The 288358-nt window shown below is 43.5% G+C and overlaps 2 protein-coding genes and 2 long non-coding RNA genes across 8 annotated transcripts; all 4 read right to left on the bottom strand.

The window, feature by feature from the left end:
- Positions 1–7555: 7555 nt before the first annotated feature.
- Positions 7556–9403, bottom strand: LOC138796800 (uncharacterized). Its single transcript, XR_011363823.1, has 3 exons — positions 9296–9403; positions 9014–9185; positions 7556–7795 (listed from the first exon to the last, which is right to left on the bottom strand). It is a non-coding gene; the product is annotated as an uncharacterized lncRNA (long non-coding RNA).
- A 72784-nt stretch (positions 9404–82187) lies between these two features.
- On the bottom strand, positions 82188–90915 carry LOC138797408 (uncharacterized). The gene is made up of 3 exons (XR_011363931.1): positions 90615–90915; positions 87210–87321; positions 82188–82304 (listed from the first exon to the last, which is right to left on the bottom strand). It is a non-coding gene; the product is annotated as an uncharacterized lncRNA (long non-coding RNA).
- A 551-nt stretch (positions 90916–91466) lies between these two features.
- TBC1D1 (TBC1 domain family member 1) lies at positions 91467–226534 on the bottom strand. 5 transcript variants are annotated; one of them, XM_069977508.1, is made up of 22 exons: positions 226456–226534; positions 221087–221598; positions 175792–176301; positions 174155–174244; positions 173101–173205; positions 168369–168501; positions 167360–167451; positions 160877–160987; positions 160230–160355; positions 157791–157880; positions 153836–154110; positions 144782–144937; positions 141306–141425; positions 140956–141095; positions 118395–118580; positions 115152–115313; positions 113052–113210; positions 104837–105081; positions 103600–103759; positions 99655–99824; positions 97562–97735; positions 91467–96071 (listed from the first exon to the last, which is right to left on the bottom strand). In XM_069977508.1, the coding sequence occupies exons 2-22, from the start codon at positions 221498–221500 to the stop codon at positions 95883–95885; spliced, it is 3807 nt and encodes a 1268-aa protein (XP_069833609.1). In that variant the 5' UTR covers positions 221501–221598; positions 226456–226534; the 3' UTR covers positions 91467–95882. The 5 variants fall into 5 exon arrangements, 4 of the variants coding, with proteins under 4 accessions (XP_069833609.1, XP_069833605.1, XP_069833606.1 ...); XR_011363930.1 differs by lacking the exons at positions 141306–141425; positions 144782–144937 and having other exon boundaries at positions 91467–92745; positions 92848–96071; XM_069977504.1 differs by lacking the exons at positions 141306–141425; positions 144782–144937.
- Positions 226535–235119: 8585 nt separating this feature from the next.
- Positions 235120–259919, bottom strand: PGM2 (phosphoglucomutase 2). The gene is made up of 14 exons (XM_069977503.1): positions 259759–259919; positions 257143–257310; positions 254388–254494; positions 253899–253983; positions 252069–252152; positions 250987–251180; positions 249872–250061; positions 243782–243879; positions 240381–240561; positions 240184–240277; positions 239218–239347; positions 237770–237959; positions 236071–236204; positions 235120–235924 (listed from the first exon to the last, which is right to left on the bottom strand). The coding sequence occupies exons 1-14, from the start codon at positions 259834–259836 to the stop codon at positions 235822–235824; spliced, it is 1836 nt and encodes a 611-aa protein (XP_069833604.1). The 5' UTR covers positions 259837–259919; the 3' UTR covers positions 235120–235821.
- Between the last annotated feature and the right edge of the window lie 28439 nt (positions 259920–288358).

Here is a 288358-nt window from a genome sequence, read left to right as displayed (position 1 = left end):
CACCAAACCACCCTGATACGTAGCCCCTTAAGTCCCACTCTGTTGCGAGTATTGTCCCACTCATGTCGCAATACTCGCCACAGAGTTAAACTTTGACGTAAAAGGGGCCACCCTGGTATTTCCCTATTTATGTTCCAATACTCGCAACCAAGTGGGACTTAAGGGGCTATGTATAAGGGTGGTTTGGTGTACTCCCCACTGGGAGGCACCCCCTTGGCAATAGGCTTCCCTCCCCTTGAGGGATATCTGGCTATTTCCGTGTCTTGAGACTCATAACTGAGACTCCACGGACCCTTCTTTTGCATATTAAATTTTATAGGGGGCAATGTATCAGTGGAGGCTCTTCAGTGAGTACTCCAATTGATGATTTTTTTTATTGCTGGTCTCCCTGAGTTCAGCGATTGCTGTGTTTTGTTGGTCTATTTTTCATTGCCCCTGTTAGCCAGAATCCTACTTCACACTGATGAGGGGCAACTAACCCAAAATGATTGTCTGAGGATGGATGCCTGCCTTGGTTAACCCTTGTCATGTCGCAATACTTGCCACAGAGTTAGACTTTGACATAAAATGGGCCACCCTGGTAATTCCCTATTTATGTTCCAATAATCGCAACCGAGTGGGACTTAAGGGGCTACGTATCAGGGTGGTTTGGTGTACTCCAGACTGGGAGGCACTCCCTTGGCAATAGGCTTCCCTCCCCTGGAGTGATATCTGGCTATTCCCATGTTTTGAGACTTGTAACTGAAACTCCACGGACCCTTCTTTTGCATATTTCGATTTATAGGGGGCAATGCATCACTGGAGACTCTTCAGTGAGTACTCCAATTGATGATTTTTTTGTCGCTGGTCTCCCTGAGTTCAGCGATTGCTGTATTTTGTTGGTCTATTTTTCATTGCCCCTGTTAGCCAGAATCCTACTCCACACTGACAAGGGGCAACTACCCCAAAAAAATTGTCTGTGAATGGATGCCTGCCTTGGTAAACCCTTGTCACGTCGCAATACTCGCCACAGAGTTAGACTTTGACGTAAAAGGGGCCATCCTGGTATTTCCCTATTTATGTTCCAATACTCGCAACCGAGTGGGACTTAAGGGGCTACGTATCAGGGTGGTTTGGTGTACTCCCCACGGGGAGGCACCCCCTTGGCAATAGGCTTCCCTCCCCTGGAGGGATACCTGGCTATTCCCGTGTTTTGAGACTCGTAACTGAGACTCCATGGACCCTTCTTTTGCATATTTACATTTATAGGGGGCAATGCATCACTGGAGATTCTTCAGTGAGTACTCCCATTGATGATTTTTTTGTCGCTGGTCTCCCTGAGTTCAGCGATTGTTGTGTTTTGTTAGTCTATTTTTCATTGCCCCTGTTAGCCAGAATCCTACTCCACACTGACGAGGGGCAACTACCCCGAAACGATTGTCAGTGGATGGATGCCTGCCTTGGTAAACCCTTGTCATGTCGCAATACTCCCCATTTATAGGGGGCAATGCATCAGTGGAGACTCTTCAGTGAGTACTCCAGTTGATGATTTTTTTGTCGCTGGTCTCCCTGAGTTCAGCGATTGCTATGTTTTGTTGTTTTTTTTAAAGGCAGGGGCACAGGGGAAAGTAACAAAGAGTATTAAATCACCTGTTCCCATGCCTCTTCAGCCCTGGATCGCCACTCACGACCCCCATCGGGCATGTCACGACCCAGCTGATGGACTGGCCAATCGTTGCTCGCTTGCACTGCCTAAATCCCGCGCCCAGGCCTCACAAACAATGGCAGTATAGTTTATACTACCATTAACATTCATTGTTATTGGCTGCACATCCACTGTTTATAGACCAATAACTATAAATTTTATTGCCTGCACAAAGGTCCAATCAGCCAATGAGTGGGCATTTTTTTATTTGTCAGCTGATTGCTGTCACTTTTACACAATACGATTATCAGCCTAATTAGCATTTCTAGGAATGCTTTTTGACGACAGTCGACCCCTGAGTCTCCTGTTTGAATAGGGGGCAGTAACTGCACTGCTGCTTGGAATCTCTAGCATTCCTAAAGGCAATGAATGGAGAGGCAAAATTGTCACTTTACTCAAAAAACACAATTTTCTGGTGACTGGGTCCCAGCTGTGGATCCACAGTGACCTTGCATTTGTCCCATAATATGTGGATTAGTCCTATTCTGCATTCTGCCCATCCTTATGGTTCCTAGTCACAGCTGAACTGCTTTCACATTAATAAACAGGAGGTGCCTTCATAGCCAATTAACCCCTTAACGACATCGGGCATACGTATACGCCCCCGCAGGGTGGGCTTTAACGCAAACGAGCGTATACGTACGCCCGATGTTTCCCCGATCGCTGCGTGTTCGCACACAGCGATCGGGGAAGATGGCCTGCTATAAATCATAGCAGGCCATCTTAGCTTCACGGCACGGGGGGTGGTTAACACCCCCCCCGTGCTTACGATCGCCACTATAGGCTGATCAATTCAGATCAGCCAATAGCGGCGATCGGAACCTTTCCGGGTCATCGGTGACCCGATGACCTGGAAACAAATGGCGGTCGGTACCTGCCCTGGACCCCTCAGCTAGGTAGCCGAGGGGTCCAGAGCAGGTATTTGTACATTACTCACCTGTCCCGGGCTCCTGATCGGCGTCTTCCGGGTTCGCGGCATCCTCGTGTTCGTTCGGGTCTTCCTCCGTGACGTTACGTTCGACTTCTCTCGGCTATTTTCGGCTCCAGCGTCGGCTTTTTCCGTATTTTGTGCTCTGCTGCCCTCTAGCGGCTGATATGTGTAATACACTTATCAGCAGCTACAGGGATGTTCAGAATGTAGAAAAAGTTTTGTTTTTTTTTTTCAAAATTTTTTTTTCTATTTTCCGCACCCTATCGCCGCTGAGTGTTGATCAGCATCGCACGAAAGTGCGCTGCTAATCAGCAACTCCTCCTTTTTGGCGTAGGGTGTTTTTTTTTTAATATTCTACTGCCACGGTCTGCTTATAAGTGCCGCACATAAGTGCGGCATTTATCAGCAACGCCTTTGTTGGCGTAGGTTTTTTTTTATACTTACTGTAAAAAAACACGTAAAAAACACTACATTACACCACACTACATTGAATAAAGTTTGACACTACACCACTACATACCCCATATACCAATCCCCGTATAAAGATGGCCCCCAGGGTGTTTTCGGCGTCAGAGGGGTACGTTATTGCCTCCGACACCGAAACAGCCAGTGAGGATGAATGGGAGGGATCCTTCTTTCCTCCATTCATCCTCATCATCCTCATCATCCAGTGACGTGTCTGGGGGTAGCATAGCGTCCGCTGCCCCCCAGACACGTCTTTTCCGCCAGTACCGTCCCAATAAGAGATGACGGTATGGAGTGAAATTCTACAAACTCTGTGAGAGTACCTCAGGGTACACTTACAGATTTAGGGTACGTGCACACTGCGGAATGGCGAAGGATAACCCTTTGTGCATTCCGCAGCTGGCACCCACCGGCGGACTGATGCGGGCGTGCGTCTCCGCCCGTGTCATAGACTCCATGTTATGCATGGGCGGACTCCATCGTCCGTCCAAACAATGAACACATTGGACTGAGAGCGGAATCCGCCCGTGCATAGAATGGAGTCTATGACACGTGTGGAGACGTGCGCCTGCATCAGTCCGCCCGCGGGTGCCAACTGCGGAATGCACGAAGGGTTATCTGTCGCGATTCCGCAGTGTGCACGTACCCTTAGAGTGTATGAAGGAAGGGACACCCGAATCCAGCCCCAGATGCCCCCAGATGAACCCACTCCCCCCCTCCCGTCCTCAGAGTTAGTGGGAAGATCGTCCGGGAACTGATCTTCCCACTGCTGGATAAAGGTTACCACCTGTACGGGGATAACTTTTATACCAGCACCCCCTCTTCTGGTCCCTCGCTGCCTGAGCTACTGTAGCTTGCGGCACGATCCGAACATGTCAGAAGTAGTAATAGAGCCCTAATATTTAGCAGCCATGGAGCGGACCCAGCGCTTCTGGATATGAGGGACCCCGTATCGCACCAGGGAAACATTTTCCAGGTGACGTCCCCCACACTGGAAAACAGGAGACCCCAGAAGAAGTGCAGAGTGTAGCGTAACAGGGGGATCAGGAAGGACACCATTTACCAGTGTGCCACCTGTCCTGATCCCCCCCGGCCTCTGCATACTGGATCGCTCCAAGGCGTACCACACGTCACTGGGGTTCTACATTTTCTAAATTCTGTCCCTTATTCCTATTTCAGTGGTCACGTTGATCCCGGGATTATTCTGATCGCCATTATGGAGTCGGGAAGGAATTTTTCCCCTGTGATGAGGCTACTGTCGTCTGCCTCACGAGGGTTTTTTGCCTTCCTCTGGATCAACACAGGTTGAGTTTGATGGACACCTGTCATTTTCAACCTTATAAACTAATAATTGGCCTAATACCCCCAAATAAATTAGAATTGTCCCTTTTCCCCAGCTAAGTAGGTATGGCCACCATTCCCATTAGAGGATGCCATGATGCAATTACAAAGCCTCTGTGCGGCCAGGACAGTAGAAACCCCCCACAAGTGACCCCATTCTGGAAACTACACCCGATAAGGAATCTAACAAGGGGGGCAGCGGGGATATGGCCCCCTGGTGACGGCCACATTTGGGACGTGAAAATAAAAAAAAAATTATTTTTTATTTTCTCAGCACATGTTCTACGTAAGTGCCCGTCACCAGTGGGGTCCATATCCTCACCGCACCCCTTGTTAGATTCCTTATGGGGTGTAGTTTCCAGAATGGGGTCACTTGTCGGGGGTTTCTTTTGTCCTGGCAGCACATTAGCTTTGTAATTGCGACATGGCCTCCATCCTCCATTCCAGCCTCTAAATGGCGCTCTGTCCCTTTGGTGGCGTGCCCTGTGCCCATATGGCACATTATGCCCACATGTGGGGTATTTTTGTACTCAGGGGAAACTACCCTACACGTTTTGTGTTCATTTTCTTTTTTAACCCCTTGTGGAAATGGAAAAAAATCAAGGCTAGACCAACATTTAGTGTAATTTTTGTAAAATTTTTACTCTAAATCATTAATCTTGTCATGATTTTTTCATTTTCACAAGGGGTTAAAAGATAAAAAAAAAACATTTAATGTGTAGCGCAATTTCCCCTGAGTACAGAAATACCCCACATGTGTACATAAAGCGCCATTCGGGTGCAGGGTAAGCCTCCGAAGGGACGGAGCGCCATTTGGTTTTTGAAGGCTGAATTTGGATGGAATGGATTTCGAGGGGCCATGTTGCATTCAAAAGGCCCCTGTGTTGCCAAGACAGTTGAAACCCCCCAAAAGTGACCCCATTATGGAAACTGCACCCCTCAGGGAATGTAACAAGGGGTGTAGTGAGCATATGGACCCCACTGGTGACGGGCACAAATGTGGAACAATGTGGCGTGAAAATGAAATATTACATTTTTTACACTATAATGTTGGTTTAGCCTTGAATTTATCATTTTCACAAGGGGTTAAAAGAGGGGAAAAAAACTAAATGTGTAGAGCAATTTCCCCCCGAGCCCGTAAATAACCCACATGTGGACATAAAGCGCCATGTGGGCGCAGGGCAAGCCTCCCAAGGGAAGGAGCGCCATTTGGATTTTGGAGGTTGGATTTGGCTAAAATGGATGATGAACGCCATGTCGCATTTACAGAGCCCTCGTGCTGCCAAAACACTGGAAACCCCCCACAAGTGACCCCATTCTGGAAACTGCAGCCCTCAGGGAATCTAACAAGGCGTGCAGTGAGGATATGGACCCCTTGATGACGGGCACATTTGTGCCATGAAAGTGAAAAAATTTAATTTTTTACTTTTACGTCACATTGTTCCACATTTGTGCCCGTCACCAGTGGGGTCCATATGCTCACTGCCCCCCTTGTTAGATTCCTTGAGGGGTGTAGTTTCCAGAATGGGGTCCCTTGTGGGGGGTTTCCAGTGTTTTGGCAGCACGAGGGCTCTGTAGATGCAACATGGCCCTTGAAATCCTTTTCAGTAAAATTCAGCTTCCAAAAGCCAATTGGCGCTCCTTCCCTTTGGAGGCTCATCCTGCGCCCCCTTGGCACTTTATCGCCACATGTGGGGTATTTCCGTACTCGGGAGAAACTGCGCTACACATTTTGTGTCTTTTTTTGCCTCTTATGCCTTTAAGAAAATGAAAAATTGAAGGCTAGAACAACGTTTTAGTGTAAAAAATAAATTTTTCTTTTTTCACGCCATATTGTTCGGAAAATCTGTGAAGCACCTATGGGGTCCAGATGCTCACCGCACCCCTTGTTACATTCCTTGAGGGGTGTAGTTTTCTAAATGGTGTCCCTTTAGGGGTGTTTTTTAGGTTTTGGCACCCCAGAGCCTCTGCCAACCTGAAGTGGTACAGTCAAAAATGACCAAATATAACGGAGGCGTTGAAATTCACTAGGCGCTCCTTTATATCTGAGGCTTGTGGTTGCGTCAAATAGCGCAATAGGGTCACATATGGGGTATTTCTATAAACTGCAGAAACGGGACAATAATTATTGGGGTGCATTTCTCTGGTAATAGGTTTATAATTATGAAAAATATTGGATTACAATAAAATCTCTGCACAGAAAATTAAAATTTTCAAATTCCTTACACACTTAGCTTTTATTTCTGTGACTCCCTTAAAGGGTTAAAACACTTTCTGGATATGCTTTTGCAGAGTTTGGGGGGTGCAGTTTCTGAAATGGGGTGCTTTGTGGGGCTTTCTAACATACAGGCCCCTCAAATACACTTTAAACCTGAACAGGTCCCTAAAAATATCTGATTTTGAAATTTTACAGAAAATTTGGAAATTTGCTGCTAATGTTTTAAGCTTCCTATCGTCTAAAAAAAATGAAAGATAGTTTAATAAATGCCGCCAACATAAAGTAGACATGTTGCTAATGCTATTTAATATATAATTTATGTGGTATAACCACTTTCTGTATACGCAAAAAAGTTTCAAAGTTGGAAAAATGCATTTTTTCACATTTTTTCACATTATTTGGTTTTTTTTCATAAAGATTTGTTATGAATATCGACTCCAATTTACCAGAAATGTAAAGTACAGTATGTCACGAGAAAATAATCTCAGAATCAGCCGGATAGGTAAAAGCATCCCGAAGTTATTAATGAATAAAGTGACACTGGTCATATTCATAAAATTTGTCTCTGTCATTAAGGCCATTTCAGGCTCTGTCCTTAAGGGGTTAATGATGTTTATTTTGGTTTATTGTAAACAAATGCATATATTTATAGCTGCTGTCCCCAATAAGTTTTACAAAAGACAATCCTAGGAACCTTTGAAAACTGCCAGGTTATCACCATTGTGATTCTAGACAGGCTGTCTACATGACACTCTATGGCCCTGGTGACAACACCTAAAAGGGACCCACCCTGCCAGGTGCAGGAAGAGGTTAAATCCTTGGCCATTTTCTTCTATTATACAAGTACAGGTTGACTTTTGTGGAACAGCCTTGTCTAACTTGTTTACAATCTGTTTTTACAATCTGTTTTCCATTTTTGTCATGATGGTGGCTTGTTGCTGAGTGTCGAGATTTCTGGTAAGAACAATGAGATACTTAGACGCACCCATTTTCTTGCAAACATTCCACAATTCTGCATGCTCAACGCAGACTTTACTGTAGCCAAGGATGCAACTGTTACGTCCTATGTATGTGTACCTTAGCTCTTTCGGTTCATACATCAGCAATAGTTTTGTTCATCTGTGTTCCATCAGTTCTGTTTCTACATCTGTCAGCTCTACAAATATAAGCCAGTAATCTGTGTTTTATAATCTTTAGTATAATGTGATCAGTATCTGGCATAAAGAACATTATACTCTCATTTTCACATTTTCCTTTCTTTGATACCATTCAATCTGTTGGTATCTCATTTAGTTGTGTTTAACTGGGCCAGGCTGGTCTAAAAAAAAATGCTGTACTCACCTGCTCAATCCCCCATAGCTCACCAAATTACCTCCAATAAACACTTGGTGGTTCCATCTTGGCAGAAAGAAATGCTGATTATAATCATTGGCTAAGATGGGTTAGTGATTGGCTTTGTGTCAAGAAGAAACCAGAAGGTGGGAATCAGCAATGACTAGTTTAGCATCAGAACAACAGCCATGGGGTGTAGGAAAGGTGAGTACAGTATTATTACTTTTTAACTCAATATGGCCCATAAGCAGTGAAGAGCCTCAATCTTTTTTAAAGGCTGTGTCAGGAATTGCAGCTCATTTTCCTTTCTGTACATGCGATGTCAGCTACAATACCAGGCACAATTGCTTGACAAGTATAGGGACATTTCTTCAAAGCAAAACTAAAGATGTATTTTTTCTAACTATGAATAAGCCCTTTAAAGCGATACTCTCCCCCCCATACATACTCTATGCTCAGTTCTCCACACAATACACAAGGTTAGATGCTGCACATCCAATATATACTTGTATGAAAACTTGTCTGTGTCTTCTTTCTGCTCTAAAATTATTTATTTTATTGGTTGACAGTGTCACCTAGGTGGGGCTTCATGACAGTTGGGCCCCCTCTCCCCAGCAGGGAGATACGGCCCATTTGCCATGAAGCCCCACCTAGGTGACATGGTCCACCAATAAAATGAAGTGAGAATAGAGAGGGTGACAGTAGGTGAGGATGGGGTGGTGGTGAAGATTTCAGTATTTAAATAATCAGTTGATTCAGTTGACTTTCACTCAGCTTTATCAAACTGTGTAAAATAGAATGTGGTGTAAACTGCCCATATCAACCAATCACAGCTCAGCTTTAATTTTAGTTGAGCTGTGATTGGTTGCTATGGGCAGTTTAGACCAGTTTCTATTTTACTATTTTACTATTTCATACACATACATTTTATTTTGTCACCATTAAAGACCAAATCAAATAGTTTGTTTGGTGTACATTCTTGCCAAATGTAAAAATCCTGGGTGGGCAGTGGCTGGGGAGAACATAAAGAAGTAATACTTACTCATCCCCGTGCAACTGCAACACAGCGTCACTGCTGACATTAACCCACGACCTCCGGTTCAGCGATGTCATGTCCAGGTCAGAAATGTTCGCTCAGCCAGTCAGTGACTGGGGCAGGACACCGCTGCCAATACCAAATTCCACACAAGGCGCCATCTACCCTAGGGCCGTCCCTGCAAGTAAAATGGTTCTCTAACATTTATTATGAAAAAATATATATATATATATATATTCTTCAGCACATTGAAAGTTCATGTTTTATTCATTTTCTTTATTGTTCTACCCTAAACATCATGTCTAGATGCCAGAGTCCAGGAGAGTAGCTTCTCACAAGAGCCTTATTGTCCCATGTACATTGCAGGGATAGAGGCCATTGTTAGGCCCCTGCTGCCATGGCAACTCATCGGAAGGAACAGGATTAGAGAGGGAGACACTCTTTCTGTCTAACCAGCACTGGCAATGGGATGTAAGGGGTTAAATGACTGGGACTGGAAGTAACTGCAATTCCAGCCATTGCAATAAGGTCTTTGCTCCAAAAGGTGTAAGCACAGTTCCTGAGCCTACTCTATCTCTGTGCTGTAATAGTAGTGTAGGGGAACTACCTCCTCTGTTATAGTGTTCAAAATTGCTTTATTCTAGAATATAGATGGCTACTAAATTAAACTCTCTAAACATTCATTAAACATGACTTGGATCATACGCCAAAGCAGTTCTGTTCACACACCACCCATCAGTGTAAAGTAGGATTTTAGTCGGCCATTTTTGATGCCAGTATCCAATACATGGTAGACACCAATAGGTGGCACATCAGAGATTTTTTTTTCCCCCTTGTAGAGATGGTCTGTTTTGTAGAATCCCTATGAGCCAGATCTTTATAATGAAAATCTGTACCTTCCAAGAGAAGTATTGTGCATGGAGAACAGCATAGGAAGCCATTGTAAATCTTGAGAAGATGCACTGTATAACAGGTTGCTGCATGCTTATTAGCAATTGTAAACTGAGATACGATTTGAGATAGTTCCAGTAGATCTATCCTTTAAATTAATCTCGTTATCGGTCCTCACCAGAACATTGCTAGACTCGTACACGTGTAATATGCTCCCATTGTAGTTCATTGGCAAGCCACTAAACTAAAAGAAAGTCAGAGCAAGTCTACTGTAATTAAGTCAACAGTGACTACATTGTTGACTCGGGGGACAGTTCCAAGCCAAGCTGGGGATTTAAAGCCCACGGGCAAAAGGAAACAGGTCTTGATGGGAAAATTAGCCTTTCCATCTAATGTGTGGGTGCCAATAGGAGACCACACCTATTAAACTTTCCTGATGGTTTATAGACAAGGAAGAAATTCTCCACTGTAAAAAAAAAAAAAAAATCATTGCCTTAACTACCATCAGTCAACACTTATTATAAAATGCTTACAGCCTTCCTCACTTTCAAAGGAAAAATCTTAATAGCTGCGCTTTCCTGTGGGTGTTGTCTTTGCCCCAATTAAAATGTTATTTAAGGTACAATCCTATGATTCTGAAAAGCAAGTATCCACGAAGACGACTCAGCATAATGAGGTCTAATAAAGTACGCAAAATCTAATATTTCTGTTAAACTTGATTAAAGTATTTTTACTTGGTTGAAAACTATTGGGCGGGTATAAAGCTGGTCATGCATATTATACTGTTTTGTACCGATTTTGTTGGCAATGAGCTGACCATCTAATGTACTGTATATAGGGCCTTCCAACTTTCCCCAGTGGCAGATGTTAAGGTCCTTTTACAAGGCCATGCACATATGCAAACATGCAGCGATCAGTGAGATCAGCGTTCGCTTCCAGTGCCCTTACATGTCACAATCAATCAATTAGCCATTTACATTCATTGTCATCGGCCACAAATCTCCTGTTTACATAGAGACTTGTGTGGCCAATAATGATGAATTTTACTGCCTCACAATAGATCCAAACAGCCAACAAGACAGCGTTTTCCCACCCATCAGCTGATCGCTGGCAGCGATAATTGGCTAGTGTATAAGGTCCCTTAGAGGAGAGAAGAATAAGGAATTTAGATTTTAAGTATTGGTTCCTTTTGTTCTCATGGAGCAGTGGCTTACTTCTTTTGTCCATTCAGAACACATTCATGTGTTATGGTGCCCCTAAACCCCCTTCATGGTGCACAGCTAGTTCTTATTCTCTCTGATTCAGTGGGCAGGAGCAAAGATGGGTTTGCCAACAGAACTTACATAGATGCCTTACTTCTCTGGCGAAATTACTCTGCTATGCCATAACACAGTGCTAATACTAACATGCAGTAGTCTGTACAGACTGGCACTGGTCTGGGGGATGATATGGGGGGGGAGAATGGTTATTGATGCACCTGGTTTCCAAGATGTTATATAAGCATACAGAAAAGAAACAGCAGTAGCACAGCAAGGAGGAGTTACACTAAGCACTAAACTGCAGCTGACAATGATGACAAGGCTGCAGAATAAAGTGAGAGGAGAGGAGGAGGGGAGAATTACATTACATTTAGGAATCGGCACTTTGTACATACAGTATTGACCATTGTATTAGCCAGTATGCAGACTCTGGCTTCTGAAGTTACTTAGAGTAATGAGGCCTTTGTACAGTATGTACGGTAGATATTCCTTATATACCTTTGTTTTGTTTTCTCTCAGAACATCTAGACAACATCAAGAGTGCATTAATATTTATTCATAGTACAGTCCATGACCCATGGGACAGAGGCCATGTTACACAGCTGTAATACAGATGCATTTTATTATGTGGATTAGTGACAACACATGGACTCCCTCTATGGAAGTGAACCTTTTCACCGCATGACCCTATAGTCATCTAAGTTTGATTAAATAGAACACAGTTAATAAAATAAAAGCTAAAAATCATAATAAAGCTGTACTATTACATCCCATTATAAATAATGGGAAATACATGTATATATGTAATAACTTCACATATATACATATAAACTCACAGCTTTTGGCATTTGTAGTCTTTTATAACTTTTAGACTAGACGTCCAGGATGATCGTATCATAGAGTGTTTATAGAACTGGTAATAGCAATCCATGCATAGCAATAACCTGAAGCTCCATCTCAATCAGCAACTAAAACAAATGTATATAAATGAACATTGCAAGAAATGTAAATCTGTAATGAAATTCTGAAGGAAAATGTCTCCATGTCTGGAGTTGTTTTCATTAGCCTAGAAGCAGGGTTTTCTTCTGTTTGCAGACTCATTGGACTACAGAGTTTGTCCTTAATCCACCTTCATCAAGTCATAGTCAATAAGCAGAAGGATAGATCTGGGCTTGCCGCCTATTCAAAAGCTGTAAGCTACAAGACGTATGTGAAAAGAAGCTTTGTTACTTATTTATAATGAGAACACCTCTGGCTATATACAATTTAGTATCCCTAGCTATAAAATGTACAACATAATTTTACCTTGGAACATCCAGATATGATCTATGTAAAAAGTTGAGCAACTCTTATAGTCCAGAACAGAACTTTACATAATGCCTTTTGTATTAATCCTCAGTTTTCGAATGGACAAGCACCTTATCTACAACCTACAATACAATCCTGTGTACTGTGTTTCATTCTACAGCAATTATTACATTATATTATACAGTAACAGTAATAAAAAAACAACAGGGAATACTTTGTGCAGACAGTGAACCAGCAGGAGATGCTTGGGGGATGTGAAATTATATCAGGCAATCATCCAAACCACCCCACTACCCCAGCTTCAGCATAGAGACAGATTCTTAAGTATAGTGGCAGCAACCCAGAGGGGGTGCAGATGTTACTGGAGGTAGACGCTTGTGGAAAGCTGAAAGCTGTGGTTCCGAAACCGGTCATGGTTCTCTCACTAAGGCACAAGGGCATCCACAAGGTCATCCTGCAATCCATAGAAGTGAAGAAGGGCTGCAACACAAGTGTAGGTGTTAGTGATTTTCCCTCAGAACACACTCTGTTCAGTGCTTGCCTGATGGCATATGGGGTGCCCAGGTGCCCTTGATAGTGAGGTGCAAGTAGAAGACAGACAACAAAGAGTGCTATAATGATTACTTATATAACAACGCCTTCATACAATGGGGACACAGTTCTTAGCGCAGTGCTAAGTTCAGTGTGAGCAGAGGGGTTACCCATGTGGTAGGGGTGTTTGTATTGGGATATCTGTGGTTTTTAACTTCCTATTCCTCTCTGGTTTCTTCAATAAGTACAGTGTTAGCACTTCAGTAGCAAAAATCAGGATGAGTACAGAGGCAGGAGGGTCTATTATGTATGTCCTAGCAGCATCCATCTCTGTGGTTCTCCTGAGGGGCATGGACACTCGTTGCTTTACTCAATGGTTCCATAATTGCCTATCTGTAGGGTTCAAATCTGCAGTTTTCATGCTGTAAAATCCATGTTGCACTAGGCCAGGCATGGGGTCCTTAAAGGGAATCTGTCACTGGGTTTATGGTGCTTTAAATGAGGGCAGCATAAACTAGTAATATAAATGCTGAACAGATTGGTTTATTACCTACATCATTTGATTCAGCCGTTCTCCTAATATGCAGTAGAATAGCATTCTTGCCACCCCCCTCCACACACACACACACACACACCCTAAAGCTGCTGATTGACAGTTGACTACATATACACAGCATGGATAGATAACTGCCAATCAGCAGCTGGTGGGCGGAGTTTTCGGCTTCTCCTGAAAATCCAGGACTACTGGGCTCATGCACATAATGGAGAGGACTACTTTTTGTCTATGTTATTCAGGAGGATATCTCTGAATCAGCTGAACAGAACAATGTAAGTGACACATCATTCTGTTCAGCTTCTCTGTCACTACTTTATGCTACCCTTAGCTAGGGCAGCATAAACCTACTGTCAGATCCTAGTATACTGCTATGGGGCCTTTTTACATCTTCTCCTCTAAACTGGACTAGAGTAAGCACCAGTCCAGGACATTATTAGAGTGAGGTGTTTGAGAAAATGCATCCTCCTTAATTTTGATCCCAATATAAACTCAGCTTGTCAAAACAGTTATGTTCCGAATGATTTAGATTTGATATATTATAGCAATATAGTAATTACTTCTACATTAATTTCAGATTTGCTGCTCTATTGTAATGTAGGATTCTATTTATTGGGTTTCAATTATGTGTAATTGTTTTTAATTATTTACTTTTTCTTCTCTAAGGTGATCCTCATTATATTATTGATTTTCATTAATATTTTGGCCTTGGAATACTCTACAATTTATCAGGGTGTAGCTGCCTTCTGTATACAGGTCAGGTGTGTTAAATAATATGTTTACTCAATGATAGCGGAGAGCTGGAGAGAACATATAGTAATTTAGGATGGCATCGTTATGTAAGGGGATCTAATATATGCATTATCTTGTTCTTGTCCAAAGATCTATATTGTCCAGACAACCCAGGAAATGAAAACGCGGATCCAAAAACATATCTCGACAATATCGTTAGCGGAACGTCCCGTTGTATTTACCAACTAAATTCTAAGACTCCATGTGGCTTGAATGAGGAGCTTCTTTTTACGGGCTTTTATAAAAAATAAATATAAGTAACACATTTAGGTTGCAGGAGGAATTGGAGATTACTACTTTTTTTTTGGGGGGGGGGGGAGTGAGCGTTGGAGTTGGGAGGGAGGGAGGAAGTGGTTGGTGTTAGTTGGGTGACACAATTAAGGTAGGTATTCATCTTTCTATATATGTATACACTTAGTTTATATTCACTAATTGTATTTATAATTATTCAGTATATATTATATTAGTAGTAGTCGATTCCATAATTATAACACACAAGTTAATTTTGCTCTGTGTTCCTGTTCTTGTGCTTATGTCTATATGATTATCTTTAGATTGTTCACCACTGGCCATTTGGGGATCTGATGAGGATATAACAGTTTGGATGAAGTATTAAAAGCGGGATACTCCTCTGAGAGACATCTTTCTGGATTTTTGTGGAACTCTTGTGGAACAGTCAGTACCTCATGGGCTGATTAAGAATCATGAGAGCATTAATGGACTCTCGATGGACTAAGAATCATGTGCATATTAACTGACTCTGGATTGCCACTTATGTGGGACTTACCTTTCCAGAGGGTTTTGGAAAATATTTTAAAGTTGCTTTGTGGCGGCCTCACAAGTGGTTATCGCGCAGTTATTTCCCGGGTTTTATGTGAGATGGCCGACAGGAATATGGAATCGTTTTTGTATATAGAGAATTGTGAGTAGTGCATCCTTGTTTTGAACGCCACTTTTTCCTTGTTTTGAACCCCTGATAAAGTCCATGTCCCAAAACACATGGGGTTAATCTGCCTGGTCCAACCGTCAGATAGCAATTGTGATTTCTTTATTATTACTGCTTTATTTCTTTTTTTGCACTTACTTATTTTTATCTTATTTTTCTTATTTTTTTTTTAGGACATTGTTCTAATGTTTCATATTATAGGCACTTGTACTTTGTGGCACTTGCTGACAGGGTCAGATAGTTTACATACATTTTGCACTTCACACTATTTTTACATATCTTGATTTCTGCTATCTCCATATTATTATGTGGGTTGCACCAGTTTTTCACTGTGCCTCATTTCGTCCAGTGACAGGAACATTTGTGTTTTCACATGGTTTTTTAACTTTTTGTGTCTTTGATTTGATTAAAAAACCTTGTTTTTTTTCCAGACCATTTTCTTTGTTGTGTTACATGTAAAGCATTTTGTTTGTGTCAATGACATGTGGCTGCCCGCACAGCTCTGGGAGTCGGGTCGTGACATCACCATGTTATCCAGGAAGTGAAGCTTTGATGCAGTAGTAAGTGCAGGGAAAAATCACTTTATAAGCATTTCCCGTAAAAAGTGTATATTGGTGATTTGTATAACTTTTGGGGGGAAATACAATACTTTAATAAAAATTTTGCTGGACTTCTCCGATCACAGTGTAGACTATAATGTAATGTGTAGGTGTGGTTTCATTGACTGTCACTTTTTTTTAGAAACTTGATTATGTACTGAAAACCAAGACTAGTATACAATAACAGCAGGCTATGTACAGTTTTAGAATTGAAGCTACAAGGTCATAAGACAGAGACCCTCCCATTTAACATCTGTTTTATTTCCTGTACTTGTTCTTGATATTGAAAAAATGTTCTTGGAGGCTCAATGCAATTTTAATGATGATCCATCACATACTGAGAGGGTCCCACCCAAGTTCTTATTACATATTGCTATTCGTAATGGGGTCAAGGTTATCTTATAGGCCACACCTTGCCGTACAGTATATTGTTGGATTCATAAAGGGTTAAATAACATGACATATTTGTAACCTACACACGTCCTAATGCTTTGTAGGGCTTAGTAATATTTTATAAAGAAAATAGACAATAAGTTATTTCATAAGTAATATTTCCTGAAATTAGACAAAACTATAATTACAGAGCCCGAGGCAAAGTTTCTTACCACTAAGTGTCTCTAGGATGGAATTCTGCCAAATTTCACATGATGGAGGTGAAGAATGCTGGTGTTGCAAGCTTGATCTGACTCTTGATAATTTGGGAGGAGAATAAATACTGTGAGGTCTCAGGGTTGACTTTTATACATGCAAAGGATATGTTCAGGCCAGCATAGCAGGGATCAGTATCATGTGGGTCCTTCACTAGGACCAAACACAATATACCATGGCTACATATGGATCATGCAGGAAGTCATAATGGTGCATTGTATGACTTGGCTTAGCTGTGGTTCTTTAGATCGACAGTTTTGAAAACTATAAAATTAGAAGTAACAAATGTCTGATGTAATACATACAGCACATAAATCTCAGCTTGAAAAATCACTTCAAATACTTCTAAACTCTTGACAAGATGAGATTAGGATGAATTCTATTTTGCTTTTATAAGGCTAATACTAAAGCTTACCTGTGTTGTATTTACCTCACCAGGCTCCCGCGCTGTCGATCATGTCCGCCGCTCCTCGTTCCCTCCGGCATGTCAGTTTCGGCACTGCTGATTAACCAGAGTGTGGAGATACAAACACAATCAGAATACAATTCTCTAGCAGCCCAGTCCAGCCCAGTGGCAGATGCCTGTGATTGCTTATTCTGCTGACTTACATAAGTAAACTACACTGCAGTTGGCCAAATCTGTGGGGTCCTCTACCAGTACTACTATACAACAGTAGCGTAATTTAGGGGGGCAGAGGGGGCGGCCACTCCAGGGCCCACACAGGCAGGGCGCCCACTGAAGATTTTGCACACAGACTTAACAAATGTCTATTGGCTGTAGGAGGCCCCTGGCCAGCAACCAGTACTCCTGGGGGGTCCACACGGCTACTGAATGTTGTGTCCGAACAATTAGTTGTATGCGCTTGTATGCGAGGAGAACATACAGTTGAATGCAGCAGGGTGATTGACAAGGCGAGAGCATTGGCTCCCCACCCTGCCAATCACTATTGTGGCCACAAGAGGCCGTTCCCTCTCTTAGAGCTGTGGTACATGAGTGATGTCAGTTGTGCAGGGAGAGAGTTGACATGAGAAGTTTACAGTACTGCAACTACACAGCAGGTAAGTATGGCTTTTTTTCTCAGTTATAGAGGAGGAGACCTATGTGGGTGGGGCTAACTCCTGGGAAGGATGTTATCTATTATGGTTGGGGTATAGGATGTGCTGGCTAACTGAAAAGGGGGTACTTAATTTGGAGATACAGTCTACAGTGGTGGTGGGGTTGGTGGTGGGGTTGTCTAACCACCAGGATTACCAGGGATATTACTGCGGGGGGAGGGGGTGGCTGCATGGGGAATACTTACTAAATAATTACTATATTGGGGCACAGAAGGCCTAGCTGCCATATGGATGCACAGAGAAGCTGAATTTCAACATGAAGGTACAGAGGGGCCTGACTACTATATGGGGGTGCACAGGGAGGGTCTACCTTCTAAATACTACATAGAGGCATAATTTGTCTGTTTTCATATGCCCTGTACCCCATGATTATCGGGACTGTCTTCTCCTACATTTTCCATGTATTGTCATGTATTGTTTCTATGGATTAATAAAGTAATTATTCCATTTAGTTATGTTGCAGTAGTCTGGCTTTTTTGTATATAGATTATTTAGTATAGTTGCCTTAGACTGTATGGGACTATTTATTGTTATTACCCAGCATTTGTACTATACATTTACTCTATTTGTACTGCCGGTATAACTTTCGGATGTTGCTAATTTGGTCATTGACCATCAGCTATGGTGCAGATATTAGACAGATAGATATGAAATAAACAGATAGAAGGATGGATGGATGGAAGGATGGCTAATTAGAAAACAAACACTTCCTCTATGTTTTTTGTGGTATTACAACTTGCTTGCATTCTCTTTTAGTGGAACTGAGCTGCACTACCACATCCAAGCTTTGGAGGAGAGTGGCGCTGTTTCTGGAAAAAGGCAGCTATGTTTTTGTAATGCTGGATAACCCCTTTAATTTATACATGGTTATATCTGTGAAATGTAGAAAGTCTTTTCCACTGTTCTCAGTCCCTGCTCACTATGAATAATGTAGTGGGAAATACCCTTTATTATTCGGAAAGCATTGTCATCTACTGAGGTTCCCTATGGGTAACAATCGGTTGGGGGCCCACTGAGACTCACTCGCCCCCCCTAGACTGAACCCCTAGCTACGCCCCTGCTATATACCTCTATAAAATAGCCATACAGTTACAAAATACCTCTATACAATGACCAACTCTGTTATCTGTATTACCATCATACTGTTACTGAACAAATCCAGTATACCAAGAACAACATTATATGAAGGCCAAATAATACAGTCACACCATGACCACATATTACCAGAATATATTGACTAGTACAGATTACCACCATACATAAAACCCACATTATCAATATATCCCTTATACACTATTCACTATAAAACGGCTAAATAATTTGGCTATGCAATCACCACATATTACCATTACTTAATGAATGAATACCACCAAAACTGCATTAGTTCCCCTACACAGTAGTTAGTCCCCAGTAGTGCCCCACACAGTAGTTAACCTGCTCCAATATTGTACTCTCATTTTGGCACTTGTAGTTTGAGCCCATTAGGCCCCTCTCCACAAATTGGCTAATTTTCCTAATAGTGCTAGAGCTTCAGCCCCCACACAGTAATTAGTCCCCAAAAGTGGCTCTATACAGTAGTTTTCCCCATTAGTGGCCCCCTCACAGTATTAACCCATATTAATTACCCACACACACTAGTTACCCCTATTAATGCCCCCCACACAGTAGTAACCTGCCAATAGTGCCCCTTCACAGTAGTTGTCGCCTCAATTTTAACCCTTCATGGTAGGTAGTCCCCTAATCATGCTCAATACAAACCCATTCCATCCCCCCAAAGCCAAATAAAAGAACAAGGGGTTAAAAAAATTACCTTTCCTAACTCCTATGCTGCCCTGCGCTAGGTGCACTACTCTGCCTGCGCTAGGTGCACTACTCTGCCTGCGCTAGGTGCACTACTCTGCCTGCGCTAGGTGCAATGTCTTCAGCTGCAGTTTTCCCTGCAAGGTCACAAGCATAACACTGAAGGAGCATTACGCTGGTGCCTATTCACTGCTTTACCAGAAACCGGACCTTACACAGGAATACAGGGCAAATGGGCTGCCTGAACTGTCCCTATCAGAATCTGCCAAACATCCATTTAAAGTACCATACCTACTGTGCTGTCTGAAAAGTCATTGCCTGGATTTCTGCACAAAGACTTTAGATAAAGTTTACCCGTTTGCAAGTTAGATCTCGTCTAGACTGTTCAATCACAGGGACATCACCATATACCAGTGTACCCTGGGGTATACGACTCTAACCCAGGGCCGCTTTAACCAGGGGGCACGTGGTGCACGTGCACCGGGCCCCCTGGTTCAGATCACGTGACAGGGGCCCCCGCAGAGTGGCCACTAGTTTTTACCCCCAACCATCTAATAAGCCGCCTGCGGCCTCTAGCGATCTTGCTGGCATAGCGCGAGTGCACCACCGCCCCCCTGCAGCGCCAGGACGCCTTACTGGTTGTGACATCACCCTGCCCGGAACCTGATTGGATGCGCAGCGCGGGCATCACAAGGCCAGCCGCAGCGGCACCACCCTACATTCTCACCTCCCCTGACATTTGGTCTGCTCTGAGTGAGGAGGAGGGGGAGCTGATGGACTTTCTATACAGTGCGGCCATCCATCTAAGAATTGGTTGGTTTTGACAGCAGCAGGGGCCAGGCGGCAGCGGACATGTGATGAGGGACGGACGGAGACAGACTACGAGGAGCAGCAGAGAGAGAAGGACATGTGAGGTTTCTCCTCATGCAGCAGGGACAGAGTGGAGGAGGGGGGAGGGGCAGGGGACTCACCACACAGCAGAGGAGACCGCTGATCCCTGCTACAGCAGGAAATCTCTCCTCACTGTGCTGATAAACAGCATGAAGGACGCAGCACCTCCCCCAACCCGGCCTGCAGAGAGCTGTCACAGGAAATGAAGGACGCAGCACCTCCCCCGACCCGGCCTGCAGAGAGCTGTCACAGGAAATGAAGGACGCAGCACCTCCCCCGACCCGGCCTGCAGAGAGCTGTCACAGGAAATGAAGGACGCAGCACCTCCCCCAACCCGGCCTGCAGAGAGCTGTCACAGGAAATGAAGGACGCAGCACCTCCCCCGACCCGGCCTGCAGAGAGCTGTCACAGGAAATGAAGGACGCAGCACCTCCCCCGACCCGGCCTGCAGAGAGCTGTCATTGGTAATCTCTCTGCTCACAGGGGTCTCCAGTGTCTGCACTTTAGTTGTGGCCAGTACAGAGTCTGAGATGATTCCTTGATGAGTCTTCCCTGATATTCCCTTTCTCTTCCGTCCTTAGGTGCCACCGTCCTACTATACTGTGCAACCCTGCCCAAATGATCTATGCCACTGTCCCCCTAGTTATTTACCATCATGCCCAAATGATCTACGCCACTGTCCCCTCTAATGTACTGGGCTATTGTCTGCAAATCATTGTTTTCCAATCTCCCCACCAGCTGTTTCAAAAATTACAACTTAATGACAACTTCAGTCAGCACAACATGATGGGGGTTGTATTTCTGTCAGCTAAATAGCCTCCTGTTGCAAAACTACAACCCCCATCACAAACTGTCAGCATGGCATGATGGGGGCTGTAGTTCTGCAACCTAAAGAGCCACAAATCCCTCCCCCCCCCCCCCCCTTCAGTATACACAGTGTCCAATATATGCCAGCATCTGCAAAAAACAAGCCAGGGAGTTCAGAGCTGTGACACATGACGCCATGCAGGGAAACAGTTCAGGACAGGCATTCACCATCTAGGACATCTGTGATTCACGGAGTGAATATGGAATGTGTGAATGCAGCCTAAAAGAACTAGGCAGTGGTCACACATAGTATTTCCGTCAGTATTTTTTCAACCAAAACCAGGAGTTGTTTGAAAACACAGAAACTGGGCAGATTTTTCCATTATAATTTTGTCAGTTCCTTTCCTGGTTTTGGCTACAAATACTAATCAAAATACCATGTGTAAACATAGCCCTAGAGTGAGGCTTGGATCCACTTTATGGTTGTGTTCACAAAATGACTTTTCTTGGACGTATTTTGTCCACCGTTTTGGACAGCTGTCATTGTGAAGCAAAGAGAGTGAGTCAGTCCTCCTAGTGTGTAAGCTCTTGTGTCACCCATCAGTCCTGCTCCTACTTTGACACAAGAGCTTAAAGCGACTCTGTACCCACAATCTGACCCCCCCCCCCCCCCCCCCCCAAACCACTTGTACCTTCGGATAGCTGCTTTTACTCCAAGATCCGTCCTGGGGTCCGTTTGGCAGATGATGCAGTTATTGTCCTAAAAAACAATAGCAGCTCTGTGCCCAACGGCCGTAGCTTAGGGTCCATTTACACAGAAAGATTATCAGACAGATTATCTGCCAAAGATTTGAAGCCAAAGCCAGGAACAGACTATAAACAGAGAACAGGTCATAAAGGAAAGCCTGAGATTTCTCCTCTTTTCAAATCCATTCCTGGCTTTGGCTTCAAATCTTTGGCAGATAATCTGTGAGATAATCTTTCTGTGTAAATGGACCCTACGATTGCATATGCATTAGGCTGGCACAACCTCTCTGTCCCTCCCCCCACCCTCTTCATCATTAGGAATGCTCCAGGCAGATTCTTTCCTATTCATCACCTGTGTCAGCACGGCACATGGGCTGGATCGTTAAGGCACCTGTGCAATGTTCAGACAGGAGAAAATGTTCCAGTGGCATTCCTAATGATGAAGAGGGTGGGGAGGAGGGACGGAGGGGTGGTGCAAAGTTAGGGCACAGACACTCTAGGCCCGGCCATTTGGCACAGGGCTGCAAGTTTAAAAGTTGTTTTTTAGGACAATAGCTGCATCACCTGCCGAACGGACCCCAGGACAGATCTTGGATTAAAATCAGCTATCTGAAGGTACAAGTGGTTTGGGGGGGGGGGGGCAGATTGTGGGTACAGAGTCACTTTAAACACTAGGAGGACTGAGCGGTGACACTAGAGCTTACACAATAGGAGGACTGACTCAGTCCTCCTAGTCTAGAGGCACTTCAGCCTATATCTTGGAAATGTCAGTGAATGTCCATTATAGAACAAATTGCATATGTGTCGGGGCACTTTCAGGGCATTATACTGAGTGTGGAGCTTCGATTCTGATCTGATAAAGCGTGGGGTCGCCAAAAAGGGAAGGGGGGGCCCACTCTTGAGGCCTTTGCACCGGGCCCACCAGGGTATTAAAACGGCCCTGCTCTAACCCCATGCAGACCCCTATTGCAGCCTGCCCCAGTCACATAGGACAACCCTAATGGGCTTTGCTTGAAGGATTGCTACCCTCAGCTGCCCTGACTACTCTTCCTATCATCCCCTGGTTACCACAATAAGACAATGAGATGCATACATCCAAAATGAATTAAAAAGCTTTGTACACATTGACCTCATGCATGTTTTACTGGGTTTAGGCACATCTGCTACTGATATATTTATTTCCATAGAAACAGAAATAATTACAAGCAAGCACATCATCTTTGATGAACATTATTCTCCATAATTTGTTATTTCAGCTAAGGCTTGGTGTAAATCTGTCAGTGGGTGCGGCCTTTTCAATATGCGTCTCTATTTATTGAAAGATAAGTGCAGGAGACAGACTTTTGAACTCCCCTAAAGCCAAACTGGTAAATTACATTTTACATGGTCACCACCTCGAATTACCCAATATTTTCCATACAGCAATACAATTACTATGTAAATAAGTATATTAGGAACCAGTCAATTCAAGGTCAGCAGTATTGTGTGTATTCCCAATTCTGCGTGTTACCACTTGAATCAATCATCAGTTTGTCAGTAGACACATACACCTTACAGCTTAGGACATGTTCACATGATGTATATGCTCGCCATGGCACAGATACATCAGGAAATTATTAAAATAAAATGCCAATGTATCTCTGCACAGACAAGCATGGGTCCTACTGATTTCACTGGGCCATGCATAGTAACTTTGTTCTAGTCATTTTTTCCAAAGTTTAAGCATTTTACTCATATTTCAAGGGGTTGTCCAGTGAAAATCTTTTTCTTTCAAATCAACTGGTTTCAGAAAGTTATATTGATTTGTAATTTACTTTTATTTAAAAATCTCAAGTCTTTCCATACTTATCAGCTGCTGTATGCCCTGCAGGAAGTGGTATTTTCTTTCCAGTCTGACACAGTGCTCTCTGCTGACATCTCTGTCTGAGACATGAACTGTCCAGAGCAGTGGCAAATTCCCCTAGAAAACCTCTCCTGCTTTATAGTTCCTGTCTCATACATAGAGGGTAGCAGAGGACACTGTGTAGGACTCAAAAGAAAACATTGTCTGCAATACATACATTTCCTGCAGTACATACAGCGCTGATAAGTATGAGAAGATTTGAGATTTTTAAATAGAAGTAAATTACAAATCTATATAACTTTCTGAAACCATTTGATTTGAAAGAAAAAGATTTGCACTGGATAACCCCTTTAAAGTTACTCTGTACCCACAATCTGTCCCCCCCAAACCGCTTGTACCTTCAGATAGCTGCTTTTAATCCAAGATCTATCCTGGGGTCCGTTCGGCGGGTGATGCAGTTTTTGTCCTAAAAAAACCCCTAAACTTGCAGCCCTGTGCCAAACAGCCATGGCCTATAGTGTCTGTGCATTAGGCTGGCACAACCTCTCTGTCCCTCCTCTCCGCCCTCTTCATCATTAGGAATGCTCTAAGCAGATTGTCTCCTATTCATCACCTGTGTCAGCACGGCACATGGGCTGGATCGTTAAGGCACCTGTGCACCTGTGCAAAGTGAGGAATAGGAGAATACCTGGCTAGAGCATTCCTAATGATGAAGATGGCAGGGAGGAGGGACAGAGAGGTTGTGCCAGCCTAATGCACAGACACTCTAGGCCACGGCCGTTGGGCATGGGGCTGCTAGTTTAAAAGTTGTTTTTCAGGACAGTAATTGCATCACTTGCTGAACAGACCACAGGACAGATCATGGATTAAAACAGCTATCTAAAGGTACAAGCGGTTTGGGGTGGGCAGATTGTGGGTACAGAGTCGCCTTAATAGTGTTCAGAAAGTGACCCGAACCTGGTGAGTAGCTATGTTTGGTCCCTTGAAAATCATGGTATGTCTTTGCATGGATATGTTGGCATTCTACTTTGACATTTTGCAGAACTATGCGCACCATGTTTTTTTTTTTCCAGATAAAATAGAGGGGGAAAATTATAGAATGACCATTGAAAAAAATCCCATTTATTACTTTGTGCTTTCTGCTGCCACCTCTGTGCATGGCAGGAACTGTCCAGAGCAGGAGAGGTTTTCTATGGGGATTTGATACTGCTCTGGACAGTTCCTGTCTGGGACAGAAGTGGCACAGAGAGCACCATATCAGACTGAAAAAAAGACACCACTTTCTGCAGGACATACAGCAGCTGATGAGTATGCAGTGTCCCAGAACATGCAGACTACTTCTCCTATTATGCTCATTTCTATTGCTATGTCAATGCCTGTTCTGGTAAGTGTTTGCACTGCAACTGCTGCTAGTATTCCCCTGGTATTCTCTGGTTATGTGTATTCTCATGCATATTCTTATATATTCCTGTGTATTATTACATTGTACAGTGGTATGCAAGGCTGCTGATCACGTGACCGTGCCAGTGCCCTGTAACCATGGTTCCTCCAATGGCCGACTAGCTCTGGCCAGGGGCAACCATGTGACCTCCCACTTCCTGCTAACAAGTTAGTCTTCCCCCTGCTTCCAAGCAAGGAGGGTGTGTGTCATCTCTCTCCTACCTCAGAGGAGTTGGACATATCGCAGCTCCCACTTCACCACTAGAAGTGTGGATCAGGTGCTCTGCTGTATTCAAGTATTCGGCTGTATATGCCTGCTCAAGTGTCCGGAGTATTCTCTCTCATCTGGGTGTCATTCCGTTATCTCTCATCATCGCTGCAAGGATTCACAGCAAGTATTACTCTCAAGCTAATCCACCCAGCAACGCTACTTTCTCTCATACTCCCACTCCCATCATCGTATTCTCACGTATTCTCACAGCCTATGCAGCATCACTCCTGCCTTGTTTGTCAGAGCCTGCTATATACCCGGTTGCATCCGGACAGAACTGTTGTTACTAGTTACCTCATCTATAATAAAACCGCTGTTACTGAACCCCAGCATTGGTGTCCACTAACTGGTGCCCTGACAAGGTGCAGCGAAGAATCGCATGCCCATCATCACCCGCAGATTCCACAGACCGGCCCTACAGCTGTGCCCCCTCAGGCCTATACCGTGACAAGTATAACCCCTGCAGCTGCCCCGGTTATTGCCCGCTCATAACAACAGCACTGCGGAAGTGGCCCCCAGGGGCCAGGGCATCGCAAGTACTTAAAGGCTTAAGATTTTTTAATAGAACTTATTTAGTACAAGTAGTAATGGAAGTATGCCAGCAATAATATTAAGTAGTAGTAACAAAACATGATGAATAATTGCTCAGCACGAAACACGCCTTTTTCATGGGCACAGTCAATACTCAATGTTAGGGTACTTTCCTAACTATAAAGTGGTGATATCACTAAATTGTAATGTAACTCAGTCAGTACAGCAAGTGCAGGTTAATCAGTAGCTCAATTCTCTATTCAAGATAATGACCTTAATTGTTATTTTTCACTTGTTATACTGTACACATCACAAATCCTGTGCACTTAGCTCCCTTAACTATTACACTAGGTTGACAAACTATTTTGGAATATGACAGTGCGGTGTATTTGCTGCTAACTTTTGTTTTGTTTTTTACACTCTTAAGTTTTTCTTAAAGCGCCTTTTCTGTCAAAATCTATTCATAACCAACCGTCAGGATAGAAAGACAAATTTAGTCAGCTCTCCTAGAACACTATTCACACTAGGCTGCCTCTGCTTGGTTGTGCACTCCACCCATTCCAACTAGGTGTGTAATTACTTTTGCCAGTATAAGATGCAGGGCCGTTTATTGCACCGGGCGGGCCGGGAGACAGCACAGGGGCGTTGGTGGCACCCCCAGGACCTCACACAGCCTGGGTTGAATAGCTCACCACGCGCCCCCAGACCGTCACCTGGCCGCCAGCCCCCCCCATCTGCGCTCATCTGAGCGCATCCGCCCTGCCCACCACGACCGCGCTCATATGAGCGCCCAAGACTTGCCCCGGCCACCCCTCTGCCTGACCTACTGCCCGTCCAATCCAATCAGTGCTGAGCGGGAAAGTGTGGACACGTTGATTGGCTGCGTGCACCACGGCCGGCCACAGCGGCTCCACGTTCCCGCCCTGCGTTGATTCGATTGGAAGAACACGTTGAAATGTCAAGCGGGCAGTAGGTGAGGCTGCTGCTACTACCGCTGCAGCACTCATCTCACAGGTCGAGGTGAGAAGGCAGCCAGTGTACGATCAAGTGGGGAAGTGTGTATGTATGTGTGTGTGCGTTTGGGGGGGAGAGGTGGGGTAGTGTGTATTTGTGTGGAGGAGGGGGGGGTCAGGGGGGATAGTGTAAAGGGGGGGTCAGGGTGATAGTGTGTGTAGGGGGGGTCAGGGGGGATAGTATAAAGGGGGTCAGGGGGGATAGTGTGTGGAGGGGGGGTCGGGGGGATAGTGTAAAGGGGGGGTCAGAGGGGATAGTGTGTGGAGGGGGGGTCAGGGGGAATAATGTATGGAGGGGGCTTTAGGGGGGATAGTGTAAAGGGGGGTCAGAGGGGATAGTGTGTGGGGGGGTCAAGGGGATAGTGTGTGGGGGGGGATCAGGGGGGATAGTGTGGGGGGGGGTCAGGGGGGATAGTGTAAAGGGGGGGTCAGGGGGGATAGTGTGTGGAGAAGGGGTCAGGGGGATAGTGTAAAGGGGGGTTCAGGGGGGATAGTGTGAAGGGGGTCAGGGGGGATAGTGTGTGAAGGAGGGATAGTGTAAGGGGGGGTCAGGGGGGATAGTGTGTGGAGGGGGGTCAGGGGGATAGTGTAAAGGGGGGTCAGGGGGGATAGTGTGTGGAGGGGGGTCAGGGGGGATAGTGTGTGGAGGGGGAATAGTATAAAGGGGGGGCAGGGTGGAATAGTGTGTGGAGGGGGGTCAGGGGGGATAGTGTGTGGAGGGGGGGTCAGGGGGGATAGTGTGTGGAGGGGGTCAGGGGGAATAGTATGTGGTGGGGGGGTCAGTGGGGAAAGTATGTGGAGGGGGGTCAGGGGGAATAGTGTGTGGAGGGGGGATAGTGTAAAGGGGGGTCTGGGGGGGTAGTGTGTGGAGGGGGGATAGTATAAAGGGGGGTCAAAATTACCTAGAAACTGCCCTGATAAGATGCATCCTGCTTGCCCAAAGCATAAGCTTATTATGGAGAGGCTAGTGTAAGTCCTTCCCGGCATGAGGCCACCTTATCGTTGGTGGAATGGTTTACACTATTTTAAAATGGCAACCAAGAGCCTCATTATTTTTATTGAGACTTTTTTTTGCAGTTGGGGGGTCAGGGGGGATAGTGTGTGGAGGGAGGGGGGGGGGTCAGGGGGGATAGTGTGTGGAGGGGGGTTATGAGGAATAGTGTGTGGAGGGGGGGGTCAGGGGGGATAGTGTGTGGAGGGGGGTTATGAGGAATAGTGTGTGGAGGGGGGGTCAGGGGGATAGATAAATTATTATTATATATTTTTTTATTATTATTTTTATTCATTTATATCTGGCTAATCTTCTATGGTTCTAATATGTCAAAAAACTGCCATATGTACAAGGGTTATCTTTATGAAACAGCTGTAAACATATGGTTTTTGTTGTTGTTTTTTTAACAATTATCAATTCAATATTTTCAGGTCTGATTAAATAGTCACTGGCACTTTAAAAAACGACTGACAAGTTGTAGAGACATATAACAACAGAAGGTCCAACACCGTCCAGGATTGTTAAAATCTTCCAAATTAGATATACAAATACCTGTGTGCTATGTTTCAACCAAGCAGGCTTTTTGTCGACTATACCCAAACATTGCCAAAGACCCTGCAGGGTTGAAATGTAGCTTACATCCTGGATGCTGTTGGACCCATTTTCTTTATACAGTATCCCAAAAAAGCATGCATCCAATCACTCCATTACTACATAGACTCTATATTGGTGCTGTTGGTGTTATGTCGGAGAGATATGTCAAATCAGTCAGTTTCTGGGTGATCAGACTCTGATGAATCTCTGGAACAATCCTGGAGAAGCTCTGTGCCAAGTGACAAGACAGACTCCTAGTGTCTATGGGACTGTGTTGGTCACACTGACTAAGTCTTGTACTTGTCTTCCTGCTCATTGTAGCAAGTGTTCAGTCATTTAGGGTAAATTAATTGATCATCATTGAAAAGCTGATCGCTGCTGTTCATCACTTATATTTTAAACCTGACGTTTAATCAATAGTTTATTCTAACCCCTCCTCACACAAATATCATTGTTGGTTGGCCAGGCACCCTCTGCTTACATGGGGACAAGTGCTACTAACATAATTATAATAAATTTGGTGGAACTTTTGTTTTCCAGTTTATCATTGTTCCATGTGAAAAGGCCTTCCGATTTGCATTCTCGGCCACCCTCAATCATTATATATAGAGCTCTGTTTATATCCTGCTCATCATAATACTTGCAAGTGCGAGTCACTAGGGTCAAACACACCCATAAGTGCTCCGCAACAATAAACTGCATTTACTGTACATCTATTACTTGTTACTGCCACAATTACCTTCTAATGACAAGAAGTATTAAATTGTTTTTTAGAGCTTTTTAATTGTTCAGGTGATTAATTTAACTATGCAGTGACACTGCCGAGCATGACACTGCACTTTTATAGTACAGAACTTGTTGCTATGTGCTGAACAAATTGGTTTTAAGTTGACAAATAAAGTGCTGTAAAAAATGTCACCTCTTTCTGATATATTTCATTACTGTACTTTATCCAGGCTTAGAAAAACATGGCCACTTTCTTCCAGACACAGCAGGACTCTCATCTTCAGTTTGGGTGAAGTTTTGCATTTAAGCTTCGTTCACTTCAATGGAACTGAGTTGTTAAACTCTGCCTAAACTGAAGACAAGAGTGATACTGTTTCGGGAAGAAAGCAGCCATGTTTTACTTAGCTTAAATAATCCCTGTAAGATATCAGAATCAAATATGAGCAAATATTTGTGCCCAATTCAAATTCAAAATTCTACAACTTACCATTAGAAATTTGAGGGGTTGGTATCAACATAGTTTGTCTAGAGGAACAGAGTAGAGGCAAAGCAGTATACCCTACCAGACCATTACACAGTTAGGCTGGGTTCACATTGCTTTTTTTTCATGTTTTTTTTTTTTTTCTTTAAAAAGCGGATGCATTTGTGTGCATCCGTTTTGATCCATTGTTCCATTGACTTCCATTATTACAAAAAAAAAAAGAAAACGGATTTGTTGTTCTTAACGTACACAGAAATAAGGTCGACTACATTTTTGTGTACGTTGTAATGGAAGTCAATGGGAAAACAGATTAAAACGGATGCACACAAATGCATTCGCTTTTTGCAAAAAACGGACGAAAAAAGACGGAATGCAAAAAGGTAGTGTGAACCAAGCCTGAATCTAACTTTATTGGGTACTACAGCCCACTTTAATACTGCCCGTCTCCCTCCACTCAAACGTCAGTAGCTACACACATGGCCTCCCTCTGCCGTTTTATCACTTTGGTTGCCCACCCATTGGAAGGAGAAATAAAAATTTGCATCCTCCCGGTCATGTGAACACCCCACTGACTCCAGACAATCATAGGTTTTGCCAACAACTTAGGCTACGTTCACATCAGCATTTGACCACCCGTGCCATTCCGTCTACCTTTTCCGTTTTGGAGTAAGCAAAACTGAAACTGGCGGATCCGTTAAAATCCCCATAGATTCCCATGCTATTTTAGTGTGCTCCGTTTGTCCTAATTGTGCTCCGTTTGCATCCAAACTGTTCAAGATCCGTTTTTTTTAATGGAGAAAAAAATAGTGTTTGCAGTATTTTTCTTTCCGTTTAAAAAAAACGGATAACGAACGGAAAGTGCACTTACGTTTTTTTTTTTACATTGTAGTCAATGAGGACGGATCTAAACGGAAGGTATTTCCGTTCACATTTGTTTGTTTTCATCCGTTTTTGCACTGAGCATGCGCAGAAGCAGCAAGAAACCAAAGAAGAAAAATAAACTGATAGAAAAACGGATGCTGACTGATGCAAACTGATGTACAAAAGTCAGTTTTTTTAAGCCAAAATACAAACGGACCGTTAAAAAAGATGAACATTTTGCAATCAGTTTGCATCAGTCTGCTCATCAGTTTATGCTCATCCGTTAAATGAACATGGACGGATCCGTTAGAAAAAAATAAAAATGCTAGAGTGGCGGAGCCCTTACAAAACACAAAGAACAGTTTGGTATCAACCCCTTGGCATAACCAATAAATATGAGCACCCAGTATGCATACATATGTACAATGATAAAAGTCATAAAACATTTGGTTAGAAACCAATAAGAAAGTCCACTGCACACTCTCCAACCTGCAAATAGTTCAGAACCACATCGTAGTATATTATGGTGTGTTACTATTTCAAAGATCTTGTAGCTCCTTAAGATGAGGGAAATTTTGTATTTCCAGGTTTGTCTGAACACCCTCTGCACTTGAATTCTGATGGTTAAGGAAGTTGGATGCAGCTCTAGGCAGCCCTGGAAACATGGATACAGCCTATTTAAGGCTGCATCCAACTTCTTCAACCACTGGTAATCAACTGCCAAGAGTTTGGGTTCAGATGAACACTAACATACTCGAAGTTCGCTCATCTCTAGTCACTACATGAATTGCTCATCCCTACTGGTAAGGACATATCTGGTTCAGCATGTCATCTCTTTATAAGAACACCAATAGAATTGTAAATGCAACTGTGGACTATAATAAACCTTGTACACCTAGTTTTTTTTTATATTATTTTTATGTGTGAACGTATGATGGTGTTTAAAGCTAAACATACGCTTTAATCTTTCTAATATCTCATGTGTGCCAGGTCATCATTAGCATATTTCCTGTAATGATGTCATAATGAGTTTTTTCCCGAAATCCTCTGAATAGCACGTATCTTAGCATTTTTTTATTTTTTTTTTTACATATTTTGGATTTCCTTATTATTCCGGTAGGATTTTTGATGTCCTTAAATTATAATGATTAATTCGGTGATTGTTTCAGTACACTTGTTTTTTTTTTCATTCTACTATATTTGGAGTTGTTATATACTGTTCTCTTCCCACTATTTGGATATTAGTTAATCTGGGTTTTATCCATCCAAAGAATCTTGATTCAGAACTAGGGTTGCTGTACCAATAAATATAATATTCACTATATAGATAATAAAAAATGAAGCAAGTGAATGGCTAGTACTTACATTGCAAAGCACCACCTGGTGTTCAATGTGTATCACTGCACTTCCGCCTAATGAGCTGACTTCTGGTGGACACACATGCCCAGTCACTCTCCCACAGCCAGGTCTCTGCATTGCGATCCTATGTTCACTACCAAAACAAATAGCTTTCTTCTTCTCGGTTTGTCTGACATAGGCCAGGCTCTTTGCATTGGCATAGACATAAAACTAAAAAGACTTCTGCAGGGGAAGTAAGAACCAAAAAGGACACATAGAAGGAAAATATTATGCTAGAAACTATGCTGGTAATTGCTGTAAAAAGATATTAACAGCCTTGACAGGATACTGTCAAGTCTCTTCAGACCTACAGTATATCCCTCCCTTCCATTTTCCCCTGAATGAGACACAGAGACCATGAGACGAATTGATTGGCCAAATCAGCCAAACCTTTATTAACCAAAATAATATAACAATTATCCAAAATGTCTTAATGACACCCAACCTCCCACCATAAACTATGTATCAACAAAATCCATTAACAATTACATTCCTGAGCAATATTGTGGGGTTTGTCCGCAAAGCCACTAATACTGGTGGTTCACCAATTTAACACTAACATAGCCTGGTTTACCTTCAGCTTATATTGCTTAAGTCCATTGGCACCATCTTCCACCACCCGCATAACCCATTTATTATGTTGGGGCATACAACCCCCCTTTTCCACTGGACAGACATACCACACCAGTACAAATAAACCACCCGAAGGGGGTCCAGAACCCATTCTATTAGGTCCCCCCCTTCACCTACAACAGTAGTGCATTTTCCGTCCAACTTCAAGGACACCCCCACCGCCACCCAACTGCCATGACAAAAGAAGAAACTACTCATTGCCATTTGCTGTCCATACAGAATCACCCAATGGTGTGCCACATTATTTTTCTAGCCCTACATTGTCTAATGTTTTTTCCTGAAAAAACAGGAAAAGGCTATGTTCACACAAAGTCAAAAATAGAGGAAAGACATCCGATTTTGATGTTTAAAAAAACATCTGTTTTGCCGCGATTTAACTGACTGCAATGGCAATGCATTATAGTCAAAGGGAAGATCGACGTCCAATGCACACAATGCATTGAATAACGGACGTTGTTACCGCGGACGTCACAATAATGAACATGATCATTATTTTCGGACGTCTTTTACAAACAGCAGACTTTTTTTATTAGTTGTTCACACAAAGTTTTTCTTTTTCCACCGTTCTTTCTCCGTTTTTACTATTAAATTCAATGGACTTTTCAATTAAGCTGCATATAAAGTCTAATTGGTAACCCCAAACTAGAATAATGTACAAACACCAGTCAGTGCACTAAGGGAAGGCTAGACAGCTAAATTGCGTCCGTCTTTTTAGGCTTTAAACGGAGCTCAAAAGACGTTGTGTGAACATAGCCAATCCCTTTAAGAACATGTGTGTAAGACTGACATAGTCCCATTACCAAATCTTCCCTAATGTCTTGTAATAGCACACCACTTGCCAGAAGATGATACTTTTATTTTTATTTTGAAAAGCTTTAGATCTTTATATTAGAAAGTCAAATCAAACTTGCTTAGGGTTTTAGCACAAAGAATGCTATTACTTACAGAATAGGACTTTAACATTAAGTTAAAGAATTGGACAAAAAAGGTCTTAAAATGATTTTAGTAATAAAACAAGCCGTGATCCTCATATTCTTATTGTATCCAGTAGGACAATGTCACCGGTGATGGACACCTGCAGATCTGCGATTATTACAGTAGTGTTTGCTCTGCTCCCTGGCGTCCAAGATACACAAGACTGTGATAATGCAGTATAAGCAGTGTGTAAAATACTAGATAAGGAGCTTTCTGTTGTTTTTGTACATAATAATTTATATCAAACCAGGAAAGGACTCACCAAGTTAGCTTTTATAATGTGAACAGGTGTAAATATCTAGGAGATCATTCCTGGTTGGCATGAGCCCCTAGAAAACTAGAGCCAGTGCCAGGACCAAAAAGAAAGGTAGACAGAGGACCCCATATAATTTATTGTAAAAGGAAAATTATGTAGGAATAAGGGGGCACCTTTACTAATACTGTCTAATATTTAGACAGTCTAATGGCCCTGTTACCGACATGCTAAATAAGCAGCAATCTAGTAAATTAGCACTTATTTAGGAAGCTTATTATATGGCTTCATGTTCTGTCCTCGGGAATGCTTCTACCATTCAGAAGCAGCGCATCCCCTATTATATATGATGATTGCTGTATAATAAGGTACTGGATTTATCATAGTGGCTTGTACCATTGAATAAATTTGGCATAGCTTTACATTGTCCAGCCTAAAATTAGACCACCTATTCGTTACCTATATCTTTTGCCAAAATGTTGGTGTAATTATTTGTGCATGATGTTTTAACCAAACCATGATACCTTTTCTGCTAGACCAAGCCATACCCCACAAGGAGTGTTGTCTTTTGCAGCGAAATGCACCAGAAACAGGTGTATTTCAAAAGAAAATCTGCCCCAACGAGGCCTATTTACCATCAGATTGTACCATTTTTGTCCCCAAACATTAAAACACCCAAACCAACTGCAATATGCAAAATACAGGATAGCAAGAATAAACAAAATGCAACCCCACTCCCCACTGGGCAGGAAGCTCCAGGAGGAGTTCTGTTACATAATGGACACCAATAGATCTTATTACCTTTAATGAGGTCTGTTGGGTTTCCGTCTGGTGGCTGTTTATTTAGTATGCTTGCCGACTAATACAACTTATTCTTAGATATTGTATAAGAAACCAACAATATGGTGTTTCTAGGGCAGATGTGAACCCTGGACCCTAGTGGTGCAAGGCAAAAGCACTAACTCCGGAGCCACCATGATGTATCCAACACTTCCTTGAAGAATGGTAATATCAGCTTTTTAACACGCCTCTTCTGAATTCTCTTTTTGAGGGTCTATAAAACATAAAATGCTGTGATAGATATTAGATTTCATCAGATCCACCAACACTTTTCTATTAATGTCTATAGAGACTACTAGGCCCTAAGCCAAAGACAGCTGCTTAGGAGAAACCAGAATCAGACATGAAGGAGTTTTCTTGTCCGGTCCTTTAAACTCCTTTAATTCTCTTTAAGGCCGGTTATATGCAGCTGTTGGCTGAACTCAACATGAGAGATGCTGTACGATTGTGCTTTAACCTGACAGCTAAATCAGCTTCAGCCTTTTTTTTCTTCAGTATGTGGAGGGTTTGGACCAGACTGTCAGCCCTCCCTAAGTACACGATCTATCATTTTCATTGTGCTTAAAAAGTTTATGTCTTAGTTTATCAAGGTGACTCATCCTATGTGCACTGGAGCCATTCCGAATTCATTACGGATCAGAAATTGTTGTGTGGTGCATCATCCAGACCCGAGAGAACCACAGAAGCCACGGCAATTCATAAACCAATAATAACCTGCAACTATTGTTCTACTGATTTCTACAGTTACCGGAGGAACCTGTGGTGGACCTACAGCCAACAGGATTATTAAGACTGTACTATACAACTTTGTGTATTACAATTCAAGTCCTGCATGGTTAACTCCTTCCTATCATTTGACATACATTTTGGATGGGGAGAATAGATAGCTTGTTCCATACATGGTGGGTGTCAGGTATGCTATCCAGCCAACCCCAACCAGCAGTGGCCGGGATCAGAGATAACTGAGATTGCAAGTGATTAACCATTCAGTTGTTTTGCTCCATCAATCTAAAGGCCCGATTACACAGAACAGCTGATATTGGCCGTTACGGCTGATAATCATCCCATGTAATCGACGGCAACGATCAGCCGACATGAACGTTTTCGACTGATGGTTGCCTTCGTTTGTCTTTCAACATGTTGAAAAACAAACAACTGTCATAGCAGCGATCTGCTGGCGTCGCTCCGTGGAATGGGAGTGGCGGCAGCAGACCGCCGCTATCCTCCGTGGACTGCCCGGACGATCTAGCGAGCACCTTAGACTGCTACCATCTCTGCTTAGTACACCAGATACGTAGTACTTTTATATCAGTATAAGATATCTATTACATGTACGGGCTGAGCCTGACTGCAGTCTAAACCAGTCTGATTATTCCTCTGTGATCTTGAATGACTTCTTAGGTTGGCCAGATATACCAATGTAATATAACCGATACACCCAATAACAAGTGTACATAGAGATAGTACAGTGTATGAGTCAGTAGTAACAAAACATTGCTTCCAAAAGAAAGATACATAGTGTAACAAACAAAATGCCAGACCCCAAAATGGGTGTGGTAGTCTATATCATACAGGAAAAAAATATTTGCCCCACTTCTAGAGGCTGCCCTGGGTGTTTTCCTTTGTACAGAAGGTAATAAAAGCAGAAAGGGAATGGAACATACAGTATCTAATTATACATGAGCACATTATAATCACAGTCTGCCACAAGTCATTGACCTACATCATACTAAATAAAGAACTCTTCTTTTGTGTTACTTATGCAAAGTAGCTCGCCTCCCAGAGGAAGAGAGATTGCTCTCTGGCGCCACCTATCTGAGGTAGCATCCAAAAAGTGGCACTAGAGAGCACACCATCTTCTCAATGGAGCTATGCATGGCCCATGCATCATGCACCATGCACCATGACAGCAGGAATTAGCCAATAGAAGTCTATGGGATCTGTGTTTTTCAAATCTGTGACATTTGTGATAAACGCAGGTCATATCAAAGCAAACTAGTCAATTTTTTGCAGACTGGAAAAAACATTGAGGGGGAGATTTATGAAAGGGTGTAAATATACACCTGGTGTAAACTGCCAACAGCAACCAATCACAGCTCCTCTTATATTTTACTAGAGCTAAAAGCTGAGCTGTGATTGGTTACTGTGGGCAGTTTACACCTGGTGTATATTTACACCCTTTTATAAATCTCCCCCTTAATGTGTGAATAAGGCCTAAGAGTAGTTTCACACCTGTGTAGCAGATTCCACTGGAATAACTGGAAAAAAACATTGTCAAAGCTATCTTGTGTCTGGTTAAGTTTAAGTAAAATTATCACTGTCCAAAAACCTGATGGACCCCATTAAAGTCAATGGGATCCCTTAGTCTTCATTGGTGTCCCATCATGCAGTGGACTGAGGCAGATGTGAACCCAGCCTTAAAGCTGTATACTGCTTATTTTAAACTTTTAATGATTCACTGGCCACGGCGCTGTCCGGTCTTAGTCAGTGATTGGCTGAGCAGGCTGTCACTGCCGGGACGGGTCCATCTCTGAAGTGGAGGCAGTAACATATTAAAAAATTCAAATGAGCAGAATACCCCCTTAAAGAGGTTATTAACACCTTGATGGCTTAACCACACAGGATAGATCATTAATATTAGTTTAGTGGGGGTCCGATTCCTGGCATCTGTTTGAAGAGACTATGAAACACGTGTGAGAACTGCTTCTCCAGACTAAACTTGCAAATACCATACTATTTATAGCAATGATGCAAGGTACGGGAACATTGTCCCATTGAAGTGACTGGTCTAATGCAATACTAGCACCGCCACTGCTATTAGTATGGCATTTTTACTGGTGTAAACATTAAAGAGGCCGCATTGCTTAAATGAGCTTCACAGACTCTTCAAACAGATGCCGGGAGTTACATAGTTACATAGTTAATACGGTTGAAAAAAGACACATGTCCATCAAGTTCAACCAAGGAGGGGATGGATACAGGGAAGGGGGAGGGGTGATAGGTTCTATACATATGCATTTATATTATTTTGCTCTAAGAACTTGTCTAGGCTGGTTTTGAAGCCCTCTACTGTTTTTGCTGTGACCAGATCCTGTGGTAGACTGTTCCACAGATTCACAGTTCTCATGGTAAAGAAGGCTTGTCGCCTCCGGAGATTGAACCTTTTTTTCTCCAGGCGGAGGCAGTGCCCTCTTGTCCTTTGAGGGGGTTTTACCTGGAACATCTTTTCCCCATATCTCTTGTAGGGGCCATTTATATATTTAAATAAGTTAATCATATCTCCCCTTAAACGTCTCTTCTCCAGACTAAACAAATGTAATTCTTTTAATCTCTCCTCATAACTAAGATGCTCCATTCCCCTTATTAGTTTAGTTGCCCGTCTTTGTACCCTCTCCAGCTCTAGAACATCCTTTTTATGAATCGGGTTCCAAAACTGGACGGCATACTCCAGATGAGGCCGCACCAAAGCTTTATAAAGCGGTAATATTATATCCCTGTCCCGAGAGTCCATGCCTGTTTTAATGCATGACAATATCCTGCTGGCCTTAGAAGCAGCTGACTGACATTGTGTACTGTTCTGTAGTCTATTATCTACAAGTACACCCAGATCCTTCTCCATCAGCGACTCTCCCAGAGTAACTCCCCCCAGGACATATGATGCATGTGGGTTATTAGTACCCAGGTGCATAACTTTACATTTATCCACATTGAACCTCATTTGCCAAGTGGACGCCCAAACACTCAGTGTGTCTAAGTCATCCTGTAACATCTGCACATCCTCCATAGACTGTACTGTACTACAAAGCTTGGTGTCATCTGCAAAGATAGAAACATTGCTGTTAATTCCATTCTCAATATCATTAATAAACAAGTTAAACAGAAGAGGGCCCAGTACTGACCCTTGGGGTACACCACTTATTACCGGGGACCATTCGGAGTAGGAATCATTGACCACCACTCTCTGGGTACGATTATTAAGCCAGTTTTCAATCCAGTTACACATTAAATTTTCCAAACCAATAGACTTTAACTAACCCATCAGACGTCCATGAGGAACTGTGTCAAACGCTTTTGCAAAATCCAGGTACACGATATCCACAGCCGCGCCGCCATCCAGGCTTCTACTTACCTCTTCATAGAAACATATTAGGTTGGTTTGACAGCTTCTGTCCTTAGTAAAACCATGCTGGTTATCACTTATAATACTATTAGCCACTACATATTCCTGGATGTAGTCCCTTATAAGCCCCTCAAATAGTTTCCCCACAATGGACGTTAAGCTTACGGGTCTATAGTTACCTGGGGAAGTTCGAGAGCCCTTTTTGAAGATCGGCACTACATTTGCCTTACGCCAGTCCCTCGGCACAATACCAGTAAGCAAAGAATCACGGAATATTTCATACAAGGGTAGTGAAATTACAGAACTGAGTTCCCTAAGAACTCTGGGGTGCAATCCATCAGGCCCTGGAGCTTTGGTTACATTGAGTTTGTTTAATTTATCTTGGACCATATCTATAGTAAACCAGTTCAGTACATTACATGTGTTAGCAGCACTGGCCCCACCCACCTCAGTACTGGCCCCACCCACCACAGCTCCATCCTCTTTTGTATATACAGAACTGAAGAACCCATTAAGTAACTCAGCTTTCTCCTGATCCCCAGTTATTAATTCCCCGTCGCCATTATTTAGGGGTCCTACATGCTCTGACCTTGGTTTTTTTGCATTAATATATTTGAAGAATTTTTTGGGGTTTCTTTTGCTTTCTATAGCTACCTGTCTCTCATTGTGAATTTTTGCTGCTTTTATTACATTTTTACAGGTTTTGTTGACTTCTTTGTAATGTTTAAATGCTACAGCTGACCCCTCTGATTTATATTTTTTGAATGCCCCTTTTTTCTCATTTATAGCCCTTCTAACCTCGGTTGTAAGCCATGTGGGATTGGATTTTAACCGTTTATATTTGTTACCCATAGGAATATATTTGGCAGTACAGTTATTTAATGTGGATTTGAAGATTTCCCATTTATTAGCTGTATCCGTATGTGACAGCAGCCGCTCCCAGTCTATGCCCTGAAGTTCTGCCCTTAACCCAGGAAAATTGGCCCTTTTAAAATTAAGAGTTTTTGCCCTCCCAACATGCTTTTCTTTTCTACACTTTAAGCTAAAAGTCACTATATTGTGGTCACTATTACCCAGGTGTTCATGGACAGTGACATCCCCAACCAGCTCAGCGTTGTTAGAAATAACCAGATCCAACAAGGCATCACTTCTAGTTGGCTCCTCCACAAACTGGCCCAGAAAATTATCCTGCAGGAGGTTAAGAAATTCCCTCCCCTTTGTGGTTTTAGCTGAACCGTGACCCCAATCTATATCTGGGTAGTTGAGGTCCCCCATTACCACTACTGTCCCCTCCCGGGCAACCTGCTCTATTTGTCTATTCAACTGACCATCTATCCCCTCAGTAATGTTGGGGGGTCTATAGATTACACCAAGAATAATTTTTTCACTCTTTACCTCCTTCTGTAGTTCTACCCATAATGCTTCCACATCATCACAGTCATCTCCCACTATTGCATCTTTTACACTCACTTTAATATCATTTCTGACATACAGACATACTCCTCCTCCCCTTCTGCCCACCCGGTCCCTTCTGAACAACGTAAATCCCTGAATATTGACAGCCCAGTCATGTGAGGAGTCCAGCCATGTCTCAGTCACACCAACCACATCAATGGACTCCTCCAGAACCAAGGCCTACAGCTCCCCCATCTTGCTGGCTAGACTTCTGGCATTAGTAACCATACACTTTATATTACCATCGAGTTTAACCGCTTCATTATAAGAAATGGGATTTATTACAGTGCTGTGGCTACAATCATCCTCACTGTTCATCCGCAACATATGAATCTCCCTATCCACTGGTCTTATCCTCCCCCCACAGGACCCTTCTCCTCCCTCCTCATTGTTCTGTCCCCTCTCTAACCTATCTGCCACTACATTACATACTTCATTGTCCTCCCTCCACATCCCTAGTTTAAAAACCCCTCCACCCCTTCTAGGATTCTCTCCCCCAGCACAGCGGACCCCCTTCCATTAAGGTGCAAATTATCTGCGGAAAACAGATTGTACCCCAATGAAAAGTCAGCCCAGTGCTCTAAAAACCCAAACCCTTCTCCTCTACACCATGACTTGAGCCATGCATTTAACTCCCTAAGCTCCCGCTGTCTTTCCTGCGATGCGCATGGCACAGGCAGTATTCCAGAGAATACCACCTTGGAGGTCCTTCCCTTCAACTTAGCACCTAGTTCTCTAAAATTATTTTTAATAGACCTCCACCTACCTTGTATCCTGTCATTGGTTCCCACATGGACCACGACAGCTGGGTCATCCCCAGCCCCCCCAAGTAATTTATCCACCCTTTCCACCACATGCCGAACCCTGGCACCAGGGAGACAGCAAACCATTCGGTTGAGGCGGTCTTGGCGACAAATTATTCTATCCGTCTTCCTGATTATAGAATCCCCTACAACCACTAGCTGTCTAGGCCTACCTACAATACCATCCCGCCCACTACTAGTTGGACTGTTCCCCCGGCTGTTAGGGAGAACAGGTTCCACTAGAGCTGCCATTTCTGACACGGATGCCCTCGCATCATCACCTAACTTGGCGATTTTGCTTGGGCATATAGTAGGAGAAGTGGCCTTCCTTTTCTTGGATCCCTTACTGGTCCCTCTAACTACATTAACCCAGCTACTTACTTGGGCCTCCTGATCTATATCACCACCCTCCATCTCTAACCCACTAACTTCCTGCTCAGTGAGCCGAAGTTCCCTCTCAAGGTGGCCAAGTTCCCTCAGTGTTGCAATATGCTTCTCCAGATCTCTAACTCGAGCTTCTAGATGGGCAACATGCTCGCATCTGTCACAGTGGTACTCACCCTGGAACACCTGCTCCAGTTGTGCGTACATGCGGCAGACTGCACACTGAATGAATCCTTCCATCCTGCTAGCCATCATCCTCAGTGCAACAAAAACAGTGAAAAAGAAAGAGATCAGCACTTACCAGAACTTGTAACTCCTTCTTTCAACTCCTTTTTTTAAACTCCACTTATTTTCAACCACTTGTCAGCAAGCACAGTGAGCAAGCACACACAGTGAGTGCTGAGCCTTGATTTAAGCACCTGAGATCAATTAACCCCACCCCCAGGTGCAGAGCAGACCAGAGAAAAAAAAAACTGTTTGGACCTGTTTAACTAAGCAACTATGGCACTAGCTATCTATGCACTGCAGCAATGCACACCACACAATTGCACAAAAACAACAATATATCAGTCACTCCAAACCCACAGAATCACCAACAACTCCTTTTTTAAACTCCACTTATTTTCAACCACTTGTCAGCAAGCACAGTGAGCAAGCACTACTGTATTAATATCAGTTTTTACAGGCTGGATAACCCTTTCCTCACCCTGTAAGAAAGTATAGTGACTGACTATTCGCTTTCCTATAATTTACAGGAAACCGCCTCATAAAAGACTATAGTTTCCTCCTACTGTATCCAAAGGAAATGAACATTGACATTTTGGGCTCCTGATGAGTTTCCTCCATTCCTCCGATCCTTAACTTCTTTTCACACTCTCTAGATGGAAAGAGCGTGATATCTTTTCCTGCCGTGTTTTCCAGCCATTCATTGGAGGTACAGAAAGAAAATCACACAAAATGAAGTGGAGATATTTACACTGGCTGAAGGAAGAAATAATGTCTTTCCTATGCTTAGACTCATCTTTTTAATAGCTGGTATTGATCCTGGAGATTCATTGTCTTGGTTTCTTTCTAGCTCTGTATATTTTATGTATCTATCCAGGATATGAACCTAGCACCACCTAGTGCATTAAATAGGAGACAAGGAGAAGCAGGTACAGGGCATCTTTTGGGGTTTTACTTTTCTTGTTTTCTTCAGATGTCAGCTGAACACATTTTTAGCCAACAGCTATCGCTCCTGATTTCCACATATTATACACATGATTCTACATATGTTTTAAATAGGTAGAGGGTAATAGGCTAATGCCAGGCACCTCTAGGGGTGGCTTACCTCCCCACAAAATAAGCATCAGGTGTGATGAAATCAAACATAGACCAACATTTGTCTCCCAATCACCAGCTGTTGGGGGAGAGTTGGGGGTGGCATACACAAAAATAGTAGATTCGGCCGTCTTAAGTAGTTTGGGAAGGACAGACAATATTCTATTTAAAAATCTATTGCTAATAAAATATCCAAAATAATGAATTTACCCCAGTAGCTTGGGGTCACCCACTAATTGACCTCATGCTGTGACTAGATCATGACATTATCCTGCCAAAGAAACAGCCAGTTGCCCCTGTAAAACTATATACCGCATGCTGGGACAGGAGGTTAAAGGATGGGTAAAAGCTGGTCACATTAGATAAATTTACGTCAAACCCAACTATTTTTTAGTGGATTAGCCATACATTGAAGTATATTGGGGAGGCAAGACTATTCTGACATGTGGTGTGTGATGATGGAGGCCAGCGAGAGGGATAGAGGAATCAATGATAAGGGTAGCAATTCCTCTAGTAGTTCCTCAGTTATCAAAGTCTGGTCCCAGTAGGGCTCAGGGTGGTCACAATGATTTGGATCTCTCCAGCAGACCTCCCACACTCTTTCAGCTAGTACAGTGAATAGATGGTTGCACTTGTGCACCATGGTCTTAATAGAGCTCCGAAGCAATCTCTTTTGGGTGTTGTTTGGAGTGGCCTTAATGTGTCAATAAGTACGCAAAGAAAGGAAAATTAAAACTAGTAAGTTTCAGTCCTCTTTTTTGGGCAAACAGATGAACACTACAAGATGGATCCGCAGTCTATAACACAGTCAAAGGCAGTCTTGGCCGAGGTTGGAATAAGTTTCCTAATTAATCCAAACCTGTTTAGTTTCCAAGCGGTCTCTTTTCCTAGCCCTCTGTAGTCAGACATTCTCAGATGCGGGTAGACAATAGTTTGGCTAACAATTCCATTTCAGTCTTCAGCTGAGTGGTGCACAAACCTATGTACTGCAATTCCCATCTGCAGGGTGCAGGTCTACTGTACTGGATACAGAATGTGTGGGCCATGGGCGTGGGAGAGATATCTGTAAGTTGAACAATCGTTCTTTCAATTTCTTGTGTATATGCTATCAGGAGAAAATTGCCTTGATGGAATCTAAGTGGATATTTTTTAAGTATTACCACTTCAAAGCTAGAAGCTTAACAAATCAGTATAGAAAGAGACATCTTCAATGACACAGATGACTGAAATTGCTGACTCCACACCCAATGTCTATTTGTTTCATCACAGTGTGAACTCTTTTATTAATATGTCACTGAAGTATTGCCACATGACACATTACATGAGTGTTGGCAAGAACCTCCCCAACATGTTAACATATATACTTAAGTTACTTGGTAGTTAGAAAATAACTTATGTAACAAATTCCTGGGCACTAGAAGCAATGCTAAACATGGTCAAAAATCAAGAGTCAGATACCGTCATAGTAATGTGGAAATCAGTGAAGACTGGTCATGTGTTCATTCACTGACTACTGACCTCTAAAGCTTTAACATTTCAGTTTTTTCCCCCAATTAACAAAGAATCAGGAAAGACTGAACAACTTTCCATTCACTGTTACATTTATTTTGTAATGTGTCTAACCTAGAAGAACATCAAATGACCTGACAAAGGAACCTCACGATCACTGTCACCCGAATACTAGCATATTATACATGGAAACAAAGATAAATATAGAATAAGGGTATGTCTAGATGCGGCATCAAATCTGCAGATTTTCTATAGAGGAAAGTCCACCATCCAGGCCAGGATGCTGCTCAAGAGGACCAAACGCAGCAGTCTGTCCATAGTCATTTCTTACATGGAGATGATAATACTCATTACATTTACCCAATGCACAGTGAGTTGTGATGCATACAATACTGTTTGCATTGCCACTCAGTATTGTACGAAAGGCTGCTGTACGTACAGAAAAGTTGAAAAAGGAAAGTATTTCAAATCTGCAGTTGTGGGCCTTGAAAGGAGAGGAGCTGAGGGGAAATAGTGACATATTGAGACATACAAGTTTATGCTTTCTAATAAGTTTATTTGGGGGCACAGAAAGATCCACAAAAAAGATCCACAAAAAGGACACTATTTGAAGGCATAGCAGTGACTCAAAACAATATTGAGGCACAAAGAGGGGCCTAATACTATACGGGAGCAAGGGAGGGGGGCTAACTACTATATGTGGGCACTAACAGGGATTACTATATGGGCCTAATTTTGTGTGGGGTGATACAGATTGCGGGTTTGTATAGAGGTAAGCAGGGTGCTGGAACAAGGAGCCTAAAATGTGTCATGCCCCTTGGGAGTCACTGAATGTAATTGCACTGTAATCACTTTTTTTTAGGTGTGGGGCATTAATAGATTAAAAGGGTCCCAATCAAAGAGGGACTCTTTGCAGTCTGTGTCGGCTCTTGTCGCTACCCCTGGCAAAAGTGATTTCTTTATAGGAGTACTGGGAAAGGGATCCTGGGCAATACATTTTAAAAGGGTTTGTCTCAGATTTGTAATATTATGACAGAGCACCTATAAACCTGTCTCTATGCTCTGTTTGTTTATACAGATCGATCAAACATTATATTTACATTTAATGCATAAAATACCATTGAGATAATATGGTTACGTAATACAATAAATATCAGAGTATGCTATATATGTTCTTTAAAAAAATGACTGAATTATTGCTGATGCCTTTCTAACAATATCTACAGACTGTCAGATCTTTCCTTATAATTATATATAATAACAGATCAACATGAATTTGCTGTAACCCAGTCGTCATGCTCTTATGTTTGCTTTACCATCTTGATATTTGTAACATACAGCCAACTTCCCTTCCCATCGTTCACATCTCTGGCTCAGTGATATGTATACAAGATACAAAATCTGCTTAATCTTTTTAAAACATGTTTTCTTTGTCTTCCTGTCTGCTTGTTTCTTGTCCAGCGATTGCAGAGTTTGACATGAATAAAACCATATGCTATTTACATAGTGTTAAAATGCCTGAGTACATTGAAAAAGATACAAAACAACAAAGGGCAGGTTTTTGTATAACTTTTTTATGGCTCACAGTCAATTCTGATTGAAAATTTGCCATCGGATTAGTAGCACCACACTCACAATGTTTGCAAGTTGCATTATATAATTATTCAAAAAAAATTTTTTATATCCATCGAGTTTGTTGAGGGAATAGAAAAAGAGTAATCAATAACCCTAGTTCATCTATAGAAGACAGGAACTCCTAAAAGAACATGAGAATTTTCCCTAAAATGTGTAGTTGTGTTTTAAAAGTTTCAATGTCACTTAGAAAACTTTTGATATGTCTTAGAGACCTGTCGAACATTTTGAGAAGTCGGGCTCTTGGTGTTCTTTCCCTGCCTTGCTGCTAGTTGCGTAAGATGGGCTCCATATACTTTCTATACAGTCTGTATCCTTTAGTGATTAGTGAATCAGGAAGAGAAGCACTTAGCTGGGCACCTCTTCTTGCTTGTTCTAGCGACAGTGGGGGTCTGAACACCCAGTACCCCATTGATTAAAACTTATTAGATGTCAAAATGAACACATCTAAAATTCATTTTACTTCTTGGCTCCTTCTACAAAAAGTAAGTCTATAATATTAAAGGAGACGTCCAATGAAATAAAAAAGCAGAAAAGCAGGGGAGTGGGGGAACACAATAAAAAAAACATACTTACCTATTCTTGTGCCTCCATATCGCCACTCCGGGTCTAGCTGACAGCCCTCGGTTTTCTGCAGCTCTTCCAGCTGCAATAATTGCCCGCTCAGCCTATTAGTGACTGGGCTGTGACATTGCAGCTGAAAGTATGTTACGTACCCGGATTACAGCCAAAAAATGACAGCAAATGGCTTTCAGCGAGACCTGGGGGCGGCTATATGGAGTTACGAGTAGGAATGAGTGAACCGGCTGAGGACCGCCTGAAAACCTCAGCCGGTTCGCTCATCCCTAGTTACGAGGACTGGTAAGTATACTTTGTTTTTTAAGTTCCGGCACCTCCTGCCTGCCTTGCTTTTTTTACTTTCATAGGACTTCCTTTTTTTTTTAAAAAAAAAAGGTTATAATAGGAGACCTCAGTCATTCACTAGTCATTACACTAAGTTGAATTACTGATAGAGGAATGTGAAGAAAGTAGTTGACTCATAGAAGACATGGAAAAGACATGGACAAGTACATAGAAAAGCTAAAGAATGAGTGGTCTGGAGTGGGAGAATGTTTAGTCTATAGCAGAGTGACATAAGAGGGCTGGAAATGGAGTGGACTGGTGCTCACTGAATAGTAATCAGCGTTTTCCAGGAAGGATAATATCCATAAGGAAAGACTGGTTGATTTGCTGAATGAAGGTACTTCAGCAGGTGCTTTCATCAATTAATTTTTACCTGGATACTGCTCCACACTTATGGTTTTGGCTGTGCTTGGTATTGCAGCTCACTGATAGTTCTTCATTCAGCTAGCCTAAAAAGTGTTTAAAACTCATAATAAATATAGTCTATCTCATCTACAGTAAGTTGGCATTTGGTGCTAATTACACCAGAATTCTAGTGCTTAAGCAATTGCAAAGTCTGTCAAAATGTCTCCCTGCTGTAGCAACAAACTAGAGAATGAAAAAAAAGCAAAAAGGGGGGGGGGGGGGGGTGTTAGTCTTTCAAACTCAAGAGTCTATTATAAGATGTATGTACTATGCAGAATTAACAGGCCCTCAGAGAGGTGGTCCAGTCTTGGATGTTATCACTTCCTTTAAATTAGACTCACTAAAAATGAACAAGACTCCTCATTAGAGAAAGGGAGTTGTCACCATACAGTGGGCTAAGGAGTCAGGCCAAGTGTCAAAGGAAGGGTTTCGAGCGAAAAACAAACAATAGGTTCTGGAACCATAGCGGGAGGAGGCAAGTTGTCTTAAAGGGGTACTCCAGCGTGGGGGCACTTTTGCGCTGGGACCGGGGAGAGGTGGCCGAGGGAAAAGACGTCCACTCACCTCCCCGGTTCCAGCGGCGGGTCCCGCATCGCGGCACTCCGGTGCCTGGTTCCCGGACACCTCCAGGTGTCTGACGCGGGCCCGAGACGTGACGTCTCAGGTCCGCTCAGCCAGTCAGTGAAGAAGGCGGAGTCACTGAGTGGCTGAGCGGACCTGAGACATCACGTCTCAGGCCCGCGTCAGACACCCGGAAGTGGCCGGGAACCAGGCACCGGAGCGACGCGATGCGGGACCCGCCGCTGGGACCAGGGAGGTGAGTGGACGTCTTTTCCCTCGGCCACCTCGTCCCCAGTCCCAGCGCAAAAGTTCCCCCCTGGAGTACCCCTTTAAGAGTCCCTCCTCTTCTGTGTATAGCACCCACTATCTTGGTATTGGATGCAGAGAGCTACTTTATATGGGAATAAATAATAAAATGTTACTGGCTGGTTATGTCTTTTCTTCACATAAAAGAGACAGAGCCTTATTCTTTTTCTCAGTCATTCACTGAAAATAGTATTCCCTGTCTTGTTTGTTTCATTTCTGACCCAGCCCATTTTCCAGAAGCTAAGCATGAATGCACATAGAGAAAAAGAATCTCACATAAATAACAGTTAGACAGAAGATTGCTAAACCCCCAGGAGAGTATTTCTGTAAACATATCCTATTGCGGCTCCACCCTGCTCACCACCGCATCACAAACACAAGATTCACTATGTTCTTTACAGCCCGGACTTAGAAATGACTGTTATAGGTGTGCACAGATTCCTAGCTGAAAAGAAGTTTTTCATTCTAAAAATAACTCATGGCACTTGTCCCAGTTTTCATGACATCATTTTCTCGCCTTTACGAGACTCTTCATATCAATAAAATATAAAAAGTTACTTTGTGCTGACACCACATAAAATCTACTAATGTCTACAAATATACTGTATATATATATATATATATATATATATATATATATATATATATATATATATATATATATATATTGTAGACTAGACTAAGGGTCATATTACACCAACAGATTATCTGACAGATTTTTTTGAGCCAAAGCCAGAAATGGACTATAAACAGAAAACAGGTCATAAGGGAAAGACTGAGATTTCTCCTCTTTTCAAATCCATTCCTGATAATCTGTTGATGTAATAGGGCCCTTACCTGGATGTATAATATAAAGGACATGTTTAACTTCCTGGTTTTATTTAAATTGATTATTCCCCACCTGTTTCATTCTAGATGCCATGAAAAAACGTTTACTCCGATGGAGATGGCAGTGTGAAAAAAAAAAAACCTTGTGAGACATTAGTATGTCAGGGGTCAGTTTGGGGCAGTTGTTATGCCATTCCCTTACAGCTGTGTGGTTCATCTGATTTGTTGCTCAGCTCAGGCTAATTTGCAGTTTCTAGTTTGCTAGTCTCTCTTTAAATATCCCTGACTTTTGCTTTGTGGTGCGGATTACATATTCTTACCTTGTTTTGTTCCTTGGCCCAGTTAGTTCTTGGTTCCTTCTTGTGTAGTTTCTGTGTCTTGTAGTTTTTTAGTAGTTCGATAACTAGATAACCCCTTTAAGAACTATCTGCAGCATAAAAAAGAACAAGGAGTCCTGGAAGGGGTGATATGGCCTTCAAAAAGCCCTCAAAATCATCAAGTCTCTCTGGGATTACATAAGGAGACAGAAGGATCAGAGCAAATCTACATCCAATGATCTTCTGTTAGTTCTCCAAGATGTTTGGTACAACCTCCCTGCTGAGTTCCTTCAAAACTGAGTTATCAAGTTACCTTAAAGAATACTAGTACTTTGCAGTACTTTATGTCTGGTTTGGTAAAGGAAATTGTAGTGACATGTTAGAGAGAAAACCTGTTCATCAAACCTAACATGGCTACTTATGGTACATGTCTCCGCTTTTGACTCTTCACCCCAAGACCCCCCTCATTTTGTAAATAGGATAGTGCAAGTGAAGGTGGATTGTAGTGCTGGAGTGAAGGGGAGCCGTGATAACGGTAGACAGAGATAAGGGAGGAGATGTAGGAAGGTGAAGCATTGTGAAAAGCTTTGTGGGGAGCAAAGATAGTTTATATTGTATTCTTGGGAGCCAGTAACTCGCATGGGGGGGGAGGGGGGTCATTGGTGTAGTGGTTGGACAGGGAAATAAGCCTGAGTGCTGCATTAAAGAGGGACTAGAGAGTTTAGAGAAGGGAAGGCCGATTAGTAAAGAGTTACAGAAATGAATGAATAAATAAAAGCAAAAATAAGAGTTTTTGCTAATTCAACAATGAGGAAAAGACATTTTCGAGAATTTTTTTTTAAATGCAGGTGACAAGAGTGGAAAAGGGACAAAATATCGGGAGTGAAAGATAGATCAGAATCTACTTTAATCCTGAGACAGTGAGCTTGCTCCCTAGGGGTTATGGTTGCACCACAAACAGAGATAGAAATGTCAGGTTTAGGTCAGTTAGTAGAAGGAGGAAGTATAAGAAGTTCAGTTTTAGTAAAATGTAATTTTAGATATAGGGAGCACATGAGATCCCCCAAAATGCCTCCAAATCAGAGACAGACTATAACAAAAAATAAGTGACGTGTAAATAAAATAAAGCTGTATCCCATGGCTGCCCAGTGGCTGTTCTGATATGATTTAGAATCACCCGAGGAAAATATGTACACTCACAAATCACGACTTATAACTCTTCTCCATATGACAAGAGAAGACTATTGTCTACATTAACCTCTCACAGAGGTGACATGTCAATTTGCTAAAATGTGGAGTTTATGACAAGCTCATAATTATACCAAGCTGTATGAAGGATTCCAGAGTGTTCAGTATGTTACTATGAGAAAGCAAGACCTGTCGTTCAACAAGCCATTGGGGCCCCTCCTCATCGTGACCCAGCCTTGTATCAGTTGTTATAAGAACAATGCCCACGGCTACAGTTTCAGCACTGATCAAAGGTGTACTTCTTGGTCTGTGTTTCTCACTGTATTCTTAGAAGTTAGAAGAACTTTGTATTATGTCCTCTGCATTCTTCCAGGAAAAGTGTTCTCTAATGACCATTTAAGCTCATTTTAGGTGTAGTAAACGTGTGGTATTTTTCTTGTTCACAAACAAAATAGTTTCTAACACCACTTCATCACGTTGACTACAACATATGTACAAAATATTCTATGTATAACAATAGGTAGAACTGCAAAAATAAAACCCTCCATTAGCTATTTCTACTCGTAAATATTCTAAAAAATTTAACATATGTCCCAAAGAACAAAGGCATTACCCTAAATCTTTTAAGCCTCAATAAAAAAAAATGCTTTATATGGATGCTGAGTGCCAAGGGGACGTAACCAAGTCACCCTTACTTGGCAAGGAACACAAAGTATAACTCTTTTTCAATTGGAAAATTGAAAGTAAATGCCCCTGTGCCAACTAATCCCTTATATGTGCTCAATGAGGGGTGAGGAAAAAGGGGCTTCTAGTGTGCTGGTTCCTGTTAGCTGAGCTGTGCAGCAGGAATCACTCCAGTTTCCATGTACAACAGGATTTACAAAGTGGAACTCAGCTACTGAGCATGTGTGACCACCACCAATGCTCACATTATAAGGACATTCTGAAAGGGAACAATAATAACAGCAGCATTACTTAAAGGGGTTGTCTAGCATTGCATTGATTGCTGTATGTTCTATATACACTTTTATTTTTTATTTAGAGCACTTATTGTGTTCTCAGGCTCAGTCACATGACCACTCTGCCTGTTTTTTCTCTATTTCCTGTGATGTCATGCTCCCTGTCTGTTTCCTGTTACTTCCAGCGAATTATCGGGTAGGTGGGTGGGGTTATGCATCCACATTGATTTAGCCCCAACCCTGTACGAGGAGCCAACATCTGAGCCCAGTAGAAACTGAGGTTAGTCATGTTGTGGGGGGCACAGAGGTCAGCCATGTTGTGGGGGGAAAGATGTTAGCCATGTTGTGGGGGGCACAGAGGTTAGTCATGTTGTGGGGGGGCACAGAGGTTAGCCATGTTGGGGGGGCACAGAGGTTAGCCATGTTGGGGGCACAGAGGTTAGCCATGCTGTGGGGGGCACAGAGGTTAGCCATGTTGTGGGGGGCACAGAGGATAGCCATGTTGTGGGGGGGGCGGCACAGAGGTTAGCCATGTTGTGGGGGGCACAGGGGATAGCCATGCTGTGGGGGGCACAGAGGTTAGCCATGTTGTGGGGGGCACAGAGGATAGCCATGTTGTGGGGGGGCGGCACAGAGGTTAGCCATGTTGTGGGGGGCACAGGGGATAGCCATGTTGTGGGGGGCACAGAGGTTAGCCATGTGGGGGGGCACAGAGGTTAGCCATGTTGTGGGGGGCACAGAGGATAGCCATGTTGTGGGGGGCACAGAGGTTAGCCATGTTGTGGGGGGCACAGGGGATAGCCATGTTGTGGGGGGCACAGAGGTTAGCCATGTGGGGGGGCACAGGGGATAGCCATGTTGTGGGGGGCACAGAGGTTAGCCATGTGGGGGGGCACAGAGGTTAGCCATGTTGTGGGGGGCACAGAGGATAGTCATGTTGTGGGGGGCACAGAGGTTAGCCATGTTGTGGGGGGCACAGGGGATAGCCATGTTGTGGGGGGCACAGAGGTTAGCCATGTGGGGGGGCACAGAGGTTAGCCATGTTGTGGGGGGCACAGAGGATAGCCATGTTGTGGGGGGCACAGAGGTTAGCCATGTTGTGGGGGGCACTGAAGATAGCCATGTTGCTTTGTAGTGTTGGGGTCCTGGGATAACTGCTGCATGTCCCCAATGTCTGCATGGATTTTCTCACACACGCCAAAACCTTGTGAGCTCCATTGGGGACAGGGACCAAGTTGAGTGACTACAAAGTTGAAGCTATATAAATAAACCAACAATATGGTTATAATTGTATAGAATAGAATAGAGAGGCTTCTTCACCTCATGGCAGTCTCCATTCTATCTATTTATTGCTGAGGTAAACTTGCAACAGAATCCTAACTTACGTAAGCCCCGCCCACTGAATCCCCACCCACCAACCAGAATTGTAAAATGTAATTCTATGGGATTCTAAGGAAAGCAAGAGATGAATATGTCAAAGCTCCCTGTGTTTTAGAGTCTATCTGGACAAAATATTGGACCGATAACAAAATCATGTTCATAGCTGGAGCTGCACTTTAGATATCTATGTAAATGTCTGCTTTTTGCATGCAGTACTAATGAAAAACATGAGTGCCCCGTCGCCTGCTTGCTCCTATGCAATTGATACGTCTATCCTATATTCTTCCCCATACCACAGACAAACTTCTATGTATGTAGGTATTTGAGGAAAAAACTATGTACAGTTAGGGGTCTGATTTACAGCTATCCCCAGAGAGTGCATATTTCAACATCATACAGGTACTAAAGTTGACCTGTCATATTTAACTACAGGTAAAAAAAAAAAACATGTCCAAACATGTACTGAAAAAAGGGGCAGGTGTTTTCTCTGTCTTCTATGAAAATATGAGAGCATACACTAAACTAGATGTCTCCTGTAGCTGCATAACTGGAAGCTCAGGTGTGCAATTCAATATCTGCCATATTGTATGAAGTGTATAGAAAGTACACACCCATGTATAGTGAGTGTGAATATACAGTACATCTGACCATACTATATCAGAAAGAAAGCATTGGTTGGGACACTACCATAGTGACTCATGGCGATTTTGGTCAGATACTTCCAAACAAGACAGGAGGTCTGTAGGTTAAAAAAAAAAAAAAGAAGCGTCCATTGCTTGGTATTATGACAAAAGTGTCTGCGGTCCTTTTAGGCTCAGAAGCATGTGAATACTGTGGGTGATAGAAGCAAGCCTCCTGGGCAGCTTCATTCTCTTAAAAGTTTCTATTGGACAATCCCTTTAAGAGGCCCGATTTTGTTAACTTCTGTCAATACTTCAGTATGAAGGTGCCTAAAGCACTGAAAAATCCGAGTAAGCACATTTTAAAGGTTTTCTCTACTTTTTAAATATTGTTCTATAACAGCTAGAACTGACAGGAGATCCCTTTAGTAAGTTTGTGTGTAGGAAACCAACTAATGCCAAAGAGGGGCCAACACCCATTTAACAGACACCGCAGAGTTATTCCGATCAGGGCCAGCTATGAAATAATTATTTCAGTGACTTATTAGGACTTACAGGAATCCTCGCTCCCAGCAAAAGGGGGGAGCCCCTGGTTAAGAAATCCCAGAATGCCTTTTTGTGAACCGTGAAATTGTTTGCAATGTTCCAATTGCTGTAATCATGTTGTGATCAAGTCTTTAGGGGTGTACATTAATATATTGCATGCAGAATGGTGACAACCATCTTAGTGAGCAGTGTTTAAAGCCCCGGGTATTAAATAAACAGACAAGAACATGGGAAAATAAAATAGCAATATGAAAGGCACACATCAATATAGATAATGCTGCTTGCTTATGCAGAAGGAAATGAGTAACATAAATATCTTCTCTGTTTGCTCTGTATCTTAAGGCAAAGTGCATAATACAAACACAGCAAGGAAACGTCGCAGGCAATAGGGAATGCCATTACTGAGTTACAAGACTTACAATTTGAGTAAAAAGGATGTCTAAGGGCCCTATTCCACGGAACGATAGTCGTCAGAATTGGCCCAATTCGGCCCGAATATCGCTGAATATGATTGTGTCATCGGCTGAGTGTTCATTTAGGTTCAAACCTAAAATCATCCGGATTTGGAATAGCGGTGTGCAGTGGGTGACCGGCGATTTTATAAGCATCATACATTACCTAAACATGTTGCATGTCTTCTCCTGCGCTCCTTCTTCCACCCAGTCCCATGCGCAGGAGCAGCTTCAGTGCGGCCTGTTAGCTGACAGACCCAGTGGCTTAACTACCAGGGTCGCAGCGGTCGCCGCTGCGACCCAACCCGCCATGAGAGGGGGCCCGTGGGGCCCCGCGAGGCCCCCCCCATCAATCACTCTTGTGACCGCAAGCATTGTTTTGCCGTCCTATCCCGCGCGCGCGCATCAGAGAGCTCCCCCTGCGCCTGTGGGTGTGACTTCCGGCGCACGGGGAGCTCTGTGATGCGCGCGCTGCCGGGGATAGGACGTGACACCCCCGGCAGCCGCACATCAGCCGGAGGTTGCAGAAGGAGAGAGTCTCGATGGGGGAACGCGGGGTAGGTGAATTGTATGTTTGTTTTTTTTTTTTAAATCTGCCTGCACGAAGGGGAGAGGGGGGAGGCATCTATAGGGGAGGGGGGGCATCTATAAGAGAGGGCGGGCATCTATAAGGGAGGGGGGCCATCTATAAGCGAGGGAGGCCATCTATAAGAGAGGGGGCATCTATAAGGGAGAGGGGGGCCATCTATAGGGGAGGGGGAGGGGAGAGGCATCTATAAGTGAGGGGGGGCATCTATAAGAGAGGGGGCATCTATAAGAGAGTGGGGCCATCTATAAGAGAGGGGGAGCATCTATACGCGAGGGGGGCCATCTATAAGCGAGGGAGGCCATCTATAAGAGGGGGGGGCATCTATAAGGGAGAGGGAGGAGAGGCATCTGTAAGGGAGAGGGGGGCCATCTATAAGGGAGATGGGGGGCAATCTATAGGGGAGAGGGGGGGAGGCATCTATAAGGGAGAGGGGGGCATCTATAAGGGAGGGGGCCATCTATAAGGGGTGGTAATCCCCACCACCACCACCATCATTCTCCTCACCCTATCTATAAGGGGGGAGAGGGGGGCCATCTATAAGGGGTTGTGGTCATCTCCACCACCACCATCATCATCCTCCTCACCACCATCAGCCTCCTCACTACCACCACCACCACCACCATCCTCCTCCTCACCCTATCTATAAGGGAGGGAAAGGGGGCTATCTATAAGGGTGGGGGGCAACATAGGGGGAGAGGGGGCCATCTATAAGGGGACAACATAGGGGGAGAGGGGGCCATCTAAAAGGGGACAACATAGGGGGAGAGGGGGCCATCTATAATGGCGACAACATAGGGGGAGAGGGGGCCATCTATAAGGGCGACAACATAGGGGGAGAGGGGGCCATCTATAAGGGCGACAACATAGAGGGGGGCATATATTATTAGGAAGTCACAGAGATCAGCCTACCCACTAAATGAGGGTGTAAAGGGGCCAATACAGATGTGCAGTTTGTAGAGAGATGAAAATGGTGCCAGAGTGAGGAGCCTAATATGTTTGTCTGGCAGATTCTGTGGATTCGTGGCTCGGAGAAGTTGATGAAGATGAAAAGGGAAGAACTCCAATCAGAGAAGATGTCCCCTGTGAGTGACTGGATGAGGTGATAGTGATCTGTATACAGTGGATGTTATTCAGTAGCGGCGGTGGTGTTAGTCAGTATGTGGTGGTGTTAGTCAGTATGTGGTGATGTTAGTCAGTATGTGGTGGTGTTATACAGTAGCGGTGGTGGTGTTAGTATGTGGTGGTGTAAGTCAGTATGTGGTGGTATTAGCCAGTATGTGGTGGTGGTATTAGTTAGTATGTGGTGGTATTAGTCAGTATGTGGTGGTGTTAGTCAGTATGTGGTGGTGTTAGTCAGTATGTGGCGTTGTTAGTCAATATGTAGTGCTATTAGTCAGTATGTGGTGGTATTATTTCTTACTTGTTATCTGGCACTGTGTTTTATTGGTCTTCGTATACTCGATTTGGTCAGTAACAATATGGTGGTGATGGTTGTGGTGTGGCGGTAATATTTCCTTCCTATATACTGGTATTACAGGTAATATTGGTCTCACTATACTGGATTTGGTCAGTAACAGTATGGTGGTAATATTTATGGTGATAGTATTTTCTCCCTATATGCTGGTGTTATTGGTAATAAATGTCCTGGTGTGTGTATGTATATATATATATATATATATATATATAGATATAGATATAGATAGATAGATATAGATATAGATATAGATATTAGAGATGAGCGAACCTCGAGAATGCTTGAGTCCTTCCGAACCCGAACTTTCGGCATTTGATTAGCGGTGGCTGCTGAACTTGGATAAAGCCCTAAGGCTATGTGGAAAACATGGATATAGTCATTGGCTGTATCCATGTTTTCCAGACAAAGATTTGGGTTCGGATCGACTAGAACCCGAACCCGGTTCGCTCATCTCTAATAGATATAAATAAATATATATATATATACATACATACATACACCAATAGCATCACTTGGTCGTGAAAGGAGGGGGGGGGGGGGCCAAGTTGACCTCTTGCACCAGGGCCCAGGAACTACAAAACAAAAGGAGAGATCGAGGCGCTTTCTAGTGTAGTATCCAAGCACAGGTTAGTAGAGGCTACAAAAGGTGAACAGCAATATGCTCACCTGGGTGAGTTGTGCTAAGCATAAGCACAACTCTATTGTAGGCTTAGAGAAGCTCACCGCTGCCAGCTCTAGGTGTCTCGAGGTAAAACCAGGAGATGCAGGATAATGGAGAGGTTTCCCAGCAGTAGCCGTCTGGGACAGGAAGACCTTGGATGAGACTGGCGCAGGTGACATGCACAGTGGTAGCAAATGCTGCTTAGTATATAACCATAGGCGGTATATTACAGTGAAGATTTATTACAAGAAACATGATGACTGAGGAAGGCTCTGCCTTATTATAGAGCCGAAACGCGTTGCTTGTAATAAATCTTCACTGTAATATACCGCCTATGGTTATATACTAAGAGGCATTTGCTACCACTGTGCATGCCACCTGCGCCGGACTCATCCAAGGTCTTCCTGTCCCAGACGGCTACTGCTGGGAAACCTCTCCATTTACCAGGGCCCAGGAGTCATTAGCTACGCCCCTGGACAGACCGTTTAGCCAATCACTGGTCAGGATCGCCACGGCCAGTGATTGGCTGAGCAGTCTGTCAGCTCAGACAGACCGCTCTGAAACTGCTGCTGCGCGCGGAACCGGGAGGAAGAAGGAGCGCCGGAGAAGACCTGCAACATGTTTAGGTAATATATGGTGTGAGCAAGGGCTGCAAGGACATCAGTTACGATGTCCCTGCAGCCCTCGCTAAACAATTATCAGGCCGTGGAATAGGCCCAGTAAACGAGCGTCGATCTAGCAGATCGCGCTCATTTACATTATTGATCGGGCCCCAGTAGGTCCATGAAATAGGACCCTAAGAGTCAGAACTTTTCTTTGCAGCACAAATAGTGCCCCTTTTGTCTATAGGCTGTTGTTGGTTTTGCAGCTCCACCTCATATGAATATTCATAGGTAAGGGTGCAGTTATTTCTGGGGAAAAACAGGCTAAATTATTTTACTTCACCCAAATGACTGCTTTATCTTTGCCGTTGTCCAGTATTTATGGCCACATGGCTTTATTACAGATCTTTAGACTGTATCACCATGGCAATTTCATTAGCCATAGTGCTACATTCGCTCAAACATAACCTTTGCTATGTTGCTACCTATGGTGAGATTAACCACTCCTTCCATACTCTATTTAGTCTTCTTCCCCAAGTTCTGAGCTGCTGATTTCTGCTGAAGACACAAAAATTTGTTTGAGTTTTTCTCTCTGTCTCCCACTCCTCCCTCCTCTGATATAAAGTCCCTGGCAGGATTTATCTGCAACTTTGTAGCTTCCTTTTAATGCTGGGAGGAATAGTCACAGTGAGTTCATCAGCAACTTGACCTCAGAATGACTCTCCCAGCATTACAAAAAAGCTATACTGTTGGAGATACAGCCTGCCAGAGACTTGTTTACATCAGCCGTCTCAGAAGGGAGAGGAGAAGGGGGAGACAGAGAGAAAAGCTCATACACAGATTTGTGTGTCTTCATAACAAATATGGAATGAAATATTAGTCTCACCATGGGCAGCAACATATTAAAAGTTATGTTTAGTGGAATACCCCTTTAACTTTACAACTGTAATCCTTTATTTGGTAATTTTTATCCCCTTAAAATAGTTTTTTTGTCCATAATTTGGGTAAAAATGGGATGGGATAAAGGTATTTTTTAGGCTATAGCTTTTGCTTAGGCTGACTTCACATTGCCTCACAGTAAAAACACCAATAAAAATCATGGCGTGGCGTTTTTTTCTACCATAGACTTCAATAAAATTGTTCTGGTTGTCTCAAAAATGCCATTGCTGTGCATATGGCATTTTTTTTCTGGTGTTTTTGTCACTTTCTGTGGTCCAGCAACTAGGTCATGTGATGGCAGAGGGAAAAAAACGCAAGAAAAAATTACAGAAAAAAAAAACATATTGGCAGTTTTTCCTGGTGTTTATTTTCAGGGCCTGTAAAACAGCAGACAAAAAGTTTGTGTAAGGGCACAAGAAAACTGTATAACTACATGAGGCACTTTCGAGATTTCAAGATGTTAAGAAATCAACAGAGCTTGTGATCACAAGCAGTTTTGCAATATACTTTTCCATTTTTATATTTTCTATAGTTAAATCAATGTTAAAGACATGTCTACTAGGTGTCTCCTTTTACTACACATGTGTACAGCTGCTGCGTGTCCACATTCAGTAGCAGAGAATCCTGGGGCTGCTTGCATTGTATTGTCAGCTCTCCTGTGACACAGCACCAAAACCTCTGTAACATTATACTGACTGAATTGATGCATAAGAAAGAGCATTGTCTCCTGATGAGCTGCATAGTTCATATTATAATTAGCAATAGTTAATAATATAATTAGCCTTACTTAATTGCCCTTAATTGATATACTGGGACTTCCTTTGTATGGTCTCTTTTTGAACAGAGATAAGACCAAATATCAACATGAACCATAGTTTGGTTATATGTAAAACATTGACACAAGGGCTCTATGACACAGCCCATTTAGCAAGTCTATGACAAGGCTGAACTATCTTGCGAGCAAAGCTGAATGAGCTATCGCTCTTTGCTGCCATCATTTGTTAGCCACACATCCCCTATTACAAAGGGTGGCTGATGAAAGATTTATTAGTAGTAAGTAAGGTTTGTTAGTAAGTCAGAAGGAAGTGATCAGATGACATACAAGTTTTTTCACATTCATTCGATGTTCACTGGTTCTATTCAATAGGATATTGGCATATTCAGCTGATTATCATCGGGCCCATAGTATGGCAGATCATATAGTATATTCTTGGTTAACTTGTGATAATATGAAAGTGAAATGTTGTGCCTACCCCTACAAGTCACCTCTCCAACAAACCTAAACCAAAATCTCCAAGTGTAGACTACCCTGTTGGATCAATGCTGTGATGCCACATTTTGCCTCCATTATCTCAGTCTTACCATGTCAATACTGAGGCCTCTGAATTTTACATCCATTACTGTACGCTGTGGAGTTCATACACATTGAATATAGAAAACCTTATTTTCTTAAACCTTTTAACATCTGTGCTCCAGATTGAGGTAATGCTCTGCAGCCTATACTCTCAGAGGGACGTTTAATCATCTCTGCTCCGATGACTGTGCAATAAAGCCTGAAGCTCCATCCTTTGAGGCTTCTCAAAATATGTATCATATTTATAATTAGATAATCTCCATCATTTGAAACATTCTTGATACTTAAGATTATAATCATCTCTCTATTGTATCTATACATCTTGTGCATGGGCAATAAGAACAGACTAGACTTGCCTTACTAGGAATCAAGGGGGCCTAGCGGCTACCAACCCCAATAACTTGGTTAATGCCAAAGTCCTCCTTGGAAGCCATTTCCCCATTCATAAAGAAAACTAGAGCATGTCATCTTTCTACCCTGCCCTCTATGATGATGACGGCAGGAATAGGAAGTTGATAGCAATCAGCCCAATAGAGGCAGAACATATAAGTCCATGTGCCAGCAGGAAATGCTGAAACCTGGAGAAGTGATTAAACCAAGACATCAGATAGAAATGAATAGATCTGCATAGCAGCTGTAGATACAGACCACTACTTGGAACAATATATGGTTGTGGACATTGTGAAGATATTTAAAATGTTATGATCTACATGTCTATTGCAACTAGAATAATGGAGCTAGAGCTTAGATCTAAGGGCCCTATTACCCAGAGGGATTGTCGGACATACAGACCTACTGTGTAATAGGGCCAGCAATCAGCCCACCAGTGTCACTGAAATACCCAAGGGGGGGCCACTGATGATATGCTGTAGGCTAGCTGGGTGTTGTAGTTCCACTGTTAAGTCACTTGGCAGGGTGGTGTCAACCCAATGTCCAATGTCAGTGTAGTTGTCACAGTGGTGCAAGGCGTAGAATGGTGACCTCTGAACACTAGGATTCCTTGAACCAACTTTAACACTTTACTAGCAGTCTTTGCATAACAATTAAGGCAAAATCTGCTGAAATAACACAGGCTGTAAAGCAGTGTCGGACTGGGGTACCTTGGGCTCACCAGGGAATTTTATTCTAGGGGCCCACCCTCCAAATACCAGATATAACCAGCTTCAAACCTTTTACATTACTATAGTGACTTTGCAGAGAGCTGTGTATGTGACCAGCGATGCTGGCTCACTGCTTGTAACTCTTCAGTCACTCTATGCAAACAGCATAATGTGCCACCTAATATTCTTGAAAGTAGAAGTGTCATGAAACGAACAAATCTCAGGCAGGCAGGGGGGGTGCGGGAACATAATAATGAACGCATACTTACCTGTCCCCGTGCCCTCGTAGTGCTTCCTTATAGATATCTGACAGACGCCGACCTCCTGCAGTTCCTCTAGCTGCAATGTCACATACTCAGCTGTTGGATCACCCACTCAGCCAATCAGTGACTGGGATGGGCGAAAAGGACTTCTGGCGGCTGTGAGAGAGACCTGAGGGCTGCGCTATGGGGCACAGTGACTGGTAAGTATACTGTACTTTCTTTATTATCTTCACCTGCCTGTCATTTGTTAGTTTCACAAGACTTCTTCTTTAGAGAATCTGTCAGCTGTAATTCAGGTTTCAAACTGCTGACACTGTTAGATGCTGTTAGGTCAGGAAGACCTTTAATATGCATGTCTGTGCTTCCATAGCATAGAAAATGCTTTTATTCTCTTACTGATATGCATACATAGTACACACACATGCACAAAATATACATCAAATCCCTGAATTTATCATTTCCCTGCAACATATATATGATGTATATTTATAGTGGTGTCCATGTTGCTGTGATATGCTATGATGGGTGTGACCTTTTGACAGACCTTGCAGATGTAGGTATAAACTTTGCGATGCATGTTTTTTGTTCAAGACTGTCCCATTAATTCAGGGACATGCTCATACATGCAGGAGTTCTATTAGCCGCTACTACATCCTACTTGTGCTCATTGTGCAGGTGATGGATCTGTGTAGCAGGCAGATGTCCAGCTTTATGACTCTGCAATATGTAATAAACACCCAACTCCCAAGCATAATGTTACACCAAAGAACGCAAAATAAAGACACAACACATTGTAATCAGGTGTCACAAGGTGCCAATGTTATTTAAAATTACATGACACTGAAAATGGCCCCCCGACTCACGAAGAGTCACCCTCCAGCACTCAGGCAAGGAAAAACCCCCTGTGGGGGAAACCTCAAGGGAGCCATGGCTGGAGAGTTGCCCCTCCCCTGGGCTTAGAGGGTAATACCATACTATAAATATAATAACCTGGATGTGAGAGAGATCTGGCTGCAATATCTTTCACCTTATTGATGGCTAGGCGGATGTATCTCTTCTCTATAACAGATGAGGGTCCACTCCTCAAGAAGGTGGAGACTTGATGAAGGGGTAGTCTAAAGCAGACCACTCCTTCTTCCCTGCTAGAACCTCCAAATTACATCAAGGGTAGGGGGGCAGTACAGTAGTGAAGCTCAAGGTCCTCTGGCGCACCCAAGATGGCACTGATCAGGGTGCGGTGCATTGCTTTATGGAACCTCCTTTATGACATAAGCGCTTGTCATCACAGTGCACGGTTGCCATGGTTACTGCAGGTAAACACATCTGAAGCATTAACCCATTAATGACTGGCGATGCACTTTACTGCAGAGGTCACTAAACACACCTGTAACCAAGCAAACAGCTTATGGTTAGGCCACACTAAGAACACTAAATAATATGGTTTGATGTGGCCCATAGCAACCAATCACTGCTCAGCTTTTATTTCTCAAATTACTCTGGTAAAATAAAAGCTGAACTGTGATTGGTTGCCATGCACAACTCAGTCTAACGTGCCCATAGCAACCAATCAAAGCTCAGCTTTATAACAGCTTGTTAAGATATGAAAGGTGAGCTGTGATTGGTTGCTATGGGTGATTCAGACTGTGCTTGTCTCCGGCAGAATGATAAAGCTGCTCCATTGCTGTAAAGCTTATGGTGATGATGATGATGACTGAAAACACAAGACCTCAAGCTTCCCCATAATGCTTTGCAGTCAGCCCTTCCTCCATATTTCCCAACTTTTTGGGGGAAACACTTGTGGTTCACAGACATTTCTATACACTACAATTCCAAGCATTTCCGGTCACTCAGTTTAGAATCCACTGGTACATGGTTATATACAGCGGATTTAGGAGACTGCTGACAATCTGATTTAACTGTATGTTGAAAGGGCTGCCAAAGAGTATTATTAACCCCTAGACGACTAAGGACGCAGCGGTACACCTAAGGACTGAAGCGGCACCTCACCGTTATTGACAGGCTGCCGCGATCGCGCTGCAGCGTGTCATTAACTCCTTAAATGCCGCGGGTGAGGCCGCGGTGTTTAAGTGTAAGTGACAGGGGCAGTCCCCTGTCACTTACCGATTGGGACCCCCACAGTGGGACTATGGGGGTCCCGATCGTTTCAATGGACCGCCAGAGGTCTCTCACCTTTCTCCGTGCGGTCCGATTGGCACTCTGAGGATTAAGTCTGCCACAGGCAGGCTTAATCAGCAGAGCTCCTATCACACTAATCAATGCTATGGCTATGGCATAGCAATGATCAGTGTGAATAATCAAAGTAGCGTATGTATAAGTCCCCCAAGGGGGCTTAAAATGTGTAAAAAAAAATGTCTTTATAAATACCTCAAAGCCCCTCCCCCCAAAAAAGTTTAAATCACCCCCCTTTCCCATTATATAAATAAAACATATAAAAAGAAATAAATAAACATATATTACATAACGTAGCATGCGTAATTGTCCGATCTTTTAAAATATAAGCGTCATCACAAACGACGAATGGCGTAGACGAAAGAGGGAAAAAAGTGCCAGGATTACAGATTTGCGCGGTCCACTGGTTTATTTTGGGCTTGGTCCTCAAAGGGTTAATAAAGCTGTTGAATTGAATAGACAAGGAGGATGTCCCTACCTGGATATTTATGATGCCATTTGGTTAGTGAACTCCTAGGTCTCTCAATAATTTCACCATTCAAAATGCATGGTAAAAACACAACCGATATTCGCATTGTGTGAACACAGCCTTCTCCCAGAAAAAGCTCCACTCCTGTCTACAGGGTAGCTCTTCCTTAATGATATCCAATAGCTGCCGGTCTCTTGCAGCTCCTCCAGCTGCAATGTCACATACTCGGCTGATGGATGGCCTGTTCAGCCAATCACTGACTGGGGATGGACACCGCTGTAGTCATTAACTGGCTGAGCAGGCAATCCGTCAGATAAAGGAGCTGGGGCAGTGACATACACAGAGACCCGGTCGAAAATGACTAAAAATGACTTCCAGCGGCTATGGGAGAGAGAACGGCGCAGCGGCACGGAGACTGGTGAGTATAGTCTCTTTATTATTTTCCCGCATCCCTCTGCCTGCCCGTCATTTGTTAGTTTCACAAGACTTCTCCTTTAGGGAATCTGTCAGCTGTAATTTGTGTTCCCAACTGCTGACACTGTTAGATGCTGTTAGGTGAAGAAGACACATGGTACCTTTATATATATATATATATTTGTCTGTGCTCCCCACTGTCCTGACTGCCAGCAGCAGCACATAGAGCAGATGGAGGCAGCCTGAGAGGAGAAGGTGGCAGAGGGTCCCAGGGGAGAGGAGACGGGCTACGCTAAATCTGCACACTGCATGCTGCTGCTTGTCACCCCACTCCCTCCTCTATATAATATGATAAATCACCAGGTTACTAGATAAAAGCAGTAAGTGACCGGGTAAAAGGCATGTGCAGCAATGTTAGGGGATTAAATGTCATGCTGGAGCTGCTAGACAGGGAGGCTTACCTCCTGTTTAGGGGACCACCAAAGGGTAGGGCCCATCGTGGGATTACCCTGCTGTAGGTGGACAGTAAAGATATGGTAAATGTTTCTGCTAGCAATTGCTCTTTAATTAGTTTTACTGGAATACAGTCCGGGAATGCTTTGGAAAACTTAAAAGCGTACTGTACCTGTCATTAGAAAAAAACTTTTGACAAGTCACGGTGACATGTCAAAAGTTTTGATCAGCGGGGGTCTGAGTGTTCAGACCATGAGCAATCAGGAAAACGAACGGGGAGAAGTCTGTGCTGCTGTGTGTTCTTCTCCCCACTCTGTGTCTGTCTGATCTAAATAGACTTACATTATGTGGCCATCCAGGTCACATAGCACAGAGCCGAGAGTAAATGTGCTACACATGGACTATTCCTGGCTCATTATCCTGATCAGTTGCGGTCTGAACACTCAGACCACAATCGATCAAAACGTTAACATGTCTCTAAGTTTTTTCTTATTGCCATGGCCAGGGGCACTGGATACTGGTATTGTATCAGCCAGTGGGCTCTGGTGTTTTGGGATGACTTGTCACGGTGGCTCGGAGTGGTGATACCCACCCCCAGGCTCACGGACACGGGACCTTTGGTAGAACTGGTGTGAGGTGCAAGGTGCGGTGACACTTCAACAATGATTGAACTTTACTTGAATCAACTTCAGTGCAATACAAAAAATACATAAGATCAATACTGCTCACAAGTGCTAGTGCAATATATAACACAATACATCTTAGACAAACTTTAGTGGCAGGAGGTAGAAGAAGAAGAAAGTTGTTTGTCAGAGTAGTGTAGGGGCCGGATAGGAGCCCTTGCCTAATTAGTGCAGTACTCTGCCGGGATATGTGTAGAAAGTGTACTGTATGTTGAAGAAATCCTCGTACTCACATTTATATAAATCTGTGCTATCTGACCACCTTCTGTCTGCACAGTCTTGGTGACCGCCCTGTGAGGTAGTGCGAGTCTCAGGCCTCTGTCTCTGGGTGAAGCTAACCAGTGAAAGTTTTCCCACATAGTTGAGCATTGTCAGTAGAGAGCGGCTAACTGGCAATCTGTACTCTACTAGGGATCAGTCCCTCTGCCTAGGGGGTGACTGTCCTGAAGTTAGGATCCTTGGCGAAGGCAACGGTGTTTCCTATATCTCCGGTTACCCCTGGTGTAAGTCTATCAGTACATAACTGCTGTAGTGTCTCTCTCTGAAACTAGACTGAACTCAACTCCTGGCTGGACTGAACTAGAACTCCTCACACCCAACACTGAACTAACCAGGAAGTCCCTAACTTTTATAGGGCCGTGTGACAGGAAGTGTAGGTGAAAGAGTGTAGAAGTGTACAGAGTGTAGACACAGTTAAAGGGGTTATCCACCGCTACAAAAACATGGCCACTACTGTTGTCTCCAGTTCAGGAGTGGTCTGCAATTCAGCTCCATTTACTTCAATGGAACTGAGTTTTTAAACCCCACCCAATCTGGAGACAACAGTAGGGGGAAAGTGGACATGTTTTTGTAGCGCTGTATAACCCCTTTAAGCAAACAGAGAAAACTTAGCTAAACCTTTTACACATACACTGCAGCTGTGCACAGGGGGAGTGAGACACCTACAGGCTGGAATGGAAATCACAGCTTACAGTACTTGCTGTGACACATGAGAGAGTTCCTTTACCTGTGTGTAAAGGCAAGAAGAACTGCCCGTAGTGGGACACTACATAATGACAGGTACTCTTTCAGTGTTGCTGTTATAGTATGCAGAGTAGTGTTGTTATCAGTAATATTGCTTTGCAGACACAGTCCAGTTAGCTCAGACTCTGCAAGAGGATTCCCTTAGATTTGTCAAAACCTCCTTACTCCACATGATGATGTCATTACTGTGCATGCAGTCCTGATCTGTCCTTAGCTAAGGTAGAAACTGGAACAGAATATAAGATAACAGCAGATTCAAATGCGGAAGATCCGGCAAGGTCCGAGTTCGATAGAAGATTTTCCGCTGTTCGATCATCTCTAGTAATGATCGTTGGAAAGATTGTAACTAAGGACTATCGTTCTGAGTAATATGGTGGACAATTTCAAGTTAACGTTAATCTCGTTTGTGATCGTTTATCGCTAATCATTTAAAATAACTTCATCTAATAGGACCCTTAGGCGATTTTTATTGATTAACGATAAACAGTTGCAAATGAGATTGTGTAACCCTTAGAGGACCCGGCCAATTTCAATTTTTGCATTTTTGCGTCACTAATTGTACTTTGCAATGACCGGCTGAATTTTTGCATAAAGTACACTGCGAAACCAGAAAAAAATTCAAAGTGTGGTGAAATTGAAAAAAAAAAACGCATTTCTTTTATTTGGGGGGATTGTGTTTTTACGCCGTTCGCCCTGGGGTAAAACTGACTTGTTATGCATGTTCCTCAAGTCGTTACGATTAAAACGATATGTAACATGTATAACTTTTCTTTTATCAGATGGCCTATAAAAAGTTCAAACCATTGTTAACAAATATATGTCACTTAAAATCGCTCCATTCCCAGGCTTATAGTGCTTTTATCCTTTGGTCTATGGGGCTGTTTCAGGTGTCATTTTTTGCGCAATGATGTTTACTTTCTATCGGTACCTTGATTGCGCATATACGACTTTTTGATCGCTTTTTATTACAATTTTTCTGGATTTGATAAGACCAAAAATGCGCAATTTTGCACTTTGGGATTTTCTTGCGCTTACGCCGTTTACCGTGCGAGATCAGGAATGTGATTAATTAATAGTTCGGGCGATTACGGATGCGGCGATAGCAAACATGTTTATTTTTTGTTTATTTTCATTTATAACATGGGAAAAGGGGGGTGATTCTGACTTTTATTAGGGGAGGGGGCTTTTTACTTATAACATCACTTTTATTTTTACTTTTACCCATATACTAGAAGCCCGACCTTTCTAGTATATGCACTCAGATCTCTCATTGAGATCTTTGCTGTATAGTTATAAAGCAAAGATCAATGAGATCGGCACTCGTTTGCTTTTGGCTGCTGCAGCCGAAAACAAGCGAGTGCCGAGCCGAGGACGGCGCCATCTTGGAGCGGTCCCCGGCCGGCAGCAGGTACAGAGATCTCCCCACTATACCACCACCGATCATCTGCAGCCGGTAATCGGAGGCAGCTGTCATCTTTGACAGCTGCCTCCGATTACCTGATTAGCGGGCACGGCGATCACACGGCTACATGCGGCACCCGGGATTGCAGCGGTTCAGAGCGCGGCCCCGCTCTGAACGCGGGGAGGCGGCCCTGGACATACGGGTATGTCCAGGGTCGCCTAAGGGTTAATTTTAGGGTCCATTTATACAGAAAGATTATCTGACAGATTATTTGCCAAAGATTTGAAGCCAAAGCCAGAAACAGACTATAAACAGAGATCAAGAGATTTCGCCTCTTTTCAGATCCATTCCTGGCTTTGGCTTCAAATCTTTGGCAGATAATCTGTCAGATAATCTTTCTGTGTAAATGGACTCAACCTGAATCATTCACCATATTACACAGAATTATAGATATAATGCTGCATTTACACGAAACGATAATTGGCCCGATCGCACGATTAACAATGTCAGAGTAACGATTTTTTTAACATATCGGTCAGCGTTTAGACGGTACGATATATCGTATGGAAATTGGTTTTGCGTTCGTTTTGCGATCGCTTAAGCCTATCTCCCACATTGGTTAAATCGGCGAACGACTGTTTATACTGAACAATTTCTCGTTCGTCGTTTGATCGTTCGCAGCGTTTACACGTACGATTATCGCTCGAATTCGATCGATATCGTGCGAATTTGCACGATAATCGTTCCGTGTAAACACAGCATTAGTTACGATCGTTTACTCACAACTGGGAGTGCTGCAGTTTGCATGGCAGCATGCATCTAACACTTGGCATTGTGCTTGTTGGTTCAAGACTTGCAAGCAGCTGCTTGGCCTTGGAATCCCATGCTATGAAGCTTTCGGCACCTAATTTTAATGCCAGTTGGTGTTTGGACACAGTCACTGCTTCAACAGTGTGTTGGCAACTTTTATGTGTTTTGCGTCTTACTACTCGGCATCACAGATTAGTGACTTTACCAGGTAACTACTTTATGGCTAAGATGCTGTGGTTCCTACTCAATAATGCAATCTAGGAAGGAAGAAATGACTTGTTGGGACAGTGGCATCCTCTTACAGTAAAATGCTGGAATCCAGTAAGATCAACAGTCTATTCTTTTTTTTTATCAAAGTAATTTTTATTAGGCTTTTTTTCATAAGAGAAAGAAAAGCTACGGGGATGGACAACACACAGGTCCAATCCTCGTGAACACAACAAAAAAGAACAGTAAACAGAACATAAACCATATTGGCAATATCCAGCTTGTTACGTAAAGAGTCCAGCAAATGGGGAGAGTATAATGCAATAAAAACCATTATTGGGAAAATAATCTCTGTGTCCTCTGTGGCGACCATAAATCCAGACACTTAACAAAAAAGTCAGTTAACCCCAGAGTCCACTACCCTAACATCCTGCGTATGTTTATGATTGGGCCACCTCGGAGGGAGCGGTCCTGCCCCTTGTAAGTGATGAAGGTGCCAGGTCTGGAGTATCCAGCCAGCGAGCCCATATCTTTTCAAATTTTTTCATTGCCTCCCGCTTCTCATAAGCGTATCTATCATTAGCTATGAGCCAATTAACTTTGGCTTTCAGGGCCGTAAGTGTCGGGGGTTCCTGGTCGAGCCAGGTCTGAGCTATCAATTTCCTTGCCATGAACAATAAATGGGCAACGGCAAGTTTTTCAGGGTTGGGCAGTTCTAGGTCCTCCACGTAACCCAGAATGCAAACTAGGGGAGATTGTTCCAACTGAATGGAGTAAACATTTTGAACAGTGGAGGCAACACTCTGCCAATATCTCGTCAATTTTGGGCAGCACCAGAACATGTGCAGGACCCCTCCCTCGTCTCTCTGGCATCTGGGAATCAACAGTCTATTCTTAGACAAATGTTTGTAAAGACCGACTGCATTTGTAGAAGCTGGATTTTATATACCTGTGGAAACACCTAATTCAACGATGAAGAGGTGTGTTCCAATACTTCTAGTATAGGTGAAAATGTAGCCACTGCAGGAGTAATATAATAATATAATTAATAAAGTACCAACCTAATATATGGAGGGTCCAGGGGTTCCTTTGCTGTAACTTCCATGGAATATATTGAAAGGAATTGTCATCATGACACAAACCCCTTTATTATATTCTTTTTATTACTTACAGTTAGTTCTAATAAGCCACATTCATACTGTATTCTGTAAAACATCAACAGATGGATAAAGAAGAAGCCGATTTCAACCGTGTCTAAACCCCACTTGAATTTACCATCTTTGGGGAAGGCAGTAATAGGTTAAAAGTCTATCATACCATTTGACATCCGCAGAAATGAAGAATCATTAATGGAAAAACAAACACAGCAATCCGCTTTAATTATTGAAGATCCCAAGTCATCCAGATGAGTTCTTCTATACAGTCATTGCGTAAATTGTTTAGCAAATTTATTGTCTTTGCCGTTATTGTCACGGCCGAGGCGGCGGTCTGTGTCCTGAGCCGCCGCCACTCTCCCCGCCGGCCCTGCCTGGCGGATGCTGGAGCCCACTTGCAGGGGCCCAGTGCCGCCATCTCTTTAGCCACTACAGGCACCTCACCTGCTCTATGCTCCCTCTCTCTCCTCCGCTTCCAACATGTGCGCCCCCGCCCCTGGGGTGCACGCGCACCAGTTTAGTTAAATTTAAAGGTGCAGTCCCTAATTGGTTAGTCACATCAATCACCTCCACTTTAAATTTTACACTTGTGCTGACATTTTCTGTTGGAGCTTCTGCATTCTTCCATTCCATTCCTGCCCGTGATTCCCACCCATGATTCCTGCCTGAGATTCCTCCCCTCTGTGGTTCCTGCCTGTGACTGCTATCCCAGTTCCAGCCATGAGCACTGCTGTGTTCCTGCCTACCTACCAAGTCTCCAGCTGCCCCTTGACCGCCGCCACTAACAAGCCAAGCCAGGGGTAGGGACCTGGGGTTTGCCTGCCGTAGCAAGTCCATCCCGCCTTGCGGTGGGCACTGGTTTAAGAACAGCGGACCCCTAGACTCCGCTCCCTGGTGCGGCTTATGCCAAAGCTAGCACCGGTACAGCTGTACAATTATGGTCCATTATCCTGGTGACATCCCTTCCCCAGCCACATCAATGATCCTTGGGCAACCATGATCCTATAGTCAGTTATCCACTTGCTCTTACTTGGACCACCATTGGTGGGACTAAGCACTACATACTGAGAATAACCCACAATATCTGACCAACTCTTCTAGCTACCACAATTTGGACTTTGTCAGAGTCACAAGGATACTTACACTTGCGCATTTTATCTCTTTCCAACTTCAAGAACTGTCTGTTTATTTGATATCTCATATACCTCCCTACATTTTTAATAGAAATAGTATATCCTATCATTATTACTAGAGATGAGCGAACCGGGTTCGGGTTTGAGTCGATCCAAACCCGAACGTTCGGTATTTGATTAGCTGGGGCTGCTGAACTTGGATAAAGCTCTAAGGTTGTCTGGAAAAGATGGATACAGCCAATGACTATATCCATGTTTTCCACATAGCCTTAGGGCTTTATCCAAGTTCAGCAGCCACCGCTAATCAATGCCGAAGGTTTGGGTCCGGATGGACTCGAGTATGCTCGAGGTTCGCTCATCTCTAATTATTACCTATCCACAGAATAAGCATACCTTCCAACCATCCCAGATCCAACTGGACAGCTGCCGTGTGCTGACAGGGGCCCTTTTAATGTGTGCACTCTTGATGAGCACTCACAGTGACACAGACAGGCCAGGTCTTTCTGCAGCCCCCCTGCCCTTGGACACTAAAGGGCCGCGGCCCCGGCATTACAAATGCAGAGGCTTCTGGGCCAGGCTTCCTGCATCGCAAGTTCACTGTTCCAGCCCTGCGGCGCCAGCACTCCTCCCATGTTTGGCCCAAATGTGATTTCATGTCCGGAGCCAAAAAGGAGAGAACAGTGCAGGCACTGCAGGGCTGGAACAGTGAACTTCTGATGCATGAAGCCTGCCCCAGAAGTCTCTGTACTTGGAAATAGCAGCTCCAGGAGAGACTGCTGGGGAGCAATGTGAGAGATGAGCATTCTTCTTTTTTTTTCTTTACATGGAAGCTACTACACAGTGGGCCTATACTATGTGGGGGCTACCTGGGGGGCCTTTACTATGTTGGAGCTACATGGGTGGCTAAACAAGAGGGCTATACTATGTGGGGGCTACATAGGGGAGGCTATATTATATGGGGGCTACACAGGAGAGGGTTATACTATGTGGAGGCTACAAGGGGGGCTATACTTTGTTGGGGCTGCTTCACAGAAGGGCCTGTACTATTTGGGGGCTCCGGTACAGGGTTGGGGCCTATACTATGTGGGAGCTTCTACATGGGGGGCTATATTATATTTGGAATGCTGCACAGGGGGACCTATGCTATATGGGGGCTGCCACATTGGACAGCCTATACAATATAGGGACATGTAAACAAATATGGCCTATACAATATAGGGACCGGTAAACAAATATGGCCTACACTCTATGGGGACTGCTAAACTATATGGAGGCATGGGTGGGGGCTACTACTATGTGGGGAGAGGGCGAGGAGGCCTGTGGTAGCACAAAGAAGGGCAAATGGGGACCAGATGATGCCAAACTACTATATAGGGCCCAAAGAGGCCTGATTACTATACTGCATAGAATAGTGGCCTAATATGATATGGGAACACAGCACATAGAGGGCCTAATACCATATGAGGGCACAAAGTGGCCTGACTACTACCACCGCTGTTAAGTGGCGCTACAAGCACCCAGTGGTGCTTGCTGTCCTTATGTTTACCTGGCCCGGTGCAGTTCCCCAGCTTTCATGCTCCCAGTTCTCTGGCGCATTAGTGACATCATGATCTGGGAGAATGAACGAAGAGGGTCTACGCCAGACAGGGTGAGGATGTGTGTGTTTGTGGGAAAGGGGGGGGGGGGGAAAGGGCAGGGGCTTATACACTGGTATACACTGTGTCAGCAGCACTCTGAACATTATGTTTTAGGGCCACATGAATCCTGTTAGGTATAAATGTAATGTCCAGAGTGCTGCTGACAATCTGAGCTTATAATTGTTTCAGCATCACAGACACTCTGACGTGGGCTGGTCAGCACCAGATGTGGGCTGCGGGTCGTACATTGCCCAGGTGTGGTCTAACCTTATGATCTTATATGGAAGTGTCCCTACTAATATATACTGTCCTCTCTATAAAGCTTCTGTCAGTATACTTCATGGTGGCTGTGCAGCTTTTAGCAGCCTAGAATGACCAGAGGCATTTTGGATTGAAGGACTCTTCGAAGAGCCTAACATTCAGCAAGATTGTCAGGGTGTGTACAGGAGTGGCTAGCGGAGTAGAAGCAAGCGACCCCAGGTGAGGAGCGACTGACAGATAAAGTGTATGACCTTGTGCATATACGTCACGGCCATGCACTAACCTGCTGGGCTCCACCCTGCTGAACGTGATCCAGCTGATCTGGTTCATCAGGCCAAAAAGAAGTTTTGTGTTAAGCCTCACCCCTGTGTCTCACCTGCTGTTCAGGCATGGAACATTCTTTACTATTGCCAGCACTGGAACACACCATGTACCTGTATAGAATATTATTCCACAGTAAATAAGAAATACGTCTTTGATGTTATTATGATGTTAACTATTGAACAATATATCGCATGTAGAGAATTGCTGACAGGGCAACTATGTGCTTGCAATAACATTTCTATTCTATTATATTATATAATCGTATCTATCTATATCTGTTTTAACACAATGGAGAATGCTATACATCACAGGGCATTATTAAAGGGAACCAGGGGCGTAACTAGAAATGGCTGGGCCCCATAGCAAACTTTTGATTGGGGCCCCCCTTCCCAAATCAACCGTCAAGTTTAGTCATAACTGCAAGGGCTTGTCAGTGGTGCTTGCAGTTAAAAGGGACACTTGCAGAACCTGGGAGGCCCACTTGGCCACCTGATGCTGAAAATGATGACAGCTCAGGGGGACCAGTGCATTGCAGGAATAGGAAACAGGGCCCCCTGATGCGGTGGGCCCCTTAGCAGCTGCTATGGCTGCTACAGTGGTAGTTATGTCCCTCAAGGGAACCTGACTCTGGGGACGTGGGCACAGAGCCCGCCCGACCCCCCGGTGCAGCCCCCGGATACTTACCCTCTCCGGCGAGTCCCGTTCCTGATATCTTCGTCCCAGGACTGGTTCCAGGAACGGGACTCGTCGGAAAGGGTAAGTATCCAGTGGCTGCACCGGGGGGTTGGGAGGGTTCTGTGCCCGAGTCCCCAGTGACAGGTTCCCTTTACAATAAGGCCTTAGGACCGGACTGAAAAGTGCAATTTTAAAATGTCCAGTAGAGAAGAAAATGGAAAATTAGAAAAATTCCTAAAGGGAATGTACCATCAGACCTGACCAGAAGCACTAGAGGCGGGCCGACCCACCCCCAGTGGGAGGAAACCCCCATCCCTCTATGATGCAGCTTCATTGATTCTAATGGAGCTGGGTCATAGAGCGGCGGGGGTTTCCACCCACTGGGAGTGGGTCAGCCCGATCCAGTGCTTTAGCCCAGGCTTGATGGTACATTCCCTTTAACAAATACACACATTTAAAGATGATGTACCACCAGGTACATCCTCTTTAACCTGAAGCCACAGATTGAACAGCGCCGTCACGGGGAAGCCGGTGCCGCGGTCCATTTTCCGGACCGAGGCCCGGTTCCCGTGCACGGCGTCGTTCTATGCACCAGAACCGGCCGGTGCTCAAGCACTGGAGGTATGCCGGCCCGCCTCCAGTGGGAGGGAATTCCCTTCCCTCTATGACGCGGCTCCATTCATTCTAAGGGGGCCGCGTCATTTGTTCAGAAATGGAGTTGTTTCTGATGTTTTTCTCTGACATGGATTTAAATAAAGAATAAAAAAAAAAAAAAAGAAACCAAATCCATATAAGAGAAAGACAGGGCACTACTAGAAACGGTATATCAAATTGGTAGTTTGGGGTGCTCAATCCAATATGACATAGAAAAACCTGAAACACTCCAAAAGAAAAAGGTATGTCATATACACATGGGTGGCACATCCAAGAATAAAAGACTATATCCTCACCAATGTATGCAATAAATCTTTATTCATGTAATAAAGTGCAAGACAAACATGTCAAAATCATAAAAAAAAAACACAAAGAAAACACTCACTGGCCCGTGTCTGATAACCACTGTACCAGTAACCCCCGACAGGTACCAATGTAACACCCCCTTCTATTGGCCCAAACAATGTATATCAATGAAATGCATATGAGTGAATGAGTATACAGATATATGCATGGACCTATACTCTGATGGACACACAACCAGAAGTGACTCAAGATAACTGAAAAATAAGAATCAAAACAAGAGGGAAGTAAGGAGAAATATCACCATAGCAGGGAGTCTATGTCAGGGTCCTAGAAACCCCACGCGTTGCGTCTCTGCCACAAGACTTTCTCAATTGTACTAGTATACTGAAGTACTGAACATACAGGGGCGCCGCAATGATGAGGCGACCTGAATCGTCTGCCTCAGGCGGCGCCACCAGCTATCTTCATGGGGGCGGCATTCAGTGGCAGATTATAATATGAGCGGTTCGGGCGGCCGCCCACATTATAATCCGCCACTGACTGTACCCAGGGCCGCTTTAACCAGAGGGCACATGGTGCACGTGCACCGGGCCCACTGGTTAAAGGGGCCCCCCCGAGCAGGCCGGCCGTTGCTATGTGCGACCAGTGCGGTCGCACAGGGCTCCGGCCACCAGCCTGTCAGGGGGGAGCGCCATGGATGGGTAATCTACTTACCCCTCCATGGCGCCCCCTGCAGGGCCCCCCCCGTCCGCCGCTGCCCCCGTCCGCTGCTGCTGCGGCGCTTCAGCGCTGCAGCAGCAGCGACACTGACAGAGAGAGAGCCATTGGCTCCCTCCCTGTCAGTCACTCTTGTGGCCGCACTTCCTGCAGTCACAAGAGGCCGCACTCTCCCTCTAGCGCCCGACGTCACTGGAGCGTCGGCGCGAGGGTAAGGGGAGTGCAGCCTCTTGTGACTGCAGGAAGTGCGGCCACAAGAGGGAAGAGAAGAGGAACGCGTGGACCCAGGTGAGTAACAGTGTTTGTTTTTTTCAATGTTATATGGGAGGGGGAGCTATATACTATTGGGGAGCACAGGGGGCTATATACTATGGGGGAGAACAGGGGGCTATATACTATGGGGGAGAACGGGGGCTATATACTATTGGGGAGCACAGGGGGGCTATATACTATGGGGGAGAACGGGGGCTATATACTATTGGGGAGCACAGGGGGGCTATATACTATGGGGGAGAACGGGGGCTATATACTATTGGGGAGCACAGGGGGCTATATACTATGGGGGAGAACGGGGGCTATATACTATTGGGGAGCACAGGGGGCTATATACTATGGGGGAGCACAGGGGGCTATATACTATGGGGGAGCACAGGTGGCTATATACTATGGGGGAGCACAGGGGGCTATATACTATGGGGGAGCACAGGGGGCTATATACTATGGGGGAGCACAGGGGGCTATATACTATTGGGGAGCACAGGGGGCTATATACTATGGGGGAGCACAGGGGGCTATATACTATGGGGGAGCACAGGTGGCTATATACTATGGGGGAGCACAGGGGGCTATATACTATTGGGGAGCACAGGGGAGCTATATACTATGGGGGAGCACAGGGGGCTATATACTATGGGGAAGAACGGGGGCTATATACTATTGGGGAGCATAGGGGGCTATATACTATGGGGGAGCACAGGGGGCTATATACTATGGGGGAGCACAGGGGAGCTATATACTATGGGGGAGCACAGGGGGCTATACACTATGGGGGAGCACAGGGGAGCTATATACTATTGGGGAGCACAGGGGGCTATATACTATGGGGGAGAACGGGGGCTATATACTATGGGGGAGCACAGGGGAGCTATATACTATGGGGGAGCACAGGGGAGCTATATACTATGGGGGAGCACAGGGGGCTATACACTATGGGGGAGCACAGGGGAGCTATATACTATTGGGGAGCACAGGGGAGCTATATACTATTGGGAAGCACAGGGGGCTATATACTATGGGGGAGCACAGGGGGCTATATACTATGGGGGAGCACAGGGGGCTATATACTATGGGGGAGCACAGGGGAGCTATATACTATGGGGGAGCACAGGGGGCTATACACTATGGGGGAGAACGGGGGCTATATACTATTGGGGAGCACAGGGGGCTATATACTATGGGGGAGCACAGGGGGCTATATACTATGGGGGAGCACAGGGGGCTATATACTATGGGGGAGCACAGGGGAGCTATATACTATGGGGGAGCACAGGGGGCTATACACTATGGGGGAGCACAGGGGAGCTATATACTATTGGGGAGCACAGGGGAGCTATATACTATTGGGAAGCACAGGGGGCTATATACTATTGGGGAGCACAGGGGAGCTATATACTATGGGGGAGCACAGGGGAGCTATATACTTTGGGGGAGCACAGGGGGCTATATACTATGGGGGAGCACAGGGGAGCTATATACTATGGGGGAGCACAGGGGAGCTATATACTATGGGGAGCACAGGGGGCTATATACTACTGGGGAGCACAGGGGGCTATATACTACTGGGGAGCACAGGGGGCTATATACTATGGGGGAGCACAGGGGGCTATATACTATGGGGGAGCACAGGGGGTTATATACTATTGGGAAGCACAGGTTAGCTATATACTATTGGGGAGCACAGGGGCTATATACTATTGGGGAGCACAGGGGAGCTATATACTATTGGGGAGCACAGGGGTCTATATACTATGGGGGAGAGCACAGGGGGCTATATATTATGGAGAGCACAGGGGGGCTATATACTATTGAGGGGGAGCACAGGGGGGCTATATACTATTGGGGGAGAGCACAGGGGGGCTATATACTATTGTGGGAGAGCACAGGGGGGCTATATACTATTGGGGGAGAGCACAGTGGGCTATATACTATTGTGGGAGTGCACAGGGGGGCTATATACTATTGTGGGAGAGCACAGGGGGGCTATATACTATTGTGGGAGAGCATAGGGGGGCTATATACTATTTGGGGAGAGCACAGGGGGGCTATATACTATTGTGGGTGAGCACAGGGGGCTATATACTACTGGGGAGAGTACAGGGGGGCTATATACTAATGGGGGAGCGCACAGGAGGGCTGTATATAACTGGAGGAGCACATGAGGGTCTATATACTACAGGGACACCTTAAAACTATAGAGGCACAGAGGGGTGTAACTATGTAGGAGTACAGAGGGGTGTAACTATGTAGGGGTACAGAGGGTGTAACTACTGTATAGGGGTACAAGGGACCTAACTACTGTATGTGTTGGAGCCTAAAATATTTGTCTGGCAGATTCTGGAGAGAAGATTCACAGCCAGGAGAAGACTTCAAGGTGGCCCACGCTGGATGGAGAGAAAAAGAAAAGGTGACAGACTCTGATCGGAGAAGACGCCCCCGGTGAGTCACTGGATGTAACTTCACTCTGTTATAGGCTTGTACTGATAGGGGTCATGGTGTGGCGGTATTATGTAATGGTATCAATGGTGATATCTTTCTGTTTTGTTTAGTGCAGTTTTTATGTAATATGTAATCACTGAATGGTGGAAATAGTGTTATAAGGTAACTACTGTATGTATTGGGGCTCTTGATACAGTGTGGGGGCAAATTCAGTACATTATACAATGTGCAGAAAGGTAAGGGGGGGGGCCCACTCTTGAGGGCTGTGCACTGGGCCCACCAATGTATTAAAACGGCCCTGACTGTACCATGTACTGGAGCCCCCCCGCCCCCGGGCAGTATCTGTAATGAGATGCTGTGAGCGGGGGAGACTGTATTCATAAGCGCCGCGCTGTACTAAATCAGCCGCGCGGTGCTGATACTACAGTGCGGCGCTTATGAATACAGTCTCCCCCGCTCACAGCATCTCATTACAGATACTTCCCGGGGGCGGGGGGGCTCCAGTACATGCATTCCACGTCCGTGATCCGTCAGGATCACGGAACGTGGGAATGCAGCCTTAGTCCCCCGGCTGATGTGCGGCTGCCCGGGGTGTCCCGTCCTGTCCCCGGCAGCGCGCGCATCAGAGAGCTCCCCGTGCGCCGGAAGTCACAGGCACAGGCGCACGGGGAGCTCTGTGATGCGCGCGCTGCCGGGGACAGGACGGGACACCCCGGGCAGCCGCACATCAGCCGGGACCAGACCAGAGAGGCTCGACGGGGGAACGGAGGGCAGGTGAGTTGTGTGCTGTTTTTTGTTTTTGTTTTATCTGCTGTGCAGGGGGGGGGGGGGGAGAGGGGGACCATCTATAAGGTAGGGGGGGGAAGGGGACCATCTATAAGGGAGGGGGGAAAGAGGGGGACGATCTATAAGGGAGGGGGGAAAGAGGGGGACGATCTATAAGGGGGGGGGACCATCTATAAGGGAGGGGGAGAGGGAAGAGGGGGACCATCTATAGGGGGGGGGCCATCTATAAGGGAGGGGGGAAAGAGGGGGACCATCTATAAGGGGGGGGGGCCATCTATAAGGGAGGGGGGAAAGAGGGGGACCATCTATAAGGGGGGGACCATCTATAAGGGAGGGGCGGGAGGGGGACCGTCTATAAGGGGGGGGAAGAGGGGGACCATGTATAAGGGGGAGAGGGGGACCATCTATAAGGGAGGGGGAAAGAGGGGGACCATCTATAAGGGAGGGGGGAGAGGGGGACCATGTATAAGGGGGGGAGGGGGACCATCTATAAGGGAGAGGGGACCATCTATAAGGGAGGGGGAGAGAGGGAAGAGGGGGACCATCTATAAGGGGGGGGGAAGAGGGGGACCATCTATAAGAGGGGGGAGAGGGGGACCATCTATAAGGGGGGGAGAGAGGGAAGAGGGGGACCAACTATAAGGGGGGGGGAAGAGGGGGACCATCTATAAGGAAGGAAGAGGGGGACCATCTATAAGGGAGGGGAAAGAGGGGGACCATCTATAAGGGAGGGGGGAGAGGGGGACCATCTATAAGGGAGGGGGGAGAGGGGGACCATCTATAAGGGGGGAGAGGGGGACCATCTATAAGGGAGAGGGGACCATCTATAAGGGGGGGAAGAGGGGGACCATCTATAAGGGGGGAAGAGGGGGACCATCTATAAGGGGGGAAGAGGGGGACCATCTCCTAAAAGATCAGCACCCTCCTCTCCTGACATCCTCTGTGCTGCTGGGACTTCTCCTATAGGATTAGCACCCTCCTCTCCTGACATCCTCTGTGCTGCTGGGACCTCTCCTATAGGATTAGCACCCTCATCTCCTGACATCCTCTGTGCTGCTGGGACCTCTCCTATAGGATTAGCCCCCTCCTCTCGTGACATCCTCTGTGCTGCTGGGACCTCTCCTATAAAGTCAGCCTCCTCCTCTCCTGACATCCTCTGTGCAGCAAGGGACCAAACATTATGTTTATTGGGGACAGCAGTGGGGGGGGGGGGGCAGTAGTGGATTATAATGTGGGCGGATTGACGGGGGGGGGGGGGCGTCATTCTATAGTTCGCCTCGGGCAGCAGAGAGGCTAGAATCACCCCTGTGAACATATATAATAAAAATACAGTGTTGCCCTGGATTACGAGCATAATGCGTTCCAGGATCATGCTTGTAATCCAAATCCACTCTTATACCAAAGCAAATTTTCCCATAAGAAATCACTGATATGTAGACAATTGGTTCCACACCCCAAAAATAATAATTTATTATTCTGAATAACATGTAAAAATAATAAAAAAAAATATTTAGAAACAGCAGAATCTGTGATATTATAAGTTACTGTACAGTAATGGAGAGGATGGGAAACACAAGGGCTGACAGAGACTGCAGGGAGCATGAAGGAATGAGCGGGGAATATGTGGGCACATACATGCAGCACTTTCTGTCCGGGGGGGGGGAGGGGTTACAGCTATGAAGAGATTACCCCCACAGTCCTGTCCCCTAATGTAAGCCCCAGCCTGAAGTGGATCTGCCATGATTTGGAAGGTGAGGGAGACTTCCTGGGCCAGAGTACAGTGGTGTAGACCCTGCTATGCAGACCATACCCCTCCCCCACTCGCGCTCCCACCCAGTACAGGGAGCTCTTAAACCAAAGCAATGCTCTTAAACCAAGTCACAATTTTGAAAAACTGTGAGCTCTTAAACCAAAACGCTCTTAAACCAAGTTACTCTTAAACCAAGGTACCACTGTATATGAAAATCCTAGGTTCGATCGAACTCAAACATTCCCGAACCTTCCGCAGTAGATTGCTGATGTCTTCACGGTCCGTGAGGAAGGAGAAGAGTGCTTGGGTACCGCCTGGAATTCCGGGATTCAGCCTATTATCTAGGCTGAATCCCAGAATTCCAGGCGGTACCCGGGCTGTCTCTGCCTTCCCCCACGGACCGGGAAGGCATTGGGAATCAAATGCTGCAGATTTGAGAACGTTCAAGTTCGATCAAACCTGCAAAATCCTGATGTTGGATCATCTCTACTCAGGACTGCTGCCTACAAGACATAAAGTAGGTTGCAGCAATTTCATTCTGCCTACCAGCACTATCCCGTTTATGGTGGAGACCATAGCCAAGATGACGCCTTCGACATGAACTGCTCTGCTCCTCATGGTGGTGGTTGCAATTTTTGTGGCAATGCCAGAAGTGGATCCAGTGGGAGGTATAATTTTATTTTTATTCACCCAGATCAATGAAGTAACTTTAGGCTGGATTCACACCAGCAGTTTTTATGCACGGTTTAGTTTCCTATGCAGTTGTTTGAGCCAGTGGGTCTGCTTGTTTGAGGTGTGGATCTGCTAAGAGGGAAACGTATAAAGCAGTGGAAGGAAATCTGCAGCACTCTGGCTATTATAAAACTACAATTCCCAGCATGATTGGACGGCCAAAGCTTGGCTTTGACTGTTCAGGCATGCTGGGAATTGTAGTTTTGCAACAGCTAGCAGTCTGCAGGTTCCCCACCACAGGTATAAAAGAAAGACTGATACTTGCCTTCTCCCCTGTATTTGCTCTGATGTCACCATAAAAGTTCCATGAGAGATTCAAGCCTAAAGTCAGCCTTCAGGAATTAGTCATATATACCCCCATGTATCATATGACACTTTCTAATAGCAAACATGCCTGTATGGAGAAGCATAGGAAATATGGGATGTTACATAACAGAATACAGAGTAAAACTGTTCACCAGAAACATTTTCCCTTTTTTGTGTGAAAGAAATGTCATTTCCACTTTGAGGCCATAAATAAAAAGTTCTTAACCTTTATTGCATATTACAGAATAGCTTGGCCTCCGTATCCCTTCTGCAGCATGGTGAATATACTGCCACTTATGACTTTTTCCAAGGGATTACTTACATAACTGCACTTGAAAGGATTTCATTTCCATGAGCTCATGTGTGATTTTTATTACCATAATATACAATATTAAAAAACTGCAGAATATCCTCAGATATAAAACAAACACATGACACTCACCGGGGGTTCGGCTACAGAGACCTCGGAGCTTACATTGTAAAATAGACCGGAGCAATCAAAATTTACCGTGTGGTAATTATATGGAATTACTGGTGTTTATGTCATACGAGTTACAAGACCTCAGGCTTGTAATTCTTATGTCAATATAATGGAATTTGTACAAAAATACAATACTCCACCTTGTATCGCAGAAACATTACAACGCTGCTGGGGATCAGAATTCAGCTGAATCATAGAAGAATATGAAATCTAAACACTGTTAATGTCAGGGCTACGTTATTGGCAGCCTTGCTCTTTGGAACCAAATGACAGGTATACAGTGTTCTTTCCGTTACATCAGCATGCACACACGTTCACGTACACATGTATGTAGCACTAACATATTCTGCAGCGATGTACAATACAGAGGGGACAGAGTCTAAGGGTATGTTCACACTATGAAATGAGCACGGAATTTCAAGTGGAATCCGCATTGCAGTTTAAGCTTGAAATTCTGCCTGTCCCATTGATTCAATGGGATTTCTCAAGCGCAATCCACCCGAAATTCCTTGCCTATTTCATAGCATGAACATACCCTAAGACCTTATCTTGTCCCCTATGTCAGGCTATACATTAGCATCCTGTCAAAAAGGGATGACAACATATAGGCGGACATGGTCATCTACACTTCTGAGTCTTAAGGCTGCCTGAAAAACATAGATACAACATAGGCCATGTTCACACAACGTATGGTTTGTATAAATCACAGCCACTGTTGCAAATTGCAACAACGGCCATGATTTATACAGACCATACATCGTCTGTGAATGAAAGGAGTCCCGGCCGGAGCTTATACACACAGTATACACTGCGGCCGGGATTCAATCCGGCCACAAGAAAAACTGACATGTCAGTTTTCTGCGGCTGCTATTCATTGAATAGCGGCCCCAGAGAGCCTGTCAGTTCACACAATGGAGCGTGCGGCTCTGGTCGCACGCTCCATTGTGTACAGGGGTCAATTTGAATGCGGGCACACACTGTTGCGCCCACATCCGAATTCATTTGAAGTAAAGATCATCTGGCTGGTGCTGCAGTACCGGCTGTTCTGTGACCCAGCCGGGTCACAGACGGATGGTGTTTTACACCATGTGAACATGGCCATAGGCTGTAACCATGTTTTCCAGGCAGCCTTATGGCTTTATGCAACTTCAGCAGCCACCGCTAATAAAATGCTGCACATTCGGGTTTGGATGAACTCAAGCATGCACAAAGTTTGCTCAACTCTATAGCCTACACATCTTCTGTTTACACAGGGTAGCTGACAGTGATGCCTTTATTGGGCTGCACAATAGAGCCAACTAGCCAATGAACAAGCATCACATGACTGGTCTTTTTAAACAGGCTGATTGTTGGCAATTATGCTACGTTTACACGGAACGATAATTCGCCCGATCATACGATTAACGATGTCGAAGTAACGATGTGTTTTTCATAACGATCAGCGTTTAGACGGTACGATATATCGTACGGAAAATTCGCTTTGCAATCGCTTAAGCCCATCTCACACATAGGGTAAATCAGTGAACGGCTGTTTACACGGAACGATCTGCAAATTTTTTGCGAAAGATCAACAACGATTTGAGAACTTGTTGAAAGATCAAAATGAAAGATTTATCGCTTGTCGCTTGATCGTTCGCAGCGTTTACACGAACAATTATCGTACAAATTCGATTGTTATGGTGCGAATTCGCACGATAATCGTTCCGTGTAAACGCAGCATAAGTGTCCCTGGGCATGCTCATTTGCTCGATGATCGGCCCATGTAAAAGGTATTTTCATACTTTTTTATACCATATATTTTCATATTTATACCATATATATTCATATTTTCATACCATATTGTACAAAAACTGGCCAACATAACAAAAATGATATGACATTTTAATCACCCACCAAATGAGGCGCCATACTCTTGTATTTAACTTTAGTGGAGATGTGGCAAGGTTGAAAATCCAGTACAGAAGCAGCAGTCAACAGTGTAGTCAAGTAATCCAAGTGTCAGTAACAGATCTGTGATTGCGGTATAGCGGGTTTGGGGTTCAGTGGATCTAACTGTATTCTTGATCTACTGATGGTAAAAGTGTTCCTTTAGGAACCCTAAGCACAAAATTTCAATGCCATGTTTTTGTTTGCATTCAGTGCCTATGGGGTAGTCTACTAGTAGTGCGTGCACAGTTGGGGTGGACATCCTCCCCTCCATTTAAAAGCCTTTGAAGCTGTGTGCCTGGTGATGTGTAGGCTCTAGGCATTTATAGAGGCCCAGAATTTGGCCCTATTGCACGGGGGGAGGGGTCAGCGGGGTAAGCGAACGCCGACCTGTTAGGTCAGCAGGGAGCTTGCTGCTGGCGCTATTACACGTGTGGTGACCTGTTAGGCATACATCTTCCACTGTGTCAGCTCTGCCGAAGGTGTTAGTGTCATGACCCCGGTGCTTGTCCAGCACACAGGTGTGATGTTGTTACCTGCTTGTTTGTGTGGCTGTCCGTGTTCCCCAAATGGTCAGTAACCTGCCGGGTTGTAGTGAGTCCCTTGGGCTCTTTTAACGGTAGTCCTAAGTGGCAACTGACCGACCTGGACTAGCAGTACTGCCACCCACAGAAAGTGGAAAAATAACCCAAGGTGTGCTGTTTGTGTGTATGGGTGCTGGTGCATATAGAATATGACTGTCACAGTAATGTAAAAATAGAACAGCTTTACGGTCAAGTTCTTCAACAATACAATACACTTCTGCAGAATAGATAAATATTTCACACAGACTTTTACTGCTTAAAATTGTTGTGCTTAACAAGTAGAATTGAAGAGAGGTAGTTGTAGCGGTACTTGTTGAGTGGAGGGTAGAGGGGAATTTGCCAGAGGAGCCCCAACCCAATGTAGCTGTGTACTCTGCCAGAACTTCTAGAAATACTTTATAGTGAGATGTTTTCTTGTAGTTGTGTTTAAACTTTGGTTTGACCACCTTCTGCCCTTCAGTGTTGAGCTACCCATCCTGTCAGGATACTACAATCCCCAGCCATGGATATCTGGGTGTAGCTGGGGGTCCCAGTTACCTGCACTGCGAGATAGGATATGCAGACCTTCTTTACCGTAACTTTGTCCTATCCAGTCTAGTTCCTCTTGTGCTCAGGACACTGCCCTGCTCTATGTAGATGTGTTCTCGGCGTGGGTGAGGGTGTTCCTTGAGGACCTCTCCCTTTTAAAGTGCTTAGTACTGCATAGTAGAAGTACTGAAAAACATGTTGAAAAACATTAAAAGACAATGATCAGCCGACATCTTGCATGTCAGCTGATCGTTGCCTCTTATTACACTAAGCAATTGTCGTCCGTATTGGCTGATAATCACTTCATGTAATATGGGCCTTAAGAAGGAATAGGACAAAAAAATGTTCCCATTCATTGTGGGCTAAGCAATTATTATAGTGAACATTTAGTTTGTGTCTTTGCTGTGAAGTGGGTCATTAATAAATCTTGTCAAGAGATGCATGAAGAAAAAAATTTATATATATTTTATTTCTTTAATATACCAATGACAATTTTAGCATATGCAAGATGAAACCTTTATAGAAATAGACTTGAGAAATATCATTGTTGCCGTTCACTTACACTATTGTGAACAGTACATCTCCTGTGTACATGGGAAAATGTGCTGCCAAGAATGATTTATGTAACTGCACAATCCCAGTGATCAGCTAACGAATAAGGCGATAACCAACCAGTGTTAAAGGGCCTTAGGGTGTGTTCACACGTCTGGGTTTTGAATTGCAATAATTGAAAACAAAGCATAAAATGAAGGACATGTATAATGGGAATACTGAAAGTCCTGGCCTTGTATTGAAGAATTGTAAAGAAAAACCTGAACATATGAACACACCCTTATGTTCTACATTAATCAACACCTAGATATCAAAGTAATCATTAAAGACGTTATCATGGATTACACACTGTAACCATGTCTGCTTTCTTCTAGAAACAGCACCACTCTTGTCAGGGCCGGACTGGGACTTAAAATCAGCCCTGGCACTCAAACCTCAGCAGCCCACATAATATATCCTCCCCAATATATGATAGATAGCAGTGTACATGCTGTAGCAAATTCTGCTCCTTACTCACTTACTTACTCACTACTTCATTAAATATATGAACCCTACCATCAACACATAAAAAACAACATAATCTGCTGTGGATTTGTTGTTGCATATTTATGTATTTCAGCTGCACCAAATCCACAATGTATCTGTGTGGTCCATACCAGGTACAAAGGTGTAGATCCCAGAATACAAATGCGGGGACAGGACCTTTAGTCTAGTATATACTTTTATAATCATCCTTTTCATTACCAGCTAAAGTGTCACAGAGGCGGAGACAAGCCACAGCTGTACCTCCCCCCGTGCCTTCCTGCTCTGACTGATTTACATACACGGCGATGCTGCGGATGTCGCTGTGACACTTGAGCTGGTAATAAAAAGGATGATTCTGAAAGGAGTGCTTATAGTGCAATTACGTCCAGTGACTTACAGGAGGCGTCTTCTCTGCATGAATTGCAAGTGACGTTTTTGCTGGATTTGTTCTCTTTTTCTTGCTCGGCTATCATGAAGACTTCTCCGGCCGTGACTCCCCTCTGTAGGATCTACCAGACAAACAATTTAAGATCCGTGCTCCAGCATCATCCCAAAGTGTATTGCTTCACACAGTAACCTTGCTCCCTTTTGACCCCCTTATAAGCAGTTAGGCCCAGTCTGTGTCTCTAAATAGTAGTCCCGCCCTTCTGCACCCCTATATAGTATTATAGTATTAGGTCCCCTCTGTACCCCATATAGTAATAGGAGTCTTCTGTGCTGTGTCTCCATATAGTAATAAAATATTTTCCCCTATAGTAGTAAGGCCCCTTCTGTGCCCCATATACCCTCTCTGTGCTCCAATAGATTACAGGCCTCCTCTCTATCCCCACATAGTATTGGACCACTCTCTGCATGAAGCATAGGCCCCACTGTATTGGACCTCTCTGGGCCTCCGTATAGTATAGCCAAGGCTTTTAATGATATATTAAAAGCTGCATAGCCCTTCAACTAATTTCATTTTGCAAAGAGCGTCATCAGGAAGAAGGCTTATTTCATTTGCTCCCCTGCTTCTGATGACACTTATTTCATTTGCTCCCCTGCTCCTGATGACACTTATTTCATTTGCTCCCCTGCTTCTGATGACACTTATTTCATTTGCTCCCCTGCTCCTGATGACACTTATTTCATTTGCTCCCCTGCTTCTGATGACACTTATTTCATTTGCTCCCCTGCTCCTGATGACACTTATTTCATTTGCTCCCCTGCTTCTGATGACGCTTATTTCATTTGCCCCCCTGCTCCTGATGACACTTATTTAATTTGCCCCCCTGCTCCTGATGACACTTATTTAATTTGCCCCCCTGCTCCTGATGACACTTATTTCATTTGCCCCCTGCTCCTGATTACACTTATTTCATTTGCCCCCCTTCCTCCTGATGACGCTTATCTCATTCGCCCCCCTTCCTCCTGATGACGCTTATGCCATTTGCCCCCCCTCCTCCCGATGACGCTTATGTAATTTGATGACGCTCCTTGAGGAGAGGTTATCCAGAATTAGATAAACATGTCCGCTTTCTCCCAAAAACAGCACCACATTGGTCCTCAGTTTGGGTGCGGTACTGCAGCTTAGATCCAGGGAAGTGAATGGAGCTGAATTGTAATACCACACACAACCTGAGGACAGGGGTGGTGATGTTTTTCTAATCCTGGATAATCCTTTTAATTTTACAGTAATGGTTATAATTAGAGATGAGTGAGCCTGGCCGAGGTTTGGCTTCATACAAACCTGAGCCATCGGCCTTTGAATTCCGCTGTCTTCTCGTTCCTTGCGGCAGGTGGAGATGGCACAAGTCCCGCCTGGAAAACAGAGATACAGACTATGATCTAGGCTGTATTCCTGCTTAAAAATGCAACTTGTGCTATCTCTATGGAGCGGGAAGACAGCGGGATTCAAGGGCCAATGGTTCAGGTTTGTATGAAGCCAAACCTCGGCCAGGCTCACTCATCTCTAATTATCACCTTAAAGTCACTACATGTCTGCATAGGCAGCCATTTTAATATCAAGTTTAATTGAATGCAATAAACTGTAAAGGACCATTTAGGACTTTTTGAGCAGCTACTGTATGGCTTAAAAAAGTGTGTGTGAACATAGCCTGACAAAAGTCCAACACCTCGTACTGGTCTATTATAATTCACAGCTTTACAAGAGATCCATAATGCAAGACACCATTGTTACCAACAAATGCAGTATGTGATGGTGATGGCGTCTTGTATCAGGGATTTACTATAAAGTTGTGAATATTAATTCACTGGAAGAAAGTGCTGGACTTTTGTCTATGGAATAATTTAGTCACATTTGAATACAGATTATTGCAGTGGTGTAAGTGCTGTAGGATGTGCTGGTCACCTGCATCCACACATCACGCATTCTATACATACATCATAAACACACAACACACACTGTGCATGCATACATATAAATATACACACACACACACACACTGTGCATACATACATAAATACATACATACAGACATGCACACACATTGTGCATACATACATATATCATATATACTCACACAAACACACTGTGCATACATACATACATACATACATGAACACACATTGTGCCTACATACATATATCATATATACACACACACACACACACACACACACACACACACACACACACACTAGAGATGCGCGGAGCGTCGGACTTTTGGTCTGACAGGATCTGCGCTCGATCGTGATGCCTGTGATCCCGGGTGCATAGTTGCGCTCCCTGGAATATGCGGCCAGGATATTCCAGGGAATTCCAGATCCATTTCCTGGAATATCCTGGCTGCATATTCCCAGGATCGCAACTATGCACCCGGGATCACAGGCATCACGATCGAGCGAACTGCTATTGGACCAAAAGTCCACACATCTCTAACACACACACTGTGCATACATGCATACATTTACACATACAGACAGACATACACACACCGTGCATATATATATATATATATATATATATATATATATATATATATATATATATATATATATATATATATATATATATATATATACATACAGACACACTGGGGGAGATTTATCAAACATGGTGTAAAGTGAAACTGTCTCAGTCGCCCCTAGCAACCAATCAGATTCCACCTTTCATTCCTCACAGACTCTTTGGAAAATGAAAGGTGGAATCTGATTGGTTGCCGGGGGAGACTGAGCCAGTGTCACTTTACACCATGTTTGATAAATCTCCCCCATTATGCATACATACATACATACATACACACACACTGTGCATACATACATACATATATACATACATACAGACACATTGTGCATGTATATGTGTATATATATATATATATATACACACACACACACACTCACTGTGCATACATATATACATACATACAGACAGACACATTGTGCATGTATATATATATATATATATATATATATATATACATATACACACACATACACACTGTGCATACATATATAAATACATACAGACACACACTGTGCATACATACATACATACATACATACATACAGACACATTGTGCATGTATATACATATATATATATATATATACACACACACACACACACTGTGCATACATATATACATACAGACACACACACACACTGTACATACATGAATCCTATATACACACATATATACTGTACATACATGTATCATATATACACACACACTATACATACATACAGAAATCCTTTCCTCACACAATACACATACAGGGCACATTACATACTAAGACACACTATCACTTTGGACACACACACACACACACACACACACCAAACAACAAGAAACAATCACTTACTGTCCATAAATCTGAGCTGCTGACAGGCCCTCTCTTCCTCACAGTCAGCATGGTGCTCCCCTGCCCCTCCGACTGCAGGAAGGAGATGATGACGTCACTGTGTGGGCTCAGGAGACTTGGTTGCCTGGTTACACAGCAGGGGGAGAGGGCAGGCTCCAGCTGTAGCTTGGTGGGAAGGACAGGTTTCTCCTCACCAAGCAGTGCTCTTTAATAGCAGCAAGGGCCCCCTCTGTGTCAGCAGCAGCCACTCTGTGCTGTAAGGGGCAGCAGCTGCTTCTCCTCTCTCCTCCAGGAAGCGGATCCTCTGCGGCAGGAAATGACGTCATCTGGCAGGTTGAAGAGTAGGTTGAAGCTGACGGTGCCTGTGCGGCACCTCCACTACACATGGGAGGGGGAGGGGGAGGGGGAATGTGCCGGCCCTGACCATTCCGGCAGAGGCTGAGGGAACAGCGCAGAGGCCAGCAGCGCTGCTCTCTCAGCCACTGCAGGGGCCGATGTAAGTGTGCAGGGGGACCAGCGGCCCCTCTGATTGGTAATCAGGCAGCCCAGCGGGCATTTGCCCGGCCTGCCAGATTACCAATCCGGGCCTGACTCTTGTCCTCTGTTTGGGTGTAGGTTTTCCAGCTCAGCTCCATTAAAGTAAATGGAGCAGAGTAGTAGTAGTAGTAATAATAATAATAATAATAATAATAATAATAATAAGTTTTTTTTTTGTTTGTTTTTTTTAAACAGCTGTTTTCTTTCTAATCCCAGATAACTCCAGTTAAGTTGTTTTCATTCTGTATTGTTAAAATGTGTAAAGTGAATGAAAAAGCACACAGTCATTAAATCAATTTGAGAAAAAGCAAGAACACAAGTGGTGGTAAATCTTTATATATACACGTGCTACTTTATACATGATATGCATTACACTAAGCAAAATAACACTGTACAAGAAAAAATGTATACCTGGAATTAGCCCAGCCCATAGAGATCTCATACATAACTTCAGGGGATTTTAGAATCAAAAATACACACATTTCCTGATACGTGATTTATTCTAGAATTCTTCCTTTAACTGCTCCACCAAAACATTTTTTAATACCTTTGGGACATTCTGTAATGCCTTGAATTTTTCACCACATATTTCAAGTTTAGGTTTTACATTCTTAGATCTTGTTGATAAGAAATTCTAAGTTTTTGCCCAGATAACCGCAGTTGCTAAAAAGTAACAATTACTCCAACACTGACGACAAAAAAAAAACACTTCAATGTTTCACCAGTACATATTTTTATATCACATCTCCAGCACTAAAATAGTGACTATACATCAATCCCCACTTTCGAAAGTAGCTTAAATGTGCAAAAATCTAATATTTCTTCAGCCCTCTGTGAATTATTAAAAACTAAGAAAAAAAATATACATATTTCAATAGAATAAAGATTAGGCTCGCTCTTCACAAAACAGGCGGTTGGGAGGAGGGTGTTAAAGGTAAGTGTTGGTGCAAGACGTGTGATAACTGGTGTCCTAACATTTTATTTTCCAATAGGACTACATGTGCTCCCATAAAAAAAACCTGTCCTATATAACAATCTGAATGGGTTGGGAAGTTTTTAAGGAATAAAAAACCAGCAGCAGATGATTGCCACTGACCCAATGACACCAGTAGACGAAGGCTAAAAGACACTAACCATTTGTTGATAACCATATTCTAGCGATACGTTGTTGGTGATTTATAAATATCTTATTGACTATAAAGAAATTGCTACGATCACAGTTAATATCACACTAGTCAATAAAACCCTCTAAGTATAGAAGCTGAGATGTTAAGGGAAACCTGTCATCAATTTCATGCTGCTAGAATAAGCCACTGGGGTGGTCCCCAGCCGCTTCCCCCCACCTTACCATCTTCGATTGATAGATCTCAAAATACAGTAGTATTGCGGGCAGGATGTGCCCATAATACTAAAGAATCTATATTTACCAGTCTCCGTGCCACCTCACTCTCACCCTCTGGGCTCCAGTTTCTCCCATGTTCCGGTGTTGTCACAACCCAGTGGGAAGTGCCCGCTCATTCCTGAGCCAGATCGCAAAAATGCAGGAGCGTGAGCTTCAGGAGGCTGGTGGGGGTCCATGAGCAGTGATGAAGAGCTGCGGGGACACAGGGATGGGTAAGTATAGATTCTCCCATCCCCTACCTGAATTGGATTTTTTTGTTTTCACCAGAGTTTTTCTTTAAGATGCATGGTTTACCTGTGATGACAGGTTCCTTTTAAGGCACTCTCCTAGAATCCTTGAGATGGGAAAGAAGACTTTCTACTTCAGTATCAGGGACGAAACACCGCTATTGACTTCCTGATTGAGAATAGCCACTTTGTTGGTAAATTGGGGCTATGAATCCATTTGTAGGATCCCATAGAGGGCACTGCAAATCTCAGCTTCATTACCAGGATGGAGGATGAATAAGTGAAATGCACACATGTTATTATTTCTGTAATGTATGAAATCTCTGGTGGTATTAGTTTTTAATTTTTGGACAAAAATATTATATATAATATCTCACACCTTTATATACTAATATACAATAACGTAACATTGCTTAACACTACATTTTAAAAGATTAACAATGACAGAGAGAAGTTCATATAAAATGTAGTCATTTAAATATATTTGTTTATTCCTGTTCCATGGATGACTCTCAAGCCTACAATCTTTAATGAAATCAAACAGTTCCTTTTTTTCTACAGCAAAATCTAGGCAAAGCTTTGTTGCTAAAGGTTTATTCAGATCTCACAAACATATATTTGCAGTGTGTATTCTGTCCCAAAAATTCTCAACAAAAAGTACATTTTGTGGATGGGGCCATTCCGCTCTGGACATACTGTTACGGGCATAATACACACTGATATGCAGGGCCTTATTGCATTATTTTGGCAAAAAAAAAAAACTAATAAAAGTCTGCAATTTTTTTGTGCATAAAAGTCGTGCATTTAAAATATGCAACAAAATTGTTAACACTAAAAAATTTTACAGGCTACTTAATCTGTTACCTAGAAAATAGGAAGCAGTTAGAAAACTGGTCACACAGTTTCATGGCAATCCCAGAGACTAATCATACCTGCATACGACTCCTCCTTGGCTTTAAAGGGGTTATTGAGGCCTAGAAAAACAGGTCAGCTTTCTTCCAGGAGCAGCGCCACTCCTGTCCTCAGTTTGGGTGGGGGTTTTGCAGCTCAGTTTCATTGAAGTGAATGTAGATGAATTGCAAAACCTCATACAACCTGGGGACAGGGGTGGCGCTGTTTTTGCAAGAAAGTAGCTGCAATAACCAATTAAATAGGTGAAGAGTTAGCTGCAACACCTATCACCACTGAAAATTTGTCCTCTCTATCAGTCATAGCTGGACGAGCAGGGAGGGCAGCAATTTTGTAGCAGTGAGCAGCGTTGCAACCAGGGGGCACTTCAATACCCTGATACACCGTTATTACTTCACATTTATTTAAGTCACAGAAGACCGGCATGCAGTTATTGTTAGTGATTTCTAGGAAGTCAGGTTTTCTAGGGGATTGCTCCTTTAAGTGCCCATTTGAAGGGAAATCATTCAGGTATAACAGTTATGCTTAGTGGGCATAGGATCAAATTATACTGAAAAGAATCTGTGCCATGCACCTCCTCCTCTGGTCCTGCAATAGATATAAAACAATTTATCAAGTTTACCTTAGCTTAGAGTTGCTTATTATACAGCAAAAATACATTGTATACATTCAGCAGCATTGTGGTATAGTTTGGGCTACAAACATTAAAAGGGTTAACCGGGCAGTAGCATTGCAGAGGCCATTGTACAATGACTTATGCCCCTTCAGCATAGGCTTTGAACACTGTCATCTGTGCCTCCCACCATCTCTATTCAATTTCTCCCGAAGACAAAAGCTCGGATGTACCCTTTAACAATGGGTTCCATTCAGTTAGTCAATCCTATGGGGTAATAGTTGTTTGCGTTAAGTAGTGTCCCAATAATAACTTATGTAGTTCAGTGTGGCTGAGGAAGTAATCCAAGATTATAATATTATATATATATTATATTATATATATATATATATATATATATATATATATATATATATATATATATATATACACACCAAAGGTTCTATGCAAGTCTGGGTTCTCATGTACTGTATGCTGATTTTGCACCCAAGAAATAATTCTGATCCAAAGCAAACATCTAATTGTATGGTTATGTAGGTTAAAAGCACAACACATATAAAGGCTCTTAAAAAAATGAGTTTAAGACAATAATATACAATTATAAATATTTTGGTTAATTAAAAAAAATATGATAAAATGTAAATTTTAGGACTCCAATGTAGCACTGCAAATGTTGCATATTCAACTGTAGAAAAAGTAGAACACATTAGGAAAGAGATCTTTGATTACAATGTAGTAATCTTACAGGAACTTGATGTGACTTATTCCTAGGCTTGACACTATCTAGTTCCTGTTCACGTTACTGGTGAAGTAGGTGGAGTAGTATGAAGAAACATCAGCTGTTCTGCTAACCAGCAGTATATTCAGCCACTGAAGATTCTTACATGGCATGGCTCTTCTATGATACCATATTAATATGGGTTGTTGGTGTCCAATTTTTGACTATACATCTGTTCTAAATCACTAGGGAATTACAATTTTGCAAACAGAGAGTCCCTAGATTTAGGGAATCTATGAATGTTAGATCATTGCTGCCATTATAGTTTATCAAACTGGAAAGTTGGAACAGATGGAAGAGCAGACTGATATTCTCACAATGAATGTTACGGAAAGATTAACTGAATAAAAAAAAATTAGTTTGTGGGAATATCCGATCCTTACGTAACAATAGCTATGTCAGGACTAAATGTTAGCTCAGCCCACAATATTGCTTCTTGACAGTGTTTTGGAGATCTAAAAACCTATGGGATCTTGTATTCTTTCGATTACAATAGCCTTTCGTTTTTTTTTTTTTACGCACTCCCTTTCTAAAACCATGATTTCCCTTGCTAGGCCAATATAAAAATAGTCTGGAATTTACCACGGAAAAGAAACCAGGAATGAGCAGGAAACGTCTACAAAAGATATGAAATACCACAATGAAACATTAAAAAAAATAATGTCAGAAGATTTCTTCCTGAGATCATGAGCCTTGAGATCCTCCTTGTCTAAAGATTGGAGGCATGTGCAATGGATAAGGAAGAACATGGCCAGGGCATCTCTGGTAAAAATCACAGTTCTGTGTGGTATTTGAAATGTTCTTAAGGATCATGGTCTGGCTGGAGAGGAATATCTTGAGACTTCTGAACCTGTTGTTTCAGTTCTTCAATGGTGTTTAGCAAGGCGGATCGCTCCAGCTCTAAGGTTTGGACAGACTGCTTTAATTTGACCTCATTGGCCTGTAAATTATCTATCGTTGATTCCAGAATTTGAATTCTGCCCTTAGATACCTAAACAGGGAAGAAAAATTAATACATGAATTTAAGAGGAACATTGCTTCACTTTGAAACAGAAAGCTAACTCATATAAAAATAAAGTTAGGTCAGTATAGACACAGCCTGGTCTCTCTCTTTCCACTTGAAGGTTGTGGTTTAAGGTGCCAGGCCATATGCCAAATTGCAACTGCTGTATATGAGCAAAACTATGCCCACATATGGTCACAATTTAGAATACGCCCTAATAACTCATCCTGTCCCCTTTAAGTGGGAAGCAAGTTATCAGACTGTGGACAAGAGGTGGACAACCCAGAATGGGGGCAAGAAATGACATTTTAGATCCTGGACTATGAAGACTCATACATTTAGGTATGCAGGATCTGACTAGGCAGGGTTTTGCAGTCTGTTACCATTGTAACTGTAGATACAAAAACTAAGAATATCAAGACTAGTTGATATTAGTACCTTATACCAATGTCAAACACCTCCTGACTTACTGACAGATCATGTTAGTAGGGAGACAGGTTGGGTGTGCTGTATTATTGCCACCAAACCCTTCTGTTCTCTGAGTGATAAGTCGGTGCCATGTCTATATGGAAAACAGGAGATAGAACTGGTGGTTTTATAAAGTGCACATCCAGCTTTAAAAGTTGGTATCAGGGAATAGGAAGGGATTTGCTCCCATACAAGTTAGGTCAAAAATTGGTCAGGGGGCAGGATACTGTTAAGAAATGGGAAGTCTTAAAGGTAAAATCCCTTATAGAGAACTATAGAGTTCTGGGCACTTCTGGATATCAGAAAACACAGATGGCAGAAGATGCCTGATCCAATGACAAACCCTGCCTTGTTTCTCAGACAAACGCTCAGCTGTCTCACCAATTTTTTTGGGTATTCCTAAAGTGTTTATTTTTTTTTATAATAAAACCACCCTTTAGGGTGCCTTTAAACATACTGTATCGCTGTGAGTTTCTCGCACATAAATCCACAGTGATACTGATTGCTATCAAGCCAATGTATGTGTATTCTCATTCTCATGCGATTTTTACATGCGAGTTTTGAATTTCATATGAGGAGAGTTCAACACCACAAAAAACGCAGCTACTTTCATGCGAGTTTCATGCGAGTTTTGTGCGAGAAATAAGCAGCGATACGGTACGTGTAAAGGCACCCTAAAACTGAAGTTTACACTTTTCACTTAAAGAGGGTTATCCAAGATCCAAGCGCAGCGCCACCCCTGTCTCTAGGTTGTGTGTGGTATAACAATTAAGCTCCCTTCACTGCAGCTGAGCTGCAAAACAACACCCAAACTGAGGACAGGAGAGAAGCAGATTCTGGAAGAAAGCAGCCATATTTTTGTAAGCCTGGATAACCCCTTGAAAAACAAATGCCATGGATCATTAAGACACATACAAGAGAGCAAAGAAAGAAAGCAAACACTGATTCAGCTGAAAAACCTGGAGAATTGTAACAAACTAGGTTGTTTGCATCTTCAGCTATGTACATACCTGCAACTCCTCCAACAGGTCAAAGTTTTGTTTGCGCAAGGTATTATTTGTCTTTTCTAACTTATTTATTCTCTGGTTGTCACTGAGAGGAGAGGAGTCGATCAGTTCATCCTGTAGTACATGATATTCTACCTCGTAATCCTGCAATTGCTTTGAAATGTCCATTTCAAAAACCTAGAAGGGAAAAGAAGGATACGTACTATTCTAGATCTCAGGAGATAACCAACAAAAAGTACAACGTTGTACACTACAGCCTAAAATGTATTCACTGGTAAAGGGCTCCTCAGGCAATCCAATGATACCAGTGAAAGCAGCCTCTCTATAGCAATGAATATGCAAAAGAAGAGCCCGTGGAGCAAAACACAGGACTAGCCAGACATCCCTCTGGGAAGGACCCAGCCAAGGAGCAGCTCCTGTTAGGAAACCACCAAAACCACCATATTAAGTGGCCTATAAGTCAATGTAATGACAAGGGATAAACCAAGGCTAGGTAACCATCCACATACAGCTGTTTCGGGGTGTTGCCCCTCATCAGTGTGGAGCAGGATTCTGGCTTGGTGAGAGCAATGCCTAGTAGAGCCGTAAGAGAAACAGATTGCTGAACTCAGGGAGACCAGCCAAACGACAACACTGCCGGCGAAAGCGCTCAATGCAGTGAAGTCCTAGGTGCATTGCCCCCTGGGAAACATGAATATGCAAAAGAGGAGCCCGTGGAGCCTCATTGAAGAGTCTCAAAACACAGGACTAGCCAGATATCCCTTCGGGAAGGACCCAGCCAAGGAGCAGCTCCTGTTAGGAAACCACCAAAACCACCATATTAAGTGGCCCTATAAGTCAATGTAATGACAAGGGATAAACCAAGGCTAGGTAACCATCCACATACAGCTGTTTCAGGGTGTTGCCCCTCATCAGTGTGGAGCAGGATTCTGGCTTGGTGGGAGCAATGCCTAGTTCAGCAATCTGTTTCTCTTATGTCTCTATAGCAATGGCTCACCTGTTGTCTTTGTGAATAAGCACAATCACATTTTCAGTGCCTTGTAATAGTCATGACACTTATATCATCATTTGCTTTATGAGATTTTGTTTTATTTGGTCTAGCGCCCCACCATAATACAGAGTTCAGTCTGAGAATTTTTTAACAGCCAACCTAAAAGGGAACCAATCAGCCCAATTGGGCTTGTATGGTTCCCTGGAGCGCTGTAAGCCCGCGAAACGTACCGGCGTATCGGTCGCGGCAGCTGCAAAGGCTTTGTACCAGAGAAAAAGAAGTTCTATTACCTGAGCATGGAGGGGATGATTGACAGGCAGAGAGGCTGGTGACTGGCCTCTCTGCCTGTCACTCATCCCCTCCGAGCACGCTGATAGGCTGAGAGCGTTGACTAGACATGGGCGGGGAACCGCACAGACGACTACCTCTCCGTCTCTACCTGCCGCGTTCTCAGGTAATAAAACTTGTCTTTCTCCAGTATAAAGCAGCCGCAGCCATGGCAGGTACGTGCCGCGGGCTGCTAAGGAGCTTTATACACTGCTCCAGGGAACCATATCAGCCCAATTGGGCTGATTAGTTCCCTTTAAAGAAGCACTCCCTATTTATTTGTTTTATGCCTATATAATGCACCATCAATATAACTAGCCGTGCAATGTAATTGGTTTCATCCCAGCTCTGCTGCATTGATAATTATAAAATCATTATAACTCTAATAGGAGTTTTTGCCCTCCCTCTGTAAAAAACTTGTGTTGAACAGTCAATGTAACCTCATCATACAGGAAGTTCTGCTGGCTGAGATGGTACACCCATTGAGAGCACAGAAACACATGTAACTTCCAGGAGGTCACCTTGAGATCACATGGCCTACCTGATGGAACATTTTAATGAAGGCATACAGATTGTAAATTCTAAATAAACCTAAGAGATGTAGTATTAGGCATTCTAATACTTTTCCTGCCTCCATACTTGAGTCCTGACATTTACCACTGGAGGTTTCTATGACTAACAAAATGGCCTTTTCTTTGTAAACAAAGAAAATACAGAGTCACCTCCATTGCTTCATTGTGAAGTTCCTTGTAGAAGAAAATAATGTCTCCTGTATTACCTGGTTTATAGTCTTCTCCATTTGCACCAAGCCCAGATTTGGCAGCGTATTCTTTATAAACTCCACAATAGACTCAAGATTTTCTTGTTGCAAAATTAAGGGCTTGTGACTGCCTAGCAAACTCAGAGCCACTTTAAAGATGACTTCCGATCCCTGAAGATAAAGCATATCTACAAAAAAAAAAAGTCAAAATATATAATCAGTTTTATGAGACTGAAACCTCAGGAGTCATAGCAGCCAAGACAAACATTGGACAAGTTTTTTTTATTATTCACAATTCTGTCTTGCCTTGTGGCAGAGTAACAATCACACTGAGCCTATTCATGTTAAAGCTTTACATATGTCCAACCACTGCCAGTTTAGCACGCGTCTGATCTTTTCTTTATGCTATAACAGCTTAAAGGAGTTGGCCTACTTACAGCATGTATTACCAACTTACAGCAGAGATATGTTTGGGATAACTGAGGGGGTCTCACCATTAGTAAGGGCCCTATTCCACCGGACGATTATCGTTCAGATTATCGTTAAATCGTTCAAATTTAAACGATAATCGTTCGGTTGAAATGCAGTTAACGATTAACGACCGAACGAGAAATCGTTGACCGCTTTATAAGACCTGGTCCTATTTTTATCCTTGCTCGTTCACTAAACGTTCGCAAATCATTCGCATTGAATAAGACATCGTTCGGTCGTTCGCAATAGATACGAAAGCAATAGCGAAGAAATAGCGAAGAAAAACGATCGCAATTATGATCATAAGTAACGATTATCGTTCCATGGAAATGAGTGAACGTTTTCAGGTCTTTCGCAATAGCGGTCGTTTGAGATCGTTAATCGTTAACGATTATGCGAACGATAATCGTCCGGTGGAATAGGGCCCTAACCTGATCAAAAGATCATAAGCGCCCCTTGTGCATGGGCTGGTAGCGCGCCTGCGAGCCCACCACTATATGTATTGTCTATAACACAGCGAGCAATGACTGAGCTCTGTCCCCAGTTATTCCAGTCAGTACAATTGATGGTGGAAGGAGTGATGATCAACCAGACACACTACTATCCCCTATTGTGTAGATAGTATGGTCAAGGTAAGGAGTAGAGTTTAGCATTTACAAACTTTAACAAGATTTATTTAAAATACTAAGAGGTCTGCCACTTATTCAGTGGATGGTACAACCTAGGGCAGGGTTGCCAATACAGGGGTCACCTGCTGCCCCTAGTGCAGTAACAATACTAAAACAAAATGCAAGTCAATAACTTAAACCGTATTCTTCTGGTTAGGAGATCATGTTGTGTAGGCAGAATGTTTACTCTTGACCTTGGTGGAGAGTTGGTGTAAGATCTGCGGACTGTTCTGCGCCATTTATCAGAGATACACACTTTTACAAATATAACATTGTTCACAACTGAGTTGTCCTTTCTTGCACTCTTCTCTGGAAAAGTTCTTAGGTGTAGCACTTCCGTTACCTGCAGTTTGACCCCTAGCAAGGGAGTGCCTTTGTGTAGGCCAAAAGAGCACATTTAACATACTTGTACCTTCACACAATACAAATGTATGACATACTTCAGTAGGAACACCAATATTGCACTCTAGAAAGTACATAATAATTATGCAAACAAAAATTCTACTGGTTGAACAACTTTTCAACCTTAATATCTCACTGCGGAATTGGCTCAGATTAAAAGTGCTCAGAAATTAAGCGTCTCACATTTAAGAGAAATGGAATATGAAAACTTGTATTATAATGTAATCGTCATGTAAAAGTATTAGGCCACGTGCACACAACTTAAATTTTTATTAAACAACAGCCGTTATTTAATGACAGCTGCCGATCACATTGAACGCTATGGAATCCCAGCTGGGGTGTATAAAGTGTGTATGCATTCCATGCGGCCACACTGAAAACTGACAAGTCATTTTTGTGCGGCCGCTAATTATTGAACAGCGGCTGCACAAAATTGATTGTGTTGACAATGTAAAGTGTGGCTCCGGACGTACTTTACATTGTCTCCTGTGGTTAATTAGAGTGCGGGCATACCTGAATGTGGCCGCATTCCAGTTCGAAAGAAGTGATGTTCATCCGGCCAATACTGCAGTACCGGCTAGGCTGAACTTCACAGATAACGGCCTTTCTGTGACACGCTTACAGCGTGTGAACTTAGCCTTGTAGTTTACAAAATAGATAATCCACTGACAGTCGTAATATCAACCAAGAAAATTTACTTTATGTGTAAACCCTTCCCAATGCCAAGGTATTTCCATCTCGCCCTAATATCTTAACGCAAACATACCATCAGGTGCATTTGCTTTAAGTGTTACACATGAAAGGAATGGTGTCGGTACGGGGATGCTGGTGCCATGGTCCTTTTTTTCAACTATGGCCCATTTCCCACGCACAGTGCCAGTCTGTTGTTGAGTATCAACCTGGGCTGAAGCACTGGAGGTTACCGAGCATCGACCCTGCCCCTCTATGATGCGGCTCCATTGATTCTAATGGAGCCGCATCACAGAGGGGAGAAGTAGTATGCACTACGACTGCAAGCCCTAGAACAGGGATGGGGAACCTTCGGTCCTCCAGCTGTTGCAAAACTACAATTACCATCACGCCTGAACAGCCAAAGCTAAAGCTTTGGCTGCCCGGGCATGATGGGAATTGTAGTTTTGCAACAGTTGGAGGGCCGAAAGTTCCCCATCCCTGCACTTGAGGAACACTTTGGACAACAAATGAGCCCTATTGATCATATTAGGGAAACAAACGTTAATACTTTAACAGCATCCACTGTACGGCCGCAATCTCAATAAGCAACAATGCATTGAACAGCGCTAAAGAAAAAACGATAAAGAAGAAGCGCTAAAGAAAACAGCGCTAAGAGCACATTGCATCTGTACTAAGTCCAACACAGTTCCTACTAATCCATTTCAGTCTTCTCCCTACCCCCCCCCCCCCCCCCAAAGGTAATCTACTCTGCTATTGTTAATCAAGCAATCCACACACATATCACTTAAAAGCCACATAACCATAAGTGTTTTATGAAAGAAACATTTGTTATTCTAGGACTAAAAGCGCATAGAAAGACAAACCTCTGTGGGTAAGGAGCATCACTTCTCACAGCTACAAATATTAACAAGCAAGGACCTGCTCACACCTGTCAGATTAGACATGGGTTTTGGTACAGATTTTATATCCACATGATATTTGGTTTTACTGCAACTGTTAACGATAGCGATGGTCTGTTGCCTGTTTCTCCATGGAGGAGATGGAACATTCATAGCTAAACAATTACTCCATATGTATTGATCAGGATAAGAAGTGGGAAGTGCACAGTGATGCTATATTGTTCTCTAGAACTCAGTCAAGCGTTACCATTTTATTCCTTGCAGACTGATAAATGCATTAAAGTCATAAAGACACACAAGACTACTAGATAGCTAGCGGATCTCACTATAAGAGCCAATGAATAGAGATGAGCGCAACTTGAGCATGCTTGAGTCCGATTGGCGGAAGTTGGATGAAGCGCTAGGCCATCTGAGAAAACATGGATACAGCCTATAGCTTATGTATTCATGTTTTCCCAGGCTGCATCCAACTTCTTTGCCCTTCGGTACTTAATTGCCAAACGATCCGATTTAAGCATGCTGGAGTTGCGCTCCTCTCTACTAATAAAGGTTTTTTTTTTTCACTTAGGCCACCCTTTTTGAGAGAGTGTGCAACAGTTTAAGTGGTGCAATAGTGTGTCAAAGTGTGCAAGAACTGCCAGTAATGTACGATAATCACAAATCTCCATCTAGTAACAGTACACAGGTCACAAACATATATACAAATCTAACAGTGCCCCAGATGCACCCATCAATGTGTTAAATTCCCATCCCAAATTCTGTCATCTCTTTCATCATCATGTCCGTGAAGAGTAATAAAACATACAAGCCATACTGCTTACACAACTTACCAAAGACTCTGGCCACAAAACCTAGAGGGAATTGAGATGCAAACATGGTAAGAAACCAAGGTGCAGCATACAGACTAGGCCCGATCTCATACTCTTCTAGGTGGTTGTACAAATCTCTGTGGTAATCGTGAAGCAACCGAGAAAGTTGGTACATCTGGATCTAAGAAAGAGACAAGAAGAGAGAGGTCACATTTCACCATACAAGAGGTTTTCTTAGGATGATACTGAATAGGTTACATTTGTATTCTCAGATGAATTACAATGGAAATTCTCTTTCTAACAATCTGTCATAATGCGTAGCAGTCAGTCATCACGTCTGCGTAACTCCAAAGAAGACATTCAGAAAATAAATAGAACCAAGCAAAATGACAATATACAACACATCTTAAAAAATCTTAGCTTTTTTACAAGTTGTTACATAAGCTTAAGTACAATACTCTGTATTTACAGCCAGACATATCTGGCAATTTGGAAAGAGGAAAAATTATTCCCATATAAAAGCTGAACATAAAACAATGGGATTTCCCATCTGATCATCAATTAGGGACCTTTTACACCGACCGAGAATTGGCAGAAATACATGCCCATAAATCGGTCCAGGTAAAAGGGCAAGCGGAAAATTGTGTGTTCATCTGCTGATTTTTGTCAGCATCTTTTGTGTGTTCGATGAACATGAACGATCCAGCTGCACCACTGAATGAATGACGATCATCTGACCTCTTGGATCTTTGCCCCGGTGATCTCCAGAATGAGGCTCCCAACTCTCCCCACTGTATGGGACCAGTGGGTCAGTACACACTCCCATGAATTGTCTATGGGAGCAACGGAGATACCCAACTCATGTACTCTGGTATCTTCAGCTTCCCATAGACAATGCAATGAGTGCATGCCACTCCACCATTTCATGCATCAGGAAGAGCCGGGGCTCTGCTCTGCAGATTGTGGGTGGGCTCAGAGCCTGGATCACCTGCGATAAGACACAAGGGGTAGGTTTTCAGGGCCGGACTACCCTTTTAACTAGGGGGTGCCAGCAAGCACTAAGCTCTCCGTAGCAGTTCCATAGACAATTAATGGAATGGTAGCACACAAGACCACTTCTGCAACTGAAAATTTGCTCCATACTTGCAATAAGGTCACATATGTTCAGTAATAATGCTTTACTATGAAGTGTCCCTTTAAACCAGGTCCGGTTGAAATTTTGCAAGTTAATGTGAATATTTCAGACTACTCTTGGTACCTGTAAGGTGACCATGTCAGGTCGGTACTGTTTCCTTAAGCCCATGTCATACATCAGAAACTTCAGCAATTTAAAGGCATCCTCTTCACTCATGTGTAGCAGCAGAACTCCAGCCACGAAGCTCAGACCTTGGCAGTAACCCACTTCAGGATCGAGCAAGGAATAGGCCTTTAGTATGTTGTAGAGTGACAGCTGTCCTGCTCCCAGCTGGGCCGAAAAGTATGGGTGTGTTGGGAAGGTACGTCCTATGAAAACAATAGAGGTAAGCAACTCACATAGATTTACTTGAACCTTCCTATTAGGGTAGGTCAAACAAAAATAACAATCTTTTAAAGCGGTTTTATCTTCTTAAGTAAACTTTCAACACCAGTTCCTAGGTAAATAGCATGAAATCAACCTATGAATTATGTAGTGAAGTGGTGAAAGAGCGACACTTCATAAGGTTCACTGCCGCACATCAGATAAAGGAATACTAAAATAGCCCCGCGCTATCTTTACACCCTGCCAAATCAGGTAATACACTGATCATTTACTATATGGTCTTGGTAAAGGGAAGAATGGATTTGCAAATACTTTAATATAAGATTCCACAGTGACACCCAATGGCGAGCAGAATGTTTACTTCTCACCCATTGATAAAATTGTACCTTTTACCCTTTAACCACATACACATGAGTATTTCAGTATCAGTATCCGCAGTAGTTAAGTGCTGCGGAATCTGTTGGCGCTATACAAATATTATTATTATTATGATCAGATCCATTTTATAAAACATGTATATGGTCTATTAATAGAAAAAAATCACATTGACCGAGCTTTGTCAGTCTGTTAGACATTATGTTACTGGAGGTTTTCTGCAACATGCTTATGACCAGGTGTATTCGTGACCATGTCCTATGTGATAACTCTCCGTATGTTGCCCTCCCCTCTTCCTTTCTGTATCCCCATTTAACCTTTCAATAAAATGGAATGGAAAAAAAAAATAAATAAAAAAAAAAAAAATCACATTATTCATAGAACATCAATAGCTTATAAATCTTCCTGGAAATGTACTTTCTATCGATTGAGCACAAATGTAGTGCACAAATACTGTCATCACTGCTAGTTTGTAGCAGCACAGATTACATATATATGACATCCTTATAATAAACCTTAGATGTCCTATGTCCTCATAATTCTTATGGCATGGTGCAGTTTGGACCCATGTTAAGAGGGTTCTCCACTTAGGAGATAAGAAAAACAAGGATGAGGGTAAGAATCCACATTTTCCCTGCGGGGACGATGAGCTGTAATCTGTAAGTAAGTGTTTAATTTCCCCGCAGTGACATCACATAGGAAATTAAAGTTGCCTTTAACAACCAATCTGATGACACTTTTCATACCTCAAAGATTCTTTGGAAAATGAAAGGTGGAATCTGATTGGTTGCTAGGGGCAACTGAGCCAGTTTCACTTTACACCATGTTTGATAAATTACCCCCATGTTTGTAAACACCTACTTTTGAACCAACTACTTTTTTGAAACAACTACTTTTGTGTGCATATATATATATATATATATATATATATATATATATATATATATATATATACACACATACACACACACACACACACACACACACATACATACACACACAGTATATATATATATATTACATTACACTTTACCATGTCTGATACTGATAATTCTCCCCCTTCATAACCCTATTACACATACTGTCCAGCTACTTTTGGACCACCCTGTATATATACTTTTTTTTTTTTACATTTTTATTCTGACTGCCAGCAGTAGGGGATGGTCCCTCTGCTGCCACCATTGGCTGTGTCAGGAACTGCTGAAGCCCTGGTATCTGCACAGTTCGGCCACAATTACATGTCGCGTAGATTAGATATGGTTGCATGCAGCCCTGAACTTCCCAGCACATCCATTGGTGTATTGTAAATGCAGAACACGAGATGCAACATTCTTCTAGAAAACAATATTCACAAGGATTTGCAAGAAATATTCCTCATGAAATCCAACAGGTTGTGATGCCCTGTGTTCTGATCCCTATAGCCAGGTTTAACTGTGTCAGCAATTAGATTCATGCTACATTAGTTCACTTGCATTAACACATGTGGGCACCCATGACCCTGTCACAGATTCAGTTTTTTCCTTGCTTACACCACATTTGGTGGCATAAATGGGAATCCTGCTTACAACTCATCTACTTCAAAAAACAGACTATTTTGGCTATGTCCCCACACAGTATTTTTGCTCAGTATTTTGAAACCAAAACCAGGAGTGGATTGAAAACACAGAAAGGCTATGTTCACACACTGTAGAAATTGAGTGGATGGCCGTCATTTAAGGGCAAATAACTGCTATTAATGTAAAACAACGGACATTGTTTTACAATAACAGCGGTTATTTGCCATTAAATGGCGACCATCCACGACCAAATACTGAGCAAAAATACTGTGTGGGAACAAAGCCTAAAGTGTATGAACCATCAGGTTCATCACTTTGTTTAGTTTTTTTACATGAATGGATCAGTGCCAGTCTATTCCTGTGCACCAGCCCAGCATGAAGGGAAAAATACAGGACATGTCTTAGTACGGGCGGTAATTGCATCACAGATTCACCCATAGAAGTCTATGGAAGCATCCATAATTTTTGCAGATGTGTAATTTCACTATCACCCTCCCATTTATTGCAGATCCACGAAAAAAAAACGAATTATGGATGCACTACAGAACACTTTATAAAACCAATAAAATAGAGCAATTTCTCAGCTCCAGATCTCAAATTCTCAAATAGCCCCAAAAGGTCATGATCTGAGGATATCCCTGTGGTGATACTGGAAACCCTTAAAACATTACCTGTTTGGGGGTCTTTATGACTAGAGTTAAGACATTAGAATAGAGGAATATGGGGGGGGGGGTGCAGCTGCAGTTTCTTACAGTTTTAGCACAAAAAGACAAGAACTGGTCAGCCCATACAACCCAGTCCTGACATCACACCGTTGATAAAGAAAGTCATGGAAACCAACATCGGGTGTCTAGGAGTTGTGCCACTACTTTTAGGAATGACCTGTATAATCAGCCAAGTTATATTTATCCAGGTTATCTTCTGGCCAGCTGTAGTTCTAGAGAACTGAACATTAGTTTTGCCTTAGACATTGTATACATAACAGATTCTAACTGATATCTCAGGGTTAAATGTCTTAAACACTATTGACATGTAAATTCTTGTTGGGTGCCACTTTAAAGACTTGATGGTGTAAGCGCACGATAGAAACGTGTAGCTACATTTTCTTTAAGGTGGTGGTAGGGGACAAAACAAACCGAGGGCTGGGCCCCCGGATCGATGCGTGAATGATTATCTGGTATTAAGCGTGCTGGGACTTGCTTCTGTAAGTGAAATCATTACTGTCCTGACACTTCCCAAGAACAAGGGGGCACTTGGATACCGGAATGGAGGGAAGGGGGCAGAAACGGTTATTGACAGGCAACATACCAGAGAGTATAGGACTGGAAGTATAAGCAAGCAGATTCTTGAATGCGTTCTCCCATTTATCTCAGCACAGACGTGAAGCACAGGACAGGGAAGGGTTCTTGTAAAGGTAAATGAAGCGTTGCTTACAGCAGCCCTTTTAGTAAACACTACCCCACCCTTGGGTCTCAGGAATGCTGCAACAGTAATGCCATTACAATCTAAGATTACAGTGCTTCTCACTCCAACAAAGCCTCAGATCAAAGCAGCGCAATGCAATGTAACACAGATCCATATGAAGCCCATCATATTCTATATGATAATATTTCATATCAGTGGGAATAGGAGGTCTATGGCGTGTGAAAGCAGCAGAAAAACACAAATCATTATCTCTTCTGGGTTGTGAAAATATTCTTGTGTTTTTGGTTTGCAGGGCCTGAAACCACAACCTACCACAAACTTCTAAGAGAGCTCTCCTAGTATAGATGGTTATCACGGAGAACCCGGGTCATCACATTACTACGTAAACAAATAAAAAAAGAAATAAATCATTTTACAATAATTAAAAGTTCTGGGCATATTTTCTATTCATTACTATTCTGTATGTGAAATCATCATGTATTGTCTGAAACCGCTTGTATGCAATCCAATGAATAAAGCAAAAGAAGAAGGAGAGTCAAGATGAACGATTATCAGCAATAAGGAATAAAGAGGAAAATCTATCAGTTATTTAAAGCCAGAGTCAACCAGAGTGTGAGCACAACAGCAGCATTTCAGGGACCTGCTATCCAAACCACAGGCATTTACAGAGGCATTTACAGGCACAGGTCAGAGCATGCACAACACAGTTATCACAGTGCTAAAGCTGCTAGACAGACATGCTGCAAACATACTAGACAGAAGGTTCTACATGCTGCAATGTTTGGAAATTAAAGTGACCCCTATGACCCTGGTGAGTACCACTCTCAGTCATCTAAAGACAGGGCACGGTCATAAAAAAATAATTAATTGAAATAATAAATAATTGAAACTGAACCAAACAAAACTGCCAATATGTCCTGCTAACACAAACTAGCCAAGAGAAGAGAGCACTTAGTGCATTCTCTCCCAGGTCTAAATCACATGACCAAGGCGAAATCACAATGAGGTTTATGAGGCCATCTCGCTCCTCTTCCCGCTCTTTCTGCGTCAGGGTCTGAACACTCAAACCACGACTAATAAAAACTTTTTGCCAGATATGCTCAAATTGATATCTTTTTTTAAAAATCCAAATTTTAAATACCACATTGTAAACTTCTCCTTCAGGGAAGTTTTATTGCCCCCTTATGAGTGCCTCTTTCTCTGGTGGATCCAACACATTTGTTTAGTCCAGTTTCTCTTTTAAAGGGGTATTTCGGAGAAAAAAAATATTCTGATCAACTGGTATCAGAAAGTTATACAGCACTGTAAATAACTTCCATTCAAAAATCTCAAGTCTACCAGTACTTATCAGCTGCTGTATGTCTTGCAGCAAGTGGTGTATTCTTTCCAGTCTGACACAGTGCTCTCTGCTGCCACCTATGTCCGTGACTGGCCAAAGCAAGCAGTAGCAAATCTCCATAGAGAACCTTTCCTGCTCTGTGTAATAAGGCCCATAGTGCGTAGAGCACAAGTGTCAAACTAGCTTTAGCTGTTCAGGCATAATGGGAATTGTACAGCAGCCTAAGGGCTTCAAGTCTGATACCACTGATCCAGAAGACTGAAGAAGACAAGAAGCTGTAATATGCCTTAACGTTACAATCAGAGGTAAGACAAAGGGCAGAAGCAGAACTTTCAGCTCCTGGACCCCAGGCCTATCATGTGTCATTTATAATACTAATGTCTGTATGTGGCAGAGGGGCCCGGGGCTGACTCAAGAAAAGACATTTATGGTGCGTCCACACCTACAGGATCTGCAGCTGATTTTCTGCAGCAGATTTCATTTAAATAACTGAACACAGCATCAAATCTGCTGTAGATCTGCTGCAGATCCTGTAGGTGTGAACGCACCCTTAGAGAGTATTTCATATGGTAGGATTTTTGACTAGAACTGACAGATGAATCATTGTAAGATTTCCAGAACTACTGAAAGATGCCTATTGTACAATATGCAGGATACAGAAGTATGGAATGACATGTATGCAAACAGAAGGAGTGACAAATGGGTCTAAATTTATATACTTTGGTAAATATCCAATTCACAGGTTCCTAAAATTGGTTATAGAGATGAGCGAGTAGTGATATATTCGAATTTTCAAATATCAAGTCGACTAGACCCTGATCCTCGACTATTCGATCGAATATCGAATTCCATTAAAGTGTATGGGAGAAAAATGCTTGACACTTGGAAATCAAAATTCAACCACTTGGAGGTCACCAAGACTACAATAACAAGTCAGGAAATTATGCCAACACGTCTGTAATGCAACTGGGACAGCAGGGGAAGCATGCCTGGGTGCATCTAACACATCAAAGTTACAGTATAACGCCACTATCATAGCCTATCAACTATACACTCCAAAAACACAATATAACCTCTATGTAAAGTGGAAAAAATACATGGAAACCTTCTTTCCTTTAAAGTAGTATGGACAGAAAGCCACATTTTAAAGTCAAAGAAACATTTTCATGCACCCCTTTAAATCACGTTGCCTATGACAACCAGATGGCATAGGCAAGGGGGAAATCACACAGCATCCACCCCTAACTGGCATTGTGTGTGATGCAGTCAGACATGTCCTCTTTAAAATTTCAAAGTCGTCTGCCACTTCCATATGCCCTTATTACACATAAGAAAGTGTCTCATGGCACACAAACAGTATACAGCCGTATACCCTCTCTATGACATATAGAATGCCCTACAGCAGGCAACAGGCGTTCGACTTTATTACGTGACGCACAGTATGCACAAGCGAATACCTGATTGTCTCTCTCTCTCTCCCTCTCTAGCTCCAAGTCTCATCTGAAAACTAATTTCAAATCCACTATCTGATTACTGTAAAGGTCACATGGTTTAGCAAGCCAATGAATGCAGATGCTTTTTTTTCACTGCCTGTGTGCTCCTAGTGCCTGTCCCTGTTGAGTATTTCAAATAGTGTACTATTCGAGTAGTACTCGCTCATCTCTAATTTGTTATAATCTGCATTATGCTGTTGTTGTTTTTTTTATGTCATTCTCCCATGCCATTTGTAGCTATTACATTTACAGACATCGAAAACTGCCCAATACAGCTTTGGATAGATTAGAGAGAGATCTAAATGGTCTAAAGATTGTATTTACCAAAATCATTACTACCGCTTGTTTATTCCTATACATTCTACCAATGCTATCTGCAGACAATGGTCACTTATATGCTGGAAAAGCAAATACCTGAACACTAGTGAAATATACAGTAAGGGTGCCTTTACATACAGTGGATTTCATGCTGCAAATTCGTAGCAAAATCCGCTGCGGATCAGTCCACTGCCCCGCCGCAGCCACTGATTGGCTGAGCGGGACGTCCAGCCGGAAACCCCAGAAGCAAGTCGGAGCAGGAAGGAGGAGATGTATGCTCCGGCCACTGGGGGGTTAACATACATACACGCAGCGGGATGTCAATCCGGCTGCGAGTACGTATTCTCATTGGGATGAACAGGCACTGGATCCACAGCTGATTTCCCAGCAAATTCGCAGCGTGAAATCTGCTGCGGATCCGATGCGTGTGAGGGCACCCTAAAGCAAAGCATAAAAACAAATCCATGTCCTTCTTTAATACTTTGCAAACAAACACCAAGAAAACTGCTTACCTGCTCAATCTTCCAGTATCCAGACACATAAACCGCCTAGTTCATGCTCCTGGATACAGGCAGATTGAGCAGGTAAGCAGTTTCCTTCGTTATTTTAAAGTATACGTTTGCTGAAACAGATCTCTGCTTTGAATGAGTTACCTATACCTGGTTAGTCCCTGGTTGTTGCCTGCACTTTACCTGACTGCTTGTATCGGATGGATATGTTGCATAATGATGCTACCATATAATTTATGGATAATTATTGTTGAACAGAGCCTTGGAACACTGCTCAGCTCACCAACTACATAGGCTTGTGGGATGGGCAATAACTGTTACCTTGGCCGTATTTCCTAATTTAGGCCATATTCACAAAGCTATGATACAGTGATGGATCTAAACTCTGATTGTCCATGTGAAAAGCCAAAGAGGTGTGGCTGTAATAATAAAGTGCCCCGGGCTGCTATCCACCCTCTCTGTACCTCCTTCTATGATTGACAGGCAGAGGTGCTGTGCATCTTTATTGAGATGCATGGACGGTGAGTCATTAAAGCCACCACTGGAGTCGATGTAGATGCACGGTACCTCTGTCCGTCAATCATAGATGGAGGGGCAGTGATTACGAGGGGAGAGAGGTGTTGTAGCTTTGGGCACTTCAGTGCCACAGCTACACCTCTTTGTCTCTTCACACAGACAAAAAAAGTTTGTTTTAGTGTACAAGTCAGGGAAGACCAATATGCAGGCCTCATTACTGACTTCTTTAGCAGATTCATAGTGATTTTCCTGCTGGCAGATTCCCTTTAAGTGGTGACTGATAGAAACACACTGACTGTCAAGCTTTCCAACCCAAATGGAAAAGGTGGGTTTAGATTTTATTTGTGAAAAGAACAAAACACACAAAAATGTTTTTTATCCTTAATAGAAATTTAAAAAAATAAAATGTTTTACAAAACTTACCCAGATCAATAAGTATGGCATGTTGTTGAGTGGTCAGCTGCTTAAGTAGCTCTTTATAGGGAACATCTTTTACTGGGCTTCTGCTCAGCATCTGATGTCTCAATTCATACTGTTCTGCTAAAAATTTCCAGATTTCTCCTCGATGATGGCGAGGGACACCTAATAATAAAGGATTTAGATTTAGTTAACCCTTTCTGTTCTTAAAGTGACTCTGTACCCACAATCTGACCCCCCCCCCCCCCAAACCACTTGTACCTTCAGATAGCTGCTTTTAATCCAAGATCTGTCCTAGGGTCCATTCGGCAGGTGATGCAGTAATTGTCCTAAAAAACAACTTTTAAACTTGCAGCCCGTGCCAAACGGGAGTATCTGTGCCCTAACTTTGCACCACCCCTCCGTCCCTCCACCCCACCCTCTTAATCTGCCTGGAGAATTCCTAATGATGGTCTCCTATTCGTCAGCTGTGTGAATACTGAACATGGGCTGGATCGTTAAGCACCTGCGCAATGTTCAGCATAGAAAAAATGTTCCAGTGGCTGTGGCATTCCTAATGATGAAGAGGGATAGGATGGTGCAAAGTTAGAGCACAGATACTCCCGTTTGGCACAGGCTGCAAGTTTAAAAGTAGGTTTTTTTAGGACAATAACTGCATCACCTGCCGAACGTACCCCAGGACAGATCTTGGATTAAAAGCAGCTATCCGAAGGTACAAGTGGTTTGGGGGGTCAGATTGTAAATACAGAGTCGCTTTAATTGTTTTAAAAGCTGTAGTAATGGTGACAAACTGGTTTTTTAGATTTAAAGTGACTCTGTACCCACAATCTGACCCCCCAAACCGCTTGTACAGTCCTATAGCTTCTATAAACTTTTAAACCTGCAGCCCTCAGTCAAATTGGCGTGGCGTAGAGTGTGTGCCCAAGCCTTGCACCACCCCTCCGTCCCTCCTCCCCGCTCTCGACATTATTAGGAATGCCCTGGGCAGGAGTTCTCCTATTCATCACCTGTGTGAACACTGCACAGGTGCTGGATCATTAACGATCTTAATGGTAGGGAGGGTGGGGAGGAGGGACGGAGAGGCGGTGCAAGGCTTGGGCACACATACTCTAGGCCACGCCAATTTGACACAGGGCTGCAAGTTTAAAAGTTATTTTTAGGGCAATAACTGCATCACCTGCCGAACGGACACCAGGACAGATCTTGGATTAAAAGCAGCTATCCGAAGGTACAAGTGGTTTGGGGGGGGGGGGGATTAGATTGTGGGTACAGAGTCACTTTAAGACTAATGGGTGCATACTATATATAAACCTCTGTCACAGAACATCTGCTGAATGTGCATGCAAAGTTTAATCCTTTTTTTTTTTTAAATGACTACAGCAATTCGCCAATGCTGGCTGCTAAAAAACATAAGCCAGATATTTCCTGGTAATCAGTAAAAGTGGCCATACACCTTATATAATATGATATATATCACATACATCCCAGCTGAACAATTATTTGATCATTAGTCAACTCCCCAGCCCTCCCCATATAAAGGAACATGTGACATGGCAGAGTGTTCCTGTATTCTCTATGGGGAGGGAAGGTTAAGCTGCAGCCACCACCATCTTTAAGTAGACAGTGGAGCCCCATACTTCAGCGGCAGGTACAGCCCACTACAGTATAAGGTGTATGGGGACCTTTAAAGAATTTCAAATTCTGTACACATAGGGTGAAATTTATCGAAGGATGGAAAAAAAAATATACACTGGTGTAAAGAGTGCACAGCAACCAATTACAGCTTCTCTCTCATTTTACCAGAGCTGAAAGCTGAGCTGTGATTGGTTGCTGTGGGCAGTTTACACCTGTGTATATTTTACACCCTTTGATGAATCTCCAAAATAGACTTTGTAGGATTTTTTTAGGCATTTCTGATAACCATGCATACACTGTTAATAAGGTCAAAATATTGTAAAACAACCAAGTTGAATGTCTAAAGCCGCATATTGATCACATTCTTACAATTTATGACATTTCTGGATAACATTTTTAGTTAATACTTATGTTTCTTTCTACAGTTGCAGCAATACACTTTACTGCCCAGCAGGCATGTCACATGATTACCTTGACCAACAGCAGCATGAATCTTTTCCATATCGGCCTTAATTTTTGCTCTTCCAGGGGTGTTCAGCATTTTTTCCCACACCAGTGTCACATCTTTGAGACATGGAGTGATTTCTTCATAGTCAAGCTTCAGGCGCTTATTTTGCAAGTCATTTTCTGATGCTTTGTCAATGCATGAAAGGGAAAAACAAACAAATCAGTGAAGTTAATGAATTTCAAAGTCAATCTACAGCTCTAACTTGACAAGAAAAAGTAAAGAAACAAAAAGTTAAAAAAATTTAAATAAACATGCAATTCAATTTTAATATAAATAAATCCTTTATGGTGAATTCTATTTTTTTTATCTTTGAATTCTAATATTTAAAAATGTGAACTCCCATATAGTTCACACAGCAATATTTGGAGATTCTGAAGTCATTATCCAGAGTTAGCACAGTTTTTTGTTTTTTTTTTGCAAAAAAAGTAACACACACAACACCACCACCCCTTACCCTTAGGTTGTGTGTTGGTGTTACAATTCAACGTTTACTTCAAATCATTCACAAAAGAGTGGTGCTGTCTCTGGGAGAAAGCAGTCATGTTTTTCTGGACAAGTCTGGACAACTCCTTTAAATTCACTTTAAGGCTATGTTCCCACACAGTATTTTTGCTTAGTATCTTGGTCAGTATTTTGCAACCAAAACCAGGAGTGGGCTGAAAACACAGAAAGGCTATGTTCACACACTGTTGAAATTGAGTAAATGGCCATCATTTAATGGAAAATAACGTCAGTTGTTTTAAAATAACAGTCATTATTTGCCATTAAATGACAGCCATCCACTTAATTTTAACAGTGCGTTAACTTAGCATGTGTTTTCAGTCCACTCCTGGTTTTGGTTGCAAAATACTGTAGGGAAACATAACCTAAAGAGGACATGCTAGCTCCTTTTTTAGACTAAAGTATATGCAGGGCGTCTTTTAATCCGTCCCTCCAGTGCGGAGATACAATTTTAATGCAAAGTAGGAAATGAAGCCAATGGGGGTGTTCCTCTGGGATGCAAAAGCCCAGCAATATGCACCAAGCAATATTCTCTCCTAACGTCTTTATGCACACAAGTAAATGCCCAATCTTAAGAGTAACAGGCTGAATATAACTAGGCTTCTACAGCCCAGAAGAACACCTTATAGGCTTTACCTCAAAATTTGCATAAAATTATAAAGCTTGTATCTCGGTACCTGCAGAAACAGATTTAAATAAAAATGATATCTCCTGATTCAAGGTAAGAAGTCCTACTATACACTGCCTCTACTTTAAAACCATTAAAAAGTCACTACCAGATATTATTATAATAATTATTATTATAATAATAAGTTAATGTGTATCTTTCTCTTGGTACCCCCACTAATAAGCTGTCTGAAGGGCTGTGGCACTTTTACCATATCTAGGAAAAAGTATTGGGAAATTAAGGGGCTGTACCAATCTAAGGTTACATTCAGGCACATGAATGAGAAGGGAAGTTAATAGCTCTATATAGTAACATGGTTATATCTTATACAGTAAAAGATAACTTGAATTTCTATACCCCTAAAATGCAATGGTTTAAAGCGACTCTGTACCCACCATCTGACCCCCCCCCCCCCCCCCCCAAACCACTTGTACCTTTGGATAGCTGCTTTTAATCCAAGATCTGTCCTGGGGTCAGTTTAGCAGGTGTTGTCCTAAAAAACAACTTTTAAACTTGCAGCCCCGTGCCCAAAGGGAGTATCTGTGCCCTAACTTTGCACCACCCCTCCGTCCCTCCTCCCCACCCTCTTCATCATTAGGAATGCCACTGAAACATTTTCTCTATGCTGAACATTGCACAGGTGATTCATGATCCAGCCTATGTGCCGGGCTGACACAGCTGATGAATAGGAGACAATCTGCTTGGAGCATTCCTAATGAGGAGGGTGGGGAGGAGGGACAGAGAGGTTGTGCCAGCCTAATGCACACACAATCTAGGCCACGCCCGTTGGGCACGGGGCTGCCAGTTTAAAAGTAGTTTTTTAGGACAATGGCTGCATCACCTGCCAAGCGGACCCCAGGACAGATCTTGGATTAAAGCAGCTTTCCGAAGATACAAGCAGTTTGGGGTGGGGTCAGATTGTGGGTACAGAGTTGCTATAAGCGGATTAATAAAAGAATGATATCTTACATAGGTTGTCTTTTGCAAAGATTGTATATTTTGTGAAAAGCCTAATATGATAAAAAAGGGGTCTATCAGTAGTTGCCCCTCCATTCCTATTCATTTGAGTTATCCTGACTCAACATGTAATTAGATGGGTGGTGGATGGGCAGATAGATGATTGCGCTAGCAGGTTTTTTTTTTTATTATTATTATTTTAAGTTACTGATGACTGTTTGCACATGACATGACACATCCACTGTGAATAAACTATGCCCCAAGCTAATGCACTACCAGGAATTGTTCACAGCCAACTATTGTATTGCTGTCGTTTTTACACCTCAAAGAGATTGGCAGCAAGCTCTGACAGAAGAGAAAGAGATTAACGGCTGAAGGAAGGGAACATTGGTGGCCTCTGTGTATATCTTCATGATAAGTCAAAGAGAATGAGAGTCATTGATATGTGGGTGGCATCTCACTGTTCTTGTTACAGGTGGGCTACAAAAAACTGAAAAGGAAAGTCTTGCCTGTAATGTTACAGGACATCAAAATATTCTGAAAATACAACAAATTACAACACTAAATTAAAAAAATATGCATAGTTGGACTTCAGTGCGTAAGGCAGTGATAAGGGACACTTGGAGAGTGAAACAATTTAAAGTTGTACTATCAGCAGGTTAGATGACCTGATAGCCCCCTATAACACTGGGGACGCTAAGGAGGAAGGTTATGTGTCTTACCTTACTCCTCGGCGCTGGTCTGCACTGTTAGTCGAGGCAAACTCCACTCAGTGCTCCTAAGGGTGCTCCGGAGTGCAAAGTTTACCCCAACTAACAGCGTGGGACTGGCGCTGAGGAGGAAGGTAAGACATATAGCGTCGCCGCCACTATAGGGGGCTATTAGCAGGTTAGATTTGTCTCACATTAGATAGGCTCACATTCCTGTAAGGACAAGATGTCAGGTGTATAACAGGAGTACCACTATTTATAACCAGTTTTTCCTTCCATCAACTTAATCTCTAATAGAAAATTAGGAACGTACATGATTCAACAGTAATGCCCCAGATAAATAACATGTTTACACCAATTTGCCTATTTACCTTGTAACTTTTGGTTTTCCTTTTCCATCCTGAGAAGTAGAATCTGCTGAATAATGGCTTTTTTCCAAAGCTCCCTCAGTTCTTCTGGGGTGCGGTGTCTTATTGCTGAAACAGTACCAAATGGACCATCTTCACGTACAGGCTGCAGTGGAGACCTTGGAGGGATATCACCCACTTCTGAACGTTCTAAGAAAACAAAATACAATGCATCTCATCTCGTCCTAAGATCCTAAATAGTTTTCTGTTGAAGAAAACAGTAAATTATATAAAGCTGCATCCAACCTGCCCTTAGTACATACTGGAGGCCTCGGCCCAAGATAGAGGAGCCTGCTCAGTGCAGGATTCCAACGAGAACACTTTATTGTAGTGGATGGATTCAATGCTTTTAAAAAGTTTTTTTTTGTGATAAAACTCACAAATTATGTGTTTTTTGAGAAAACACTGTAGGGATCATTCACTTTTATGGATTTATGCATATTACTTTTTCTTAGTACTACATCATACAAAACTTTCAAAATAGAAAAGTTGGATGAAAGCCACAAAGTTCAGGAGCTGATGTTTCTCCTTAAGGGTACAAACACACACACCGTATATGCAGCAGATACGCAGCAGATTTGATGCTGTGTTCAGTTATATAGATCTAATCTGCTGCGTATCGCAGCAGTAAATACGCAGCGTATACGGTGTGTGTGTTTGTACCCTTAGATGGTCATAAAGCTTCAATAGCTGTCAGGCAAACATTAATATAGCTGCCAGCTGTTGCTCCCGATCCCCCTATACACTTTAAATCTCAGCCAAGCGATCATGTGTTCTACATGGAGAAAGGGGGGGGGGGGGAGAGAGAGAGGTGAACAACCGCTGGGATCAGTTCCTTGAAAACACTTTAATAAGCCAACAAAAAGATAGGAAAATATGAAGCACACAGCATTTTTTGGTTTCTCTCTTTTATACCTTTGTGCAGCGGGTTCAGAGAAGGACGTTTTAATTGTATAATGGAACTTTGGCTAAAGTGGTAGAAATTTCGACTAAAATTATGTTTGGGTTATATCCATAACCAGTTTTTCTTATTTTTTAAATTGAACGGGGGGGGGGGGGGGGGGGGAGAGAGAAAGAGGGCCCAGCACTTTGTGTAAAACCCTAAAGGATAGGGATAATGAAAGGTGCAGTGGATCTGCTCACCCTAGTGCCCCTTGGGCTTTGTGCGTATCACGTGTGTGTGTGTATTATATATATATATACACACACATATATACATACACACTATATATATATATATATATATATATATATATATATATAATATATATGTGTGTGTGTGTGTGTATATATATATATACACACACACACACACATATATATATATGTGTGTGTATATGTGTGTGTGTGTATATATATATATATATATATACACACACATACACACACACACATATACACATATATACACACACGTGTGTGTATATATGTGTGTGTGTGTATGTGTATAATAATATAATATATATATATATATATATATATATATATATATATATATATATATATATATATATATACCCCCACATAATATATACATATATACATATACACACACACACACACACACACACACACACACGGGATACTCCCTTGAAGGAGCCCATACAAGACAAGAAAAAGAAAAAGATAAAAAGGCATATAGTAATCACCAGCGCTCTCCAGATGAATGCCCACCAAAGCCAAGTAGTAGTAGTAAAGCTGGATGTTTATTCATACATTGCCCTGGCGGCACTACATAACTATTTACTTCAATTTCTCAGGTTTCATCAAATGTATTAATTTGTACAGTTCTTAACCATGAATATATTTATTTATAATGCCATGTTTTACTATTTTATACTTTACTACTGTTTTTCTATTTTACTGAATGTATTTTTTTTTATTTTACAGCAATATGTATTCCCTCCCCCTTGGGGGAGGAGCTTATTTGTTGGCGCCCTTTTGCCCTTTATAAACCTGTACCTTACTCCTGTATGACATGCACTGTTATCTGATGAAGGGAGTATACCTCCTGAAACACGTAATATTTGTGCTTTACAATAAACATCGAGCTTTACTACTACTTGGCTTTGGTGGACATTCATCCGGACAGCGCTGGTGATTAGTATATGCCTTTTTTTCCTTTTTCTTTGAATATAGACACTGCATTACAATACTTTTTATGTTACTTTGCCTGCCGTTCAGACCAAAAACAAGACATGAGGAAATTTTAAATCCTGGTGACCTGGAGGAAAGGGTGGGAGGCTGAGCTATGTGGTTAACAAACAAACGATTACTCAATTTAAGGAACACAACACTTGTTAATATTTAACAATGGTGCTACCTGCAATAGACAAGAAAGAGGCATAGCTCACGGGTCAAACTACACAATAAACACCATCATAGCTGTCTGCCTGGAACTGAGGAAAGTGCACACAGTGCAAACATACAATGGGTGAGAACTATGAATATTATATAAACAGAGGCGCGGCCAGACTCCTTGTTGGTTTTATACGATCTGTTCACTTATCTTCACTAAAACACAGATTTTTCTTGAGCTGACACAGTGGTGTCCTTGTCTGTGAGAAGACTCCATTGGCTGTAGATTGTCATCAACATAAATGATATGATAAACCACCCCAAAACTGTATAAAGGAGTGTCCTTCCAGTTGTGTTTCCTCTCATTCCTTTAATAATGTTATACTGTGTATAAATGGCAGCAGAAAAAAGGCACTAGCTCCGGCAAGACTGAGGCTATAGCCTTTAGGGAGAAGAGAGCATATATCTCCTAGTATTTTCAGATACAAAGCGGTAGTCTCTAATTGCCACACATTTTGTGGGGAGTGGGAGAAGAATTTGCACTTCAACCCTCTAATGCCTACTTAGGGTATGTCCCTCTGGAGGGGCAGGGGGAATCTTTTTTTAATACATACAATAAGCATATTTTTATTTAAAGCTGGAAACCCCTTTTACACAAAGTAAATTATCTTTAATAACTGCATCTATAAGAAATCTGCAAACACATACTTCCTGGGCTGTTAACATACATCCTGGTTCAGGGATGTACAGAGAGATTGCTGATCACCAGGTTGCAGGTGTTCCAGAGTAATCACATATTATGCACTGTAGTTCCAGAGTAATCACATTATGCACTGTAGTTCCAGAGTAATCACATATTATGTACTGGAGAACAAGTGTTGTGTCCCACCACAGGTGTTCCTTGTCTTTACACCCCTCGCAAAAGCCTGCACTTCAAAAGTATTAGTGGCGGTGAAGTATTACTTACTGTATGCCTAAGTCTTGCACAGGTGTAGCAGTTAAAGGGTTATTGTCTCTGATCTGTGCACCTATGAGAAGTCTTTCTCTTCTCTACCTCTCTTTTTCTTGCACCCTCTTCTCACCCACTCACAGCACATGTTACATATGCTGTAGGAAGTTGTCACGTGGGGAGAGGAAGTGTAGCCACACCTTTGGGGAGTCTTGCTCTGGATTCTGTAAAGGAAGGATGCAAACAAGAACGCTCCCTACAGCGGTCAAGCTGGGCCCTGGCTTATGCCAGGTCCCGTTAGAGGACTCACAACTAGTCAGTGTCCGGTGTAGTCTGAGGTGTGATCGTGAACAGATGCACATGGGAAGCAAGAGCACTCTCTTGAAAGCAGCCCTTCTATACACTACGCAGTGTTGAACGCACACTTAAGGCCCTATTCCACAGAACGATTATCGTTCATAAACTTGCTCCAACGACCGCTCGTTAACAAAAATCGCTTTGTGGAAGAGGTGTAAACGAGCGAACGACAAAGGCGAAATCTTTATATTGTCGTTCAAAATTGTTTTTCAGCATGTCGAAAAAAAATAGTTGGTCTTTGAAAGATAATACGCTAATCGGTTCGTAAAATTAGAAATCTGTGTCGTTCGTAAAAAGGTTTAAAAATAAGTAGGTGTGTTGTATGGTCATGATCATCCCGGCGAACGTTTTAAACGACCATGTAACGACCGCAAAATAATCGTTACACTACATATATCATTCACGTTCCCACGTGTGTTATGTGTTATCGTTCACTAACCAAAATTGTTTAGTGATCGTTAACGAGCGGTCGTTGGAGCGAGTTTATGAACGATAATCGTTCCGTGGAATAGGGCCTTTAGAGAGGACAAGTCAGGGATAATGCCAGCCCACGCAGAGAACCAGTCTAAAACACCTGGCTGAGCTATTCCCCGACCAACCACTACTGCAGTGGAGTCACACTTCACCATCTGACAAGTGACCGGTCGTGCCTCCCAGCGGGGCATCACCACACAAGAGCGTTGGCAGATGTTCTTAAAGGGAAGATCAGCTGTCACCCTATCTACATTTTAACCAATAAAGCGACAGGTTTACCATCAGTTTTTTGAGAAAAGAATTAAAAAAAAAATGGCTGCACTTCTAGTTGTCCCTGGTACGGAAAATGGGCAAAATTCTCTGCAGGTATTTAAAAAAAAAAAAAAAAAAAAAAACACCTGCATACAGGTATAACTTCTAGTTTATTATCACTGGGGTCATTCATATATTTGGGGAAGGAACCCTCTTTTAAAGAAAACCATGCAACCACCATTGTGAAAATCTTCCCACTTCAAGCACAGGATTTTATTGCTTTCACCTATGGAAGGAACTCTGACAACTGCAACTCAGACCTTTGATACTAAAATGATGCATTTCTAGTTATTGCTGGATGTACTTCATATTAAGAAGGGCTTAAAATATAAAAAATTATGAGCCTCAATTCACAGCCGATATAAGACATACATGGAAACTCATACCCAGGTTTGTGGGGTATCAACACTACCTGGTTGAGGAGCGACTGACATGCTCCCACACTTTTTGATTTGGCCTAACAGGAATACAACAGACAGGACAGAGTAGGAGGAATCACAAACAGCCACCAAATGAACATGGGGCCAGGAAGTGTCATGGTTGATGGTGCACCCAGGTTTTCCTCTAGAAAAGTCTCAGGGAAACCAAGCACTTAATGATTTTTACTAAAGGAAGGGGATCCCTCTAAGCCCATAAGCAACCCAGTAAAATGAGAACATGGTGTGAGATCAGTGAGCAATAGCTATTGTTTATACCTCTGTTGTCTATATACTAGTGTCCCCTGTCACTGTACTCCTGTCTGTGTTATGATTGGGATTATTTTAGAATATAATATAGATAGTAAAATGGAAAACAAAAACCACCCCAAATTCTTAAAAATACATTTACCATAATACAATTGAAACGATAGTTCATTTTCTGGTTACACATTCCCTTGAAAGTAGATTTATCAGCTTTATATGCTGCCTGTATTCCTAGTAGCCTAATGGGCATATAAAACCTAAAAGGGGTGCACCAGCGAAAATCTTTTTTCTTTTCAAATCAGCTACTTTCAGAACGTTATATAGATTTGTAATTTACTTACAAATTTACTTAATTTATTTAAAAATCTCACGTCTTCCAGTACTTATCAGCTGCTGTATGTCCTGCAGGAAATTGTGTTTTCTTTTCAGTCTGACACAGTGCTGCAATCTCTGTCCGAGACAGGAACTGTCCAGAGCAGGAGAGGTTTTCTATAGGAATTTGCTTCTGCTCTGGACAGTTTCTGTCTCAGCCAGAGATGTCAGCAGAGAGCACTGTGTCAGACTGATAAGAAAATATTTCCTGCAGGACATACAACAGCTGATAAGTATGGGAAGACTTTAGATTTTTAAATAGAAGTAAATTACAAATCTATATAACTTTCTGAAACCAGTTGATTTGAAAGAAAACTATTTTCACTAGATAATCCTTTTATTAAAAAAAAGAAAAAAAAAGTTTAAGAAAGGAGCAACTGCAGATGAAGGGATCACCCAAAAAAGACCTGCAATTGCAGAGTGAGGTTTCCATTTATGTTTGTCTCAGTTATCTAAGAATCAGGACTATTCACCTTGATATGTTTAAACTAGCCCTCACCTATCTAGTGCGGTCAGCAGTTTTGAAGGGGAAAAAAGTGCTGACAGACTTCCTTTAATGTGCTGCTTAGATGTTTTTGGTTTACTTCCTGTTGCTCATGTTTTGCTCAGTCATTCTCTTCAATGTGGCTCACTATCTAATTTCCCTATCAGAAATGCACATAAACATTGAGTCCTATTACAAGGTATATGGTAACATTGTAAACTAAAAAAGGAGGTTAAGAAAATGGAAAAAGTAGCCTTTTCTTCTGTAGTAAAATAAAATGACAACCCATGATTAGCAAAACATGTCCACAAACAGCCCCATACCTATCCACTGGTTGGATGTGGTACTGCAGCCTAGTCACAATCACTTTAATTAAGCTAATCATCAATACTTCCCTACAATATTCTGACACTAGACAGGTGCCAGACTGGTGTGGTTCACCTCTTATCCAACTATTCTGATATTCAACTATTCAAGTGATGGTTCCAAGTGCAGCTTTTTTTGCTGTGTTGTGAAGATAAACCACTATTTACATACAAGAGCAACATGCTGAGCAGACGTCCAGGCTATTGTAAGATGGACACAAAAGGATTAGCTTTGACGCTGGAGAAAAAAAGCTATGATCAATATATCTGGTATGGAGACAAACAAAAGACAGCTGTCAATAGAACACTCATTCGGCCAGCAACTCTCTCTTCCACATGCACATATATATGGGGGAGATTTATCAAACATGGTGTCAAGTGAAACTGGCACAGTTGCCCCTAGCAACCAATCAGATTCCACCTTTCATTTCCCAAAGAGTCTGTGAGGAATGAAAGGTGGAATCTGATTGGTTGCTATGGGCAACTAAGACAGTTTCACTTTACACCATGTTTGATAAATCTCCCACAAGAAGCATACATGTTTTCGAAATACGGAAGGGGGGGGGGGGGGGTAAGCTGCTGCCAGCCTCCTCTGGCTGCTGCTTATCTCTTCACAGAATGATCAGGCAACTAAAATTCAACCAAACTGATCCCCATCTTGCTAGTCGGTGGGGAGAGTCAGGAGGCCCCCATACACATTATACAAACAGCCATTCCCGCCAAGGTTGTTGGTGCCTCTAAAGGTCCCCATACACCATACCTCCAAGTGCCAAAGAGGGACACTTGTGGTCCACTCTAGGAAAAGTGTACAGACATTTCTATACTTTTTAAAAAAGCACAGCTACTTTCTTGCAAAAACAGCACCATCTCTCGGCCCTCAGGTTCTGTGTAGTGTAATTCACTTCTATGGAACAAAGCTGCAAACCACAACCAAACTGGAGACAGGAGCTTTGCTGTTTCTAGAAGAAAGCAGCCATGTTTTTCTAACCCTTAAGAACCCCTTATAATACAGATTTTAAAAATATTTAAACATTTTGACTAAATAAAAATAGTCAAGCACAACAGATACACAAAACATAGTAAAATAAGGCTGTAAACGGCGGAAAAGTAGCTATGTACACAAAACTCTTCATGTCCTGTCTTGTAGTTCATGAAGAGAGAAATATTTGGAAGTCTGGGACTTCTTTAGAACACAAGCGTGTATTGATAGAGAAGGGATGTTAATTAAAGGATGTACATTTATTACAGCAGCTGCTCTCTGAAAGAAGAGTAAAACAAAGAGGCGTTCAGTGGGAGACGCTTCTGTGCCAGTGCAGGTGATTATGTCAGCCATTTTTAACCTGGGGCACTTTATACTTGCTTCAGTACCTCTTCATGGAAGCTGGAATGTGTGTGAAAGACAGGTCACGTACAGTTTTTATATGATGAGTGACATGATGCTTAGCCTCCACTCCGAGCCGTCAGTCAAGAGAAGGTAGAGGTGATAGTGGAGATAAGAATATCTTCAAGTAATCTTTAAAAGACCTACATTATTCATACAGAATACCAGTGCCCATATTGTTCACTACTGGTAGATGTGCCAACCCCCAACATCCTCATCTGGCCATGATTTTTCTATTGTTCCATGCATGGAAAATAAAAATAAAAATGTTAAAAATTAAATTTGGCAAGAACATTGTTGGCCTAATCTGTAGAGCGATACAGCTGCCATAAGTCCCAAAGGTTACTTGCGTGGACATGATTTGTGGTTGGGGTGGAGTAAACAGAATTTTTAGTTCCTGTTAAACTTTAATATAAAGACTGATTTCATGGACTCTACATGGTCCCTTTATACAAGAAATTACCTATGTTCCTTAGATTTTTTTTTTGTGCGCGAGATTAAAGGTCCCCATGGATCTTACACAGCGGCCAAACTAAAGGCCCTATTACACTAAAAAATTATCGTCCGTATTTGGCGGATATCGGCCGTTACGGCAGATAAATCGCCTGGTGTAGTAGCAGGCAACGATCATTCGATATGAACGATGTCGGCTGATCGTTGCTGTCGTTTGTCTTACAACATGTTGAAAGACAAACCACCAGGATATCAACGATCTGCTGCCGTTGCCCCATGGAATAGGAGCGGTGGCAGCAGACCGCCGCTATCCTCTATGGTCTGCCTGGATGATCTAGAAATCCCCCCTGTACTCACCCGCTTGCTGCAGACACGTGAAGTAGCTGCGGCCGCAAGTGGGGAACGAGGAGCAAACAAGCGCCGACAGTGCTCGTTTGCTTCTTAACATCGCCCCATGTAATAGGGGCTTAAGGTGTATGGGACTCTCCTAACCGTCCACAGATGATATCAACGGATGATGTCAATGTCATGATGGAAAATCGCTGCATTGACCCCCTTTGTTTCAGAAGAGATAAGCCACAGCAAGAGTGTTCATGCTGTGACTTACCCCTCCCCTCATCATAGACAACAAAAGACTGCTTGGCCCTGCCAAATGTTCCTGTGTATGGGGAGGATGGGGGCTGGTTGGGAGATCGGCTGTCAGGTATTGAAGGTGTATGGCCAGCTATACAGAATGGCGGAGAAGGCAATTGAAACAAGATTACGGAGCTAAACATGATAATGAGAGAAATAGCATTGTTTTGAAATGATGAGTACTTCTTATTTTAGCCTGTGGTAACAGTAGGGACGCTCCTACATGTGATGTAAAGGTAGGAGAAAGGAAATCTCCACGTACAGTACAACATGTAATTTTTAGTTCACCCATTCGCTTAAGTTTGTTTTCTGAATAATGGTCACATCCTCGTTTTACCGATAAAGAACTAGGAAACCCCTACACATATAGGTAGGTTTATAAGAAGAATGAAATTCTGGCTACCTTCAACGACTTAATTCCAGCAATTCAAGCAATACAAGGATTACCAATTATTAGTACAGTACTTTACAACACAGGGGTCCCAAAGAAACTTAAAAGGGAACCCATGACCATGAAAATGCTACCTAAGCTATTGGCATCATGTTAGAGAGGAGAAAAAGCTGAGCAGATTTATATACATGTATATCTTTGTGTGAAAAGATTCAGTATAACTTGTAATTTATTTATTAAAATCTCTGATGTTTCCATGCTGAAGAGTCCAGTCCACTGAGTGACACCGCCCACTGGACTTCTTATCACAGAATGAGCAGATATCCATCTATCTTAATCTGCTCAGTTCTTTCTGCCCTGTAACATTATGGTGATAGATTCGATAGCATTGTCTTGGTCACCGATTCCCTTTAACATAACTTTTTCTGATTCTTTTTTTAAAAGAATCAGATCACAACCAACAACCAGCCTATACATAAACTACAGATAAACAGCCAGAATCAAGGGGTAAAAACATTGACTGTCACCATCCTCCAACAGCAATTTTGTAGGCAATTCTTATAAATCACAATAAGCGTAAATAAATGGTAAAATCTTACCCCAACCAATGAAGTCATAAAGTGCCTTGTTTCTGGTGCTTAGGATAATTTGAACATAATCTTCCAGGCCATACATTGATCAGGACTCAATGTGACTATCCTTGTTAAACCCTCCAAGTGCTGACCCTCTTTGCTAATTTTTTCACAAGTCAATGGTGCTAAAAGGAACAACCCCTCCCCAAAAGTAGCCCTTAACAATGCCCTACCCGCCTCCAATGCCGATGTGTTTATCTACAATGATTGCATAGTTTATGTTGGCTCCAGCTGTTGATGGTTATCTTATTTTATTCTTTTTTTAAAATGAGCAAAGAATATTTATTCTACCAACATTACAGGAGGTTTATTGCATACTTATCTATTGTAAGGTTGAAGTAGGTAGGTAGTATAAAAGTATACAGTATAGCATCCTCTGTTGGTGGCTATAGGCAAACAGAGTTGTATCATTCAACTTTAAAGCTCACCATGTTCATTGGTAGAGATGATCGAACAGGGCTGATGTTCAGGTTTGCTCGAACTCAAACCATCAGCATTTGACCCCCGCTGCCTTCCCGTGCCGTGGAAAACAGGTATACAGCCTAGGTAATAGGCTGTATCCCTGTTTTCCAAGCAGTACTCGGGCTGTCTCCTCTTTTCCCACGGAACAGAAAGGCAGCAGGAGTCAAACACCGATGATTCGAGTTCGAACCTGAACATCAGCGTTGTTCGATCATCTCTACTCATTGGTAGTGTTGAATGGATTTGTCAAGTAACTGAAACCCACCATGGCTTATCAGTCTATTCCAACCATTATTTGTCAGGGAAGAGTCAGGAGACCTCAATACACATTGGTTGATAGGCTAGTCCAGCCAAAAATGACAGGCTCAGCTGACACAGTTGTAGTTTATGGCTGGATTTAGTCTATGCCAAGAATTTAGAGCTTTGTATCAACAAAAACCTGTTTCATCTGCTAGAAAAATACAAAAAAAATAAAAAATCAGCACGGAATTTTGAAACACATAAAATAGTAAAATATAAAAACAATGATAAAAATAGGTTTTACAAACTAGCGTGTATCACATTCCCACACATGTACGTTTGTATTGGCTTAGGATTCATTTTGATATTTATAAAGTATGAGGATAAGTGTCTGCCAGACACATTTGGCTTTGGTTCCCTCTATGGAAAGACAGGGACAGGGACTAACAGGGTCAGCTTTAGATTATTCTGCCCAATTCTACATGTCCGATGGAGGTTTCTGCCAAACTTAGAAGTTAAAGTGAACCAGTCGCTCAGATTTTCCAGGTGAGGCAACTAGCAGTGCCTGGAAGACATGCTATAATGCTGCCTTATCACATGTTTTGTAGAAACGTTAGCTTCTAAATTTATTATTCCGGTGTGTGCGAGACAGTAACTAGTAGAGATGAGCAAACCGGGTTCGGGTTAGAGTCCATCCAAACCCGAACGACCGGCATTTGATTAGCGGGGGCTGCTGAAGTTGGATAAAGCTCTAATGGCCCTATTCCACGGAACGATTATCGTTCGTTTTCGGACGATATCGACCGCTACGGACGATAATCGTTCCGTGGAATAGAGTGCAACGATCAGCCGACATCGTTCATGTCGGCTGATCGTTGCAGTCGCTTGTTTTTCAACATGTTGAAAAACAAGCGACTGATATAGCAGCGATCTGCTGCCGTCGCTCCGTTGAATAGGAGCATCGGCAGCAGACGCTGCTATATCCTATGGGCTGCCCGGACGATCAGCGATCCCCCGAGCAGCCCCCCCGCAGCTCCCCGCCGCCCCTCCCGCACTCACCCGCTCGCTGCAGCCGCGTCGAATAGCGGCGGCAGCGAGCGGGGAACGAGGAGCAAACGAGCGCTAATAGCGCTCGTTTGCTCCTCTAAAACGACCCGTGGAATAGGGCCATAAGGTTGTCTGGAAAACAAGGATACAGCCAATGACTATATCCATGTTTTCCACATAGCCTTAGGGCCCTATTCCACCGGACGATTATCGTTTGCATAATCGTTAACGATTAACGATCTCAAACGACCGCTATTGCGAAAGACCTGAAAACGTTCACTCATTTCCATGGAACGATAATCGTTACTTATGATCGTAATTGCGATCGTTTCTTCTTCGCTATTTATTCGCTAATGCGTTCGTATCTATTGCGAACGACCGAACGATGTCTTATTCAATGCGAACGATTTGCGAACGTTTTGCGAACGAGCAACGATAAAAATAGGTCCAGGTCTTATAAAGCGATCAACGATTTCTCGTTCGGTCGTTACTCGTTAACTGCATTTCAACCGAACGATTATCGTTTAGATTCGAACGATTTAACGATAATCTGAACGATAATCGTCCGGTGGAATAGGGCCCTTAGGGCTTTATCCAACTTCAGCAGCCACCGCTAATCAAATGCCGAAAGTTCGCGTTTGGATGGACTCGAGCATGCTAGAGGTTCACTCATCTCTAATAACTAGTCATCTGTGCTGTGACTAGTCACAGTTCTCTGCAGGGGTGATTGACAGGAAAAGAGGCCAGTTATAAGCACTGAGGGATTTCTCATTTGTCTTTTGATCATTGCCTTCATTCACACAAAAGGATTATGGTTTGAATGCGAACACCACAACGATAATTGCACAATAATAGTCTTGTGTAATAGGGCCCTTAGTTTCAGCAGCTAAAGTTTCTACAGAACACACAGTAAGGCAGCGTTTTACCACGTCTTCCAGGAGTTGCTAGTAGCATTACCCATAAAATCTTAGTGATTGGTTCGCTTTAAGGACCATAATGCAATCCCAATAGACATTAGCAAAGGGATCCACACTGCGTAGAGGAAAACTTACGGAATCATGTAAAACTTACAATAAAAGATCAACTTTGCAGAATGGGGCCTTATCATGGCCAAACTGTACATATCACCATAAGAAACTTTGTAATCTATCTTATCAGACAAAAATGTTTCCTCCTCCTGTTAACAAGCATCTTTCAGTTTCTGCCACTCCTTGCTAAATTGCCATGTTATCCACTTTTTTTCTACTTTTCTACTGGTTATGACTTGTAGGTAGGTCATATCTAGTAATCTCTTTTTTTAAAATCAGATAATTTTTTATTAACATGTTCATTGCAGTACAGTCACATAATCAATACATATCAGGTACACAATTTTGTACAGCATATCAGTTCAAAGACCGATGTGAAATATGTAACATATAGAATCTAGTGCGCTGTATGCATGGGACAAGCAACGAGCAACATCTGCAATGTAACCACCATTTTCTACATTTTCCTACTAATCAAACCAAACAAAATTTGAAACAAAGAAAACAAGTAACCCCCCCCCCCCATACACACACACACACGTATGTGAAGATATTCTCGGGTATATCATACCCTACAGATTGCTTGACACCCCGTGTCGGTATTGCGAACTGTCAGATATGGAAAGAACACATATAATAGAAGAACATACAGAGCAAATTTCCAAACATAAAACTTCTGTGATTCTCACTGTGTGTCATGTACATCTATCTTTTACTCCCTACAAGGGGATTTCATACCTCTTTGCATTTATATAAGAAGCCTCCTTATGCCCACCAGTGGCTACCCGGTTAGGGAGGGAACATACGGTACTACAGTCCTGCTCCACCATTAGTATATAATCTATCTGGCCATTGCGTTAAAAAACTGCTGAAGGGGATTTCTACAAGTTTGCAGTAGTATTTGGGTCGGCATGCCCGGTGTATCCAACCATCTCCCCCATATTTGCTCAAACCTGCGGAGACATTTCCGTTTAACATATAGACTTCTTTCCAGCCTAATAATATTGTTCATTCTGTTCAAGTCGTCAGGTATGGTCGGTGGCTCCCTATTGATCCATTTAGAAGCAATGCATTTGCGTGCCTGGTACAAGATCCTGTGCACCCCTAGTACCGTATAGTCATCTAGTTGTAGGGCACCAAGCAACCCTAAGATGTAATGTTGCGGTGATAATAGTATAGAGATACCAAAAACCTGCCTAACAATATCTCTCACCCCCTCCCAATAGGCAGTTAACTCCCGACAGTCCCAAAACATGTGAAGTATATGCGCATTCTCCTCATCACACCTTGGACAATATCTAGTAATCTCTAATAAAAGCCAACAAAACAGTAAAATGTACATCTATGACAAAAAAAAAATATTAAAGAGATTCTGCATTCTAAGCTTTAGAGCCACAAGCAGTGTTATACTGCCCCCTGCTGTCCTTACTGTAACAAGGCAGTGGGCATAAAGCTGTCGTTGCCAGTAATGATAATGAACAGTCAGTAAAGCTCACATTACATTCATAAAACAGAAATTTCAGTGGTGAATTAGTGTCCAGAACACTTTGTAGTGCACAGAATATTCCCTAGATCCACGAGACAAGGTGTACATCTTTCCATAAACTTACTGTCCAGGATTTGATTCCTATTTCAATCATGAGGAATTATTTGTAGGGGATATTCACAGTGAATTGCTATTTAACACTTCAACCAACACAAAAAGATAGAATTATCATTAGCGGACTAAGAATACCACATTTTTCTTGTTGACAAGTCAATGACCATCACTGGGTCTAGGTGACACAGATTACTCATAATCACAATGACATTTTATGATTCAGTTTCAGGATGGAGTGTGTGTGCATGGTCTTGGAATATCAAAACATATACGGTGAAGTTTCCTTCAACTACAGTAAGTTGTCTGCCTTGTAACCTCCTACCGTATACAGCATGATCAGGTACAAGCAGAGCAACCTTGCCTACATACATAGTAAAGAATAGATCATAAAGCTTATTACAGTACTGCAGCGCCACCATGTGGTTTCAAAGCATTACAGTGCCAGCATTTATTTTTTTTTAATCCAAATTATTTTTATTAAAAGATATGCATTTTATTATATTAACAAACAAAAACTCCCCAGAGGGCATACCCTCCGACCCCTACCCTCCCCCCACTCCCCAGTCCTGTCAGTTACAGTGCCAGCATTTTTAACACTGTATACAGCTATGTAGTCAGTTCATCATGACTGTGCCCTGCTAGAGCAAAGCCTGGTATAAATTGGTATAATACAGCTGGTGATTTCTATCTACACCAATAGTGCCAGAGCTGACATGTAGCATATTTATACATATGGCATCCTTATTTACAGTATTTGAATGGGTGCTGAAGAAATGTATGTGGCTGCTGCAGAAACCTCCCATCCGGATGAATAAAACCCATCTAAAAGGGAAGCTGTCTCAGTGAAAATGCTAAGTGATTGGCATCAGGTTATAGAGCTGGAAGAGCAGAGCGGATTCAGCATAACTTGTAATTTCTTGGACGGACATCTGATCTTTCCACATTAAGGAGGGCAGAAAGTGGTCCTATGATTCAGTGACACTGTCCACAATACTTCTTAGCCCAGATTTATCAATCTTTTTTAGAAAGCAACCAATCACAGGTCAGCTTTGGTTTCTTAAAATGAACTGTAATTGGTCACCCTCTGTCTCTGTAACTAGGATTGTGCCAGTGCTATAAACTATACTACACGACGGCCACCAAGAGAAGTTTAGAATCTTCTAAAATAATTATGGCTTCTCAATTTTTTTTTAAATTTTCCACAACACACCCCAGAACAGCATTTAAAAGGGGCAGTTCACACACAAATGTTTTCTTTCAAATCAACTGATGCCAGAAAGTGCCAGATATTTGTAATTTACTTCTATTAAAGATCTCCAGTCTTTCAGTACTTAATAGCTGCTGTATGTCCTGCAGGAAATTGTGTATTCTATTCAGTCTGACACCTCTGTCCGTGTTGTGTCAAGAATATACCACATCCTGCAGGACATACAGCAGCTGATAAGTACTAAAAGATTTTTTTAACAAAAGTATATTACAAGTCTCTGGCACCAGTTGATTTAAAAGAAAGAAAAATTTGGTAAGCAACCCTTTTAAAGAACTGAAGGCCTCTGTAGTCTTGGCTTTGTGATCATGGCATCAACACAAAAAGCTATGCAATCTACTCCTGCCACCAAAAACACATCAATCTTAACATTCGCAGAGGAAAGAAAACCACCTGAACACCTGCACAATCCTCAAGGAGTGTGGGATAATGGTTCATATACACAGAGTCAGAAGAGTAGGTCTGGACAACACAGGGCCCATTATTTCCTGAAAGAACAGCACTGGATGGTAACAACATGATACCGGCCCTCTGCCATGGTGGGAGCTGTGGGAAGCTGTGGGAAGCTGTGGAAGAATTCAGCAAAGTTCTTTACATGGAGACTATTCTACCTATTGTTCAGGTCATAGCACAAGGACTCCAGTGATGGAGAACAAATCTGACACATGAGATGTTCCTGTGACTACACGTCCATTTAACACAAGTGTGGGATGTATTAGGACTAGAAAGATCACAACTAACAGTTCATATTGGAGAGAAAGATAGATTAGATATTAGATAGATTAGATGATAGATAGATAGATAGATAGATAGATAGATAGATAGATAGATAGATAGATAGGGATGGTCCGAACCCGCCGAGGTTCGGGTTCGGCTGGACCCGGTCGTTTGGCATCGGATTACCGCTGTCTGCCCGCTCCGTGCAGCGGGCGGATACAGCGGGAGGACCGCCTGGCTGTATCCCAGTTTTCCAGCCGTTCCTCCTGCTGGATCCGCCCGCTGCACAGAGCGGGCAGACAGCGGTAATCATTGCGGATGGTTCGGATTCGTACGAACTTGGTTCGGACCATCCCTACTGCTGAGCTAACTAAGCGATTTGCTTCGTTTCTAATGTAAATTGACTCATCTCTAGTTCTGACCTAAAATCTTCGAGTAATAAAAATATGCAGCCGACGTCTGAAAAAAAATAAAAAATTATAATTATATATATTTATATATATATATATATATATATGTGTGTGTATGTTTCGGCCTGTTGCCTGCCATGTTCAGGTGATTGGCTGAGTGGCCTGTGACTTCAGACACTTAAGGGGGCGGGCCTAAGGTAGCAGAACATCAGCGAGCACAGAGAGGTAGGTTCAACTTCTTATTTTACACTTATTAGGGCCCTATTACACCAAACTATTATGGGCCTTGTGGTGCATTTACACAGGCAGATTTATCTGACAAATTTTGGAAGCCAAAACCAGGAATGGATTTGAAAAGGGGAGAAATCTTAGTCTTTCCTTTATGACCCGTTCCCTGTTTATGGTCTGTGCCTGGCTTTGGCTTCATAAATCTGCCTGTGTAAACGCACCATTAGGGTTCATTTACACAGAAAGATTATCTGACAGATTATCTGCCAAAGATTTGAAGCCAAAGCCAGGAACAGACTATAAAACAGAGATCAAATCATAAAGAAAAGCTTGAGATTTCTCCTCTTTTCAAATCCATTCCTGGCTTTGGCTTTAAATCTTTGGTAGATAATCTATCAGATAATCTTTCAGTGTAAATGGACCCTTATGCTAAGTTTACACAAGGCGATTATTGGCCCGATCGTTTTGCAATCGTTTTGCGATCGCCCGCCCGCAGCCCGCCCCCCCGCTCGCAGCCCGCCCCCCTGCTCATCCGCAGCCCGCCCCCACGGTCAACCGCAGCCCCCTGCGCCGCCCCGATCACCACTCCCCCGCCGCTGCCGCTCTGATCGCCATGCCGCCGCTCTGATCGCCATGCCGCCGCTCCGATCGCCCCCGCCGCGACCATACTTTACCTGCTCCGCGTAGCGGAAATTCCCGGCTCCCTTCTTCAGCCAATCAATGTAAGGCAGCACTGATTGGCTAAAGAGGGGAGTCGGGAATTTCAAACGGCTCCTCTTCAGCCAATCAGTGCTGAAGAGGACTGAAGAGGACGTGTAAATGCGGCGAACGATCGATAAATCGCTCATTTTGATCTTTTAACATGTTCATAAAACGTCGTTTGCAAAAAATTCGCCGATCGTTCCGTGTAAACAGTTGTCGCGCGATAGTCCAGCCGCCCCGCCTCTTCACGCCTCTTCAATCGTTCGCCGCATTTACACGTACGATTATCGTTCGAATTCGATCGTTATTGTGAACATTTGCCCGATAATCGTTCCGTGTAAACGTAGCATTACTTGGCCAAGTGCCAGCCAATAATTGTTTGGTGTAATAGCACTTTTTCTGGTGAATAGCACGATGTCTGGTGATCGTGGTCTTTCAAAAGCTTGAAAAATTACAATAAAAACAGAGACAGTCTGCTGCACATCTCTCTGTGTAATAGGAGCAGTGGCAGCAGACCCCCACTGACTTCAATGGGCCACCCTGGCAACCCCTCTCAAAGCTCTCCACGCCCCCTTCCTTTCCCAAGCTATCTTTGCATGTAATGGCACAGGCGGCGAGCAGAGAACGAGGAGGAAACGAGTGCTGACATAACAGGTTGACGCTTACTTCACCTTCCTAATCGTGCAATCTGGCCCTTAGGCAAGGGCTGCACAGACATCGCTAACTATGTCCATGCAGCCCTTGCCAATCTAGCAATACATCAAGTCATGGGGATGTGTACGGTCCTAAGTTTCTCTGCACAGTAAACATCTGGTTATGTAGTCCTCTGCACAGCTGTATAGGATAAACTAGGGCTGCAACACTATTTACTACCAAAGTATTTTCAAGAGACCGTACAGTAACGCTGTTATTTATTCTACTGGGATTCAGTATTCCTTACACTAGGACCTATACACATCTGCTACACACCTTGGGTCATTTTCCCCTTTCTGTGGGTGGCGATACTGATAGTCCAGGTGTGTCAATTTGCACTCAGGACTACAGTGACAGGAGCCCAATGGACCCATCACAGCCCGGCAGATCACCGACCATTGGGGAGCAGTACAGCCAGCCATAACATAAAAGCAGGTATACCACCAAACCTGTGTGCTGAAGCCACTGGCTGAGCAGTACATCTACACCGACCAACCAGCACAGAAGTGGAGTCACTAGCAACATCCCAGCAGAGTACCACATTTACATTCACATAAACTTAAAAGGTGTATTCTCAAGTCAACTTGACAAGCCCTACAAGTTTAGCGAATACATTCATTTAGCAAACTTGCCTCCTTCTCCTGCTCTCTCTCCCTCATATTTGATAGCTTGCTGTTTAGGTTACCGACCACCACTCTGGTCTAAAAACAGGCTAGTGTTTTTAACCTATAATGTAGATGTAAAGTGGGATAGTGTATATAATTAATAAATCTGTATTATATATATATATATATATACACATACATACACACACACACACACACACCACACCACTGCTTTTAGAGAAAAGTGGTGGTCTGAAACCTTGACAACGAACTGTCAAGAATCGGAGGGATAGAGCAGCATATGAGGAGAAGGAGGCACGTTTGCTTAATGAATGTATTTACTAAAATTTTTAAACTTGACAAGCACTACAAGTATACCTATGTTAGTTGAAATGGGAATAAGAAAACGGATACTGGTACAGCGCTTGGTTAAAGGGGTTGTCCAGCGAAAATCTTTTTCTTTCAAATCAACTGGTTTCAGAAAGTTATATAAATTTGTAATTTACTTCTATTTAAAAATGTCAAGTCTTCCCATACTTAGCTGCTGTATGTCCTGCAGGAAATGTTGTTTTCTTTTCAGTCTGACACAGTGCTCTCTGCTGACATCTCTAGCCGAGACAGGAACAGTCCAGAGCAGGAGAGGTTTTCTATTGGGATTTGCTGCTGCTCTGGGCAGTTCCTGTCTCGGACAGGGGTGGCAGCAGAGAACACTGTGTCAGACTGAAAACAAAACAACATTTCCTGCAGGACATACAGCAGCTAATAAGTATGGGAAGACTTAAAAATATTAAGTAGAAGTAAATCACAAATCTATAAAACTTTCTGAAACCAGATGACTTGAAAGAAAAAGATTTTCGCTGGATAACCTCTTTAATCACTGTTACTTCATGGTCCAGGATACTCTCAATATCCACATTTCCTGGCTCACAACATATAATGATACACAGTATCCAAGCTTTGATACTGTGAATCATTCTAAGTTGAAATGACAATACCTCTTTAAATGAGGTCCAAAAAGAGATCTAGGAAGCTGATAGCAAACAGCTCCTTGAATTTAAATATAGAAATTATTGAGAATCAGAACATTGCTTAATTCTCCTCTCACACAAAGCATTCACATCTTTTAAGTACAATTCAGCAAAATATCCTGCTTTTTCTTAGGGAAAAAAAAAAAAAGTGCCGACTTACCATAAACCCTCCACTAGAAGAATAAATCACATGACTGACACACATTATATACAGCAATGCGGATTCCATTATTGGGATCATAGTGCAATGGTAAGTCCCTGAACAGCTTACTTACACTTTATAAAGATGCTATATCACTAGTCAAACAGTACAGCTGGCATAAGATTTCCACAGTTCTGACCAATAAAGGTAAAATTTTACATTAAAAAGAATTCAAAATTCAATAAGATAGATAGATTAGGGGGGGGGGGCTGGGGGGGCAGTGGATCACTGAAAAACCGGCACAGTTGGAATCAGAGAGGGGCCAGCACAGTGAGCATACATTTATTACAGACTTCTGTTTTACTACTGAAAAACTTATTTTTTTTCTTAATCAGTTTCTATTTTCTGATTGTACATTTATTTTATTTTTAGTACACTATTGAGGCAGCCATATTGTCAGTGGTTTTAAACATCATTAAGAGATACACTTTACAGCAAGCTCCCTGAACATAGGTAACAATAGTCTGGAGCAGACCCTATCCACTTAAAGCCATACTGTATCCATTCTGGTACCATTCATTTGAGCAGAGTAAGCCCTTCCCAGACATGTCTTTTAAAATGTGCATGATGCCTTGGTTAGGGTAAAAAAAAAAAAAAAAAAACCTTTTAATCTGCAGCAGCCGAGTCAATGAAGAATGGCCTACAGCGGCCGTACCCTAGGCCTACAACGCCTCTCCTTTCTTCCTCCCCATTTTCCTTGTCATTAGCAACACCCAGGATTTCTCCTATTCATCGCTTGTCTAAACAGTGCCATGTCTTACTGACTTGGCTATTGCACATCAAAAGATTTTTTTACCCTACACACCTGGAACATTTCAAAAGACATGAACAGGAAGGACTTACTCTCATTAAATAGACAGTACAAATGGTTTGTGTGTGTGTGTGTGTGGGGGGGGGGGGGATAAGTTGGTGGATACAGTATTGCTTTAAAAGGGAGGGGTTTCTAGGCATGCTCTGTGACCTATGCAGAGGTCATTTCACATGGAGGCTGAACTCTGAGCTGCAGCTATGGTGTATAGTCTATATTCTGATATCACCTTTCACTATAAATCCTTTTGGTGATAAAGAGGACACTCTGCTATGTGATCTAGTCAGAGCAGAAAGTGTCAGCTATTACTAGGCTTAGTGGTCAGAAAGAAAGCTGCAAGAATCTTGCATATGATTTTAAACTATATATGAAAAAATTAAGAATTAGTAGAAAAAAAAACTCCTAAAATTATTAAAATTATGTTTGGCACAATAACTTGATTCAAACAATAGGCCATTTTCTGATGCTGCATTTCCTTTTAACAGATATGGTTTAGGACCATAGAAATCTCTGGAACCAATGACATACCTCAAAAGCGTCATATATACTAAAGATAGAGGACAACTCACTTACTTTCCACGTACAAGGACTAATGTTTGCATATCCAACAAACCAAAAGTAGAAATGGGCAAATGCAATGACAATGACTGCGAAGAGCAAGAACAACATAGCCTTTTATAAGCCATCAAAGCTAGATAGCAGGAAATGTACGGGCAGGTTGTATTACACGGCATGATATTCAAGATAAGAGAGCGCTGATCTGCTCCGTGCAGCCCTTGCTGCATATAGAAAATAACGTTCTTCACTCTTTGCGCTAACCGGTAACGTTCTAGCTTTTGCCTGCTGTCAGGAGCCGCCGTGAAAGCTCCTACACCCGTCTCTACGGTAACAGTCAGCTCCACCAATTATGGACAGAGAAGGGATGGCGCTGCGGCGTGTGATTGGCTTAGCAGCCTGTCACTTCAGAGACTGGTTCTGAAGTTCCAGCGGCGGCTGAGGGGAGCGGGCAAAAGCTAGAACATCTTTTTTTTCCTTTTTTTTATTTACAGTCATCAGCTGCATATTGCTATTACATGCAGTGATGCATAGTCTGTGGCCAATTTTTCAACATGTTGAAAGATAACTATCAGCCCATCAGATCATTTCTTCTTCTGATCGTTCTCTTTATTGCATGGAGCCATAATCTGCCAAATCGGCCTGATTGGGCAGATTATCGCTCCCTGTAATAAAGACTTATCTTCCCCAAGATAAAGTAAACAAACAGCAGCCAGCCGACACAGACAAAGTGCACATGAAGAAGCAAAATCTCATGTGAAACAGCTAGAATGTTGTTTGCTGAAATACTCTGTGGCAATCGGTGCACTTTCATGATCTAGTTGTATCCATATACAACAGGAAGCTCTGCTATGTTGTCACACATTTCCTTTAACAGATGGCAAAATAATTGCTTATAAAACGCGTCTACTGGTCAGATACTTTTGTGTTCAGCACTGGGGCATCCATCTTACCTTGCAAAAACAGTGAGCTAACAGTGCTTGTAGTGTCTCACCAATACAAGTCACCAGTACTTCAGTGGTATCATAGGTGGCCATGGTGAGAATTTAGGAACACTGAGTGGTCATATGTAGACTTTACTGACAAAGGGGAATAGGAAAAAACTGAAGCTCTCGGTTATATATACAACTCTTAAATTAACAGATTTTTTACCTTCATATCTGTTCGGGGAATCACATCCTTTTTGTGGAGTTGCCACACGCAGGAAAATCTGCTGTCTCCAAGAATGTCGCCGCGTCCTCACTGGACTGCTGCACGATGCTTCACTGTGGATGGACTTGCACTCAAAGTCACTGAAAGAGGCAAAAGTAATGTAAATACAACAACAACAAAAAATCTAATGTAAAAAATGCAAGCTAAATATGCATGCCAGGATATAATGGTGAAGGACAGTGAGAATAGGATTACAAATCGCAATAGGAATTGATATAGATGAATGGTCCCCGAGAAAAAGTAGCATTAGATACAATGGATCAGCAGATGCAATCACACAGATCACCTACCGTTTCTTGTTAAATTCAGCCGCACTATTTTCTGCTACAGGAGCAAGAAACTTTAGAAAGTTTGGCACAGAAGAGGAAGAGTGAAGTTTCTTCCGCAAAGAAGAAGAGCGGTAGAAGAGGCTGAGAGTACAGATCATAAAAGGAGGAAGTCAGAAAAAAAAATCAGAATAGAAAAAAATAAAATAAAATAAATAATAGTACAAAAAGACACAGCATACACCCGACAATCTACTGGCACATGAGATACAAGAGTCTGATTTTTCACAAAGTAAAAACTAAACACATATGTTACACAGAGGTCACATTGGCGTCATGGCTTCTGTTCATATCAAAGCTGTGACCAATCAATTGTCACAGACCTTTAAGGCCCTATTACACTGAGCAACAGTCAGCCGAACTGGTCCGATTCAGCAGATTATTGCTCCATGTAGTAAAGACAACAATCAGCCGATGAAATGATCAACGGCTGATCATTTCTTTAGGCCCAGACCTAAACTCATTGGCATCTCCACATGTAATAGCGATGCACGGCCGATGGCTGATGATTGCCCAAACAATTAATACTTTACCTGTCCACTCTCCCGGTCTCCTCCTGCCCTCTGCATGCGCCCTAGCACTTTGCAAAGCAGCTTCAGAGCGGCCTGTCTTAAGCCCATAGGCTGCTCAACTAGTCACGGGCCGGGACCACCGCGGCTCAGACAGACCGCTCTGAAGCTGCATCGCGTGGTGGCGGGACACATAAAGAATGCAAGCGAACACCAGGAACGGGGACAGGTAAAGTAGTGACTGTTTGGGCAAGGCTGCACAGACATCTCTAACTATGTCTGTGCAGTCCTTGCTAAAATGATTATCGAGCTGTGTAGTAGACCCAATAAACAAGCGCCCATCTAGCAGGTTGGTGCTAATTTACAGTATTGATTGGCCCGTCTAAAAGGACCCTTAGGCTGGTTTCACACATGGCAGTTTTTTTCGAAAACCGCTACCGCAGTTTTGAGCCAAAACCAGAAGTGGATCCAGCACGGAGTAGAAGTAGAAGTCCTTCCTTTATATTTGCCATTCCTTTTATTTCCACTCTTAGTTTGGGCTCAAGAACTACAGTGTCAGTTTTCCAATCAACTGCTGTGTGTGATAGCAGCCAAGGGCTTCTGGTGGGTCCATATAAACTATACTTTGCTCCATCAAGTTTGTTACTAGATTGCAATATATTTTACAGCAGTGCTGAAGATTTCTGGAACACCTACTGATCAGAAGGGGCCATGATTACACACCTTTTACAGTTTCTTGATATACCCTTCCATGCTTGAGATATGTAAGTGTATAATTTGTTGAGTTAAGAGTCAGATGGGTGTAAACTTAATTTTAATAAGATGAGTGAATATCAGATGATTACATAGTCTCACTGTAAAATGACACCTATCACCCCCTATTTTCTCATATTGTTAAAGTTAAGCTCACTCCCATCTGAGTATTTACTGAATTGTCACACAATTATAAATTCATTTCAGGAATGGAAGGGTATATCATGAAACTGAAAAATCTGTTTGTGTATACAGGACCTATGCAGATCAATGTTTCTCCATGGTAACTGCAGGATCAAACTGCACAGGGTTTGTTTGTAGTCCTCTCTTTTCTTCCATGTGTCCCTGACATCTTGGTAAAATTTGGTAGGTTAGTAAAGCGATAGATAGAAGGGAGTATGACAGCTGTACTAGACTACACAGGATTGTTTGCCTATGTCTTGAGTCAGGGGCGTAGGATTCATGGGGCCCCATAGCATAGCAAAAAAACCAAAAAACTGTACAGCGCCCCCCCCCCCCCCTGCCCAACAAAAAGCTCACTGGGTGTATATATACACTCTGTGATGTGGCCAAAGAATAAAGTCTCTTCAATGGCTGCCTGCTCTGTCAGTCCACTGCATTTAACTATAAGGGCCCATTAGGAGCCATTATGGTTAAATACATAGGTACATATGTACTAAAGTGTGTAAGTGACATAAACCTCACCTACATGCTGCAGCACAAAAAAGGGTTAAAAGCAGAAGAGAAGGAGATGGCTAGTGCACTGATAACCCCTGACCTCTGCAGGGCTCAGGAGAACAGAGGTCAGGGGTTATCAGACCAATAAAGCAGAGATCACCTTGTCTTCTGCTTATTAAACCATTTTTATGTTGCAGCATGTAAATGAACTTTGGGTCACTTACACACAGCAGTACATGAGGGGTTAAGCAGAAGGACACAGGTTGGCTCTTATCTTCCCTGTGCATCCCTGGGCCCCCCTCCTGCAGGGGCCCCATAGCAGCTGCCTACCCTGCCCCTATGGTAGCTACGCCTATGTCTTGAGTGTTTGTAGTAACATACATACATAAAAAGGATATTATTAATAATAATAATAATAATAATAATAGACTGAAAAGTTATTATTTTATCATAGATCTTTTCCAATACCCAAGCAGGGAGATATCTATTAAAGGTTGATGGGGAGGGGTAAGGCTTCCAGGGACCACCCAGTGAACTCAAGATTCAGGCAACATAAAAGGGATGGAAGGGGTATCCCCAACCCCATGACTAAGGGATCAAATGCAACTTTCAGCTCTCTTCGTCAGATCCGTAGAGAATAGGAGCTATTTTGCAGGTATTCTTGAGATTGTGGGGGGTCACAGCAGTCAGACTCCCTACAATCTCTTAAATATGCTCTATCCTGTGCATGCTAGGAATAGGAAATAACTACCCCAGATGGGAATACCCCTTTAAGTGACAATTACAACATTTAATACAGTTCCATATTTTAGTAACATTTTATAGGATAAAGCGTATTTATCAGTATGCATAAAAATATATATTTTTTTTACAAGTATCTGTGCATCATATATACACACACACACACACACACACACACACAGTAAATGTACAAGGTCACACAGCTCATGCAGCTTTCAACTGTACTATCATAAAGCATGCTAAACAGTTGTAAGAGTTCCAACAAAGCCCAAAGCAGTATCCACAGGTGTCAGGACACACTCAGGAGCACAGGCACTACTAGATAAAGGTCTAGATGCAAAGGTTACAATGTAAGAGTTGCAAGAACTTTATACTTTTAAGCACAGATTATATTAAGAAAAGCATGGTCATTAGTTACAGATTACAAGGATTATATACACCAAAGTAATTGCCCCCCTCCCTTTGACTTTGTTTCCTTGTATTTCACATAACTCCCTGATATCCTAACAGCAGTGATGATCCACCATGTACTAATCTACATTCATATTTACACGTTATTAATATTCCTTATGTTGATCAGCCTAGCACAGCAAACATGAAAGCATCTTGACATTTAAGCTTTTCTATTAGATATATGTAAATCTTAGAGATAAAATGACTGCACAGTCCTCTGAAGCTTTCTGAGCATGACACATGCAGATATGACCAAGCAAGAAACCGTGCAGGACAACGACCAAAAGGACGGGTTCCTCTGCTCACCTCCTCTGAGTGACCGGGCTACTAGGCTCCCCACCGGAGTTATTCCTTAGCTTTTTGAGGAATCTAGGAGAAGAGGCGGCACTGACAGGAGGAGATGGGGCAGCTTCGTCACATTGTGCAGAACTGCTCTCAGGCACACTTAAAGCTGTGCTGGAACTAGACACCAGCATTCCAGCCAGCAAGGGAGGGGAGTGGTGGAGAGATTTCAGGAGAGGTAGAGAGATTAAGAACAAGGTAGAAGATTATGACAAACCTATATCTATGTCCTAGTACATGTAAAGGAAATGGGGACAGAGCATAGATTGTGTCTATTGGCTTTAGTAGTCATATTTATGAAGAGAGTTCATAGCAGCCATCAGGCATCCCAACGGCTATATGTATCATTTGAGTCCTTAAAGCAAAATCAACATGAAGACCCCCATCTTTCCTTGCCATTGATGGTACTGGGAGGTGAGGCTGCTACCTCGACACCCCCTTTAGTCACAACCCACTCCTGAGGGTTGCATTAGCACCTGCAAAGTAATCACCCTGACACTATAATACTAATCCTTACCGTTTTGTGCCATGAAGATAGAGGTCACATGATGTAAAGTTTTTGTGTCTGTTTAATTTTTACTAAGAACACAATGGAAAAATAAATTTAAAAAAATTCACACACACACTAATAAAAAAATACCCTTTATCCTTGTTTATGGGTTATTTTATCTGCTTTTAAAAAGATACCAGCGCTGAAGCGAATATTACAGGTAAAAGCACAGCATTGGGGAACACACCAGATCTGTCGGGTTGGCTATCACTTAAAAAAGGACAACACATAGCTTATACAAAGAGAAATGAAAGTGACAGCGAGACAAAACTCCACGTGTTCAATGTACACAACTAGTGTCAATATTGGCCTATGGAATGTGTCAGCTGTGTAAAATACAGTCTATAAAAGTGCAAGCACATAGCCTTAAAGGTCCATGCATATCCTCCAGTACCGAAATGTGCTGTCAGCAATGGAAAAAAAAAAAAAACTGAAAAATTATCTTAGTGTTCTGCAAATAAAATAATGTAATCCTGTCTATAAACAGACGTCAATCCTGTATGGATACAGATATCCTGTACAAGAATAATTGTTTCATGCTTGCTTTTTTGTATTAGAACCCATACAGGTTCCAACTCAAGAAGTTTGGCGTATGTTTCTGAAGACACGTGTGTGACACTAGTTTGCGTGTATCATTGTGAGCGTGTCACTGTATAAAGGAATGTCTCTGGCTGGTTGCCGAATGTCATTTCTTGCTTCACATCTTGATGTTCCTCCTATCCTCTAAAAGGGCCAGTACAGCACATTACACGGGAGAGTCCTACATGACCAGGATGTGAGGCTTACAGGCTCACTCCCAAGCACATTGCTCCAAGATAAACAGAATATTCTGAAAGGTGTTTTCCTTATATCTTGTTCTTCTACATTATTAGAATTAACCTTCGGTTGGAAGGTTCCTAAGTAGGAAGTAGCATGGCACCCAAACACAAACCAATGTCTGTACTAGGCGAGTCCTGTTTCCTGAGTCCAGTTCTCCAATACAAGGTATTGTGTATCTTCAGAACACAGATAGACATTTAGCACTCAGTACATGCAAAGCCGACATATGGTCACAGAAAGGGGAAAAAAATCTGTACTGTAAACATGAGATGAATATTTACTTCTTGCAAGTATCAGGTTTAAACAAGCACCAGAAAATAAAAGAGCAAATGCCTCCTCTCCGGGTCTGGGGGGTGGGCAGTGACGTCACTGCAGTCCTGAGGACATGCTAAATACACTAGAACACAGGATAGAGCTACCCACTGTGTCTACAACCTGTATACAGTGGTACCTTGGTTTAAGAGTAACTTGGATTCCGAGCATTTTGCAAGAAGAGCTCACAATTTTTCAAAATTGTGACTTGGTTTAAGAGCATTGCTTTGGTTTAAGAGCTCCCTGTACTGGGTAGGAGGGTGAGTGGGGGAGGGACATGGTCTGCATAGGTGGTCTACAGTTCTGTACCCTGACCCAGGAAGTCTCTCTCAACCTGCAAATTATGGCAGATCCACTTCCTTCCTACTTCATGCTCCCTGCAGTCTGTCAGCCCTTGCGTTTCCCATCCTCTCTATTCCTGCTATAATGTGCCTGCACTTACACTCCGTTATACACACTGCTGCTATAATGCGCCAGCACTCACACTCAGCTATACACACTGTTGCTATAATCTGCCTGCACTTACACTCAGCCATTCACACTGCTATATAGAAAAGTTTCTGTCACTGTCCCCCGCACAGCTCTGTGATTCTCACTTCCTGATTGGTCCTTGCTGAACACACACACACACCCTTCCCCATCATGTGATCACACAGACCTCTGCCAGCAGCCCTGCTTCTCTTTACTAGCCCTTTGTACTACACTACTGTATTATGGGGATCTGCAGTTGCATCCTGTATCTACAAACTGCTGTGTATTTTCAGGTTTATGCAGTTACTATACATTATACTCTACATGCTGATGGCTATACTGTACAGGAAATTATAATATCACATATTCAGCTGTTTCTCATTATTTGTTTCATCTGTTCTACACGTTATTCAGAATATAACATCATTATTTTTGGGGTGTGGAACCAACTTTCTTCATATCAGTGATTTCTTATGGGAAAATTTGCTTTGGTTTAAGAGTGGATTTGGATTACAAGCGCCGTCCCAGAACGAATTATGCTCGGAATCCAAGGTAGCACTGTATAGTATTTCCGAAATGGATGGTGGTGAATGTTCAAAGTGCAACTGCTTTGCAGAAATAAATACAAGCAAATATAAAAAGGTATAAGGCTACGTTCACACAGAGCAAAAGGAGCGGATTACGCAAGGAAATATTTCCGCCTGAAATCAACTGACGCTGAATTCCGAGCAGAATATAAGCAGAATGTAAGCAGAATCCCTGCGTATTCTGCTAGGAAAGTGTTCAGCTCGTAATCAGCTCTTGACAAATTCAGCGCGGAATACTCGAGGAATCCGCGCTGAATCCGCATGCATTCAGCGCTGAAATTCAGCGAGTATTTGGCGAGTAAACTAGACTATACCAGAACATATACTAGAATCCTCCTCCCCCCCTTTTCCCCATTTCCGCGCTGATTCAGCGAGTAATTTCCGCTTGTATTACGCTTGTATTCCGCGCTGAATCCGCGCTGAATCCGCGCTGAAACAGAAAATCAGAGCCCCATTGATTTGTATAGGCTTCCGCTAGCGGAAGAATGAACATGTTCATTCTTCTGGCGGAAAGCGGATTAGTTCAGTGTGGAAATTCCACTGTGTGAACTGCAGAGCAGAATTTCCATTCAACACAATGGAAATTAGCTCTGCACCTATTTTAACGGCTGAAATTTCAGCGCTGATTCAGCGCAGAAATTCAGCTGCTTTTGCTCAGTGGGAACGAGCCCTAAGTGGTAGCAAGGGGACAATTACTATTCATAGTTTAGTGCAATTCTCTGGATTAGGCTGTTATGGGGACTTACGTGATCAAGAGCAAAAAAAAAAATAATTACTGTCTGGATGTCTCAGTTACTAAAATGACAACATTAATACTAATTGTAAGCATCAGGTCAAGTCAACACTTCTCACCTTACTAGAAAAATAATAAAATAGCAGGCAAACATTTATCAAGTATCCAGTATACAGTGTACTCTGAATGCCAATGGCCATGCAATAATATGACCACATTAAAATGGTATGCTCGACTCATTTTGCAAACTTACCTCCTTCTCCTGATATGCTGTTCTTTCCCTCTCATTGACCAGGCTGCCAACCAACTTTCTGCTCGAGAAGCAGTGGTCTGGTTGGTGTACATATAGCTATAGAATGCATTTATATTATATGTGTATATTATATGTGTATATATATATATATATATATATATATATATATATATATATATATATATATATATACATACATATACACACATACACATATATTATATATATATATATGCACACATACACACAAACACATTGGCTGCAGCGCATCACATGGCTTCCAGCTTACTCAGCCCTGAAAGGCTGAGCAAGCTGGAAGCCATGTGATGCGCTGCAGCCAATGAAAAGGCTGCCGGTGCGCAAGTGCACCAGCAGCCTTTTCCTCTCCAATTCACTGCTCCGCGACCTGGAAGTGAAGGAGATCCTAGGACAATGGATGAAGATGATGAGGACGTGGTTGGCGGGAGATTCAAATCGCGATCGTCACCGGAAGTATATATGCAGTGAGTGTCTGTTTTTTTTTTTTTTTGTTTTTTTTTGGGGGGGGGGGGGGGGGGGCTCCTTTAAACCCAACCAAAGGGTGATACTGCCATGTACAGAAGCCCCTCTCTCCCCACTGTTAAGGACAGAAGAGGCTGCGTGAGCAAACAAGTGTCCATATATACAGGAATATTTTGAAAAAAATTACAGGATTTCATGGTATGATCATTAATTGTTGCAAATAAACCACAGTAAGGCCATATTCACACGTCCCGCAATCACGGATCAACCTATTGCCCATTGCTTTTTATTGGGCTATTAACACAGTCTGTTCTATTGCGGTTTCGCAATTTTTACCACAAAAAGATAGGACATAGTGGTAGAGCTAGTGCAGATTGTGATTGCAGTACGTACGGATTACCAATAGAAGTCTCTGGGATCTGTGCTTTTTGCGGACATCACAGATGTTTCATCTAAGCAAACTAGATCATTTTATTTATTTTTTTTACCAGTGTCTCGAGAGCTGATCACTTTAATAAATACCAAATACCAGGACTGTATTAGTTAAACACTAAGGGCGACATGTATCATCCGGCGTACGGATGATTTTCGGCGGAAAGTGCCGATTTGCGTATTTTTTTTTATTCGCAAATAGCCAATTTGCAAATAAAATATTCGCATATCGGCACTTTTCGCCGAGTACGCCAGGGGGCGCGGACTCAGAGTCCGCACGATTTATCATTTTTTAAGCGCAAATATACGCCGACGCGCACAGGATTTATGTAGAGGCAGTCCGCCTCTACATAAATCTCCGTAGCGCGGGAGATGCGGGGACATTTATAAGTCCGGCGTAAAAAATGCCGGACTTAATAAATGACTAGGTTTAATTAGAAGGGTACTCTGGCAAGAAATTTTTCTCTTTCAAATCAACTGTTCTAGGAAATTTACAGATTTGTAATAAGAGAAGCAGCGTGATCATGTCCACTGTGTGGAACCAAAGCCGGTAATTTTAAAAGAGTACTCCGAAGAAAAGAAAAATGATTTCAGATCAACTGGTGTCAGAAAGTTATACAAATTTGTAAATTACTTATAAAAGATTATAATATATATATATATATATATATATATATATATATATATAATCTCAAGCCTTCCAGTACTTATCAGCTGATGTATGTCCTGCAGGAAGTGGTGCATTCTTTCCAGTCGGACACAGCGCTCTCTGCTGTCACCTCTGTCCACATCAGGAACTGTTCAGAACAGTACCAACACCCAGTAGAAAACCTCGCCTGCTCTAGAGACAGTTCCCCACATGGAGAGAGGTAGCAGCAGAGAGCACTGTGCCAGACTGGAAAGAATACACCACTTCCTCCAGGGCATACAGCAGCTGATAAGTTTTGCAAGACCTGAGATTTTTTTAATAGAAAGTTATACAGATCTGTATAACTTTCTGACACCAGTTGATTTTAGGGAAAAAAATTTCACCAGAGTACACCTTTAATTGTCCCAAAGAATACATACTAAGAGAATGGGTTAATAAAATCGAACACCCACTAATCCTTATGGCTGAACATAACATGACTAACCTAAGCAATTAGGAATACAGACAGCAATGTACCGTGCAGATTTCTTGCTTGAAAACAGATGAAGAATTTCATAAATTATATTCTTTCCAAGATGATGATTTAGTGTTCTAAATGTCATCTGGAGATGATGGAACTTGTATCTTGGTTTTCTTTGATATTAAGAAGAAAGAATGTTCTTTCTAAATCTGTCAAGTGTTATTTCCCCATCACTGAAGCATTACAGACCAAGCGTACCTCAAGTACAGAAGACTGCTGAAACCTGCCAACCACAGACGGACACAATTCATAATCCAACACATTTTCTGGTATTAAAAAACTTAAAGGGAATCGGTCATCAGTTTCATGCTGCCCAAACCATGAGCCGATGACCATTTTTCTTTAAAGGCCTTATTCCAGGGCCCAAGGCATGCTGTAAAGAAGTGCAGACCTCCTAGATCGGAACTCATTTACAGCAGGGCTGTGGAGTCAGTAACCACAGCTCCGACTCAGCAGCTTCTGTCTAATGTCCTACATGGTCCTGGGGCAACTTCTGAGTAAATAAGACAAAGATATAAAGCAGATTCTCCTGTGTGTGCAGTGGATGCAGCCAGTCTCCAACACCCATGTCCTGAACAACTCAGAACTAGACTAGATGGAGCAGGTGCTCTTTTCTAACCAATATTCACCATACACAAAGAAACACTGCTAACAATGCCAGATACCTGTGATATAGAGGGGTCACACAGTGATATATAGAGTCGTCAGCCATAGTGATATAGGGGGGGCAGACATAGGTCCAGATCCACATCAGTTCTCTATCTGCATCTGCACTCCTGAATCATTGCGCCCCACAGGAACTACCCCCTCAGCCGGTCAGTGACTGCAGTTGTGTCCTGCCTCACTCACTGATTGGCTGAGTGGGCAGTTCTGAGTGGGGCCATGGATCCTCACAGGATCGGGAGCCCGGTGGGAGAACCATGAGCCATTACGCTACACTGCGAGGGAACGACAACGGGTAAATAGGACTTCTTTATTATGATGCCACCGACCCCTGCCCCCCCTGGATTTTTCACTGTTGCCCAGAATACTCCTTTAATTTCTGTCTCTCTCTAAACACACACAGGCTGTTCCAGCCATAGCGCGCGCACACACACACACACCCTGCTGCAGCAGCAGCAATAGAACACGCGCAGCCTGCTGCAGCTTTAGCACGCTGAAGAAAAACTCTCAGCGAGAAAACACCATACTGAGGACAGAGGTTACTGCTACACTACTTATGGTTTCTCTTCCACCTCCTTCTTTATATTACACAGGATATCTTCACATTACACTGCTGCTCATATACAGGCACCCAGCATCCAGAAGGAGTACAGCATAGATCTTCCCCCACACAATGGACTCTTCCAGCTCAGAAAAAAAACCTGCCAAATAGAGACCTCTGTTGAACGGGGGGGGGGGGCTTTTATACCAGCCCAGGCACTATATTGTGTGCTTTTATCCAACAGAACATTAATCTATAGAAAAGTGTATCTGTTTATGGCGGGTAGCGGACCACAGTCTACAATATACTTTAGATTTTACTAAGATATTGCAGCCTTTGTTACAACTCATCAGTTTTATTGGTAATTTACATTGTTTAGTAATTTTTTTCCTCCCCATTTCTAAACTTTGAGATCTTGAGCAGTAGAGTTTTGTGAATTTATTTTCCATTATAATCACATGGGCCCAGATTTTACTAATCTGTCTCCAACAGAATTATGACTGAAAATTAATAATTGGTGTAAACTATGAGTAGAGATGAGCGAATCGGGTTCGGGTTCGAGTCCATCCAAACCCGAACGATCGGCATTTGATTAGTGGCGGCTGCTGAACTTGGATAAAGCTGTAAGGTTGTCTGGAAAACATGGATACAGCCAATGACTATATCCATGTTTTCCACATAGCCTTAGGGCTTTATCCAACTTCAGCAGCCACCGCTAATCAAATGCTGAAAGTTCGGGTTCGGATGGACTCGAGCATGCTTGAGGTTCGCTCGCTTATCTCTAACTATGAGTAGATGGTCTTTAAAGTGTAACTGTCATAATGGGTGCTTCAGGAATAGCGGGGAGGTCCTCTGCTCATCTGGAGGTTCAGGTCCCAATGGATATGGAGATCAAATGGGGGTCACGTGCATTATCAACTGATTGCTTCTCTGTATTTAAGGAGACCCGAACTTCCCAATTAGCAGAAGATCTTGCAACTAATCCGTAAATGCCCATTGTGACAGGTACACTTCGCTTTCACCAGCTAATACTTTGCTTGAAGTCTGCCAGAATTTTCAGCCAAGCATTCATGTGTTCTCTATGAGAAGGGGTAAGCTGCAGCCAGAGAATTCTCACTGACGCTTATCTTTCCTAAAACAAAAGGGGTCAGCCATGACTTTCCATCACACCCAGCCCCATCCCCTATATTGTCCAGGACAGCCCCATACACCTTAGATTGATGGCCAAATGTATTTTCTCTATCACCTCAGGGATCAATCGATTTCAGGAACTAACTCTTCAAAGCATTGACTCAGAATGGGTTAACTCCTTGCTACCAGCTACAATCTGACATTACACGTGCCACTTTTTGGAACAGTTTCAGCAGAGTGCCTCCATGCTGTGGATATCGTTATGTTTTAGCAACGTATACCATTATGAAACAACAACTCAAGTCCTGATTTATTGGTTTCCACCTGCACACATGCCACCAAGGGCACTCCAATGGCCACCAACCATGCCAATGTTTACCAGGCAGTGACCCAAGGGTCACTAAAGGCTAATAAGGCAGATATGATCATTGTAAACATAGTAAAACAACTTTGTGCCTTGTTTTCTCTTTTCTTCACGCTGTATACAGTAGTACATGCCTGAGCATGAGCAAGTAATGGATTATTTTGATTCCCCTTTTTAACCACCTAGTAATAACCCCAATATTTCTTAAACGTAATTTGCTTTTTAGAGCTACTTAAGAAAAATACCCAGAAACTGATTTTCCATTCAGTACTTAAAGTCTTGGCCATCTGTCTGGTTTCACCAGCTCAGCCTCTGAGGCTTTTAGGGACCAGATAAAGCAGGATTTTGCTATGCTGAAAGAAATTACATAGCACTAAATGGAAATAAACCACCACAGCATACATCTCAGCCTGGATTTCTTAAAAAGGTGTAGATCCTGATCTGAAGCAGAATGAAAGCATATGTAATACAACACAATTACACAGAACTCACTTTCGCTTGATCGGCGTCTCTGTGCTCACGGAGTGGTGTCGCATAAGCTTCCTCTGTGGAACAGATGGGGTTTTCTGCACAGGCTCTGGTAAATCCTGAGATGTGACAGGAAAATGACTCAAAGTGTTCGCTCGACGTCGGAATCCTTGATGAGATAATTCTCCAGGATACTCGGAGGGAGAGCCCTCTGTCACTGTCGGTAAGTCACCCATGGAGCCGTGTGTCTTCAGTGGCGTTTCCAGAGAAGCCGTTTCCACCTCACTTAAGGAAGGTTCCTAAATACACAATAGATATAAAAAAAAAAATGGTTTAGAAATATAAATGATCTAGGAGCAGTGGTCTCCAACCTGTGGCACTAAACCTTCTGAAAAAAAAACTACAACTCCCATTATACCTGACAACTAAATATATATATATGTAAAAACACCAACACAATCCTCCAATATGCCAACTCTAGGTAGGACCCAACCCAAAAAAATAATAAAAATGTACAATTATTTGCTATTCACAGTAATGACAATCTTTGATATGGCAAGGGAATCTACCACACCCCTAATGCACCATGGCTCAGGTGTGTGACACTGCTTTCACACTGGAATTTTAGAACTGCTCTATTAAAAAGAGGAGCCCAATCAATTTCCATGTGCATGGAACATTAGTAGGACACTATAGACTTGCAAAAATTCATGTAAAAAGCAGTAAAAAGTAACAAGTAATCATTATACTTGCACAACCTTAAAGGAAAAAACTATCAGCAGGTTTGTGCATGCAAACCTGCTGATAGTTCCCGGTGGCCGCTTACCTCCTCTTACTGGTGCCGGTTTTTTAAACCTTGTAAGTCTTGCCATTTTCACGATATTTAATCTTTTAAAATTATGCAAATTAATTTGTTAGCAGCACTGAGGGGGGCGTTCCACTGCACTGTTCGCCCCGCCCACTGGCTCAGATGCTCATGCCTACTGCTTATGCATATGCATAAGTAGGTGTGAGCATCTGGGCCATCAGCCGGACCCAACAGTGCAGAGGAACGCCCCCAGTGCTGCTAACAAATTATTTGCATAATTTTATCGGACTGAATTGTGGGAAAACTGGCCAAAGAGGAGGTAAGCAGCCACTGAGAACTATCAGCAGGTTCGTATGCACCTCAGCTATAAGCAGGTTTAAACTGTATGCACCTCAACATTTCTCTATAGAACAGATGTGGCAATCACCGACTTGATTCCTAAGGTGCACTATGCTATTGGCATAACATGCCATAAAAAGTGACAACTGTACAGGAGAGGAGACTTCAGTCAAAGGCCTGACTCCCTGCTGCTATACACTGAGTGGCTATGTATACTGCACTGTACACATTGCTACTCACAGAACATTTGCTGGGTCCAGTATATATGCATACAAGACTGTAGCCAGGGGCGTAGCTAAAGGCTGATGGGCCCTGGTGCAAAATTTTAGCTTGGGGCCCCCAGGCGCAGTCAAGGGAAAAAAACATTATATCCAATTACTCGGAGACGCCCCCTAATGTGCGACCGTGTCCTAATGAATTGTCCCTCTCATGTACCGTGCCACTGCCTTTACCTTTTGTATTGTGTCACTACCGCCAACATGAACTGCCAGCTGGACATGATGGTGCTATCGATCACTGTCATATATAGTACAATATCTATTCTTTATGGCATACTGTACTATAAGTGGCATGCTATATTACAGGCATGTCCAAACTTTTTTCGAAGAGTGCCAAATTTGATGAAGTGAACATGTGCGAGGGCCGACCATTTTACATGCTACATGCTATATGCTTTATAACACAGGCAGATAATAGCAAGCTGGATACCTGGGGGGCCGTAAACGTTCGGAACGCGGGCCGCAAATGGCCCTCCGGCCGGACTTTGGACATGCCTGCTATATTACAATGCTGTACTGTATGTACCATAGTATACTAATCAATATGTCACTTACTATACTTTATAACACTTTATAGACTCCACATAACATACGGTATACAGCATATACCAGGGATGGCAGGACCCAAGTCGCCGGAGCAGGGGGTGAGGGGTTTCCTATTGCATACCTAAGCAAATATACTGTTCAGGACTCTGGGAAAGCTGTATCCCACCTGTAATAATTCACAGTACAGCTCCAAACTTCTGAATGGTAGTTTATGACAACTGCATTGGAGTAAGGGGTTAACCACTGCATAACCATTCATAGTGTTCAGATGAGTCTTTGAAAGCTATGTGCCACCTTATATAATAACTTTTAGAACTAAATGTAGTGTACAACCTTTCACCCCAGAGTTGTGGTTAAACTACGATTCCCAGGATGCCCTGAAAGCTGCAGGAGTTGTAATTTCATGACAGCTGGGGAACAATAGTTTGCATATTGCATGCTGCCATACAGGATCCTGAGAAAGCTGGGTGACATTTCCAAAGTGCAGCACTCATCTGCAACTTTTCAGGCTCCTGAATGGTTCATGACAGCTAAGCTAAGCAGCAATGGTGCAGCAGTGAGAGGGTTAATTTGAATGAGAGGTTACATGAGCCGCTCATGTGCTTCTATCAGTAGCCTCAGCTCACAGTCTCCATGGGTATACACAGTGCAGGATCCACGCACCTACCCCCCCACCCTTTCATGTCTGTGCCTGGAGTGAAGGAGACTGGGACAAGGAGCGAGGAGGAGACCATCCCGGGACACTGGGGGGGGGGGGGGGGGACGTTCTGGAGCATTTGTGAGTGTATGGCTAGGACAGTGATGGCTAACCTTGACACTCCAGCTGTTGCAAAACTACAATTCCCATCATGCCTGAACAACCAAAGATATGTCTTTGGCTGCCCAAGCATGATGGGAGTTGAAGTTTTCCAACAGCTGGAGTGTCAAGGTTAGCCATCAGTGGGCTAGGAAGAGGCCTTCTTATCGTTATCACCACTGCCGGGGGAAATAATGTTAGTGGACCTACCAGGCTGAGCAGCCAGAGCACAAGTACTGGAGCTGCATTCACCACTCTGAGGATCCTCCGCTCAGCAGGCAGGGGGCGCAGAGAATAGAGCAGCCTACAGCTCTCCCAAACTAGCAGTCATGATGACAGCTGCTTTGGGAGAGTGAAAGAAAGTGGTGAAGGGGCCGCGGGCCCCCCCCCCAGTGTAGGGGCCCGGTCGCCATGGCGACCGTTGCCACCCCTATAGCTACGCCACTGACTGTAGCGAGTGGCAATGCACAGAGTGAATGGTGCGAGTGCAGTGTATGCAGTGAATGGTGCGAGTGCAGTGTATGCAGTGAATGGTGCGAGTGCAGTGTATGCAGTGAATGGTGCGAGTGCAGTGTATGCAGTGAATGGTGCGAGTGCAGTGTATGCAGTGAATGGTGCGAGTGCAATGTATGCAGTGAATGGTGCGAGTGCAGTGTATGCAGTGAATGGTGCGAGTGCAGTGTATGCAGTGAATGGTGCGAGTGCAGTGTATGCAGTGAATGGTGCGAGTGCAGTGTATGCAGTGAATGGTGCGAGTGCAGTGTATGCAGTGAATGGTGCGAGTGCAGTGTATGCAGTGAATGGTGCGAGTGCAGTGTATGCAGTGAATGGTGCGAGTGCAGTGTATGCAGTGAATGGTGCGAGTGCAGTGTATGCAGTGAATGGTGCGAGTGCAGTGTATGCAGTGAATGGTGCGAGTGCAGTGTATGCAGTGAATGGTGCGAGTGCAGTGTATGCAGTGAATGGTGCGAGTGCAGTGTATGCAGTGAATGGTGCGAGTGCAGTGTATGCAGTGAATGGTGCGAGTGCAGTGTATGCAGTGAATGGTGCGAAGTCCTGATAGGAGTAGTTGTTTCTGCAACAGCTGGGGAGACACAGGTTGGGGCGTACTATTTTACTGTAGAATGCCTAGACAAAAGATTTCTATACTATCCAAGTATTGTGTGCAATGAAGAGGAATTTAGTCTTTTAAAAGGAGTTTATAGAATTTACCTTACTACTACTACTTTCCAACAGAGTGCTCAATGAACTGTCATAGTCTATGCTCCCAGTGCTGTCCTGTTGAGAACGAATTTTAATACCCTGTAAAAAAAAAAAAAAAGAAGAAGTTAAATAGATTTCAAATGCCATACTTCACAATAAAAAAAAATATAATACTGGAAAAAACTAAACTAAACTCAAAAGAACATATAGTTGTTATAGTTACACAATTCTGTAGGTCTGAGGGGGTAATGTGCTTCCTGGGGGAGACCCCAAGCTAACACATGGAATCTTATAGCTCTATGCCAAAGAGAAAAAAAAGCTCTCTCTCTACCATGTATTCAAGGTAGAATTCATGGCAAGTCAATGCTTAACCCCTTCACTGGTCTCATTCATCATTTATTCATTCTCAACAGGGCTCATTCATATACAGCTGTTTGAGGGTTCTTGCCCTTCATCATAGATGGCACCAGGTTGCCAGATTTCTTGTTTGGGGAGGGGGGGGGGTACTTTACGCATTTCCTGTCCATTTGAAATGGGAAACGATAATATTCACAGCAAAAATAAAATCTTCAAAAGCCATAATTTTTTCCTTTTTGCTTTGTTAAATTGTGAAATATGTTCCCTATAAATCAATGTCCCTAGTTAGAACATAAGCTTTTCATTGTCAAACACCAGCTAAGAAGGCAATTACAAAATTAAAGCCATTGTGCTGACGGCATTAGGAGGCATTGAGTACTGGAAGAAATCAGATTTGATTCCCTGTTCAGTTTATTTTGGGTTTGGCATGCCCGTCCAGAACAGATGCCAGGATGCCACTTCGCCAAAATATTCTGCACCTCCCATTTTATACAACAGACTGGCAGAGAAATAAAACAGGACTGCAACAATTAGACTCCAATCTACGTAATCAGCCACTAATACACCAGAACAATAGAAATAAAACAATAGGATGTACAGGACTCTGGATTACACGTTCGTGAAAGATTATTTCATTAAGCAGCTACGTCAATGCAATTTATTAAGCTGTAGAACAAGGCAGGGCAGCACAAACCAAGGCCTGCTGCCAGCCCTTCATGCCAACCATATACATATTGAAGATTCAGTTTTCACTAAAGACCGAATTACACAGCACAAGACTAAGGGGAAAGTTAGCACTGACCTGTCAGCTTAGCGCTCGCTTCCCCTGTGCCTTGCTTGCTGCCTGTGCTATTACACACACACACAGACAGAAAGCAGGGAGCAGTGTGAGGGGCCACCTAAAGGATCCTTAGATCGTTTGGGCTGGCCACTGAAGTCAGTTGCAGTCTGCTGCCACAGCTTCTATTACATGGAGAAACATGCAGCAGACCGTCACTGCAAAAACTGGAATCTTTCGACATATTGAAAGATCACGAGTAGCCGCCATTGTGCTTGTAGGCTGATCGTGACGTTTCAACATGTCCTATTACACGAAACGATTATTGCCCTGAACACAGGTAATTGGCCAAGTAAGGAAGATTACCGTTTCGTGTAACAGGGCCTTAAGCCTAGTCTTCCTGTTCTGCCTGCGGAGATAAGGAGGGCACTCCTGAAAAGTGATCTGTACAGGAGTACATAGAAAGGCAACACCTGTATGTAAATAACAGAAGATTTACCACCATTCACAATAGCTGAGGAATGACGCTCCCAATTATGTGAATCGTGTCTGGGCCAATGTCCTTGGCGCTTGCCATAAAGCATCTAAGTGCTGTTAAAACAGCTCAGGCAAGATGGCTGCCTCCATAATAATGTACAAAAATATGAAGAAAAATTTATAATAATAATAACAATTATTATTATTATTTGGTGACAAAAAAGTCTATGCAACACATTCACTTGCAATGATATTTATTTTAGTTGTTACTTGGCTTTTCACCCAGTATGTGAAATCTACTGCGGATATTTCCAGGTGACATACTACAGTACACCAGGGTTGTGTTTTTGCTGGCTCCTAACTTTTCCAGGCCAGTGGCTTCCTTCCGTGCTCTCTTTGTAATTCCACTGTGGAAAAAGGTCACCTCTGTTTTCCTTATAAACCAATGTAGAAATCTCCTCCAAACATTGTGAAGTTCTATATAAACACTTATCACAGAAAAGGCAGCAGAAATAAACTAGACTACTTTCCCTGCGTAATGCTGACACATTTCTCCTCACCGTTTATTTCTCCTCAATGTTTCCAAGACACCCACAAAATCATAGTAACTTTACATGTGCATATTCACTGTATACTGTTTTAGTAGCAGTAATCAAGCGGCAGTAAGTCCCTCGTCATACAGTATTTATCTGCTCAGCTCCCTTTCTAAAGGGTATAAACCTTGAAGGCCCCTACCACTAAAAAAACTGACAAAACAGTGCCCCTTCATAAAAAAAGAGCACCAGAGACAGAGAGACAGAAAGAGAGATTTTGAATGTATGGAATAGAGTGCTTACCCTTGATAAAATACTTTCTAAGGATTCGGTTAAAGATCTCTTTGCTTTGCTTTTGAACAAGTCCAGTCTGAAGCGGTGAGCGCTGCTCTGCAGCTCATTCAGAGGGTTGCTGGAAAGTTGAGAGACCTGTAAACGGGAAATAAATGTAGTTTCTGATTCAGTACTTAAACATCCTTTAAAACAGATCAAAGGGTTACTCTGGAAACAAAATTGTTTAAATCAACTAGTGGTGTCAGAAAGTATACAGATTTGTAAATTATTTCTATTAAAAAATCTCAAGTCTTTTAGTATTTATCAGCTGCTGTATGTTCTACAGGAAGTGGTGTATTCTTCCCAGTCTGACACAGTGCTCTCTGCTGCCATCTCTGTCAGTGTCTGGAACTGTGCAGAGAAGTAGCAAATCCCACTGAAACCTCTTCTGCTCTGGACAGTTCCTGTCAGGGACAGAGGTGGCAGCAGAGAACACTGTTTTAGACTGAAAAGAATACACCACTTCCTGTAGGACATGCAGCAGCTAATAAGTATTGGAAGGTTTGAGTTTTTTTTATACAATTTTTATACAATTAATTTACAAATTTGTATAACTTTCTGACACCAGTTAATTTGAAAGCATTTTTATTTTCTTTGCAGTACCCTTTTAAGATTACCTGCTTTGGTTCCACACAGTGGACATGATCACGCTGTTTCTCTTCATAGAGACACCTCAGCTGGGAAATAATAAGTTCATTCTCTCTCTGTTCACTTCGAGGTCGGATTTTCTGAGACAAAAGAAAGAAAAGGCTACTCAAATTACAAGTATAGCAACAAGCTATTCACCATGTCATACTAGAGGACAAACGCCAATTGTAGTTATTTATTTTCACTTGCATCCTGAAGCTGCAGAAAATCCTCACTTCCTGGCCCACTATCATCACTCCTCTGTCCTCCCCCTCCCTTCTGAGACCAAAGTCACATGATCTGTCTCTTCTGTTGCCAGGCAAACTTTAACACCTAATCTGTAACCCTGCCCACGGCTGACACTACACTAATCAGTGAGCACCTGGCCAAGGGGTGGGGAAATAGAACAACAGCCTCCTGAGCAGTAGAGGGGAAAGGAAAAGCAGTTGTTTTAGCTCTCTTTCTAATCTATCTACGTGGATGAAATGATGGATGTATACATTTTGTTTACAGTGTAAAGCAGAAACAGATTGAGCAGATTGATGGGTAGATACTACAAGATGAGGTGGATACTTGGCAGTTGGCTCTGAGGTGCAATGCATGCTAGGAGATGTAGTTTCACCTAGGATATGAGTCCACCTTATCGTGGTGAGGCAGTTTACGCTGTTTGCAAATAGTAACCAAGAGACTAATTATTTTTGTGGCAGTTGGGGGGGCTGCTTTTAACTATTCTCATGTCTGTGGTGGGTCTGTATCTTGCTGTTGCGGTGAGCTGTTGCATTTTTCTGTGTTTTTGTGTGTTTCCCAGACAGCGCCATCTTGGTTATAGACCAACTTTTAGAAAACGTGTAACTCAAGAACGGCAGCAGCTAGAAAAACGGGAGATCAAAATACACAGGAGGACTTAGTGAGTAAGAAAAGCTAGGTTCGGAAGCATTTCATTTTTCAGCTCATGGATGGAATACTTCTTCAACGGGGTTATCCATGTTCCACAAACTATGATTTTCCAGAATCAGTGCTACACCTGTCCTTTGGTTGTGTGTGGTGTTACAACTTGGCACCACTGAAGGGAACAAAGTGAAGTTGTTATATCGCACAAAACCTAAGGACAGGTATGGTACTGTTCTTTGGAAGAAAACAGCCATATTTTCCAATTCTTAATAACCCTTTAAAAGAGCTATTTACATCTGGACACTCATGGCATACATCCAGAAGATTTTATACATGTCTTACAGAAGCTGGTCCCACCTCTGGGACACAGTAGTGTTGCTGAACTACAGCGATGGACTATTTCTGCTCCCCTGAGAAAGTCTGTGCATCACAATTCATTAAACATCTGGGTGTATCCAGCTACTGCTCCAGTTTGCAGTCACTCAAACAAGCAGGTGCAGAGGTGTCATCCTGTACTGTGAGGGATCCAGGATACATCGCTGTGCTTGAGAAAGACCATTTCCTGCAGCTTGCCGCCATTACAGAAATTGTGTATAAACGACTTTCCTACTCAGTGGCATACCTAAGAGACTGAGCTATAGTACACTGGCCTAACCATGAGACCAAGCTTTGGCTGCCTAGGCATAATGGGAATTGTAGTATTGCAACAGCTAGAGGGTTGGAAGTTCCCCATCTCTGGTTTACATGATGCAGATTTCCTTGTTTGAAATCCCCAGCATATACAATATCAGTAATATAAGTCACATACATAGGGGAAAGTATAGGTCATAAGAAGCTATGGAGAATCCAACATATCAGTCACGGGTCCTATGGCCACAAAAGCCACAATAGCAGTTTGTGAAATTAAAGGGGGTCAGCCAAAAAAAAAAAAAAAAAAAAAATTAATATTTTATTATTATTAATTATTATTTCAAATGAACTGGTGCCAGAAAGTGCCAGAATTTTGTAATTAACTTCTTTTACAAAATCGCAAATCTTCCAGTACTTATCAGCTACTGTATGTCCTGCAGGAAGTGGTATTCTTTCCAGTGTAGAGAGCAGAAGAGGTTTTCTATAGGGATTTATTACTGCTTTGGACAGTACCTGTCACAGACAAAGGTGGCAGCAGAGAGCACTGTGTCAGACTGGAAAGAATACACAATTTCCTACAGGACATACAGCAGCTGATAAGTACAGGATTTTTTTTTTTTTATAGAAGTCAGTCTCTGGCACCAGTTAATTTTTTTTTTTTTTTTTGCTGAAATACCTCTTTAGGGTGCGTTCACACCTACAGGATCTGCAGCAGATTTGATGCTGTGTTCAGTTATTTAAATGAAATCTGCTGCAGAAAATCAGCTGCAGATCCTGTAGGTGTGAACGCACCATTAACTTTAGTTTTCAGGAACAAGTTAGGCCACTCTAGTGATTTACATAGTAGCTGTACAAGAACTTCCTGAGTTTATGCTCATGAGTAATAGGGGATTGTGTCTCAGCATGTAACTTAACAGGAAGAATTACAGTTTGTAAGGGGAGAAAAGGAATCTTCAGATGATACCTAAAAATTACCAAGAAACAGCTACAGGATTAGTGCTCAAACTGAAACTGGGCAAAATAATTTTGATGCATTATTGGCCACACTGTCCACCAGATGGCACCACACTAGCAAACACCACAATAAGCCAACATCTCAGAGAGAAGTAGGATTCTAAGAAAGGAAGGATTTATAAAAAAAAAAAAAAAGGAATTTCCGCCTGTAAATCGCTATAATCTGCTATTACAGTTGCACCTACAGGGCCTAAATACTTATAATCATGCCATGGAAAGTGTTATTCACCAGGCATCTACTTTCTATCCTATAATTAAGCAACTGAACAACTGGTATGGATTTGGTGCTGTCCTGGTGAGCGTCGCATCGCTTTTCCGCTCCTTGAAGACTGGTGCTATTACTAAACAATACGTATTCACTTAGCTGCAGCTACTGCACAAACTCCTGAGAAGGCATGGCGGACAGGACACATGACAGTGACATCTCTCAGAGGCTTATCACATGTACCAGCAGTAGTTTTCACTGTTCACGGATTTTTCAGAACATTCTGATATGGTAATGATGTACTTCTAGTCTACACATGATGGCAGTGTGCTAACGCACAGTATTAAGTGGCCCATTAATACTAGATACAGGATTAAGGTGTCTTTAGCCGCCATCAGGAAGCATTTCCAGTATACTAAGCAAACATCAATGTAGATCCTACACATCCACAAGGTTAGAACCAGGGCAAGGACTTTCACAGAAATCATGTTCTCACCAAGGTTTGAGGTTAGTCTTTAGGGGTCAGTCATCTGCAAATCCCAAGGATCTCATATGAGAACAATTTAATAGCATTAGATCATGTGTACAAAGTCCATAGGTCCTTCAACATTACTGATAAGAGATGTAGAGCTTCCTGATCTCTAATGATGCAGAACAATCCCAGCAGGCATCATATTACAGACAGGAGGAATACGCTCCATGCTTTTCCCTTCAAGTGTTCAGACTATGACCTGATGCAAGTTCTTGAATAATATTTAGTGCAATAAGTGTCCATGAAAACTCGATGCTGCATGTAACATATTCCTGTGTGGCCTTTATTTTGGTGGGATTTCATACGTTTATAATATCATATAATATCATGATTAGTGATAAGCAACCGTGCCAAACTGTTTAGGTTCTCCAAACCCAAGCGTTCGGCATTTGACTCTCATCGTTTAAAGAAGTTGGATGCTGCCCTAGGGCTGCCAGGAAAACATGGATACAGCCTATACGGTATCCATGTTTGTCAAGACTCCCTAGGGCGGCATTCAACTTCTCCAGCCACTGGGGGTCAAATGTTGAGTGTTTGTGTATGAAGGACGTTGCTGAACCCAAACAGTTCATCATGTTCGTTCAATACTAATCATGATTAAAGGGGTTGTCCAGCGAAAATCTTTTTCTTTCAAATCAACTGATATCAGAAAGTTATATAGATTTGTAATTTGCTTCTATAAAAAAATCTTAAGTCTTCCCATACTTATTAGCTGCTGTATGTACGACAGGAAATGTTGTTTTATTTTCAGTCTGACATCTCTGGCCGAGACTGGAGTTCTGCCCGGTTATATATGAATCCCCATAGAAAACCTCTCCTGCTCTGGACAGTTCGTATCTCGGCCAGAGATGTCAGCAGAGAGCACTGTGTCAGACTGAAAATAAAACATTTCCTGCATGACATACAGCAGCTAATAAGTATGGGAAGACTTGAGATTTTTTAATAGAAGTAAATGACAAATGTATTTAACTTTCTGACACCAGTTGATTTGAAAGAAAAAGATTTTCACTGGACATCCCCTTAAAATTCATGAATTGCAAAAAGAAAAAAAAAAAAAAAAAAAAAACACGACCTACATACCCTCCACTTCTAACTATTATCAGGGTTTTTCCAGCAATTTCAAGTGATATGTCACTACAGACACTGGCCAATAGTTTGCAAAACAGAGACAGTAATGACAGTACAGACTATGCCTACATTGCATTCTTACTAAGATAGTAGCGTCCATAGCGAGAGTGAATAACCATTCACCCTGCAGCCGAGCAAAAGACTTTTGGCTTTATTACTCCACCAAAGCCAAAAGCCAAAAGTCTTTTGCGCAGCTGAAAGGAGAATAGTTATTCACTCTCACTATGGACGCTACTATCTTAGTTAGAATGCGATGTAGGTATAGTCTCCTTTAATGGTCCAACTATAGGTGCTGGCCACAATCACTGAGTGTGCAAGTCAACCGCAGGCTGGTACCACTGTGTGCAAGAGTCACCCTAAAATAGAGCTCGACATTTTCTGGGGGGGGGGGGTTAGGGTTGGGGAGGACCTACTAGAAGTAACATACCAAAAAGGGCACAAAGTACAGATTAAAGGGGTTATCCAGCGCTAAAAAAACATGGCCACTTTTGCACCACTCTTGTCTCCATTGACAGGTGTGGTTTGCAATTAGGCTCCATTTACTTCAATGGAACAGAGTTTCAAACCCCACCCAATCTGGAGACATAAGTGGTGCAAAAGTGGCCATGTTTTTGTAGCACTGCATAACCCCTTTAAAGCTTTGGCTGTCCAGGCATGATGGGAGTTGTAGTTTTTCAACAGCTGGAGGGCCAAGGTTCCCTACCCCTGTCCTAAACGCATTAATTTTTAAAGGGGTAGTGCGGCGCTAAGAAATTATTCACAAAATAACACACATTACAAAGTTATACAACTTTGTAATGTATGTTTTGTATGTGAATGGCCCCCTTCCAGTGTTCCCTGACTCCCACCCGTGTACCCGGAAGTGTAGTGCAGTATACATACCTGATCCGTGTTGACCGACACAGTCTGTAATCTTGTCAGAGATGTCATCTTCGGGAGGGCGGCCGGCCCCCCTCTGCCGCGTCATCAGCTGCTCAGCCGCGATTGGCTTAGCATAACTGTGCTCAGACAATCGCGGCTGAGCACAGTTATGACGCGGCAGAGGGGAGCCGGCATGAGGGAAGGCAGAAGCGGGTCAGCCGTCCTCCCAAAGATGACGTCTCTGACAAGATTACAGACGGGGTCGGTCGACACGGATCAGGTATGTATACTGCACTACATTTCTGGGTACACGCGTGGGGAACACGGGAAGGGGGCCATTCACAAAGTTGTATAACTTTGTAACGTGTGTTATTTTGTAAATTTCTTAGTGCCGTACTACCCCTTTAACTCTACAATGAAATATTTACTGATGACAGAAAACTACCATACGGTACCGCTACCGCCACCACCACCACACATTGATGTGGTATTTTATGTAAATTATAACTATAATTACCCAGCACGCTTACCAAACATCCCCCTGTACCCTCCTCTATTAGACCGTATTCTTACTTTTATGATGTCCCACGCTGTATGTAAATGCCGGGCAAGTAGTCACGGTGGGCGGTCCTGGGCGGATCTAGTCACGGTCCTGGGCTGTGGAATAGCTGTAATCACGCCCAGAGGGGCGTGATTGAAAGACCTGCGTTCTGCCGGCGTCACCGGGGGCCCTGCATTACACGTCGGGGGGCAGCGACGTCTTTAGCATGCCGCACATGCGCCGTACGGCAGGAGAAGATTCTGACGCATTGCGCATTCGCGGCATCCTGAAGAAATCGACATGCCACCGACGTGAAACGCAGGCCCAGGGTGACGTCGGCAGAACGCAGGTCTTTCAATCACGCCCCTCTGGGCGGGATTACAGCTATTCCACCGCCCAGGACCGTGACTAGATCCGCCTAGAACCGCCCACCGTGACTATTTGCCTGGCATTTACATACAGCGCGGGACATCATAAAAGTAAGAATATGATCTAATAGAGGGGGGCACGGAGGGTACAGGGGGATGTTTGGGAAGCGTGCTGGGTGATGTGCCAGCACGTTTCCTTATCATTAGGGTGATTTTCTGCGTGATTGGTTCCCTTTAACATGGAGAGAAGATAAAATACTCAGTACAAGAAGAAAGTTATATAGCAATGACTTACAGGCTTACCTGTACTTCCTCAAACACAGAGGCCTGCTCATCATTGTTTAATGTGGTGATGTGTTTTTGTAACTCAAGTTTGGTTTTTGATGGAGGAAGACCTGTGGAAGGAAATCAGGTTGTCATTAGAGATGCACAAACCTCAACACAAACTCTCGGCATTGGATTACTGGTGGCTGAAAAAGTTGGATGCGGCCAAAGGGACTCCTGGGAAGTAGAGGGTTGGGACGAACCTGAGCATGTTCTCTAGCAGTCATGTATACATGTGTTATATGTTGGCATTTAGGCGATTTGTCAGTACCAAGTTGAGCTACATTCCAGAAATACATACTGCAAGTGACAATATAGAATAGTATAAAGTATTTCATTTCAGGTATCGACACGTGCAAAATTACAAAACAAATCAAGTCTGAACAGATCTAGAACAGAGCTGATACATGTAAGAAAAAAAAAAAATAAACATCATATGATAGGACTATGGAAACATACTCAACATGCTTTACACAAAACTGACAGAATTCTGTTCTGGATTGGGAATGTATAAGGAACCATAATTAGCATGATTGTAAAAGGGGGCATAATTTCCTCTCTTATTGTTAGTAGGAAACACTTAGGGCCATTTTACACAGCCCAATCCGGATAAGCAATCGATGACCTACAGCGGCCCCTTGCTTATTTGTTTTGAATAGAGCCATGGGTCGGCACATGACCTGCGGTTTTATTCGTTCTCTATGGAGCCACTGGAAAAAGCAGAGTGCTGTACCCCTTTAATAAAAAATAGAAAAAAAATAGAAAGCCACAACAAAGAGGACAGAAAGGGTACTGGAATTGGAGGCTACCAAGATACCCAAGACCGAGCTAAAAGTGTTCAAAGCTGCTGTGACTGGGATGGAAGAGACTGTTACCCGACAAGTAACAGGTTTGCTGGTGGCAAAGAGAAACTGAAGCGATGTTATAAGCCAAACATCAATCACAGCCAGAAAAACTACTTTTCACTAATCCAAAACAACTACCTTACCTTCTATTTTCTCACAGAGTTTGTGCATGCATTGCATGGGGCATCCGTCACACAGAGGCATATGAGTCTTTGTATTCTGCTGCACAGCAGCTACACTAAAAGCCTGCCTCAGGGTCAACATGATCTCGTCCACCTGCAACAACACAATAGCTTACATCAAAAGGGACAAAAAGAAAATCCAAAAGAAACTGTATTGCACACTAACACTCTATGGCCGCAATGTGGGTGCATGGTCTTAAATGGACCAAGTTTTCTATTACTGATCAGATACAAAAAAAATTTCTTTTTATCTAATCTGTTTCTATTTTCTGATTGTAATTTTTTTTTTTTTATTTCATAATGTGTACATTGTAATGGGGGCTGCCATCTTGCCTGGGCTGTTTTAACAGCATTTAAGGCACTATTAAACAAAGCAACAGGTCGACGCTCGCTTGCTCTCCACATCGCCCCATGTAATAGGGGCTTTAGCGACATGCTTTACAGCAAGCCTCATGGGCATAGACGACAATAGACCGTCTGCCCCCATGAGACGAATGTAAAAAACATTACTTAGCATGCTCTGTGACCTTTGAAGAGGTAATTCCACAGGGAGCTGCTATTGTCTCCTCTATTTACTGGTGTCTCAAGTTGCTGCAATGCTGTAGAGATCGCTTTACGGCAGCCTCCTCATATAGCCAGACACAGAACAGGAAGGCTCAGCTTTATTTTAGCCCCAGTGGAGAGAATTAAAACTGCAAGATATCAGGATTATTTTATAATATAGATAGAAAAAACATTATGTTATTTTCTTATCTTTACACATACCCTTTAAAGCGACTCTGTACCCACAATCTGATCCCCCCCCCCTCCCCCCAAACCACTTGTACCTTCAGATAGCTGCTTTTAATCCAAGATCTGTCCTGGGGTCCGTTCGGCAGGTGATGCAGTTATTGTCCTAAAAAAAGAACTTTTAAACCTGTAGCCCTGAGCCAAACGTCCGTGACCTAGAGCAGTGATTTTCAACCTTTTTTGAGCCGCGGCACTTTTTATACTTAAAAAATCCCAGGGCACACCACCAACCAAAATGGCACAAAATGACACTAAAACAGTACATATTATACATATAGTTACTAATCTAGATTCTAAATGTATTTATACTCACTCAGTGTGAAACCTGGGCCTGTTTTCTTCTCCCCCCCCTGTGCTTCTCTCCTGTGCTTCTCTCCACCATACTTCTCCCCCCTGCTTCTCTCCACCATACTTCTCCCCCCTGCTTATCTCCACCATGCTTCTCTCCTGTGCTTCTCTCCAGCGTGCTTCTCTCATGTGCTTCTCTCATGTGCTTCTCTCCACCATACTTCTCTCCCCCCCTGCTTCTCTACACCAAACTTCTCTCCTCCCTGCTTCTCTCCACTGTTTCTCTCCCCCATCCCCATGTTTCTCTCCCCCCCTGCTTCTCTCCCCTGTTTCTCCCCCATCCCCAGGTTTCTCTCCCCCATTGTTTTCTCCTGTTTCACAGGGGCACCATAGTTTGGGGAACTTTCCCCACGGCACACCTGACCATGTGGCACGGCACACTAGTGTGCCACGGCACACTGGTTGAAAATCACTGACCTCGAGTATCTGTGCTCTAAATTTGCACCACCCCTCAATCCCTCCTCCCCACCCTCTTCATCATTAGGAATGTCACTGGCAGAATGTTTCCTATTCCTCTGCAGTGAAAACTGCACAGGTGCCTTAATGATCCAGCCCATGTGCCGTGCTGACACAGCTGATGAATAGGAGAAAATCTGCCTGGGGCATTCCTAATGATGAAGAGGACGGGGAGGAGGGACAGAGAAGGTGTGTCAGCCTAATGCATACACACTTTAGGCCACGCCAGTTTGGAACAGGGCTGCAAGTTGAAAAGTAGTTTTTTAGGATAATAACTGCATCACCTGCCAAACAGACCCCATGACAGATCTTGGATTAAAAGCAGCTATCTGAAGGTACAAGTCCAGCGAAAAATTTTATTAAAAGTATTGTATTGCCCCCCAAAAGTTATACAAATTACCAATATACACTTATTACGGGAAAAGCTTATAAAGTGCTTTTTTTCCCTGCACTTACTACTGCATCAAGGCTTCACTTCCTGGATGGTGACGTCATGTCCCAACTCCCAGAGCTGTGCAGGCTGTGGCTGCCGGAGAGGATGATGGCAGAGGGATGCTCATTGTCCCTCCAGTGCCCTGTGTCCCTCAGTGTCCCCCTGCCATCATCCTCTCCAGCAGCCACAGCCCGCACAACTCTGAGAGTCGGGTGGTGACATCACTATGTTATCCAGGAAGTGAAGCCTTGATGCAGTAGTAAGTGCAGGGAAAAAAAGCACTTTCTGGGTATATTCACACGAACGGGCTCGCAGCGAGATTCTCGCTGCGAGCCCGGCAGGTCCTGGCAGTTCCCATACACTACATACTTGCTGCGGTCTAAACCACCGCAGCGAGTATGTAATTCTGCCGCCCTTAACCCCTTCTGCTCCCGGCCGGCTCCCCCGCTGTAAGCATACTTTACCTGTCCTTGCTGCACGGGGTCCCGGCGTCCTGCTCTCTCGTCCGGCCAATTAGTGTGTTGCCCAGCCTCAGCCACTGTTTGGCCGGACGAGAGAGCAGGACGCCGGACCCGTGCAGCAAGGACAGGTAAAGTATGCTTACAGCGGGGGAGCCGGCCGGGAGCAGAAGGGGTTAAGGGCGGCAGAATTACATACTCGCTGCGGTCGTTTAGACCGCAGCAAGTATGTAGTGTATGGGAACTGCCAGGACCTGCCGGACTCGCAGCGAGAATCTCGCTGCGAGCCCGTTCGTGTGAATATACCCTATAAGCTTTTTCCCGTAATAAGTGTATATTGGTGATTTGTATAACTTTTGGGGGGCAATACAATACTTTAATAAAAATTGTCGTCAGACTTCTCCTTTAAGAATGGTAAATTATTGTAACATCAAATTGAGTATTTACTCTATAGAGAAAGGATAACAGAATTTAGGACCCTTGGTATGAGACTTAGAGAAGGTTGGGCAGGTGTTTATCTTTAACATCTTTTATATGAGCAGAATGTACCCTGAGAAGGACTAAACCTTGACTAAGGCCTTGGGTTATATCAGGAATGTGCATCTGACTATTAGGAAAAAAAATTTATTTGGACAACATAGTAAAGGCAAGTATGGTTATAAAAAAGTGGAATTAAATTTAGCTCGACTATATAGTGGAGAACCTACTGCAAACAGGTCATTCCAGGAGGAAGAGTTCCAACAATATGCATATTAGCTTTTCTCCAGAAAGAAGAGAGTTTGCATCACTGCAAGTCCATGCTTGACCCCTTTAAAAGGTTTCTTTTAATGCCATATAGAGATGCAGGTCACATCAGGGGACCGGGCTTGTACACATGGCAGCACATAGCGACAGACACCCTTTAAGAGTTTTAAAGCATGACTAGGGATTATTTACCAAGAGAAAAACCCCTACAAAAGAATGAGAATGTGTCCCAACCAAAGACAAACATTACCCTCTCTGTACTGGTAAAGGACAAGAACCTCTGGTCTGTAGCTGTATACAGATGGGTAACTCTTCCTTGTAGAGCAGATTCTGTCTTGGCTAATAATTCTCTGTCATGTTTTAAGACTCTGCAAATTCTTTACTTTTTTTTTATTTTATTTTTTAAGTAATGCTACCTCCACTTGGTGGCACTAAAGAGCAAGCCCACTTTCTTCTGGAGGACAGCTACTTTGCATATTATTTCCCAGTTCAGCACTACATAGTCTAAGGGCCCTATTACACGGGACGATTATCGTGTGAAAAATCGTTAAATCGTTCGAATTTAAACGATAATTGTTCTGTTTAATTGCAGGCAACGATCGAAAAATCGTTTATATGTTGTTGATCGTTGATTTAGATCTGAACCTAAAATTTTTGGTAATCATTCGCTGTACTTCCACATTCATTCGCTCAAGTTCCGCATTTTTTCACTAATCGTTCAGTGTAATTGCACATTGTTCATTGCTTTGCTGGGATCAGAAGGAGTAAATGATCTTAGTAACGATCCCAATAACGACCATAGTAACGATCGTAACTAACGGTTATCATTCTGTGTAATATGGGGAACAATTTCAGGTTAACTATAAACAATCTCGTTTGCGATTGTTTATCGTTAATAGTTAAAAATCGCTCAGTGTAATAGGACCCTGAGACTCTACACACCTGTTTGGCACTCCACAATGAGAAAGAAAGTTTGATGTCAGTGTAAAGCTTGTCTTTCCACATAATAGTCCTGATTTAAAAGTTTTCTTCAACCTTCACTTATAAAGAATCATGTGGACTTCATGTAACCTATTAGAAAGACAACTTAAAGTGTACCTATCATACATTAAACTTCTAATGTCTCATGGCCATATGTTATAAGAATTAGTCGGGGTCCAGGTGCTGAGCCTTCCATGAATTAGGAAGCTATATTGGGTCCGGTGTGCTGCCCCTTCATATTAGCAATCAGTAGTGATGTCAGCACCCAGACCCAATGTATATGTCTGACGTATGTTTACACAGAAAGCCTCTGTATTACAGGAGAATATGCTATTCAGTACAGTTAAAAAAATAAAAAGGGATTTTGATGCATACAAACTGAACATAGGTAAAAGGGGCACTGTTTTGCCTAGTTTACATGGTCTACGTTTAGAAAAACAAGGATTACTTAAAATTATAGGCGTAGAAAGAATGATGTACTTACCAGTGCTTCATTTGTACATCGAAAGACATAGCAGACGAAGTGGCAGCCTCCAGCGTGTAAAGGCTCCCTGCAGATGAAACCAAAGTGATCGACGTGCTGGATTCCCTAAAAACAAAAACAGTAATGTTCATTTTTGTGATGGAACATAAAAACAACTAGCCTAAAGTGAGACATCAAAACCCAAGGTTTACTAAAAGGGGTATCCTGGGGACTGAAGTTTTTTGTCTATCACTTAAAAAAACTTCTGAAATTTGCATCGGTTGGGGTCGGAGTAGTGAAACCCTCGCCAATCCCTAGAATGAAGGAGCAGACACGATCAGCAGCCCAGGCTCTGCCCCTTCTTCTCTGCTATAAACTTGTAATATGAGCATATTATCTGCGTTATAATGGGAGCCTATGGAACTTCTGGTAGACAGAATTGCCGGAAGTTTCATAGGCTCCCATTATAATGCAGATCGCTCGTATTACAAGTTGAGCAGAGAAGAAGGGGCAGAGTGTGCACTACTGAGCATGTTGGAGCAGCCGCACCTCTACCGATGCAAACTTCTGACATGTACACTTTAAGAAAGTTATATTACTTTGCAGTATAACTGTATTCAGAAAAATGGATTGCTTTTTATTTACATATATACTTCTGTTGACTGGCAGCAGTAAGGAGCTACGAGGACCCCCTGCTGCTACCAATGTTAGGCTCAGGAACTGCAGGCCTTAGAGCCCTGCAGTTCCTGATACACTGTTCAAGCACTGCCTAATGATGCCTCCCGCCCCCCGGTGTATTGTAAATTCTTACATAGAGTACAGGGGGGGGGGGGGGGTTAGGTTGCCCAATGTAGTCGGAGTCCGTCAGTCTCTGCACAGGGAGCAGTGAGATTAACCAATCACAGCTTGCTGAGCCAGACAGTGTAGGGGCACACCACTAACTGGTAACACCTATTTGACTACCTGGAATATTATATTCCTTTTAGAAATATGTGGCTAAAATTGTTATTTGTTGGGGAATGTGTAGTAAACCACTCAGGTCAGAAGAGGCAACAGGTACTCTTTAAAGACTAACCTGAGAACAAAAGGAGATTTCTTTAAAGCTCTTTTCTATAACAATTTTCTTTGTATCAGGGCTGATTAGGTAAACCTCCGACTGACCAATCTGCAAGAAACACAGTTAAAGCTTATGATAACATCATATCAGTCTAGAATCCATAAAACGATTATAAAAATCAGGTCAATGCAACCTAAAATTATTTTTTTTGTACTGGTAATGATGGCCTGTAGTCATTCTGTAGAGGACAACTGTCCGCCCTAGAGTCCAGTCCCAGGGTTAAGGCCCTATTCCACCAACAGATCTGACGACAGATTATCTGCCAAAGATTTGAAGCCAAACCCAGGAACAGACTATAGACAGAGAGGTCATAGAGAAAAGACTGGATTTCTCCTCTTTTCAAATCCATTCCTGGGTTTGGCTTCAAATCTTTGGCAGATAATCTGTCGTCAGATCTGTTGGTGGAATAGGGCCTTTAACCATCAGACAAAATAATAATAACATACTATTACTGCAACATTTGGCTGCATGGTCCCATGTAAACAAAGATGACATGTTGAGGGAGCCATAGTACTGGAATGGTGCTGAATTTGAAGGGTTACAATTAAAAAAAAAAATTACACAGAACTTGTCAGAAATTTTGATCAGTTGTTCAAACTTCCACCGATCATAAGAGAGAGCTGGAAGAAGCACATGGCTAAGCACTTCTCTCTCTGTCTAGCTAAATTTACTATAGAATCTGTCTACTGGAAGGAGGAGGGGAGAGAAGTTATCAAACGGGCACTTCTCATGGCTCGTTTAAAGATCGCTGGAGATTTAAACACTTGGACCAATCAAGTTTTTGAAATGTCTCTGTAACATCAAAACGTTCTAACTAGAGATGAGCAAACCTTGAGCATGCTCGAGTCCATCAGAACCCGAACTTTCGGCATTTGAATTAGCGGGGGCTGCAGAACTTGGATAAAGCCCTAAGGCTATGTGGAAAACATGGATATAGTCATTGGCTGTATCCATGTTTTCCAGACAACCTTAGAGCTTTATCCAAGTTCAGCAGCCACCGCTAATCAAATACCGAACGTTCGGGTTCGGATCGACTCGAACCCGGTTCGCTCACCTCTAGTTCTAACTTTCAAATTCTAAAATCAAAAGTAGATGTGATATAAAGCAAGTTTGCAATTTACATTTTTTTTAAGTTATCATAGAAAACACGGCACTTCCTCTTTTCTTACTGTTTCCCGTTTTGAGGGGAAAAAAAAAAAGGAGTCAGAAAACAGGAAGTCCTGTGTATCCCAGGCCATCTGAGCACTCACAGAGAGAAGGCAGTCATGTGACTGACAGACATATTGAGGCGTGACTCTGTACTGGACGGAATTCCTGTGTAATTTCTGGTAAGTTCAGCTTTGTTGATAACAAAAAAAAAATTGTAAGTTATAAACGACAGGTACACTGTAAGAGACAACGTTACAATGGGCATTAGACTTGGCGGTTAAACGCAAATATTAACCACTAAAAGGACAAACATAATTCCGTGAGAGACATAACTAGTCACTATCATGCTTTAAACATTTTCTTAATTGACTTTTTGGGTAAATCTTAATATGGAGCCATGTATGTAAGTCACACGTGAGACTTTCCTCCAGTAAAGCATTCCATACCGTGAACAGCATAGTCTGATTTTCAGCCATGTCAGTTGGCTGCACACAGTTCCGTACTTCACCAGAACTTAAGTCCAAAGAACAGACTTTTTCCTCAAAAGATCCAGGAAGGCTGTAGCGACCATCTTCCCATTCCCTCTTGAAGGAGTTAGTCCTTAGGCCAGGCTGAGAATAAGATTTACGCATAGGTTTATTTTTATCATCCTCATTAAAAGTAGTCTGGAAAACAGAACGTAGTTTATCTCCAAACGTGATTGCGGTGCTTGTGTCAGGCGGTGGAGGTGAATCTTCAAGATCCTTCTGTATGTTACAGCTGACATGGTTGAATTTGTCAATGCATTCGTCTATTAGGGCAGGTGGCGCCTTCTTGTGAGCTACAATAACTCGGCCACAGAACAAAACCTCAAACTTTTTTGAGAAAGCATCATCCCCATCCCATATGTGAGAATGGATTTCCTCTTGGCGTGCTAGCTTTCCTGCTTGTCTGATGGAGCTAATGATTTCAGGCACCTGCAATATGAAAAACAATGTTATGAAATTGTTTTATTTAAGAAAAATAATAATTAAATTACGTACTTTAAATTAATTTATACCAAACAACAAAACGAAAGCATTATTGTTGTTCAATGAAAGTGTAATTTTGTCAATAGCGCTCCAAATTTCTCACTACTTTTCTACATTTTGATGTTAGGTATCAACAAAACTTCAAGGAACCTACATTATTTGGAGGGGGGGGGGGGGGTACAAGTAATAGGTCAGCTGGGAAGGGTGGGATAATGGAAGAGTAAGGTCTCCAGAAGTAGAAACTAATAAAAGCTTAAAAGGGGTACTCCGGGCCCCGTCCGGCTAAGCGCTTATGAACCTCTTCCCAAGCAGCTGCACCTTCTCCCAAGCAGCTTGCTTCACGGTGCATGGAACCGGGTGGCCGGGTGAGCGCTGAGATGAAGCAATCTTAGCCAGTCTCAGCGCTCACCCGGCCACCCGATTCTGTGCAGCAAAGCTGCTTGGTAGAAGGTGCAGCTTCTTGGGAAGAGGTGCATAAGAGCTCAGCCCGCCGGGGCGACAGCGGGTGAGCGCTCTGCACAGGGGCCAGGCTGTGATGGAGGGGAGCAGACTTGGAGGAGGAGGTGCATGAGCGCTCACCCGCGGCAGGTGAGCACTCGTGCAAGGGACCAGGCACAGTGTTCAGATGAGGGTCGGCAAGTTGGGGGTAGTTGCAGGAGCTCTGACCCCGCCAGAACGGGGCGGCGGGTGAGTGCTCCTGCAGGGGACCAGCCAGGTGAGAGATGGGCTCAGAGGGGGCAGCTAGTTGGGGTGAGCCACTGCAGCAAGTATAATAGGACCAGGAAGGGGGGGGGGGGGGACATTACCAGCCCAGGGAGGGATGGAGAATAGACGTCTATTCCCTTTCTATACTTCTACATGCGCCCCCTGCTGCTGCATACATTCAAACCGTGACGTCACTTTTTTGAGGAAGTGAGCCTGCCTGACTTACTAAAGTGAGGGAAATAGCACTATATGTGCATTTCCCATAATTAGTGCATATAAAGGATTTGTATAACTATCTTGCCCGGAGTACCCCTTTAATATGGCACTGGAGAAAAAAAAACTAGAAGATTGACAAGGGTTAAAGCCTCAGTCAAACAAGAAATGGAATTGGTGAAAGACGGCAAACAAGTTTTGAGGGAATGGGGTCAAGACGCAATAGGCCAGAAGGATGAGAGATACTGGTATTTCACATACAGAGTGACTCACCACATAGTAGTCTGCTGGTTGTACAGAGTAATGAATGTAATCTTGCCTTCTTACTAACTAGAATATGCACTGCACAAGTCATTACATTTGCATTCAACCTCTAGTCATACTTACACCGCTAAAGTAGTCATCCCATCTAGACATCTGCACAGGGAACCACACAGAGATTGAGGCCCCCCGACGGCCTCCTCATGTTGGAAGCTAAAAACAGATGCGCAAGCCGTTTTACACAGTTTCTGTAACTTCCGATGACTCTATTGGGAGCTACGTACATGGAGAAGCCGAGAGAGCTAAGCCATTTACACATTAGATTTAAAGAGTTCAGCCATTTGTACAAACTTTTTGTAAGACTAATGTAAGTGATAAGGTTCTCACATAGAGTGCCTTCACTTTGTACCCTCTTCTTTATAACCATGTGACTCCACCACAACTGATCCCAGTTCTTGTGTGATGGAGGAAGGTTCTTCCATCGATACATAGAGTCTTGAAAAGGAGCATGTGACATACAAGTCACAGGCTTCTCCAAAGTACGGCATGCATAAACAGAGCAACCATCTGCCATGATGCAAGAACGGGGATCAGTGGTGGTGGAGCCATGTGGGGATCAGTGGTGGTGGAGCCACATGGTTATAAAGAACAGGAGTAAAGGCACTCTATGTGAGAGCCGTATCACATACATTAAGACCTTATTACATCATTGAGGCCGATAATCGCTTGGTGTAATAACTAGTGTTAAATGGCAGACGACATGCACGATGTCGGCTGATCGTTGTCTTTCAACGTGTTGAAAAAAACCCTACAACAATAGAGATGGTCTTCTGGCCTTCATTACGTGTAATAGGAACGGTGGCAGCAGACTGAGGCTCTCTTTTATGGACTACCTAGACAATCTAAAGATAGTCTTTGCAACTTCTCCTGCAGCTTCCCTGCTCTTACCTGCTCAGGGAACGAGAAGCAGGTTGGCGTTCACTTGCTCCTCCCGTGTAATAGGGCCTTTAATCTTTAAAAAAAAGTTGGACAACCCCTTAAAGTAAACAGTGTTTGCTAATGTCAATGGGAGTTACACAGTATTTGTACAACAGCTGACTCTCTTCAGCTTTCTAACCACCTCCAGAGGTCACAACCAGGCCAGAGTCCTTGATCTTGAGATCTGAATAGGCCATAAATGGTAATACCCCTTTAATATAACTGAACTTGCCTAATATGTCACGCACGATTTCATATTCAGTAGATTTCTAGATTACAACTTTCTGCAATGGAGAATCTGTACTAAAATAGCTAGAATAGCTTCTGCAGCCTTTCCCGTTCAGATATCGTTTTAATGGTAACAATAATACTATATGTTGCACTATTTTTCTAGTCACATCTGACAGAATTACTGACGGAGGGGCTAAAGCAAACCTCTGACAGCAGTGTGAACACAGCCTAAGCAACAAGACATAGTAAAACTCCTAAAAATATAGTACTGTTAGAAATGCATATACAGACATTAGACATACATATGGACAGAGTGAACTGGGTCAATAGTAAACCTCCAAAACTGGAATACTGTACTTTTTGGGGATGAGCAGCTCTCCCACCCTAACATGGGTCTATGGAGAATGTCTGCAATGTGCGATCATACACAGGTCAAGTGATAAAGCAGCTTTGAGCAGATGATTACAAATTCATGTAATGTTTCTTGACCCAGTTTCCCAGCCCAGAGCCGCGGTGCGTTGTTACGGTTTTAGTCGGAATGTTAAATTAGAGATTAAATGTGACCGGTTCCCGATTTTAATGTCTCAACAATGCAAAGCCCTCTTGGCACACCCTGGACCTGCTAACGTCGCCTTCTAAATCTGTGAAAGGCTTCTTTGAAAATGGAAAGAAAAAAAAAAAATCAATCAAAAAAATTTACAGGCAGTGTGTTCTAGGCCATTTACTTACATGGATTTCTTTATTATTATTATATTTGTTAATGACAGTAACACTTTAAGTAATGCAATGTATTTACAAAGGTACTCAATTTCAAAGTTAATCAACGTTAGTACGTAAAAAGTTGAGTAAATGTTTGAAATGGTGTCCCATAGGATTTTATACCGTTGTTATGGAGGTGTACAAGACCTAAAACAGAGAGAATGTGCCACAAATCCGCACAAGAATTAACCATATTTTCATGGGAGGTAATCATCAGATTTTCTTTGTGGATTTCCTTCCATGGCAAACAGTAAACAGTTGCAGAAACCCCCTTCACATGCATGGGATGCAGACATGAATTAGTAGTACTGATGCACAATGAGCAATGACGTTAGGAAAAAGCAAGAACCCCTATAATTCTGCCATGTCAGCTTGGGAGGCAGCTTCCCACAGTAAAGGCTGAACTTGGATGTAAGGTCAGTTAGGAAAAAGCAGAGTTAGTATTATAGCTTGTCTAAAAACAGTCAAGTGATGTAACATTGCGGACACACTGGTCTCAGTGCTCTTCATATTCTGTTTCAAAGAGGATTTTTTTCTCTCTCCACAGTGACCTGGACAATGGGCAACATTTGCCCACTTCTATTCACTGTGATATACAAGCCCTGGCATGTGCTTTCTCCTGTGCCAAGTGGCTCCACCTAGTGACTAATGATCAATGACCAAGATGCAGGGGGAAGAGAGGTGACAAATGTTCTGACCACACTTCTATTTAAAGAAGCATCACTTCCCCAGCTCAGTCATCTATTGTATAAAATGAAATACAATACACAAATATAAAATACTGTACAACACTGACAAGAATAGAAAGACTGATCAGCCTCAATGTTCAGGCCATAATATCTCAACTTCTCAATACAATAACTTAAGAGCAGTACCACATAAAAGGATGTATGATGACTCATGTAAGAGGAGATGGTGTACGTCACCGCAGCTGTGGAGAGCCACACCGAGGTCATCTGCATAGCAGGACAAGCTATTTTTCTTTAATTTTAGTCAAAAGGAATGACAAATATAATATAGTACTAAATGCACTGAAGCCTCCATTTGTGGATTGAGTTTATACAACTGTACTCCGCTCATTGGAATCAGAACATTTTTTAACCTCCATGATATAAAGTTGTTCACAGAAGCGTAGATGATGGCCGCAATAGAAAAGTTTATTGCAGAAGATTAAAATCCACAGCCAGCTCACACATGTCATCATATTCTGCACACTAAATAAAAAAACACTATGGGGTTCCCAAAAATCACATACTGGTAGCAGAGACAGAAGCACAGCAATCCATGACCAATCCAAAAAGAAATATCAATAAATTAAATTAAAGGAAAAGTCAGGCGAAAATTTTTATTAAAGTATTGTCCTTAAAAAGTTATACAAATCACCAATATACACTTATTACTGCTTTTTTCCCTGCACTTACTACTGCATCAAGGCTTGACTTCCTGGATAACATGGTGATGTCACTACCCGAATCCCAGAGCTGTGTGGGCTGTGGCTGCTGGAGAGGATGATGGCAGAGGGACACTGAGGGACACAGGGCACTGGAGGGAAATCCCCCTGGCATCCTCCTGCCATCATCCTCTCCAGCAGCCACACCACGCACTGCTCTGAGAGTCGGGTCGTGACATCACCAGGTTATCCAGGAAGTGAAGCTTTGATGCAGTAGTAAGTGCAGGGAAAAAAGCCCTTTATAAGCATTTCCCGTAATAAGTGTATATTGGCTATTTGTATAACTTTTGGGGGGGCAATACAATACTTCTTGGACTTCTGGACTTCTCCTTTAAGCATATAAAAGTAGAGCTGTAGTATAAAGCAATTATGTAAAAGAGTACAGATGTGTGTGGTTTTTTTTGTTTTGTTTTTTAGGAAAGTACTGCATCACTGCATTGTTTTTCATCCCCATGGATCTGAACACTTCCTGATTTCCTCTCTGAACTGTGACCCTGCCGTTGCTATGTGCCAGTGCACACACTATCCCACGTTCCCCTTGTTTGTAGGCTCAGTGGAGACCAGCTGCTAGTACTTATGATACCTGGTGGGACGCAACCGAGTGAAACAGGATATTCAAAAAATGCAGGCACATGGTGGATTAGTGAGTCTCTATCGCTTTAACACAACCTTTTTAGAAATAGGTTTATTTTCACATAATACATTAGTTAAAGGGCCTTTTACATGAGGTGATTATTGTGCAAGAGAACGTTACATTGATAAAATCTAAGCAATAAACGTGATCAAACTGGCGAATGAGAAGTCGTTCATTTTTTGTTGATAGTGTATCTTGTTCTGACATAAAAATTACTGTTAATCGTTCACAAATCTTTCAGTGTGAACAGACGTTGGACCAGTACTTTACTTTACTTTACAAAACTGAACTAGAGATGAGCGAACCTCAAGCATGCTCGAGTCTATCCGAACCAGATCATTCGGCATGGCGGGGGCTGCTGAACTTGGATGAAGCCCTAAGACTATGTGGAAAACATATCCATGTATTAATGTTTTCCAGACAGCTTAAGAGCTTTATCCAACTTCAGCAGCCCCCGCTATGCCAAATGCTCGGGTTCGCATAGACTCGAGCATGCTTGAGGTTTGCTCATCTCTAATTAGAACGTTTGAATTTATCTTTTCATATAAATGTCTATTATTTAAGACAACAAATAAGACACAAATTGTGTGACCGGGCCATACAAACGACAACTGTATCGTTTGTGCGGCCAATGACATGCATCATTATCGGTTAAACATGTCCTGTTTACACAGTGAGATGTGTGGCCGATAAAAATTATTTTTACAGCCGCACAAAGGATCAAATCAGCCAACAAGTGGGCACTTCAGCGTTCCTAGGAGCGTTAGCGATCGATAATTGGCCTCTTGTAAGAGGGCTTTTAGTCCTAGTTTTCTTAATGGGATTACTGCTTTAAATGTAAAAGTTTACTTTAAACGTCATACCCCTTTAAGCTTCTGATAAGACAGGAGGCAGATATCAGACTTGCAAATAATAATGCAGCCAAGTTTAATTCACTGACTCTAGCTGTGCCCTAAGGGAAGAGAGCTAAAAAGCAGCCAACATCAAGAGGGTTTTTTGAGGCTAAAACATTGATGGCATATTAGAGAAGCCAGCCTGAGGGGTTGTGCGACCTATGGGGGGGGGGGGGGTAATATTCTCCTTTAAAGGAACTGTATCATTTTGTAAATAGGTGCCTATCACTTTAACAAGGTCATCTCTTTCTTTTAAATCAACAGGTTTCAGAAAGACATATAGATTTTTAATTTACTTCTATTTAAAAATCTCAAGTCTTCCCATACTTATCAGCTGCTGTATGTCCAGCAGGAAATGTTATTTTCTTTTTAGTCTGACACAGTGCTCTCTGCTGAGATCTCTCTCCGAGATAGGAACTGTGCAGAGCAGCAGAAAATCCCTATAGAAAACCTCTCCTGCTCTGGACAGTTCCTGTCTCGGACAAAGATGTCAGAAGAGAGCACTGTGTCAAACTGAAATGAAAACAGGATTTCCTGTAGCACATACAGCAGCTGATAAGTATGGGAAGACTTGAGATTTTTAAATAGCAGTAAATTACAAATCTATATAACTTTCTAAAACCAGTTGATTTAAAAGAAAAAGATTTTCACTGAACAACCCCAAAGCACATGCATTAATATATTAAATACATAGCTTTGTGCTTAAGACCTACATACATGCAAAAAAAAAGTTCAATCTATACATCCATACCCTGTAGAAAACGTGCTGTTTCTCGCTTATTCCAGTGAAGGGAGGGCTGCTGTGGACAGAAGAGATAGGAATTGTAGCATGCAACCCGATAAGAGGTTATATGCTCAAGAGATAATGTGCACTGGGACAAAGAGGACCCTGGTTAGGAAGGGGATACCCACTGCACACAAATTACTCTATACTCCAGGCTCTCCTACAGTAATGTATGCTACAAATTATATGAATTTATGACTTTTATAGCTATTAAAAATTATTATGTTACTTATACGCCTATATCCTTGTAAAAACCAAAGCGCAAGTTTCATTTCCTAAACTATTCTCGAAAAATGAACAAAGCATTCTGATTGGTTGACGTGGGAGACAAGACTCAGAACAATATTTGTAACTCTGAACAATGGCTCTAAAGACAATGCAGGGGAAGCCGCACACATTCACTAAATATTTATCACCAGCCTCAATGTGCATTTCCCCAGGTGTCTTTGTAGAGAAGCGTATTCCTCCGGGATGAGTCACCCTGGAAACATGCGAGCCGTGATCCTGATGCAAGCTTCAGTATACATACAATAGATCGCTGTTTACTTAACCCAGCAGCCAGGAATCAAATAAAAGGATACACACAATGCTGCTCCATCTGACAACGTGCAAGTCGTTCCAAGTATCAGCCTTTCCACATGTAGTCTATTCACACTTCATAATTAAAAGCTAGCAATATACTATTGTCCAACCAAGGGTGCACACAAATAGGAGCTGCAATAAGGCCAAGGGATAGCTTAGATACGCCACATTTGCCAAGCGCGCCCTTTCCGCAGGCATTTCTGGCAAACAGGAGTTGGAGGTGAACAGCTCAAGGGTCATGTCGTCCTGAGTTTTGTACAAGACAAGCAGACAGTGTGTGCTAAGGAGAGCCAGGACCAGCCTTAGTGGTGCCATCTGTGCACAGGGCCCATAACCAGGCAGTTCTGGAGTGAGTGCCCTGGGCACCCTGGCCTCCCTGCCACCTTAAACCCACCTATAAAAAGAAAGCTGTAGGAGGACGTAGCTACAGTCTTTAGTTATTTGACTGAACAGCATTATTTGTTTGCCTTATGGCAATATTATATGGCAACTGTACAAAAGGATTAAAGGGGTTATTCAGAACAACAAAACACAGCTAATTTCTTGCAAAAACAGCACCACTCCTGTCCTCAGGTTGTGTGTGGTATTTCAATTCAGTTCCATTCACTTCAGTGGAACGGAGCTGCAAAACCCCATTCCACCTGAGGACAAGAGTGGTGCACTTTCTGTCTTAAAGCAGCCATGTTTTTCCAAGCCTGGACAACCCCTTTAAATAGGGCTTTATGGCATACACCATGAGGGGGGAGGGGCACCAATCTACCACCACACAATGCTCTGAGGCCTGTAGTTCAAGCATGAATGTACATACTAGAGATGTAGTTACTAAAACTACCATAAGGCCTATTGGTAATGGTGGGCCTGCACAGGTTGTCATGGTAACTCTTGGCCTATTCAACGACTCCACATAAGTTACACTGAACAGCTAAGCTGGCCATACATTTGCAATATACTTTTTAACAGTCACAATATTAATGAACAACATTAGGTCAGAAAATTTGCCAGTGTGGGGGGCATCCCAAAATAAATGTAATAACTAGCCAGTTATGGGTGTGATCGTGTGTACCCAGTATAAAAGGTAGTGACAGTGTGCACTCTCTACCACCGCTCTATTCACTGACAATAGCAGAGCTGAGGATTCATCAATGTTAAAAAGCTCTATACAGAATGGAGCTGTGGTCGTGCTGTTGATTTACTTGCTCAGGAGTCTATTGACCTCCATTCTCTTGGTCAGGTCTGACCCGCACTGCTAATCTCATGATAACCCCTTTAAGTGTTCCACCTCTGACAATCTATAGGATTTATGTACACATTAGAGCAAACAGTGTAAAAGCTGACAATTACAGTGGATCTCAGACAATGTGCATGTAAAAGCCTGACATTCCTTCTATGGCAGATGTGATGGGAAACAAGGCCTGGACATGTAGAAGTTTTACATACCTGACCCTTTATTCCCGCAAGAGATAAGCTGCTGCCAAAAGTAACTACCCACAGCATATTCTCTGTATGAAAATACACTCAAATACTCGGCCATTAGGCATCTAAGGTCAGTATGATCAGTCTACTCAGACTTTCTTTCCAATTTAAGTTTTAATAAAGAACATTTATGATATAAATAAGTGCTAAAAAAAAGTCAGCTCACAATGTCTACTTTTGACAATAGTTGTGATTTGTAACATCAATTATATGACTAATATTTGTACAATACACATTATCTGTCATCTTTAAGCCGAAATAAAGAAACTGTTTTTTTTTTGTTTTTTTTAAATTCCAATAAAAGAAATATGACAAACAAACAAGGAAAATAAAAAATAGGTGAAAGAAAAAGGAGGAAAGGAGAAAAAGGGGAAAGGGAAATCTACTCAGACTTTCTATAGCATATGAGATACAATGCCCATTGTATGTCTATAGGATAACACACAAAATCATAGTATATAGCGACACACAAGACAAGCACAATACTAATACATGCAACTTCTATAGAAGTAGTAACCAACTTCCTCAAAACACTGAATTCTTTAGAAAAGAAATATATATATATATATATATATATATATATATATATATATATATATATATATATATATATATATATATATACAAACGCAATACTTTCTAAGTCTCAGGAGTTCAGAGAATACAGGACAGCACTAGATACACAATGAAAGAAAAGTCAGCTCACCTTAGCCACCCAGCTAAATAAGGGGGACATGTCTCAGCTGGTAGCAGCTCTCCTCCACATGACACCAAGCAGAGAGATCATACTGGAGACAAAGGCTCACAGCTGAAGTGCTGGCACTAGGGAGCTTGCTCTCATAGCAGGGAGCCCCATTCTGCAGCTGACTGATCGCTTCCCACAGCCAGCATGATGTCATTGTGTCTAAGACATCCCAGTCTGAGAACTGGGAGGGGAAAGAGTTGACCCAGCAAGTTTTCACAACAGATCCCGCCTGTTCTATTGCAAAAAGTTGCAGAAGGTGAAAGTGTTTCTCATGACTCAGGAAACTGATAGATGGTGGCAGGTCTGCAGCAGCATGACACACAGCTATATCCAGGGATTGTTCATGTGGAGGGCACATCATTAACCCCTTAGTGACCAGCACATCTGTGTGTATTGCAAAAGGGGCAGAGAAGTGAGAGATGATGATAAATGAGCAGATTTGTATTTTTTCCATTGTCCTGGTTTTCTGCTGGTAGAGCTTATTCATGCTTCTATAGATCAGTTCCCTATTGTTTGTGTGTTTGTTTGTTTTTTAAATAAAAAAAAAAGTACATTTAAACACATTTACATTTCTGTATTTATGATTTTTATAACATACAGCATGAGTTAAAGTGTCACTGTCGTGAAATTTTTTTTTGCAGAAATCAATAGTCCAGGCGATTTTAAGAAACTTTGTAATTGGGTTTATTATCAGAAAAATGCATTTTTATCATGAAAAAGCTGTTTGAAGCTCTCCCCCCTGTCTTCATTGTTCTCCTATGGAGAGAGCTAAACAAAAGACCAAAACAGGACAACAAAGAGTTAATCTACAAATCCCTCACGGGATATCTCCTGTGACAGTCACCAGTGACCTGTCTGAGCTCAGATTACAGCTGTCACCCAGCTCTGTGCCTGTAATCCTCTGTTATCTGCTTTCTGCTGCCGGCTAACTCCCTCCTTCCTCCTCCCCCCTCCCCTCTCCCTAGAGCAGACAGGGGACGTCTCCTGCAACAAGTCACAATTTTCAGATTTTTCAGAGTGGATGAAAAAGAGGAAGGAGGGGGGGACCTGGGAAAAGGCTTTTTACATGCAGATAATGGCAGATTTGGCTAATAAACCCAATTACAAAGTTTCTTAAAATCGCCTGGACTATTGATTTCTGCAAAAAAAAAAAATACAACAGTGACTCTTTAACAGGTGTAGATAGATATTTCTTTTTTAAAGTGTATGTCCCATTTTGCATAGTTCACACATTTTTTTATTTCTTTAGTGAAAAGAAAAAAAAAACATGCAACAAGTTGTACAAATGAAAATTAAATTTTTGTTTTGTTTTTTGTTTACTCTCCATTGCAATTCGGACTCCTGGTTCCCGGTGGTCCTGGCTTCTTTCTGCTTCTGATGACATCCTGACCCTATCCCAATCCTGGTATCCACTTTGACCATTAATTGGCAGTTCTTGCACTAATAGAAACTCATAGGAAGCAGGAAGATGCCATGAGCACCAGGGACAAAGAGTTGTAAGAATGGCAGCAGAAGGGGATAAGTGAGTGGGTCCTTTTTTTTTTTTTTACAGTCATCCTTGGATAACCCCTTTAATGTCCCAGACTACCCATTCAACCAAGTCTGATATAATACCCTTAAATAAAGTCCAATTTTCAGATCTCTCCTTTGTTATTTTACTGCCATTAAAGGGTTACTATAAGCTTTAAATCCCCAAGCTACAGGGAAACAATTCTAACAACTGAGTCACCATGCTGGCTAGAAATACAATCTGCATGTATTTTGTTGTCCTTGAAAATCAAAAGAGCGAATAGGCCAATAGGTTACATTAGACACTGTTCACACATCAGATTTGACACAGATTTTCAGTGAAATCTATATCAAATCCAATGACAAGCTACATTTCATGAATGGTAATAAGGCTTCCACCACCCAGGTGAACTTACTGTGGCCTTCTCTAAACTTTTGAATGCACACGTCCAATTGTTCAACATTTCAGTACTTTATATACAACTTTGCTGTTCTCTAACAAGAGAGGTGGTGTTACATTATGGACAGGTGTGTGTAGTCCATACAGAACTGCTCTACACTTTGTGACAGGTACAGCTGTCATACTACTTGAATAACATCAGTAATCCTGTCATTGTGCCCCTGCATGAACAACACAGGCCTAATGTCATCTTCATGGATGACAATGCTTCAGCTCATCGAAGTGACATCATTAGGGAATGGCTGATAGAGACCGGGGGACCTCTAATGGAGTGGCCTGCACTTTCTCCAGACCTGAATCCTGTAGAAAACCTATGGGATTAGCTGAGTTGCTTTGTAAAGGCTCATAATTCTTTACCCAGAACCACAATGACTTGATCTCTCAGGCTGTTTGACTTGAACAGCATTAGACACCTTGCCAAGTTGTAGTTGATGCTCAGGGGCATATAACAAGTTACTGAGACATTGACATTTTTGTTGGGGTATACCCACCACTGGGGTTGGCTTTTGTTTTAATATTTTAAGATGAGGAAATCACCATTACACGCTTAAACGTAAATGCCCTACTTTCATGATATGTCACTGGAGCATGAACTTTACTTTTTCAAAACATTTCACCCACAAGCCAAATACCCGTAACTTTTTGTGAGTAGTGTACAGTATGTTGGATGGAAACTGGTTATTAACCTCAATGAATGACTGGCAAAATCTGTGGTTCTGCCACAAACCCCACAGTATATCCATAGCAGAAATTTGAATATCAGCTTTCAAGTGTGAAAAGAGCCTCAGGTCCATAATCCTGGCCAACTGTGGGGCTAATGATCAGAACTAACAGCATCATAGATCCCCCATCATGTCATTAGATCATTGGGTGGGCCAGGACATGCATATTTATTATTATTCTCTGAACATAGCCCTATGCTTTGAAATTTGATAACCAGTAGGAACTTACCTTGCCTTGGGACCCCCGCCAGAAGGCATTTTTCCCTGAGTTGTGATGAAGTCACGAATCAGGGTAAAAGGCCTGTCCTGGCCGCTCAACCAATCAGTGACTGGAGAGGCCAGTCCATTAGCCGAGCCGTGTCAGCACTGGAGAGCCCGAGGCCAGTCCCGCTGCTCATGGCGGGCACGGGGAGAGGTAAGTTCCTACTGGTTATCATATTCCCCCCTGCCCCTGCCTGCTGCCAAATTTAAAAAATGCCTGGACTTCTCCTTTAAAAACAGATGTTCTGCTGAGGGGTGTGCTGGGAGGAATCAAGGGGAGTTCTTGTCCATCATTATTAATAGACTGCTGCTTTAGAGGTCATGTAAATTAGCAGCTCGACCTGTAACTTGAGATCTGGAAAGGATCAGCTAATTTAGAGCCTTCTATACATATTGAAAGAGCCCATAGACATACGGTATATGACAGTCTGTATAGGTTAACATTATTAACTTGGTGCCTAATGTTCAGTACAACAGATTATACTAAAACCTTTATCCTGGTTACTATCTCTGTAACTCAGCAGCACAGCTGCAGCATGCACATATGGGAGAGGGGGAAAAAAAAAAAATTAAAGTGTCCCTGTCGTAATAATTTTCAAAATCTAAAAACAGGGTATATGAAATAAAGTAAGTTTGCAATTTACATTCATTATTTTTATTTATTTATTTAGTTATGCTTTATAACAAAGATATAGGACTTATATCCAGGTCCAGCCTTTAAGGCTGCATTCACATGTCTGCAATTTTGCAGACCTTATGGACGGGGAAAGCATGTAATGAATTGGTTACCCGCCCAACATGATGCATCAATATCATGCCGGCAGCAGGGAAACTTTTTGAATCTCTACGGCAGCGTAATGACAGAGCCCCGGAGATTCAAACAGACTAAAAAGCTGCCTTCAGAAGACTGGACCTGGGTACAAGTAAGTATAGCTTTGTTATAAAGCGTAATAATTAAAAAATAAAGTAAATTGCAAACTTGCTTTATATTACATCACCTGCTGATTTAGATTTTAAAAATTATAACGACAGGTACACTTTAAAAAGGTGTTTTCACTGTGTAGATGTGGGCAGCAAACAGTGACTAATGGGTTATTTTGTGTTTTGTTTTTTTTAACCAGAAAACCCCCTTTAGGCTATGTTCTCACAAAGTAATTTTGCAACCAAAACCAGGAGTGGATTGAAAACACAGAAAGGCTATGTTCACACGTTGAAATTTAGTGGATGGCCATCATTTAATGGCAAATTACCGTTATTTTAAAATAATGGTCCCTATTTGCCATTAAAGGGGTACTCTGGCGCAGATAAAAAAAACAATCCATCATAAACAGTTTTTAAACTTTCCTTCCCTCCTGAGTCTGTCTCAGTTTGAATTTCCCGCTCTTTGCAGGTCCCTAAAGCTCCAGTTGGTGTCTTCATTTTTTTCCTTTGTTTACTGGTTTGGGCTTTCCCATGATGCACTTTGTCTCCTGTGGTGTCTTTGTAAAACTGTTAGATGGCTTACAGCTTGCTCAGCCAATCAGGGAGGTTGGCTTAACAGGGCTTAGATGAGTTCATTGTCACAAAATGGCTGCCACAGAGCAGCCTGGGGTCAACAGTCATTAGTTAGGAATGAGTTTTCTTCACTTACTGGTGGGGGGTTGAGGGGGGAAAAGATAGGGAAGGGGGCAGATAGGTGATTGAAGCATATTACAAAGTTTTATAACGTGTTTCAATTACTGGGAAACTGACCAAAATACTGGGCAAAAATACTGTGTACATTCGCTTTAACATGACCCATGGATAGATCTGCACCGGTGCGGGGAAGCCGGTGCTGCGGTCCTTTTTTTGAACCGCGGCCCGGTTCTCTTGTACAGCAGTGTTCTATCCAAAGGTACCGGGCCATGGCTGAAGCACTGGAGGCGGGCCAGGCAGTGGGAGGAATCCCCCGGCACTCTATGATAGTACATTTGCTTTAAAGAGCACCAATCAGCCCAATTGGGCTGATATGGTTCCCTAGAGCAATGTATAAAGCTCCTGCAGCAGCCCACGGCACATACCGGCCGCGGCTGCAGCAGGAGCTTTATACCGGGGAAATATGACTTTTATTCCCCCGGTTCGGGACAGACACGGGCGTCTGGGCGGACGGTCATCTGGGCGGCTCCCTACCCGTGTCTAGTCACCGCGCTCTGTGACTGTAACTAGACACGGGCAGGGAGCCGCCCAGATGACTACTTCCCTGCCTGTGTCTGTCACAAACCGGGGGGAATAAAAGTCATTTTTCCCCCCGGTATAAAGCTCCTGCTGCAGCCGCGGCCGGTATGTGCCGTGGGCTGCTGCAGGAGCTTTGTACATTGCCTTTAAAGCGAATGTGTTATCATAGAGTGCCGGGGGATTCCTGCCACTGCCTGGCCCGCCTCCAGTGCTTCAGCCCTGGCCCAGTACCCGTGGATAGAACACAGCTGTACAAGGAAAACGGGCCGCGGTTCAAAAAAAAATGGACCGCGGCACCGGCTTCCCTGTGCCGGCTGCTGCAGGAGCTTTATACATTGGTTCCCTTTAAAGCAGGGGTGGGGAACCTCCGGCCCGCGGGCCGCATCCGGCCCCTGAGACCTCCCGATGCGGCCCGCGGCCCGCGGCTCCCCTGTGACACGCGCTGCTTTGGTGGAGGAAGGAGCCGGCGCACACAGCATCCTCTGTGACAGCTGCCGTGCTGTCTGTGTCGGCTCCTTCCTCCTCCAAAGCGGCGCGTGTCTTCAGTCTCCTGCGGGCGGCGCGCGATGACGTCATTTCATCGCGCGCCGCCTGCAGGAGAAGACCGGCACAGAGGACCTGGGAGAGAAGAGGACCTGGACAGCGTGGGAGCGGAGGAAAGGTGAGAGGGATGTTTATTTTTTTTTATTTGGGGGTTAAATAGGCTACCAGGGACATGACTGATGGGGGGGGGGGGGGGGATAACTAGGCTACCAGGGACATGACTGATGGGGGGGGGGGGATAACTAGGCTACCAGGGACAAGACTGTTGGGGGTTAACTGGTCCACCAGGGACATGACTGTTGGGGGTTAACTGGTCCACCAGGCATATGACTGTTGGGGGTTAACTGGTCCACCAGGGACATGACTGTTGGGGGTTAACTAGGCTACCAGGGACATGACTGTTGGGGGTTAACTAGGCTACCAGGGACATGACTGTTGGGGGTTAACTAGGCCACCAGGGACATGACTGTTGGGGGTTAACTAGGCCACCAGGGACATGACTAATGGGGGTTAACTAGGCCACCAGGGACAGGCCTGATGGGGGTTAACTAGGCTACCAGGGACATGCCTGATGGGGGGTTAACTAGGCTACCAGGGACATGACTGAGGGATTAACTAGGCTACCAGGGACATGACTGATGTGGGTTAACTAGGCTACCAGGGACATGCCTGATGGGGGTTAACTGGTCCACCAGGGACAGGCCTGATGGGGGTTAGCTAGGCCACCAGGGACATGACTGTTGGGGGTTAACTAGGCCACTAGGGACATGACTAATGGGGGTTAATTAGGCTACCAGGGACATGCCTGAAGGGGGTTAACTAGGCCACCAGGGACATGCCTGATGGGGTTTAACTAGGCTACCAGGGACATGACTGATGGGGGTTAACTAGTCCACCAGGGACAAGACTGATGCGGGTTAACTAGGCTACCAGGGACATGACTGATGGGGGTTAACTAGTCCACCAGGGACAAGACTGATGCGGGTTAACTAGGCTACCAGGGACATGACTGATGGGGGTTAACTAGGCTACCAGGGACATGCCTGATGGGGGTTAACTAGGCTACCAGGGACATGCCTGATGGGGGTTAACTAGGCTACCAGGGACATGGCTGGGGGGGTTAACTAGGCTACCAGGGACATGGCTGGGGGTTAACTACAATAGCAGGGGCACTAGGCGAACAATACTTTGCCTTGCCCTGGGTGCTGCAAACCCCCGCTACTAACTGCCGCGCACGGTATGCGGCCCTCGAATGATTTTATAAATGCCCGACCGGCCCTCGACATGGAAAAGGTTCCCCACCCCTGCTTTAAAGGCTTAGGCTTAGAAAAACATAGCTACTTTCTTCCAGAATAGCACCACTATTGTCCTCAGGTTGGATGCGGTTTTGCTGCTCAGTTCCATTTAAGTGAATGGAGCACAGTTGAAATACCACAAACACCCTGAGGACAGGGGTGGTGCAGAATTTGAAAGAAAGTAGCCATGCTTTTTCTAATCCTGGATAACCCCTCACCCATCTGCAGAACACTATGCTGATCTACTTTATACTTTAGCATTCCTACACTGAAAATATTGTTGAAAGAACAGAAGGTAGCTACGCTTTTGAGTCATACAAACAAAAACAAAAAAAATGTACACTCTTAGAAATTGACCAAACACTATTCGATTACATTTGGTGATTGAACGCAATGCATCTGGCATGGGTATGGGTATGCTGCAGTTTACATTGATCACAAAGTGTCAGTGTAGATGTGGACACAAAAAAAATAGCATAGGTTCTAACTTACAGTTACTCCCAACATTCAATAACACAATTTCTGTCTAAATTTTGGTAATTTAGTTAAAAATAAAAATTTGAGATCCAAAATATTGACCACATTTATCTATAGACTTGTTATTTACCAGCTGAGACACAAGGGGGAGCACAGCCCTGTACATTCTGTAGTGCCTGAGCCTGGTATAGCACTTCAGCCATATCCACGTGAATGAGACGGAGCTGCAGAACCAAGCACGGCCACAAGAGGATGTACATGGTTCTGCCCTGTCGACAATGAAGGGGACTCAGTCAGGCCAGGGCTACACTGTGACTTATTGTAGGGCTATAAATCCAACTATCAAGCCACAGCTGCAGTCCAAAGTGATACACTGAGTTATACACAATAGACTGCAGCAGTCACTCAACTTGCAGCAAAACAAAGTGTAGCCCTAACTTTAGCTGATCTGTCTGTTGCCTGTAGTTAGACCCATACCAATCTGATATTGAAGGGCTATCCTAAATCTGCCCATACATTCAGTATTTTTATCACAGCCAGAAGTGGGTCCGAAACACAGAAAAAGGCGAAATATTTATCTCTATATTTTATTATCGTTTTTCTCTGTTTAAAATTTTGGTCACAGGGAAGTTCCCTGATGAAGCAATCATAGCGAAACATACGTTGGGACGGACTCGTTTTTCATTGCATTTTATTATGTCTGTTGCTGAATTTTGTCAATAAATAGTATTTTTTAAGAAATTTCGTCCATAGGACTTTTTGTGTGTTCATATGTTGTAGTGTTTTCTTTTTTAATCATATGTAGTAGGTAAACTGTTAAAATTGTATGTACAGGGGTATTTGTATATCCTTGGCTTTATTATTATTGTTGGAGGGTTTACCGTAAACCTTTTTGTTTAATCTTTAAACGTGTAGACTAGCGGAGTGCCTGCTGATATCAGCTACAGATTTTAAAGGTTTTTTTTTCTCAGGATGATCACATCACATTGGATTCTCTCATCCTTGAATCAGCTGACGCTGCTATGTGTCAGAAGCACAACCGCTACTATTCTTTAATAATCATATTACCGTGTTAAATTTATTTTTGGCAGCACAAAGGTTTAATCACACTGCATGTCCCCCTGGCCAAACTTTCCCGTTACAGAAGCCTGCCACCTATTAGCATCTTGTGATCTCATAGCGCACATTCCTGATGCATTACAAATCTTACCAAAAATGGTTTAGCACAAAAAAAAAAAAAAAATTAAAAATCCATCCTGAAAATGTTTTTCAATCCTCTTTTGGCTACAAGAACAATATGCCAGGGAACACTGTTTAATTCTGTTTCTTTCCAATAAGCTTATGGGTTTTTATTTGTCCTTAGGCTGGGTCACACAGGGGGATTTTTCTGCTTTGAAATATTTAAACTACACATTTAGGTCCCTTGGGAAACCCACTGAATATAGTCACTAGGCACTATGCAGACGTCATCTATTATTTTGTTCCCAAGCTAGGTGAGTGAATGTAGCCCCTAAGATGTGTCCCATACATTGCAAAGAGCAACACAAAGCAGCAGCAGCATAGAGAACATTGTAGATCAGCACTGACCAATCTAAGAAAAAAATTAGGAGGCCTTTGGGCAAGACTCACAAGAAGCCACAAAAATCTCTTGTGTATTTCCCCTCTAGCTCTCACTACTCCCCCCCCCCCATACACACACACACACACAATCTCCATAGACTTGCATGGGCAGCATGTAACTGATCTATCCATGGGCTGTTATTTCATCTTAAAAATACAAGATGGAGACCAGCTGCTTTCTTAGGGTCCAATTACACAGAAAGATTATCTGCCAAAGATTTGAAGCCAAAGCCAGAAACAGACTATAAACTGAGATCAGGTCATAAAAAAGCAGATTTTTCCCCTTTTCAAATCCATTCCTGGCTTTGGCTTTAAATCTGGCAGATAATCTTTCTGTGTAAATTGACCCTTAGGCCCCGTTCATACTAAGCAAGAACGTCGGAAACCCGCCGTGCTCAGTGTCCCGCTGTCTTTGAATGAGAGGACGCGAGCTCCTCCGCAACCGCCGCTCTCCGCTCAAAGAACAGAATTCTGCCGTTCTTGCTCAGTGTGAACAGGGCCTTAGAGTGGAAAAGAGCCTGATTAGAAAGAAAAAAAAATGTAGTTATGCTTCTACAAAAAAAAAAAAAAAATAATATATATATATATATATATATATATATATATATATATATATATATATATATATATATATTTTCACTGATATCCAATGATTTCTTAAACATAATGACTCAAGGCAATCTTAATCCGTAAAAACAGCACTGACTATATAAAAAGTTATGAGTTGTGGCAAATATAGGTTTTAATTATGAAATTAAGTATTCCGCTATAACTAGACTGGGGCCACTGCCAAATCTGCTGTACAGCTATTGAAGGATACTCAGACAACTGAATAAAATAGGTCTACTAAGCTGCTGACATTTTTAACACACCCCCTAGATTTATGTACGTAACCCGCTTTTACCAACGTTGGCCTTTTCCCCCTCCCCCCCCCCCTAGTCTAATGCATTTGAACCAATTATATGGAATCATATTTTGGTGAATATACCGAATAGGAGGCAGAGGCATGATTTCCATCTCTTATGGCTCAATGTAAAGTTAGTAGCCCAAAAAGCTGAGCAAGATGATATTTGGGAACAGAGTGAGGATTGGTTTTAAAGGCTGGATATAATGTTGTATTCTATGTTCTTCTAGTCCCACATCTAAATAAGTTTGCACAGATCGAGCAATAGTGCAAAGTTTTTTTTATAAGAACTGTACAATATGATTACAACACACAGCAAGGAGAACTACTAAAACCAGCTGTGCTTTATCGTCCCACACCACAATAAGCAATGGACTTTCCCACCTATAAACAAGGAGCTGCTCATACAAGGCATTTGTTATCACAGCCAGCTTTGCAAGTCTTCACTTGTATACTCTGTGAATTTCAACCTGCTAAAAATACATGCACAAGATCTTGCACAACATAAACAGATCACATCTTCATTTCTAGCTTTTAACCCTTGGAGGATGCAATGATTTTTTTTCTCGTCTGGGCCTTGCTATACCTTTTATTTTTATTGTTTTCAACATAGCCATACTCTGTATATGGGCTTGTTTTTTGCAGGAAAAGGTATAACTTTTAATGCCACCATTTTGGGGTACAGTTATTGCAAGCCTTAGAAGTGGCATACAGCTGACCGACTCAGCTGTTCAGGGCAGGAAGGAGTTATCTGGTGAAAGAGAGTTTCTTTCAGATCAACTGGTTTCAGAAAGTTATATAGGATTTGTAAATTACTTCTATTTAAGAATCTAGTCTTCCCATACTTATTAGCTGCTGTATGTCCTGTAGGAAGTTGTATATTCTTTCCAGTCTGACAATGTGCTCTCTGCTGTCACCTCTGTTCATGTCAGGAACAGAAGTAGCAGCCAAAAGTATATACACAGGGACTTCCTTTGCCTTACTTATCTGGCCAATCCCTGCACAGCATATATGTCTCTCTGCTATGCCTAGATCCTGGTGAACGGGCATTAAACAGGCTGCACTGTGCTGACAGATGAGGTACAAATTAACGAAAATAAATTAAAGAAACAGAGGGAAGAGGGAAAGAAGAGAAGATTACACTGCTGCACTTTACATCAGCAGGTACAGTAGTATTTTTACAAGGGACCACTGCCCAGAGGTTTAAAGTGTCACTGTTGTTTAAATTATTTTTTGCAAAAATCAATAGTACAGGCGATTAAGAAACTTTGTTATTGGGTTTATTAGCCGAAAAATGCATTTTTTAGCATGAAAAAGCAGTTTAGAGCTCTCTATGGAGAGGGGAGGGTTGGAGGGAGATAAGGCACCAAAACAGGACAACAAAGTTAATTTACAACTACATCATCGGGCTCTCCTCTGAAGTCAGCACTGCCCTTTGAATACCGCTTTCATGCAGCTCCCGCTTTGTAATCCTTTGTAATCCCCTCTCCATAGAACAGACAGGGCCTGACTGTGTAAAAGAGTCTAGATTTCCTGATAATGAGCAGTGCATGAGAGGGAGGACGGAGGGAGGGGGAGGACCTGGGAAAAGTCTTTTTGAATGCGGATAATAGCATATTTGCCTAATAAACCCAAATAAAAAGTTTCTTAAAATCGCCTGGACTATTGATTTCTTAAAAAAAAAAAAAAAAACAACAACAGCGACACTAAGTGCGGTGACAGATGTAAGGGAAACCTTGACTAATTGCCCTATTGCAAGGGCCGATCTGAAGGAGCACGCAAGCTCCTCGTTCCCTGCTCACTGCCAATGCTATTATATGTGCCAACAGTGAGCAGCTAAGAACAAGGGGACCATGGAGAGCCCATAGGAGCCCAAAAACAGCTGCTTTTCCCCCCCAAAACAGCACCACACCTGTTTTCTTTACCATGGATAACACCTTTAGGGTGGGTTCACACGTATTTAGCAGCGAGATCCGCTACAAGTTAAGGTCCTGGCAGGCCCCTGGGACTACATAAATGTATGTAATGCAGCTGCCCTCTTAACCCCTTTGGCTCCCGTGCTGTCTATATGCGATGCCCAAGCCCCTAGGGGCCTCTCCGCTGATAGGTGTAGTTAGTTACTGGCAGGAGCCGGAGCAGCTGCTGAGCAGAGGATTGTCACGGTTTTGGCACAAGGGTAACACAGCTGAGAACCGGGCTCCTGACCATGCAGAGGCTGGGCATGCGATTCTTCGTTGTCCTTAGTCAGGGCACCTATTATCACACCAATGCCAAGGTTCAGAAACAACGGTAGTTGTATATTTATTGTAACGGTGGTAACTAGTAGCAACAGTCTCTCCGGATGCAACCGGGTATAAGGCAATCTTGAATAAAGCAGAGTAATGGGTGATGCTGCAATAGGCAATGAGAGTCGGTACGTGTGAACCCACCCTAAAGCTAATAACAGGCAGTGGACAGTAAATTACAGAAAAGACACACATAGTGGCATAGACTTTAGGACTTTTTTCCAGAGTAAGGAATCCTTTTTGGTAAATTATGCCATTTACAAATATGTTAGCAATCACATAGGCTATCACATGGAGGGAAGTCATTTGAAACAAGCTTTAAGCTTTAAGTTAAACTTGTTTGAGAATTGCTGATTTTTCTTTCCACTGTAGTAACTTCCTTAGGCCAGCAAGCCAAATAAAGTGACACTTCCTGTTTTGTGAATATCACTTTTCATCAGTCTCCTCCTTATTATCACAGACAAGAGAACAGTGAAAGGCAACACAAATATATAGTTTTAATAGGATGATGCCATTCACAATAGGTGATGCTCATAATTCACCCTCCACAATGACATCTCACTGGGTCACTAAGCATACCTAGAAAACTCTCCCATTCAAGCTAATGGGGTCATCTACAGTCTATTGCGCCATGTCCACGGGTCTGTAAATGCTGGCCACTTCCATAATAATGTACAAAATAAAATTACAATTAGAAACATTGTGTTCTATCCTCGTCCCTTCCCCTTTGTTTATGTTGTGGTGTCTGTGTGTGTCCTTTCTTCTCCGTCTGAGGTTTTGGTGGATAGCAATGGCTCTCCTGTCGCTGAAACTTGCATCGTTGAACGCCCGAGGGCTTAATGAACCATCAAAGCGATCTCATGTCACCTACTCCATGCATAGACAACGAGTGCATGTGTTGCTCCTCCAAGAGACGCATTTTCAAACTGATCATATTCCAACAATGCGCTTCTCTCACTATCCCTATTGGTTGCACAGTTCCTTTCCGGGCTCTAAGTCTAGAGGGGTCTCAATCGCCCTGCACAAATCCCTACAACATCAGGTTCTAGATACATTGGAGAGTCCAGAGGGTAGATTTGCGTTTTTGAAGGTTCTGATAGCCAATACTAAATATACTATAGGTAATGTTTATCTCCCCAATGCTAACTAGGGGTCTGTTCTACGGGATATCTTACTGGAGGTGGACCACTTTGTGGAGGGGGTATTCCTTCTGGGAGGAGATTTCAATATGGCTTTGGATCCCCCCTTGGATACATCTACGGGGAGATCAGTGGTGCCGCGCTCCTCTAGAACCCAGGCACTCAAGGCGCTCCACCTTCATCGCTTGGTCGATGTGTGGAGAATCCTCCACCCAAAGGACCAGGACTACACCTACTTCTCCCCTGCTCATAATACCCATAGTAGGCTAGATATGTTTTTTATCTCCCAACTAACTCTTCTTTCTCATCCTTCTGCCTCAATAGGGACTGCGGTGTGGTCGGATCATGCTCCTATCTATCTATCTGTTGCCATACCTGGTGGAGAGCCGCGCGAATGGACCTGGCATCTCAATGAGACTCTGTTGAAGGATGTGGTATGTAGAGCCGAGGTTGAGAGGACGTTAGCCACATTTGTAGCCACACATGAGTTGGACCAGACCCCTCCCCCCATACAATGGGAGGCCCTCAAATGTGTTCTCCGGGGCGTTTTTATTCAGCAGGGGGCACAGCTCAAGAGGGACAGAGGCGCTAAACTTAAATCCTTGTGCGAAGAATTGAACGCCGCGGTCAGGTCACATAAAGCATCTTCCACCCCCGATCTCTGGGCCCAGATTTCCTCCCTTAGGGAGCGGATTAAAGATTTAATCTCTCTGACTGCAAACCGGAGGGGGGAGAGGTTTCGCAGTTACTTGTATGAACAAAGGCCAACAAATGCGGTAGAGCTTTAGCCAGGTATCTCCATCCAAATTCTTCTTCCACGTATATCCCGTCTCTGGGCCTCCCGGGTGGGTGACTTGATTCACAATCCACGGGCCATTGCAAATGCTTTTGGGGCCTTCTACAAAGACCTCTACAACATACGGGGCGCTTACTCTGATATGCCAGGCCCCGCCCTGGAGGCCAGAGTTCAGGACTATGTACACGAGACGGCTCTGCCTACACTTGACTCTGAGGCCACAGAGCTGCTGAACTCTCCCTTCTCCGTTGCGGAAATTGAAGCGGCTATTTCCGCCCTTAAAAATGGCAAAAGTCCTGGACCAGACGGGTTCACTGCCCCATTTTTTAAGACCTTCAAATCCGTGCTGGCGCCTTTGATGCTCAAGGCCTTTAATAGTATATCGCCCTCATGTCCCTTCCCCCGTCAGTCCCTAGAGGCCCATGTGGTGGTTCTGCCAAAGCCGAATAAGGACCCTTTGGTGTGTGGCAGTTATCGCCCCATCTCGTTGCTCAATTGCGATATTAAGCTCTACTCTAAACTCTTGGCCAATCGCTTGGGGACGGTGATCCCTAATGTGATTCATCTAGATCAGGTGGGATTAGTCTCTGGCCGTGAAGCCCGAGACAATACCTTGCGTACAATCACTTTGATGGCTCACGCCCAGAGGGCGAAAACCCCTTTCTGTCTTCTCTCTGTCGATGCCGAGAAGGCCTTCGACAGGGTGCATTGGCGGTTCCTTTGTTCTTCCTTGGCTCAGATAGGTGCCGGCCAGTCTTTTATAGACCGGGTCATGGCCCTGTATGCGAACCCTAGTGCGAGAGTCCGCGCCAATGGCATCCTGTCGGAGGCTTTCTGCATTCGGAACGGCACGCGGCAGGGTTGCCCCCCGTCTCCCCTTCTATATGTTCTCACCATGGAACATCTTGCGATCGCATTAAGGCGTAACCCTAATGTAACTGGGCTGGTTGTTGGGCAGGACCACCACAAATTGGCCCTATATGCAGATGATTTGCTGCTTTATGTGACTTCACCACAGGTGTCCCTTCCTACCATTCTCTTTGAATTTGACCGGTTTGGTAGACTAAGTAACTTTCAGGCAAATCTCTCCAAGACTGAGGCGCTTAATGTGTCTCTCTCTTCCGGTACCCTGGAGGGCCTTCGCCATGGTTTTGCTTTCAAGTGGAGGGAGGAACACATTATGTACCTTGGTGTTAATATTCCCGCTCAGCTTCATCTACTTTTCCCTCTCAACTATGCTCCATTGCAGTCTAAAATACTGTCCCTCCTGTCAGCTTACCACACAAAATATTTGTCGTGGTTTGGCCGTATGGCTGTGATCAAAATGGACGTACTCCCGAGGTTCTTGTACCTCTTTCAGACTGTGCCAATTCATGTGTCCGCTTCCTTTTTTAAAGTGCTTCACCGTGCTTTTACACGCTTTGTGTGGTCGGCATCGCGTCCGAGACTAGGGCGCGACACATTATCTAAACCAAAACAATTGGGAGGCGCAGGTGTCCCGGACCTTCAGTTGTATCACGAGGCAGCTATTCTCACGCGTTTACTGGACTGGGTGCATGCTGACCAGACAAAGCTGTGGGTGTTATTGGAGAGGTCGCTTGCTCCTCTTAATGTTCTCATGGCTCCGTGGATTTCTCCCGGCGACAGGGGAGATCCGACATCCTGGCCATTCCTGGCCCCGCACGTTTTCTGCATTTGGGATAAGTGGGTGGTTAGGTATGGCATTTCCTCTCAACCTGGCTTGATGTCTCCTCTGTTTGGGAACCCTGGGTTCCAGCCTGGAATGTCGAGACGCACTTTTTTAGTGTGGGATAGCTCCATGGGAGTGCGTTTGGCTCAGGTGTTTCCTCAGGGGGCTTTGCCTACTGTGGAGTCGCTTAGATCCGCACATCCTGACGTGTTGCTTTCCTGGCTGGAATACAGTCAACTTCAATCCTTCTTTCAGGCTCTGGTGTCCGGAGCGGCTCTCTCCAGGTCTCTCACTGATTTTGATAATTGGTTTCTCTCTGTTGTGTCGGGGCCACGGACTTTATCCAGATTGTATCAGCTCCTCCTAACACTCAGTAACGTGGGACGGGCCCGTTTCTTTAATAAATGGGAATCTGACTGCTCTACGACCTTTTCTGAGGAACAGGTTCACAAGATCTGTACTCTTACTCACGGTCTCTCCATGGCCTCACACGCAAAGGAGAAGAACTATAAAATCCTGGCAAGGTGGTATAGGTGTCCTACTGATATCTAGCGTATGTACCCATCTGCTTCTGGCGCCTGTTGGAGGTGTGGGTCCCTGGATGGGGGAATTCTACATATATGGTGGGCATGTCCCGTGATCAGATCCTTTTGGGATAGAGTGTTCCAGGTGTATGAGGCTTATTCGGGGAAGCGTGTCGCTAATACGCCTCAGAGTGCCTTGTTGAGCCTCTTCCTGGGCTCAATCGCTTCTATTAAGAAGGGAGTTTTGAGGCACTTCTTGACGGCTGCACGCCTGGTCATTCCCAGGCACTGGAAAACCGCGGAGTGTCCCTCTATGACGGAGTGGCTGACGGAGCTTAACGCGATTTGTAGGTATGAAGAACTTATTGCGGAGGATCATGATCGAACCACAGCTTACTCTAAGGTGTGGCGGGCATGGATCTTGTTTAAAGATTCCCCCATTTTTCCACAACTGATTCGTTGAGCTCCCTGGGCCACTTTGCCGTTTGTGACGGGGCTCGGAGGCGGTCTCCGGTCTCCTGTGATCTATATCTCCTTGACCTCAGACGGAGAGGTACAGTAGATGTTTGTGCTCGTATTTGCTTTTTTGTCTTGTCTCTGTGGTGTCCTTTTCTTGTGTGCCCACACCTGTGGGCGTGTAATTGTTGTTTTTGAATCATTAGTGTCTCCCTTGTGTTTCTTCCCCCTATGTCTTCTTCTCTGTTCCCACATTCCAACTCAGGTGGTCGTTGTTCCTGATGTACGGCTAAATGTAGGTTGGTGCACATAGCCAGAAACCCAGAGATGTGGGGCTGGTTGTTTGTCTATGTTTCGATACATTATTGGATTGCAGATTATGCTTTCGCTTGTTATGATTGCACAGTACTCTGTACTTTTTTTTTTCTTTCTCTTTATTCTGTTTCTGCATAAAACTCAGATTCAACATAGAAATTAGAAACATCTAGAAAAATCTAATCCGATAAAAAAAAAAAAAAATTCTAAGTGACATTCACTTTAAAAAAAAAAAAAAAGGATTCAATCTGGAGTTATGTTTCCTTTATACATTTCCTACTCTGTGTGCTGAGAGCTGAGTAACCAATGGTCGGCATCCTCCACTTCTCTTCAGCAAAAGGAAGTGAGTCACCTACAGGAAGACCATAAAGTCTTGTGAACAAAGACGACTGACTGCAGGGATTGACAAGACAAGGAGAACTAGTGTACGGGGGGGGGGGGAGCCGCTATCACATTACAGCACAGATTTAGAATTTTCACGCACCTTGATCATAGGACAGTCACCTATAAACCACATACACATTTAGTTTGAGAGGATTGGAACAATTTTCCCTCTGAAAAGCCATCACTATGTAAATCAGGGGTGTCAAACTATTGTCAACGGGCCAAATCTCAGACAAGATTTCAAAGGTCTACTACAGCTGACCCCAGTAGACACCCCATGCGGTGCTAAAGGACCCCATACATTTATACTCGAGCTGAATGTGCCGCTGGTGGCATGTGTGGCCGTCAGTATGGGGTGTGATAAGGTGAATTATAACTTTCTTTATCCACCTTATTTCCAAGTGACTATCCCTGTCCATATTAATTCCCCTTATCAGGTGTATGGCCATCGTTAAACTACAAATCCCATAATGCTCTGCTGGAGTGTTTTTGAGACAAACAGAACAATTTCCATTGAGCTCTATGGGAGAGAAATGCCACAGTTTGGAGAAAAAGAAATGCCACACCCTCAGCATGCTGCGTTTTAGAAAAACTGCCTCAGAGGCAACAAACGTTTGTACAGTGTGTGAACATAGCCTAAGGCTGGTTTCACACTGGCTAAACTATTTGCAAAACGCCACTAAAAGAAGTCAAAGGCCAGAAAAAGAAAGAAAGTGCCATTCACACCTAGGGCCCGTTCACACTATGAAATCCACGCCGATTACCTCCAGTGGATTCCGTGCGCTCGCCCCCCACCTTGTGCTCCCACTGGAGGATCTGGCCGTCTCATAGGCTTCATTCTATGTTCAAGCAGATTCTGTCGTCTGCCCAAAGAATTGACATGTCTATTCTTTTTTGGGTGGACGGTGAAATCTGGCTGAAAAGAATGGAGCCTATGTGACAGCCAGATCTCCAAGGTAAAGCGCACGTGTGCCGGGGAGGGGAAGGAGTTTGGGGTAGCGCACGGAATCTGCGGTAATCGTAGTTTAAACGGGCTACTAAAATAAAAAATGCCAAGGGAAAAAAAAAATGTCCACACAATGTCTATTTTTGGCATATCTTGCCTATCTTTTTGACCCATATTTTTCAAAACACACACATTTTATACACACATATATATTTCTAATTCTTAGACAGTACAAACTGTTACAAAGTGGTAATATTTTAAAAACTTGTCTCACAGCGTAAACCACATCTCCACTGCAGCAGTTCACCATAATATTTTTTTTTTTATAATTTCCGTTTAAGTATTTCAGTAGGAAACACCTGTTCAGAGAAGGAGACCCAAGAGCCCCTCAGGAGTTAATAGTGTGAGAGAATGTTGCCAGGTTCTGGATTTGCACTCACAAACATCTCAAGTGTGCAGCCTGTAAGGAATGACATGATCTCCCACACAGTCCTAAACACGTACCAGCCAGTGATGGTAGAAGAAGCGACTCCCCCAGAGAGAGGGATACAAACCTGTGCAGTGTTTATATATAGGATATGCACATATACATCCTAAAACATTGCAAGTCCATTGGCATTACCAAATCTGGAAGCCCCCCTCCCCCAATATAGCACAAAAGCAACAATACACATGACTTTATGTGTGGAAGAGGGGTCTTATGTGGCACCATGTACTGCCAACTCTAGGGGGGGGGGGGGGGGGCCTTCACAGTCTGACACTTTTCCCCTATCCTGTTTGCAGGAATTGCTTTTACCCAGAATAGCCCTTTAAGAAGGGGGACTTCATAAAAGGTTCTACACAAGACACAAGCCAGACTAATCTCAACCCTGCATATACGTCAGGAGTAGAGATGAGCAAATTTACAGAATATAGTTAGGGTTTGTGCACACTACAGAATCCCGGTGGATCACCCGCCGTGGATTCCAGCTGCTCGCAACCACGCGCATCTCGGCTAGTCCCATAGGCTTCATTTTATGGTTTGCCAGATTCCGCCGTCCGCTTGAAGATGATCGGGTTCATTCTTCAGGCAGATGGCAGAATTTGGCAAACCATAGAATGAAGCCAATGGGACCAGCGGAGATGCACGGAGATGCAAGTGGGGACAACTGCGGAATACCTATAGGTCGCCCGTCTACCCCTTTGTTCTGGAATAGATAACCCTCTCCTCTCCATAGAGAACACAGGATTGCTCAGCTGCGCCAAATATTCCTGTATATGGGGAAAACAGGACAGATAACAGACGGCCAGACAATCGTTCGGCCATCAGTTATTAAAGGTGTATGCCCACCTTAGCTTCAACATTTTTAGACAATTAAGATGAAAATTATAAAGTACCGACACCATTTTATATGGATACCTTATGTGTTATTTCAGAAAGCTGTCATCATAGGGAAACATAGGTGGGTGCACCTATTTGTGTTTTCTTCAGTTTTTTTTGTTTATTATCATAGGGAAACAGTGCGGCACCAAAATACCTCCACCTAAACAGTGGGTGCTCTATGTAAGGCCCCACAAAACACCAACATGGAGCCTCTAAGGCTTTGTGCATAAGGTCTTGCAACTCTTTTCTGAAGATGTCTTCTTGCAGCACCTGAATGAACATGACAGATGTCATTGTATCTGATGGTTCACAGACAAACAGGAATGACAAGTCCAACAGAAAACAGGCGGCTAATATTTTTTGTGCACGGCCAACTCTAGGTGATCCCACTTTCACACAGCAGGTCTGGGGCAGGATTTTGTATCAGTATTTGGAAGCCAAAACCAGGGTTGGAAGATAACTAGAGAAGATTTAGGGCCCTATTCCACGGGACGATTATCGTTCAGATTATCGTTAAATCGTTCGAATCTAAACGATAATCGTTCGGTTGAAATGCAGTAACGATTAACGACCGAACGAGAAATCGTTGATCGCTTTATAAGACCTGGACCTATTTTTATCGTTGCTCGTTCGCAAAACGTTCGCAAATCGTTCGCATTGAATAAGACATCGTTCGGTCGTTCGCAATAGATACGAACGCAATAGCGAATAAATACGGAAGAAGAAACGATCGCAATTACGATCATAAGTAACGATTATCGTTCCATGGAAATGAGTGAACGTTTTCAGGTCTTTCGCAATAGCGGTCGTTTGAGATCGTTAATCGTTAACGATTATGCTAACGATAATCGTCCGGTGGAATAGGGCCCTTACTCTTCCTCCATTGCATTGACCTACTCCTGGCTTTGACTTACAAATACCAAAATATGCAAGTGTGAAAGTGGCCTGAGGCTTCAGACACCCATAATATGTCTCAACACCCAGGAACAATAAGGGTTCTATAGTGCTCGAAGTTCAGGTCACATGAACTGCTGGGGGTAGGGTCCAGGTATTTACTTACACTATATTTGTTTTTTTTTTTATACTTTTGCAATAATCACATAAAACAAATTATTGCTGATACCCTATCACATACCGGTTTACCCTGAGATCTCACATCACATGCAATAAGTTACCATGAACATCTAGCCTAAAGGATGAACAAAAAAAAAAAGTATCTTTTGTTATTGGAAACCAGGAATAAGGGAAACCATGGTGTTGTATGGGTGTAAACACAACTAAAAAAAACAAATTAAAAAAGATTATTCTATCAATATCACTCTATTCCAATGCCAGTCCCATTCACAACATCCTGATCCATGCTGTTATTAGAGCAGAGACCGGCAGCACTGGGGACAAGTCTTCACCACTTGTAAACAGACAAGACCAGTTGACATTAGAATGTTTTCTCATTCGTAAATCTCTAGGTCTATGGGTACATGGTCTATAAGTACATGGTGTTCACACTGCATTTTGCGTCTATGTTTAACGTACACATTGAAATGTAGCCAAATGGAAAAAATAATCAATCAGTCAACATTTATCCGGCTTCTGTTTTATCCTTTCAGTATCTGGTAAAAACAGATATGTTGCATTCTGATAGGTTTCACAATTCAGTGGAAACTCACTTCACTTTATGTATCTGTAAGAGTATAAAGATGTGTACGTTAAATGTAAACGCAGAACACAGTGTGAACCCAGCCTAACCCAAAAGCCTGTGACCTATAGATGCAACAAGTGTTTATTAGCTGTAAACACCACATGACGTATTCAGCTCTGCTACATCGGTTTTAACAATGTCACATACTACAGAATGTAAATAAGTAGTGTGTGAAGTTTAGTTAATGAAACAAAGTTAAAAAAAAACCAAAAAAACTCATATGACAACTTTACGGCAGTAGAACCACAAGTCTCAGAGCAGCTTATGGTAGAATTTATGATTATACGTGAAGTTTAGCAAATCAAACAAAGTTCAAAAGGAACTTCTATTGAAGTAGAACCAAAAGTCTCAGAAGTGCTAATAGTAGAGTGTGACAGTACACAGACCAGGTAGGATTTCCCATTGCAGGGTTCATCCAGAGCAATGCTTCATGGCTATAGATAGTAATGGCCGCCTACCTTATTCTCCTTCTCCAGCCCTGGGTCCAGGTGAATGGAGATCAGCTTCTGCAGCCTGGCCTTCATGTCTGGGGGTCTCTACTCCTAGCACAGAACTTCTCATGGATCTAACCGCCACTTCCTATACATGCTTATGAGACTGTTCAGCTCCTTAGGCTTTCAAGCTGCAACTGCTCCTCTCTGACCAATCATGCTGTGAGCTCCGAGAAGCTGAAACTCTTCATTGGATTAGGAAGTGCGGGCAGTTCCTCAAAGAATTCATTGTCCTCATCCTCCTGTAGCAGTGTGCTGTGCACTGCAATGTGATCACTGCTCCCTCATGTAGACAAGCTCAGGGCCACAGATCTCTTTCACCACAAGGTTTCACTGATCCATTGAATATTTTATGAGTTTCAGACACCTAACACTTAGGATAGGGGAGGCACACAAAGTTAAGAAAGTGTTTGCACATAACACCAGTGACCGTGAAACTGCAAGGGAACTACAAAAAGTCTTGGAATTTGCCCAAATTTACTTATGAGAGTAAAAGAGATCTGGCGGCCATAGAGAATTCATATTCCCGGGTACATTGCCTTTATGGAATCTTCCTGCTGATGGTCTAGTAGTGGAGTCGGGACCCTCTTTATCCAACACCAAGAAAGCAACCAGCGCAGAGAAAACTATAATGGAAACATTTGTACTATATGTGTTTTGGCTTCAAATACTGCCCAAATATTGTGGGGGGAAATATGTTCACACAAGGTAATAATAAGTGCACATATTGTCCGCTGTTGTAAAACAACCGTCGCCATCAATGAACTTGAACATTAATAACGGCCATCGTTTGGAACAATGGACCTTATTTGCACTTATTTTGGCACTGTGTGAACATAGCTGGTTTTGCAGCTCAGTTATAGCAACGTACATGGAGCTGAATTGAAATACCACATACGACCTGAGACAGGGGTGGTGCTGTGTTTTTTTTTCTAATCCTTGATAACCCCTTGATACTCCAGCGGGGGGGCATTTTTTTCCTGGGACCAGGGAGCAGGTGGCTGAGGGAAACGACGTCCACTCACCTCCCCGATTCCAGCGGCAGAGACCAGAGCGCCACAATGCGGGACCCGCCGCTGGAACCGGGAAGGTCGTCGTTTTCCTCAGCCACCTGCTCCCTGGTCCCAGGAAAAAAATGCCCCCCCCCCCCGCTGGAGTACCCCTTTAACCCATAGTATATCTAGCAAGCCGCCACAACCATGTCCATTTTTGAAATCTCCTACTTTTGTAAAAGCCAGAAACATGAGTTCTTCATAACTTCCCACTTATGTATGAATACGGCCTTAAATTCCTCACCTATTGGCTCCCATCTTATGGCAGACACCAAACAAAAGGCTGGTCGTTCTAAGAGTCCTATTAGACAAAGCGATTTTTTTTTTTTGCCGATTAACGATTGGAAACGAGCCCTTTTGGGAATGACCTGAAATCACTCACCATAATGGTGCGTTTACACAGGCAGATTTATCTGACAGATTCTGGAAGCCAAAGCCAGGAATGGATTTGAAAAAAGGAGAAATCTCAGTCTTTCCTTTTTGACCCGTTCCCTGTTTATAGTCTGTTCCTGGCTTTGGCTTCAAAAATCTGTCAGATAAATCTGTCTGTGTAAACGCACCATTAGGGTGGGTTCATACTGAGGAATTCTCGCAGATAATATCCGCGGAATTCCGTTGGCTGTCCGCGCGCACGGCCGCGCGCCTTTCCGCCGGCTCCATAGACACCATTCTATGGGCCGGCATATTCCGCTATCCGCCGAATGAAGTGACATGTCACTCCTTTTGGCGGATAGCGGAATATGCCGGCCCATAGAATGGTGTCTATGGAGCCAGCGGAAAGGCGCGCGGCCGTGCGCGCGGACAGCCAACGGAATTCCGCTGATATTATCCACGAGAATTCCTCAGTATGAACCCACCCTAACACAGAGAACCACAGTCGTTAGTTACAATTGTAATTATCATCATTACTACAATCGTTTACTCCTGATCCCAGCAAAAGAACAAACAATTAGCAAACGATTAACAGTGATTTTATGGTCAGCTTAAAAGATGCGATCAAGGACACAATGATTTTGATTGTTGCCTGCATACACATGGAACGATTATTATTTAAATTCTAATGATATAATGATTTTTTTGTGCGATAATCGTCCCGTGTAATAGGGTGCTTAGCTTAGGTGAGGGTTGCCCATTTGCCCTTTCTGGGTGATCCGGTTAGAAAATTGAGAATTAGAGTGTGTGTGCGTGTGTGTGTGCGTGCGTGCGTGCGTGTGTGTGTGTTGTGACCTCACACTTGCAAAACATTTATGTGTGTGAGAAAAAGTTGAAATCAAGTTATTGGCACCATGATGAAAAAAAAGCAAGCAGAGGTAACGAAATGGACAGCAAGCAGGAATAATTCAATTGACAGGAAGCAGAGATCAAGAAACTGACAGCAAGCAGAGATCTAAGATTGAGTGCATACAGACCCATGTATACAGTGTGACTGCAGCACTCACCAAAGTTCTTAAAGTCCCTGGGGTGCCAAGAGTGTGACCGACAAAAGTATAAGGTGTATGGAGATCTTAAGCCCCCACCATCTGCTATTGGCTATCCTGAGGGTATCCCATAGATGTAATAAATTGAGGGGCTCAGCTCAGGACCCCCTCCCCTCTGTGTGCTAGAGAACCACTCTGCAGGAAGGCCATTCATTCTAGCAGACTTCAGCAGTCCTTCTATTAAGTGGATACCCCATCATCTGATATAATAATACCACACATCCCTTGTAGTAAACATAGCATGACAAATATCTGCCCAAAGAGGAAGTGCCCTGGCAAAACCAGCTGCTTGCAAGTGGTGCCAACAGCAGGATCAGCTGCTCGCCATAGCAGATATCTCACGAGACAATCCCTCTAAATAGAAAGCCCCCAGCATTCCAGCTATCACAGCCGCTCACAGCTCAGGAGATATTCATCTAGAATGAAACACTTGATATGTACAGTAGGAATGTCTGAGGAGGATTCTGGGTAAATATAAATCTGCCCAGTTCTCTGTATTCACCTTACTGCAAATGTCTGAGTTATCTACAATTTCTTTATCTGCTTTAAATAACAGTCTGCAGTATATTTACATTCAGATAGTGGCGGCAAATATAACATCATAGAGCCATGGTGTACAGGCTGAATCACTTCCCTAGACCTCAAGCTGAGCCTGTATGGTGGGCAGAGTGCACTATGTACTATGGATCATGTCTGCAGAGAGAAGAACTGTAATATGCATAGCTATATAGAAAGTCATGTCCTGATGGTTCCTTCCTGGTGTGACTATAGGAAGGAAATAACAGCTAGTCACACAGCTACTTCCACCTCAGTATAGCATCTGCCCCATCCTAAAGCCTGGTTTACATAATGGATAAGTGTCAGCACTGGACCAGTCCATCTGATGTTATGGAGGCATGTGACTATCCCCAACAGAAGATGACAGGAAAAAGAAAGATTTCAACATGTCTGATCTTTTGTTCCCATTGGAAATAAGCCACTACTAGCAGCTTATCATTTTTCCCATTGAAATCAAAATGCACGCCCAGCTCAACAGAGGGGCATGTTCATGGGAGAGACTGGTGACTCTATTGTGTGTATATGGCCACCTTGAGATTAGTATCACGAGACAATGTGTTTGGATACCTTAGTGGACTGTCAATGCTGTGTGCTTTACTGTACCTGTACACAGTCTATATTGTTTCTTCTGGGAACTGAAGCATTGTTACCTGTTGTTGGTTGTGTAGTTTATGCTTTATAAAGGCCCCACAGCCAAATAGAGACAATATAGTGAAACAGATCTCAGCTTTTATCTTTCCAGTATAAATAAATGATAAATCTCCTTGACATAGATCGCCTACCGGGACTAATGGCTGTATTCAGGCTCAAGCACTTGTTTTGCCCAATTGTTGCAGGTATATGTCAGCATCAGCAACCTGTCTATCCATCAGGTCCAACTAGTGACTATATTCGGTTGATTTCTGGATATTTACAATGCGGAAGTGGTAGAGCCAAATTTAAAAGTGATAGATCTGCTTAAAATTAAATGTCCATTTCTTAACATCATGTTGTTTGTATGCCCAAAGAGCTGTTAAAAATATTAAAACTTAAAGAGGTATTCCACCCAAGAGCTAAGAAATGAAATGTTCCCAAACCTAGCAGGTCTAATTTACCAAGTCCCCGAGTATTCTGAGCCATCCCATTCCTGAGTCATCCAAGATGGCGCCAGCTAGGCCACTACATTTCCCAGCATGCATTACACCTCAAAGCCAACTGCCAAGTATCTGCCTCATCTTGTAGTATCTGCCCATCACTAGTTCAATCTGCTTCTGATTTACACTGTAATTAAAATATCTATCAATCTATCTATTCATCTACATAGATAGATTAGAAAGAGAAAGAGAGATGACACAACTGTGTCTCCTTTACCCTATACTACTCAGAAGGCTGTCACTGTTCTGTTATTTCCCCGCGCCTTGGCCAGGTGCTCACTGATTGGTGTGGTGTCAGTGGTGGGCGGGGTTACAGATGAGGCGTTACAGCTTGCCTGGCAAAAGAAGAGACAGAGATCACATGGCTTTGGTCTGAGAAGGGAGGGGGAGGATAGAGAAGTGGAGACAAAATGAACCAGGCAGTGAGGCTTTTCTGCTGCCCTGTATCCAAACTAGAGGGAGCTGAGATGTTCTTAATATAGTGGTTATATTAATGATTGGTTCTAGAATTACTAGTTTAACTTGAAATTATTGTAACATGAGTCTTTATCAATATGGAAAAACAGAGATATATTTCCCTATGCACACCCTCTTACCATTCCCTGCTTCGCTATTCATCCCCTGCAATGGCAGGAGGCTCACATATGGTGCACAACTCATACCATGTCACTAATACTTTTAGTGAAACAAAAATTCTTTTAAGGTTTTTTTTTTTTTTTTTTTTTAAAAACCAGAAAACCCCTTTAGGCTTTCCTCAAATACAACTTTTGCAAAGTGTTTTTTTGGGGGCTTATAGGGGTTATCCTGCAAAAATTGTTGTCTTACAAACCAACTGGTTTCAGAAAGTTATCCAGATTTTTAATTTACTTCTATTTAAAAAATCTCAAGTCTTCCCATACTTATCATCTGCAGTAAGTGGTGTATTCTTTCCAGTCTGACACAGTGCTCTCTGCTGCAATCTCTGTCCATGAAAGGAACTGTCCTGTGCAAAAAAAGTTTTTCTATGGGAATTTGTTGCTGCTCTGGACAATTCCTGTCTCGGACAGAGAGTCAGACCGTAAAGAAAACAACACTTCCTGCAGGACATACAGCAGCTGATAAGTATGGGAATACTTAAGATGTTTAAATAGAAGTACAATCTATATAACTTTCTGAAACCAGATGATTTGAAAGGAAAATATTTTGGCTGGATAACCCCTTTAAAAAATACTACGAAAAAGGTACTGTGTTTTTTAGCCTAAAAACTCTGTCTGCCAAGTTTGGCGTTTTTAGTGCTGGTTTTCCAGAAATAAAAAATCCAGCTTTAAGCTTTGTTCCCAAAAAATATTTTTTGGGTACTTTTTACAGCCCATAATACCAGGTGTGACCCCAGCCGTAAGCGTTCTATAACACTGAGATGGAGATAAGCAGGTTCTTATTATTAGCACTGCACAGTTTATCAGAATGATAGCCCTTCACTCGTCCATGGTTTCAGCTATGGAGCACAATGCATTAGTGTTCTCTACTTATCTGGACAATTATGTTTTCTGCACAAATTTTATAGCCTTATTTTCAGATTTCCGCCATTACACTATGTCTGTTGTGAGAGTAACAAATAGAGATTTAATCACATACAATAATATTTCGCTGTGCCCTGGTATATTGGTGCGGTGCCCGGGGTAGTGTGAGCTCAGTGCACCTCTGGTTTATAACAGCGGAGACCTCAGCACATTGTTACCATAGAAGGCTGAGCATTCCTGCTGTGCACACTGATAAAAGTCACCAGATAAAGCTCTTTCTGGTCACAGACTGTACTAAACAAGCAAGAAACCTGATGAAAGAAAGACTTCATCTAAGAAGTGAATATTCTATAAAGATATAGTAACGTCTGTGAAGACTCTGAGAGCTGGAGATGTGATATAAAGTGATCCCCATAGAGGCAGGGATGTTGGGTTTCTAAAATTCCTGTGACTAATCCATGAGCCATTAGTCAGCCTCTGACCGGCCACAATGGCCGCTTATTAGAACAATAGATTGCAGTGCAGCCAACATTTTGGACATCACAGCCGATTTAAAGGGGTCATTTTCTTTTGCTTTCCTGCACATTAGAAGGATACTATATATAAATCCCAAAGCATCCCTGTGTTAGGACTCCCAGTGATCAGCTTTATGCTGGAAGTAAGACATCTCCCTGCAGAGGAAAATAAAAAAGGTTGCTGTCATTTCAACTAGCTTCCCTCCAAGTGATAGCCGATGTGATTCCGTCCTAACATATTTATAGGTCACTTCATTGACAAAAAAAATGACTCCTTATCCCAGATAAGTTTCTCCCTTCTCTGTAACGTGCTCTCCACTGTTAGGGCAAATCCATCTCTAGTAATAGACTTAGCAAGACCAATTTCAGGATTGGAGGGCAGAGCATACCATGTGCTATGTGCAGAAAAGGGGGAGCTAGAGAGAGATAAAGCCTAAGCTTGCTTATTTTGCTCAAAAAGCACCTTGCAACCAGTGCATCAGTAATCCTTTCTCCCCTACGTACATCTGTAGTAGTGCACTGTGTAATTCTCCCCCACCACAGTGCAGCCTGTTCAGTGCTCAGGGTCCAGTGCTTTTTGTGAAATTGCTGCTGTTTATTTAAAGGAGAAATTTGGGCAATTTTAAAATCTTGCAGGGGCTGGGGGGAATTTGATCAGTAGTACGAACTTACCTCTCCCTGCTCCCTGCTGCAGGACCCCCGCCAGAAGTCCTTTTCCCCAAAGTTGTGATGACATCCTGACACCAGGAATATGCCTGTGTTGGCTGATGGACTGGCAGCTCAGCCAATCAGTGACTGGAGCAGCGCCCCCACCCCAGTCACTGACTGGCTGAGCAGCCAGACCATCAGCCAAGTTGTGACATGTCAGCTCTGGATATCCCGGAGCCTTGCGGGGGTCCTGAGGCCAAACCAATCGGTCATCGCAGGCACGGGGAGAGGTAAGTTTGTTTCCTTGATCAAATTCCCCCCCGCCCCTGCTTGCTGCCAGATTTTAAAATTGACCGGACCTCTCCTTTAATTTCTGCTGACACACCAGCTTGAAAAACCAGTGCATCAGTAACTTCTTCTCCCAGCGCACGCCATCTATAGTGGTGTACTGTATAAATAATGATAACGTGTTCTATGCACAGAAATACTCTTAGCCACCGGCTGCCTAGGGAAACACAGGATGGCATTGTTCAGTTTAAAAAGGCTGTCCTACAATTCCTTTAAATTACACCTCTCATTTTATAAAGTGATGTGATCTACTGGAGTCTGATCTCCGGGACCCTCAATGATCCTGGGAGTAAGGGGGGCCGCTCAAATGCTTCCCATTAAAGAGGTACTTCAGAGGGATAAAAAAGTTTTTTTTTTTTTAATTAAGTGGTGCTGTCTCTTATGTGTATGTAAATGCCAGTGGATACAGAGAGGGTCATTCCTGACCTTGTTTCCTAATGAGTAATCACTATAACTACTGTACAACGTAAACCGTGAACATAGATAATGATTTGTTAAAGGATTTCAAACATTAAAGGAAACTGAAATCTGACATTAGTGTGATATTAAACACTATTTACTAGAAAATCTGAATTCTCCACTGAACATTAACTATTTCCCATGAGCTTAGGTTAATCATTTCAGAGAAGGAGAACAGATCTGTAATAAAAAATGGAGTTGTGAAATATTAATAGTGTTTTCCAGCGTCACTAAAAATGCCCAGAGGCAGAGAATAGTAATATAATAACAGGTGGTCCAGTGCTACTGCCAGTCCTGAATGTCCCGGTGCCATCACCATAGACTGTGGGCACAGGACACTGCAGCCAATCACTGGCCTGAGTGGTCACATGAAAGAGTAAGTTTACAGTAGATGAATGCTAAAGCCTGTGATTGGCTGCAGCATCCCAAGCACAGTGAATGGTGATGTCACCAGGGACTCCAGAGAGGCAGCAGTGGGAGCATGCAGTGGGGTGAGTATAAGTATTCATTTTTTCTATTACCATCATAAAGATGAAAACCCCTTTAAAAACATGATGACCCATCATTTCATATACTATATATTGCCAGGGGTATACATAGGACTTTGTCAATCTGTCAAAGGGGATCTACCGCTATGGCTACGCATATGATAAGAATGCATTGTGAATACTGTTGCCATACAGTACACATAAATAGCCCTGCCATACTGTACAACTAAAAAATGCTACTATACATAAAAGTGTGAAAGGTTCATCTTCAAAAATGTGAGAAAAAGATTAACATATTATAAGTGGAATCTGTGATGCCTACTCTAGCCTCTAGCCAAAGGTGTCATGGTGGTCTTCTGAGTATCATGTCCCGGAGTCTTCTGACTTACAGATCTTTGTATCTCTGTTGTGAGAAATCTCCCATTACAAAGGGGGTATAATGCATATGGGCTTTACATGTAGGTTATACTACTAGAGGGGAATACCTCTGTAATACGGTGTGTATATAGGGATAACATGAAGTTACTGGACCCTGATGCAAAACACCTCCCCACCACCACAGACCTACAATAAGAATCCAGAGCCCGGGCACATCTGGGACATGACAGATTGTGCAAGAACAATTGTGCAAACCCTGATGACCCCTATACAACTGTGTGCAGGTCACTTCTCTATTCTTTCCATAAAGGACTCAGTCAGACATAACATGTAATGGATGAGTGACTAAAGTAAGATATTTCCCATTTGAGTGGTGATGGTGGCTCTGTCAGGGAGGGAAGGATCACCCTGGAGAGTGAATTGGCAGCTTGTAACCTGGTATCTGTTCTAACGTCACCTGTACAGTCCTGTCTGTTCATGTAATATAACATGGTATAATAACTGGAAAGACTGGTATAGCAGCGCATTACAAGATATGGAATATTAAGTTAGATTATTAAGTTAGAAATTATAGGGTTTTACAATTGTATAAAGTAATTAGATACCATTTACATATGCCATTACTGTGATGGTGAGGGTCTGATCCTGGGAGTGAATGGGTAGCCCACTTCTTTCCTGCTCCTGGCCACCTGCTGCGCTGAGAGTTATAGTGAATGATGCCATTTCCCTGGGCAGTCGGTAGTTAGTATCATTACTGTAAAGAGAACACTTGGTAAGCAGTTGTGCAGCCCCCTCATTCCCAGGATCATTAAGGGTCCCAGACATCAGATCACAACAGATCATATCACTTTATGAGAGGTACACATCACCAATGTGAAATCTATACCAGGACCCTCCATGTGTCCAAGGCATTCCCTATTTTGGGTGACTGGTGGCATACGTAGGCATAAATGGACCCTGAGCACCACAGTAGGAAGGGCGCGAGCCAACAATTTCTCTGACACAACCTGACATTGGTAGGACCTGTGATGTATATTGAGGTCTTCGGCCTTGGAAAAGTTATTTGTTAAAATAATAGATTTCAAGGGGCATCTGTCTTGTAAAGTAGTTAGTACTTATTACTTCCATGGTATGAACACTAGAGGGCGCTAGTTACTACTGCATTTCTTGCAAAGACGATGCAACGTCGGAAATTAACCAATTGTCTGGAGTAACTTTTCTTTTCTTTTGGCACTAAATACCTTCAAAAAAAAAATATGGTTGTTTTTTTTTTCTGTAACTATGTATGTTTAAAAAACCTCGGCAGCAGCCATCTTATTATTATCACAGATGGAATGAAGCTGGCCAAGAGCATTAGATGAATCTTAGCCAGTACTGCTGATTTCAGTGGGACCGACCAGTCATCTATGTATATGGGTGTCTTGATTCTCAGAAAGAAGATGTCAAAGAGAAAGAATTACCAGACATGTTCGATAGCAACATTACCGATCCTTCATTTCCAAGAGAGATAAGCTGCTGGACAATTATTCCCTTCTCTAAGTTGAGAACACACGCACATTCAACTGAGCTGGGCATGCACACATGTATAGGGGAGTTAGGAGAAATAGCTGTGAGCTAGATGAATCAAACTTGTTGATAGCTCCCTATTATGCATGGAGCGCTGAGGATGAAGGTATGTCTCTTACCTTCATCCTCAGTGCCGTTTCCATGAAGTATGTAGTGTAATCCTGCATCTAGTAAGGCAGTTTGGGGCACTGGGATCAGGGCTTTTGCCCCCAGAGCACCTGATCGGCTGACAGGCCCCTTCTAATCAGAAGAGTGGGCCAGGGCCGCGGATCAGTGGGGGTGGGCTGGATTGGTGATTTGGGGGCTGCAGCCATAGTCGTACATACTACATAAAAACAGCATCATGGATGAAGGTAAGATTTGTCTAACCTTCAGTCTTGCAATATTTTACAGCAAGACACATTTGAACTCCGGAGGTATGCCATCAATTGACAGCATACCATCGGAGTATACCATCGGAGTATACCATCGGTTCGGAATGTAATGACAAGGGAAAAACCAAGGCCAGGTATCCATCCACATACAGCTGTTTCAGGGTGTTGCCCTTCATCAGTGTGGAGCAGGACTCTGGCTAGGAAACAGCTGTCTGTGGATGGATACCTGGCCTTGGTTTTTCCCTTGTCATTACATTGACTTATAGGGCCACTTAATATGGTGGTTTTGGTGGTTTCCTTACAGGAGCCCCCCCCCTGGCTGGGTCCTTCCCGGAGGGATATCTGGCTAGTCCTGTGTTTCGAGACTCTTTGATGAGGCTCCACGGGCTCTTCTTTTGCATATTTGTTTCCCAGGGGGCAATGCACCTAGGACTTCACTGCATTGAGCACTTTCACTAGCAGCTAGCAGTGTTGTCGTTCGACTGGTCTCCCTGAGATCAGCGAGCTGTTTCTCTTATGGCTTTACTAAGCATTGCTCCCACCTAACCAGAGTCCTGCTTTACACTGATGAGAGGCAACACCCCAAAACAGCTGTATATGGATGGATATCTGGCCTTGCTTTTTCCCTTGTCATATTAACTTGTAGGGCCACTTAATATGATGGTTTTGGTGGTTTCCTTACAGGAGCCACCCCTTGGCTAGGTCCTTCCCGGAGGCAATTTATGTGACGTGACATCACCAACTTTACACAAACCTGAACACGCTGTGCTGTAGCAAGTGCAGAGAAAATGCACTAAAGGTGCATTTCCCATAATAAGTGTCTATTAGTAATTTTCATAACTTTTGTTCGGCAATAACATATCTTAAAATAATTTTTCCAGGACTTCCCCTTAAAAGGCTATGTTCACATGACTTTTTTTTCTGTACGTTTATTTGAGTACCAATTGACAGCAGTCTTTTCAAGTTTTTGGGCGCCGGTCACTACAATTAAGCATTAAGGGCCTATTACACGGGTTGTCAGAGGAGCAAACGAGCGCTCCCAGCGCTCGTTTTCTCCTCGTTCCCCGCTCGCTGCGGGGGGGCTGCTCGGAGGATCGCTGATCGTCCGGGCAGCCCATAGGATATAGCAGCGTCTGCTGCCGAGGCTCCTATTCAACGGAGCGACGGCAGAAGATCGCTGCTATATCAGTCGCTTGTTTTTCAACATGTTGAAAAACAAGCGACTGCAACGATCAGCCGACATGAACGATGTCGGCTGATCGTTGCACTCTATTCCACGGGACGATTATCGGCCGTAGCGGCCGATATCGGCCGAATACGGACGATAATCGTTCCGTGGAATAGGGCCTTTAGGTCCTTTTGGATGTGGTTCTTTTCTGAAGGTTTATTGAATGTAGTAGTTAACACAGTGAAAGGACAGTGGAAAAAAATGTGCGAGAACAACTAAAAATATCGTCCGTTGTTTACAAAAAAAGACTGCAAATAATTGTCATGAACATTTGACTTCCACGCAAACAACGGCCGTTATTTAATACACTGGGTGTATTGGGCAGCCGTCATTCCATTGAAATCAATTATAATTCTGACTTTTTTTCTTTTTTCATTTGTTAAAAGTGAACACTCTTTCTTTTCTTTTTTTTAACACAGTGTGAACATAGCCTAAGTAAATGATATTCCATGTAAGGCCCACCCCATTGTACACAGTACGTCTGATCAGTCTTTTTAGCTGAAAAAAAAGATGCCAACCCAGGCTATGATGTGACTTTATCTTTTCTCATCAAATCCATTACAATATAGATGTTGTCTGTCACGTGTGTTACTACAAATAATAGATAAGACGTACATGATGACTAATATCAATAACCCTCAGTAGTTTGGCTGCCATGGAAACTCTTCCTAGACCAGAACTCTCTCTGCGTCAAATCACTTGCACTTTTTATTACTAGACCAGTGTCTCTGTATACACAAATAAGACATTTTAAAGGGGGTATAATTTTTAAAAAAAGAGCAAGTAACAATCTGAGCCATTAATTGTCCATTACCCATTTCAAGGGGTTTTGATTGATAGCATCTCTCCCTATACTGAAACTGTAGGAAATCTTTCAATTAAAGTTGATGGGGTGGGGGAAGGGCTACCAGGGTCCATCTCAATGATTCATGGTTCAGGCAGCTGCTTATCAGCTGCTGTATGTCCTGCAGGAAGTGGTGTGTTCTCTCCAGTCTGACACAGTGCTCTCTGCTGCCACCTCTGTCCATGTAAGGAACTGTCCAGAGAAGTAAAAAAATCTCCAAAAAATCTTTCTGCAGGTCATACAGCAGCTGATAAGTACTGGAAAACTTAAGATTTTTTTAATAGAAGTAAATTACAAATCTCTGGCACTTTTTGGATCCAGTTGATTTGTGTTCCTTTAGTTATTAAGAAAAAACCACACCTCTCCAATGTAGAATAACTTACCATGGCGTGGTCAGTAGCTCGGAAGACGTAGCATGTGCTGTGATGATGTGGGACATCTTCCTTGAGTAAACAGGCAAAACAATTGGGATCCTGACTGTTATGTATCAGCTTCTTGACAAACTGCGGCTTGTGTTCAAAGATGCTGGAGCAGATCAGAGGATCCCACTGCTTGCGGTCACCAGGATCGGGTTCACAACAGATACTGCTGGAGGACACGTACAGCCGGACAGGACACACAGGTTGGGAATCCTTTGACCTCAGTAAACTCTTTCTCTTGATCTCCGCCACCACCCATGGTATCATGGGCATCGTAGTAAAAGCAGTCAGAGACAAGGAACCGATCAGCTGTAGTCTGTATTCTAGAACATCACATGATGCTGGGGTAGTAGGAGCAGAAAAGGATATAGGATCCATGGTAAGAAGCAAGCGATTGTCGTGTTTCCAATCCTTACACCTTGCAGATAGTTGGTTGGGTTTGGTGCGATTTTTGCATTTCAATTATAAGGTCATCTCTATGGGAGAAATACAGAACAGTGAAATGATGAGGATTTGGGGGTTCATAAGCATTCATTTAAGAATACTTTTATAGTTATGTGAAAATAAAAATATATCTAGATTATTTGATGTGATATCTATATAATAGGCGGGACCCATCAATAACACCTATCCCCTAACCACCCATCCCAGCTGCATCTGTCAGGTGCTGACTAGCACCCTTTCACTGTGAGCGCTCCTAATGAGCGCTCACAGTGACACCACAGCCTCGCAGCTCCTTCACCCCCCCCCCCAACCCCGGACACTAAAGGGCGCGGAGAAGATATACAGACATCTGGTGCAGGCTTCCAGTTCCAGCCCTGTGGCACCCGCACTCCTCTCCTGCTTGGCCCAGATGTGATGTCATGTCTGGAGCCAAGAAGGAGAGTGTGGGCGCCGCGAGGCTGGAACAGGAAGCCTGCACCAGACATCTGTACTTGGAAACAGCAGGAGGAAACTACGGGGGAGGTGAGAGGTGAGTATCCTTCTGGGTTTCTTATTTTACACATAAAAGGTACTATGGGGGGCGATGGGCTATACAATGTCGGGGCTACACAGGGGGGCAACAAAGAAGGGCTATACTATGTGGGGGATACAAAGGGGGCTATACTAAGGAGGGGCTACACAGGGGGGCTATAGTAAAGAGGGGCTACACGGGGGGGGCTATACTATGTGGGGGGCTACAAAGTGGGGATATACTATGTGGGGGCTACACAGGGTGGCTATACTAGGTGGGGGCTATACTTTGTTGGGGCTGCTGCACAGAGGGGCCTGTGCTTTTGTGGGGCTCCTTCAAAGGAATGGGTCCTATACCATATAGGGGCTGCTCCGGGGGGGTGGGGTGTGGTGAAGATCTGGTGATAATATTTGTTTCTTATGTAATGTTAATAGGTGATGCGGCTACAGGGGTGTGGCTATGGGAGCATGGCTATAGGGGCATGGCACAATGTCCCTCTTTCCTCCCAGCAAAAGTTGGGAGGTATGCTGAATACCATCATAGAGAGGTGCCAGTCACATCGTGCAATTATTGTCCATAGGACTGCAAAAGACAGCCATAGAGGAAATAGACGGCAGCCATAGAGGGAATGGGACGGCAGTGTCTATTCAATTCCAACAGGGTATTGGGGGATCCTAAGGGTCCCTGCAGTCAAACCGCCAGCAATCATATACTTATCCCTTATCCTGTGAATGGTTGCTGGGACAATTATTTAGGCAATGAATAGCATACCTTCCTGAGGACGTCACTGACAGTGACATAACATTTTGAAGTAGCTACATTTACTTTTTAAGGGTATGTGCATACTAAGGATTTTGTGCGGATAACGTACAGTGGATTATTGGAGCTAAATTGTAATACCCCACATAACCTGGGGACAGGGGTGGCGCTGTTTTTGCAGTAAAGTAGCTGTGTTTTCTCTATTCCTAGATAACCCCTTCAATTAAGGCTTTTGCCCTAAAAAACAGCTACATGGTTAGACAGCCGTACAATAACAGCTATGTGTGAATAAGCGCGGACTGAGAAATGGCTGAATAGAATAAAAGAGCCAAATAAGTTATTGTTATGTAGACAGAGCATGAAGTGTGAGGTGTGGAAGCTATATGGAACATGCCGGGCACCACATATATAAGGGACATTCGGATGTTATAATAAAGTTGATAATTCGGACCTTATTGTTAGGCACCACATATATAAGGGGCATTCAAATGTTATAATAAAGTTGATATTTCGGACCTTATTGTTAGGCACATTCCCGCACTGTGATCCCCTGATCTCATGTATAAACTGCTGTCAAGGTTATAATGTAGAAATAGTAGCCTGCCTCCCCGGCTCACACTGGATCACATTACATGAACTTTTCACAAACACCAGGCAGGCAGACATATTTAGAAGCTGACATTACTACCAAATAACTTCATATTGTGACAGGTTACATATAGGAAATAACCATTCTAATAAGATTTAAAGCAGACTTATTAAGTAACATAAAATGAGGAGGTAAAGTAAAATCCACCATCTTTGTTATATAGTGTCAGTGCTTCTTTTTTAGAAAATTGCCTCCTGTTACTACCAGGAAACCATCAGCAAGTTTGGTAATAAATAAGATAGTAGATCTAACAATGGGTAAAATGGGTGATAGGTCAAATATTCTGGATCCTATGCCTATGTTTATGTCGAGGTGTTTACTGTGTTAGGGTATGTTCACACTGAGGAATAGGCGAGGAATTTTAAGCCAAATTTGCGTTTAATTTTACACTTCAAATTCTGCCCGTAAAATATGTACAGAGCAATGTCCCATTGTGTTCAGAGGGATTTCCACATGGCGAAATTTACACAGGGAATGTCATTGACATGTCAATTCTTTGGGCGGATTCAGCTAGAGAAGTCCCATAGAAGTAATTGGGGCTTTGAATTTCTGCCTTCCGCTTGCATTTGGCGCAAATTCTGCTCGAAGTCCCCACCTACATACCTCCCAACTTTTGCAAAGAGCAAAGAGGGACATGTGCGCCGCGGTCCCAATAGCCACGCCCCCATAGCGACCCTCCATAGCCACGCCCCTATATCAACCCTCCATAGCCACTCCCCTACAGTCACCACATGCTGCTGACTGAATAGTGCCCTATACAGTATCCAATCCCGCCAAAAATTCCCTATATGGTATCCAATCCCCCATTATAGTGCCCCACATAGAATCCAATCCCCCACATAGTGCCCCACATAGTATCCAATCCCCCACATAGTGCCCCACATAGTATCCAATCCCCCATTATAGTGCCCCACATAGTATCCAATCCCCCACATAGTGCCCCACATAGAATCCAATCCCCTACATAGTGCCCCACATAGAATCCAATCCCCCACATAGTGCCCCACATAGTATCCAATGCACCCATATAGTGCCCCACATAGTAGCCAATGCCCCCATATAGTGCCCCACATAGTAGCCAATGCCCCCATATAGTGCCCCACATAGTATCCAATGCCCCCATATAGTGCCCCACATAGTATCCAATGCACCCATATAGTGCCCCACATAGTAGCCAATCCCCCCATATAGTGTCCCACATAGTAGCCAATCCCCCCATATAGTGCCCCACATAGTAGCCAATCCCCCCATATAGTGCCCCACATAGTAGCCAATCCCCATATAGTGTCCCACATAGTAGCCAATCCCCATATAGTGCCCCACATAATAGCCAAACCCCCAGAGTGCCCACATAGTAGCCAATGCCCCCATATATGCCCCACATAGTAGCCAATCCCCCATATATGCCCCATAGTAGCCAATGCCCCCAAATATGCCCCACATAGTAGCCAATGCCCCCCATATAGTGGCTAATGCCTCCATATAGTGCCCCACATATTATTCAATCCCCCCACATAGTAGCCAATACCCCATATAGCGCCCCACAGAGTAGCCAATCCCCCCATTAGTGTGGCCCCAGCGGCAAAAACAATAAACCAGTAACTCACCTGTCCTCCGGTCCCAGCAGCTCCTCTCCCGGCAGAGCGCGCACTCCCGTCATCCTCCGGGGCGGGCAGCGGGGTACAGAGTCACTGACTGTACCGGAAGTGATTCATGAGCAGGTCACTTCCGGCACACTCAGTGACTCTGTACCCCCGCTGCCCGCCCCGGAGGATGACGGGAGTGCGCGCTCTGCCGGGAGAGGAGCTGCTGGGACCGGAGGACAGGTGAGTAACTGATTTATTGTTTTTTTTCGCTGGGGCCACTTAAAATGCGGGACACGGGGGGCCGTTCCGGGACCGCGGGACAGAACCCCGAAAACGGGACTGTCCCGCGAAATCCGGGACGGTTGGGAGGTATGCACCTATTCTGACAGAACTGAAGAAGAGAAATATTCTTTCAAGTCTGGAGAGCAGGAGAGGTTTTCTATGGGCATTTGCTACTGCTTTGGACAGATCCTGACATGGACAGTGGTGGCAGCAGAGAGCACTGTGTCAGACTGGAGAAAATGAGAGAACTTGACAAAACTTGGCAGAAAGCTAAGATGGATACATCTATAACTGTTAGGTTTCCCTATAGATTAGCAGCAATGCAACGTTAATCTTTTTGATCCGCAAAATTTAAAGGGGTTGTCCAGGATTAGAAAATTGCTGCTTCTTCCAAATACAGCACCACACCTGTCCAAAGGCTTTGGGCAGTATTGCAGCCCAGCCCCATGCAGTCCCAGATACCACCCATAGATAGACATGGCACTGTATTGGAAAGAAAGCAGCCCCTTTAACAACCCTTTAAGATTGTCCAATGTCTGTTTCTTAACACAAAACCTATAGTAGATGACTCATTTATCCAAGGAAGTAACAGGTTCTCTTAAAGAATACTGAAAAACTGAAACCAGTGTTAACAATTCAATTATATTGAAAAGACAACTACCTGGATGTGGAAACATGATGCATTAAAGTAACAGTGTAAAAAGATGAAAGCACAGGGATAGTCACATAAAGGGAAGACTGGAGAAAAGATAAATCTTACCCGGTTTATTCTCCAATGTGGAATCTTCTAAAGTAAAAACGCACTGTCCAAAGGAAATGATGCATTTAATGTAATATTAATCAGACTGTCTGAGATGCCAGGACACTGGATCCCTCGGCATCTTCTTCTACATATACTCATATGTATACACATACTCATTCTATTATTATCAATCACTAACCTTTGCATGCTTGCTGTGCTGTCATGCACACAGGTAGCTGTAAATGAGTGCTTCCACTCTCTATGGGTGAATGTGTAAGGATTGCATTGCTGAGATACTACATAGACTGCATCAGATCTGCATGGACTGCAGATCTATAGTACAAATCTAGTGTCACCTACCTGACTGCAGAGTCTGGGGATGAATGAAGCATTGCAGGAGATGATCCTCAGGCCAGGACAGCAAATAGCAAGTCTGCCAATGACCCCAGAAGAAGCAGAGCCCTGTCCTCCCCCTCTACACTCTCAGCTACATTACACTGCAGAGCAACAAGCTCACAACAGCATGTTAGGGACAGGGATGGGGAGGGACAGAAAGAGGACATAAAAAGGATCAGTGCAGTGGGATTGGGTCATGTGGGGGGGGGAGAAGAGGCGAGAGTCTGTGCGTGATGTATAGGATGGTATATGTATAGCAGGAAGGATTAGAGGAGGCTGGTGAAATGTATGCCAATGTGTGAGGCAGGGTATATGGGTAGTAGGCTGGCAGAAATGTGTCATCTTATCATTACTTAGCTAGTTTTGCTTATGTACTTGTGGGTTATCTCGCCGCTCTGTGCTGTGGTTTACCGGGGCGTATTATATTAACAAATACAATAATGAAAGTTACTCATCAAATGTTCTGTCATAAAGCCAAAGGAGCATATAACAACACATCTAAGTATGTGAGAAGTAGAGAACAAAATGGTTTTAAGAAAACTCAAGAAAACAGTACCCCAAAAATGTAAGAAAACTAGGTAAGCAAGCGGGCACGTTAATAACGTAGCTATATTTTCAAATTTTCAAAACATCTATGTGCAGAGTAGTGCAGCAAGCAGAGACCCCAGTGTCTAGGTTTTTGGGTTTGCGTGACAGCTGTTTCACACGGAAACCGTGCATCATCGGACCTTGTGGAGGGTACTATATTGGAAAAACTATACGCCCAGTAAATAAAAGATTCAGCGAACACATCAGATCAATTAGAACTGAAAGAGGCGTACCCCACTCGATCCAACATGTAAAAGAAAAACATGATAAGGATACCATGGGTCTAAAGCGAATCTGACTATGCAGTGATAGAGATAACAACAAGACACTGTTGCAAGAAGAAGCAAAAATAATACTTGCTACGAATGCCAAAGGACTGCTTGAACTCAATGATCGGATAGAGTTAAAAATGTTTTGATAATTTATAAAATGTACTGTACTAATTCTTCTGCTAGGATTTCATTTTTATTACGGTTTAGCATTGGATAAGAGTTATTTAAAATGAAAAAACAAAAAAGGTCCGTAGCACCCCGTTTTCCGTGCGAAACAGCTGTCGCGCAAACACAGCTACAAAGTGGCATCCCTGCATGCTGCACTACTTTGCACGAATGTTTTAAAGATTTGAAAATAAAGCTACGTTTTTAACTGTGAGTGCCCACTTACCTATTTTTCTATAATTTTTTGGTTACTGTTGCTGCTATTACTGGATCTAAAAGAGTGAGCACCCCGTAGCATTTGCTCTTTAAGTCCTTGCCTGAATAAAAAAACACACCCAGCATAACAGTAGTGCCAATCGCCCTGTCTGAACTTTGTTCAGAAAAACAATTACATTCCTTATCTTATCTTTATATAAAAAAAATTCAGGATCTGGTTACTAAAGCCCTTATTACATGGGGCGACATAGAGGAGCAAACGCGTGCTGTCAGAGCTCGCTTGCTCCTTGTTACCAGCACGCTGCCGCCGCTACTACATGCGGCAGCAAGCGGGTAAATGCAGGGGAGGCCGCGGGGAGCCGTCCAGGTGATCGCTAGATGGATAGAGGATAGCAGCGGTCTGCTGCTGCCACTCCTATTCAACGGGGCGACGGCAGCAGATCGCTGCTATCACAGCTGTTTGTCTTTAAACATGTTGAAAGACAAACGACTGCAACAATCAGCCGGCATCGTTCATTTCGGCTTATCGTTGCCTTCTATTACACGTAACGGACGATATTGGCCAAATACGCCCGATAATCGTTCCATGTAATAGGACCTTAAGTGGTTAGAAGAAGGTAAAGTTGGCCATACACCTTCACTAACTAATGGCCGATGTTCTTTAGTCATCTCTCCTTCCTGCTCTTGGTCCTCCCCATAGACAGGAAAGACAGGGAGCCTATGGTACCTATGTTCCTGTGTCAAGTTTTTGATTTGCCCAACCTTACCTGAACATTGCTCAGCTCTCTTGCCATTCCACTGATGCTGATGGCTAACCTTCCAGAAATTTCTACCACCTGCACAAAAGATCATTGGAGCTCATCACCCCTCTTACCAAGGCCTTTTTCCGCTGACTACTTAGTTTAGTGGAGTTGCCAGCTCAAGGAAGAGTCCTTGTTGTTTCAATCTACTTCCATTTAAGAATTATGGAGATCACAATGTTCTTGGGGGCTTCCAGTGCAGTGGAAATGTTTTGGGACCTTCTTATGATCTCTACACAATCCTGTTTCTGAAGTCTACATCTGATATTCATTGTCAGCTGTGAGAGTTTATACAGACAAGGAACTGTCTTTCCAAATCCCATCCAATCAGCTGAATATACCAGAGGTGACTGCAACCAAGGTGTAGAAACATCTCAATGATGATTAAGAGAAATAGGAGACCCTAGATCTAAATTTCAAGTCTCATAGTAAAGGGTCTGAGTATTTATGTCCACGTGAAATTTTAGTTTTTCTGGGGAAAAACTACTTAACAAAATAAAATTATGAGATATTGAGGGCAGACTGACTTGAGTGTCCCACTACGTTGGTTTTCTTCTCTTTACACACCCAGGTAAAAGTAGTTTACTCAGGTGACACAGCTAGTATAGTTAGTTGCTGTGCTCTACTCCAGCCACTAGGTGTCTCACTCCCTCTGTGCACAGCTGCAATTAGGTAGGAAGGTTAGACTGTTTATACTCTCTCTCACACATAGTTTCTGTCACATGGCCCTATATAAGCTAGGGAGCTGGTTAGCTCAGTTAGAGTTTAGGGGGTCTTAGTTCTTAGACTGTTCTGATTCCTGACTGGAGCTAAGACTTTGAGAGTGAGAGACTACAGCAGTCATGCAATGCTAGACCTAATTGTGGGGTAACCGGAGTTACAGGAATAACCCTTGCCTACGCCATGGATCTTCACTTCAGGACAGTCACCCCCTAGAGAGAAAATGCAGTGGGATTGATCCGCAGTAGTGCACAGATGCAAGTTAGCCGCTCTCTACTGACTATGCTTGACTACGTGGGAAAACGTCTACTAGTTAGCTTTACCTAGAGACAGAGTCCTGGGACTCGTAATAACTTGCAGGGCAGTCACCAAGACTGAGAGGCCGAAGGCGGTCAAATAACACAGACTTATCTAAATGTCAGTACGAGGAGATTCTTCAAGATTCACTTCACACACATCCGGGCAGAGTACTGTACTAATTAGGTAAGGGCTCCTGTCTGGCCTCTATCTACTGCTACAGCCTTTTCTACTTTACCTTTACCTCAAGCTACTCTTTATTGCAGTACCAAAGCACTGTTACATTTTTGTATTGCACTAAAGATATAAGTCAAGTAAAGTTTACAGAAGTTGTTCAGGAAAAATTGACTTTTTCCCTATCGATGGCATAAGGGAAAAGTAGGAGGTGGCAGGGAGTCTGACCTCTGTACCCCCTTCCGATCTCCATATTGGGCCCAAGCGGCTCTGTTATGAATAGAGCCATGGGTCTGGCATGCAACCCACGGCTCTAATTATTCCTATGGAGCTGACAGAAACAGCCAGGTATGCGATTCTTCCAGCATACTAAGTTCTTTCCGTTGTTCCATAGGAATGAATACAGCCATACAGCGGATCGTTTGCTGGACCCACGGCTCTATTCATAACAGAGCCGGTGGGGTCCGATACAGACATCGGAAGAGGGTACAGAGGTCGGACCCCCTGCCACCTCTTACTTTTTCTCTATCCTGTGGATAGGGAAAAGTCAATTTTTCCTGGACAACCTCTTTAAGCATTGTTTAAGTGGGATTTCTGTTGCCGCACCCTGCACCTCACACTAGTCCTACCAAAGGTCCGGTGTCCGTGTGTCCGGGGGTGGTTATTACCACTCCTGGCCACCGCAACAAGTTGCCCCAAAACACCAGAACCCACTGGCTGGTTTAACACCAGTATCCAGTGCCTCGGGCCAAGACATGCCTAGCGAAAAGACTTAGTCTGAAGACTAAAAGTATCTGAATGCATTATACAGTACAGACCAAAAGTTTTGACACACCTTCTCATTCACAGAGTTTTCTATAGAATCACACTGAAGGCATCAAAACTATGAATTTACACATGTGGAATTATATAGCATAAAAAAGTGTGAAACAATATTCTAGGTTCTTAAAAGTTGCCACCTTTTGCTTTGATTCCTGCTTTGCACACTCTTGGCATTCTCTTGATGAGCTTCAGTCACCTGAAACGGTCTTCCAACAGTCTGGAAGGAGTTCCCAGAGATGCTTAGCACTTGTTGGCACTTTTGCCTTCACTCTGCGGTCCAGCTCACCCCAAACTATCTCGATTGAGTTCAGGTCTGGTGACTATGGAGCCCAGGTGATCTGGTGTAGCACCCCATCACTCTCCTTCTTGGTCAAATAGCCCTTACACAGCCTGGAGATGTGTTTGGGGTCATTGTCCTGTTAAAAAATAAATGATGGTCCAACTAAACGCAAACCAGATGGAATAGCATGCTACAATCTACAATTTTCATAGTCAAGAAAATATGGAAAACTCTTTGATTGAGAAGGTGTGTCCAAACTTTTGGTCTGTACTGTACACGTCACCATAAGTGTTGCCAGCTGCTTGCCTGCTTGTTAATCTGGACGTACATGGAGGAGTTGGACAGTTATCCCAAATACACGGTCATCCAGGGAAGCAGGTTGTGCAGAGATCTCTCAGTAATCACTAGACACTAGTTGGACTCAAATACTACTACAAAGCTTGTGTGTATAGTGATAGCCTCAAACTGATTTTAACCAGATTTACGTGGGTAATAACTACAATGGATTAGAGAAGCAGACGAGTGTTGAGATTTTACAAATCTTACCCACATTCTATAGACTGTTTCTGTGAATATGTCATGAATATTAACTGGTAAATTTGGCATAAGACCATATGTCTGCGTATGGTCTTACGTACAAGCTCTTGTATTAGTCATATCCGGGTGTTTCCGCAGTCATATTGATTCTTGGTAGTTGTAGACTGTGATATTTGGCATTAGCTGTGTAACCTGCTATGTAATGTCTTGTCACAGCCATAAAGCAGTGAAATGTCTATCGCTTGTCACATGTGCACAACAGCTGCCTCCCAGACCTGCCTTGCGCTTGGCCTTTTCTCCCAGACGCTGTGTGTGTCTTCTAAGGGAAGCCTGGTATAATTATAGAATGTAACTGGAAGTAGCCCTGTGTTCTGGACACATTGTAAGCTATGGCTCCAAAAATACATTACAGCAAAGCTCCATGCTAGAGCCAAACTGTGTAGATTTGGCAATGAATATGGCTGATTTTCAATTTTCCAACCACATGTGATGTCAACCAGCTATTTTTTAAATGTAAATAGGGCTAATCTTGTGTAAAAACTAAAAAAAGTTATACAGATTTGTAAATTATTTCTGTTTAAAAATCTCAAGTCTTCCAGTACTTATTTATGTCCTGCAGGAAGTGGTGTATTTTTTCCAGTCTAACACAGTGCTCTCTACTGCCACCTCTGTCCGTGACAGGAACTGTCCAGAGCAGGAGAGGTTTTCTATAGGTGTTTGCTGCTGTTCTGGACAGTTCCTGTCACGGACAGAGGTGGCAGTAGAGAGGACCCGTTAGACTGTAAGGGCGGGTTCACAATACAGAATTCTCGCGGACAATGTCCGCGGAATTCCGTTAGCTGTCCGCCGCACGGGCACGCACTTTTCCGACGACTACATAGACACCATTCTATGGGCCGGCGTATTCCGCGATCCGCTGAAAAAAGTGACATGACACTTCTTTCACCGTATAGCGAAATATACGCCGGCCCATAGAATGGTGTCTATGGGACCGGCGGAAAAGCGCCCAGATGTGCTGGAGGACAGCTGACGGAGTTCCGCGGACATTTTCCGCGAGAATTCCTCAGTCTGAACCCACCCTAAAGGATACACCACTTCCTGCAGAACATACAGCAACTAATAAATACTGGATTTTTAAATAGAAGTCATTTACAAATCTGTAGAACTTTCTGGCACCAGTTGATCTGAAAACATTTTTTTTTTGCCAGAAACCCCCTGTAAGAGTAATATAAGAACAATGATCACTGCATAACTAGGCAGATTACATTTTAAGACAGTATGGTGGTGGTACCTATATATTATTTGATACCCAACTTTCTAAAAAACACCATTTGACCAGTACATTTAGTAGCACAGCTTACTTAAGGGGTTACTTAAAAGAGGTTATCCAGCAAAAATATTTTTCTTTCAAATTAACTGATTTCAGAAAGTAATATAGATTTGTATACTTCCCATACTTATCAACTGCCGTATGTCCTACAGGAAGTGGTGTATTGTTTTCAGTCTGACACAGTGCTCTCTGCTGCCACCTCTGTCTGTGACAGGAACTGTCCAGAGCAGTAGAAGTTTTCTATGGGAATTTTGCTGCTGCTCTAGACAGTTCCTGTTTCAGCCAAAGATGTAGGCAGAGAGCCCTGTTAGAGTGAAAAGAAAACATTTCCTGCAGGACATTCAGCAGCTAATAAGTGCGGGAAGACCTGATAAGTAAAATACGAGTCTGTATAACTTTCTGAAACCAGTTGATTTAAAAGAAAAAGATCTCTCTGTGTAAACAAGTGATGTGTGGCTGATAGATATACGTATATCCGTGCTGTCAGTTTCCAGATCACAAAGCAGTGCATGTATACCTACTGTACCTAGTGCACTGCTTTGTGATACGGGCTCACACTCTCACAACACAAGCAACATCTTTAGGCCGCCACCAGCTCCTCCAGAATCATTGACAGCCGTAGGAGAAGGGCAGAGAGCAGGACAAGAAAGCCGGAGAGTAGGATGCCAGGTCACACATTAACGCACTAGGTATTTATGCACTGCATGTGTGATCTGGAAACTGACAACACGAATATATGCATATCCGTCACTTTCCATGGCCACACAAATGATACAAGGATTGATCGTGTGCCCCGGCTGCTCCATTATAAAGCTATTTAGAGGCACTGCAAACGAGCGCCAATCTCGCTGATCGGGGCTCGTTTGCATCCTTGCACAGACCCATGTCTGGCCAGCCGTCTGATCTTTTTTTACCCATTCTATGCCTTAAAGGGGTTTTCAACTTTTAACAATTGCTTGTTGTTATAATGGTTCACAAAGTATCCCCCTGCTGGGAACCCCAGCAATTAGCTTACATGTTTGAGGAAACTTTCATTTACCTTCTCAACATATATAGTTTGTAGAGGTAAACCCTACAGTGACCTTATGACTTTGCTGTTCTTTAGAAGTTTAATGGGAGTCCTTGGGAGTAAAAATAGATTGTTTGTACTGTGGGTTTCAGATATCGGATAGATGTACAGACTGAAGACTTGTCCCTCCATTGCTGAGAAGTCTTCTACATTTATGACATCACAGAAATATTCTTAGTGTTAAATGTATTATTAATTATTATTAGTGTAAATTGGCTTATCTCTAATTACTATGTATCCTATATTACTGCTAAAGTATCACTATATGGCAGGTAAGGATATGGTCAAGTAGGAGTATATGCAAGGGGAAGATTTATCAAACATGGTGTAAAGTGAAACTGGCTCAGTTGCCCCTAGCAACCAATCAGATTCCACCTTTCATTACTCACAGACTCTTTGGAAAATGAAAGGTGGAATCTGATTGGTTGCTAGGGGCAACTGAGCCAGTTTCACTTTACACCATGTTTGATAAATCTCCCCCTAAATGTTCTCAATATGAGTCATACCCTAAACATGCCCATATTTTGTCTGATTATAACAGCTTAAGATCGAGAACACAGAGCTCTGGATAAAGCTGAATCTGTTTACCCGTTCTGTGCCTTAAAGGGGTTTTCCACTTTTAACAATCAATAACTAGCTTTTAGAACAGTTCACAAAGTATTCTCCTGCTGGGAAACCCAGACGTCACTTTTCCATAAAATATCCAGCAAAACCGGGGAAAAAAAAGCAATCGTTTCATTTCAGAAAGGAGGGGGGTGGGGGGTTGGGTGCGCTGTTTACGCCGTTCTCCCTTGCATATCTCTGACATGTTATCTATGTTCAAGTCAGTACGATTATTACTACGATAAGCAACTTGTATAGCTTATTTTATTTGATAGCTTTTAAAAAATGTAAACCTTTATTTTTTGGTCTATGGGGCTGCATGAGGTTTCATGATCTGTACCTGTATCTGACATGACCCAAAAAAAAAAAAATCAGCAATTTTGCTCTGATTTGCGCTGAATCTATTAAGTCACCTCTGCCAACGTAAGTTTGGGTATCCATGAATACAACCACGCCAGGTTGGATCCATGCACAAGCCCTATTGGGTCAGAATGGGGCTTGTGCACAGAACCAACATGGTGTGGTTGTATTCATGGATGCCTGAACTTTTGGCAGCAGAAGCAACTGCATGCCTATCGGGTCAGCACACATAATGACAGGTACTCTTTAAAGCTGGACCAGCACTTTGCCGACTAACAAAAGGGGAAAGACATGTCAGAAAATAAAAGCTACATGATTAAATAAATTGTACTGTCACCACCACCAAGTGGTTATAGATTGTAACTGGTAACATACAAAGTAAGCCACAACAAGTGTACTGGGAACCGCAAAGTTTAATGTCTATTGAATTGTATGTATAAAATTAAATAGAATATTTTTGTCTACCAAAGAACATGCTAAAAGAACACACTATGGAATGGTGCAGAATAAAATAACAGACACTGTATAGCTGTAATAAAATAAGGCAACAATGTAATAATATAAACTTAAAGGGAACCAGTCACCTTCCTGAAGGAGTGTGACTTGGCCGCAGTACCTTACAGCTGTTAGGCACTGCTTTCTGATGCCGTACCTGGCAGTCTCTCACAGGGCAGCCAGTTTTAGAGAATCTTTTTTTAATGCTCGGTCCTCATGCACAGTAACTAGGTATGGAGGCGGAGCTTCAGCAGCACATAGTAACACTGTCTCCGCCCTCTTCCCAGCTTGATTAGCAGCCTGAGTGCTAGAGGCTAAGCTTTCAGCACGCAGGCTACCAATCACGTGTGAGAGGCTGTGAAGAGGGCGGAGGCAGCTTGACTACATACCACTGTGGCTCTGTCTGCCTTGTTGCCGGGCACTAAGACCCCCCCGGAGACTGCTGGGCACAGCATCAGAGGGCTGTGCCCGGTAACTATAAGGTACAAGGGCCAAATCACACCTTCAGGGAGGCGATTGGTTCCCTTTAAAATCTGATACACAGTTGTCCTCAAATCTGCCCGAACGGTCCTTATTGATACATGAAGCCCACAATTGTATCTTTAATCTGCTTTTCTTTGCAATTTATTTTTATCTGGTTGAAAGAAATGTTCTTCAATGGCGTTAGCCAGATCGTTCAGTTCCTTTTTCAGCTGATCGTAGTCACTGTAAACATAGAAACAATGCAGGTTTAAAGGGCAATCGCTGCAACAGAATATCTAAAAAGGTACAATAGAAGAAAATATATTTCTTCTCTCAAAATGGAAATCAGAAAAAAAAGCACAAGGAGACACCAGCAAAGCATGATATACCTGTTTCCAGGGGCAGCACAAAGCTCTGCATAGTATTTAATTTTTGGCTCAGTGCCGCTGGTCCTCATGGTTGCCACTCCACCATTGGCAAATGTGAAGGTGATCATCTGGCTGCTCTTACTGGTTGGGAGAATCTGCAGGGGAAAAAGAAAGAAAACGGAATTAAATGTAGTGAATTAGCAGAATGTTCAAAATGAGCAAGTGAACCTGTGCAACCTAAACTGGCTATATATCTTGGATGGCCATCATTCGTAGGATAGCCCCTAATTGTCCCTATGCTAAGGTGGGGCTTAGGAGCATTTGGGGGGGGGGGGGTCACCCTAAGCCCTGAGCACCAGCTTGGCCCGCCTCTCCCGTGCCACTCACTATGCATATATGAATATTCATAGTGGACAGCCTGGAACAACCCTTCAGGTATGACTGACAGGCAAAGGGGTGTCTATGTCTCATGCTGCTCGGAAGTTGAAGCCTCTTTGCCTCTCCAGATTATTAGCAAAGCACCATGACTGTCAGGGCACATGAATGAGTAACCGTATTAGCTCTTATTTTACAGTATTGGGGGAAGAAAGCTGAAGCAACAGTAGGTATGCTTGTTTTTTATTCCATAAAGCTTTCTGAGCAGTTTAATACACCTAATCAATGTCACATGGATATACATAATAAATATAAATCAACTGAACCCAGCAGGACCGGCTAACCATCTAATGTGTGTGAGGGTCTTCTGACACCAGATGTCGAGGGAAAGAAAGCAGTTTGATCTCAGCATCCCCCAATGCCTATAATGTGAAGGGAGATATATTGCTGTCAAAAGGAGTTTGGCAGCAGTGTATACCCCTTTTTATTGAGAATGCTTGGCAGAGCCAATTGTGCACGAGTATTGAGGAGGTCAGAAGGGATCCCTGTGGGCTGTACAAGCATATTTATATAGTGTGTGTGCTGGGCAGCCTAAGGCCTTAGGATGTATTCACAAGTTCCGTGAAGTTGCCCGTGATAATGGATCTGTGATCATGGACAATTTTATAGCCCACTGCTTTTTACTGGGCTATTCACACATTACGTTTTTTCTTCACAGATCCGCTCCATAAAAAACATAGGACAAGTCATAACTTGGACAAGATCATCCACAAATGAGTGAATAAGGCCTAAGGCATCATTAACACATTCAGTGATTTTTCTGGGCCGCAAAACCCCCCGCTATTTTTTTCTCCATGATATGTGGAAAATCAGCCGTATTTGCATCCATAATAGCATAGGTATCGGTAAAATGTAAACCGTACTAGATTGCTTTGAGATGATCTGTGTTTAATCACAGACGTCATGGATGTCACATCTGTGACGTCCGCAAAAAACACAGATCCCATAGACTTCTATTGGTAATCCAAACTGCAATCACAATCTGTATTAGGCCTGTCCTATTTTTTCACAGAACGGATTGTGGAACCGTGAAAAAGCGGAATGTGTGAATAGCACAGGCAACAAAAGACAGCATCTTAGGAACAAAGATACATGTGGGAAAACAGGATGAATCTTACTGGGCGAGTGTTTTTATATCACAAGGGAACTGAAGCTTCTTATATTCAAATGAATGTTTTCCTCAAAGTGCCCTTCAAATTCCAGATGTGAAAACATAACTGGATCAAGACGCTGTACGAGCGATGCTTGATCCAGAGAGAACAAAGAGTAACACAGAGGCACTCACAGCTTTGTTGTCAGGCTGGTTGTCATCAAATCCTGTGGTTAAGTCACGTACTCCAATAACTTCAAATTTACCACAATGTTTGGGATATTTGGAGTCTCCATCATAATTCCTTAGGTTATCAAACAAGTTTCTGATGGTAGTTTGGTCATAGCATAGGAAATAGGAATTCCTGCTTATGTGATAGCCGTACCTGTGAGAAAGCATAATACATAGTATAACAATACTGATAGAGGGTAGGAATAAAACACCTATTTTTCTTACTTACTCGTGATTAAATTAACAGGGTGTTACTAGAGATGAGCGAACCTCGAACATGCTCGAGTCCATCCGAACCAGAGCGTTCGGTATTTGATTAGCTGGGGCTGCTGAAGTTGGATAAAGCTCTAAGGTTGTCTGGAAAACATGGATACAGCCAATGACTATATCCATGTTTTCCACATAGCCTTTGGGCTTTTTCTAAGTTCAGCAGCCACCGCTAATCAAATGCCGAAAAATTGGCCTTCGGATGAACTCGAGCATGCTCCAGGTTCGCTCATCTCTAGGTGTTACCATTAGAGCCATGTATCTACACTCTCCAGAGCTGACAAAGGAATTGTATTGGCTAGTTGACACTTTATTGCTAAATTTCCTGGAGACATGGTACAAAGAAAAAGTTCTTAAAAAGGCATGATCCAGAATTATTATTATATAGGGAAACCTGGCATTCACTAAAACAGACAGCTCATGATTTGCCTACATTAGAACATTTCCTATACTACAGAAAGCCATGAATGCTGCCATTAGTAGTGTTCGATTTGGGCAGCAGGGTGGCTCAGTGGTGTTGTTATCATGCAGCATGGGACCCTATGGTTGAATATGACAGGACAACGTCTGCATGGAGTTTGTATCTTCTCTCCCCACATACTGTATGAGTTTCTTTCCAGACCTGATTTCAATAAATGTGTGCCGATGTGTGTGTGACTGGTGTTGGCGAGTTACATGCACCAGAAATAGTGTGTGTGTATATATTTTAAATTAATTTTATTTTTTTTAAAGGGGTAGCTCAAAAAAATGTTTTCCTTCAAATCAACTGGTTCCAAAAAGTGGCAAAGATTTGTCATTTACTTCTTTAAAAAAATTACAAATCTTCCAATACTTATACTGTAAGAAGTGATGTATTCTTTCCAGTCTAGAGAGCAGGTGAGGTATTCTATGGGGATTTGCTACTGCTCTGGACAGTTCCTGACATGAACAAAGATGTCAGCAGAGAGCACTGTGTCAGACTGGAAATAATACACCACTTCCTGCAGGACATACAGCTACTGATAAGTACTGGAAAACTGGAGATTTTTTTTAAAAATAAAAGTAAATTACAAATCTCTGGCAGTAGCTGATTTGAAATAATTTTTTGGGGGGTAAACTACCCCTTTAATAATAATAATATAAGTAATAGTCTATAGAAATCTTACTTGTTAAAGATGGCATCGAGCTGCTGAGACAGGGTGAGTTTTTTTGTTGCTAGGTAACTGGCCATTTCTGCAGCGATGACGGCGGCACTTACTCCATCCTTGTCCAAGACCAAAGGGCAGCACATGTATCCTGAACACAACACATTCATTGATTAATAGTCAGACATGGCTTTTTTATGATGGCCTGACACTCAATCACGCTACGACACACTCCTCCTCTAATGTACTAGGGATCTGAGGCCTGCAATTTCATTGGCAGCTCCCATTACCCATAGCCCTCTAGCTATTGCAAAACTAAAATTAGCCATTATACCTAGACAGCTAAAGTTCTGTCTGTCTGCGCATGGTGGGAGTTGTAGTTCTGCAGCAGCTGGAGAGCCGCAATATGACACCCCTGATCTATATGATACAAGTATCTGAAAGTCTTCTACATGGCACCACATGTGGGCAACGTCATTGTGACTATCCACATACAAACACATCGCTAATAGCAGAGGAGTCCCAGAGGGACTGGGGAAAAGAGTATATAGAATTTGACCATGATTGGTTGTATTTAAGCTACATTATCCAGTTCCAGTTTGTACATGAAAAACCATGTCTACTTAATAGAGATTACAGTGGAGTTCATTGTAGTCTTCTTAAATGTCTCCATAGCCCCCATTCACAAGATGGAGGCTAAAAGGGGTGATCTTGTGGCCTCCATCGGGCTGGTATAGCTCGGTATCCTGTATAGAATAGTGCAGCAGACTGTGCAGACCCATACAGAGGCATCCATCAGATTTGTTGCAGAAAGTTCTGGGACTGCAGATCAGTTTCATTCATCTGAAGAGGGTTATATTGGAGGCAAGCAGACATTTCTGCAACAAATCCACTGCATGTAAATTCACCCTACTAATATATCAGCTGTAAGCTCTATGCACATGTACTATATCACATGTAACACATGACCTGGCCTCAGTCTCTCACCTATTGCTTCCTCAAAGGCAAACAACACAGTTTTCCCCTGGTCGATGAGTTCTTTAGCTCTATTTCCCATCCACTTAAATCCAGTTAGTGTTTCCTGCAAAAAGAGATCAGGGGATCAGTATAACATGTAGTATACTAACAGCTGGGACAATAATACAGACCCAAGAAAGACAGACGTGTGCCCAGGGCTAGAGTACCTCAAAGTGAAAGCCTTCCTGCACAGCAATGGCTCGCAGTATCTTGGAGGAGACGGTGCTGGCCAGCATGTAGACGTTCTTTACTGCACTTGGCTCTGGGTTCTGCTCTTTCCAGCAAGTAAAGATCCACCAGCCTAGAAGTGCGCCGAGCTCATTGCCAGAGAAGACCTTCCACTCACCGCTGAAAGGCAATACACATTTCAGTCTCCGATCACAGGCAAATCCACATGATATGATCATTTAAACTTAGATTAAAAGACTGTCCACACCAAGAGTGCATTTTACATTAAATCTGTAATAAGCCAAATGTGTTCATGTCTTTTTTATTGTTAGAATAAGGGCCCTATTACACGGCCTCATATTATGGAGCGAGCGCCGCCCGCTCGCTGTCTGTGCACACACCAACATGGAGCAGAGAGCAGCGGGGGAGGACGTGGAAAGCTTCAGGAGGGGCTGCCTCGGTGGCCTATAGAAGATAGCGGCGGTCTGCTGCCTTTGCTCCTATCGCATGGAACGGTCAGCAGGCCGTCACTATCCTTATAGCTATGCTCAATGGCGACAGTGGTCCCAGCAGTCCAAGGTGATTTAAAAAGTAAATACTTTATTGCATATCAAAAAAGATAAAATCTGGGTCTATGGGGGAGATTTATGAAACAGGGAGTAAAGTGAAACTGGCTCAGTTGCCCCTAGCAACCAATCAGATTCCACCTTTCATTCCTCACAAATGAAAGGTGGAATCTGATTGGTTGCTAGGGGCAACTGAGCCAGTTTCACTTTACACCATGTTTCATAAATCTGCCCTTATGCGCGTTGTCACAATATCTTTTTGAAGTATTTTCGTGATGTAGCCTCAAAACACTGTGTGAATGGGGCCCAAGATAGAAGTAAAACCCCTCTAGTATTATCAGCATGATATTGATATTAGAAAGAGGTATTTGTACAATGGTATACAGGCCTCTCCTGAACTCTTTTAGTGATTTGTAGCCTGGGGATTACAGTCCCACAGCTGCTGGTTGCTTGGCCTCTATCACAGCGGCTCAACTGGTCACAGGTTGCTGGAACCACTGTTATGTGTGCTAGCAGCCAGGACTCCATTAATATGTGATGTATCCTTCTCCTCCAGTGACTGCATATAGCATCAAAGTCATTCATCCTCCTGAGTGGATGTGTGCGTCACTGCGGACCCTTCACACTGATTAATAAAACACGGAGCGCTGAAGATTTACGTCTCTGCAATGTGGCATCACCATAACAACTAGTGGGGGGGAATGGAGGCGCATAACTTACTAAAAACCCAGATTATACTATGGAAGGAAGGACAGCACTGGAAATGCACACAGATGACTGCTAAATAAATGTACAGTAACTGTCATGGGTAGCATTAGATTTACAGATCTCTATAGAAATACTATACATTATACTGAATTCTGAACACAAACTTCACTTTAATTTATAGCAAATGTTCTTTACCTTTGCTCCTATAGACTACAGTATCGGACAAGCACCAGATCGGGATTCACCCAGTTGGCCTCATGCCAATACTGCACAACAGGAATTAGAGCTGCCAAAAGTTAGAAATCCAGATGTAGGGGCCATAGAGCCAAATGTGTCCCCGGCTTGCCTCTTTTCTACTGGTGTAAGCCGGTGTAGTTTTCACACACTCCCCCACAGCTAAGGGCATGTTCATATGTACTCTTAAAAGGGGTGTTCCAAAAAAAAATAATTAAAAAAAATACATGTTTCATATACACAGAAAAGGGGAAAATGAGATTGTTGGGGGTCTGACCTCTGTAACGCCAGCGATCTTCGTATTGACCCGCGGCTACTTTGTTTTGAATAGAGCCGCGGTTATGGCACTTGATTCTATGGAACAAGTTATTTTTTTTTCTTGGAATACCCCTTTATTGTACTCCATGTATTTCCACTGAGAGGAAACCTTTCTGAAGATGTGCACTAGGAATTGTCACTGCTGATAATTTCATTGTCAGTCACTTTCTTCGCTATGTAACATGTTACTTATTTCTATGGCATCGGTAAAAGTCCATGTGAAAGTGTTCCTCTTCACGGCAGAAACTCCATTAACACACACATAGGATGAACAATCTGTGTTAACGTGTGAAAGAGGCCTAACAGAATGTCTAAGTAACTATCACTACTATGAGGCTACAGTGAAAAGGGACATGCATCAGGGCACTACCTGTCTATATCCCTGATCACAAGTCACAACAACCAAATGCAACACTAAAAAGCACAACCATAACATTACTTCAACTGAAGCACATAAAAACATTTTCTGTGTCCCAACACTCCCGAAACAAAGGGTCAGGTGGTGATTTTCCATTAAGCACCACCCTTAATACCACCGACACCATCTGTTGGTGGTTGTTCAGAAGAGCCCCCTACACCTCAGGGTGCGTTTACACAGAGATTTATTTGACAGATTTTTGAAGACAAAGACAGGAATGGATTTTAAAAGGATTGAAAAGGAGAAATCTCAGTCTTTACTTTATGTAGAAAAATTCTTTAGGCAGCACTTCTGTGTCTGTGGGTAGTGCACTTAGTAGGAAAAAATCCCAGCAATACTCTGAAGAGTCAATCTCGGCACTCACCATAAATGCTTCATAGTTTTATTGTAGAGAATACATATCCATCATAAATACAACAGGACGTTTCAGCTGAGAAAGGCTAACACTGAAACGTCCTGTTGTATTTATGATGGATATGTATTCTCTACAATAAAACTATGAAGCATTTTTGGTGAGTGCCGAGATTGACTCTTCACAGTCTTTCCTTTATGACTTGTACCCTGTTTATACTCTGTTCCTTGCTTTAGCTTAAAAAAATCTTTCAGATAAATCCCTGTGTGTAAAGGTACCCTTAGGCAGCTAAATGCCTACAGGTGAGCCAATACTCCAAGGGGTTGTGGTCTCCTCTAGATCCTACCTGGTCAGAATTACTACATCAGAGAGTCCAGTATTATCAAAATGATGGCTATAGCCCCTGGATACATCCATTGTGTATAGACAATTTTCTTCAACAACTGTAAAATATATTTACATGTATCCTTGTTTTACAGGACTCCCTAGGGCTGCAATCAACTTCTTCAGCCACCGGTAATCAAATGCAAAGCGCTTCGGTTCAGACAAAGCAGAGCGCGTTTGAGGTTCACTCATCTGTAACGCTTAACTGAAAGTGAAGTAAGCAGCTGCCAGACACCTCTGGCAGCAGCAGCTTATCTTCTCTCAGACATGTTGAAAACCAACTGCCCCTTCCTCTGCTAGAAGCCCCATATACATAATATGGCTGGCCTGTCCCATCGAAAACAGCAGGTACACATGTGCATGCCCAGCCTAAGGCTCTATACACTGCCAACTAACTGCAGCACTGCTGCATGGTCTCACCTTGCCTGCTTCTCAGCGACAGCCAGCCGGTCAGCATCGGGATCATTTGCCAGGATAATCCTGGCCCCTTCTTTATCAGCCAACTCAAAGGATAATTTCTGCAAAATACAGAATTGAACATGAGACAAGCAACAAGATACGTCTCACACAATACAGGACTTTGCAGCATAGATTATGCCAAAAACAGGATTCAGTCCCATAAAAAGAAAGCAAGGAAACATTTTTATCATAATAGTGTAAAGACTTATGCAACACTACACCAGAATTCCATTTTATCTTAACAAAATTAGAAAACTGGAGTAAGGCCACATTCACACATGTGTCTCTGCATCTGTCTGTAAAGCGTCCGTAGCTGCACTACTATTGTAAGTATGGAGGGTAACATTATATACTGCTCCTACTGCTGCCACCTGGAGGACAGATATGGTAGAAGTTCTGTCTACACTACAGGAATTGCTGTGTACAGACCATCCTCTACTGCCATGACTGCAATGAGCACATAATGAAACAATATCATGTCTCTTCATACCAAGCCTTGTACCTTGCCGACAGGCCACTGTTCCTACAAGTGTAATATGCCATTTACCCATCACCTATTAGGACACTGTTACAACAAACCCCTCAGATTGGCCTTGTGCAGAAGCCAATGAAAACTAATGGACTACCAAGCATATTTGGCTAGAAAGGTATTGCAGTATATTACAGAAGTAATCAAACAATTGATACATCTAAACACCATTCACCAATCCGTGGAATGGGGTCTAATATGTCTCATACACAAGAACTACTTGAGTTGAATTGTTAAGTGCTGTGGAATCTGTTGGCGGCGGACGCTGTATAAATAAAAAAAAATATTATTATTATGGCATCAGATTATATAGCCACGTATTGAAAAATCAGAATTCCAAACACCCCCAGGCCTATCTTTTCAACCAACTTTACTCACTAGATGAAGAAATTCAGAGGACAATATCAGAAATGGTTCACATTGTCTTACTTGTAACCCTAAGTTGTCTCGTCCCGACTAGCAAGTAACCAACATTCCTAGAAACCCCCTAGCAAACACAGGAAATCAATGATATAGTCCACCCATTTAAATGTACTGAGTGGTACTGTCAAAATGACCTTGCCAACCAAAAGTAATTGGGCGTCTCAATCCAGTTAACAGTAACAGAATTGGTCCCACTATGACAGATAATTGATTATTGGAAAGTGGTCTACAGTCTTATATTGCATACTTATTAAAATAGAAAACGAAAACATTGTATGACCGTTCTTGTGCAGAACAATTTATTGCATAAAGTGATGTGCTTGACAAATTATGTACAAAAACACACATATATATTTACAAATATACAACAGTCTAGATGAGAGCTGCGATGTCCCTGCCTACAATAAATAATAGGGCCCCCCTGATGTGGGCGTCCCCAAACTCCTGATGCAGGGGTACTGTCCCTGTGCTAAGGTATAATCACAATGTGTAAAGGATTATACACAGAAAAGGTACAAGTATATACAGCCACATAAATACACTGGACATATAGATAAGTGATGATCATCCAGTGGTCCGTGGTTAGCAGTATGCAAGGTAAGGCTATGTCACCAATATATTTTAGACTGGCGTACTCAACTAGTGTGGCAGGTAGGCAGTACTATGTACTGGATTCTGGTTGTGCACTGAAAGTACTAATAACGACACTGCAAAGGTCCGTCAGTGTCTTCATATAGATGTTGTGATGTTTTTATCATCAGACCCTGTTGTCACAGGTAGCACCAGTCAAGAAGACGTCACACTCGTTCAAGGTATATATGGTGGCTTTATGAGGTCCCCCGGGGTCCTAGTGTCAGGATTGGTCCAGTCTTACACTTAGGTTTGTTAAGACATTCAGATATTCAGATGTTGTCAGTCCCAAAAGGTGTTCAGGCTGTAAATGCCAACGTCCATGTAAAGGTCCGTGTCTCCATGACTGGACCAATCCTGACACTAGGACACCGGGGGACCTCATAAAGCCACCATATATACCTTGCATCTCTCAGACCATCAGCATTACCTATTGGTGGAATACTGCACTGCACCATTTGTAGCAGACAGTACTCACCTGGAGGAACATCACTCTCACCATAATTTGCAGCATCCATTAATACAATAAAGTTAAAGTATTCATCACTATACAAGACCCACACCCTATTTCCCTGATGAACCCACCTTACTGCTATTTATTGTAGGCAGGGACATCGCAGCTCTCATCTAGACTGTTGTTTATTTGTAAATATATATGTGTGTTTTTGTACATAATTTGTCAAGCACATCACTTTATGCAATAAATTGTTCTGCACACGAGGAACGGTCATACAATGTTTTTGTTTTCTATGTTAATAAGTCTCAATCCAGTTAGCCACATGGCATATATTTCATTAGGACGCCTGTCTGGGCATGTTAGTACGAGGAAAGACAATAATCATTCATCTGCCACTCCAAATAAGTTTAGTCAACATAGTGCTGGGAGGTATACAGTGGGGAATAAAGTATTTAGTCAGTCACCAATAGTGCAAATTCTCCCACTTAAAAAGATGAGAGGCGTCTGTAATTTACATCATAGGTAGACCTCAACTAAGAGACAAAATGAGAAAACAAATCCTGAAAATCACATTGTCTGATTTTGTAAGAATTTATTTGCAAATTATGGTGGAAAATAAGTATTTGGTCACCTACAAACAATCAAGATTTCTGGCTCTCACAGACCTTTAACTTCTTCTTTAAGGGCCCTTTTACACAGAAAGATTATCTGACAGATTATCAGCCAAAGATTTGAAGCCAAGGCCAGGACTGGATTTGAAAAGAGGAGAAATCTCAGGCTTTCTTGTATGACCTGATCTCTGTTTATAGTCTGTTCCTGGTTTTGGCTTCAAATCTTTGGCAGATAATCTGTCAGATAAGTCTTTCTGTGTAAAAGGGCCATAAGAGTCTCCTCTTTCCTCCACTCATTACCTGTAGTAATGGCACCTGTTTAAACTTGTTATCAGTATAAAAAGACACCTGTGCACACCCTCAAACAGTCAGACTCCAAACTCCACTATGGTGAAGACCAAAGAGCTGTCAAAGGACACCAGAAACAAAATTGTAGCCCTGCACCAGGCTGGGAAGACTGAATCTGCAATAGGCAACCAGCTTGGAGTGAAGAAATCAACTGTGGGAGCAATAATTAGAAAATGGAAGACATACAAGACCACTGATAATCTCCCTTGATCTGGGGCTCCACGCAAAATCTCACCCCGTGGGGTCAAAATGATCACAAGAACAGTGATCAAAAATCCCAGAGCCACGCGGAGGGACCTAGTGAATGAACTGCAGAGAGCTGGGACCAATGTAATAGACCTACCATCAGTAACACACTACGCCGCCAGGGACTCAGATCCTGCAGTGCCAGACGTGTCCCACTGCTTAAGCCAGTACATGTCCGGGCCCGTCTGAAGTTTGCTAGAGAGCATTTGGATGATCCAGAAGAGTATTGGGAGAATGTCCTATGTCCTATGGTCTGATGAAACCAAAGTGGAACTGTTTGGTAGAAACACAACTTTTCGTGTTTGCATCCATCAAACACCATACCTACTGTAAAGCATGGGGGTGGAAACATCATGCTTTTGGGGCTGTTTCTCTGCAAAGGGGCCAGGACGACTGATCCGGGTACATGAAAGAATGAATGGGGCCATGTATCGTGAAATTTTGAGTGCAAACCTCCTTCCATCAGCAAGGGCATTGAAGATGAAACGTGGCTGGGTCTTTCAACATGACAATGATCCAAAGCACACCGCCAGGGCAACGAAGGAGTGGCTTCGTAAGAAGCATTTCAAGGTCCTGGAGTGGCCTAGCCAGTCTCCAGATCTCAACCCTATAGAAAACCTTTGGAGGGAGTTGAAAGTCCATGTTGCCAAGCGACAGCCCCAAAACATCACTGCTCTAGAGGAGATCTGCATGGAGGAATGGGCCAACATACCAACAACAGTGTGTGCCAACCTTGTGAAAACTTACAGAAAACGTTTGACCTCTGTCATTGCCAACAAAGGATATATAACAAAGTATTGAGATGAAATTTTGTTACTGACCAAATACTTATTTTCCACCATAATTTGCAAATAAATTCTTACAAAATCAGACAACGTGATTTTCTGGATTTGTTTTCTCATTTTGTCTTTCATAGTTAAGGTCTACCAATGATGTAAATTACAGACTCCTCATCTTTTTAAGTGGTGGAACTTGCACTATTGGTGACTGACTAAATAATTTTTTTCCCCACTGTATGTCAGAATGTCCAGTATGTACCCTTGCCTAATCCCTATTATTGTATCTTTTTCAGTTATTCCTTTCTGCAATGTTTGTTATAATGAAAATTGTCAAAATCCTCAAAAAATATATATAAAAAAACCAATCAATTGTTAGGTCAACTTGGTCAATACCATACTAAAATCCCTAAGGGTGCCTTCACACAGGGCGACTCGCAGTGAGATTTCCACTGCGAGTTTAGGGATTTAGTTTTGCAGCGAGATCCGCCACAAGGTAAGGTCCTGGCAGGCCCCTGTGACTACATACTTGTAGCGGTCTGAAAGATAGCTGCAAGTATGTAATTCAGCCGCCTCATCAACCCCTTAATCGGCTCCTGCTGTCTGTATACATTACCTGTCTCCTTGCTTCACGGGGTCCCGGATTCCTGCTCTGCCGCCCAGTCAGTCAGTGTGTTGCCCAGCCACAGCCACTGATTAGCTGGGCGGGTGAGCAGGAAGACGGGACCCTATGCAGCAAAGAGACTGGTAATGTATAAACACAGCAGGAGTCGATTAAGGGGGCGGCTGAATTACATACTTATGTATACACAGGGACCTGCCAAGACCTTACCTCGTAGCGGATCTCGCTGAAAAAACTTGCAGCAAGATTTACGCTGCGAGTTGCCACGGGTGAAATAACTAATAAAATGGTATCAATGGTACTATTTATACCGATTTAAATAAAAAAATAATAAAAGCTTCAAAAAAGCTAAACAGAAAAAAATGTTATGGGTCATGGCGCGGCGGAAGTACGTTATCACATGCGTACGCATGCACGCGCTGACGCCACCCGGAAGTGCGACCAGACCTCCAGAGCCCGCCGGGTGCGCCAGCCGACCGTCCACCGCCCCAGCCTACAGGAGGTGACAACGGGGGAACTGACTAAGCGACCGGGGGAGCTGGGCCAGCAGTCTTACTCGGCGGCCTTCATATGAAGGTTTTATACCGACAGGAATCACCCGGGCACATGGTAAGAAGACCACTGGGAGACCCTCAGCTCTATATCTGAAAAACAATCCTGGTGTTCGTAGCGGTGCTCCTGCACCTCCACCTCCTGCTCGCCAGACAGGAAACTGAACTGGGGAGGATGGGAAGTCCGGCCTACTTATGGAAATTTCCTGGTGACTGTTTCCTGTCTGACGAGAAGGAGGTGGACGCTCTCCATGGGTGCTGTCCTAGGGCGAGAAGTGAAAAAATGTTATGGGTCTGTCTATATGGCAACATAAAAAGAAGTTTACAATTTTAATGCGTGTTCCCTGCAAAAACTGCCCCTTCAGCAAATAAAAGGCCGCAGCAATGTCCCGCCTCATTTTGTGACTGGCTGAGCAGACCTGCAGGGTCATTGCATCACAGACAGATCAGTTTGACCATCTGAACAGCAGCTGCAGGAGATTAGCGTAGGGTGAGTATTGTTGCTTTCTAATTTTTTTCAGGGGCTGGAATATCCTTTTCATAAAGCTGGAAGGTTTGTAAACCTATCAGAACTCACATACTTTCTGCTTAGCACTGACAACTAGATAAATCTCTTGGTGGTCTTCCATTGCACTGGTGGGACTTGAGTAAAGAGGCATGGCTTAGCTTGTCTGTTCTTCATTGCTGACAGCACAGCACATAAAGCATCCCCCTTGTCCTGCACTACCTCTATCTCACACATTAGCACTGGAGAGAAGGGACCGATACATAGGGACCAGTCTTATTTTTCATACTCTGGATTTTTAAATGAGACAGAATGGGTCATGGAAGACGAGAACATACAATACACACACATACCAGGACTCCTTTGCCCTCTTCGGGATTGGGGTATTTCACTGTAGGAAACTCTGGATCTGGATCTTTTTGTTCTGGGACAGCGAAAGGGGGGCTGAAGCTGAAAGCCTGGAACGCAGACTGCACAAACTCATGGCCCACGCCGTGTACGGATGTGTGCACAAACTTCAGCCTTGACTCCTTGTTTATGTCCCTGAAACAAAGAACAATTCACTATTTAGGCTATCCAAGAATAGAAAACAAGAGATAAAGCATAAACCAGCAGTAATAATATTATTACACACAAGCATTGCTGATAACATGTAATGGACAGAATAACCATGCTTTCCTTTCATTTTTCAGAGAACTTTTCTTGAGGTGTCACTATCGTTATAACTTTCAAAATCTAAATCAACAATAGATGCGATAAAAAGCAAGTTTGCAATTTAAATTCATTATTTTATTTTTTAGTTATCATGGAAAACACAGTTCTTGATGTTTTCTGACATCTTTTTTTCTCAAAAAAACAGGAAACTGTCAGAAAACAGGAAGTCCTGTGTATCCCAGGCCATCTGAGCGCTCACAGAGAGAAGGCAGTCATGTGATTGATGGACACATTGAGCCGTGACTCTCTGTACTGGCCGGAATTCCTGTGTTTAGTCTGTTTTTTCCAACCAACACAAGTCAGGAAATCTGCCTTCTGGAGACTGGACCTGGATTTCTGGTAAGTTCAACTTTGTTTTACAGCATGATAACAAAAAAAAATAAAAATAATGAATGTATATGGCAAACTTCCTTTATACCACATCTACTGTTAGATTTTGAAGTTATAACGACAGGGACACTTTAAACAACTATTCTAATCATCTGTGGGATCTAGGATGTCACGGTATATTAGTGATTAGGTGTGACCTGACGTTGATAAACATGTTTAGTGGGCTTGTTAGTATGCATCAGATAATGCCATTGGTAAAGTTCTTCATTAAGTTACAAAAAATGTGACGTGCGACAGCAAAACTAAACACAGATTTGGAATCAGAATGTTTAATTTAATAAGTAGAACCAAAAAGTTGCTGTTTTTTCCCAAAGTTAAAATTTGTTGTACAAAGTTATTAGAATGTAAAGCCACCCCCACTTACCTGTGGTAGCAAAGTGTCTGTATGTCTGCAAAGTAATCCTTGGTTATTGAGCTGTAAGGATCTTTCAGGAGGGGGCTGCTATCAATAAGAGAGTCATCCCAGGCTTGTGGCCATGGCTCCAGATTCTCCTCTATCGCCACAGCAATGCCCTTATCATGTGGAGGGATGATCTGAGCTCCATTCTCCCAATAAACCTACATGTGGGGAAAAAAACATGTTTGCAATTTACATTTTTTTTTAGTTATCATGCGAAACACTGGACTTCTGTGTTTAGTCTCTTAAAAAAAAAAAAAAAAAACACACAACACACACAGTAAATACAGCAAGTCCAGGCCATCTGAGCGCTCACAAAGAAGGCAGTCGTGTGACGGACACAGTGAGCTGTGACTCTCTGTACTGGCCAGAATTCCTGCATTTAGTCTAAATCAACATCTACTGTCGATTTAGATTTTGAAAGGTATAATGACAGTGACGCTTTAATGTCATGGGATGGTGGGGAAAAGAAACATATATGACAGCCTGGAATCCTCCTATAGCTTTCCCTATGAGAAGTCTCAGCTGATGATGAATGGTGTATACCCAACACCAGCTGTGCCAGGTGTGGTATAGACAGCATTCTTGGAGCTTAAAGGGGTTATCCAGCGCTTCAAAAACATGGCAACTTTTCCCCCTCTCGTCTCCAGTTCAGGTGTTTGCAATTAAGCTCCATTTACTTCAATGGAACAGAGTTTGAAAACCCACCAAATCTGGAGACAAGAGAGGGGGAAAAGTGGCCATGTTTTTGTAGCACTGGATAACCCCTTTAAGATCTCAGTTTTCAGCAATGGAAATAACTGAGTGAATATCTGTAGACTCCTCCAGTATTATTGGGACACCACAGAGAGCAGCGAACAGAGTCATGCTCACGGTCACTAGGTCCCAACCCTGGCTGCTCATTCATCTGCTGTACAGAGGGCCCATTCACTCTGCTCTTCTCTTCTCCTCCCAGTAGCACAGTGTGTAGATGCCCATCATCCAAATCAATATTCAGCCAGCGGCTTTTCCTCCCTTTCTCACCATACACATGCATGAACTGAACATACCTTGTATCCATTGTCTTGCTTTGGATTGTGGGAGGCAGTGACCATAATCCCTGCACACAGATTAAGGTGAATCACAGTATATGGCTAAAAAACAAAGAAAAATTCACCTGACTATAAATCAGACTCCTTTGATAAAGAGAAATATTATTACAGCATGGAATACAATAGATTCATGGATATACATAATGAAATCTGGTGGCACATACTCTGGAAGTCAGACTCTCTCTAACCATCTAAACTCTACACAGGAAAACGTACAACCTGCAATAACCCCGACCCCACTGGACAATGATATAAGCAGCGTCTACCCTGGCGTGCTGTCTGCCACACACACTGTTCATATGTATTGTACTAACTTGTTTTTCTGGACTACTCATTTTGTATGGGAGGATGCATAGGTTCATACATCATAGGGTGCTATAAAATAAATACTGTATTTCAGACTGTAGGACCATAATATGCACCAATAATCTATTGCTAAGATATCTTGGGAGAGAAGAGATTTAAAAAGGAGAAGTCCGGCGAAAATTTTTATTAAAGAATTGTATCCCTTCCCAGTATCCATCCCTTCCTTGTATACCCCCCTTCCCTGCATCCATCCCCTCCTTGGTTGAAGTTGATGGACATGCATCTTTCTTCATCCGTATTAATTATATAACTATGTAATGTATTGCCCCCCAAAAGTTTTACAAATTTCCAAAATACACTAAAAATTTTCGCTGGACTTCTCCTTTAAGGTTCTATTACTTTTAACAATTATCGGCCTTACTGTTCAGGCCGATAATCGTTTAGTGTACTAATGTATGTTGAAAGGCAAGGATCAGCAGACATCATGCATGCGTGGTCTTTCAACATGGTGAGAGATCTCAATTTTGTCAGGGACGGTCTGCTGCGCATCGCCTCATGTAATAGGAGCGATCTCCACTGACTTCAATGGGTCACCAGAACAATCTAAGGATTGTTCAGGCAGCCCCTCCCGCTGTAATGGTACAGGAACGAGCAGAGAACGAGGGGAAAGTGAGTGCTGAGCTGACAGGTCATCAGGCCATGTAATACAGCAATTAGCAATGAACTGTTTGAACATGTCTGTTATCTGCACATTGAGACATCAGATTTCCCAGAAGGCTGGATGCAGGACGGAACCAGCACAACAGACATCCTGTATTCACAAATGGCACATGGGCCCTATTACACAGGTAGCGTAGTGCACAAAGGATTAGCAATCGTTCATGCAGCCCTGTCCACCTAAGGGCCCTATTCCACCGGACGATTATCGTTCAGATTATCGTTAAATTGTTCGAATCTAAACGATAATCGTTCAGTTGAAATGCAGTTAACGATTAACGACCGAACGAGAAATCGTTGATCTCTTTATAAGACCTGGACCTATTTTTATCGATGCTAGTTCGCAAAACGTTCGCAAATCGTTTGCATTGAATAAGACGTCGTTCGCAATAGATACGAACGCAATAGCGATTAAGATCATAAGTAACGATTATCGTTCCATGGAAATGAGTGAACGTTTTCAGGTCTTTCGCAATAGCGGTCGTTTAAAATCGTTAATAGTTAACGATTATGCAAACGATAATCGTCCGGTGGAATAGGGCCCTAACACTGAGCTTCGTCATAGGCCCAATAAATGAGTGCAGAGTGTTATAGGACCCACGCAGATAAGGGTGAAGTGCACCGCCCCCAGGAACAGGGGTCACAGGAAATGTTGTGACTTTTTTTCAGAAGCCTTGTACTTATCATCAGGAATAAATGTGACATATCTAAGGACAGTATACAGCACCTTCAAGAATAATGCAGTCAATGTAACATGAAGCTCACCACAAATGGTGTTGGAGTGATGCCTGAGAACAGGTAGACTGGAATGCCTTGACTGACAAATGTTGTGGCAGCAAGTCTGGCAAACCTGAAAAAAAAGGTGAAATTCAATGACTAGTTAGTTGTAACAGACACATACAGCGTCCAGTGATCACATCATAAGTTGTGTCTCAGACCAGTAAGCGGCTGTACACTGGCGGAATATGAGCGACAGTGCTGGATGCAATTGTTTTTACCCTCCCTGGGCAATGTAGAAAAAGGGGTCCCGTCAGAGTACTCCTTTAACACTTTGCCTTCATTACTGCACATGTGGGATGTTGTTGGTAGGTACTTTCTGCTACCTGCAGCACATGTACAGCACATATGGCTGCACAGGCTCAGTAGTGACCTGCAGTTATAGGGATGGCAGCACATCTTGCTGCAGCTGATGATGTCCGTTTGTTATTCGGGTAATGTACATGTCATGTGACAATGTGGATGGTGAGTCTCTACCTCTTACTGCTGCCTCCACTAGCAGGGTGAGCTCGGGCATCATAGCCAATGACTACCCCTCTTTTCTTCAGGTCACCGATGTTCTTCTCCAGGTATCTGCAGAACCCCTGAGCAGTAAAACAAAGGAAAAGATTAGATGTACATTAAGCACCTTCCCAGCCCTGATCAACTTCTGACCTATCGTCCAATTTGCACACAAGAAAACTGGGGGGACAGTATCACTTTAAGGCCTCAAAGCCTCAGCATACTGTACGTATGTAATCAATGACTAGCTATACATTGTAGAAAGGAGGAGGATTCACAACACTAAAGTTCAGTTTTCTTTTGGTCAGAAGGTCAGTGACCAGAGACCAATGACTAAACTAACTCTGCTACATCTGGAGTTAAGAGTCCTGATGATGTATTCTCATGTACATAACAGCTGTCAGTGCTGAGTGATAAGGGCCTACACATCAGGAGGTTTCCTGGCGTATGTGCTGTGAACATTGTAAAGTCAGGCTTAGTAGTAATGTAAAAAAATTAAAGGGGTGGTTCACCAAAACTTTTTTTCTTTCAAATTAACTGTTGCCAGAAAGTGCAAGAGATTTGTAGTTTTCTTCTATTAAAAAATGTAAAGACTTCCAGTACTTATCAGCTGTTGTATGTCCTGCAGGAAGTGTTATTCTTTCCAGTCTGGAGAGCAGGAGAGATTTTCAGTGGGGATTTGCTCCTGCTCTGGACAGTTCCTGACATGGACAGAGGTGGCAGCACAGAGCACCGTGTCAGACTGGAAAGAATACACCACTTCCTGCAGGACATATGGCAGCTGATAAGTACTGGAAGACTTGAAATTAAAAATCTCTGGCATTTTCTGGCACCAATTGATTTGAAAGAAAACTAAATTTTGGTGAACAACCCCTTTAAGGTGTATAAAATGACAGGGACACTTTCAGGTTTGGTAGTGAAGGAAATGACTAATGCTTTCTTGCCCAAATCCTGAGGATGCAGCCTCACACGCTCAGTCATGCTGTCCTAATAACATTATTACATTGGCTTCCTTCTTTATTACAGAAAATCAGGAAACAATTTTCCAGCATTACCACGGCCCTCAGTGAATTATATATTGCCATTACACTCATGTCCTTTACATGATAGCAAGGAATATTAAAGGTAATATGGAGATAAATCCCTGCACCTCAGGAGCAGTAAAGGGAAGCAGCACAGTCTCTTCTGCACTCTGCCCTATAATGTGAGTTACTCTGGGTGGCATCCTCATGGGCACACACAGTACACCTACAAAATGTTATCCGTGAGAATTCCATAGTGTGAATGCACCCTAAGCCATATTACAGAGCTGGATAATAAGGGGGAAGCGAGCGCTGACCCTTCAGCTTAGTGCTCACTACCCCCTCATTCCCCGCTTGCTGCCTGTGCCAATACACGTACAGACAGAGCGGGGAGCAGTGGGAAGGGCCACCTAGGCAATCCTTACATCATTCGGGCTCCCCATTGAACAGCAGCGGTCTACAGCAGACCAACGTTACACAAATCACACTCTTGCAACATGTTAAAAGTCCACGATCAGCTGAAAACGTGCATGTAGGCTAATCGTGTCCTTTTAACATGCCCTATTACACAAAACTATTATCAGCCTGTATGGCTGGTAAGCAGCCAAGTAAGGCCAACAATCTTTGTGTGTAATAGGGCCTTAAGCCATGAGTCAGAGCTAGGCTTCCTAGACTTGGTGGAAGTGTAGCCCGAGCTCTGTACCTAGATATCCCAGCTAGGGCGATGCAGCTTGTTGGCTTCTACAAGACACGGAGCCCTATCACACCCTCCCCTCCTACCACACCTATGTAGTTGTTCCCATTTATGTTAACTTATAAAAGGATCAATAATTCAGAAATGTAAAACATTCAGGTGCTAAACATCAAAATGGCTGCTTAAAGGGGTTGTGTCATGTAAAGTTATCTCCAATACACAGGATAGAGGACAACTGACTGATCAGGGGATATGAGCACCAGGGCCTCTCAAGATGTTTAGACCGGGCTCCAGTCTGAAGCAGCAGATTATGCATGCACATCATTCATTCTCTATAGCCAAACACTGTACTCTGGCTTCCATACAGAATGAATGATAAGGCAGCTGAAGAAAGGTGAAGAAAACATGTATCTTCTATAGCAGATTATGCTGGAGAAAACTCTGTCACAATGAAAATCCTACATACAGACATCTATCTGTACCCGGGGAAAGCGGACAGTACCCCGGCGGCCGGGAAAGCGGACAGTACCCCGGCGGCCGGGAAAGCGGACAGTACCCCGGCGGCCGGGAAAGCGGACAGTACCCAGGCGGCCGGGAAAGCGGACAGTACCCAGGCGGCCGGGAAAGCGGACAGTACCCAGGCGGCCGGGAAAGCGGACAGTACCCAGGCGGCCGGGAAAGCGGACAGTACCCAGGCGGCCGGGAAAGCGGACAGTACCCAGGCGGCCGGGAAAGCGGACAGTACCCAAGCGGCCGGGAAAGCGGACAGTACCCAAGCGGCCGGGAAAGCGGACAGTACCCAAGCGGCCGGGAAAGCGGACAGTACCCAAGCGGCCGGGAAAGCGGACAGTACCCAAGCGGCCGGGAAAGCGGACAGTACCCAAGCGGCCGGGAAAGCGGACAGTACCCAAGCGGCCGGGAAAGCGGACAGTACCCAAGCGGCCGGGAAAGCGGACAGTACCCGAGCGGCCGGGAAAGCGGACAGTACCCGAGCGGCCTATATAATGGTGAGTACCTGAGTGGTCTGGATAATGGTCAGGTCGTTCATCTGAGATACCCCAGGACCCATCGCCGCTCGCAGCCCTGCGGTGCCAAACTCCATTCTGGAAGCAAAGCATTTCTCCAGCTCCTCTTTGTTCGCGTCAGACACCAGCTTCTTCACCATCGCAGAAGTTTTGGGATTCTGTAAAAAAGACAATGCAAAATTAAGGATTGTATGACAATGTATTACTGTGACTGCACAAAGCTTCACATGATATGCTGAAACATTAAAAAGCCAGTTTCCAGAAGCAATCCCACTCTATCCAAGGGCACAGGCATGGCCTTGTCTGTCTGATATAGATGTGGCCATGAATAGGAGGAGGGATTAGCGTCCATCACGCACAGAGCAGCACAATGCTTTGTCATGTTCCATCCTACATGGTGTACACCCTCAGCAGGCTATTATGCCCTAGAGCCCAACAGACATTGTAGACTTGTTGCAGCACTTATGGAATTTCCCCATAAAGAAAGAAAAAAGTAATTTGCACTTGTGATGCAAATCCCCCCCCCACCCCAAATCTGCCCCAAAACATAATGTAAATAAAAACCTCAGCAAATCTGCCCCATTTGATCCTTTAGGATAAAAACCCACACACCGTATACGCAGCGTATTTACTGCTGCGATACGCAGCAAATACGCAACAAATACGCAGCAGATTAGATCTAAATAACTGAACACAGCATCAAATCTGCTGCAGATCTGCTGCGTATCTGCTGCGTATACGGTGTGTGTGTTTGTACCCTTAGGGTACAAACACACACGGCATATACGCTGCGTATTTACTGCTGCGATACGCAGCAAATACGCAGCAGGTTAGATCTAAATAACTGAACACAGCATCAAATCTGCTGCAGATCTGCTGCGTATCTGCTGTGTGTGTTTGCACCCTTACAGCAAATTCACAGGTGGCAGATAAATTGCAGAAGTTCCAGAAACTGCCCCACCCATCTGAATTAGGTTTTGCAGGTGTCCATGCGGTTTCTCCATACGCAGCCCCATGCATCAGTATGGAAGTCATTCACTGTGGCAGAAGTTTCTGCATAGTATGAACGTACCCATAAGCAAGTTTCACATGAGCGTCATACATCTGTGTCAGTATTAAGGGTGTGATTCGCAGCCTGACTGCCCGTCTAATACAACATATCTGAGGACAGATCACTGTAATATAGATGCAATAATGTGTCCATATGATGCCTGTGTGAATAAACCCTTAGGTTACAAACACACACGGCTTATACGCTGCGTATTTACTGCTGCGATACGCATCAAATACGCAGCAGATTAGATCTAAATAACAACACAGCATCAAATCTGCTGCGTATCTGCTACGTATCTGCTGTGTGTGTTTGTACCCTTAAAGCAATCACGTCTGATATATCTACATAGGGCTTATGCACGTGGCTGTACAACCTCTGACTTGTACAGATCTGTAATAGGGCACCCATGTACACCAGTAACACAGCATGCCTCTAACCTGATGCAGTCTGGTGCTGCACATAGCCGCCTCCCCAGTCACTTCCCCCTGCCGCCAGCTTGAAGATTAAAAAGAATCTGTTATCCCCCAGAAACAGCGCCACTCTTACCCATTGGTTGCATCTGGTAATGCAGCTTAGCCCCACTGAAGGGAATGTGGCTGGATTGCAATACCAGGTGCCGCCTGTGCACAAGAGTGGCACTATTTATAGAAGAAATAAACCCATTGGTTTTATATTCTAGACAAAATTTTAATATGGTGTGAAGAAGACAGACTGATGTAGAGCAGAGAGTGGTGAGACAATGCGGATATCAGACAGATGTGCCAGGGTTACTCCCCATAGCCTGGCAGTCACACTGCCCTCCTGCCAGTGGGATCTCTATGGGATACACACCAAGGATGGAAAGATCTCCAGGAATGAAGAAACTGTATAGAAGCAGCTGTGAGGATGGTCAGTGCCATCAGTTTCCTGTCTAGTATAGGAATGAAGAAACTGTATAGCAGCAGATGAGAGAACAGTCAGTGCCATCAGTGTCCTGTCTAGTATAGGAATGAAGAAACTGTATAGAAGCAGCTGTGAGGATGGTCAGTGCCATCAGTGTCCTGTCTAGTATAGGAATGAAGAAACTGTATAGAAGCAGCTGTGAGGATGGTCAGTGCCATCAGTGTCCTGTCTAGTATAGGAATGAAGAAACTGTATAGAAGCAGATGTAAGGCTCACCAGTGTCCTGTCTAGTATAGGAATGAAGAAACTGTATAGAAGCAGATGTAAGGCTCACCAGTGTCTTGTCTAGTATAGGAATGAAGAAACTGTATAGAAGCAGATGTAAGGCTCACCAGTGTCCTGTCTAGTATAGTAATGATCAGACCGATCTGATTGGACGCCGATCACTTATGCCGATGGACAAAGTCAATCAGAGTGTATATCAGGTGTGTATCATAACAGGTATGAAACTACAACTCCCAGCATGCTCTGCCCGCCTGCTATATTATCGCGGCATCTGTGCAACCAGACAGGAGATCATGGATCTGCCCCGCGGAGCCGTCATTCATTGAGGGGGGGTGAATGGAGGCGGAATGTGCCAGAAGTGCAAGTGACAACATGGCGTCCTCACCTTATCCCATGTCAGCCACGTCCTGGCCGCTCTGTCCAGCGCATCGTCTCCCCCGGTGCTGTCTCTCTCCCCGGCCATCTCAGCTCTGTCACGTCTCACTGTCCGGCGGCGCTCATTAACTCACACAAAACTTCCGGCACAGCAACGTCACCGCGTCATGTGACCGAACACGTGTTCTCCAGCAGTGGGCGGGGCCCCAGAGGGTGGGCGCTATGTGTAATATGTGATTACTGTAGATGTGGCCCTTCAGCTGCTGCAAAACTACAATACCCATCATGCCTGGACAGCTAGAGCTTTGGCTTTAGCTGTCCAGGCATGATGGGAATTGTAGTTTTGCAGTACTACAGGTTTAACACCTATGCTATAAGTGATGAAGGCCATTTTAAGGCATTCACAGTGGGGTATGGTTGGTAAGTTTACTCTGCAGATATAAATACTATACTATACAATACAAAAGCTATAGTAATCCTACTTTTTGTTATCTTTTACTTCTTTTAAAGAACAAACAAGAAAATGCTCTCCTGCTCTGGATAGTCCCTGGCATGGACAGAGGTGGCAGCAGAGAGCATTGTGTCACATTGGAAAGAATACACTACTTCCCGCAGGGCATACAGCAGCTGATAAGTACTGGAAGACTGGAGATTTTTAAATAGAAGTCATTTACAAATCTGTATAACTTTCTGACACCAGTTGATTTGAAAATAAATAAATACAATAATTCTTTGACTTGCCCCTTTAACTGTAAAAAACTGAACTGAAATTCCACCACCCTTATATGTACTGCAGCACCTCTGAAGCTAGAGACAGCACTACAGTGGGGAAATATTATTATTATTATTATTATTAGTAGTAGTAGTAGTAGTAATAATAACAATAATAATAATAATATTAACCCCTTAAGGACAGAGCCTGAAATGGCCTTAATGACAGAGACAAATTTTATGAATTTGACCAGTGTCACTTTATTCATTAATAACTTCGGGATGCTTTTACCTATCCGGCTGATTCTGAGATTGTTTTCTCGTGACATATTGTACTTTACATTTCTGGTAAATTGGAGTCGATACTCATAACGAATCTTTATGAAAAAAAAACAAATAATGTGAAAAAATGTCTACTTTATGTTGGTAGCTTTTATTAAACGATCTTTCATTTTTTTTAGACGATAGGAAGCTTAAAACATTAGCAGCAAATTTCCAAATTTTCAGTAAAATTTCAAAATCAGATATTTTTAGGGACCTGTTCAGGTTTAAAGTGTATTTGAGGGGACTGTATGTTAGAAAGCCCCACAAAGCACCCCATTTCAGAAACTGCACCCCCACACTCTGCAAAAGCACATCCAGAAAGTGTTTAACTCTTTAGTGGAGTCACAGAAATAAAAGCTAAGTGTGTAAGGAATTTGAAAATTTTAATTTTCTGTGCAGAGATTTTATTGTAATCCAATATTTTTCATAATTATAAACCTATTACCAGAGAAATGCACCCCAATAATTATTGCTCCGTTTCTGCAGTTTATAGAAATACCCCATATGTGGCCCTAATGCGCTATTTGACGCAACCACAAGCCTCAGATATAAAGGAGCGCCCAGGGAATTTATATGGCTCCGTTATATTTGGTCATTTTTGACTGTACCACTTCAGGTTGGCAGAGGCTCTGGGGTGCCAAAACCTAAAAACACCCCTAAAGGGACACCATTTAGAAAACTACACCCCTCAAGGAATGTAACAAGGGGTGCGGTGAGCATTTGGACCCCACAGGTGCTTCACAGATTTTCCGAACAATGTGTAGCGCAGTTTCTCCCGAGTACGGAAATACCCCACATGTGGACATAAAGTGCCAAGCGGGCGCAGGACGAGCCCCCAAAGGGAAGGAGCGCCAATTGGCTTTTGGAAGCTGAATTTCACTGGAAAGGATTTCAATGGCCATGTCGCATTTACAGAGCCCTCGTGCTGCCAAGACACTGGAAACCCCCCACAAGTGACCCCATTCTGGAAACTACACCCCTCAAGGAATCTAACAAGGGGTGCAGTGAGCATATGGACCCCACTGGTGACGGGCACAAATGTGGACCAATGTGACGTGAAAGGGAAAATTTTCATTTTTTCACTTTCATGGCACAAATGTGCCCGTCATCAAGGGGTCCATATCCTCACTGCACCCCTTTTTAGATTCCCTGAGGGGTGCAGTTTCCAGAATGGGGTCACTTGTGGGGGTTTCCAGTGTTTTGGCAGCACGAGGGCTCTGTAAATGCGACATGGCGTTCATCATCCATTCTAGCCAAATCCAACCTCCAAAATCCAAATGGCGCTCCTTCCCTTCGGAGGCTTGTCCTGCGCCCACATGGCGCTTTATGTCCACATGTGGGGTATTTACGGACTCAGGGGAAATTGCTCTACACATTTTGTTTTTTTCCCCCTCTTTTAACCCCTTGTGAAAATGATAAATTCAAGGCTAAACCAACATTATAGTGTAAAAAATGTAATATTTCATTTTCACGCCGCATTGTTCCACATTTGTGCCCGTCACCAGTGGGGTCCATATGCTCACTACACCCCTTGTTACATTCCCTGAGGGGTGTAGTTTCCATAATGGGGTCACTTGTGGAGGGTTTCAACTGTCTTGGCAACACAGGGGCCTTTTGAATGCAACATGGCCCCTCGAAATCCATTCCATCCAAATCCAGCCTTCAAAAACCAAATGGCACTCCTTCCCTTCGGAGGCTTACCCTGCACCCGCATGGCTCTTTATGTCCACATGTGGGGTATTTCCGTACTCAGGGGAAATTGCGCTACACATTTAGTCTTTTTTTATCTTTTAGCCCCTTGTGAAAATGAAAAAATCATGACAAGATTAATGATTTAGAGTAAAAATTTTACAAAAATTACACTAAATGTTGGTCTAGCCTTGATTTTTTCCATTTCCACAAGGGGTTAAAAAAGAAAATGAACACAAAACGTGTAGGGTAATTTCCCCTGAGTACGAAAATACCCCACCTGTGGGCATAATGTGCCATATGGGCAGAGGGCAAGCCACCAAAGGGACAGAGCGCCATTTAGAGGCTGGAATGGAGGATGGAGGCCATGTCGCATTTACAAAGCTCCTGTGCTGCCAGGACAGTAGAAACCCCCGACAAGTGACCCCATTATGGAAACTACACCCCATAAGGAATCTAACGAGGGGTACAGTGAGCATATGGACCCCACTGGTGACGGGCACTTACGTAGAACATGTGCCAAGAAAATAAAAAATACAATTTTTTTCATTTTCACGTCCCAAATGTGGCCGTCACCAGGGGGCCATATCCCCGCTGCCCCCCTTGTTATATTTCTTATCGGGTATAGTTTCCAGAATGGGGTCACTTGTGGGGGGTTTCTACTGTCCTGGCCGCACAGAGGCTTTGTAATTGCATCATGGCATCCTCTAATGGGAATGGCGACCATACCTATTTAGCTAGGGAAAAGGGACTATTCTAATTTATTTGGCGGTATTAGGCCAATTATTAGTTTATAAGGTTGGAAATGACAGGTGTCCATCAAATTCAACCTGTGTTGACCCAGAGGAAGGCAAAAAACCCTCGTGAGGCAGACAACAGTAGTCTCATCACAGGGGAAAAATTCCTTCCTGACTCCATAATGGCGATCAGAATAATCCCTGGATCAACGTGACCCCTGAAATAGGAATAAGGGACAGAATTTAGATAATGTAGAACCCCAGTGATGTGTGGTGCGCCTTGAAGTGATCCAGTATGCAGAGGCCGGGGTGATCAGGACAGGTGTCACACTGGAAAATGGTGTCCTTCCTGATCCCCCTGTTACGCCACACTCTACACTTCTTCTGGGGTCTCCCTTTCTCCAGTGTGGGGGACGTCACCTGGAAAATGTTGTCCTGGTGCGATACGGGGTCCCTCATATCCAGAAGCGCTGGGTCCGCTCCATGGCTGCTAAATATTAGGGCTATTACTGCTTCTGATATGTTCGGATCGTGCCGCCAGCTACAGGGCAGTGAGGGATCGGAAGAGGGGGTGCTGGTATAAAAGTTATCCCCGTACAGGTGGTAACCTTTATCCAGCAGTGGGAAGATCAGTTCCCGGACGATCTCCCCACTAACTCCAAGGATGGGGGGGAAGGGGGCATCTGGGGGCTGGATTCGGGTGTCCCTTCCTACATACACTCTAAGGGTACGTGCACACTGCGGAATCGCGACAGACAACCCTTCGTGCATTCTGCAGTTGGCACCCGCCGGCGGAGTGATGCAGGCACACGTCTCCACACGTGTCATAGACTCCATTCTATGCACGGGCGGATTCCGCTCTCCGTCCAACGTATTCATTCTTTGGATGGACGATGGAATCCGCCTGTGCATAGAATGGAGTCTGACACGAGTGGAGACGCGCTCCCGCATCAGTCCGCCGGCGGGTGCCAGCTGCGGAATGCACAAAGGGTTATCCTTCGCCATTTCGCAGTGTGCACGTACCCTAAATCTGTAAGAGTACCCAGAGGTACTCTCACAGAGTTTGGAGAATTTCATGCCATACCGTCATCTCTTATTGGGACGGTACTGGCGGAAAAGACGTGTCTGGGAGGCAGCGTACGCTACGCTACCCCCAGACACGTCACTGGATGATGAGGATGAATGGAGGAAAGAAGGATCCCCCCATTCATCCTCACTGGCTGTTTCGGTGTCGGAGGCAATAATAACGTATCCCTCTGACGCCGAAAACACCCTGGGGGTCATCTTTATACGGGGGACTAGTATATGCGGTATGTAGTGGTGTAGTGTCAAACTTTATTCAATGTAGTGTGGTGTAATGTAGTGTTTTTTACGTGTTTTTTTTTTACAGTAAGTATAAAAACAAACTACGCCAACAAAGGAGTTGCTGATAAATGCCGCACTTATGTGCGGCACTTATCAGCAGACCGTGGCAGTAGGATATAGAAAAAAAAAACACCCTCTGCCAAAAAGGAGGAGTTGCTGATTAGCAGCGCACTTTCGTGCGATGCTGATCAACACTCAGCGGCGATAGGGTGCAGAAAATAGAAAAAAAAAAATTTGGAAAAAAAAAAAAACTTTTTCTACATTCTGAATATCCCTGTAGCTGCTGATAAGTGTATTACACATATCAGCCGCTAGAGGGCAGCAGAGCGCAAAATCCGGAAAAAGACGAGGCTGGAGCCGAAAATAGCCGAAAAAAGACGATGGGGACCGCCGGAAAGAGCCGAAGACCGAAGGAGAAGATGGAGGACGCCGATCAGGACCCGGGACAGGTGAGTAATGTACAAATACCTGATCTGGACCAGCTAGGTAGCTGAGGGGTCCAGAGCAGGTATTTACTATTTTGGGGGACTCTGATCGCCGTGCCACCGGCCCGATCGCCGTGAACGGCCAGCCGGTACCGGCAGGCCGTTCACGGCGATCGGCCTGGTGGCACCGTGACCACCATTACTTTTTACAGTAATGGCGGTTGGTGCCGTCCTCGGACAGCACCGACCGCCATTTTTTTCCGGGTCATCGGGTCACTGATGACCGGGAAAGGTTCCGATGCTCAATTCAGATCAGCCAATAGCGGCGATCGTACGCACCGGGGTGTTAACCACCCCCCGTGCCGAGAAGCTAAGATGGCCTCCTATGATTTATAGCAGGCCATCTTCCCCGATCGTTGTGTGCGAACACGCAGCGATCGGGGAAACATCGGGCGTAAATTTAAGCCCTGATGCGCTAAGTACCAGGGCGCGAGGGCGTAAATTTACGCCCGATGTCGTTAAGGGGTTAATAAAGATGTTCTGTAATGGCCATGAAGTTATTTCATCATCCACAGAAGTTAACTCCTTGTTTCATGTTCGGGCTGGAATGAGAGGATACCATAGCATAAGGATAATTTGTCAGAGGAAGCTCCAGTAATTTAATTTTATGAAGGAGACATGTTCATTTCTTACTAAATTGAGGACGTTTTGTTTCCTAAGCAGATTAAGTGCCACAAAAGGAAACGGCATGAATGAGTGATTGTTTATCGCACAATAATGTGACCTGCAGTGTGTCATTCCAGGGGGTGCTAGTGACCAGATCCATGGATATTATTTTTCATTAGTAATGCAGTTTTCAGATCTGAATAAAAAAATTACAGCCTATGGCTATGTTCACACATTGTAAAACACAGAAGATAATCCCGGCTGGTACTGCAGTACCGGCCAGATGATCTTCATTTCTGAGGAATTGGGATGCGGGCCATCAGTGTGTGTCCGCATTCCAAGCCACTGCTGCACACAATGGAGCGTGCAGCCTGAGCCGTACGCTCCATTGTGTGAACTGATATGTTCTGTGAGGCCACTATTTAATGAATAGCAGCCGCAGAAAACTGACATATGAGTTACAATCCCAGCTGGAGCATATACTATGTGTATACGCTTCAGCCGGGATTCTATTCATGCACATGCGAATTGCAACAACGGTCGTGATTTATACCAAACATACGTTGTGTGAGCATGGCCTATGGTTGCAAAACAGGAAAATACATAACACTTACATATTCTCATAACCATAGCAGAAACCCCCTTTAACCCCTTAGCGACCCATGACGTATCTGATACGTCATGGTGCCGCTCGGGGTGTTCAGAGCGGGGTCCCGCCGGGACCCCGCTCTGAACGGCACCGATCCCGGCTGCAATCTGCAGCCGGGCAGTGCCTCTATTAGCCGGCGCGGGTCCCGTTGCCGCGCCGGCTAATTAAGCCCTTCAATGCAGCTGTCAAACCTGACAGCTGCATTGAAGTGCTTTCCTCCGTGCATCCCTGGTGTCTAGTGGCACGGATCTCCCCCCCGCAATGCGATCGCGGGGGGGAGATCCGTTCTTCTGCCCGTGCCGGGCCTCAGCATCGGAATGACGCTGATCCCGGCTCGGCAGTAGATTGCTATGGCCTGCAGCAGGCCATAGCAATCTATGACCGATCTAATGGATCTTTGCTGTGTATATACACAGCATTGATCTCTATGAGAGATCAGTGCTATGTATATACAAGCCCCCCAGGGGGGCTTCTAGTGTATGTAAAAAAAAAAGTAAAAAAGTGTTTTTATTAATAAAAAATCCCCTCCCCTAATAAAAGTCCAAATCACCCCCCTTTTCCCATTTTATAAATATAAATTAATAAATAAATAAATTAATAAACATATTTAGTATCACCGCACACGTAATCGCCCGAACTAATAATTAATCACATTCCTGATCTCACACGGTAAACGGCGTAAGCGCAAAAAAATCCCAAAGTGCAAAATTGCGCATTTTTGGTCGCATCAAATCCAGAAAAAATGTAATAAAAAGCGATCAAAAAGTCGTATATGCGCAATCAAGGTACCGGTAGAAAGAACGCATCATGGCGCAAAAACTGACACCTCACACAGCCCCATAGACCAAAGGATAAAAGCGCTATAAGCCTGGGAATGGAGCGATTTTAAGTGACATATATTCGTTGACAATGGTTTGAATTTTTTACAGGCCATCCGATACAATATAAGTTATACATGTTATATATCGTTGTAATCGTAACAACTTGAGGAACATGCATGACAAGTCAGTTTTACCATAGGGCGAACGGCGTAAATGCAAAACTCCCCGAAATCGAAACAAATTCGGGTTTTTTTCAATTTGACAGCGCAAATGATTTTTTTCCGGTTTCACAACATATTTTATGGAAAAATGATGCCTGTAATTGCAAAGTACAATTGGTTTCGCAAAATATAAGCACTCATATAAGTCTCTAGGTGAAAAAATGCAAGCGCTATGGACTTTTAAACATAAAATGGAAAAAGCAAAAGCGCAAAAACAAAAATTGGCTTTGACCTTAAGGGGTTAAGGAAGTTAAAATACATTATAAGTCATTGACTAAAAATTTTTTGTACTAAGGTAATATCATCATCTCCTGCATTTACGACCTAGGTGTTTGTTAGGTGAATGATTTCTGGCCACAGCATTGAAGTCAGTGGCAGATGTCTCAGTAAGGCATGTAGCAGCCAAAAATCAGGGAATGGGTCCCCAGGTCCCTGTTTTTCTGATATCCAAAGGCTGAAGAGGGACGCACACCAGGCATTTATGGCACATCCCTTCTGTATGATGTAAAGGCTCAAAGAATAAAGATTAAAGGGGTACTCTGGAAAGTAAATTTTATATATTTTTTTCTAATACATTGCTTTAATAAAGTTATATTGTTTGTAATATAACCTCATAAAAAAAATAAAAAATAAAAAATAAATAAATATATATATATATATATATATATATATATATATATATATTTTTTTTTTTTTTCTTTTTCTTTTTTTATTTTATTTATACACTGTTTTACAGGGCTGGCACACTTCTGATACAGAGCAAGCCCAGGCCTCATGCACTCAGTGACACTGACAGGAAAGGTGACACTCAGTAACAGGTGGTTACTATAGGTGAAGTCCAGTTCTGCCATCTTGTGACTAGTCTGTGCCATTACAGAAACATATTTTTCCATAAGAAACAAAAACAGTTGTCTGGGTTAGAAAACCTGCTAGGAAAGTATCAAGGAGCCTTAAAGGGTTATTCTCATTTGAGTAAATTATCCCCTATTCACAGGGTAGGAAAAACTTACAGGTCAGTGCTGGTCTGACCACTGGGCTATCTCCCTATAGCACCCTGTGTGCTATAGGGAGATATCAGGAGGTTAGATACCTCTAACCTGCTGATAGTTCCCCTTTAATTCATCCTGTTAATCCTGATGTGTATAGGATTGATGTTACTGATATAACAAGAGGAAAAGTACTAAACCAACAGGCAGAATGACTAAGCCAGCCTGGATAATTCTAGTTTATTAAAGCACAAGGTAGCTGGAGATGCTCAGGTTGCATATAAACCAGAATAAGAGGATATGTCATGTTATGTGACCTGTTAAATAATGTCAGGCTAATAAAAAGCAGCTTCATCCAGCGCGGCTCTCAGCTATGGAGAACTGCAATTGTACAGGCAATATACACAGATGGATGTGGGAGGGGGCCTGCAATGTCTCCTGTAGAGGTCACCCTGACACCTAAATGTCATAAGCATTCACATTAGTGCTCAATGGGATCGGATTTATGGCGAGCCTGATCTCAGGTTTAATGTCTCTCATATTGGGAAGTCCCTCAGACTCACATCTGTATGTGCTAATCTTTCATAGGTCAGCTACAGTATTACATCACGGAAATGCTATGTATATATATATATATATATATATATATATATATATATATATATACACACACACACTGCATCCAGTCCTGGGAAACTGGGAGTAGTTTTCCAGCACAGGATACAGGTTTCCCACTTGGAGTGGAGAACACCAACTTTTTATATATGTAATCAGTGTCGGATTGGGGCACCTTAGGGTCCTATTCCACGGGCCGAGGAGGGCCTGATCAATGATGTAAACGAGCGGCGATCTGCTAGATCGCCGCTCGTTTACTGGGCCTATTCCACGGCCCGATGATCGTTGAGAGAGGGCTGCAGGGACATCGTTACCGATGTCCTTGCAGCCCTTGCAGCATACATTCTGTCAGGTCTTCTGCTCCGCTCCATCCTCCTCCCCGGGTGCGGCGCGCTCTATCTTCACAATGGTCTGTCAGCTGACAGGCCACTCAGCCAATCACAGGCCGCGGGGGTCCCGGCCTGTGATTGGCTGAGCGCTCCGTCAGCTGACAGGCCATTCTGAAGATAGAGCGCGCCGGACCTGGGGAGGAGGATGGAGCGGAGCAGAAGACCTGACAGGTAATGTATGCTGCTGCTTCTCAAATCGTCGGTCGCCCGCCGCGCACCGCTATTCAACCGTAGCGATGCGCGGTGGGGGTTCGATGATTTTAGGTCTGGCCCTAAATGAACGATCAGCCGATGACACGATCATCGGCTGATCGTTCTCTCTATTTCACAGAGCGATAATCGGCCGAATCGGGCCGAATGGGGCCGATTCGGCTGATTATCGTTACAGTGGAATAGGGCCCTTAGACCCACCAGGGAATTTGATTCTAGGGGCCCACCCTACATATACCAGATATAACCGGTGTTAGAACTTTCACATTACTATAGCGACTTTGCACAGACTTGTGTATGGGACCAGCAATGCTAGCTCCCTGCTAGTAACTTTTCAGTCACTTTGCAAACAGCATAGTGCATCACTTATGTTTCTTGCATGTGTGTGTCATGTGTAGAAGTGTCATGAAACCAATAAATCTAAGGTAGACAGGGGAAGGGGGGGGGGGGGGAACATAATAAAGAAAGTATACTTACCTGTCCCCGTGCCCTCATAGCGCTTCCTTAATGATTTCCAACAAACGCCGGCCTCCTGGAGCTCCTCAAGCTGCAACATCACATACTCGACCGATGGATCACCCACTCAGCCAATCAGTGACTGGGATGGGACACCACTGTAGTCACTGACTAGCTGAGCAGGCAATCCATCATCTTCTCTGTGACATTGCAGCTGGAGGAGGGAGCCAGGGCTGAGACATACACCGAACCAAAGTGAAAATGACTTCTGGCAGCTGTGAGAGAGACCCGAGAGCCAGGGGCGTAACTAGAAATGGCTGGGCCCCATAGCAAACTTTTGATTGGGCCCCCCCCCCCGCCCCACCCCCTCTCGATCGACCACTATGCCATCAACACACTCAGCTCTACACAGGTTCTGTACACCATATAAATTACAGTACAGTTACATCAGGTGACTTACAGGAGACGTCTTCTCTGATCGGAGTTCTTCCCTTTTCATTTTCTTTTCCATTTGCCCTGGGCCGTTATGAGAACTTCTCTGGGCCACGAATCCACAGAATCTGCCAGACAGACATATTAGGCTCCACACTCTGTCACCATCCTCATCTCTACCAACTGCACATCTGTATTGGCCCCTTTACACCCACATTTAGTGGGTAGGCTGACTCTATGTGATCCCATTTTAGTATATGGCCCTCCTCTCTGTCACCCCTCCTTATAGATAGCTTCCTTATGTTGCCCCCCCCCCCCGCTGTCCCCCTTATAGATGCCCCCCCATGTTGTCCCCTTATAGATGGTCCCCTATGTTGCCCCCCCTATAGATGGCCCCCTCTTCCCTTATATTGTCCCCTTATAGATGGCCCCCTTTCCCCCAATGTTGTACGTTTATATCCCCCTCTCCCCCTATGTTCTCCCCTTATAGATGGCCTGCTCTCCCCCTATGGTGTCCCCCCTTATAGATGGCCCTCTCTCCCCCCCCTTATAGATGCCCCCCCTTCCTTATAGATGGTCCCTCTCTCCCCCCTCCCTTATAGATGCCCCCCCTCTCCCCCCCTTCCTTATAGATGTCCCCCTCCCTTATAGATGCCCCCTTCTCTTCTCCCCCCATTCCTTATAGATGCCCCCTTCTCTTCTCCCCCCCTTCCTTATAGATGCCCCCTTCTCCCCCCCTTCCTTATAGATGCCCCCTTCTCTTCCCCCCCTTCCTTATAGATGCCCCCTTCTCTCCCCCCCCTTCCTTATAGATGCCCCCCTCTCTTCCCCCCCTTCCTTATAGATGCCCCCTTCTCTTCTCCCCCCCTTCCTTATAGATGCCCCCTTCTCTTCTCCCCCCCTTCCTTATAGATGCCCCCTTCTCCCCCCCTTCCTTATAGATGCCCCCTTCTCTTCCCCCCTTCCTTATAGATGCCCCCTTCTCTTCCCCCCCTTTCCTTATAGATGCCCCCTTCTCCCCCCCCTTCCTTATAGATGCCCCCTTCTCTCCCCCCCTTCCTTATAGATGCCCCCTTCTCTTCCCCCCCTTCCTTATAGATGCCCCCTTCTCTTCTCCCCCCCTTCCTTATAGATGCCCCCTTCTCTTCTCCCCCCCCTTCCTTATAGATGCCCCCTTCTCTTCTCCCCCCCTTCCTTATAGATGCCCCCTTCTCCCCCCCCTTCCTTATAGATGCCCCCTTCTCTTCTCCCCCCCTTCCTTATAGATGCCCCCTTCTCCCCCCCCCTTCCTTATAGATGCCCCCTTCTCCCCCCCCCTTCCTTATAGATGCCCCCCTATAGATGCCCCCTTCTCCCCCCCTATAGATGCCCCCTTCTCCCCCCTATAGATGCCCCCTTCTCCCCCCCCTTCCTTATAGATGCCCCCCTATAGATGCCCCCTTCTCCCCCCCCTTCCTTATAGATGCCCCCCTATAGATGCCCCCTTCTCCCCCCCCCCCCACCGAGGAAAGCAAGTTTAAAAAAAAAGAAAGAAAACTTACCTAACAACACGCTCCCCCGTCGAGCCTTTTTCCTGTCACCCCGTCTGATGCGCGGCTGCCGTCTGATGCCGCGTCCTAGCCCCGGCAGCGCGTATCATAGAGTTCTGTGTGGGCCTGTGGCCGCGACTTCCGGCACACGTCTCTGTGCCGGAAGTCGCGGCCGCAGCACAAGCCCACACAGAACTCTATGATACGCGCGCTGCCGGGGCTAGGACGCGGCATCAGACGGCAGCCGCGCATCAGACAGGGGGTGACAGGAGCGCTGTGGACCGGTCCCGGGCTCCTCCGGGCCCAGTGACTCCTTTTCCCGGGGGGTGGGGAAAGGAGTCTCCGGGTCGGGAGGAGCACGGGACCGGCCCCCGGCTACAGCACCCGGGAGGCATGCTCAGCCGCCGGGTGCTGCAGGATATGTCAGCTCCAGGGGCCCGCGTCACGGGCCCCCTGATGCGGCGGGGCCCCGTGCGGCGGGGCCCCGTAGCAGCCGCTACGGCTGCTACGGCGGTAGTTCCGCCAGTGCCGAGAGCAGTGCTACAGGGCACAGGGACTGGTAAGTATACTTTTTTTTATTATCTTCTCGCACCTTCCCACACCTTGTCTTCCTGTCATTTGTTAGTTTCACAATACTTCTCCTTTAGAGAATCTGTCAGCTGTAATTCATGTTTTAAACTGCTGACATTGTTAGATGCTGTTAGGTGAAGAAGACACATGATACCTTAGATATATTTGTCTGTGCTTCCATAGCATAAAAAATGCTTTTATTCTCTCATCCAAAAAGTCAAAGAGGCTTCTCCCTGCTTAATTGACACTTGGGGGCTGAGTCCCCAGCAGGTTTAGGTATGGGATGGGGAGTTACAAATTAGTGAACATAATGTGTACATACATATTACATACAAATATGCACATTATATACACACATCATCCACAGATATAAAGAAATTCACATTACCTATATGCATACATAGTACACACACATCCACAATACGTACATACGCACATCATATACAGATATAAACAAATGCACATTACATATACACTACCGTTCAAAAGTTTGGGGTCACATTGAAATGTCCTTATTTTTGAAGGAAAAGCACTGTACTTTTCAATGAAGATAACTTTAAACTAGTCCCAACTTTAAACAAATACACTCTATACATTGCTAATGTGGTAAATGACTATTCTAGCTGCAAATGTCTGGTTTTTGGTGCAATATCTACATAGGTGTATAGAGGCCCATTTCCAGCAACTATCACTCCAGTGTTCTAATGGTACAATGTGTTTGCTCATTGGCTCAGAAGGCTAATGGATGATTAGAAAACACTTGTGCAATCATGTTCACACATCTGAAAACAGTGTAGCTCGTTACAGAAGCTACAAAACTGACCTTCCTTTAAGCAGATTGTGTTTCTGGAGTATCACATTTGTGGGGTCAATTAAACGCTCAAAATGGCCAGAAAAAGAGAACTTTCATCTGAAACTCGACAGTCTATTCTTGTTCTTAGAAATGAAGGCTATTCCATGCAAGAAATTGCTAAGAAATTGAAGATTTCCTACAACGGTGTGTACTACTCCCTTCAGAGGACAGCACAAACAGGCTCTAACCAGAGTAGAAAAAGAAGTGGGAGGCCGCGTTGCACAACTAAGCAAGAAGATAAGCACATTAGAGTCTCTAGTTTGAGAAACAGACGCCTCACAGATCCCCAACTGGCATCTTCATTAAATAGTACCCGCAAAACACCAGAGTCAACATCTACAGTGAAGAGGCGGCTGCGGGATTTTGGCCTTCAGGGCAGAGTGGCAAAGAAAAAGCCATATCTGAGACTGGCCAATAAAAGAAAAAGATTAAGATGGGCAAAAGAACACAGACATTGGACAGAGGAAGACTGGAAAAAAGTGTTGTGGACGGATGAATCCAAGTTTGAGGTGTTTGGATAACAAAGAAGAAGGTTTGTGAGACGCAGAACAAATGAAAAGATGCTGGAAGAATGCCTGACGCCATCTGATAAGCATGGTGGAGGTAATGTGATGGTCTGGGGTTGCTTTGGTGCTGGTAAGGTGGGAGATTTGTACAGGGTAAAAGGGATTCTGAATAAGGAAGGCTATCACTCTGCAACGCCATGCCATACCCAGTGGACAGCGCTTGATTGGAGCCAATTTCATCCTACAACAGGACAATGACCCTAAACACACCTCCAAATTGTGCAAGAACTATTTACAGCAGAAGCAGGCAGCTGGTATTCTATCATAGGTAATGGAGTGGCCAGCGCAGTCACCAGATCTGAACCCCATTGAGCTGTTGTGGGAGCAGCTTGACCGTATGGTACGCCAGAAGTGCCCATCCAACCAATACAACTTGTGGGAGCTGCTTCTAGAAGCGTGGGGTGCAATTTCTCCAGCTTACATCAACAGATTAATAGCTAGAATGCCAAAGGTGTGCAATGCTGTAATTGCTGCAAAAGGAGGATTCTTTGACGAAAGAAAAGTTTGATGAAAAACGATGTTATTTCAAAAACAAATCATTATTTCTAACCTTGTCAATGTCTTTTCTATTCATTTCACAACGTATGGTGGTGAATAAGGGTGACTTTTTATGGAAAACACTAAATTTTTTGGGTGACCCCAAACTTTTGAACGGTAGTGTATAATACACACATGCACTATACACACAGGCTCACATACATACTTCATGTTCACAGATTTACCTCTTGTACAGGAAATCACCAGGTACAACTCACATCCTGTCAGATCTTCTGCTCAAAGGCCACACTGTGCAGGCTGCAGCCCCTCTTTCTCCTCTCCTCCTGTGTCCTGACTGCCAGCAGCAGCACATACAGCAGATCGAGGCAGCCTGAAACGAGAACTTAATATGGCGCATTTTAAGTTTCCACTGTCAAGCTAATTCCTCATTGACTTTTTTTGTTTAATTTAAAGAGGTACTCTGGCAAAACATGTTTTTTTCTTCTCAAATCAACCGGTGTTCGAAAGTTATATATATTTGTAAATTACTTCTATTTAGAAGTTTTCCAGTACTTAGCTGCTGTATATCCTGCAGGAAATGGTGTGATCTTTCCAGTCTGACACAGTGCTCGCTGCTGCCATCTCTGTCCATGTCAAGAACTGTCCAGAGCAGTAGAAAATCCCCATAGAAAACTTCTCCTGCTCTGGACAGTTACTGACATGGACAGAGATGGTAGCAGAGAGCACTGTGTCAGACTGGAAAGAATTCACCACTTCCTGCAGGACATACAGCAGCTGATAAGTACAAGAAGGCTTGAGATTTTTACACAGAAGTGAAATATAAATTTTTATAACTTTCTCACACTTCCTACTTTTTGGTGCTTTTTGGCACTTTTTCCGCCACTTTCTTTGATTTTGATTTTATCGCCTGAGTTTTTTTTCCGGTACAAGTCATGTGATTCTTTAACAAATGATTTCTGGTTGAAGAAACGCTAATTTCCATATAGACATTACAATATTTCCTTCTATAGAAGTCTGTGGCAAAACACCAAACACATAGCCTGCTACGATTTCACAAAAAAAAAAAGAAACAAAAAAATAACCCCCACCATAACAGAAAAATGTCGTATGAGTATTGCGTTTCCCTTTTCCCCATTGACTATCAGCTAACATATGGTTGCAGTGTTTTGGACCCCCAAAAATGCCATAAGCCATATTTCTGAAAACCACCTAGACCAGCCATATACATGAGAAAATACCCCTCTCCCAAAGTTATCCCCAGGATAAGGGATAACAAGACTTATAGAGAATTAATGGAGCACCGTCCCCACTGTTTGAGGGGGGCGTTCCCCACATTCTTGTGACCACTGGGACCCCTATCAATCAGCTTGATATCCCCTATCCTGTGGATTTGGGGAGGGGGGCAGCTACCTATGCCACACCTTGATGCTGCCCCCCCACACACAAGAGCCACTTGGTTGAGTATATGTTGCAGGGAAATGGGGAGCAGGAGGGGCATATCTGCATTGAACCAGACACCAGGCTTGAGGCTTGTTGATTTGATCATTTCACTGAAATGGTTTGATCAAATCCCTGAATTTCTTTAGAGAAATGATCCAACGGAGTGGTCATTTTATCATTTCTTAGGATTTGTTCATATCCCTTAGGGATTTGATTAAATACCTGTTTTCATCATTTCCCTGCAACATATATATATGATGTATATTTATGGTGGTGTCCATGTTGCTGTGATCCTGATCCTGGTGTGACCCTGTTACTTGAAAAAACCTTTTGACAAACCTTGCAGATGTAGGTACAAACCTTGCGATGTTTTTTCTTCAAGATTTGAGTGCCCCTTTAATCCAGGGACATGCACATACATGCAGGAGTTCTATTAGCCGCTACTACATCCTACTTGTGCTCATTGTGCAGGCGATGGATCTGTGTAGCAGGCAGATGTCCAGCTTTATGACTCTGCAATATGTAATGGTCCCCCAACTCCCAAGCATAATAAGTTAAACCAAAGAAAAAAGGAAAAAATTGGTCAGCACTCCTAGAACACTGTTCACACTAGGCAGGAGCACGTTGCCATGGCTGAAATTGCAAACACACAAAAACACAGAAAAATGCAACAGCTCACCGCAACAGCAAGATACAGACCCACCATAGACATGAAAATAATTAAAAGCAGCCCCCCCAACTGCCCAAAAAATTCCCACAAAATAATGAGTCTCTTGGTTACTATTTGCAAACAGCGTAAACTGCCTCACCACGATAAGGTGGACTCATATCGAGGCAGACCCTACACTGTATGTACACTATGGCCTCTCCATGGCGTATAATACGCCTATGCTCTGGGCATGCAAGATCCGTCTAATACCTGCAAAAAATAATTGCATCACCTGGGTGAGACAGGTGGAGGCAGCCACTCCCCCAACTGGAAAACAGAAAAAAGGAAAAAATTGGTCAGCACTCCTAGAACACTGTTCACACTAGGCAGGAGCAAGTTGCCATGGCTGAAATTGCAAACACACAAAAACACAGAAAAATGCAACAGCTCACCGCAACAGCAAGATACAGACCCACCATAGACATGAAAATAATTAAAATAATTAAATTAATTATTTTTGCAGGTATTAGACGGATCTTGCATGCCCAGAGCATAGGCGTATTATACGCCATGGAGAGGCCATAGTGTACATACAGTGTAGGGTCTGCCTCGATATGAGTACACCTTATCGTGGTGAGGCAGTTTACGCTGTTTGCAAATAGTAACCAAGAGACTCATTATTTTGTGGGAATTTTTTGGGCAGTTGGGGAAGTTAAACCAAAGAACGCAAAATAAAGACACAACACATTGTAATCAGGTGTCACAAGGTGCCAATTTTATTTAAAATTACATGACACTGAAAATGGCAGACCCCCGACTCACAAAGAGTCACCCTCCAGCACTCAGGCGAGGAAAAAACCCCTGTGGGGGAAACCTCGAGGGAGCCATGGCTGGAGAGTTGCCCCTCCCCTGGGCTTAGAGGGTAATACCATACTATAAATATAATAATCTGGATCTGGAGATCTGGCTGCAATATTTGTCACCTTATTGATGCCTAGGCGGATGTATGTCTTCTCCATCACAGATCCAGGTCCACTTCTCAAGAAGGTGGAGACTTGATGAAGGGGTAGTCTAAAGCAGACCACTCCTTCTCCCCTGCTAGAACCTCCAAATTACATCAAGGGTGGGGGGCAGTACAGTATACAAGCTCAAGGTCCTCTGGCGCATCCAAGATGGCACTGATCAGGCCGCGGTGCATTGCATTATGGAACCTTCTTTATGACATCACAATCGCTTGTCATCACAGTGCACGGTTGCCATGGCTACTCCAGGTAAACACATCTGAAGTATTAACCCATTAATGACTGGTGATGCACTTTACTGCAGAGGTCACTAAACACACTTGCGTCCAAGCAAACAGCTTATGGTTAGGCCGCACTAAGAACACTAAATAATATGGTTTGATGTGGCCCATAGCAACCAATTATAGAGCAGCTTTTATTTCTCAAATTACTCTGGTAAAAGCTGACCTTTGATTGGTTGCCATGCATAACTTACACAGTCTAACCTGCCCATGGCAACCAATCAAAGCTCAGCTTTAATTTTACAAGAGCTTGTTAAGATATGAAAGGTGAGCTGTGATTGGTTGCTATAGGCGAATCAGACTGTGTTTTGTCTCTGGCAGGTTGATAAAGCTGCTACATTGCTGTAAAACTGCTGCTGCTGCTGATGATGATGATGATGAGGATGATGACTGAAAACACAAGACATCAAGCTTTCCCATAATGCTTTGCAGTCAGCCCTTTCTCCATATCTCCCAACTTTTTGGAGGGACGCTTGTGGTTCACAGACATTTCTATACACTACAATTCCCAGTATACGGTTATATACAGCAGATTTGGTAACATGTAGGAGACTGCTGACAATCTGATGTAATTGTATGTGGAAAGGGCGGCCAAAGAGTATTATACATAAAGCTCTTGAGATGAATAAAGAAGGAGGGGATCCCTACCTGGAAATCCCCAGAGTATAGACAAGCAGTATGGGTGGCATGTAACACTACATTTCCCAGGCTTTCATAGGAAATCGGTGATCAGCAGATTAGTTGATCACTGGAGAAACTCCACTGACTGTACAAAAGGGGTTGTCTAGTTGTTTAAAAGTAAAATAGCCAACAGGATTAAAGGGGTACTCCAAAAGAAAACTAAATCACAGAGGCGTATCACACTTCTAAAACTTCACATTTATTTATTCGGCTAAAATGCTAAAAACGCCACATAAACCACATTTACTTCCAAATTGCACCTAAATCGGTGACTACTAAATAACAGTCGCCTGGATCATCCGATCCACATATTTCAGGCGACAACCACCAACAAAATAGTTATTATTCACAAACTGATGTAATAAAAGTAACAGTCATATACTAACTGATACTAAATTACCAATTTCAATATCATTACACACAAAAAGTATAATACCCGACGCGTTTCCCCGTGGTGTGTATCCACGGATCATCAGGGGTTAAAGTGCACTGATCCTAAAACCCACGGTCACATATCATAAACAGAGAAAGCATAAGTATATAAATATATAAATACAATTCTCACTGAAAGCTGTGACGTAGGTGCACTAAATGCTCTGTTTTACCCTATCAGCAAACAGAGACTGGACTAAATCCCACGGTCATGTACCATAAACAAGAAATGCAACGATAAATACCCTTCTTATTAGAAATTATGACGTCGGTGCACTAAATACTCTATTTTGCCCAATCAGCAAACAGATAATAGCCATTCATGGTTGTAAACTAAGGAGAAGAATGTGATAATACAAAAGATGGCTCAGCCGAGCCTCTTACTCCTTCCCCTTAGGACTGGTGTCCGGCCTCCATTGGGGCTGCAGTGGTATACCGCGGGGTGTTGAAGATACCTGTGTGCCGCCTGGACAGTGCTCCTTAAATGCCTCTCCCTCATCATCAGTTGCCGGCTGGTGCCTTGATTGTGCTTCCGGTTCCAGCCACATGACTCGTCACATGATCGCATGCGTCATTACGTACGTGGAGCGCCGATGCATTCCACCGTGCGCTCCACCCATTTGGATCCTGCGCTCACATGACCAGTCACATGATCGCACTCATCATTACATCCGTGGAGCGCCGATGCGTTCCACCGTGCGTTCCACCCATTACAATCATGCGCTGCATTCCAGCGCTACGTTCCTTCATATTGAGATGGTTACACTTGTCTCCATCTCACTAGTATCAACTCACATGAGCTCCATTACAATGCATAAATGCTAGAAGTATTATTTTAACTACCCTACTAGTCAAACTGAAGAATACAAGGTAGTATATTGATACATGCCCCAATATTTCATTAATAGTGGTTTCAAAATGACATCTATTATCATAATAGGGGATTGGAGGGGGGAGAGAGAGAGGTGGTCCCTGTCCCTTGTATTAAACCCTCCCTACTAACCCCTATTACCTCCTACCTATCTACAAGCGGAGCTACCGCCCTAGAAAGGGCGACCCCGCGCTGGAACCTATCCCTCTTATGCCCTGCTATACATTGATTTTCTAAAGGGACCAATCTAAGACATCGAGGGAGGGAAAGGTAGGGTACATGATCTAGATACAGCAAGGGAAAGGGAGAGAGGCATCGCAGGCACACCCGTCCAGGACGACAGCACATGAACCCATATATTAGGCCCCCAGGCCGTCTAATTGATGATGACAAATGTCAACATCATACTCCTCCTGAGTCTATCATCCCCCCATCCACCATCACATTATCATACTTATTCAGTTATTGCATGCTGTGGGGGGGGGGGGGAGGATGATGGTATTATTGTTAAAAAAAAAAAGGGAAAGATGGCATGAGCATTCCTGCTCCATTGCCAATACTGACTGGTTAGCCTTAATTGACATTCCATGTGACACTATTATATTCAAAAACTAACGAAATAAAGAAGGAAGGTAAGCTTAGAGGAAACAAGTATAGTTTTGCATTTCATTCAAGCCACCTGGGGCCTGCGATTTAAATCTATATATCCAGGCTGCTTCCTTACACAAGATCCTCTTGTTCCAGTCACCCTGTCTAGGGGAAGGTCTGACCCTTTCGATTGCCATGAAGGAGAGGCATCTGGGATCACCCTTATGGGTCTCCCAGACGTGACGTGCAATTGGGGTATCTCTTCTGTGTTCCACGTCCTTCACATGTTCACACATGCGTCTTCTGAATTCCCTAAATGTTTTGCCCACATAGTCCTTAGGGCAGTCACATTTACAGATATATACTACTCCGTCTGATCTACAGTTAAGGAAATCCCTAATTTCAAAGGTCTCTCCTGTCACCGCACTTTCCACTTGTTTTGTGGTCCTCACGAAATTACATGCTTTGCACCTCCCACATTTGAACATCCCAGTGGACTTGACATTTAGCCACATAGGATTTGCACTCGGGCGTGTGTAGTGGCTATGTACCAGTCTGTCTCTCAGATTACGTCCCTTACGGAACGTTATACTGGGTGTCCGGGGAAGGATGTCAGTGAGGTCATCGTCCACTGTCAATATTGGCCAGTATGTCTGTAGGATTTTTCAAATTTCAGGTGCCCTATCATCAAATGTACCTACAATACGAGCGACCTTCTCCTCAGTCTGCCGTGGTCTCGTGGATGACACAAGATAGCGTCGATCCTGACCCTGGGCATACTGATATGCCTCACATAAAGGTTCCTCAGGACCCTGAGTGCAAATCGCCCGAGTGCAAATCCTATGTGGCTAAATGTCAAGTCCACTGGGATGTTCAAATGTGGGAGGTGCAAAGCATGTAATTTCGTGAGGACCACAAAACAAGTGGAAAGTGCGGTGACAGGAGAGACCTTTGAAATTAGGGATTTCCTTAACTGTAGATCAGACGGAGTAGTATATATCTGTAAATGTGACTGCCCTAAGGACTATGTGGGCAAAACATTTAGGGAATTCAGAAGACGCATGTGTGAACATGTGAAGGACGTGGAACACAGAAGAGATACCCCAATTGCACGTCACGTTTGGGAGACCCATAAGGGTGATCCCAGATGCCTCTCCTTCATGGCAATCGAAAGGGTCAGACCTTGTTTCCTCTAAGCTTACCTTCCTTCTTTATTTCGTTAGTTTTTGAATATAATAGTGTCACATGGAATGTCAATTAAGGCTAACCAGTCAGTATTGGCAATGGAGCAGGAATGCTCATGCCATCTTTCCCTTTTTTTTTTTTAACATTAATACCATCATCCCCCCCCCCCCCCCCACAGCATGCAATAACTGAATAAGTATGATAATGTGATGGTGGATGGGGGGATGATAGACTCAGGAGGAGTATGATGTTGACATTTGTCATCATCAATTAGACGGCCTGGGGGCCTAATATATGGGTTCCTGTGCTGTCGTCCTGGACGGGTGTGCCTGCGATGCCTCTCCCCCTTTCCCTTGCTGTATCTAGATCATGTACCCTACCTTTCCCTCCCTCGATGTCTTAGATTGGTCCCTTTAGAAAATCAATGTATAGCAGGGCGTAAGAGGGATAGGTTCCAGCGCGGGGTCGCCCTTTCTAGGGCGGTAGCTCCGCTTGTAGATAGGTAGGAGGTAATAGGGGTTAGTAGGGAGGGTTTAATACAAGGGACAGGGACCACCTCTCTCTCTCCCCCCTCCAATCCCCTATTATGATAATAGATGTCATTTTGAAACCACTATTAATGAAATATTGGGGCATGTATCAATATACTACCTTGTATTCTTCAGTTTGACTAGTAAGGTAGTTAAAATAATACTTCTAGCATTTATGCATTGTAATGGAGCTCATGTGAGTTGATACTAGTGAGATGGAGACAAGTGTAACCATCTCAATATGAAGGAACGTAGCGCTGGAATGCAGCGCATGATTGTAATGGGTGGAACGCACGGTGGAACGCATCAGCGCTCCACGGATGTAATGATGAGTGCGATCATGTGACTGGTCATGTGAGCGCAGGATCCAAATGGGTGGAGCGCACGGTGGAATACATCGGCGCTCCACGTACGTAATGACGCATGCGATCATGTGACGAGTCATGTGGCTGGAACCGGAAGCACAATCAAGGCACCAGCCGGCAACTGATGATGAGGGAGAGGCATTTAAGGAGCACTGTCCAGGCGGCACACAGGTATCTTCAACACCCCGCGGTATACCACTGCAGCCCCAATGGAGGCCGGACACCAGTCCTAAGGGGAAGGAGTAAGAGGCTCGGCTGAGCCATCTTTTGTATTATCACATTCTTCTCCTTAGTTTACAACCATGAATGGCTATTATCTGTTTGCTGATTGGGCAAAATAGAGTATTTAGTGCACCGACGTCATAATTTCTAATAAGAAGGGTATTTATCGTTGCATTTCTTGTTTATGGTACATGACCGTGGGATTTAGTCCAGTCTCTGTTTGCTGATAGGGTAAAACAGAGCATTTAGTGCACCTACGTCACAGCTTACAGTGAGAATTGTATTTATATATTTATATACTTATGCTTTCTCTGTTTATGATATGTGACCGTGGGTTTTAGGATCAGTGCACTTTAACCCCTGATGATCCGTGGATACACACCACGGGGAAACGCGTCGGGTATTATACTTTTTGTGTGTAATGATATTGAAATTGGTAATTTAGGAGGGGGCGTGTCTAGCCGGGATGCAGGCAGGACGTGCTGAGTAGGAGCTCCGCTGGTGGCCCTGCATGTAAGGGAGAAATCACTAATATAGGATGAGAACCAAGCGCCCCAATAACAAGAAGAAGCCAGAGACTACCACCAGGAGTGCCCAGGTCCCGATATCCAACTTTTTCGCCCCTTTGGCTGACCTCCCGCCTGAGTTGGAAGCTGCGGTGCAGGGACAGGCGCCATCTTGCCTCACCAGGTCCAGGGCTGCTGCGTTCTCCCAGGCTGCCACGTGTCATCCGGCTGCTGTGTGTCCCCGGCTGAGCGGCTCAGTTAACGCCGGCTCGGCGCATCCGCCCCGGACACCGAGGGAAGTGGGACCCTCCTCCTCCTTACCTCCGCCGCTGGTTCCCTCTGCCGCCACCGATCAGGTACGGGCGCCATCTTGCCCCGACGGAGCACACGTGACCACGGACCCTCAGACGTGCGGCTCCACTCTGCTTCCAGCGCCGCTGCTGTCCGAAGCACCGCCGGCACAGAGGGGGATCCCTCCATCACAGCCTCAGACTCCGGCAAGTACAGCAGCTGCACCACTGCGCCCCATAAGTCCCTGTGAGACCCGGTCTCCCTCCCTGCACAGACTTTCCTCCGTGTGGGCTGAGACTGCCATTGCTGCAGCCCCCTCTCAGCAATCAGCTGCCTCCCCCCTCCTGTGGCCTTCCACCATGCCATCTGAGGCACAAGATCCTGTGGGATCACCCATACTGACCCCTAATGTCTCTCTCCCCCTGGACAGAGCCTCTTCACCCCCCCAAGCCCCTGCTGGACTGAGGGGTCTGGGCATGACTCCCCTGGACCAGAGTCTCTCCTTGGCCCAACACTATGTGCCAGACCCATCCCAAACTGGGCCTCATGATGGCTCCCAGCGTGCACCCCTGCTGCCCCATACCCAAGGGGCTGCCACCCTCTCCCCTCTCTGGAACAGCCCGGGCTATTTGAGACCTAACTCCTCCCCTGACCCAGTGTGCAGTGAAGGGACTGTGAATGTTCCCCACACTTCGACTTCTGCCCCTGCTGTTGACCCGCTCATACCCCGAGCAGCGGCAGCAACCATACTACAAAGTCACCCAGAACTCCAGGCCTTACTGGCCTTTCTACCTTCCAAAAGTGACCTAGAGCTCCTCGCCTCTGATTTGAAATCTGCATGGAGAAGCGACCTGAGAGTGGTGAAGTCTGATATCTCCTCTCTGCAGACTCGGGTGGCAGCCTTAGAGGACTCACATTCCTCTACTCAACGAACCATCGCTGCTCTACAAGATAAAATTTCTACGCAAGAATACTGTTCCCGCGCCCTAGTAGGTCAAATGGACGATCTGGAAAATCGAAATCGTCGGAATAACATCCGTATACGAGGTTTGCCTGAAGCGACCCGCACTCCAGACCTGCTGCCCACTCTCTTGGGGATTTTCAACTCTCTGTTGGGGAGGCCGCCCCAGGAACATATTGAAATTGACCGGGCGCATCGGGCGCTTAGACCCCCGAGTTCTGACCCCGCACGCCCCAGAGACGTCATTTGTAGAGTTCACTACTATGCTGTCAAAGAACAAATACTGCAAAAGGCGAGGATGCAGACGGACATAGACTTTGACGGCGCTCGACTGCAACTGTTCCCGGACCTTTCCAGACGCACCCTGAGATTGCGGGCAGCTCTCAAGCCCCTACTCGCTGTGCTGCAGTCCAGACACATCCCCTACAGATGGGGATTCCCATTTGCTCTGTTCGCCAGACACAATGAGACTGCTGCCTCGCTGAGATCCCCAGAGGATATACCGGTGTTTCTTCAAGCCTTTGACCTGCCGGCCGTGGCCCTTCCGGAGTGGATTGCCCTACTGAATGGCTCGCCTGACGCCGAACCTTCTGCATCAAGAGCTGACCCCCCTTCTTCCTCTGCAAGGTTCTTTGCCCCAAGGCCCCAAAGAAACAGACGACGACGACATAGTGCTTCGCGCTCCGATGCGGAGCTCTGAAACGGGACGCTATCCTGTCGACCTCGCTTTCTCCTGTGCTGAGGACCGCGGTCATGCCTACTGTAGTAGTGTATCTTTTTTGTCGGTATATTTTTATTTAATTGCATTCTCATCTCTCATCCTCCTTTTGTTCTCATATTGCTATGTTCTCCCTTACCACATAAGTTGTAGTTGGGGAAAGCTTCCCCCCTCCTCACCAGCTTGCCTAGGGCCCACGATAGCCCTACCTCTATGTATGGTTTACTGCACCGTTATGTTTGTTGTTTTCCTACACCCCCCCGTAGGTGCATGGGCGGATTACTGCCGCCCGTTTAGAGCAGATTGGTTGCTGCTTTCTTTAGATGTTTTGCTGCTTCTCTATCTTGGCAGCTTTTTGAGTTGTTCCTTTTTTCCTGTTTTTTTTTCTTTCTACCCCCTCTCCACCAGCGTGGTCCTTTCCTTCCCTCCCACTGCCCTTGCTTTTTGCATTGAACATCATCTCTCCAATTTCCAATGGCTACTCTCCGCATTACCTCCCTGAATGTACAGGGGTTTAATGTCCCGGAGAAGAGGTCTAAAATCCTGTATTCAATGCACAAACTGAGGACGCACATTCTATGCTTGCAGGAGACGAGATTCCATGCAGACAATGTCCCCTCTTTGAAAAACAGATACTTCCCGACTAGCTTCCATAGTAGCAACCCTCAAGCTAAAACCAAAGGGGTCGCCATTTTCCTGCACAAATCCCTCCAATTCCGTCTAGTGGACTCCAAGGTGGACCCTGAGGGCCGTTACTTATTTCTGATATTGTCCCTCGCAGGCCAAACATACACGGTGGCCACTGCATATGCCCCCAACCAAGGTCAGCCGGACTTTCTCTCCCGTACCTTAGATCTTTTGCTTCCTTTTATGCAGGGCCATTTGATCCTCACGGGTGATTTTAATGTCGCCCTATTCCCTGACGTGGACACTTCCGCTGGCTCCTCTGCGCTCTCCTATTCCAAACTTAATCTAATCCGTAAAAGCCTCCACCGTATGCAGCTCTGTGACACCTGGAGAATTCTTCATCCCGACTCCCGGGACTATACCTTTTATTCCACTCCCCATAACTCCTACAGCAGGATCGATTATATATTTACCCATCACTTTCTCCTTCCCAGGGTGGTCTCCTCCTCTATAGGCAATATCCTGTATTCTGATCATGCTCCCGTGCACTGTGAGCTCACCCTCCCAAATTCTCTTAGACCCTCCTTTACTTGGAGGTTAAATGAGTCATTGCTGAAGGACCCTTTGTGTTTGTCGGAGCTGAAATCAGCGGCCCAGGCGTTTGTCGCTGACCATGCCACCGACTCCACATCCCCACAGACTCGCTGGGAGGCATTGAAATGTGTCCTACGAGGGGTGCTGATTAAACACGGATCCCGCTTGAAGAGGGAAGCGGCGGCCAAGTTGACACGCCTACTCTCCTCTTTACGGGAGCTGGAAACGAGGCATAAATTGGCTGGATCGGAGGAGACCCTCAGGGAACTGAGGAAGACGAGACAGGATATATCCCATCTTCTGAACCGTAAATACGCCCGCTATAGACAACTCTGCTCTAGCACTATGTATGAATGGGGTAATAAGGCAGGCCGGTTGCTAGCCCGTGCCCTGCGAGACAAGCGTGCTTCTTTGTTTGTTCCCTCCCTTAAACTACAGTCGGGTCGCTTGTCCTACCTCACTAATGATATTTTGACATCTTTTCGTTCCTATTACGTAGACTTGTATAACCTTCCCAAATCCTCGTGTGGCCCCACCCCTTCCCTCAGGGAATTCCTCGGGTCCACCGCACTTCCGAGATTACCCGTCCCACTCTTAGAGAAGCTGGAGGACCCCTTTACCCCGGAGGAGCTGGCCCAGGCTGTGGGCTCACTGCCGTCTGGGAAGAGTCCTGGCCCGGATGGCTACACTGCCACTTTCTATAAATCGCTCCAGTCCGAGCTGTCCCCTTCTCTTCTTTCTTCTTTTAACTCAATCTCCGCCTCCTCTCACTTTCCCCCAGCGTTTCTCCAAGCCCACATCACAGTGATCCCGAAGGAGGGTAAGGACCCTAATCATTGCGCTAGCTACAGGCCCATCTCCCTCATTAATGTGGACGCTAAGATATATGCCAAACTTATTGCCTTGAGATTGTCCCCCCTCCTCGGAGACCTAGTCCACCCAGATCAGGTTGGTTTCATTCCCACTAGGGAAGCCCGGGATAACACGCTCAAAACCTTTGCGCTTCTACATCACGTTACAACATCCAATCTCCCGTGTATGTTCCTATCATTAGATGCCGAGAAGGCATTCGATCGGGTGGACTGGGGCTTCCTGGAGGCGGTGTTGACGTCTATGGGGATAGGTGAGATAATGCTGCACCGCATTTTGGCCCTTTACCGGGCTCCCCAAGCCCAGATCCGGGTCAACGGCTGCCTTTCCGCTCCCTTTACAATTGGCAACGGGACCAGGCAAGGCTGCCCCCTCTCCCCGCTTCTTTATGTCTTGGTCATGGAACATTTGTTGCAGGCCATTCGTAAGGATGAGAATATTCACGGAGTGCGGGTTGGTGACATGCAGTTCAAGTGCTCGGCTTTCGCGGATGACTTGCTGCTGTATGTCACCCGCCCGCGGCGCTCTCTTCCCTCACTGCTACGGGTATTGGGCGAATTTAGTGCTCTCAGCAACTATAAAATCAATTACACCAAGAGTGTGGCCCTTAATGTCACCCTCCCCCCTGACCTAGTCACTGACTTAAAAACCCAATTCCCCTTCACCTGGACCTCCAAGTCATTTAAATATCTGGGGGTCCACATACCCGCGGACGTCTCACAGACGTACGAATTAAACTTTGCCCCGCTTTTTTCCCGGATTAAAGTAGACCTGCTCAAATGGGACCGTAGGGATTTTTCCTGGCTGGGAAGGATAAACATTTTAAAAATGAATGTTCTTCCCAGGCTCCTGTATCTTTTCCAGACCATCCCTATCACCCTGCCTAGGTCCTTCTTTCACTCTCTCACCCGCCTTTTCTCTCGCTATGTATGGATGCGCTCTCACCCACGCATAGCATGGCGGACTCTGATCAGACCCAAGAGCCGAGGGGGCTTGTCGCTCCCGGATCCCTTTTACTATTTCCTCGCAGCGGTTGCTACTAGGCTCTTAGACTGGTCGCACCAT

The sequence above is a fragment of the Dendropsophus ebraccatus genome, chromosome 7 (genome assembly GCF_027789765.1).
Source record: "Dendropsophus ebraccatus isolate aDenEbr1 chromosome 7, aDenEbr1.pat, whole genome shotgun sequence".
Lineage (NCBI taxonomy): Eukaryota > Metazoa > Chordata > Amphibia > Anura > Hylidae > Dendropsophus > Dendropsophus ebraccatus.
This window is presented reverse-complemented; position numbering and strand designations above follow the sequence as displayed.

What these genes read in the sequence shown, in the direction of transcription:
- TBC1D1 (XM_069977508.1), bottom strand. Translation starts at nt 221,500, where the DNA reads ATGGATCCTATATCCTTTTCTGCTCCTACTACCCCAGCATCATGTGAT. An exon ending in GAGCTACTGACCACGCCATG is followed by an intron (nt 176,302 to 221,086) that starts GTAAGTTATTCT and finishes TTCATATTGCAG; the next exon opens with GTGCCTGAAATCATTAGCTC. An exon ending in GAGACGCCGATCAAGCGAAA is followed by an intron (nt 144,938 to 153,835) that starts GTGAGTTCTGTG and finishes GCTGGTGTCTAG; the next exon opens with TTCCAGCACAGCTTTAAGTG.
- PGM2 (XM_069977503.1), bottom strand. Translation starts at nt 259,836, where the DNA reads ATGGCCGGGGAGAGAGACAGCACCGGGGGAGACGATGCGCTGGACAGA. An exon ending in AGTGGAGGCAGCAGTAAGAG is followed by an intron (nt 253,984 to 254,387) that starts GTAGAGACTCAC and finishes CTTTTTTTTCAG; the next exon opens with GTTTGCCAGACTTGCTGCCA. An exon ending in TCACTCCAACACCATTTGTG is followed by an intron (nt 252,153 to 253,898) that starts GTGAGCTTCATG and finishes TTTGTTTTTTAG; the next exon opens with CCATATACTGTGATTCACCT.